Source organism: Muscardinus avellanarius (genome assembly GCF_963383645.1).
Source record: "Muscardinus avellanarius genome assembly, chromosome: 7".
NCBI lineage: Eukaryota > Metazoa > Chordata > Mammalia > Rodentia > Gliridae > Muscardinus > Muscardinus avellanarius.
The window spans coordinates 103,715,408-104,003,765 of record NC_137793.1 but is presented as its reverse complement, the minus strand read 5'-3'; the positions used below and the strand labels follow the sequence as shown (position 1 = coordinate 104,003,765).

The window sequence follows — 288,358 nt, the reverse complement described above, 5'->3', positions numbered from 1 at the left end:
AATGTTTCAGTCATTTTTCTTTCCTTTCCTAGAATCCAAAGAACATCAATAGCATTTTAGCTATAAACCCTCTCCCGGAACCCCTATTAAAAACAACAACAACAACAACAACAACAACAACAACAACAACAGCCGGGCATGGTGGCGCACGCTTGTAATCCCCGCGCTTGGGAGGCAGAGACAGGAGGATCGTGCAGGTTCGAAGCCAGCCGCGCTCGCTGGCTTAAGAGACCCTGTCTCCAAATAAAATATAAAATAGGTCTGGGAGTGTAGCCTGGAGATAGATGGGTTCCATCCCCAGTACCACCAAAAAACAAAAACAAAAACAAAAAACAAACAAAAATATTATCACCACCAACAAGCACTTTCCTTAGAGGAATGGTGGTATTCCTCCTGGGGACACAGAATAATCTGACCTATAGAGGGGCCCTAAAGTTACGACCCATGCCCTGGTAATCCAAACACTTCTACTGCACTGAAAAAAAAAATTACTTCTGGAGGGTGGGAGGGAGGGAGGAAGGCCAGACCTCAGCAAGTGGGAAGAGGACGCTGGAGGCTGGAGAGGTCGTGGATTACACCAGCACCGGTGCCTGCTGATACAGGGCGACTCCTTGTCTTGGGTTCTTTTTTTTTTTTCCCAAGGTACTGGGGATGGAACCCAAGGGCATTCTACCTTCTAGCTAAACCCCAGCCCTATTTTTTTATTCTTTATTTTGAAACAGGGTCTCATTGAGTTGCAAAGGGCCTCACTAAGTAACTGAGGTTGTCCTCGAACCTCCTGTCTCTGCCTCCCAAACGCTGAGATTACAAGTGTGCGCCACCACGCCTGGCTCTCGTCTTGGGTGCTTGACCAGTGGATTTTGACAAATCCACTGACTAATGAAGGGCATAGAAATAAGAAAGTTTACTTCTAAGCCAAGGAAAGGAAGAAAACAAAGACAGCCCCCACCCCACACTGGGGAGGAGGACCCGAAAGCGATCGTGGAAGTTGTTGGACGTGAGCTGTTCCTGCGCTTCCCCTTCTGGTCTTTGGTGACTGGTCAGAATTGCGTCTCAGAGACTCAAGGTCTTGCCCAGTTTCAATCTGTAATTTTAATTTCTACCCCAAAGGTCAGTGAGCCCTTCTCATCTCCCCTAGGGGCTGAAGTTTTATATTAACGCACACTATCATCCCTGTATCTATTAACAGAGTTCTTTTTCTGTTCTTTATAACAGATGGCCTCTTTTTTTTTTTTTTTTCCTTCTTGCGGTACTGGGGATGGAACCCAGAGGCATTCTACCTCTGAGCCACACACCCTCAACCCTGTTTTATTTTTACTTTGAGACAGGGTCTCTCTATTGGGGAGGGAGGGCACCAAGTGCTGTGTGAATATACGCCGTTGTCAACGTGATCCGCATCATGATGTGAGACGATAAGGCACCAATAAAAACAAACAAACAAACAAACAAACAAACAAACCAGGGTCTCTCTAGGTTGACGAGTCTCGCTACTTGCTGAGGCTGTCCTTGAACCTGCGATCCTCCTGTGATGGAGTGAGCATAGGCCTTGACTTCAGTAAGGCCTTAACTTCTTGTCACCCTAGGTGACCCCAAGGCACTAACGTTCATCGGCCTGAGAACAGGGCCCCAGGTACCTTGCTAGTCGGGCATCACTGCCTGTCTGGCTCCTGTATCCCCTGCTTTGTTTGCACCTGCAGGGAAACAGGCCGTTAGGGACTTTCTATCCTTAGAACAATCAAGGGGTGGGTGATAGAAAGGACCGACGCGGGTTTCTGCGCTCCTGCTCAGTGCTGTTCCTGCTTCTGTACTTTCCGCGTGACTCGCACACCCACTGAGAGGAACTGTTGACCGTCCAGTCTGTGGGAACCTGAACTCTTCACTCCTGAGCTTGTGATTTTGAAGTATAAAAGAGCCCTGAGAAATAGCTCAGGCTGCACTCAGGACCAAACACCCTACAGTGCAGTCACTGGGCGGCTAATAGACTTCCTGTTCTGCTTACACCAAGCCCGAGCGGTCTTCTCTGGTGATCTTCAACACTCCTGTCTCGGCCTCCCCAGGACTGGGATTACGGGCGTCACCACCATGGCCGCCTTCCCTTCTAACGTCTTAAATGTTTAAGTGAACTAGAAATGTTTCTATAAAGATAAATAAATTATAAAAATAAACACAAAAGCACCTGTTTAAAAAAAAAATGGCCGAGACATTTGGAATTTGGACTCCCCGGCAGAGTCCTGTGTTTCTCTTGTTCTTGATATGGCAGTCTGGCCTCCCAAGGCCTGGGCTTCAAACACATTTTAGCAATTTTACTGGGCCCACGCGAGGATTTCCAGAGTTCTCCTCCAGCTGGGGCTGGGGCACTTGATGGCCAGGTAGGAGGGAGCAGGTTGTCCTTGCTGGTGGGTCTAGGGATGCCCAGCTTTTTCTTGTGAAACTACAGATAAAGTTCTGCTGGGGTTAAGTGCCAAAGCCATGTGGAGATGAACTCGTCCCTGCTCAGATTTCCTCTGTCTGAGCAGAGAGGCTCTGAATCCTTGCCACGCCTTGAGGCTTTTCTGGAAAAATCTGTGCTCTTCGCTGCCGTTCCTGCTCAGCTGTTTTCAAATTCAAGCTGAGACTTCTCAGACATGTGCTCAGGGTGGCTTCTGCTTTGGGGATGGATAGAAACCTGGGTGCAGCTGGAGACCCAGAAACCCAGCGGGGACCGACTCCCAAAGCCCAGGAAGAGTGCTGCACAAGCCATGAACCAGAACTGCTGTTTTGCCAAGTTCTTTTAATTTTTTTTCTCTCACCGCGAGAGTTCTGAGGTATAAAAATTGTGTTCAGTTGACCACAACACAGCTTTAGATATCAGATGCTTTCTGCTCAATGCAGAGCAAACGGTTTGTGAACAACCTGGACAACTGTAATAAGACTTAGGCAGAACAAAATTCTTCTCTCTGTCTCTAAACTATCAGCCAAGAGCTGCAGCCAGGATTGACCTTGGTCAGCTAAGAATTGGCTGTTAGCCCAGCTGAATACTGACTGTTAAAGCCCAAACACCTGCGCTTAAAAAGTGTAAGCTGATGTGGTAAGTATGGGCCAATCCTCTTGTGCCAGACCAACCTTGCTCAGAAGTCACCCAATCATGTAGCTGAGTAGTTCCCCCACCCCTACCCTAACCACCATAAAAGCTTCTTCTAGCTGCTGCTAAAGGCTCTCAGTGATGTCTGAGAGTCCAAGCTTAAGCCCCAATAAAGGCTCTTTGCTTTTGTATACGGTGACGGTCTCCTGGAGGTCTTTGGGGACTACTGGAACTGGGCGTTACAGTTTGAAAATTGGCTTTCTTGTTATATTTTTATATTAAAGGCCCATGCTCTAAATTTAGTAATTCAAGATGCAGCAATTCATTTTTACTTTTATGGTACTGAGGATTGAACCCAGGGCATTCTAGCTCTGAACTACAGCCTCAGCCCTTTTCCATTTTCTATTTTTTTCTTTTGAAACAGGGTCTCACTAAGTTGCTGAAAGCCTCACTAAGTATCTGAGGCTGGCTTTGAACCTGCAATCTTGCTGTTTCAACCTTACAAGTACTGGAATTACAGGCACCACTCCAGGCTGCAATTCACTTTTATTTAGGAAAAATGTACCTTTAAAGTTACTCTCAGCCGGGCGTGGTGGCGCACACTTGTAATCCCCGTGCTCGGGAGGCTGAGATAGAAGGATCCTGCAGGTTCCAAGCCAGCCTCAGCTACTTAGTGAGGCTCTCAGCAACTTAGTGAGACTGTTTCCAAATAAAATATAAAATAGGTCTGGGAGTATAGCCCGGAGGTAGAAAGCCTCTGGGTTTCACCCTCAGTACCACAGAAAATATATATAAATAAATAAAGTTACTCTCTCCAGAACTGTACAATAGCCATTTTCCTAACCTGGAATTTTTTTTTTTTTTTCTGTTCTGGGATGGAACCCAGGGGCATTCTACCTCCTAGCTCCGCCCCCAGCCCTATCTTTTATTCTTTATTTTGAAACAGGGTTTCACTGAGTTCAAAGGGCCTTACTAAGTAGCTGTGGCTAGCCTCAAACCATGATCCTCCTGTCTCAGCTTCCCGAATGCTGGGATTACAAGCGTCCGCCACCACGCCTGGCTCTGGCTGTTGTTTTAACTGAGAAAAAATAAAAAGAGAACTGAAACCCAAGGTTGACATCAAGTTTAGTTATATCCTCAGATTATAATAGTCTCAAATTTGCATATTGTGATCTTTTGCACAAAGACTAGGACATATTTCTTGCCCAGAAAATACTCATGTGTGGTTTGAAATGGTAGATGGGCTCAGGAGACCATCAGGCAACACCACCAGGGCATATGAAGATAAGCCCACGCGTGTGCACTTGACCCCGCGAGGATTTGGTACAATACATCCAAAGTCATCCTGCCTTCTCCCCTCATTAAAGTGTTCTGGTAGGGTGACTCTCTTGATCTTCCAAAGGGATTCCTTAGTTTTGGCTGTCCTTAACTCATCTTTTTTTGTGTTGTTCTGGAATTGAACCTAGGGGCTTTCTACCCCTGAGTTACACCCCCATTCCTATTTTTATTTTAAAACAGGGTCTTGCTCGGTTGATGAAAGATCCACTATTTGCTGAGGCTGTCCTCAAACCTGCGCTCCTCTTGTCTCAGCCTTCCAACTGGGATTATAGGTGTGTGCTACCACGCCCATCTCCCGATGTGTGTGTGTGTGTGTGTTTTTTCAGGTCTGGGAATAGAACCCAGGGGCATTCTACCCCTGCCCTATTTTTTATTCTTTATTTTGAAACAGGGTCTCACTAAGTTGCAGAGGGCCTAAGTAGCTGAGGCTGTCTGAGAACTGATGTATCTTTTTTTTTTTGGTCCTGGAGATGAAACCCAGAGGCATTCTACCTCCAAGCTACATCCGCAGCCCTATTTCCTTCCTTCCTTCCTTCCTTCCTTCCTTCCTTCCTTCCTTCCCTCACTCCCTCTCTCTTTCTTTCTTTCGGTGGTACTGGGGTTCCTGGAAGCCCTTCTACCTCTGGGTTACACTCCCAGACCTATTTATTTGGAAACAGAGTCTCTTAAACCAGAGAAACTGGCGATCCTCCTGTTTCTGCCTCCCAAGCGCAGGGATTACAAGCGTGCGCCACAACGCCCCGGCGCTTATTCTTTATTGTGAAACAGGGTCTTAGTGAGTTGCAGAGGGCCTAAGTAGCTGTGCTGGCCTCGAACTGCGACCCTCCTGTCTCAGCCTCCCGAATGCTGGGATCACAAGCGTGCGCCCCCATGCCCGGCTCCGATGCGTCTTCTAACGTGTGAAACTACAACACCCATCTAAACCTCCTGCTGCTCTGCAGGGTCCACCTTTCTCACACTTGAGCCAGCATGTTGTCATGGCTGCTATTGCTTTAGAAGCATTTCCCAACCATGGGAGCACCCACGCTGGGTTTCTACACGTCGACTCTTACTCCACGCTTCCGGCCCCCAGCGCCCATTCTCCAGGTCCCTTTGCTCCGTGAACCCAGGGGGAGGAGATGCACCTGCTACCTCTCAGCTCAGCTCTTAGAACTGAAACACCAGGCCATGCGCAGTGGCGCAGCTTGTAAACCCAGCATTTGGGAGGCAGAGACTGGAAGATCACGGTTCGCGGACAGCCCCGGCTACTTAGTGAGGCCCTTCACAACTCGGTGAGAACTTGTTTCAAAAAAGTAAAAAAAAAAAAAAAAAAGCCGGGCGTGGTGGCCACGCTTGTAATCCCCGCGCTTGGGAGGCAGAGACAGGAGGATCGTGCAGGTTTGAAGCCAGCCGCACTGGCTTAAGAGACCCTGTTTCTAAATAAAAATATAAAAATAGGTCTGGGAGTGTAGCCCAGAGGCAGGAGGGCTTCCAGGAACCCCAGTATCACCAAAAAACAAACACACAAAAATCCCCCAAAACTGGAACGCCCATGGCCAGGCAAGGATGGGACCCTGAACTAGAGGGGCGTCTCCACATCCAGGGAGACTAAGATTCTGCGGGCTGTGAGGAAGGACCCGGTGTCTGGGTGCCCAGGCTTGGGGAAGCCCTTACCCAGAGCTTCCTTTTTGTGTCTGAGCCACTGAGGCCACCAGGTGGAGCCTGTCAAATAATAAGCAGAACCTTTCTGCTTCCACCAGTTTCCAGGACAGGAGAGTCAGGAGCACTGTGAAGTGAGCCCTATTGTCATGAGACTTGCTTTTCCCAATTTTTAAAATTTTCCCGCGGTACTAGGGATGGAACCCAGGGGCATTGCACCTCTGAGATACACCCCCAGTCCTATATTTTAGTCTTTTTATTTTTTTGTAACAGGGTCTCACTGAGTTGTAAGGATCTTGCTAGTAGCAGAGGCTGTCCGCAAACTGCGATCCTCTGGTCTCCGCCTCCCTAAGGCTGGGTTTACAAGCGTGCGCCACCACGCCCGGCTTGGTTTGCTCAGTTTGGCCTGGTAGGCCTGGGCACAGGAGCTTTTGGAGGGCAAGGGAGACTACATAGGAAAATGGAGTCGTGGCCATACATGTAACATTTTGGCAAAGAACTTATCAGCATTTTTCCTGTGTCCTGAAATTTTGTGGAAGGCTGAATTTAAAGATGATGGACCTATTAATAAACTGGCAGAGGAAGTCTCAAAATAGAAAAATATCCAAACTGCATTATGGATATTGATGTCTGTATTCAGCGAATTGGACACTGAAATTCAGGAGCGGAAAGTGAAGCAGAAAGACTTAGAGATTTGCACTTTGGCTGGAAGGCAGGTGTAAAGTTAGGGTCCAGAGAGACAGTACTATAAAAGAAAGTAAGGTGGCTGAAGGGAGGTCAAACATTTTTTACACCAGCAAAGGAAGGAGCTCAGGGGGGGCAGTTCAAGCTCAAGTGTGGAACCAAGAAAACAAGGGTGATTTTTTTGTGGTACTGGGGATGAAACCCAGGGGTACTCTAACTCTGAGCTACACCCCCAGCGCTATTTTCTGTTTTTTTATTTGGAAAGGTCTCACAAAGTTGTGGAAGGCCTCCCTCACTAAGTAGCCAAGGTTGGCTGCGAACCCTGATCCTCCTGCGTCAGCCTACCAAGTACTGGGATTATAAGCATGCACCACCATGCCCGGCCAAGGGCGGTGATTTTGAAGAAGGGCACTCAGGTTTTCTCCCTGTGGCCTTGGTGGAGGCAGGCCCAACACTGCCCATGACAGGGACGGGCTCTGCCACGGTCGAGATGGAGGCAGGCTCAGCGTCAATGATTAAAGAGGGCGTATCACCTTTTCTGTTGGTGGTCCATCTCAATGCTCATGTAAAACTTGCCTTACAGGAAAAAAGGAGCCATGGAGATTTCCCCCCCAGATTTCAAAGCATACCTGGGAAACCAGGCAACATGTGGCAGGGCCGGAATCCCTGCAAGCAGGCCCAAATGGGGCAATTTGTGAAGCTGCAAGGGTGGACCAAGGTTACAGGAAAAACACCATTATTTATTTATTTATTTATTTATTTATTTATTTATGGTGCTGGGGATGGAACCCAGTGGCTTTCTACCTTTGGGCTACACTCCCAGACCTATTTTGTATTTTATTTGTAAACAGGGTCTCACTGAGTTGCTGAGAGCCTCACTAAGTAGCTGAGGCTGGCTTTGAACCTGCGTGATCCCCCTGTCTCAGCCTCCCAAACACTGGGATTACAAGCGTGTGCTGCCATGCCCGGCTAACTCCCATGATTTAGAAATGCCAGAAACGTGGACCATCCAGGAGGAAGGGCTGCGAGCTGTGAGCTGTGAGCCATGGAGCCAGGCTGGAGAAGCAATCAAGCTGCCCCTTCCCATCCATCAGGCCACAGGGTTGGGGCTGCTAAGGCACCCTGGAGGTTGCTCGCCACATGCCCCGATGCCAGAAGTGGAGCAGCAGGATTCAAAATCGCCTTGCTGGATTTGGATACCATTTTGGTTCCATTCCTTTGTCCTCTGGCCCGGTTCCTCCCTTTTGGAATGCAACCGTTTACTCTTTGCCCTTGTACTTGGAGGCATGTAATTTGCCTTTTATTTTCTTTTACAGGGGCTCACCACAAAGAGGTCACTTTGAGTGTCATATGAGACTTTAGGTTTGGGGACTGTGGGAAGTCTTGGAAATGGACTAAATGCATGCTGCATTGCGAGGTGATCGTGAGGTCCAGGGGGCCAGGGCCAGAGTGTTATTGAGTGTAATTGTTTAGAAATAGAAGGCCCCTTTAGTTCTCACTGACACAAGGTAGCAATGTTGGAAGCGGGTTGGGTTGCGGAGGAAGCATCCCTGGTGTGTAGCCTTGGGGATTCTATATTGGTTCCTCTTCTTCCCTCTCTCTCTCTTGCTTCTGGCCTCCATGATGGGAAGATCTTTCTAACCCTGAGATCTGTGGCCCCCAGCCTCATATGGACTGAACCCAAGAATCTCCAAGGAAACTGTAAGCAAATAATAAATTTTGCCGGGCGTGGTGGTGCACACTTGTAATCCCAGCGCTTGGGAGGCTGAGACAGGAGGATCGCACAGGTTAGAAGCCAGCCTCAGCTACTTAGTGAGGCTCTCAGCAACTTAGTGAGACCCTGTTTCCAAAAACAAATAATAAATAAATAAATCTCCCTCCATCTAAGTTGTGTGGTCAGCCTTTTAGATGACAGCGGTAGAAATGCTGGCTAAGACAATATGGTTCCTCCTCGCCTTGCGTGCTGTGCCCTTGGCTTCTGGCCTCTATGACTGAGGAGCCAAGGCTCCGCTCCCTCTCTCTGCTTCCGCTGCTGGGCCCTGAGACCCAGATACCGGCCTCACCTGGACCAAACCCAGGATTTCCAAGGAAACTGAGCAAACAAATCTTCCCTCTTCTAAGTTGCATGGCCAGAGTTTTTCGTTTGCAGCAGTGAGGCTGCTAAGACAGTCACCATATCAGTAACATGGCATGCAGCCTCCTCCTCCCACACAGTGAGCCCAGAGGTTGTGTTCAGACTCAAGTTGGATCAATCGGAATCTTTCCCTGGGACTTTGGAAGACGGGTAAAGGAGAGGAGATAGGCTGATAGTAAAGACAAGAGTGGACACACCTGTAGAAAAATGAAAGCATGAGCTTTCAGTATTTGGTGTAGACAACTTAGGCAGAGCTTTAGACAATACCGTGTCCAGCTTAGGAAGCTCTGTCTACACTGATTCCATATGAGCGCCACCATTCAAAGCACAACTGCATGACATGGATAGTGCCCCTGGGGCTGTGCTATGAGACAGTCTTACTTTTAACTGGGGATGGGGCTGTAGATAAAGGTCAAAGCCAAATACTACTCAGGTATTGAACTTAATTTAAAGTAGGAATAGCACGTGTGCTGTGATCTAGGCCCTCTAAAGCCTATATTAGACATCACTAATCATGGCGGTCCACCTTCCTGCTGAACTCCAGCCTGCCCTACTCAGCCCAGCACTCCTGAGAGTCAGTATCCAGCAGCTACTTTGTCCATATACTTTCTATCCCAGCAACAGCTGTAACATACCGCTCACAAGTGGCTGCGTCTCAGCAGCTTGGCAGATGTTTTCCCTCTGGTTAGAATAAGCACCACGTATTGTATCTGAGTTAAGGAAACTTCCTGGTTTTGATCTCAGAACCAAGAAGAATTGGAACCAGCTTTCAAACACTCAGTAGTATCATACCGTCACTTAATTGACTTGATTTAATACCAATAATGCATTGGGTTCTGGCTAATTGTGTGATTTCTGGTATTCTGCTGCCTCTGCTTGGTACTCTTTCTACTCCTCCTATTTGGCACACTCTTACGTAGCCTTCCAGACCCAGTGAGATGGTTGTCTTCTTGCAGCCTTTATTGTTACTTATTTATTTTTGCAGTACTGGGGATGGAACCCAGGGGCATTCTACCTCTGAGCTACACCCCCAGCCCTATTTTTTTATTCTTTACTTTGAAACCGGGTCTCACTGAGTTGCAAAGGGCCTCACTAAGAAGTAGCTGAGGCTGTCCTTGAACCACGATCCTCCTGTCTCGGCCTCCCGAATGCTGGGATTACAAGCGTGCGCCACCACGCCCGGCTCCTTCTTGCAGCTTTTAGACCCAGTGAGATGGTTGTCTTCTTGCAGCTTCTCTCTAACATCTGCCTCTGGTGAAGTACTCTCTCCAGCTGTGTTATTCCTATGACTTTATTCCTCTCTCTATTAGACCAAGTTTCAATAATGGAGTTTAGTTGTTGCCTGTTATTTCTGTTTTCTAGGACCTAGCTCCTGCGTGATAAAGAGTATATATGAAAAACTATAAGTAGTACATATAAATTTTTGGATGAGTGATAGTGAAACTATGCTCTCACATATGGAATATTTTGAGTATTTTTAGTGTATATCTTAAGAAAAACCCCCTTCAATTCTGAGAAAGACAAGCAAATCCATCAACTAGGTGCTATATGTGATTTCATTATAGGGACAAACTGATCCTTAAAATCCTTACATTTGAAACAGCGATTGTTGGGAACAAAAATACCAATATTTTGCTAGGCTTCGTAATGCACACTTGTAATTCCAGGATACAGGAGGCTGAGACCAGAGGATCGCGGTTTGAGGACAGCCTCAGCTGCTTAGTGAAGCCCTCTGCAACTCAGTGAGACCCGGTTTCAAAGTAAAGAATAAAAAATAGGGCAGGGGGTGTAGTTCGGAGGTGGAATGCCCCTGGGTTCCACCCCCAGACCCGCAAAAAATATTTAAAAATAAAGTCTAAAAATAAAGTCTAAAATTTAAAATCATGAAGTCACCAAAGGAGACGTTGGAAAGTATTTCCTTTTTTAATTTTAGAGCCAGGAAACCCTTTCTAAGTAAGACTTGGACTCTTAAATTCTACAAGAAAAGATTAGTAAACACAATTAAGTAAAAATAAAAATGTTTTCCTTCATACTAAAACCCATCCTAAAGTCAAAACACAAATGATGAGAAAACCTTGGACTTTCCCATTACAAAAAGAGCTCCTACAAGCTGGGTGTGGCGGCACACACTTGTAATCCCAGTTCTTGGGAGGCTGAGACAGGAGGGTTGCAGGTTCACAGGTGGCTTCAACAACTTAGTGAGACTCTGTTTACAAATAAAAAATAGAGCTGGGGGTGTAGCTCAGAGGTAGAATGCTCCTAGGTTCAATCCCTAGTTCCACAGATTAATGAATGAATGAATGAATGAATGAGAGCTCCTACAAATTAAGAAGAAAAAACCACCAAATAGGCATAAAAAACAAAAACAGAAGTAGAGAAAATATGGCTCTTGAGCATACGAAAGGACGCTCAGTCTCACGTTAGGAGAAGTGCAAGTATCCGACACAATTTTGAAAGACCTCTCAGACTGGCAAACAGAAACCCTTGAGGAAGATGCACAGAGTAGGTAATAAGGTGGGAAAGCAGGCATTCCACACTGCGAGATGAGGTGTGACTGATGTCTTCTAAGCAAGGCAGCTAAGCAGTACCACTTGAAATATTAAACACACACTCTTTGATCTGAAATTCCACCTTTAGGAATTTATTTACAAAGAGACTTGAATTCTTGTCAAATAACTAACTTATGGGTAATATTATCTCCTGGAGCATTGTGGTAATGGATCTGAAACCACCTAAATCAGCAGGAAAATGGTTAGGTATACACACACACAAAATAATAAAGCTGGGCGTGGTGGCGCACGCTTGTAATCCCCGCGCTTGGGAGGCGGAGACAGGAGGATCGTGCAGGTTCAAAGCCAGCCGCGCTGGCTTAAGAGACTCTGTTTCCAAATAAAAAAGTATAAGATGGGTCTGGGAGCATAGCCCGGAGGTAGAAGGGCTTCCAGGAACCCCAGTACCACCAAATAAATAAATAAATAAATAAATAAATAAATAAATAAAATAAATACATAAATAAATAAAATAAAATAATAAAAATAAAAAGAATAAAAGAATAAAAATAAAAAGGTTCTTTATATACTTATAGGAAATTATAAAAAAATAGAGATGTAATGAAAGAAGCAAGTGGCAGAACAGTCTGTAGAGTATATTAGTATTCACGTAACCAAAGGGCGGGAAATATATGGGTATTATTTGTAAAGGAATATACTGTCAGGAAGGATGCCCAAGAATCTAGTATATTAATTGATTGTCGAGTGGGGTGGGAGAAGAATGGCCACCATACATCTTCTATTACCTTTTGAATAATGAACCATATGAATGAGCTTAAAAACAAGCAAATCAAATTTTAAATGAATACAATCATAAAACCATTGGTCAATGAAGACACTGACCTTTTAACTCAGTCATCAAGTTGAAGAAATGGCTAATTCTAATTTAGAGCTGCCTCTGAATCTCGATTTGATTTGGGGATAAACGAAAGGGCGTGTAATGCTGTTCAGTGGATTGTCCGCTTCAGCCATTCATTGTCCGAAGGCTTGACACGCTTAGGAAAGTCTTAGTCAAGAAAGGTGATAAAGGTTCACCAATATTATTTAATGATTTTTTTGTCTTTAAAAAAGAGATGGAACACAGCTCTGATCTCAGAAGGTGAGGACATGGAATGATTAAGAGCAGCATCATATAAATTTCCAGGGAGCTGCTGCCAGCCAGATGTGGACTGGGATTCTGTCCCCGGGCTACTTCCTCTGGTGAATTTCGGCAGAGCTAAGCCCTAGAAAGGCTATTCATGCTGCTCCTGATGGTTCTGATTTCCACCTCAGTCTGGGAAGTTCTCTACCGAAATGTTCGCAGTGAAGGGAACTGAGTGATCGTGACTAAATTTGATTGAATACAGGCTATTTGAACCCAAAGAGGATATTATACTTTGCGTAGTTTGAGGCTTCTGTTATCAGCCATCCCAGTGACTTGGCTCAGTCTCAGTATTATACACCCAATATTGGAGTATTAACTATGCCAAAGAATTGTGAGGGATGATGAAGACAGAGCTACTGTGACTTCAGGGGCCCAGAGATCCGGGTAGAAAGGTCAAGAGGCCATGCCCGTACATTGAGCAAAATGCTGGGCTGGGAAATATGGACCCTTAGAAGGCTGGGCTGTGGAATTCAGATGAGTTAGGTACTACTCGATTTGTGTCTCATACTCTATGGACTTTAGAGAACTGTCTCAAAAAGGAATAGGAGATGTAAACAGAGATCATTTACATTTATTGTCCTTAAACTCCCAGGGAACATAAATGGCAAAGCAAAACAAATGCCCCAGCCAAAGCTGTGTCTGGGTCATGGATATGGGGAAGCAGCGCCACCTAGAGGCAGGTCTGATGTTGGGCCGGTGGGATCCAGGCCGCCTCGCGTTTTGGCACTGGGGTTTGTCTATGAGGAACGTTGAACTCAAGTGGGGAGTGTGAAAGAGGTCCACGGTGGGAACACGGACAAAAAGACTTGTTTTCAAGTACCATGTTCTAGATTAGGGGTGTAGCTCGGTGGTAGAGCACCCTAGGTTCCATCCTTAGCTCTGCAAAAAAAGAAAAAAAATAGAGTATCATGTCCTAAAAAAATGTTGAGAAAGTTGATTTTTTTTTCCCTTGGTGGTACTGGGGACGGAACCCAGGGGCCTTCTACCTCTGGGTTATACTCCCAGACCTATTTTATATTTTATTTGGAAACAGGGTCTCTTAAGGCAGCTGAGGCTGGCTTCGAACCTGAGTGATCCTCGTCTCAGCCTCCCAAGCATGGGGATTACAAGTGTGGGCACCACGCCTGGCTGACAGTTGATATTTTTTATAGGGCATTTTCCCATCCCCAATCAGCTCAGTTATTTTTAGTTTTTTGTCTATAAGGTGATGGTATATATAAATCCATAAATTTTAGTTATGATCAATAATCTTGACCTTGAAGCCAGGCGTGGTGGCGCACGCTTGGAATCCCAGTACTTGGGAGGCTGAGACGGGAGGATCGTGCAGGTTCAAAGCCAGCCTCCGCTACTTAGTGAGGCTCTCAGCAACTTAGTGAGACCCTGTTTCCAAATAAAATATAAAATAGGTCTGGGAGTATGGCCTGGAGGTAGAAAAAGCCCCTGGGTTCCACCCCCAGTTAAAAGAAAAAAAATCTTGACCTTGGCTAATGACATGAGATTGTAGCTCTGGTTCTTGCTTAATGGAATTATAATAAAATTAATTGAAATGACAATTTACTAGTGAAAATGCATCATTTCTGAAAACAGAATTTAATAAAAATGAGATGAGAGATTAGAGGTCAATATCCATTTTAAATACCATCGCGTTTAAAAATTTGTCTAAGCTGGGCGTGGTGGCGCACGCTTGTAATCCCAGTACTTGGGAGGCCCAGACAGAAGGACTGCAGATGAGATGGGAGGATCATGGTTCGAGGACAGCCTCAGCTCCTTAGTGAGGCCCTTTGCACCTCAGTGAGACCCTGTTTCCAAATAAAGAATAAAAAATAGGGCTGGAGGTGTAGCTTGGAGGTAGAATGCCCCTGGGTTCAACCCCCAGTACCAAGGGGGGGGGGCAAAAAAAAAAAGGCTGAAGCAAACACACAAAACCACGGAGATTAACAGCAAAAGGAGGTCAAGAACCACTTCTGTGCAGAGTGCTTTGGTATGCGCTTGCTTGTAATCTTAGTACTTGGGAGACTGAGACAGGAAGGTTCAAGGCCAGCCTCAGCATCTAAACAAGACCCTCAGCAACTCAGTGAGACCCTGTTTCAAAATAAATTAGTAAAAAAAGGTTAGGTGTGTAGCTAGGAAGTAGAATGACCCTGGATTCAAATCCCAGTACCAAAATAAATAAATAAATATTAAAAATTAAAAAGGAATTTAGTCAGGTATGGTTGAAAAGCTGCTGTGAGTAGACAGATGTAAAAAACAACCTTGGGGTCTATAAAGAGGAATTTAGGGGCTGAGAATAACCTGCTGCAGCTGCTGGAATCTGGGCAGTGACGGCTCCGGGAGCGCCCGCCCTGCCGGCCCGCCCTCCGCTCTGCCTCCCGTCCGCAGATCTACAAGCCCCACCAGGTTAGATCTTGCCAAGACTACCACACATGACGGGAGCTCCAGGAAACTCCTCTTCTTAATTAATCACGCTGACTCCAGTAAGACAGATAAATTATTCAACACTGACATTTTATTTTTGAAGTTCATCATTTTTACAAAACAAAATGAAACCAAAAGCAGGTATCAAAAACAGCAGAGTTTATAGAATTTCTGCACCAGTTTTCATATAAGTCAGTGATTATGAAACTGGAATCCAAGGTAAATACTAAACACAGGCTGAGTTCCATCTTGGTCATCTGCTTTCAGGCGGTTTGTTTTGGAGCTACTTTATAATAATAGCTTCTTATAAGCACCGGTCACTTTCTGAGAATGGATTTGGTCTGTCCAACAGAGTAAACATTTTTTTTTTTTTTTTGTGCTGTGTGGCATTTTCTTTTTTAAAAAAACACTGAGCTGAAGCACAGAATGTGTATTTGTTTGGATCTGAACCAAATCTTCTGAGATCCCAATTACCCTGAAGAACACTGAAGACATTTATGGGGCATCTGAAGTGGTGTCTGAAACCCTCACCTCCCTCGAATGTCCAAGGCAGCTTCTGTGTTTCTAAAGGAATAGTATTTCATTCCGAGGCTGCCCAGAGCTGGAACTGCATCATAGTTTTCTTATCCTTTCTGATATAAATACATTTGTATAGAGCAAGACTCCTTGCTCTGGACCCTGGGAGACCACAAAAAACAAAAAGAAAAATTAAGAGGCCATGATAACTGGATGCTAAAAGGAGTAGCATACTTAAACTCCCAGCACAGGCTGGAGGCAAGAGAAATAAAGATGAAAATTGGTAGTGGTTTTCAACCACCATTTGTTCCAAAAACACATTTTGCATAAATAAGGGAAGTATGGTCCAGTTTTGCAATGCTAATAGCTGCCAGTCTTTCATATGTATATATATATTTTTAATCAAGATCATGTCCCGATTAGCAACGAGTTAGAAAACTGGCTTCAAATTCTGATCAGTTCTCTCAGTATTGGTTAAAAAGAACATAAAGCAACACGAAAACCAGCCATTGGGGGTTACAAATTGCACAATTAAACGTGAATGTAAATTATACTCTACACACACTGGTGTGCACACGTCATTGAGGTCGTTATGCAAAGATGAAACATTCCTGTTGAACCAACTTTCCTGTTACCCTAATCCTCATGAAAGGAAAACTGGCACGTGATTTTCTTCTTTACATATAGGAAAAAGAAGCAAGAAGGCAAGGCTGAGACAGACGCTGCCCCGGGGCAGCGGTGGCGTTTGGTTGTTTTGGTCTTTGTACCAGCAACTCCCACTCCCGCAGCGGCTCCGGCTCCTCGGGGCTACACGGTTTTCCTCGCAGTCAAGACCCGCACGATGGATCCCACTCCTCCAGCGGCGAGTGCCTAAAGGAAACCAACCGGACGTATGTGTTCAGAACCCTGGGCGCCTCATACTAAACCCTGGAGTCTCATACTAAATACAACTTTTTTTGTAGTCACAGGGTTGAACTGGAGGGTGCTCTACCTCTCAGCTACACCCCAGTCCTATTTTATTTTGAAGCAGGGTCTCGCTAAGTTGCTGAGGTTGAACCTGTGATCTCGTCTCAGCCTCCCAAGTACTGGGAATACAGGCATGTGCCACCACACCCATCCCCCTCTTTTGGCGGTACTAAGGATTGCACCTAGGGGTATTCTACCTCTAAGCTACAAACCTAAACCTATTTTAGTTTACATTTTGTTTTGTCTTAGTTTACATTTTGAAACAGGGTCTGTGTTGTCAAGGGCCTCACTAAGTTGCTGAGGTTGGCTGCGAACATGTGATCCTCCTGTCTTAGCCTTCCAAGTCCTGGAATCACAGGTATGCACTACCATTTTCAGCTAAATATAGCATCTCTGGTCTACTAGGAAGAGACAGTCATATACACAGAAGACTTTAATATAATGTTTGGAATAGTAAGAGTGTTAGAGGCACACAGTAGGGGTATACACACAGTAGGGGTACCCCCCCCCAAAGAATGTGCAGGTCGGCTTCCTGGGGAATAGGCAAGGTAGCAGACCCGCGTGGAGGGGTGGAGCAGTATGGGGTGCTCAGGGAAGGGGCTGGCGCCGCGGAGCCTACGGGAAGAGCGACAGGACAGAGGAGGCTCGACTCCGAACCTTCTAGGGACTGAGGAGCACATCTGGATTTTAAAGAGAGTGTTCTGGTGGGGGGTGGAGAACGGATTTCAGGGAGGCAAAACTGGCAGCTGTGAGGGAGCTATAGCAACTGACTGGAGAGATGCTGAGAGTTGGTACGTTAGCCATGCATCCGAGTGGATGGATTTTGGAAGTATTTAGGAGATAAGATTAGCAAAAACTGGTGACTCATGTTTGGAAATGAAGACACAACACAGGCTTCCAGTTGCCTCACCTACACAGCACGAAGGACGAGTTCTTCCTTCTCCTCGTGTTTCTATGGGGATTAACTGAGTCATTACTATCGTTGATTTTCATACTAGGGATCAGACTCAGGGGCGTTCTCCCTCTGAGCTACCCCTCTTCGTATTCTGAAATAGGATTTTGCTGAAGTGCTGAGGCTGCCCTGGATCCTGCCATCCTGCTGTTTCAGCCTTCCAGGTACGGGGTAACAGTGTCAGCACGCCTGACATCACCAGCCCTTTTTGCTTTGAGACAGGGTCTTGCTACGTTGCTGAGTCTTGCTAAGTTCCTAAGACTAGCTCTGAACCTGCAATCCTATCTTAGCTTCCCAAGTACTGGGATTCCAGTTGTGTGCAACCACACCTAGCTGTTTGTTCTAATAAAATGTTAGTTTATATTTCTACTAGCATAAGATTTGGGCAATAAGGATTACCTTGCCAACTTTTACTCAGAATTCAAAATTCCTTATCTGTTTTTTTAGGGATGGCATGGCAGCATTTGCTGACACTGAAAAATAAAATGCAGTGAAACAAAAAAAGGGTTTAAGAAATCTTGATTTTTTTTTCTTTTCTTTTTTTGCGGTACTGGGGATGGAATGGAGGGGCATTCTACCTCTGAACTATACCCCAGCCCTATTTTTTTTATCCTTTATTTTGAAACAGGGTCTCACTGAATTGCAAAGGGTCTCACTAAGTAGTTGAGGCTGTCCTCGAACCCTGATCCTCCTGTCTCAGCCTCCCAAATGCTAGGATTAAAAGCGTGCACCACCATGCCCAGCTTTTTTCCTGATTTTTTTTTTTTAAAAAAAAATTGTGGTAAACTATATAACAATATTTGCCATCTTAACCATCTTCAAGTGTAAAATTCAGTGGCATTAAGTATTCACACAATGCTGCGCAGCCATCTTTATAATCCATTATCAAACCCTTTCATCTCCCAGACTCCAGACCCAAAAAGCAATGGCTCCCTAGACCCTGTCCCTAGGCCCTGTAACCTCAAATAGCTTTTTGTACCTTTGAATTGGCCTACTTTAGATGATTTCATATAAACAGAAATGTATAATAGCTGTCCTTCCATGTCTGGCTTATTTTACTTAGTATGTTTTCTAGGCTCATCCATCCAGTCAGTATCAGAACTTCATTCCTTTTTATGATTGAATAATAGTTCACTGTATGGATCTATCACATTTTATCTGTTCCTCTTGGTTTGTTTCTATCTTTTGATTACTGAAAAAGAATTCCTGATTTTTATTCCTTATTTCTTTTGCAAAGATTTAATTCAGTATTTCAGACAATGTCTAATGAATCATAATATATTTGCTAAATATAAGTCAGTAAACGTGTGTATTGCAAATCAGACTCTTTTAAGAGAAGACCAGATAGTGAGCATATATCTGAAATTTTCATTTTCATGCATTTTCTGTGTAATAATAAAGATGTACAATTATGTAATCATGGTTAAATAGGTGAGAGAGACACCGTTGTTCTCTATCATAAAGGAAGCAGTTATACGGATTCCTAATTCATAACTTACCTTTTCGTGCCACTGTAAGAGCATAGCACTGCTGTTGTCGGATGGGCTTTCGAAGCCCTTATAAATATACTTCATTAGGAGATCCACGCCGTTCTTGTCCAGAGACTGCACGGCCTTCTCGATGTCATTGGCTTTAAAGGAGATAAGCACCTTCAAGACGATGCTGCCTGCCCGGTCCTGGGGGTGAGTATGTAACAAGATACTGAGCTTCAGATGAGGGGCTACAGTTTTAGAAAGACACCCCTAAACTGACATCTGAGTAACATAAAAGTTACAAAAGAGGAAATGTTGGGGTAAGGAAAATGCTTTGGACAGAGTAAAGAACAAGTGCTATTCGTGTGGGTTCAGGGTGTTAAACAAACACTGTGCCTGGAGCGGAGCGGTCAGAGCCGCAGCAGAGGAGCTCACAGGCGTCAGGAGAGAAGAGAGCACGTAAGGCCTGCAGGCCGACAGAAGGACTTTGGATGCTACTGAGAAACAATGTAGGATTTTAAGATAGTATTATCTGACTCACATTTCTTTTTGATACTGGGGTCTGAACCTAGGGACAGTCCACCTCTGAGCCACACCTCCAGCCCTATTTTGTTTATTTTTTTTGCAGTACTGGGAATGGAACCCAGGAGCATTCTACCTCTAAGCTCCACCCCAAGCACTATTCTTTCTTTCCTTCCTTCTTTTGTTGTGGTACTGGGGACTGAACCCAGGGGCTTTCTACCTCCGGGATATACTCCCAGACCTATTTTATATTTTATTTGGAAACAGAGTTTCACTAAGTTGCAGAGAGCCTAAGTAGCTGAGGCTGGCTTAGAGCCTGTGCAATTCTCCTGTCTCAGCCTCCCAAGTACTAGGATTACAAGTGTGCACCACCACGCCCAGCTAATTCTTTATTTTGAAACAGGGTCTCACTGAGTTGCAGAGGGCCTCACTAAGTAGCCAAGGCTGCCTGCGAACTGCAACCCTCTTGTCTCAGCCTCCCAAATGCTGGGATTACAAGCGTGCACCACCACACCCAGCTTATTTTTATTTTGAAATAAGGTCTCATCTCATTAAGTTTCTGAGGCTAGTCTTGAACGTGTGATTCTTCTGGCTCAGCCTCCTGAGTACTGGGATTGTAGGCGTGTGACACCACGCCTGGCTCTGACTCACACTTTAACAGGATCATTTTGTTGTCTATGTTGAGACTAAGTGACGGAAGCAGGAGGCAAGGCAGAAACAGGGAGACCAGCTAGGGACGGCCGCACCATACAGGCTGGTTTCAGTATCACAAAGCAACAGAGGTAAGCAGACGTTACTGACATACCTGAAGGTAGAGCTGATGGGATTTATTAATAGGTTGACAAGATAATTTAACAATTTGTTAAAAACATTTTAATTTTTCTTGGTTTTAAAAAAAAATCTTAAAGCAAGGAAACTGATGTGCAGTTGTACCTTGAACTATCTATACTTCAGAAACAATTTTTTTTACAAACTTTCTTATTTCAAAATTTTAAGGAAACTTATTTTAAACGTTGTACCTATAGATATAATGATGTCCATTTCTAGTGATTTATTTTTTGCTTTGGAAAAAGTCTGCTCTCAAAGCCAAATCTTCTTACCTATTCAACTGAGCAAAAGGAACACTTAATTGGCCTTTTTACAATTTGTTTCTCCTTCCAATCACCATAATGTGATATCTCCAGCATGCCTACCAGTCAGTTACAAAGTGTTCCTACCACCGATTGTTATCTTCAGTTTAAATTTCCTGATTTAGAGAAATAATCTTTGCACCCAGAGTTATAACCTCCTACCAACAAGCTGTGATAAAAACCACCCACGTAAAAGCAGAAGGTCGTAAAACTGAAATTTCAATGATGTTCCTACATACTTTTAAAAACCAAAGAAAATTTCCCTTTATAAAATATTATATCGCAGCTCATGCTTGTAATTCTGGTACCTGAGAGGTTGAGACAGGAGGATCGTAGGTTCAAAGCCAGCCTCAGCTATTTGGTGATGCCCTCAGTAACTTAGTGAGGCCCTGCTTCAAAATAAAGAATAAAAAATAAGGCTCGGGGTGTAGCTCAGAGGGAGAATGCCTCTGGGTTCAATCCCTGGTACCACAAAATAAATAAATAAATAAATAAATATTGCCTAAATAATTACTATATACTTACTTAAGCTATTACTCCTAATCAATTAAGGAGATCCTTGGGGTTGATGCTTTCGACATTTTTCTTTGGTAATGGAGATTAAACCCAGGGTCATTTTACCTTTGAGCTACATCCCCAGCCCTATTTTTATTTTGAAACAGGTTCTCACTAAATTGTGGAGGGCCTTGCTAAATTATTGAGGCTGGCCTAGGGCCTGCGGCCCTCCTATCTCAGCCTCTCAAACACTGGGATTACAGGTCTGCACCACCACGCCCAGCTCCTGAAAACTAGTGTAAGATTGCTCTAAGGAATGTAAATTACATAACTTTACTGAAGGGCAAATTTATGTACCAGAAGCCTTAAAAAATGTACATACTTTGAGCGTTTCAATGCTGGAAACTTACTGAAAGGAAATAATTAAGTTTATCCTAAATTATTCATTTCAGTAGTGTAAACAGCAGGGAAAGTTAGTCTATCTGACAAAAGGGGAGCAGTTACATATAAACTGTAGCCTATCAGTGTTCAGCTGTTAGAGCTGCAACAGTAAAATAAACTTACTGGTAACTGTAAGCTACTATACAGCTGAAAAAGCAAGCTACAAAATTCTGTTATTATAGAAACAAAAATACTCATAGAAAAACTCTAAGCAACATCCAGGAAGTAATAGTTGTTACCTCTGAGTAGAGATATATCACCTTCCCATTCTCTCATGTCTCAGCTTTCTATGATAAACATGTAATATTTGCATAATTTAATTTCATTAAAAAAGTAGAATCTGTTTTAGTAAAAGTTTGCTTTTGCTTACATTCAGCCTGAGTGGCCTCTTATTAAAACATACACAGAAATGACCTGTCCACCATTTGAACTTACTATGGCTACTGTGTGGCATTACTGTAACGGTTACCATGCTATTTCTTCACAGAATTTTGACCTATCCGAGTACACTGTAAGCTCTCCTAGTCCAAGTCAGTACCTAGTTAAAACTTCTCCAGGCTCTCTGAAACTTCAGAGTACTTTGGCAATAGCAGGCTATCAGCAGAAATCACCGTGCCACGCCTGTGACTCACCTTCACAGCCTGACTCTTGGTGTTGATGGGAGGATTTTTCAGAGCTGCTTGGAGAGCAGCTGTCATGTTTCCTGTGATGGAGGTTAAGGGAATAACAGCAAAGGGGGGCCCAGAGAAAGTATTATGGCTGCTCGGAACCCTGGGTTTCTTGACCTTATGCATAAAAAGAAAAATGATTATGGCCACTATGTTCAACTGGAAATTCAATGTGTTGGTTTCCAAAATGTCAATCAAAGGTGAGATAATGAAATTAAAAAAATTAAAAGGAATAAAAAAATTCACTCTTGATTCTAATTATCAAGTGAATACCTTGGCAACCTTTCATTTTCCAATGACACATCTATGCGAACATTATTTAGACCGGTAATCAAGAAACCCTAAAATATACATCAGAATTATTAGGCGCCCAAATGGAACAGCTTATCCTCAAAGAAAATATGTTGTCTTTTGCAGCTTTAAGCAGAAAAATAACCAAATTTTACACTAGAACTACATTCTATATTAACTGAAAATGCTGGCAGATTACTGGAGCAATCTGAATGATAGACATTAGCAATCTCTCAATATTGATATGGAGAAATTACAGAAGATGTAATAATTCACATGACCCTTAGGTGGCAGCTTACTTTTCCTGTCTTTAAAATTCTTCCCTATTTCATAAAGGTTATTCAAACTGTTAGACCATACCTATGACATTTAGTCAAGGCACCAGTGAGTTAGCAAGCATGAGAAACGGAAGGCCAATCAGACTGTCGGAATGTGCAGTCATTGCCCTAAAAGGAAAACCGCACAGAGTTCACTTGTTCCTCCATCTGTTGTACCCAACCAGGGCTGCTTCTCCTAGTGATAACGAGTATTAGAAGAGACAGTATCTTCCTATTTTAGGATGAGCTAATTAAAAAGAGATTGAGAAGGCTACTGCGATAACCTTAAGGTATCATCACACATAACCTAAAATCCATTAGTTTCAGAAAATTTTTATGCATATGAATGTTTTTAGAAAGAATAATGTTCACCACTTTTTTCTGAAAACATAGGTCTAAAAAATCTACGTTATTTCCAAGGCTTTGTGAACTTCTAAAGACGCAGGCCTTTTGTAGTCTTTTTTTTTTTTAAAAAAGATCCAAACTACTTAACAAGTATTTAAATGATGCAAAAATAGTAACAACTGATTGAAAGCTATAGCAATCAAAGGAAAATACGTACAGTAGGTTGATAGATGTTTAAGGGGTATGAGGTGCCTTTATAAGATACAGTTGTGACCAAATATTTTTTCACATACATATCTCTTTTATAATTTCACATGATATCGACAAAGAAAGACCCTTCCTTATGAATATACACCCCCAAATCAGAAATGTATAAAGATCTAGTAATTGAAAAATTTCCAAAACTACATCTTTGGCTTTTGCACACTGACACTGTTCTAAAAACCATCGGCTACAAATGCTAATTATTGGGTATGAATATTGAAATATGCAAAGTCAGAAACCAGGAACTGACAGCCATATTTTAACTAGAATGGAACCAATTTCAGAATCACAAAAACGAACCCACTTTGTACAAATGACTCACCTTCTATTTTACTCGTTGGGGTTTATTTGAAATATTTCCAGGGATTTTCCACATGCGTGCCTCACCTTTTTTTTTTTTATTTTTTTATTGTCCTTTTCTTGGCAGGTAAAGGGCTCCCAGCTTCCTTATCGGGAGTTCCGAATTTACTTTCATTAACAAATTTTATGGGCAACCTGTATTTTGCCAAGTCCCTTTCTCTTAAGTAATACTACTACCAATAAAATAATGAACAGCCCGTGGGGCTGAAAGTACAGAGGGCCTCGGCTGCAGAACCGCTCCATCTTCCCACGCAAGGAATGGAAACTATCCTAAGGATACAAAAGCAGAAAGAAAGCACATCAACAGAAAATCACAGAACGACTCCAGACAGACGCCGCGCACTGAGGACGGGCGGCGACCCAAGGATATTGCCGCAGGCAGGAGTCCACCTCGCCCTCGTCGGGCCCCGCCTGCCCGTCGCCGCCGTCCTCCTCGTCCACGAACTTGTTCTCGTCGTACTCGTCCACGTCCACCTTCCGGAAGCGGGCCGACGACACCGTGTTCTTCGACATCTCGGAGCCGCACCGTGGCCAGGCCTCGTCTCCGCGCCGCCCCTGCCTCCGCACGCCCAGCCCGGCTGGAACCGCAGCCCGGCGCCGGATCCACTTCCCTCTTCCGCTCCGGGGCGTCGCCGGCAGCCGGGCCCGGGCGGGTCTGCGCCTGCGCGCTGGCCGCTCCCTCAGGCTCGCGCTCCGCTCCGCCCCGGGAGCGCGCACCAGGGCGGGCGCGCGCGCTGCGCAGTACGCAGGCGCAGACCCGCTGCAGGAAAGGGGCGGAGCCTGGCCCGGGAGGCGGGGGCGGCCGGGAAGGCCCGGAGCGAGGCCGCGCGACAGCTGAGCGGCGATTGGTTGCCCGCGTGCCTCACGTGATCCCCGGGGTTCCCATAGAAACGCTTTTCTGCGGTCCAGCCTGAAGGGGGGTCTGAGGCTTTCGGCGATGGGCGCTGGGGGCGGGTGGCCTTGGCGCTTGTTGCGGCCGCGGCAGACCGTCTGTCATCGGGGTCCAGTGTAAGGTCTGGCCGGTCCGGACTGGCCTCTGGGGTAGGATGGACTGGCTGCAGGACCGCGTGTCCTGCAGTTGGCAGCAGTATGGGGCGGAGTGATGCACGACCTGGCGCCCAGCATCCTTCTAGTGGTCGGAGACGTCGTTTCGGACCGCGAGCTGCCCGGGGCTGCGTTCTCCATCCCGGAGCCCCTCTCCTGGGGCTGGAGCTACGCTGCGTGGCCAGCCGGAGGTCCTCAAGGACGGAGTCGAAAGGTCAAATCTAATTTCTCAGTGCTGTGTGACAGCATCGCGACGGGACTTGAGGTATCTGAACTCGGTATTGTATCCATCGGGAGGAGGGGGTGCCTGGGCAGGAGTTGGGGGACGGGTGGTAAAACTGACACGGACTTGTAGAACTTGGGGTATCCTTAACATCTTTGAAGCCAGAATGCTAAAAAAAAAAAAAGGTGGGCGAATTATGCTTTCCAGTGTTGAAGGGAAACCCAGTGTGTAAGGACTGAAAAGGAAACTAGACTTTTGAGATTGATGTTTATGATTTAAGATTTAGATGAGCCCATTGAGCCAGCTTTTTACCATATTCCACATCCCCATTCCTGAGGGCAGAGCTCTTCCTGAGGAGGTAAAGGTACTAAGACTAGCGAAATGGTCACTGTGCTCTGTGTATTATAGAGCATTTGCAGTAGTACAGGCATTTGCAGGATAAAATTAATTTGGCCACTTGGCTGAACACTGCTCAGGTGAGGGTCTCTTTCATTTCCACCTCTAGCAGAAGGCTGGCTGTTGTCCGGCTGAGCACCCCCATCCTTGGTTTCCTGTCCGGTGTTGAACAGAGCACGGGGCTTAGAACACAGATCCCTCGCTTGGGTCTTGATTGTTCTGTACATAATCAGCGCGATTGAGGTGCGTTGCTAAAATGCTGAATCTCAGCTTGGTTATTGCTAAATTGGGACTAATAGCGTGTCCTTCACAAGATTCTTCTCAGGATTAAATACACAAACGTGTTCCAAGGCTCTAAAATTCTACAGAAGCGCAAGATGCATGATAGCTGTACCACTGGGTTGGGCACTAGTTTCATAAATTACCTAATGATATGTCATGTTTCATCTTGCCCCTGCAAGAGATGGCAAGCTTCCAAAGGCAGAGGCTGTCTTATTTTTCTTTTGCATCTTCCTTCCATTTGACAGCAAGCCAGGCATGCAGAAAGTCCTCAATATATGATTGATGAGCGAATAAAACGTAAAAGGCAGTACACTTTGAAAGTCACACCAAGAATAGTAAATCAGTGAAAAGAGGGAGAACTCAAAATCAACCTTTGTTGAATGTATGCACATATACAACGTGTACATATATGTGTGTCTATGTATGTATGTATGTATGTATATATATATATCACCCAGGAATGAAATGCATTCCTTTTTTCTTGGGAAGAAGCAGTGTGGCATTCCTCCCACTTAAGAAAACCACCCTTCTAGAAGATATTTTAGTGCTAGAAATGACATTTCCTGATATAATGCTAATATTCACATTATAAGCTAAGCTATTGGTTAAAAAAAAAAACCTCTCCTAAGGCATTCTTAAACAGCAAAGGAAAAATTTCTACCTGTTGGTGATTTTTATTTTGAAAAGTCATATGCCAAAGTATGAGTTCTTTATCATGGTGCATGCATTATGTAACTTAGGAGAAAGATTTGTTTCAACATCTTTCTGTTTCTCTCTTGCTAACTTTAGTAAAAGCTCTGTGGCATACTCTTTTAGTGCTGAAGCTGATTGCACTTTTTGTTCTTTTAAATCAAGATTTCTGTGAAGAGAAAATTGAGCATTGGATGCACTGTAGAGCGTAAATGGAAACAAGAACTGAGAGCTAATACATCCCTTCTCTTACATTGCTATTCTTTCGTATTGTCTTATATTGTTACATTTTTTTGTTCTCTTATTTTAGAACTGAGAAAGACTCCTGGGGTAGAAGCAACTTAATGAACTAGTGAGAGGAATTAAAGAAAAGCAGCTGCTTCAAGAGTGTAATTGTCTTGATTGCTCAGAATTTTGTTCTCTGTGTTGAATGTGACAATATTTTTTTTATTTTGCCTCCCAAAGAGCAAAGTGCCCAGTATGTAGCTATCAGTACATTTTCACCCAGTGAACTAATGATCTGACAAGTGAATTTTGGAGCAATAGCCAAGGATTAAGCATTTTTAGCACAAGCATTGATTACCTCCCTACCCTCATGAGCTGCTAGGTCTTCAAAAAGCTTTAAAGAAATTTGTTTTTTTTCGGGTGAGGAAATCTTCCCTAATCACCTTTTAATTAGAAGGTACACATTATTCTACTTCCTTGCAAAATCTTTTTATTTTTATTTTTTTGCGGAACTGGGGATGGAAACCACAGGCATTCACACCCAAGCTACACCCCAGCCCTATTTTTTATTCTTTATTTTGAAACAGGGTCTCACTGAGTTGCAAGGGGCCTCAGTGAGTAGCTGAGGCTGTCCAAGAACTGCGATCCTCCTGTCTCAGCCTCCCAAATGCTGGAATTACAAACATGCGCTACCATTTTTAATGTTTGCAATTATTTTCTTTATTTTAATCTTTCAAGTGAGTGCTTTTCCCTGATAGAAAGTATCCATAGTTTTTTTTTTTTTTTTTTTTTTGGTGCTGGGGTGGAACCCAGGGGCTTTCTACCTTTGGTCTACCTTCCCAGACCTATTTTCTTTTTTATTTGGAAACAGGGTCTCACTAAGTTACTGAGAGTCTCACTAGCTGAGGCTGAATTTGAACCTGTGCAATCCTCTTTCTCAGCCTCCCAAGTACTGGGATTACAAGCGTGCACAACCACACCTGGCTCCATGGCTTTTTTTTTTTTTTTTTTTTTTGGTACTGGGGTAGAACCCAGAGGCCAGAGGCTTTGTACCTCCTGTCTATACTCCCAGACCTATTTTATATTTCATTTTGAAATATGATCTCACTAAGTTGCTGAGAGCCTAAGTAGCTGAGGATGGCTTCGAACCTGTGTGATCCTCCTGTCTCAGCCGCCCAAGCACTGGGATTATAAGCATTCGCCACCACGCCCGGCTGTCCATAGGGTTTTAAGATATATTATTTATGTGCAAATAACCTGGTTTGGTTCGATATTAAAACTAGACCGAGCCGGGCGTGGTGGTGCATGCTTGTAATCCCCGCCTTGGGAGGCAGAGACAGGAGGATCGAATCGAGCAGGTTGGAAGCCAGCTGCGCTGGCTTAAGAGACCCTGTTTCCACATAAAAAAGAATAAAATAGGTCTGGGAGTGTAGCCCATGGGAGTGTAAAAAAAAAAAAAACCCAAAAAACTAGACCGAATCTGAATTTTCTCAAGGTTAACACCACGTGTGTCCCTCCTTATTTCTGCAATGATACAAAGAGCCGGGGGTCTTTCTAGTTAGAAGTGACTTTAATTCAGAGCTATCCCATAATAGGTGATTCTTTTCAGATTTTTTAAACTAAGTACTCTTTACCTTCTATGTGCTTCTTTTCCCCAAACTTGCCAGTGAACACTTAAAAAACCAACCCAGGCCAGGCGTGGTGGCGCACGCTTGTCATCCCCGCGCTTGGGAGGCAGAGACAGGAGGATTGCGCAGGTTCGAAGCCAGCCGCGGGCACTGGCTTAGGAGACCCTGTTTCCAAATTAAAAAATGTAAAAATAGGTCTGGGAGTGTAGCCCGGAGGTAGAAGGGCTTCCAGGAACCCCAGTACAGTACCACCAAAAAAAAAAAAAAAAAAAAAAAAAAAACAAACCCAAAAACAAAAACAACAACAAAAAAAAACAAAACCCAAGGCATAGAATTCTGCAGCACAGTACTACGATGTTTTTATTATTTGAAATAGAAATGAATTTTGTTAAATAGTAAGTTGTATCATGCCATAGAGTCAATTTAAGTACTGTGGATGATGGTTTAATACAGTGGTTCACTAGCAACATAATTACTACAGTATAAAATATTTTTAGTATGTTATGTATATACTATGCACTGGCTTAATGTTCTACTAATACTCAAATCAACTGGTGCTTTTGTGGAAACCATCAGCCTTCAAAGTTTCAAGTTTTTTTTGTGATTAGTTCTAGCTTGACATAGTTTTATGATTATACACCGAAGTAGAATGGGTGAACTATTTGGCTGTGAGACTTTTATTTGTATTTTATTTGTATTGTACTTCATTTTTTTTCCACTTTAAAGACTTATATAATTCTAATCTGTATTCTTACCTCAGGAAAAAAAAATGTTGCTCCAAGTGAAAGACCACACCTTGTTTTTTAAACACCGTGGTGAATGAGACCCTTGTTCCACTTAATGTTTTAGCTGATTATCATGGTATAAAGGGAAAGTATAGATTTTAAAACATACTTACACCAGGCGTGGTGGGCACGCTTGTAATCCCCGCGTTTGGGAGGCGGAGACAGGAGGATCGCACAGGTTCGAAACCAGCCTCTCTTGCTTAAGAGACCCTGTTTCCAAATACAAATATAAAAAATAGGTCTGGGAATATAGCCCGGAGGTAGAAGGGTTTCCAGGAACCCCAGCACCACACACAGAAAAATACTTACACTGTATTTCTTCCCATCACTGAGATTTCTTGATGCTGACAGCTTTAATTTGGCATCTTTTGTCAAAATATACAATCATAATATTAGAAAGATAACATATCTTCTTTTACAATATATCACTTTAATTTTTTCTTATCTTATTACATTAGCTAGAATTTTGAAGAGTATTGAAAAATTGGTAGGCTTCCCTGCTTTAAGGAACTATCTGGTATTTTATCCGTTGGTGTTATATTTCCTGTTTAGTCTTATCTTTAGAAATAACTATTTAAATTATCTGATTTTTTGATTTTTTTTATGGTACTGGGGATGGAACCCAGGGTCTCTCTACCCCAAGGTTATACTCCCGGACCTATTTTATATTTTATTTGGAAATAGGGTCTCACTAAGTTGTTGAGTCTAAGTAGCTGAGGCTGGCTTTGAACTTGCACGGTCCTCCTTTCTCAGCCTCCCAAGTACTGGGATTACAAGCGTGCACCACCATGCCCAGCTCAAATTATCTGATTTTTTAACCAAATGATTAAAAATAATTTTTGGCCAGGTGTGGTGACACATGCTTCTAAATCCCAGTACTTGGCAGGCTGAGACAGGAGGATGTACTCAGCTACTTAGTGAAAAAATATCGGGCTTGGGGTGTAGCTTGGAGGTAGAATGCCCCCTGGCTTCAATCCCTGGGACCGCAAGAAATTAATTTTTTATCTTTTAATTTATGAATATAAATATATAAATGTATTTATATTTTTCTGTACTGGAGCGTTCTCACATTTTTAAGATTCCATGTTAAAAATTCCCTGTTATTTTTTGGGAGGATACTAAGGATTGAACCCAGGGATGCTATACCTTTGAGCTATATCCCCAGTCCTATTTTATTTTTTATTTTGAAATGGGGCCTCACTATGCTGTTGAGAAGTCTGGCTGAGTTACTGAGGCTGGCCTTATCCTAGATCCTCCTGTCTCAGCCTCCCAAGTACTGGGATTAGAGGCATGCATCACCATGCCCAGTTAAAATGGTACTATTTTAATAACTTGCTGTACTTAATTCATTTATATTGTTGGATGGTTTAAGGTGTGTGTGTGTGTGTGTGTGTGTGTGTGTGTGTGTGATTCCACCTCTGAGCTACACCCCCAACCTTGTTGTTATTATTATTTAACGGTACTAAGGTTGAACTCAGGGACATTCTACCTCTGAGCTACATCCCCAGCTCTACCTACCTACCTTTATTCTATTCTTTCCTCCCTTCCTTCCTTCTTTTGCAGCACTGGGGATGGAACCCAGGGGTATTCGACCTCCAAGCTACATCCCCAGCCCTATTTTTTACTCTTTATTTTGAAATAAGGTCTTACTGAGTTGCAAAGGACCTCACTAAGTAGCTGAGGCTGTCTGTGAACCCAATCCTCCATCTCAGCCTCTCAAATGCTGGGATTACAAGTGTGCACCACCATGTCTGGCTCATTCTTTATTTTGAAACAGGGTCTCACTAAGTAATGGAGGCCTCACTAAGTAGCTGAGGCTATCCTCGAACCTGTAATCCTCTGTCTCAGTCTCTCAAGTACTGGGATTACAAGCGTTTGCTACCACACCAAGCTCCTATTTTATTCTTTATTTTTAAACAGAGTCTCACTAAGTTTTGGAGACCTCACTAAGGAGCTGAGGCTGGCCACAAATTTGTAATCCTCCTGTCTCAGCCTCACATGTACTGGGATTACAAGTGTGCACCACATACCCCACTGCACATCTGTATTTTTAAGTAATATTGATTCACTGTTCTTTGTGCTTTTTTTATTCAGTTTTGATATTCGGGTTAGGCTAGACTTGGAGAAGAATTTAGAAGACTTCTACCCTTTTTTCCTATACTCTGGAATGATTTTTTTTTTTTTTTTGGTGGTACTGGGGGTAGAACCAGGGGCTTTTCTACCTCCGGGCTATCCTCCCAGACCTATTTTATATTTTATTTGGAAACAGGGTCTCACTAAGTTGCTGAGAGCCTCACTAAGTAGCTGAGGCTGGCTTTGAACCTGCGCGATCCTCCTGTCAGCCTCCCAAGCGCAGGGTTTACAAGCGTTGCTCTGCCATGCCCGGCAACTCTGGAATAGTTTGAATGATCGAAATTCATGCTCTTTATTCTTTGAAAGTTGTAGAATGTGCCTGAAAAATTATCTGGGCTTGATAATTTTGGAGGTAGGTCTTTCTCTGTCTTCTAAGGTTATTGATTTGCTTGATTTTATCTTCTTGATGAATTTTAGAATTTATATGTGCCTAGAAAATCATACATTTCACCCAGATTGTTGATTTGTTGGCAAGAAATTTCTCAAAATATCTTATTAATTACTTCAATGTCTTCCATGACTAGGGATATTTTGTTTTTCTCATTGCTACTATTAGCAGTTTAAGCAAGATATTAAAATTATCTTTCCCCCTCAAACCTGATTATTATGAATTCAAGTAATATATCTCTACTTCTTATAGAAAACTTGAAAAGTAATCCATCTCAGACTCATAGTCTTGATAAATGTTGAAAGATCCTGTCATCTGCAGCATTTCCCATTACCTTTATCCTGTTAATATTTTCTTTTAAAAAGCAACCACTTGAGGCCTGGTGTGGGGGTGCACGCTTGTAATCCCAGTACTTGGGAGGCTGAGACAGGAGGATCACACAAGTTCGAAGCCAGCCTCAGCTACTTAGTGAGGCTCTCAGCAACTTAGTGAATACTGTTTCCAAATAAAGTATAAAATAGGTCTGGGAGTATAGCCTAGAGGTTGAAAAGACCCTGAGTTCCACCCCCAGTACCACACACACACACACACACACACACACACACACACGCACGCGCGCGCAACCAGTTGTTGTTTATTATGTGTCAGACACTTGGCAAATAAGCCCTTTACTTACATTATTTAATCCTCAGAGTCTATCTAGGGGCTAGAAATCAGTGTTCCCATTTTATGGATGAGTCAGCTAAGGCTCGAGAGATTATGTAACTTGGCCACTCAGTGTCCGAGTGGCCGCCTAGCATGGGAGCTGGTTCTGTCAGATCCTGAAGCTTGTGCCTGAGATCACCACTCTATACTTCCAGTAAGTCTTTTTCATTATTCTCAAGTATAATACTTATTTCTTTCTAAAATAAGAAGATAAGAATCAATGCTCTACATACATTCACACAATAACTTAAAATAGAATGTAAATTTTGAGCCTAAAAAAAGTATTGTAATTTTTTTTTATTTTTGGTACTGGGGATTTTGAACCCAGAGGCATTCTACCGCTGGGCTATACCACCAGCCTTCAAACAAACAAGCAAACAAACAAACAAACAAACAAACAAACAGGGTCTTGTAAGTTGCTGAGGCTGGTCTCATTGGATATTGGGAAGACTAAATGAATAAATATATGTAGGTGCTTAAAAGTACCTGACGTAAACTGGGTGTATTGCACACGCCTGAAATCCCAGGACTTGGGAGGCTAAAAGAGGAGGTTTGCAGGTTCGTGGTCAGCTTCTGCAACTTAGTGAGACCGTTTCCAAATAAAAAACACAAGAGGGTTGGGAGTGTAGCTCAGAGGTAGAATACCCTTCGATTCAGTCCTCACCACCACAAAACAACAATACCTGACATATAGCTCTCCCTAAATATTAAATAGTAATAATATTTTTTAATTTGTGTGTGGTACTAGAGATTGAACCTGGGTCATTCTACCTTTGAGCTATACTCTTAGCCCTATTTTTAATTTTAATATTGAAATGGTCTCGCTAGGTCGATGAGATTCTCACTTTTTGCTGAGGCCGTCCTCAAACTTGCAATCCTCCTGTCTCAGCCTCCCAAGAACTGGAATTACAGGCATGCACCACCATGCACAATAGTAATAATATTTTAAATTAGTATAAATTACCATATAGCTTGAAAGCCCTTAGAAATGAGATGACTAGGACTGTATTCTGTCAATTAAACATTTTGGATTGCATGTACCACGAATCAAAAAAGATATGTAACAACAGTTTAAATACAGTTTAAATACTGTTTAAAAACAGTTTAAATACAGGTCAGTAGGATTAGATGGTAACTTGGCAAAACATATAAAAACAGTGCTAGCACAGGGGAGTTGGTTATAGAGATTTGTATTGTCTCTCTGGCCTGGAGCCACCCAAATACCGTTCAGGGGACAGATGTCTTTGTACCTGTCCCGCTCTTTCTTTTCAAATGGCCGATATCTCTACTACAAGTGCAGAATCTGATGGCACTGAACATTTGAGTCGCACAGGGAGCTCTTTTAGCCCACAGGGTTACCTTCCGAGTCTGGCTTCTGAGAGCTGGTGTGCATGGAGAGGCTCACGGGCTGGACGACTTGAATATGTGCTTGTGTCTCCAGCTCTGAGTCTCACTGGGAATCCAGAAATGAGCATTCTGCCTTTGCAGGTCACTCGTGGGAGCTTGTTAATCTGAGTCCGTCCCTGAGTACTTAATCCTTTCCACTGGTACCGACTACTTTTGTGGCTGAGCCTCCCAAACAGAGCCAAGGCCAGAACCATAGTAGACTCACCGAGGTGGTCCTCCCTCTCTTCACCTTCCTTAGTTTCTTGGGACTCTTCTCCATGTTTGTGTCACTAGCTGCTTTAATTCCTTGGCTTCTCCCTTCTTTATTTGGGATTGCCATCTGTGGCAGCGCTGATTTTCTTCAACATCACCGTTGCCAGTTGGCTGAAGGGGGTGGAGCATCCCCACCTTTCCTCCACCCAAGCCCTGGGCCAGCCTCACAGGACCAAGCATCCATTGCGCAGTTGGCATGGGAGACCTGATTACTGCATGGGTGTCCCTCTATGGAATGCTTTGCTCTGTGTGTATTTAGAGCAGAAAGGAACCTTAAAGATGAGCTCTTATATATTTCTAGTTTTACGGATGAGCAGACAGATGACTTGCTTTGGACCATACGTTTATATCCTTTCTTAACAAACAGTCTCTTGTCTGGGCTTTACTATAATGATTTGAACTTGTGATTTGTAGGTAACATTCTTTTCCCTGCTCCCAGTCTTAGCCAGTACAAAAATTGAGCTGCCAAAGGCACTTTTCTTTCCTATAGTGCTGGCAGCATTCATCCTTTGATTATCTATCATTGATCTCCAAGGTCACATTTGAAATGTAGGTTCACCATACATTTCAGAGCATGGATACTTTATAGCTTGACTGATATTGTATGTATGTGATCGCTTTGGAGCTAGAGTTCATAAAAACAAATTGGGTCTCCCCCCCCCCCCCCTGTGGTTCTGGGGTTGAGTCCGGAGCCTTGCATATGTTATTGAATTTGCTATAACTCTAACCCCTGGATCTATTTTTATAATGATCAGACATGCCAAATTTGTCATGTTGGGATTTTTTAAATATAATATTCCAAATCGTGGGCATATAATTTTATGATCTAATAATAAATCTCAAAGTATTTCTTTAATAATTATATGTCTGTGATAAAATTACATTCCAACAATTCTATAATAATACAGAATACTGTTATAGAATTTATTTTTTAACAATTTTATTCATGTTTATTTTAATCACAATACTAATTTCTATTCCTAAAACATTTTTTCTTTTTTTAAATTTCTCTTCTCTTTTTCCTCCTGCTCCTCCTCCTTCGTGGAATATTATGTGTTTTGATATAATGCAATCGTATTAGCTTAGCATTAAGAAAGATGAAGAGGCAGGTCACAGATGGATGCGCATTTTCTTGTGATGCATCTTTCTGTATTCCCAAGAGGGAAGTGAGGCAGCAAATGTGAATCAAACATACACCAGTGATTTAATTCAAGTTGCTCAGAGGGTTAGTCAAGGAATACTCCCTAAAAGAAGTATGTTTTGAACAAGATTTTAAGAGAAGATACAAATATGCACTGGCGAAAAGAGTCCAAAAAAGGGAAAGTAATACATAGACATTATGCATCGGAGCTGCATCAGAAGACGGGAAATGGGAGTTATCAAGAGAAAGACGCTGCTTAGAACCAGGCGCTTGGCTGGAGCAGAGAAGGAATGGCGAGCGGTGAATTTCCTAAGCTGTGGGTTCAGCCTTGCTGCCCACATTTTGCCTGGATTGTGTTAGATCCTAAGGGAAAGATGTCAAGAGAGGAGAGAGACGGTGCTTGTTGTACAGGAACTTAACAGTCCCGCTGATGACACTCGGCCACAGGAGCCGGGACCGGCGAGAGTGGCTTGGGTTTTAGACGGCACCTGAGAGGCGAGCCTTTGTGATCCTCTGGCGTTGTCTCGCTCTGGCGTCTGCTCTGGAGGGAGAACTCTGAGCTGGGAAGGATCAAACTGAGCAGGTGGCTAGATTCCAAATGTCAATTTCTGTAGCTCTATGTAATCAATTAGCAGAAGAGCTCCCCCCCCCAACACTATTTTGAATCACTATAGAAAAAATGGCCTGTCTAAAATCTTCTGTCTGCAATTAGCAATGAATGGAAAATCACCGGTTTGCACTTGAAGACAGCACTTAATGTCAGTCACTTTGGGCTGTTCTCCAATTTTATGGTAAATTTTTAAACGGAAACTAATTTAGGAAGTTATTTAGCTCATGGGCTTTTTTTTTTTAAGGTAGGTGGTGTGTGCAGATCAATAACATTCCTTTTCTGCACCAAAATATCAGCAAGGTCCTAATGGCTCCATTTTCCTACTGTCATGTTCAGAATAAAGGAGGGAGGTCAGGTTGCTTACGGCGACATTTTGGACTGTGTTAGAAATAGTGTAGATTTGTAAGAGTTGATATGGTAAATAATTCAGAGTTTGCGCTTGGGGCATCAGTTTATCTCTGTCCTGGTCAGATCTGAGAAAGAAATTTCCAGATTTTTGTTGCCTACCTAATAAGTCCCTGGCAATTGTTCGATTCATGCATTCATAAAATGTTCATTTTATTCCTTCCCTTTCTTTTCTTCTTGTTCTTCTTTGGTCTGCCTCTTTGCCACTTGTTAGCCGTCGTTAGACCCATTGACCTTTCTGAGGTCTCTGTTTTCCCAGAATGACACTCGAGGCCGTATCTAAGTGCCTTACCACATCCCTGGGTCTCTGTGGGGTTTGACCCACACAGATTGGTGGCAGGTCTCTATAGGGCACCAGCACAAAAACAATAGGATTTCTTAGGTCTGGAGTCAAGTTGGCTTGCGGCTGTCGACTTGTCCCTTGTAGAGGTTGTCCAGCAAAGACATTGTTTAAGGGGTAGCTCTCGAAAGCCACATGAGCCTTCATGTTCTGATTCTCTTTTGCCTGGGAAAGAATGTCAGTGAAGTAGGGTTTCACTCCTGTGATGGTGTTGATTTCATATGCGTTGCGTCTGTCAGCCAGTGCTCTCCCCATGAAAATGGGCTGGAAAACTGCCGGTCCTGAGACACCACTAACAAAGTTGTCAAGAAGAGAATGCCACATCCCGCCACTTATTGGACTCAGAGTGACCTGGGGCCATAAGCTGGCCAGGCTCCGGAGAGCCTCGCGGTTCCACGCCGAGGCTGGAAATTCACTGTCAGTATGATAGAGCTGAGAAAAGTAAATACTAAGAGTGATGTCCGGATACATGGTCAGGAAGTTGTACATCTTGCTGATGCAGCAGTGGCTAGCTTCATTGCAAGGGGAGTAGCTGGAATACAGGATGACGTGCGCGATGCCGCCATTGCTGTACATGGCGGAGTCGAGGTAACCATTTGTCTCGAACAGCATGGATTCTGGGTGGCTGTGACTCCCAGTGCAACTGCTAGCGTGGCCCTTCTGCACCAGGCTACCAGAGGAGGTTTTGAGTTCATAAAACGTGAGGTGTCTGGTTTGAGGATATGCTGTAGGCCCATAAGGGAATCCAAAAATCTGATGAAATTGTGCGTAGGGAACTCTGGCTCCCTCACCTGTCCGGATGTGGTAAGGACAGTTGGCGCAGTCTAGCGAGAAGCGCAGCCAGTAATAAGGCTTGACTATTGTTCCGCCGTGCGCGAGGTACTCCTCGTATAAGGGCTCCATTGCTGGTATTTATTGTCTTCTAGCTGCAAACCTAAACAAGGAAGAGAAACTATGTATAAAACCATTGCAGATATTCAAGAATCCAAACAATAATAAATGCCAGCGAGGATGTGGGAAAATAGGAACTCGTGCACTGTGGGAGGGTTCGTGAGTTAATATTACCACTTTGGGAGCAATGTGGAGGTTCCTCGGAAGACTGGGAATGGACCCCCATACCACTCCTGGGTATCTTTCCAAAAGAACCAGAGTTGGAATGCTATAGCAGTACACGCAGACTCATGTTTAAAGCAGCACAATTCATAGTAGCCAAATTAGGGACCTCTCTAGGTTGATTAGAGTCTCACTGCTTGCTGAGGCTGCCCCAGAATCTGTACTCTTCCTCTCTCAGCCTCCCAAGGACTGGGGTTAAAGGCAGGCACCATCATGTCCGGCTATGGCATACATTTTTTAAAGGAGGTAGCAAAGCCAGGCGTGGGGGCGCACACTTGTCATCCCAGCATTTGGGAGGCTGAGACAGGAAGATCACGGTTCGCGGACAGCCTCAGCTACTTAGTGAGGCCCTCCGCAACTTAGTGAGACCCTGTTTCAAAATAAAGAATAAAAAATAGGGCAGGGGGTGTAGCTCAGAGGTCGAATGCCCCTGGTTCCATCCCTAGTACCGCAAAAGAAAAAGAAAAAAAGAAAAGAAAAAAAAAATAGTAACAGCCGATGTGGTGGTGCACACTTGTAATCCCAGTACTTGGGAGGCTGAGACAGGAGGACTGCAGGTTTTTGACCAGCCTCAGCTACTTAGTGAGGCCCTCTGCAACTTAGTGAGACCCTGTCTCCAAATAAAGAATAAAAAATAGGACTAGAGGTGTAGCTCCAAGGTAGAATGTTCCTGCATGTGCGCTTGTGCATACACACACACACACACACACACACACACACACACACACACACATGATAGTAACATATATAAATAGAATTCAATGATCAGGATTTAGTTTCTTTATTGGGGAAAAGACAACAGAGACACACAGAATAGGACTTCACCCATTTCATAGATTCCAACTCAGTACAGCAAATGGGCCAGCCGTGCAAGGTCTAGAGACAGATGGCCTTGTTTCCAACCAGGGCTCAGCCTTTTACCAGTTTGGTGGCTTTGGGTTAAGTTATTTAACATCAGGACCCGCAGCGTCATTATCTACTAAGTGAAGGTGATAATAGTACCTCCCTCGTCAGGTTGTCTTAGAGACCGAATAATAGAAGAAGTATAAAGTACTTTACTATGTGTTTACACGTAGTACAAATTCCCTGCTATCTGAAAGATTTCTGACTACGAAAGTCCAAAGAAATAGGCGGGAGTTTTCTACTTTGTTCATAATTTCTTCCTTTGTCTTGTCTCTGAATGTGATAATGTCTAATATACTGTGTAGAGCCTTCAAGTGCTCTTGCACTTAAAGTTGGCTATTACTAGCCAGACGTGGTGGCGCACGCTTGCAATCCCAGCATTTGGAAGGTGGAGACCGGAGGATCGCAGTTCGCGGACAGCCTCAGCTACTTAGTGAGGCCCTCTGCAACTTAGTGAGACCCTGCTTCAAAATAAAGAATAAAAATTAGGGCTGGGGGTGTCACTCAGAGGTAGAATGCCCCTGGGTTCCATCCCTAGTACTGCAAAAAAAAAAAAAAAAAAAAAAAAAAAAGAAAGAAAATTGGGTATTGCTTAAAACTGGGCAATACGTTGGAGTAGTATCCTTTTGAGAACTGGATTGTGGGGTCTGTTAATGTGTATTCTTTGGGTCTGGACAGTCATTCACTGACATTTGAGAGACAGTCTTTTTTCTCTCAATAAGACTCACCTTGAAAATGGGTCTTGTTAGAGGATATTTGAAAAAGGATGCTTAAAAAATTACTATTATGGAAAGTGAATATAGGTTGCTTAGGGTATTTCAAATTAGTAGTTTCTGGCATGTTAAACACCAGATGTTAAGACCTTTGAGTAATGATTTCTCCTTTCAAAACGTTCCTTCAGTCATTGTTCCCAGGCAGCTACCTAGGGTATTAGAATATAGTTTTGAAAATGAAGTCAGTTATATAAGTATTGTGTGTTTCTTTTAGAGACCCCTTTAAAAGTTATTGATACATACTGAAACATTCTTGTATGGACATAACCTTATTTGAAGGGTGCCCTGCTTTTTCACTTAGTATTGGGTCCCGGCATTGTCACACATTACTGAACATTTTTCTAAAACACAACATTCACGGCTAATTGGTATTTTATCATATAACATTTAGTTTTCTGTCTCCTTTATTATAAGTGACACTTGGATGAACATTTTATAAATAAGTTATATCTCTGATTTCTTTCTTTAGAGTAGATTATAAGTCACAGCAATAGGTAAAACTTTGTTAAATTACTTCTGAGGAAGGTACACTAATCTTAGAATCTCTCGCAGTAATGTTTATTAGCCCATTCACCAATTTAAGAAGTGAACATTGGTTCTTTTCTTTGCCACACCAGCTTAATCCACAGGATTGGATGTTCGCTTTGTGTGTGTGTGGTACTGTGGATTGAACCCACCGGGGCCATTCTACCTCTGAGCTATACCTCCAGCTCTATTTTGTTTTTTGAATTTTGAAGCAGGGGCTCGCTAGGTTGCCGAGAGTCTCACTACTTACTGAGGCTTTTCTCGAACCTGGATCCTCTGTCTCAGCCTCCCAAGTCCTGGGCTTACGGCGTGCGCCATCATTCCTGGCTTGGACACTGCTTTACAAACTTCTTCATTGGTACCATATTTTCCGGATTCAACCGAATTCCTGCACTAGAGGCTTCTTGTTCTTGGAGCTTTGCCTCCAGGTACTGGACTTGACTCTTGACGGTGGACAGAGCTCTTGGAACCTGACTCTGTTTCCTGTTTGAGGCTGAGCACTGTGTTTTCCTGGTCTCCTCCTCTCAGGACTACTCGTCAGATTGGATCTCTCTGATTATCAGAATGTGCTGAGTGGGGTGGGAGTGGCGGCCCACTCCGGTGATCCCAGCACTTGGGAGGCTGAGACAGGAGGAGCGCAAGTTCGATACCAGACTTTGGTCACTTACTGAGAACCTATTTCAAAATATAACACAAAAGGGGCCTGGAATGTAGCCCAGAGGTCGGATGTCCCTGAGTTCAATCTGGAGTCCCAAAAAACAAAAACAAAGACACAACAAAGCCTCGCCTAAGTCCTCACTCTTGAATATCCTCTGGGTGTCACACCTGGCATCCAGGCTACTACTGTAAGAAAGAGAAATTATGCCAGTATTGGAAAATTGCTCTGGTGTTCATTTTGAAAATGTACAAAGCCGTAGAGTTGGGTGCAGCGCAGGCGCTCAGGCAGGGAGGGCCGGCTGTGTACACCGCAGCGCTCCCCCCTCTCTGCCCTTTGCTTTAATGGTTAACCTATAGCAAGAATGTAAAGGAGATTAAGGCCTTTAGCCTTAGCAGCCCTAGAGGCAATGGAAGCCTGTAGCCCTGAAAACAGTAGAGGCGAGCAGTGCCTCTGCCTACCTCTTCTGTGTGGCCGGCCTGGGTATAGGAAAGGTAAACAGTTGACGAGTAACCAATACAGCCCAATACGATAGAGGTGGGAACTAGGTAGATTACTGACCCCTGCACTCAGCAAGCGCACTGTCCGGAGACCAAGAGGCACCACCGCCTAAGAAATAAATCACTAGCCCATTGCCTTGGTAACACTGATAAGAACCTACCAATACACAATCTACTTAAAGGCCAGAGACAGAGAGGGGGAGAGTCTCATTTTGGACTCTACTGCGTTCCCTGGGCACGCTGCTTTTCTTTTCTTCCATTTCTATTTTCTACTGATCTTGAAATAAAGAATTGTTAAAGCTGCACCAAGCTTTAAAGTTTTAAAGGGGGCCTTATTTATTTATTTATTTATTTATTTATTTATTTATTTTTTGTCTTTTTGGGCTGGGGATCGAACCCAGGGTGGTGCACTTGCCAGGCAAGGACTTTGCCACTGAGCTACATCCCAGCCCTGTCTATTAGTTTTAATTTCCCTATTCAACAAATTTTAGTTGAATAAAGGAAAAAGGGCACACAGTGCCACTTAGACCGGCAACACAATGATCTCTTCTGTGGACGCTATAAGGTCATATAAAAACTGACCAGTATCCATTTTGTAACAGTAGCTTAGGAATCCATTTTGTAACTTTCTGGCACATGTGTCTGTAGGCTCCTCTATTGGAACTACAGGCTTTCTATTTCTTTGTTCTAAAGAAAAAATTTGCCCAGTGGGAGACGAGCCAGCCAGATCAGGTTGTGAGGTCGCGCCCCAGCCACTGGGGGGTGATGCAGTGGGCTAGGAATTAGGAGATTGAAAGGAGCCCGGACTGCCCCGGCGCACACGGTGTGCTGGCCCGATTTTATGGTGTGCATACGCTCTTATGTGCAAAAGTAAGTGCTTTGCCAAGTTACGTTTGAGTTCATGAATGTTTATTTAATACTCCCCTAAAATCTGTTTCTAACACTCCTCCGGGTAAACTTTCACCCCAAGTCAGATGAGGTGGCACATGCCTGTAAGCCTAGTACTTGGGAGGCTGAGACAGAAGGATGCCAGGTTCAAGACCAGTCTCAGCAGCTTAGCAAGGCTCTCAGCAACCCAGTGAGACCCTGTTTCAAAGCAGAGAATTAAAAATAGGTCTGGGGGTGTAGTCACCTTGGAGGTAGAATGTTTGTGGGTTCAGTTCCCAGTACCACAAACAAAACGACAGCAAAACTAGAAAGAAAAAAATTAGCCCACCTATAAAAATTCACAAACCGATTTAAAATACTATAAAAACAGTACCAAGGAGCCAGGCGTGGTGGGCACACGCTTGTAATCTCAGTACTTGGGAGACTGAGACAGGAGGATTGCAGGTTTTTGGCCAGCCTCAGCTACTTAGTGAGGCCCTCTGCAATTTAGTGAGACCTGTTTCCAAATAAATAATAAAAAATAGGGCTCGGGGTATAGCTCAGAGGTAGAATGCCCCTGGGTTCAATCCCCAGTACCACAAATAAAACAAAAACAGTGCCAAGAAAGATTTTTCTGCTTTTAATATTATATTTTAAGCTGGTATATGTATAGATTCAACTGTATACAGTGGTCTCAAAATTACACTTTTGGAGCAAAAAGTTGTTTTTTTTTTTTTTTATTTAAATAGCCTTCCTAAGTTGTTAAGTTAATGAGGCTGGCCTCAGACACATGACAATCCTCCTGTCTCAGCTTCCTGAGTACTGGGGTTACAGCTGCAGGTTACCATGCCTGGTGGTGGTGTATCTTTTAAGATAAACGCAGTAAGATAGAAACTCCCGATTGCTTTTCTGACCCCTTGGTAAGCTCCCTCATGTCTATTTTATTTTATTTTATTTTATGTTGATACTAGGGATTGAAATCAGAGGCATCCCACCTCCAATGTACACCCTCAGCCCTAGTTTTTATTTTTATTTTGCGATAGTGCCTTGCTAGTACTTTCGGAGGCTGTCCTCAAGCCTGTGATCCTCCTGTCTCAGCCTCCCAAGTACTGATATTATAGGTGTGTGTCACCATGCCTGGCTCCGTCCTGTCTATTTTAGGCATGAGGTACGTTGGTGCTGTTTTGAAGGAGATCTTGGTGACCAGTGGTTTTGATATAAAACGCAGGGAAGCCCTGGAATCTCCTCCTTGTTTATGGCTTTTTGGTGTCAATCTCTGTGGTTCCCTGTTGCTGAGGTCTTTTCTTTTTCTGGGCTCGATCTTTAGTCATCCTTTTCTGAGGAGGAAGCAGGAAAGAACTCCTGCCCCTTTGGGCTCTTACAGATTGGTGGTTTAACGTGCCAAGGATGAGTTTATCACGGATCACAGACCGTCTTGTGGCGTTAACTCTCAGTGTCTGCTTCATTCTCCGCTAACTGGGTGGGGATGTGCTCTGAAGCCCAGGGCCTCCTTGGCTGGTTCAGGGGCCTGCTGGGCTAAGGCTTGTTTCCCTAGCAGCTACTGCCCAGGCCCTTTCCTTCTGCTCTGTGCTCGGGAAGTGCATGCTGCGCTCTCTAGACAGATCTACTGGCGGTGAAAGCTGAGGCCACAGCGAGCCAGCCCGCTGAGGGCTCCTTCTCGCAGTTCAGCTGCGAGTGGCCCTGGACCCGGGCCTCGGGAGGACCACCCCTCCTTACTTCTTACTTACTTACTTATATCGTGAGGACACTCTGCCCCCGTTTCAACCAGCCAGGAGTTAGTGAGTGCCGTGAAGGCCCAATTTGCACTGGAGTAATTGGAGATTGAAGTTTGCCCTGCACAATCTGTGCGCAATCTGTTAGCAGCTAAAAACAAATGTTAGCGGTTATAATTACCATCATTTTGTCTCCAGGTTTTGGGTCACATTCCAGGTGGTAGAGGAGATGCTGCTCCCTTCTTTCTTTCTTCTGTGAGTGGCTCTGGAGGGCAAGGGTATGGCACAGAGTCACCTCCTCTGCGGGTGCAGGACTCTTCTGCAGCCTGTGTCTCCTAGTTTATTGGAACTCCGCGTCCCGAGTCAGAAAGCCGTCGCTGAGGTGTGGCTGCCGCTGAGAACACTGTTGAATCGGTGCCATGGCAACGCTGGCTACGTAGCTCTGCTAGGGTACGGCGCTGACACTTACTGCCTTATTTGCATAGCCAACCACCTGTTCCAAAGATGAAAATATACACGGCTACGTATTCCAGTCTGGATGACAGGGTGACAGCTGACAGTTGGAGTGAATGTGTTGGGTTTTTCTCCCTGTGGTGGTCTGAACCAAGTCTGTCTCCCGAGCACCTTCCTCCTGGCCTAGACTAGGTGCCTGGCTGGTGTGTGGACAAGAGTTGGAGGTTGCCTGTGCAGTGCCAAGGCCCTGGGAGAGGGAGCCTGCTTGACTTCTGGAAAGGAAGACCAGGACACTTTGAACTAAGATGCTCACAGTCCCCGGAAGAGGAGCTCTGAATTCCGTGCAAGCCTAAGTGACTACCTCTTAGCACTTGTCCCCTGGGACACTTGCTGTTGGCCCCTACGTGGCTCCTGCCCCTGGAGTCCAGCTTTGCTCCTGGTCAGCTGTGGCCCTTTCTCTGGGGCTGATGGACGAGACCCTCGTCCTCCTCCAGTCTTTTTTTTTTTTTTTTTTTTGCTATAGTGGGGATGGAACCCAGGGTTTTTCTACCTCTGAGCTGAGACTGTCCTAGTGTGAACTGCGATCCTCCTGTCTCAGTCTCCCAAATGCTGGGATTACAAGCATGCACCACCACGCCTGGCTACTCTTATTATATTAATGGACTACATTTTAGGGATAGGCAACTCACGTAGTCAACATTAAAAAATGTTAAAAATTTAATTGTCCCATAAAAGTGTAAATATTTAGGGTATACCTTCATTAAATTTTTATGCAATACACACTGGATAATGATCAGCTTGGGGTAATTGAGAAGCCATCACTTTACTGTCCCTTTAAGTATTTATTTACTTATTTATTCATTTATGGTGTTGGAGATTGAACCCAGGGGCATTCTACCTTTGAGCTATACCCCACAACCCTATTTTTATTCCTTATTTAAAACAGGGTCTCACTAAGTTGCAGAGAGCCTCACTAAGTTGCTGAGGCTGGCCATGAACCTGTGATCTTCCTGTCTCAGCCTCCCAAGTACTGGGATTACAAACATGTGCCACCACGCCTGGCTAGCCATCACTTTAGTTATAATTTCTTTGGGCAGGTAACATTCAAAACTCCCTCAGCTAGTATTTTGAAATATGCAATTAATTATTGCCAGTCAGAGCCCCCAAACCCAGCTGCACCTCATGGCTCTGTACCCTCCTACTGTCCTGCCTCCCCACCATGTTTCCAGACTCTGGTAAGCACTGTTACTCCCCCATTACTGGGGAGGGAACCCAGGCACATTTTGCCTCTGAGCTATACCCCCAGCCCTAGTTTTTATTCTTTATTTTGAAACAGGGTCTCACTAAGTTATGGAGGGCCTCACGAGGTAGCTGAGGCTGGCTATGAACCTACGATCCTCCTGTCTCATCCTCCCAAGTACTGAGATTACAAGCATGGGCCACACGCCTGTACCACAGTGATTTTCTACTTCTGTTAAGATCAACCTTTTAAGCTTCTACATGTGGGAAAATATAATTTTTGTCTTTCTGTGCTTGACTTATTTCACTTAACATAATATTCTCCAGTTCTATCCATATTTCTGCAAATGACAGAATTTTTTTTTAAGAATTTTACTCTTATTTTTTGGTATTGGGGATGAAACCCAGGGGCATTGTACCTCTGAGCTACACCCCCAGTCCTATTTTTTAGTCTTTTTTTTTTTTTTGGTGTTACTGGGGTTCCTGGAAGTCCTTCTACCCCCGGGCTACACTCCCAGACCTATTATATATATATATATATATATATATTTTTTTTTTTTATTTAGAAACAGGGTCTCTTAAGCCAGCGAGGCTAGCTCCGAACCAGCGTGATCCTCCTGTCTCTGCCTCCCAAGCGCGGGGATTACAAGCGTGCGCCACCACGCCCGGCTGAATACTTTTTATTTTTATTTTTGGTGGTACTGGGGATGGAACCCAGAGGCCTTCTACCTCCGGGCTATACTCCCAGACCTATTTTATATTTTATTTGGAAACAGGGTCTCACTAAGTTGCTGAGAGCCTCACTAAGTAGCTGAGGCTGGCTTCCAACCTGTGCGATCCTTCTGTCTCAGCTTCCCAAGCGTAGGGATTACAAGCGTGCGCCACCACGCCTGGCTTTTTATTCTTTATTTTTATACAGGGTCTCACTAAGTTGCTGAGGCTGGCTTCGAACCTGCGCGATCCTCCTGTCTCCGCCTCCCCAGCGCGGGGATGACAAGCGTGCGCCACCACGCCCGGCCATAGAATGACTTTTAAAACTGAGTTTCTTCATATAGCAGTGAAAGTTGGTCCAGGCCCCTGGTTTCCTTCCCAGTTCTTCCTGCCAAGTGGACACCTACAGAGAGAGAAAGGCCGGAAGCACGTGTAACTTCTGACACAGATTCCTTTCTCCTGCTTGTTAATCTGCTGTGTCTTGAGGCTTGTGCTCTTCATGTGAAAGCATTGTATAGTTCTGATGAAAAGGATTTACGAAGGCCGCACTCTCCTAAGATCATCGACATTTTAAAGACGATCACTCAGTGGGATGTTGCATAAGTGACTGATCTATAGTCCTCAGCCCAGCGGGGCTGTGTCCGGGATGGCTTGCCTGCGAGGTACTAAATATGAAGTCACAGGAATAAGATAATTTATATTCTGTTGCTGGAATTTAAACTTTTGTGTGAACATGCCACAGTGCTTACTTAATTGCCTAACTAGTTACAAACTGCTTTTGTTGCAGTTTGGTCGACGTTTTGAACAATAATGCCCCAATTCTGTACCAGTAACCTGAAAATAGGAATTGAATTAAAAAAAGCGAGCATGAAATAAAGAAAGGCACAGGCCACAGATTCACGGAGCTCACCGGGTAATTAAATGGGAAAGACAGAAGGGAAAAGCCTCGGAGTTGAGAGGAAAGAGACAATAAACACATTAATTAAAAGCAGTGGGTGGATCCTTTAGTTTGGGGTCATAAACAGAACGGCCACAGGGCGGCAGCACAGTCCTAAGCGCAGACCTTTTATTGGCCCTTCCTTCCTTTGCTGCCCCGTAGACTTTGTCCCAGAAGAACGTAGATAATTTTAGGAGAGTTTGGCCTTTATCAGTCATTTTCATTATAATCGCAACCACTTTCATACAGACAATATACATCTTAATGCATCGGAAAGAAGACGAAACGTGGCAGGTTAAGAAGATGGGCCAGGAGTCTGTGTGAGAAGTTGTATTGCCTTTCTCCTTGTTGACCCCGCCCATCCTAGAGACACAGCCATGTGTTTAGAATTAAAGGTGCCCCTCAGGCTCGAGGAGAAGTGCAGGGCGGAGGCCCCGTCTGTACTTCTGTGGAGGCGCTCCAAAGTCATCAGACGAGGACCAGTTTGAGTTTTAAACTCCCGTACCGAATATCTGTAGAAGCTCAGGAAAAATCACTTTATAAAATAAAGAGCTAAGAGACATTCCAAGCATAAGCCCATTTTTTCTAGAATTCACTTAACGGATATAAGCAGAGATATACAATTTAAACCTTGTTTTCAATAAATACAAACGCACCACTTGTCTGTCTCTGCTTTGGAGTCATCCATTAAATCGTTGCCAAGACTCACGTGATAAGGCTTCCACACCTGCTTCTTTTAGGAATCTTAATATCAACTTTAAACGTCTGCATCTTTACTCTATTTTAAGGTGATGTTTTTGTGTGGTGCAAGACAGGGGTCCACTTTTACTCATTTGCGTGTAGATACCTAGTTTTCCCAGCACCATTTGTTGAAGAAATTAACCTTTCTGCATTGTGTAGTTTGGGCACGCTTGTTTGACCACATATGCCTAAGTTTATTTTTTGACTCTCTGTTCTACTCTGCTGGTCTATATGTCTATCACTGTGTAAATATAATACATAGCCCACCTGTTTTTATGTTTGAATAGCATCATAATAGAGCAAAACGGTCTCTGAGGCAGGAGGACTGAGGGTTTGAGACGAACCTCAGCGACCTGGCAAGAGCCTGTTTCAGAATATAAAGCAGGCCTGGAGGGTGTAGTGCTCAGAGGTAGAACGCCCTGGGTTCAATCCCCGGCACACACACACACACACACACACACACACCCACACCCTAAAAGCAAAACCCGTCTGAAGAAGTGTGGGAATATAAGAAGATCCGAAAGCAATTTAAGCCGGGCAGAGTGGCTCATGCCTGCAATCTCAGTACTTGGGAGGATGAGACAGGGGGATTACAGGTTTGATAACCTCAGCAACTTATTGGGACTCATAGCAACTTAGCAAGACCCTGTTTCCAAACAAAACAAAAACAAAAACATAGGACTGGAGTGCAGCTCAGAGGTAAAATGCCTGGGTGCAGTCCCTAGCACCTAAAGATATTCTTTTTACCGCTTGTTTAAAATGAAGCAAGCCACGTGCGGCGCCGGGCTTGTCTCCCGGTGCACCGTGACTGTGCGCCGCAGGGCGGTTCACAGCGATACATTCACTAAGAACACGCATCGCGCGGTCGGTTTCCCTTCTCACGTCTTCCCTGTCCTGCTACGATGTGGTATTTTTATTTACTTATTTTTTTGGTACTGGGGTTCCTGGAAACCCTTCTACTTCCGGGCTACACTCCCAGACCTATTTTTTAATATATATTTTTATTTGGAAACAGGGTCTCTTAAGTCAGCACGGCTGGCTTCGAACCTGCGCGATCCTCCTGTCTCCGCCTCCCAAGTGAGGGGATTATGAGCGTGTGCCACCACACCTGGCTCGATGTAGGTAGTATTTTTATTTTTATTTTTATTTTTACTTTTGGTGGTACTGAGGGTGGAACCCAGGAGCTTTTTACCTCCAGGCTATACTCCCAGACCTATTTTTAAAATATTTTATTTGGAATCGGGTCTCACTAAGTTGCTGAGAGCCTCACTCAGTAGCTGAGGCTGGCTTCGAACCTGTGCGATCCTCCTGTCTCAGCCTCCCAAGCGCGGGATTACAGGCATGCGCCCGGCTTCCATGTGGTCTTTTTAAAGTTCACTGTCAGTCCTTTTATTAGTGACCATTTACAACCATTTGTCCTGTCGAGCTGTTTTAAATTTAAGTCATATTTCAGTGAAAGAAATGGATTCTGGTTCATGAACTTCCTCTGCATGGTCTTTCTTTTGATAGAGAATAAAAGTTTTAAACATTCTGTCATTTTCATCATATATTTGGTAATCACTTTCTTGCAGGTGTGCCATGTGAAAATAACTACCTGCTTCATTAATCATGGTTATTTAATTATGAAACATGAAGCTAGGCCTGATGGTGCACACTTATAATCCTGGTACTTGGGAAGCCGAGACAGGAGGATCACAGGTTTGAGGCCAGCCTCAGCAATTTGCCAAGACTCTCAGCAACTGAGCAAGGCTTTATTCCAAAATATAAAAATAAAAAGGATTAGGAGTATAACTCAAAGGTAGAACACCCCTGGGTTCAATCCCCAGTACCAAAAGTAGAACAAAAATTGCAGAACATGACCTAGCAAACTGTAGGAACTGTTCTGAGAGTCTTATCTTTGCGGAAATATTAAGACTATTAACACCTTGAGGATTTTGGGTGTTTAAGGAAAGCTGGCTGTCCAATGCATAGCTCTAAAAATATGAACCCAAACTGGTTTCTTACCCAGCAGACACTGTTAAGAGTTAAGTCGTGCAGGCTTTCTCCGAGGTCTTCCTCCTAGGTAATCAATATGTCTCAATATCAAGTACCAGCTGTTTAGGACCACATCAAAGAAGAGCCCCAGAGGGAACGCTCTCGTGGTTGGTCAACTCATAGTTTTAACTCTGTCACTAATTGCATTTTTAACTTCAGTTGGCTTTTGCCTCCTACAAAGATGCTCTTGATGAAGACGGTGTTGATTCATGCTCTGGCTCCAGATCGTGACTGTGAGCACTTACTCCAGGATGCTCCCGGTCACTGCAGCTCTGCCACTGGGACCTTCCCCAAGAAAGAGTTTAAATTCGAGCTGGGTGTGGCGGTGCCCGCCAGCGAGCCCAGTAGCCGGGAGGCGGAGACAAGAGGATGTGGCAGGTTCGCAGACAGCCTCAGCAAGTAGACTCTCAGCAACCTAGGCAGACCCTGTTTCAAAAGCTACATCCCTGGGGATGTAGCTCAGAGGTAGAATGTCTCTGAGTTCAACTCCAGTACCACCACCAAAAAAAAAAAATCATGTTTTCTGACTGATCATATCGAATTTTGGTACAAGTTTCTAAATCCCTTAAAACTTTTAATTTCTGTTCTTGTTGCACCTTGGTAACAATATATAGACCGACACTAGTTCCCAGACCCAGATTTGAGCAATAACGCTTTGGTGAACCTCTTCCACGCTCCTTGAACCCTGTGAACCAGTGATTCTGGCAAGTGGTCTTCTAGCCAGGCTCCTAACTAAGTTCACTACCTGTTATTTAGGGTTTTCACTGTGGCTAGCTTAGTGTATAGGCGATGAAGCAGGTTTTAAATTTAACTTAACTAAAATTTATTTTTATTTTGTAGGGATTGAACTCAGGCCCTCGGAGCCCTAATTTTATTTTTATTTTTTATTTTGAAATAGGGTCTCACTAAGTTGCTGAGGCTGGCCTGGGACCTTGGATCATTCTCTCAGCCTCCCAAGCACTAGGATTACAGGTGTGCACCACCACGCATGGCTTAAACTTTTATTATATATATTTACATATATATATTTAAGGTGTACAGCATGTTTTCATGGCTATATACCTGTATATATCACATCTATCGATTTAGAAACTGTAGACACATAGCGTCTATGTAGACGTAGAGACAGATGATTACCAGGAAAGCAAACTCACACCTCTCCCTCCTCAGGTAGTTTCCTTTTTTTGGTGTGCGTGGCGAGCGCACCTGAGTCGGCTCTCACCTAATCTCTAGGGCGCAATACAACATCCTTAACTTACTCACCCGCGCAACCACGGCTCCACATTCCTTGACCCCCATTTCTCAACGCCGCCGTGCCTGATTTTGGTAAACGCTGTTACACTTGCGGTTTCAATGTAGCTCAGTTTTAAAGGATTCCACGTGTAAGTGGAAACATGCAGTATTTTTCTTTCTGTGTCCGGCTTACTTACCTTGGCATAATGGCCTCCGGGTTTACCCATGGTTTTGGAAGTGGTAGAATCTTTGCACAGCTTTACATTTCATGCCTTAAATCCATTTTAAGTTGATTTTTGCGAATAGTCATCAGTTTTGTTCTTTTGTATGTGGGTATCCAGCTTTCCTAACACCACTTATAGAAGAGACTGTCCCTTTCCTACTGTGAACTCCTGGAGCACTTGTCGACAATGAGATCATATGTACTTGGACTTTATTTCTGGTGTCTCTTCTGTACCGCTGGTCTACTTTTATGCCAGCACTATAAGCTACATCATACTGTTGTAATTACTGTGGCTTTGTCATGCAGTTTGAAGTTAGGAAGTGTGATGCATCTTCTTTTTGTGGTACTGAGTGTGGAACCCAGGTGCCTTCTACCTCCAGGCTATACCCTCAGTCCTATTTTATTTTTTTATTTGGAAGCAGGGTCTCCCTAAGTTGCTGAGAGCTTAATTAAGTGTTCGAGGCTGACTTCAAATTTGCAAACCTCCTATCTCAGCCTCCCAAGTAGTGGGATTACAGGCATGTGAGAGCACGCCTGGCTCTGCCCTTGAAGCTTGACGAAGCAGTTGTGTTGACTGTGTCTATGACTTCAGGTAGTATGAACTCTTTACGACATTATTTTTTCCAGTACCTAAATATGAGATGTCTTTCCATTTATGTCTTATTTAATTTATTTCATCCGTGTTTTATATAGTTTTTGTTGTATGGATTTTTCATCTCAATCATTAAATTTATTCTTAGGTATTTTATTCTTTTTGATAAATGAAAATGGTTTTCTTGATTTTCTTTTTGGATAGATTGTAATAGGGAGAGAGATGTGATAATTTATATGTTGATTTGAATACTATAACTTTATTAAACTTGTTTTGTGGAGTCATTGGAGCTTTTTCATATAGGATCATATAATGCACAAACAGGCATAAGCAGGAAGAAGCTTATTCCTTCTTTCCTCATTTGCCCTTCCCTCCCCGCCTCCCTCCCGCTCGGCCAGGACTTCGTTACCGTGTCCTAGCAGCAGACCTCTCTGCCTTGTAATTGGATCGTAGAGGAGAAGCTGTCTGGTTTGCCCATTGGTCATGATACTTGCCGTGGGCTTTTCACAAATGGCCTTCGCTGTGTTGAAGAAATTTCTTTCTGCAGCTAATTGGTCAGGTTTTTTTTTTATCACGAAAGGATGTTGAAATTTGTCATTGTGTAGTTTTTGTTTTTTTTGTTTTATATATGTGATGTATGATCTTGATTAATTTGCATATGTTAAACTAACCTTGCATCTCAGGGATAATCCCGCTTGGTCAGGGTGTATACTCTTTTGGTGTGCTGTGGAACGTGTTTTGCTAGTATTTTATTGAGGACCTTTACATGTTCTGGTCAAGGACGCCGGCCCGCTGTCATCGTGTGGCTCTCCAGTGTGCCCCTCGGGAGCGCCTGTGCTGAAGGCCTGGTCCACAGCGCAGTGCGCAGAGGCCTCGGGGTGATCGGGTCACCAGGGTGCTGACCTAGAGCTGGATGGATCCACTCATGCATTCGTGGCTTAGTCATGAAAGGATGTTGAAATTTGCCATTGTGTAGCTTTTGGGGTTTTGGGCTGTAGGTTTTAGTTTGGGGCTGGGGGAGGGGCTTTGTTCTAGAAGCTTCCTCTTCGTGTGCTTCCTGGCTGCCGGAGGTGACTGGTTCTGCACTGTCTCGTGCACCCTGCCATGATGTTCGACCTGGCACAGGCCCAGAGAGATGGGCCAAGTGACCATAGACTGAGACCTTGGAAGCCGAGCCGAGATAAACCTTTCAAGTGTTTCTTTCAGTCATTTTGTCACAGTGACGGAAAGCTGACTAACACGCCTGTAGCCGCTGCTCCAGATGGAGTCTTTCCTGGCTTGTATCAGGGTGATTTTGGGGAACAATGAAGAATTTAAATGAAAATATAATTTGTTGAGCCGAGACTAGCGTTTGCGGAATGCCTGCTCTGTGCTGAACATTTTGTATGCCTCGCATTTCTAAAAGGAGATACCGTAATAATTTTCATTTTACCGGTAGGGCAATTTGAGCTGGTTGCTCTAGAGACATAACTGATAATTGGCAGAGCTGGGATCTGAGCACAGAGCTCTCTCATCCCCGAAGCAATACTCTCCATCATAAGCCCACATCACATCCTACTTTTTGAGCAAAAAGAAAATAATTTCCAGTGTTATTACCTTGCTTTCCGATAAATGATACAAGTTCTATTTCAAAAGTGAGACAATCATAAGGTTAAGAGAAGAAAATGAAGGAAAAGTATGTTATGGTAAGAATGTGCATGAAAACAGCTGAAAATGTTCTGGAAAATAAGAAAGAAAGGAAACTTCAGTTAACTAGCAGGATATACTTTATGTACAATAGAATGCATCGACATTAAGTGTGAAATTTTATGAGTTTTGACAAATGTACATACTTATGTTACAATAAAAAATAGAACATTTCCATCAACTCCGAATTTCCCTTGTGCTTTTTCCACATTGATGGCTCTAGGCAAATGTTTTCAATTTGACGTTACTAAAGATAAGATTTTCCCCCCAAATTTCACATACAGACGCTGCTCAACTTACAATTGATATATCCTAACAAATCCACTGTGTGTTGAACGCATCACGGGCTGAGGCGCCTTTGCTGTGCCTAACCCGCTGCACACCAGAGCTTGGCCATCGGTGTCCGCTGGGTGCCCTTGAGGTGCGGCTGGCTGGGAGCTGCTGCCCGGCTTTTCAAGAGAGTTTCGTGCTGATTACTGCTAGCTCAGGAAAAGATAAAAATTCAAAACTCGATGTACAGTTTCTACTGAATGAGTATCACTTTCACACCATTGTAGAGTCGAAAAATCACATGTTGAACCACTGTAGGTCAAGACTCTATAAATGAAATCACAGTCTGGACTCTGGTGTTTGAGACTCAGTGATGTGACTGTGTGTACCAGTCATGTGTACTTCAAAAACACGAATGAGCATATTTTTAGAGTAGTTTTAGGTTCATAGCAAAATTGAGGAGAGTGTAGAGAGAATTCCCATACACACCCTGTGCCCCAACAGGCACAGCTCCCCACTGTCAACGCCCTGCAGCGCAGTGGTGTGTTTGTTAAAACTGGCGCTTCACTGTCACCCAGAGTCCCCCGCGTACATTAGTGTTCACCCTGGGCTTTGTACATTCTGTGGGTTTTGACATGTGTGTCACGGTGTGTAGCCTATTTATCCTCTATTGGAGAATCATGCAGAATTATTTCACTGCCCTGAAAGTCCTCTGAGCTCTGCTTGTTCACCCCACCCTCCCCCGACACTGAGAACCACTAATATTTTTACTGTCTCTATAGTCTTGTCTTTTCCAGAATGTCATATAGTTGGATTCATAGAGTGCATAGCCGTTTCTAATTGGCTTCTTTCACTTAATATGTATTTGTTTCCCCCCGTCTTCATTTCTTCTTCATGTTTAATAATAATATGTTACCTGGATTACCAGTTATCCATTCACCTACTGAAGGGCATCCTGGTTGCCTCAACGGTTTGGCAATTACAAATAAAGCTTCTGTCAACAGCTGTGTGCAGATGTTTTGTGAACCTAACTTTTCAGTTTCTTTGGGTAAATACTAAGGAGCATGATTTCTGGATCATTTGGTAAGACAAGAACTTGTTATATTAAGCTGTCTTTCAAAGCGTACCCTTTGCATTCCCACCGTGATGAATGTGAATCCTTGCTGTAGCACTTGGTGTTGCCAGTGTGTAATTAAAGATTTTGGCTACTGTAATAGGTGTGTAGTGGTGTCTTCTTGTTTCAATTTGCAACTCCTTAATAACATATGCTGTTGGTTTTCATATGCCTGTTTGACATCTGTACATCTTTTTTGGTGAAATGTCTGTTGAGGCCTTTTGTCCATTTTTAATTGGGCTGCATGTTTTCTTATGGTTGGGTTTTGAGAGTTCTTTTTATAATACAGATAAGAGTTCTTTATCAGAGGTGTCCCTTGCAAAGATTATCTTCAGCTTGCATTCTCACTCTCTTGACATTGCCTTTTATAGATCAGAAGTTTTAAATTTTAATGAAGTTCAGCTTATCAATTATTTCTTTGGCAGATTGTGCCTTTGGTGTTATATCCCAAAAGTTACTAGCATATTCAAGGTCACCTAAATGTTATCCTATGTTATCTTCTAGGAGTCTTGTAATTTTGCATTTTACAATGGGGTCAGCAATCCACTTAAGGTCTGGTTTCAGATTCTTTTTTTTTTGACATTTCAACGTCCAGTTTCAGCACCATTTGTTGAAATGATCGTCTTTTCTCTATTGCGTCGTCTTTACTCCTTTATCAAAGATCAGTTTGTTCTTTTGATCTAGGCCAATTTCTAAGTTCTCTGTTCTGTTTTATTGATCTAATTGTTATTTCACCAGTGCTACAATTCAAGCAACTTGTTCAAGGAAACTCTTATCCACCAATTAGAACTTGGGTCTCCAACTCCCAAGCCAGTTGTGTTATTACTACTGCGAGAGAATTCTTCGGGTTGTGGTATGACTGCCATGGGAGAAATGAAGACTTAGGACTGCTACAAAGTAAGAGGTGGAGGGAAAACCTTCCAGTGTTTTCGTTCAGTTCACCTGAGGCTCCAGGGCAGCCAATATTGTTTTTGCTGCAGTGTTTGGGCCTGTCTGTGTGAGTGCAGAATATTCATACACTTGACAGCCTTCAGATCTCGGGCCAGCTTTTCAGTACTCTCTAGAGTGGTAGACTTCTACTTGTTTTTGGCAAGTTCTCAGTAGTAGAGGGGTCATCTCTATGACCAATTTTCATCCCGACAAACAAGGAAGGAATCTTTTGACAGCAGTGAAATAGCTCAAGCACCCACTTTTTTTTTTTTACATTATCAAATGAGGATAGAGAAGCCACTGAAAAATAGACCAGAAATAATCTGTTTGTGGTTAATTCAGCAGTCATAATCTATCATAAGCCTCTTGACCTACAGTATCAAAAAGCCAAAGTTATATGGCTTTCTACCAATTATAACTGTGACTACATACTTGTTAAAAGCAGTATTTATTTTGGAAATGTGTTTTTCCAAGAGCATCACCGCCCACAACAATGCACTTCGATGTCTGCATTGCTGGAATAGTTTGGCATCTGCTTTATTTCAAATTTTGTGTTGACCTCAGCCTCTCCACTTCATAGTTGGATAGTTTCAGTCCTCTGATTTTATTCTTTTTTCTTCAACATTGAGTTGGCTACTCTGTATCTTTTGCCTTTCCATATAAATTTCAAAATTTTGAGTACTCACAAAGTAACTTGCTGTGATTTTGTTAGGATTGCAGTGAATATATAGATCAAGTTGGGAAGAGCTGACATCTGACAATATTGAGCTTTCCTATTCATGGACATGTACTGTCTCACCATTTATATTTTTATTATTCTTTGCATTGAGGATTGAACTCAGTGGCATTCCGTCTCTGAGTTACACAGTAAATTATTTTTCTTAATTTTCTTATTTTGAAATAGGGTCTCACTAAGTTGGGAGAGAGAGCTTCACGGGCTAGGATGGGCTGCAAATCAGTGATCTTCCTGTCTCATCCTCTCAAGTACTGAGATTACAGGTGTGTAATCTCACACCTCATGCCTGACTTACTTTTCTCATGCCTGACTTACTTTTCATTTTTACAGACACTATGCATGTGTTTCCAGTCCTGGACCACTTTAATATCAGTTTCTCAGCTATCCAAAACTATACAGGTATTCTAAATTTGAACCCCATGCTTGGGAAGTCTTCTTTTTTTCTACCACCAAGTGTCCTGGTTAAGATTGACAGTTTTTTTTTGTTATATATATATTTTTTTACCCACTGTGAGAATAGCCTTTTAAGGGGTAGAGGGGAGGAGAGGAACTCTATCCCACTTCCTCACATTGAGCACACTCAAGGCCTTATTGTCTATTTCCATCCCCCTGTCTCTTCCCACATGCTGCTTCATGTATATGAAATATATGATGCTCTTGGTGTGGTTATACCTCAGTCTCTTATTGTGGATAAAAGATGGATGGTGGTAGTGCAGAGGCCTGTGATTGAATATCAGTGATTTATTAACTCAACCGTCACTTACATCACAACTATTTAGTAACATGTGGTTTAGGAATCCACCCCACACACTTTATAAGCAGAAGCTGTAGGCATTAGGTGTTTGGTTTTTTAGAAAGTGTACATTGCATCGTAACCCAATATTTATATCATTTCCCTAGACTTTAAACTTTTCTCCTTGCTTCCAAACACACACACACACACACACACACACACACACACACACCCCAAAACACAAAACCCTAGGATTTCTAGTATCAACAAATAACCTCTGGGTAGCCCAAGTGTCAGTGCCAGTATAGTGCTTCTGTGTTTTTGTTCTTCTCTGGTTTTTTTTTTTTTTTTTTTTTTTGGTGGTGGTACTGGGGTTCCTGGAAGCCCTTCTACCTCCAGGCTACACTCCCAGACCTATTTTTACATTTTTATTTGGAAACAGGGTCTCCTAAGCCAGCGCGCATGGCTGGCTTCGAACCTGCGTGATCCTCCTGTCTCTGCCTCCCAAGCGCGGGGATTATAAGCGTGCGCCACCACGCCTGGCTCTTCTCTGGTTTTGATTCCAGAATTTCCCTTACTTCCTTGGGAACTCGCTATGCATTTAGATTCTTTGTGAGGTTTCATTTGAGTCTAGGTTTACCTGTGTACTTAGATGACAACGTTGCTGGAAATAGGATTGCTGTGATGGTGACCTGTACCTTTATGGCCATGCCCTGACCTCTGGGGTCATCCTCTACTTCTGTCCTCATTCCTACCTGAACTGACTGTGAACTTGCAGCGTCTTTGGCCATAGTGCATTAGGTTTGCAAGTGTCCACCTGACAGACAGGTTCCTGGAACTCGCACGTGTTCCTAGACCGTGCTCGGCCTGGTCTTGGCTTCCTCTCAGTCCAGCTGGTCTATGTTACCAAGGTCTCAGCATGCTTTGAATTACAACCTACCTGAATTATGTCAACCTCTAGTCTTTTTCTTCTGTTTCCAAGTCTCTGTCTTCACAGACCTGCCAAGCTCAGGTCTGGTTTCAGTTTATTTCTTGGATTCTTCTTCCCACAAAGGACTCCATTCAGATCGGAGAGTTTGTAGGACAGTTTATAGTAACATGGGAATGAGTCCAATTTAGAATTCAAGTCTCTATGATGCCCAGATGGTCTTAGCAAGAAGCATCTCATTTTCCACTTCATTTAGAAAAACGCTTAACTTATCAAGTATGCGAATCCCAAAGGCTTTCTGTCACAAGTTGGTAACGTTTGTGCCTAGAGAGGACGAAGTTTATAGTTGAGGATAACCCTTTGATTTCTTTTGTATTTGCTTAATTAACGAGCAGTGATCTCGTCTGCTCTAGTCCATGCAAGTCTTCCACTGAGCTCTGTAAGGAAGATGTGGATGAAGACAACACCCAGGCAACTCTTGGCAGTTCTGATGGATCATTTCCCCAGTTTGAACTCTTCCCCCTCTTTAGGAAGCCCTGGTGAGAGCCATATTCCTTAGAGAACAACCCCAGGCCTTGTGCTAATGGGTTAGCATTTGGTTCTGAACATAGCTTTGAGGATTAAAACGATATCTGGTGTTAAGAACATGCTATGTCCTGGCAGCGAACCCATAGAAATGGTGGGTCGCATGTTTCTTGATGGTCGGCAGCCTAATAGACTCTAAATCTTTGATCTTTCAATTCCATCCTTTGTCTTCTTTCAACCATTTTGTCCTTATTTGGATTTCTTTTCTTACCTTCTCTCTTTACTTTCTTGGTAGTATCTTCAAAAGAAATCAGGAGGCTCTTTCAGAAAGCGCCTTTGAAGTTTATTGCAATGCGTACACCTGTCGAAAAGAATTGGCCAGACGCTGTGGAAAGCTGTTTTACACCTAAACTCATAAGCCAGCCTCAGCGATTTTGTTGTAATCAGATTGTCTAGAATGATCTGGAAGGAACCCATTAGAGCCACTTATAGAGGCCAGAATGGTCTTCAGGAGCCGGTGCTCCTTTTTGCTCCTACAGGGCATTCAGAAATGTTGCACTTGGGATGAACTCAATTTAAATTTTGGTTGGAAAAGTACGGTTTTAGACTTTATTTCGAGAGCAAAAAATTTCTTTATTTAGGTAATTTCAGTTACACATGGTTTCCTTTGTCCTTTCTCTTTGATCTCTTTTTCGCTCCTTCTCTTTCCTTCTTTTATCTTGGTAGCTTAAAACCTAAGTAAATCTTTGGAAACTGGACATCACTGAAGGGAAAGTACTACTTCTATTAAAAAATGTAATTTAGGATAATAGAATTTCAAGTTTGGAAAGAACCTTAGTGTTCCTGTACTTAAGCCGTTAACTACTGCTTGAATCCCTTCAGCTGTGTCTCCAGCCCCTGAGGGTACCCACATAGCCGCCAGTGGAAGGGCCCCCTCGCTCCGAGGCTGCCCCTTACAGCTCTGAGCATCTCTGTTACTTAGCTACTGTTTGTGTTGAGCTAATAAGTCAAACCTGCACGGTCCTCAGCCTCCCAAGCACTGGGATCACAAGCGTGTGCCACCATGCCTGGCATGAAATCGTCTTATTATAAGGAGTATTAAGAGAGAAGAAGAAAGAGGAGGAGGAGGAGGAGGAGGAGGAGGAGGAAGAGGAGGAAGAGGAGTGAAATGCACAGATAAGGGGTCTAGCTTTGGAGTCCATTGTTCAGTCAGTATAAATGCAGAGGGAAGTTGAATGGTGACAGTGGCTTCGGTTTAGCTTCTCTGTACAAGGTCCTCGTCTCTAATATAAGGGTATTTGGTGATATTTTGGATACTTCACAATATTTGAGGATCTTTGAAGTGTGAAGGATACTTCCTAATATTTGTATGATTAGCACAGATTAATTGTGTAAGTTAAGGAGTCCACTGTGATGATTTCCCTACATGCACATTATATGTTGATAATCTATCCATTCCCCCACTTCCCATGCCCCCTCACAGCCTCTAGTAATCTCTTTTCTATTTCAGGTCCATTCTTTTTCTTTTTAGTTTCAACATACGAGAGATAGCATGCTACACTTTTCTTTCTGTGTCTGGCTTATTTTGCTTAACATGATGTCCTGCGTTTCTATCCATTTTGCTACAGATGCCAATATTTCATTCTTCTTTATGGCAGAATAATTGTGTGTGTGTGTGTGTGTGTGTGTGTGTGTGTGTGTGTGTGTGTGACTCTTTATACGTCTATCTGTTGGTGGGCACTGGGCTGATTCCATATCTTAGCTATTGTGAACAGGACCTCCATAAACAGGGACACGCAGGTAACTCTTGTGTACCGACTTCATTTTCCTTAGATGTATACCCAGGAGCGGGATCGCTGGATCGCATGGTACTTGTGTTAATGGGGAACCTCAGTACTGTCTTCTGTAGTGGCTGTACTACTTACATTCCCACCAACAATATAGAGATGTCTTTTTCTCTATGTTTTTAGCACTTTAAAATAATAGCCATTCTAAGTGGAGTAAGATGAAATCTCACTGTAGTTTGATTTGCATTTTCCTGATGCCTAATGCATTGGACATTTTTTCATATATTTATTGGCCATTATCTTTCTTATGAGAAGTGTCCATCCAACTCTTTTGCCCACTTTAAAAATTGGATTACTGGCTGAGCGTGGTGGCACATGCTTGTAATCCCTGCGCTTGGTAGGCGGAGACAGGAGGATCGCGCAGGTTTGAAGCCAGCCTTGCTGGCTTAAGAGACCCTGTTTCCAACTAAAATATAAAATAGGTCTGGGAGTGTAGCCCGGAGGTAGAAGGGTTTCATCCCCAGTACTACCAAAAAAAAAAAAAAAAAAAAAAAGGATTACTTTTTCTGTTGTTAGGATTGTTGAGTTCTTCATAGATTCTAGCTATTGATCCTCTGGCAAATACTGAATTCTGTTCTGCAAGTTTTCTATTCACTTTGTTGATTGTTTACTTTGCAGCAGGGAAGGTGTTTTCTTTTTTTTAAATTTTTCATGGTACTGGGGATGGAACCCAGGGCATTCTACCTCTGAGCTACACCCCAGCCCTATTTTTTTTTCTTAATTTTGAAACAGGGTCTCTCTGAGTTGCAAAGGGCCTCACTAAGTAGCTGAAGCTACCTGCAAACCGCAATCCTTCTGACTCAACCTCCTTAATGCTGGGATGACAAGCGTGCACCATCATGCCTGGCTCAGAGGCTTTTAGTTTAATGTAATCCCATTTATCAAGTCGTCATCGTTGTTGCCGCTGTCGCCGCCGCCGTTGTCGTTGTCGTCCTTGTCCTCCTTCTCGTCCTCGTCCTCGTCCTCGTCCTCCTCCTCCTCCTCGTCCTTTTCCTCGTCCTCGTCCTCCTCCTCCTCCTCCATCTTTTCTGGAGTCCTATTCAGAAAATCATTGTGTGTACCAATATCTCAAAATGTTTCACTCTAGTAATTTCAGAGTTTCAGGTCTTAGATTAAGGTCTTTGTTTCATTTTGAGTAGATTTTTGTACAGGATGGGAACTATGGGTCAAGCTTCAGGCTCCTGCAGTGGAAGTGTAGTTTCCCAGAAGCCCTTGTTAGAGAGGCCCTCCTTTCTCTGGTGCATGCCTTTGTCACCTTGAGACTCACTAGGCTGTTGGTGGCTGGGTTTGCTTCTGGATTCCCACCCTGTTTCATCATCTGTCTGTTTCTGTGATATGCTGTTTTTGTCTCTGGCCTTCTGTAATGTGGCTTGAAATCAGATACTTTGAATGTTTCCATTTTTGCTCAATATTGCATTGGCTATCTTTTTGTTTTATAGTAGACATTTTAGCTGGGATAAAATGGTATCTCATTATAGTATAGGGTCTAGTTTGAGGTTCTTTTTGATTCTATACATATTTTAGGTTTTTTTTTTAGTTCTGATTTAGGCACAGTGTTGCACACCTGTATTCCCACCCACTCAGGACACCAAAGCAGGAGAATCAAGTGTCTTAGACCAGCCTAGAAAACTTAGTGAGACCCTGTCTCAAAATAAAATGGTAAACAACAGCTGGGTCTGTAGCTCAGTGGTACAGCACTTGCCTAGCATGTATGAGGCCCTGAGTTCAATTCTCAGTACTCAAAAAACAAAACAAAATAAAACAAATCTGTGGTACCAACATTATCTATTACTAAAAGTAGGCCTAATAGCCAGGCATGGTGGCGCATGGCTGTCATCCCATCACTTGAGAGGCTGAGACAGGAGGATCACAGTTTCCGAGACAACCTGGGCAACTTAGTGAGATCCTGTTTCAAAATAAAAAGTAAAATAGAGGCTGGGGGTGCAGCTCAGAGGTAGAATGCCCTGGATTCAGCCCCCGCCACACCCACCACACACATACACACGCACGCGCGCACACATGCACACAGTCTTACAAAGGCAGGGTCGACGTCTCTTCTGCTCATTGCTGCTCTCAGTTCTGAGCACGCTGCGCATTGACCGAGCACAGGAACGAGTGGATGGACGGGCATCTCCATGTTGGCCTCGGGAGAATCTCTGTATAGCTTATATTGTCTTTTGTTGATGAGTTGAGAAGCTACTTCATATTTTTTTTTTAAGTGTGAGATTCTCTTAAAAAATGTGTGTGTGTGTGTGTGTGTGTGTGTGTGTGTGTGTGTGTGTTACTGGGACTTGAACCCAGGGGCATTCTACCTCTTCTCTGCACTGCCAGCCCTATTTTATTTGTGATCCCGGTATTCGGGAGGCTGAGACAGGAGGATCACAGGTTTGGGGACACCTTCAGCAAGTAGTGAAACTCTCATCAACCTAGCAAGACCCTGTTTCAAAAAAAAAAAAAATTGCCATCTTTGAAAGGACAAGTTTATTTCACGAGACTTTTGCTTCCTCGGGGGCTTTGTTAGCTTTGTGACGGTTTAGCCCCAGCACTGGCGAGTTCTCTGAATGACAGCAGGAGTAGAAAAGAGCATTTTCAAGGGTGAAGCAAAGACTCACTGTCACGCTCAGTCCCTTTACAAGCCCAAAATAGGCACCGAAGCTGCTGGGGCTGGGCCCTTGCCATATTGACACGGCAGCCTCTAAGTGGGAACAGCAGGTCTCCAGGAGGACAGAAAGCCTTTGTGAGCAGGCCCTGCGCGCTTCACAGGGAGAAAGGCTGACCCCATAACTGCTCCTCCTCCTGCAGGTACCCCAGGGATCCACATGACAAGCTCCTGTGGAGAACTGTATTTCTTTCTACATAAGTTATAATTCTCATTTGGAAGTACACCAGTGTTTGATTTAAATATTTTTATGTTTACATTTATTTTTATATTTATCTATAATTATATATTTAAATACTCATTTTGGTAAATAATTTAGAGTAATATCATTTGGAGAAAGCTAGAATATGCAGAAAGCATCCAATTTGCCTCGAGGGTTCTTTTTTTGTCTGTTTAAAATGTTCAGATTTCTTGCTTAAGAACTTGAGTTTTGTGGTGGTGGCTTGTAATCCCAGTAGTTGGGAGTTTGAGTCAGGAGGATTGTAGGTTTGAGGACAACCTCAGCTACTTAGTGAGGCCCTTTGCAACTCAGAGAGACCCTGTTTCAAAATAAAGAATAAAAAATAAGGCTGGGGTAGAATGCTCCTGGGTCCCATCCTCAGTACCTAAAAAAAAAAAAAAAAAAAAAAAAAAAAAAAAAAAAAAAGGGCTGTGGGGTGTAGCTCTCAGAAGTGGAACACCTCTAGATTCAATCCCCAGTACCTCCCCCACCCCCAACAACTTCAGTTTTGTTAGCAACAAAAAAGGACTAAGTTTAGTGTAAAACCTGAAAAGGAGATGCAGTGGCCTGGTCATGAATCAGATTGGTAACACCACTTAGTGATAACTCCCTTGAATGACAATCAGAAAAGCCAGCATGAGACCTGGGGCACTGAGAGTGACTTCCATGCAGTATAAAGATTATTTCATACTACTGTAAGACTTGAGGTTTGTCTACTAGAGGTTGTTTTTCCTTTTATAATCATGGCAAAGACTATAGCTTTCTACAAAGACCCTTAGGTGTTTAATTTTCAACATATACAATAAGAATGAAAACTGTAGTTATAATTTTAAGATTACATGAGATCGTTTTGGAATAGTATTTCTCATTTCTAAGAACACCTGGCATGACTAGCTAAGTTGGATAAATCTGTAGGGTGAATTGGACAAGCAGATATAGATAAGCCAAAGCCCGGCCGTAATGGATCAGGTAACCTTGCCTCCTGCTCGCTTATTGTACAGTGAGACAGCGATGTTGTGATAGTCACCTGTGGTCATCGACGATGTCCTCGTCGTCATTGTCCTCCTCCTTCTCCTCCTCCTCCTCTTCCTCCTCCTCTTCCTCCTTCTCCTCCTCCTCCTCCTTCCTCTTCTTTCTTTATACTGGGTATTAAACTAGGAGAATTCTACCTCCAAGCTACACCCCCAGCCCTATTTTATTTTTTATTTTGAAATAGGGTCTCACTAAGTTGCTGAGGGCCTCTCTAAATTGCCAAGGATGATCTTGAACCCACAATCCTCTGTTTCAGCTTGCCAATACTTGGGATCACAAACGTTAGCCATCACATCTGACTTGTCCTTTACTTTAAAAAATGCCACCAGGCGTGGTGGTGCACGCTTGTAATCCCCGCGCTTGGGAGGCAGAGACAGGAGGATCGCGCAGGTTCGAAGCCAGCTGCGTGCGCTGGCTTAGGAGACCCTGTTTCCAAATAAAAAATGTAAAAATAGATCTGGGAGTGTAGCCCGGAGGTAGAGGGCTTCCAGAAACCCTAGTACCACCAAAAAAAAAAAAAAAAAGCCTTCTATTGGTTAACAAATTTTGATGAATCCAATTAGAAAAGATAATACATATTATTCAGTAGTTTTAAGTGTATAATAAGTAAATATATGGAATCTTGGAAGTTTCTAGAATTATTGTATTTATTTATCTTTTATGATACTGAAGATTGAACCTGGGGGCATTCTACACCTGAGCTACACCCCCAGACTTTTTCTTTCTTTCTTTCTTCCTTCCTTCCTTCCTTCCTTCCTTTCTTCCTTTCTTTTTCTTTTTGTTTATTTATTTATTTATTTTTGGTGGTACTGGGGTTCCTGGAAACCCTTCTACCACCAGGCTACACTCCCAGACCTATTTTATATTTTTATTTGGAAACAGGGTTTCTTAAGCCAGTGAGGCTGGCTTCAAACCTGCGCGATCCTCCTGTCTCTGCCTCCCAAGTGCGGGGATTGCAAGCGTGCACCACCACGCCGGCTTATTCTTTATTTATTTTTTTATTTTTTTGCAGGTTTGGGGATGGAACCCAGGAGCATTTGACCTCTGAGATATACCCCTGCCCTATTTTTTATTCTTTATTTTGAAATAGGGTGTAACTAAGTTGCAGAGGGCCTAAGTAGCTGAGGCTGTCCGCCAACCGCGATCCTCCGGTCTCAGCCTCCAGAATGCGGGGATTACAAGTATGTGCACCCACGCCCAGCTTATTCTTTATTTTGAAACAGGGTCTTATTATGTTGCAGAGGGGCTCTCTAAGTTGCTGAGGCTGTCTTTGAACCTCTGATGCTCCGGTCTCAAATCTTCCAAGTACTGGGATTACAAGCGTGCTCCACCACATCTGTCTTGGAATATTTAAAAGCTTCAAGATTTTTTTTTTTTTGCAGGCCAGAATGAAAGATTTTAAAATTAATTCTGTGAATAGTGAAAGGGTGCTTCAGGCTGGATTTTATAAGAAACCAATTATATAAATGGGAGCATAAGTACTAGGTTAAGAGTTTTATGGGCCTTGTGGTACATGCCTGTCTGTAGGCCCAGCTGCTCAGAAGGCTGAGGGGAGAGGACGGCTTGAGTCCAGGAGTTCAAGACCAACCTGGGCAACATAGTAAGACGTGGTCTTAACACCAAAGCCAAGCAAAAAACAAACACACAAATAAAACCATGTGAATGAAACACACAAGATAAATTTGAATCAGTTTACAAATATTAGTTACTATATTTCTATACTCTTGGCTATTTTGTAACAGGAATAAAAGGGTCTTAGATATATTACTAAGCAATATATTTATTATTATTTATTATTATTATTATTATTATTATTATTATTATTATTATTATTTTGGTGGTACTGGGGTTCCTGGAAGTCCTTCTACCTCCGGGCTACACTCCCAGACCTATTTTATACTTATTTATTTATTTATTTATTTATTTATTTATTTTTGGTGGTACTGGGGTTCCTGGAAGCCCTTCTTCCTCCGGGCTACACTCCCAGACCTATTTTATATTTTTGAAACAGGGTCTCTTACGCCAGCACGGCTGGCTTCGAACCTGCGCGATCCTCCTGTCTCCGCCTCCCAAGCGCGGGGATTACAAGCGTGCGCCACCACGCCCGGCTTGAGCAATATATTAAAAAGCCTCAAGATTTGAAAAAGTATTTAATCAATTCATATTTTAGTTTTTACTTTACCAACAGATATTAGCTTAGGGCATAGCAAGAATCACCCACTAGGCCAGTTTTATCAGTCCTTTTGTAATTTCAAATTTCACATTGAAGTTTATTAGTTCATGGGTTGCTATATATGTATATATATAAGTATATATTTGTCATGCCAAATCAGTGTTATTTTCAGAAGTCATAATTTTTTGTTTTATTATCCTTTTGTATAGCTTTATTTTTCTAATTATAAAAGTAACATGTTCATGATGAAAGCTCAGGTATACAGTGATCATTCTCTCAGAACTTAAAAACAATCACTGTTAACGACCTGGCGTCTTATTTTCAGTTGCTGCATTTTCATGAAAATCTCCCTCTTTCAGTGGACCAGAAGTGGGACACTCCATCTCCATTTCCCTCCATGACCCTTTCTTCCAGGGAAATAGCTGGCTACTTGTTTTGTTCTTCTGCTGAAATAACTGGTAATCCCATGACCACGATCAGGAAATCGGAGTTTTCACCCCCAGCTTCACTGCTTCTCTCTTCCAAGGGTGTCCAGTTCCCTAGGACTTAACAACAACACCTGTTTGAGCAGCGCTGTGCAGCTTTCCTAGCAGGTTCAGATACACATCAACTCTGCCTACAAAGGTGGGAGGCTTGGACTTTGCCCAAGTTAGCTAATGTGTTGCTAAGTCTTGACTTGACCTCTCCTGACTCCACATATCCCCAGGCCAACCCTCTGGCCCCAGGACTCTAACCACCACCTCAGGACTTCAGGCCTGTATATCCAACTCTCTGTCAGTGTTTTGAACATCTTCTCAAACTTGACTGAATGATCACGATCTCCTTGATGACTTTACCCTCAGGTGGTTTTCCCCAAGGAGGCCTCATCTGGGGACTGGGTCACTGGCTGCCCACTTGCGTGGGCAGAAGCCTTGGCATAATCTTCACTGCCCTCCCTCCCAAGTGTGATGCCAGCCCAGCAGCGAGCGCGGTCCCCGGCGTTTCCTCAACTTGCTTTCCTCTCTTACTTGGGCTCCTAATCACTTCCCAACTGGTTTCCCCATTACTTTGTTTGATTTTTTATTGTATATTAACAGCATCTGATACTTTTTATTTTGGGGTCTGTTGTGTCTTTATTTAATTTATTTATTTTGTGTGGTACTAGGGATTGAACCCCGGGACACTTTACCTCTGAGCTACATTCCCAGCCCTCTTTTCTTTTTATTTTTTATATTGAAACAGTCTTACTAAGTTGCAGAGGGCCTCACTAAGTAGCTGAGGTTGGCCGCAAACCTGCGATCTTCCTGTCTCAGCCTCCCAAGTACTGGGATTACAAGCATGTGCCACCACGCTTGACGTCTGTTGTGTCTTACTTTCTTTGTAGAAAATAAGCTCTGAAGGCAGAAACTTTATCTGTAATCACTGAAGCCCTTGGCAGTGGTAGGTGTCACGTGGAGTGAATGCAGGTGTGCAGGAGCAAATTAGCGAGTGAAAAATAAATTTGGTATCTTTCAGTAGTTGAGAGTTCAGGAAAACTTATTCCTTTCTGGTTTTCTCAGGGCTCCTTTGTACAGTGTTAAACAGTACTTAGTGATGTGTTTTTGAGATTTATACTAGTCTAATAATCTTAAATATATAATACATTTGGGCCTTCTGTGTGCATTTTGTGCTCTTTGAGATTTTTTTTTTTGTGGTACTAGGGTACTGGGGATTCAGCCCAGAGACATTCTACCTTACTATGTTTTTTGTTTTGAAACGGGGTCTCCCTAGGTTGCGTAGTCTTGCTGTGCTATAGAGGCTGTCCTCAAGCCTGTAATTCTCCAGTCTCAGCCTCCCAAATACTAGAATTACAGGCATGTGCCACCATGCCTGGCTCCCTGAGATTTTTTTCTGGGAGGTTTTCCATAGAAACCTAACAAAAACACAATAAAGCATAACAATTATAGTGCTTTCTTGGAGAAGCCTGGCCCACCAACAGGAAGAAGCCGGTGCTGGTTGAGTGAGGCCTCCGTGTGTGCTCCGACGACGACATGAAAAAGAGCAAGAGAAATGAAGGCAAAAACATCTTCGGTTTTTGGACTGCCCTTCTTTCAGCAAGGTTAGCTTTGAATAAAGATGAACTTGATATTGGGCTGTTAATACATTTTTAAAACTGGAAACTTAAAACTAACATCTGACTATCCTGAAATGCTATATTAAAACATCAATGATTTTGTTAAGAAATAGAAAACACAGGGAGGGAAGTACAGGGAGAGAATCGATTGGTCATTCTATATCTAGAGTAATGGAAAGTTTCCTTCGTATCAGCAAGATCTGGACTTTTTTTTAATGATACTAGGAATTGAACTAAGAGGCATTCTACCTCCAAGCCACACCCCCAGCCTGATTTTATTTCTCTTTTGGAAACGGCCTCACTAGGTTGCCGAGAGCCTCGTAGAGTTGCGGGGGCTGGCTTTGAACCTGCGATCCTCCTGTCTCAGTGCTGGGATTACAAGTGCGTGCCACCACCCGAGGCAAGATCTGGATTTCGATTCTAGTCAGGCCACTCACTAGTCACATGTCCTTGGGCATGTCGCTTCTGGAATCTTGACTTTTCTGTCAAAGGTTTAGGGCGATCACCTGGGATGAATCTTGGGAAAGAATTCTCGCAAATATAATGCACAGAGCCAAGAGAACCTGCTGTCCTGATCAGCGTCCTGGTAAGAGGACCCTGGTCTTTATTCTCTTGCTCTTTTAAACTTTGGGGTCCCAGAACGTGAATGGCTATAGAGGCCCAGGTCAGAACTCAGAGATTAATCAAGCAAGTGTAAATGATTTTAGATGACATTCTGGGAAATGTCTGCTTCTTATTTAATTGATTGTTTATGTGTAACTGAGATGAAAAAAACAGGTAAAACACTGCTTAGGTAGCACTATCCATGAGGCTTTAGGCCTTTATTATAAATGTGCAAGCATTCTCTAAGGTCTCAGAATGAAATTTTTGGATAGGCTGAGGGTAGGGAGAACGAGGGCTTTCATGTCTTGAAAAGTAATCACCGCTTGGGTCTCTGAAAAAGTCATACACGCTAAGAATTGCACTTCTGCAGCCAGTTATGCTGGACAATTTCTTCAACTTCATTTTTTTTAAAAGCCAGACTATAGATGCATTTTAATATCATTAGTATTTCTAACGTCAATTAGTTTAACAGTGTTACTAATTTTCTCTCTTAAAATACAGAAAACTAACTGAGGCGGTATGATTAAATGCATTTAAATGAGTCCCATTTCTAGAAATCAAAAGGCATGTTTTTAAGTTTTCTGGAGAAAAGTCACTTTTTAAACATTACTTTGTTTTAGAAATACTGAAGATGCAGCCAGGCGTGGTGGCGCAGGCTTGTAATCCCAATACTTGGGAGGCTAAGACAGGAGGATTGCAGTTTTGCGGCCAGCCTGAGCTACTTAGTGAGGCCCTCTGCAACTTAGTGAGAACCTGTTTCAAAATAAGAAATAAAAGAGTAAGGAATAGGAATAGGGCTGTGGGTGTAGCTTGGAGGTAGAATGCCCCTGGGTTCCATCCCCAGTACAAAAAAACCCAAAACACACACACACACACACACACACACACACACACACACACACACACACACCTGAAGATGCAATATGCGAATCGTATTTGGATTCGGAAGCAGGCCATTGGACTTCTGGGAAAGTGGTTCCATGCTTGGTAAAGCCCAAGGAGAGGTTTATAAAGCCAGCAGACAGAGCCTGAGACTTACTTGGAGAGGTAAATGATACAGGACTGGAAACACTGAATAAATACCTTCCAAATCCTTCTTTCTTGATGCTATTTTACTTTTTACAGGCCGGTAGATCATTAAAATAAAAATCGGATTAAAAATTTTCTCCAAAATATAAGTAACTCAATAAGATGAATGCTTAGTCTCTGAATTCTTCCTTTTTTTTCCTTTGAGACTCCATGAAAAGACAAATGATTATAATGCTACCCATTCTTGATAAAAGTACCAATTGTAATACTTTCCCTAAATGGTGGGTTTGGATTGAATATTCATCGGGCCTCTGGTGCCATGCCAAGTTTTTTTTGGGGGGGAGAGGCCTGCAGAGGTATAAGGTACACTCTTGTGTTTTGGGGAAGGTAACCAGTTGGGCTTAAAGGGATAATTTACTTGTATGATTCTTTTTTATTTTTCATTTTTTGGTGGTTTTGGGGATTGAAACCAGGGGCCTTCTACCTCTGAGCTTCACCTACAGACTTTTTTAATTGTATTTTTTCTTTTCTTTTTTTTTTTTTTTTTGGTGGTACTGGGGTTCCTGGAAGCCCTTCTACCTCCGGGCTACACTCCCAGACCTATTTTTACATTTTTTTATTTGGAAACAGGGTCTCCTAAACCAGTGCGCGCGGCTGGCTTCGAACCTGTGCGATCCTCCTGTCTCTGCCTCCCAAGCGCGGGGATTACAAGCGTGCGCCACCACGCCCGGCCAATTGTATTTTTTCTAAAACAGTCTCCTGGGTTGTTGAGACTGTCCTCAAACCTGCGATCCTCCTGTTTCAGCCTCCCAAGTACTGGGATTACAAGTGTGCACCACTATTTCCAGCTTTGTAGAAATCATCTGAAGAGAAATTGATTGCTAAATTAGAAGAGTCCACTCTGCGTGTCTAAGGAAGCCAGCAAAGTCGGAAAGCCAGAGTTGGAGGAGTTGGAGAAAGCATGGCTATACCATGCGGTCCTGGTTACTGTAGCTTTGTAATATGTTTTGAAATTAGATATTATAATACCCCCAGCTTTGTTCTTTTTTGGTCAATATTTCTTTGGCTATTGGGATATTTTGTGGTTCCATACACATTTTAGAGTGCTTTTTTACTTATGTAAAGAATGTCCTTGGATTTTGATAGGAATTACACTCAATCTGTAGATTCATTTGATAGTATGGACATTTTTACAATATTTATTCTTTTAACACATGGACTTGGGTTTTTTATTTTTGGGCGTGTCCTCTTCGACTCTTTTCACTGGTGTTTGGTAATTTTCATTTTTAGAGCTCGTTCACTTCTTTGGCTAAATTGTCGCTACGTATTTTGCCGTGTTCTTTGTAGCTACTGCGGATGTGATTGCTCTCGATTTCTTTCATAGCTATTTCTTACTGGGGTATAAAATGCTACGGATTTTTATATATGATTTTATAGTTACTGAATTTGATTGTCAGCTCTAACAGGTTGTGTGTGTGTTTGAAATCTTTAGGGTGTTTACTCTACAAAGTCATTTTATATGCAAACAAGGATGATTTGTTTTCCTTTCTTATTTGAATGTACTAATTTTGTTTTTCAGTGTAAGAAATGTGGCCGGGTGTAGGGGCGCTCGCCTGTAATCCCAGTGCTTGGGAGCTGAGACAGGAGGATCGCAGGTTAAAAGCCAGCCTCAGCAACCTACTGAGTCTCTCAGCAACTTCATGAGACTTTGTTTCCAAATAAAAATAAAATAGGGCTGGAAGGGTATCCCAGAGGAAGAAGGCCCCCGGGTTCCATTCTCAGTAACACACACACACACACACACACACACACACACACACACACACACGGTAAAAAAAAATGCTAACAGGGAGCCAGGCGTGGTGGTGCACGGTTGTAATCCCAGCATTTGGGAGGCTGAGACCTGAGGATCGCAGTTCACAAACAGCCTCAGCTACTAAGCGAGGCCTTTCGCAAATGAGTGAGACCCTGTTTTGAAAGTAAAAAGAATAAAGAAATAGGGCTGGGGGTGTCTCTCAGCAGTAGAATGCCCCTGAGTTCCATCCTCAGTACCACACACACACACACACTATATATATATATATATATATATATACACACACACACACACACACACACACACACACACACACACCTACCTTCCTTCCCTTCGTCCTCTTTCTTTCTTAGGTCCACACTATCTAATGGAATGCAATGACATCTTAGATCATGAAATTTTTGGCCCCTGGGCATTTGGTGGGAGGGACAGAAGAGATGGCTGGGAAGTTGTTCTCATTCTGCTCCTACCCAGAATGTGGACAGTGGAGTCAGAAAATAACCCAAAGTAGAAGGCTCAAGACTCTGAACAGTCTTGTGACGTCCAGCCCAACCTGTGGGCCTCTCTGGCCCAGACAGTGGTGTCGCTCTGCAGCTGAATACGTGGTCTGAGTAGACCTGAGACCTGTTCCAGAAGCTGGGTGTTGTCCAGAAATGAACCGAGAGCCCTGTGTGTGGCCCTTAAATAGATGTTGGCCTTTTAGTGCTCTCTGGGTAAACCTCCCAGGACGATGCTTGTCCAACATGAGCTTTCTGTCCCTTTGAAAAAATGAACTTGAATCTTGGGCCCAACCAAATTTCGCTCAGTCTTGTAGAGATTTTGAAGGACCATTAAGGTGTAACACGTCATGGCTTTTCTCCTCTGTATCGTCTCTCTAAATTCTCGTTTCCTTGGCAACTTTATTTCTCATTTTCTGAATGGGTGTTGCTCTTGTCATTTGCTCCGAAAACAGTTCCAGAAGAGGGACCGTAGGAGAAAGTTTTATATCTCTTGGGAAGGGAAAGGTTAACTTTACTTCCAAGAGCACTGGCTGCACGAATCCTTGGGCACGCTCTTCCCCAGGGGAGCATGGTGTGGTGAGCCGGGGTGAGCGTGGCTGGCTCCACGCAGGCAGGGGCTGGCCGTGCCGGGCTGGCTCCACGCAGGCAGGAGCTGGCCGTGCCGGGCTGCCTGCTTAGAGTCTGCTAATATCCCAAGTCGAGCGAATAAAAGATGAGTTTGAAGTCCCGACTTACATCTCTGCGTTGAACACCGGTAACTGCTGTTTCCTTTGATCGTTCTGGGTCATTCTGGATTTCAGGCCTCTAGCTGTGAGATAATCTTCTCTGCAGTTCTTGATGTCTGCCAATCCTAGGCCCAACTATTGCTTCACATCATTTCGACATAAGGCATTTGTCTCTTAGCTAGTCTAAAAATATATTGCAGAAGGATTCGGGTACTGAACTCTTTGGAGTGGAAACTTTGGGGATAGGATTTGTGATTCGAGTTTGCCATCTGATTTCTATATTCTGTCGATTTGTAAACCTGGGGACCACTGGGACTGTGGGCCTATTGTGTCTGACTCAGTTGCATATTTAAACGTAAGGCTAGAACTAAAGCTGAAAAAGCAGATGGAATTGGAAAAGGAAACTGCCCTGTTGGGAGGTTCTGCGCAAAGCCAAGGAATTGCAGGAGCAGCTCTGACAGCGAGTTCAGGAAAACAGACTTGTAGTATTCCACTACTCTCAGCTTGCAGTCTGGCCGAGAGTGCAGCAACATCAGCCTTTTCCAAAGCGCTTGGTATTTCTGCAGCTGTTTTCAGAAAACCTGGGGAATAAAAGTAAAGGAGTCCACAGATCTCAGGTGTCCTCCGCTGTCGCTAGCGCTCTGGGATGATGCCAGTGGGAAAGGAGAGAGCCGGCCAGCGACGGTGCGGCAGAGAGAGCGTGCGCAGGTGGCGACCCCAAGGATGGCACGCGGGTGCCTGGGGAGCTCTGGGCAGCGCCGATCCCCAGCCAGCTCGCCAAGAGCTCTGCCCCTTGTATTTCTACTTTCCATTATTTTAGATGATTCCCCCCCCCACCCCACCCCATTTGCCTGTCATCTGAGCCATCTAAGCCAGCAAACATCTCAGATTTTCCAGTTGGTCCAGTTACGTCAGTTTAATATGTCACTTACCATCACTAATGCAAACCAACTGTATTGGTTTAAAGGCATTTTTTTTTTTTTTGGTGCTAGGTATTGAACCTAGGAGATTTTCTACCTTTTAGCTACATTCCCGCACTATTTTTTTTAAAGTTGGAAACATGGTCTTGCTAAGTTGCTGAGAGCCTAAGTTGCTGAGAGCCTTGATGAGTCGTAGAGGCTGGCTGTGATCCTCCTGCCTCAGCCTCCCAAGCGCTGATCCAGGGCCTGCTTCACCATGCTGGGTTTCAAGGCGTTTTTAAGGAATCCTGCCAGTATTATCGGCCCTGTTCTACAAAAATGAAACAAGGTTTCAGAAAGCTTATGTGAAAATTTTATATGAACAGACTACAGGATCACGAGGACTACAGAGCAGTAGATTTTTGTGTTGGCAGCTGCCAACTTTCAGGAGGTTGAAGCACTTCACATATGTGATGTGTAGAGGAGGCTTAACACAGGGGGAATGGCTGGGTTGTATCAGTGATTTTAAAATGTTTTGGGCCAGTGAAGCTCATGTTAACCTATGAGTTCTGTTTTGTTAGCATGAATTTATTTTACAAGTTCATGTTTCTAATAACCATCTACTTTGATGTTAACCAGTAATGCTCACGAAACTTACATAAATATTTAAAACGTAGATTTATGGGGGTCACTTGGAGCCTCAATATTTAATATAGTTTTAAGTTGTGTTTGGTTGTCCAGCATTGAGTTTTCAATTGACAGATAAATTCTTGCAAATAGGTATACTTTTCTTAAAATTTTCAGTCTGTTTGACCTAGGTACTTGAAAATGATTAGTAGGAAGTTCTGAATTCAGTTTGAATCACTATGGAACTATATTTTAGAATGTTTATTTGCTGAGCGTGGTGGTGCACACCCGTAATCCCAGAACTTAGGAGGCTGAGACAGGAGGATCACAGGTTCCAGGCCAGGCTTAGCAACTTAGCGAGACTCTGTGTCAGACTAAAAATTTTAAAAAAGGGGACAGGGCTAGGGGTGGATTTGGGAGGTAGAATGCCCCTGGATTCAATCCCCAGACCTCCCCACCACCACCACCACCACCACCACCACCACCACCACCAACAACAACAACAACAACAACAAAAACAAAAAAAAAGCAAAGGAAGAAAGTTCATTTTTTCCATCTTTTTTTTTTTTTTTTGGTGGTACAGGGGTTCCTGGAAGCCCTTCTACCTCTGGGCTACACGCCGAGACCTATTTTATATTTTTATTTGGAAACAGGGTCTCTTAAGCCAGCGGGGCTGGCTCCGAACCAGCGTGATCCTCCTGTCTCCGCCTCCCAAGTGCGGGGATTACAAGCGTGTGCTGCCTGGTGTCATTCTTTCCATCTTAAACCCAGTCCAGTCACCATCCTCTGAAACTGCACTGATAAAGGTCCCTAGACCACCCCGTAGCCAGACCTGCCTGTAGCTCTCTGCCCTCCCGTCCTGGAGCCCGGCAGAGCATTCTGTCCTCGTCCCCTGCCCTCCTCTTGCCTCTCAGGTCTCTCTCGTCCTGCCACCTGAGGACACGCCCGCTTCCCTTGCTGCCCTCTCCTCCCGTTCACGGCTACTTCACACCCCTAAACCGCGCTTCCCACCACTGCCCTCTCATCTGCACCGCAGGACACAGAAGCTGACTTGGGGGATGGCTTCCACATTTTCTGAGGAAAATAACCAGCACTATTCTAGATGTGTATGCAGGAAATTAATTTATTAAATACAGGGGTGCCTTAGAACATTGTCTTAGTGTTTGCACACAACCTCAGTTGAGAAAGGTCACCAGGCTCGGTCCATAGACATCGGGGATTTGATACTCAGTGAGGCCTTTCCCAAGCAATCTTTTAAAAATCATAAAGCTCCTGTGGTGAGGCCCTTTGCAACTCTGTGAGACCCTGTTTCAAAATAAAGAATAAAAAATAACGCCGGGCTTGGTGGCGCACGCTTGTAATCCCCACGCTTGGGAGGCGGAGACAGGAGGATCGCGCAGGTTCGAAGCCAGCCGTGCTGGTTTAAGAGACCCTGTTTCAAAAATATAAAATAGGTCTGGGAGTGTAGCCCGGAGGTAGACGGGCTTCCAGGAACCCCAGTACCACCACCAAAAAAAAAAAAAAAAAAAAAAAATAGGGCTGGTTAGAATGAATTCAGAAGTAGAATGCTTCTGGGTTCAATCCCCAGTACTGCCACAAAAAAAAAAAAAAAATCATAAAACTCTTCACTACTCTCTATCATTTTCTAATATTTTATTATTTATTTATTTATTTATTTATTTTTGTGGTACTGGGGTTCTTGGAAGCCCTTCTACCTCCGAGCTACACTCCCAGACCTATTTTTACATTTTTATTTGGAAACAGGGTCTCCTAAGCCAGCACGCGCGGCTGGCTTCGAACCTGCGCGATCCTCCTGTCTCAGCCTCCCAAGCACGGGGATTACAAGCATGCACCACCACGCCCGGCTATTTTCTAATATTTTATATGGTTTGGTTATTGTCCTTTTTTGTCCACAACTATCTGCTGTGTTTCTGGAAAAGTCTGCAGAGAGTCTTCTCAGCAAATACCTGCTGAATGAATGAATGGATGGATGGTGAGTGTTCAGTTTAGAATTTGGAATGTGATTACAACACCAGCCATTTAAAATTCTCCTTGTAGTGTATGAGGTACCTCTTAAGCCTATCTTTAACAGTCTACGAGGCTCAGTAGTGCCGTTCAAAGCTCAGATACCTCAGTGGTCATCCCTGTTAAGTGTTTACTCAAAGGTTCAAAACTGCCACTTGTTTAACATGTTGAGCCCAAACTTGACTGTGTGCTGATACTTTACGTGCAGTTTTAAGCCCCCCGTGCATTTCCACCCTGCACTGCCTAATTCAGCTAACTGATCATTCATGTATCCGGCAGATTGCAGGTGCCTCAGAGTCTGTTCTGTATCATAGGTGGCTCACCCCCGCAGGTCACATTTCTCCTGGGTGAGCATCCTTTAGCCAGTAGGAGACACTAGTAGGGGTCAGGGATGCAGGAAGAAGCCCGGGAGTTTTCCCTTCCTGGGCTCCATCAGTTTACTGGCAGTGGCGAGTCTGTTGCTATGGCTGCAGCTTCTATCTAGAGACTCCAGCCCCAGGTTGTGTTGGAGCCAGCAACCTTGTTTACTGTTTCCCAGCAAATCTTGTTTACCGTTTCCCAGCTCCGTGCTCAGTGATGTCACACTGACGACTTAACATAGGACGTGGTGGGAACAGCTGCACCGCAGAGATGACAGATGTTGCACATCACAGCTCTCCCCAACAGGGAGCATCTTAACATTCTCCAGCTCACCCCCATGGGCCTAGTCCCCGTGCACTAGTACACCCTCCCCTTTCATCTCCCCAGCCCAGCAGTGGGGTTGTTGCGATCTCCATCTCTGGCTGACACACTCTTCTTTGTTTAGGGCTCTATTCCTTCATCACCTTTGTGAGGAATTCCTTGCAGGAAATTCCTTCCCTTTTAGAATCAGGAAATGATTTCTGTTTTCCTGTACGCTGATGGATATACTCGGTAGGTAAGAGCCAGGAGGCTGTGTTGGAGTGCATTCAGGAGGAACTTCAGCAGAACAAAGCAAAACAAAACAAAAATCTTTGCTTCATAGGAAATACTTGTACCACTGCCTGGCCTTGGAACAAATAAAAATATTTTGATACAGAAAGTAAATTCTGGATCTCACTGCCAAAAGTCAACACAAATTATTTGAAAATGTTGCAACTTAAAGACAGTCCTTTCAAATTGTTCCCACTTTGTATGACATTACCGAACACTGTTTTGAAAGATTCCGCCATTTTTCTTTTAAGCAGCTAGTACTTGTTTCTGGAGCTGGAGGGACTACTTGAGCACTCTTTTTGGTTGCTTTCCCGCTAAGCCCCATCGTTATCCTGGCTGGGCTTACACACTATTTGGTCACATTCTGCATGAGTTACTTAATGCTGTGCTCAAAGCCACTTCAATAATTTCTTCTCTTTTGATGTAGGTATTGAAATTTTTCTAAGGCCATTAACTTGCCCATATTTGGCCACAGCCACAAAATGTATAGAAATGGAAAATAGGAAAGGACTATAGTATCCACCCTCTCATTTAGTGGGATTGTAAAGGTTTTAGCCATCTTGTTCATCACACATGTTGGGTGTCCGTTCTTGGTTGCATGAGCCGGGAGAGTGGACAACGGTTCCAAAATTCTTGAGGGCAAAGCCGTGTGGTCATCTAACAGACTCACTGTGGGCTGGGGTTTAATAGAGCTCACCTAGTGTTTCCCTCAGATGTACTGATGTAACTGTTGTACCTATTCCTGAATGATCATTATTATTATTATTTTTTGGTATGGGGGTTCTAACTCTGAGCTACATCCCCAGCCCTTGTTTGGTTTTTGTTTTGAAGCAGAACTTGCTAGGTGGCTGCAGCCCTGCAACGTTGAATGATGTTTTAAACTTAACTTTCACTGTTTGAATACTTTTGGTCCAGGCTGATTAAGCATCCTTAAAGTTATATTGTGACTCAACATGCAGTTTTGTATCAGTCAAGGCCTGTTCCCAAATTGCTCCAAGTTATAGTCTTGGATTTTTAACTCCATCTTTTGTTTCTATGCCCATGTTACAAAGTTCTCCAAGGAATGTTTTAGGGAGCCCAGCAGCCTATTTTATTTATAATGGAGCAAGTGATGGACTATAATGTGAAAATTTCCTGGATTTATTTACTTACTTTCTTATTTATTTATTTTTGGTGCTCAGGTTTGAATCTGGAAGGATTCTATCTCTGAGCTACAAGCTACACCCCTAGCCCAATTTATTTTTAATTTAGAAACAGGATCTTGCTATTGCTGAAAGCCTCACTAAATTGCTGAGGCTAACGCTGGGCGTGGTGGCGCACGCTTGTAATCCCAGCACTTGGAGGCTGAGACAGGAGGACTGCACAGGTTCGAAGCCAGCCTCAGCTACTTAGTGAGGCTCTCAGCAACTTAGTGAGACCCTGTTTCCAAATAAAATAGAAAATAGGTCTGGGAGCATAGCCTGGAGGTAGAAAAGCCCATGAGTTCCACTCCCAGCACCACATATACACACAAAAAAAATTCTGAGGCTATCTTCAAACCTGCAATTCTTCTTTTTCAGCCTCCCAAGTACTGGTATTACAGGCATGCGCCACTATGCCTGACTCCTGGATTTTTTTTTTTTTTCCAGTACTGGGGATGAAACCCAGGGGCATTCTACCTCTGAGCTATACCCCCAGCCCTAAGTTATTATTCCTTATTTTTGAAACAGAGATTCACTGAGGTGCAAGGGACCTCTCTAAGTAGCTGAGGCTGCCCAGGAGCCACAATCCTCCTGTCTCTGCTCCTGAATGCTAGGATCCTAAGCGTGCGCCACCACACCCTGCTCCTGATTTTACTCTCACGCAGGTAGCTCTCTGTAGACTCAGCGCCAGTGTGATGGGCTGTTGAGGCCCAGCCTGGCTCTCCCTGTCTCGGACCCCTCGGCTCCTCTGGTCCACGTGTGAGGGCCTCCCCTGATTCACTCCCCGACTGCTCTGCCTGTGCCCTCCGGCTGTGTGGCCGTCTGTGTTGCTGTCACCGCAGCTTTTGTACTCGCTTTACAAGTGGCCTTCTGTGTGTCTTGGTTCTGGCTACCTGCCTGTCTTCAGCTTCTTCCTTATTCTTCCTTATCCTTTTTCCAGTTGCTATACCTATGCCCCAGATTCCAACCTGAAGTCTGGGTTCTGCCCGTTGTTGACAGACTTCCTTGGAGCCAATGGTGTGCATTCCTGGCCTTCTCAGAAGTGTCCGCCTTGCAGTCCTCTGGTGTTCTGTGTGTCCACCTCCTGGAACAGCGAGTTCTTAGCTTATCTGTCTTTGTCATCGCTAGTCCGCACCATCGTAGAGCCGAGGTGGTGCTTTGCTTGCCAAACTGAGCTTGCCTGTCACATGGGAATGGATCCGTTCTCTTAGTGACCGGGGCCAGACTAACTCTAAGTTCAAATCTCTCTTCTCACTTCTACCTGCAACCTGTTCAGACTCTATCAAAGTAATGAGCTACCCACTTAAGTCCCATGATAAACCAAACAGCACCACTAACCACTTTAATTATGATGAGTGGTTTTATGGAGAGAAAGAAACTGCAAACCCATGACGGTGACTATGTGAAGTTAGTAACCCCAGCTTCAGCCCCCGAGGGCTGCGTTCTTGGTGGTTTTCAACTCTGTCGTATGTTCTGGCGCACCTGTATAGTACCACGAGGTCTTCCTATAGCTCAGAGAAACAGAGAAAGCAGGTTTCAAGACTCTTAGGCCTCCAGGGAAACAAAGTCTTTGCTCTTGAGATCACATGGAGCTTTGTTGACAGAACAGACTCTCGGTTTTGCTTCTGGGGACTACCAACCCACCAGACCAGGGTCTTGCAACCTTTTGATGATGAAAGGCTGGTTTTCATTTCTCTGAAGCAGTAAAGTAATTTAATATCAGAGCTGCCCTGGAACTGACACTGGAGATCACCTGGTTATTAATCTGAATCCTTGCTATGATTTTAATGTTTTCCCCAAAGACCGTGTGTTGAAAACTTAATCCCCAACAGTACTGTTGTATAGTACTGTCTTTTTTTTTTCCTTCTTCTTCTGGGGATTAGACCTAGGGGCATTCTACCTCCGAGGTCCACTCCTGCCCTTTTTTATTTTTTGTTTTTGAAATAGGGTCTCACTAGGTTGCTGAGGGCCTCGCTGCATTGCTGAGGTTGGATCTTCCTGTCTCAGGTGATCCTCCTGTCTCAGCCTCCCAAGTAGTGGGATGCAGGTGGTGGCTGGCACTGCCATGCCCAGCTGTAAGGTCATGTCTTAATCTTGTCATGGTTTAAATGGTGCTCTGGGCTCCTTTTCTTATTCAACTAAAGTTTGTTGAAGAGAAAAATTAAAACTAATAGGCAGCTTGGTGCAGCCTTAACAAATCTTTATTACAAAATCAGTAGGAAATAGAAAGAGAAGAAAAAGCAGCATGCTGGCACGCACGCTGGAGAGCCTGAGAATGGAACTCTGACCCCTTTTGGAGCCCCAGCCTGTATATAGATTTTGTATTGGTATCTTTCTTATCAGTGTCACCAAGGCGATGGGCTAGTAATTTATTGCTTAGGCAGATGGTGCCTCTTTGCCTCTGGACAACACACTTACCAAATGCAGGGGTCAATATCTACCTGGCCTTTGCCTCTGTTGTATTGGGCAGTATTGGTTGCTCATCAATTAGGGTGCTTCGAATCAGCGCACAGTTTACCTTTCCTACACCCAGGCCAGGTCAAGAGGAGAGGGGCTAAACAGAGGCACTGATTGCCCCTATATATTTTTAGGGCTAAAGGCTTTAATTGTCACTAAGGCTTTTACTATAGGTTAATCATTAGAACGAAGGGCAAAGAGAGAGAGGAACTCCACATTGTAACAGCTGCCGCCCTCCCTGCCTGAGCGCCTGCATAGCACCCAGGCTCTGACTACTTTTTACATTTTGGAAGTTAATAGCAAAGCAATTTTCCAATACTGGAGCTATCTCACTGTATTAGGAGCTGGAGCCTGGAAATCCAGGCCTGCTAGTACATGCCTGTAATCCCAGTACTTGGGAGTCCGAGGTAGGAGGATCACAGATTCAGGGACAGTTTCATCAGGTAGTGGGACTCTCAGCAACCTACTGACTCTATTTGTTTCAAAGCAAAAAATTAAAAAAATAGGGCTGGAGGAGGGGATAGCTTAAAGGTAGAATGTCCCTGGGCTCAACCCCCAGTACACAAGATAAAAAGAGGTGACTATGTCAGAAGAGCTCTGCCCTTGGGTGGGTTAATGCCTTGATCATCGGCGTCGCTGACCCACGGGTCCAGAGAGCTCAGCCCCTCTTGCTCTCTCCCGGGAGAGCTCTCTTGTGCTCTCCTGCCCGTCTTCCTCTCAGCCTGGGACGACCCGCTAAGAAGGCCTCACCAGGTAGAGCCCCTCGGTGGTCACTCCCAGCCTCTAGAGCTGTGAAACCATCAACTTCTACTGTGGATAAATTCTGCTAGTGGTATTCGGCTAGAGCAACATGAAATGAGTCCTTATAGCCCTAATTTTTGAGGTGCTGCTGATGGAGTTCTTGAGAGAAGAGGACATGCCCGGTTTTCCTGCCTTGCTCCCTTACCCCACGCCGTGTGGTTGGAGGGAAGGAAGAGTGGAAGAGGGTACCGACCCATCAAGAAAGCGCCGAGGGTCGCTCTCAGTCTCTTGTGTAACCGAGTGTCTGTTTAAACGCAGTGTTCAGTGGGTGTCGATGTAGGGAACGGTATTCTCCTAAGCCTCTCTGCCCGGCTTTCAGTGATGTTAGGCTCTTACGCTTCCATTTTTTTTAAAAAAAGTTATAGTTTGTTGTTTTTCTTTTGCATAATGCCCATAAAATGCTTTTTGATTATTATCTTTGGCTACTTTGTCAAAAGAAACATATTAAACAGTTGTTGGTTTCACAATACAAGAGATTTACTATATATACTTGAACATATTTTAGTGAGTAGAACAATCAGGTTTCCAATTCAATTAAAACCTGCTGTCCTCAACTGTGATTTTATTCTGTCCTTAACAGTTCAGCTCTAGCTCCCTGCAGTCAACAACAAAGGAGAGACTCCGGGTTTCCTTTGTATCTAACTAAAGTAGGACCATCCCATTTTACAGAGTTCAGTGTGCCAAAGTCATCTATGAGCTGTATAAAAAGCAAGCAAACAAAAGGTTTCTGGACCCTAACAAACAGCTTTTTTTTTTTTTTTTTGGTTGTGAATCGTAGTGAATTAGACCAACTATATTGCTTCCATATTTGAATTCACCTGTAGCACATAAATGACTCAGAACAATACTACTACTGCAGATAAAAAGAAATAAATATATATAGAGAGTATAGTAGCAGTGGAATTTTGATAAATAGCAAAACATATAATTAATTAATTAATATATTTGATACTGGAAATTGGACCCAGGGGCATTCTACTTCTGATCCAAACCCAGCCCTTTGCGGCATCTACTCAGGTCCTAGGAAACTCAAAAATCCTCATGGTGAGAGTGTGCTTTGATCTGCACAGCTTCTGTTTTTTTTTTTTGTTTTTTTTTTCTTTTTCTGTGTGTGTGGTACTGGGGATTGAACCCAGGAGCATTCTACCTGTGAGCTACACCCTCAGCCCCATTTTTTATTCTTTATTTTGAAATAGGGTCTTACTAAGTTGCAGAGGGCATCACTAAGTAGCTGAGGCTGGCCGTGAACCTGCGATGCTCCGGTCTCAGCCTCACAAGTACTGGATGACAAGTGTGCGCCACACACTCAGCTTGCACGCCACTTCTGTACCTGGGATCCTGCCAAGCTCCTCAGTGGGAAGCAGCCTGGGCTCCATGGTTTCTGGGTTCCAGAGACTCCCATCCGCGACACAGCCCAGTGCATTGTCCTTGGAGCCTTGCGGGCACCCTGGGAGCCCTCCAGCTCTCCAGCATCCCCTGTGCCCCTCATGGGGTGTGGGAGGTACGTGTGTGGGTGATGGAGGACTATTTCAGAGAGGAGCGAAATATCAACAGCCCACTCTTGCTGGTGTCGCCAACCCTCTCGTGGTCCCTAAGGTGAGTGGGGTGTGAAAGTCCAGGGCCCTTAGGCTTCCTCTGCTTCCCCTCAGCAAGCCGCACAGGGGAACCCATCCCATGTCCGGTTGTAACTGCCCGGGGAGACCCTCTCTGTGTTCAACTGAACCTGTGCTCAGTGGATTCGACAGTTTTGAGCTTTTCCTGGGGCGCTATGTCATATAACCAGGTCAGTGCCTCTCCAGAGTCTAAGGTGTGTGTGTGTGTGTGTGTGTGTTTGCATTTTACTGGGGATTGAACCTAGGGCCATTCTACCTCTGAGCTGCGCCCCCAGTCCTATTTTATTTTTTATTTTGAAACAGGGTCTCGCTAAGTTTCTGAGAGTGTGCTAAATTGACCAGGCTGGCTTTGAACCTGTGATCCTTTGAACCTGTGAGCCATGGTGTTGTAGAACTCTGGCAGGAGGAGGGGTGCAGAGAGCAGAGCAGAGGCACCCATGGTCAACACCTCAGTGACCCTCAGCAAGTAGATACTATTCCAAGTCACCTGTAAGAGCCCGGGGCTTAGTCACAGAGGCCAAGGGCTGTGTGCGAGGCAGTTTTCCCATCTATAAAATTAGAGAAGCAGTGCAGGTAGACATGGTAGGGTTGTTCTGAGATTTAAAGTGCCTTAAATCATGTAATTAAAACAACCATAAAATACTTTCCAAATTTGAAGAGCCATGGAAATGAGAAAAAGGAAAACAAAACAAAAAACCCCACAAACAACAGCTCACCAAGGGACCGGCAGGAGGCTGTGCGGAATCCTGGGGCCATTAGTAATTTCCTGGCAGGAGCTGGCCTGGGAGGGAGGACCCTTGTCAGACATTGCACAGAGCTGGTTCCTGGAGGGCTGATTGATGCGCAGTTATTACTTTATCTTTGTAGAGCTGCAGTGTGCGGCCGAGACAGCGGGAGGAGGTCGAGGTATTCACTTGCCGGCCTGCCAGTGACAGCCCTAAGGGCAGGGAGGTGGCCCGGCAGAGGACGGCCGGCTGCGCGGTTCATTTTTAGTTCAGCTGCAGGAACTCCTGCTGGTGATTTAATACTGGAACTCCCGGGTGTGTGCTTGAGAGTGCGTGTGTGTGTGTGTGTGTGTGTGTGTGTGTGTGTGTGTGTGTACATTCCTATGAAGCATCCCTAGCCACCCACTTGGTGATATCAGCGGGCCACGTTTCTCCTGGGTCTCTTGAGACTTGGTGTTCTCTCTGGTAAGACTTGATTTGTTAGACAAAGAAGACAATACCACAAGGCGTGTGGCCATTTTCTTACGTTTCCATCTTTGTGCGGCTGGGCGGGCAGCAGGGGCAGTAGAAGACGGGGTTCTGGTATGGATTTTAATCTCAGTTCTTAAAGTAGAATGGAATTGAGGAAATCAAGTATTCTGGTCTAAAAAATGGGGTATTTTGTGACATTCTTATAAAAAGAAGTTTTTACCTGGGCATGGTGGTGCAGGCCTGTAATCCCTGTATAATCCCTGCAGTTGGGAGGCTGAGACAGGAGGATCACAGTTTGCAGACAGCCTCAGCTACTTAGTGAGGCCCTTCGCAACTCAGTGAGACCCTGTTTTAATTTAAAAAAAGAAAGAAAGAAAGAAAGAAGACTTAAAATCTGGAAGTATAGAATCCCATTTTTCTTCAAATAACCTTTTTGGCTGGACATTTATTGTACAAATTCTAGCACAAGGGGTAAATTAGCCACTAAAATGTGATTTCCATGTGCCATAGATTGAATGTTCATGTCCTCCGAAAATTCCTATGTCAAAATCTTATTGCAAATGTGATAGAATTTGGAAGCGGGGCCCCTGGGAGGCGTTTAAATCCTGAGGACAGGATCCTCATAAGTGGGACAGCAACCTTTACAAAAGAGGTCCCAGAGCTGGGCGTGGTGGCACATGGCTGTAACCCCATGACTTGGGAGGCTGAGACAGGAGGATCAAAGCTTTGCCCCCAGCTTCAGCAACTTAGAGAGACCCTGTTTCAGAATAGAGATTAAAATCCAGCTGGGCATAGCTCAGAGGCAGAATACTCCGCGATTTACTCCCCGGTGCCAATAAATGAATGAATAAATGAATGACTCCATAGATAGAAAAAGAGGCCCCGAAGGGACCCCTCATTCCACCATGTATGAACTGAAAAGCAGGCTCTCATCAGACACCAGATCTGTCTTGAGCCCGGACTCCTGAGCTTCCAGAAGTGCAAAAAATAATATGTGTTGTTCATAAGCCACCAGCTAATGGTATTTACGTATTGCAGCCTGCGTGGAAGAAGCCCGGGAATGCAGAGACATTGCACGTTTTATTCACATATGTCCCTTTGTCCTAGAGTGGAGCCTGGCATGCATGGAAGCGCTCAAGAAATATTTTTTAGTCAATAAGTCGATAAAAAAGGGCTGTCTCTTACCTCTAGGAGTGAGTCGGGTCTTGGCTCAGCCTCGCTGCTCGGGGTCCCCGGCGTGGGCGTTAGAAATGGTAAAATCCTCAGCCACAGGAACACGGGGGTAGTTTCCCCCCGTGATGAGTTCAGTGCTCATCTGAGAAGCCACGAACCCCAAGTTTTCTACTTTCCAAAAATACTTCTTGATCGAATGAATGTCATGGGGGAAGAATGCTATTCTTCCTTTTGAGCAGGCACTTACTTTCTTAATTTGCTATTTTGTGCAGATGTCCCCGTGATGTTAACTCAACTTTTTTTCCTGTTGTTGTTGTTTTGCATCTGACTCCCATGCAAATTTATGCCAGAGAACAAAGTATTCCAGCTTTAGGAAGGCCACTTGGGGTGGTTGCAAGGTGATCTTCTTGCTCCTTTTAAAACTTAGAACTAATTTAGTTTAAAGCATCATCAGACAGAGCACCTGACCCAGCTCCTCCAGTTTGCCAGCATACCCAGAAACACTCCATGCCACACAATCACAGGAATGAGAATCATGCTCCGCAGCTGGGCACAGCGGCGCACGCCTGTCATCCCAGGATTTGGGAGGCTGAGACAGGAGGATGGCAGGTCCGAGGACAGTCTCAGCCAGTAGTGACACTTAGCAACCTAGTGAGACTCTGTTTCAAAATAAACATGAAAAATACTTATGAAGCCCCAGAAGAAAGAGGCGCTTCCATTTTCAGTATGTAGCTTCTGAGGTCACCCTGAGGTGGTATCTCCATCTCAGCCAGTTGGGACGAGAATAGAGCGGGAGGTGTACCACACAGGAGGATCGCGAGCCAGGCTGGGAACGGCCGATGCAGTTTCTGTCACCTCCTTTTGCCTAGACCTGTCAGGTGGCTGTACACTGCCTCGCTCCTAGGGCTCTGGAGGTGTTGTTCCTGGATGGAGGGACACATTTCAGAGGCGAGCTGGGTTTCTGCCACACCCTGGCTGACGAAGGATATCTGAATTCTGGCTCTGACTCTTAACTGCTAATCTTTTCTTATTTGTCAAATGAAGGAGTTAATTGCCATCCTGGATATATTTTTGCTCCAGAATTTTATGGCTCTATAGCTCATGAAGATGTTTCATGCGAAGGCAGATAGTTCTCTGCCTGCATGCAGTGCAAGTTTTGGGGCAGTGCATAAAACCTTCGTACTGGCCATGCGGGAGCCAGCCTCGGGGTCCCGGGGGCCTGTGCCGTGTGAGTTCTCATCAACACTGGGCACCAGGGGTTCGGGAGGCAGCTCACAGTACTGTGGGGCCTTCCAGCGGAGTGTGTGCGTCCCTGGGGCATGTGAAGATTTTCCAAGGGGTAAAGGGGTATAGAAACTTTCAGAAGACTATATAATATATATACTGCTTTGTAAAAGGAACCCAGGAGCAGTCCAGTTAAGGAACTTCGTTAGCCGTCTTTCTCACCACCCATTTATTACTGCCCTCTTCTCCCTTTCCAAATGAAGGACCACTGCTCTCTTAGCTTGAGTCTTCTAGAATTCATTGTTCCAAGTGTAAAATATGTGCCAAGCAAAGCATTTGAAAGAAATATTGGTGTCAGTGTTATTGATGATGTTAAACACATTTTCTCAATCTAACTCATTAAGAGGTAAATTCTAATAAAAATTTTACTTTTTTGTTACTGGGGTTGAACCCAGGGATGTTCTACTTCTGAGCTACATACACCCCTGGCCGCATTTATTTTTTTATCTTGAAACAGGGTCTCACTAAGTTGCTGACAACCTCACTATGTCACTGAGGTTGCCTTCGAACCTGCAATCCTCCTGTCTCAGCTAAGTACACCACCATGCCTGACTTAAATTTACCTTTTTGTGGTGAACAATTATTTATGAAATTATGTCTGTATATTTTTGATCAGTTATGTACTAATAATTGAGACTACAGCTCAGTAAAATATTATTTAGCTTACAGCCTTATAGTCACAAAATTAAAAAAATTTTGATTTATATATCATACTTTCCATTGCATTAAGCTAATTTTTGTGTATGTGCGTGGTACAAAATTCTTAGGGCCTTCTGCTTCTGAGCTATATCCCAGTCCTTTTTATTTATTTATTTTTGTTTGGAAACAGGTTTTTGCTCGGTTGCTGATGGCCTCACTATGTTGCTGAGGCTATCCTCAAACCTGACATCCTCTTGTCTCAGCCTCCCAGGTACTGAGGTTACAGGCATGCGCCACCACACCAACTGAGATAAAATTTGATAGAAAAATGAAGCAAATAAAATTTCAAGAAGTAAAAGGAACAGCTGTGTGCCCCCTGGAGTTTAGCAATGACTGAGACATAGTCTGCCCTCATGATTACTGGGGAGACATTATAAACAAATAAATTAGAAAATATGCAAGATAATTTCAGATTGTGATCGATGTAACCTGCACCATTGGAAGAAGCTCGCTGGCTGAGGGTCACTGGGCAAGACTATTGAACAAAGTCATGGGACTTTTGCCCTTCGGCCAACCAGGGAGTTACTGACAAGCAACTTCTTGAGAAACCACTTTTACCCCAACTCTTGGTTCCAAGCCCATGACCACTCCAATCTCACAAAGCATCTTCTAAGTATTTGTGGGGAAAAGAAGACATGTTAGCCTAGTGTGGTGGTTCCCACTTATAATCCCAGTACTTGGGAGGCTGAGACAGGAGGAATGCAGATTTGAGGCCAGCCTCAGTAACTCAGTAAAGATCCTGTTTCAGGATACAAAATAAAATAGGGCTGAGAGTGATAGCTCAGAGGTAGAATGCCCCTTGTTCAGTCCCAAGTAACACACACACACACACACACACACACACACACACACACACTACATAAAAGAAGACAGCAATGACAGATTGAATCTCTAGTCATTAATTTGTGCTGAAAAGATGCTTAGCTCTTTTCCCTCCTAGAAGGATTTCTTTATGATTTGGTCTGGATACTGCACAAAATTCCCAACGTCTAATGAAGCATCTTAAGAATTGTCTGACATGTCTAAAATCATTATTCTAAGTCTCAAGCAAGCAGGACTGTAGAAGGGCGTCCGTGAAAGAGCCCGCGCACCAGCTGTATGGCATCACAGCATCGTTGTGATGGGGGTTCTGTTGGCAGAATGTGGGCCAGGGAGAATTGGGAAGGAAAATGTAGACCCCCAAGTAAAAAAGAAGAGATATTTTGTGCAAATGTCTTTTCTTGATCATCATGTCTCCTGAGGTTTGGAAACCTCAAGGTTTCCAGAAAGATATCTAGGATTATAAGAAATAATACACTTAGTACTCTAGTATGAAAATTATATTTTAGAGGCGGTCAAACAGTCCAAGTGAAAAGTTGCTTGGTACGTCACAGGAGGAGGGACCAGGAATTATGATATTAGGAAAGTTTGGACTGATGGTCGAAATATTTCCCAAGAGCAAAATGATTATGTAATTGAATACTCTCAGATGAAGTACTGAGAAAAACGATGTCATTGACAGTGGTTATTGTATTATTCAGATAGGAACCAGTCTTAGATTTTTGACAGGCTTTCATTACATTTTGAGAATGAAGTACTAACTCCTCAGTGATAACATGTTCAAAGATATTTACCATTTCCTCAAATATTATGTGATTTACATCAATTCTTCATTTGATTTTTCTGGTTAGCCACTGTAGGTTTTGAAATTGTGTCGTGCTGTACAGAGTTGCTATACAAACAATAGGTACTTAAAAATGTATTTTTTTTTTCTCCAAGTGAAAACATCTACATAAGCTGGTGTGGTGGTATATGCTTGTATTCTTCATACTTGGGAGGCTGAGACAGAAGGATCGCAGGATTTGCAGCCAGCTCCAGCAACTTAATTAAGTCCTCTGCGACCTAATAAGACCCTGTTTTAAAATAAAAAATAAAATAGGGCTGGATGTGTAGCTCAGAGGCAGAGTGCCCCTGTTTTCTATCCCCAGTACCCACTCCCTAAAAGCTAGACTTTTACTTCTAGCCATAGGGAAAATAGGGACCCTTGACCCCTCACCAACAAATCTCCTAGAAATAATTAGACAACACACATCTTTTCAGACATCAGACAACAGCTAACAGAGGACTGTGATCCCTGAGAGGTGAAACGGGTGCCAGAAGCCATCCCGTGATGTCCTGGCCCTTTCCCTCCCTCCAGGTAAAGTTTAGACCAAGGTGCAGGGAGTGGGGCCCACACAGAGCCCTGTGTTTTGCTGAGTTACAGATTGGAATTCAGGTGAGGTGTGGCCGCTAGGGAGGAGGGTGTTCTGCTAAGAAAGACCACCAGGAATCTATCCATGGGTCTCCTTGATTCTTGGCCAAATAGAAATCTGCACAAGGATGGAGTGACACTTTTGGTAAAGAAAAATTATAAGGTGTATGCAAGCTGAACAATTACCAGGGTCACACAGGACCAGAAATAATTTCAGTTTGTAACCAGCCAGAGCAGGGAGAATTCATTCCACACATGGAACATTCATTAGAAACCTTGTAAGCCTCAACGGTTAGTGGTGAGGCTAAAATAGCCTCAGAATAGAGGATAACCTAGACACACACTAAAAAGCTTTAAAATAAGAAGCACACTAATCCTCAAGATACTTAATTACCCGTCAGGACAATGATCAGCATTTTTTAAAGGAATTAAGCAAAATCTACCACTTACTGCAAAATTCAGTGTTTGGCCTTAGATAAAAATTACAAGACGTGCAAAAAGCAACATGTGACCCGTAGCCAGGAGGAAACTCAGTCAATAGCACAAGCTCCGAAAGGACACCGGATTCGAAGAGACACGAAAACAAGTGTTCTAAATACACCCAATGCAATCAGTTATTAAAGGAAACACAAATGTAACGAGGAAAGGAAATTCGCTTTTATTCTTTTGTTCTTTTTTTTCAGAGATGAAAACAGAATTTTATATATGGAAGTGAGTGATACAAGTTTGAGCGAGAATGCAGACAGTTTCAAGAGGGAGAGAGGGAGTGTGAGCAGGAGTCTCCCTGCGGGTCTCCTGGCCGCTTTTACAGATCTTCTTCGATAGAACCCTGCGAGGGCGTGGGTAGGGTCGCGCAGCAGGGGTGGGGGTCTTGGACTTCTTAGTCCTCAGGTTCCTCATGTCAACGGGTGGTCCTTCGGTGGAGCCTGACGTTGTCCCTTCTATGGATTCATGGATTACTAAACCTCTCATGTGGGGTATTATTTTTTATGTACTTTTATTTTTAATATTATTTTAATATGCTATTTATAATGTAAATCATGTTGACAATGACATGCGTGCCCACCACATTTGGCGCTCCCCTCCCCGTGTTCGTCCTCATCCCTCCTTTCCCATACAGGGTACTGAGATTGACGTTGGCTTTTTCACATGTGTACGCATAGCTGATGGTGGTAATTCCTTCCTTATCCTCCCCCTCTCCCCGTCCCTTACCCCAGTCCACCTTCCTGGCTCCACTGAGGTTTCCCCTTCATTATCCGGAGTCCCTCTGGTATCCTAATTATTCTCTAGCTTCTGCATGTTAGAGAAAACATATGACCTTTCACTTTCTGTGACTGGCTAATCTCACTTAACATAATGTTCTCCAGAGCCTTCCATTTTCCTGCAAATGACATAATTTTGTTCTTTTTTTTTTTGCTGAATAGAATTGAATTCTGTGGCTATCCCATAATTTTGTAATCTGTTCATCTGTTCATGGACACTTAGGTTGTTTCCATGATTTGGCTGTTGTGAATTGTGCTGCTGTGAACATAGATATGCAGATATTCTGTAGTTCTCTGATTTCAGCCCCTTTGGAAAGATACCCAGGAATGGCAGAGGCGAATCATATGGTGGATCCATTCCTAGCTTCCTCAGGAATTGCCACATTGATCTCCATAACAGTGGAGCTAATTTGCAATCCTACCAACAGTGTAGAAGAGTTCTAATTTTCCCACATCTTCACCAACATTTATTGTTTTTTGACTTCTTGGTGATTGCCATTCTGATTCGGGTTAGATGGAATTTTAGTGTAGTTTTGATAGCATCTCTCTGACTGCTAATGATGTTGAACTTTTTTTATGGACTTATTGAACATTTGTATTTCTTCTTTTGTGAAGTGTCTGTTTAGTTCAATCGCCCATTTCTTGATTGGGTTATTTTTATTTTTTTAGTGCAAAGTATTTTAAGTTCTTCATGTATTCTAATATTAGTCTTCTATCAGAGAATTAACTGGCAAAGATATTCTCCCATTCTATATGTTTTCTCTTTATATTCTTGATGGTTTCCTTTGATGTGCAGAAGTTTGGGTTTAATGCCATCTCATTTATTTATTCTTGTTTTAATTTCCTGAGCTATGGAGGTCTTGCTGAGGAAGTTTCTACCTGTCCCTATATGTTGGGAGTGTTAGACCTATGCCCTTTTTGAGTAGCTTCAATGTTTCTGGTCTAATTTCCAGGAATCTGATCCACCTTGAGTTGATTCTTGTGTAGGATAAAAGGGAGGATTTAGTTCTTTTTCTACAAATGGCTCTCCATTTTCCCCGACACCGTTTATTGAAAAGGCTGTCTTTTCTCCAACATTTGTGTTTGGCACCTTTGTGGAAAATCATTGACTGTAAGTGTGTGGATTTGTTTCTGTATCTTTTATTCTGTTTCATTGGCCTGTGTGTCTATTTTTGTGCGAATACCATGCTATTTTTATTACTGTAGTTTTGTAGTATAGTGTGAAGTCAGGAATTTTGATGCTTCCTGCATGATTCTTATTACTTAAAACTGCTTTGGCTATTCTGAGTCTTTCATTTCTTCACAAAAAATTTATGACTTATTTTTTTTAGGTCTGTGAAGAGTGACATTGGTATTTTGATAGGAATTACACTGACTCTGTAGATCACTTTTGGTAGAATGTCCATTTTGAGAATATTTATTCTACCTATCCAAAAGCAAAGGGGATCTTTCTATCTTTTAAGATCTTCAATTTATTTCATTAGTGTTTTATAATTTTCATTGTAAAGGTCTTTTACCTCTTGGTTAAGTTTGTGAAAGGAATTTTTTTTTCTGGATTTCTTTCTTAGTGGATTAATGGTTGGCATATAGAAACACTACTGATTTTTTTTTTTTTTTTTTGGTATTGGGGTTTGAATCCAGGGACATTCTCCCTCCAAGATATACCCCAGCCCTATTTTTCATACTTTATTTTGAAACAGGGTCTCACTAAGTTGCAGAGATCAGTACTAAGGCCATGAGCCTGCAATTCTCCTGTTTCAGCCTCCCAAGTATTGGGATTATAAATATGCATCACCACACCTGGCTAAAAGCTATTGACTTTTTAAGATAGATTTTGTATCCTGCTACTTTGCTGAATATGTTAATAAGCTCTAGTAGTCTTGTGGTTAAGTTTTTTTTTTTGCATCTTCTAAGTGTAGGATCATGTATTCTGCAAATAGATATAATTTTAATTCCTTTTTTTCTATTTGAATTCCTTTGATATCCTTCTCTTGTATTATTGCTCTGGCAAGAATCTTAAGGACTATATTGAAAAGGAGTGGTAATAGTGGGCGTCCTTGTCTTGTTCCTGATTTTAAAAGAAATTCCCACGTTTTCCCCATTCAATATGATGTTGGCTTTGGGTTTACTGTATATTGCCTAAATATAGTTGAGGTACATTCCTTCAATTGCAGTTTTCTGCAATGTTTTTACCATGAATAGGTGTTGAATTTTGTCAATTGCTTTTTCAGCATCTGTTGAGATGATCATGTGATTTTTGTTCTTAGGTCTATTTATGTAGTTAATAATATGCATTGATTTGTATATGTTGAACCAGCCTTGCATTCCTGGGATGAAACCAATTTGGTCATGGTGTACAATTTTCTTCATGTGGTTTTTTTTTGTTGATTTTTTTTTTCTTGTCTGGGGATGGAACCCAGGGGCATTTAACCTCCGAGCTACACCCCCTGCCCTATTTTTTATTCTTTATTTTGAAACCAGGTCTCATTGAGTTGCAGAGGGTCTGACTAGGTAGCTGAGGCTGTCTGCTAACTGTGATCCTCCGGTCTCAGCCTCCCAAATGCTGGGATTACAAGCATGAGCTACCACGCCCGGCTTCTTCATGTGGTTTTGAATGTGCATGGCTACTATTTTGTTTAGAATCTTTTTTTTTGCATCTATGTTCATCAATGATATTGGTTTGTAATTTTATTTCCTTGAGGAATCTTTATTTGGTTTTAGTATTAAGGTGATACTGGCCTGATAGAAGGACTTTGGAAGAATTCTATCTCTTTGAATTTCGTGAAATAACTTGTGATGTGTTGGGTTTAGTTACTCTGTAAAGGTTTTGTAGAATTCAGTTGAGAATCCGTCTGGACCTGGGCTTTGTTTTACTGGAAGTCTTTTTATTGTTGTTTCTCTTTGCATGCTATTGTTTTTTTGTGTGTGTATGTGTGTGTGGTACTGGGAGTGGGGCCCAGATGCTTTCTACCTCTAGGCTACACTTCCAGACCTATTTTATACTTTATTTGGAAACTGGGTCTCACCAAGTTGCTGAGAGCCTCACTAAGTAGCTGAGGCTGGCTTCGAACCTGTGCGATCCTGTCTCAGCCTCCCAAGCGCGGGGATTACAAACATGCGCCACCATGCCTGCGTGCTATTGGTACTGGTCTTGGTTTTGGTTTAGGTTTTTTTATATCTTCTTGGTTCAATTTAGGTAGGTTTTATGTGTCTAGAAATCGGTCAATTTCTTCCATGTTTTCCAGTTTATTGGAGTATGAATTTCCAGAATAGTTTCTGATAATTATCTGGAGTTCCACGCTGTGTGTGTGGTGATGAATCATTTTTCATTTCTGATTTTAATAATTTAGGTTGATTCTCTCTTTCTTTTGGTTAGGTTGGCTAGGAGTTTGTCAATCTTTTTAATCTCTTCAAAGAACCAGCCTTTTGTTTTGCTGATCCTTTGTAAAGAGTACTCTCTAAAATGAAAGTTTAACTCTTTAAAGGGATTAGTTACAAAATAGACATGATGTAAAAAAAAAGATAAATGAGCTATCTTGAGATCTATGCCTCCTAGAAAAAGAGCCATGGAGTTGGGCATGATGGTGCACACCTGTAATACCAGTACTTGGGAGGCTGATCAAAATTTAAAAAAAAATAAGAAGGCTGAAGGTTTATCTTGGAGGTTGAATACCCCTGGATTCAATTCCCAGTAACAACAACAACAACAACAACAACAACAACAACAACAACAACAGTGTTGACAATTTCTCTGTTGTATAAAACCTGTCTATATGGAACACTGGCAGAAACTCCTGTGGTTTTTGCTTTTATGTTCACACTGTGATGGAGCAAAGTGGGCTGAAGTGTAAGAGTAAAGAGGGAAGAAGGATAGGATATTTGTGAATTGGTTTGTTCAGCAAACATTTATTGAACACTTTATTCATGGTTTGGAATCCAGCATGTCAAGGTGAATACAAATGGCCTCTTACCTTAGGAGCTTGTTGTCTGTAGGGTGTAAACTGAAGTCTATTATTATAAATGCCATGGTAGAAGTATAAACTATTACAGAGGGAGGAGGAATTAACTTTCTCCATGGGTTTGAGATCCAAGAAATGACATTTGCATTTCCTTTTAAGATCAATGCCTAGTAGTTAAGATTAGATGGCTTCAGCCAGGCCTCCTGGTGCATGCCTTGGGAGGCCGAGACAGGAAGATCACAGGGTTGAGGCCAGCGACCTAGTGAGACCCTGTTTTAAAACAAAATAAATAAATATATAAATAAATACATGGTGGTATATCGCAGAGACAGAATGTCCCTGGATTTAATCCTCAGGACTAAAAAATAAAATAAAAAATAAATGCTTTGGAATTACATGGACCCTGTTTGGAATTCTGGCTCTGCTATTTACTCTCTGTGTCAAATAAGAGTCAAAATAAGGTGCCACAAGATAAGGCATGATGGCAGGCGTATGCCCTGGTAGGTGCCACTGCGGTGCTGGGGAGCGCACGGGCCGGGGCTGCCGTCAGACAGACGAGGATGGGGAGAGGGTCTTCTGGGTAGGATGAGCAGAAGTGACGGGCTCTGCTGCGGAGCGGAAGGGCGCTGTGGAGAGCAATGACCAGTGTCGCAGTGTGTGCGGTGGGGAAGAAGGTCGGGATGTGGCCAGCCCAGGACAGGCTGTAACCCTGAATAGCTCGGGGCGCTGCGCTCCGATCCCAGGCTCCTGAGCAGGGAGTGACGTATGAAGGGTCTTCGGAAGCCGCCTCTGTTCACAGGCGGAGGACTAGAAGAGCCTGTCACTTGGCTCGTAGTTCAATCTAGACAGAATGAAGGTCCGTATCAGGGTGGGACTGGAATAGAGAGGAAGCTCTGAGCCAAGATGCCTTTCAGAAGTAGTCAGTAGGCCTCGGTGGCACCACGGAGAAGGGACTTACTGAGGAGGAGATGTTGAGGGTGAGTCTGAAGTGTCTAGCTCGAGGATCTGACATTTGTGGACTCAGGAAATACACGAGGGAGAAAATTCCGTACTGAGGTAAAAGGTATGGACAAGCCGGGCGTGGGTGCGCACGCTTAAAATCCCAGCATTTGGGAGGCTAAGACCTGAGGATCGTGGTTGGCGGACAGTCTCAGCTACTTAGTGAGGCCTTTTGTAACTTAGTGAGACCCTGTTTCCAAATAAAGACTAAAAAATGGGGCTGGAGGTGTGGCTCAGAGGTAGAATGCCCCTGGGTTCCATCCCCAGTACTGAAAAAAAAAAAAAAAAAAGTATGGACAGTGGCTGCTTTATTCTGGGAAAGCAGTGATCTTGAAAATGTTTTAATTGAGCACTCAGAACAATTCTTTTTACATCTCCCAATTGTATGTTTAATCACTTATATATTATATACCTACAGTATTAGCCTAATATTTATAGGCACTGTAAAACACACACAGATCGAAAAAACGGATGAGATAAACATATAAATTAAAATGATAACTTTTTTTACTTGCAGATCACCAACACACAGTTTTAGGTGCCAGGTGGGGTGCTGCAGCCCACTGCAGACTCATGGGGCTCCGAGAGCCACCATCAGGCTGCCCGCAGCACCGTGGTGGGAGGTGGTGGGGGTTTGCGCTTTGGAGAGAGCACAGTGGCCCTTCCTTTCTTCTTCCTAGAACTGTCCTTTCTGCCCTCTCCCCTCAGAAGGTAATTTGTGCGTCCTTTTAAGTTTGTACTTTTATTTGGTGCACTGTGATTGTACCTCACACTGAGGTATACAGTGGCAGGAATGTCCGTGCACACAGCTGTCGGAGCACTTCCTGCAGTCCGTCCTCCCCCCACTTTCTGCACATGTCTTTGAGATTGTAACTGTTAAGTTTATATATGTAGGTAGCAGTATTTGAACTGTCGCCTTCTTTAGGTCTTCACCCCCCCTCCCTTGGCACCTCTGCTCTTCTCTCTGATGTTACCCATGTCTCCCAATTTCTAACTAGCTTCCACATATAAGCGAAAACATACAACCATTCACTTTTTGAGACTGGCTAATCTCACTTACCCTCAATATTCTTCAAGTTCCATTCACTTTCCTGCAAATGATACAATTTTGCTCCTCTCTAGGGCTGAATGAAACTTCACTGTGTGTATACACTACAATTTTATGATCCAGCCATCTGCTGATGGACACCTAGGCTGGTTCCATAATTTGGCTATTGTGAGCTGTGCTGTTATAAACATGGACATTCATGTGTCAGTGTAACATTCTGACTTCGTTTCCTTTGGAAAGATGCCCGGGAGCTGCATCACTGGGGCGGATGGTGGCCCCACTCCCGACAGTCCCCAGCAGTCCCACTGGTTTGCAGTCCCACCTCAGAGTATGAGAGTTTCTACTTCCTCGCGTCCTTGCCAGCATTTATTATCATCAGTGTTCCTGATGACTGCCATTCTAACTGGAGCCATGTGGAATCTCAGTATAGTCTGATTTGCATTTTCCTTATTGCTAGCTATTTTTCATATATTTACTGGCCATTTGTGTTTCTTCTCTGTAGAAGTCTACTCAGTTCAACTGCCCATTTTTATTTTATTTTACTTTTTTTGTGTGTGTTAAGTTTAACATCTGTGATACATAGTCCTAAACATTTAAAGAAAAGCAAGGTTTGGCTATTTTGCGCACACTTTGGCGGCGATACAAAGCACCTTCCCACTCGCAAACTGGCTTAACCCAAGGCAGAGGGGTGCTCCGCTAGGACCTGCAACCAGCTCACCCGAGGAAGGCGCTCAGGTGGTCTTCTCAGCCAGGAAGGGGTTCAATCGTGACCTCTCCTCCCTCGGATAATAGGGTGCGGGCGGGAGGTTGATCCAGTGGCTCGACTAAAGCTCCGGGGCCTCTGAAGTTTAAGTGGATGTCCTGCCACTGCGCTGCCTGGGCCTACCCAAGGCCCTGCCTTTCTACTTCTGTTTCCTTTGTGGTTATGTGAGCCCAGCTATGACAGTTTGTTTTACATGGAAGGCTAGTGTTGCCAGGTTTTAATTTGGAGAGTACAGAACATGATTTCTACTAATTGGTCCAGTAGGAACTGGAGTAGAATCTAAACAACTCTGGAGGTCCGCGGCCAGGAAGCAGGGATGGAAGGAGATGTAATCAGCACTCGCTCAGGCAGCCTGTTGACAGGTCGTTAGGCTGACTTCATCAATGCACTTACTTCTCAGGTAAGACTCAAGACTATTTGGACCTGATTCCACGAAGCTTCATCCTGTCCACATGTTATGCCTACAGAACAATGAGCCTGGGATTCTGTGTAAGGGGCCCCAAAGAGAAAACCCCACACCTCCTTTTTGTGTAGGCTGAAGCCGACCCAGAGCAGATGCATGGAGCTGTGACCGCGTCCACCTAAGCTTCCAGCATGCGGATCATTTTCAGTCCACAAAGGAAGCCCACAATTAAGATCCCTCTGGCATCCGTATCAGTGCCAACCATGACGGGAGCAATGAGCTAGAGGAAGGGCTTGGCCTGAGCTGCAAATCATGAGCCCATCGCCCTCTGTGGCAGGAGCAGAATCGAAGAAGTCATTGAGCACTGTGATACATTCCATATGCTGTTTTAAAGAAAGGCTTAAAAAGGATTAGACGGAGATCGCCATACTTCTATGCAAGAAATTTACATATGTGACTACAAAGTGAAAGAGCCGTCAAATTTCTACTTCTATCTTCTGCCTTTTTTTTTTATATACTGGGGATTGAACTCAGGAGGTTCTACTTCAGAGCTACGCCCTCAGCCTTATTTATTTATTTATTTATTATTTCTTGCGGTACTGGGGATTGGACCCAGGATCATTCTACCTCTGAGCTGCACCTAGCCCTGTCTTTGTCTTTTCCTTTTTTCTTTTTATTGGTGCAGTGTAGTCATACATCATTACGGAGTAGCTGATGGTAGAGGCATAGACGCACACATCACTCAGAATTTTGAAATCAGAGTCTCCCTAAATTGCTGAGGGCCTCCATAAAATTGATGAGGCTGGCTGCAAACCTGCAGTCCTCCTGCCCCAGCCTCCCACATAGGGGACCACGGGCATGCGCCGTTGTGCCCGGCTCTGCCTCTGCCTCTTCTTTTTTTGTGGGCGGGGCAGTTGTTTAGCTGTGGAGGGCAGGCAGGGGCAGGGTCCGAGGTGCCAGGGATGGGAGGGTCTGGCAGAGGGCAGGCGGTGGACGCAGCTGACTCTGCTCTGGCAGATGAAGCGCCACAGAGGAGGATGTGCACAGGTCAGGACACCCGCTCGGCCTTTCCCTGCCTCTTGTTGAAGAAAGGCAGAGCTTCTCCCTAACCATGGAGTTACAAAGCTAAAAGTCTACAAGGCCGCCGTTCTGTGCACAATTTGAAAGACAGCAACAGAGCGGAAAGGAAAGATCTGTCTCCAGATCAGCTCTGTGACCTTGCGCAAATTGCTTAACTTCTCTGAGCTCTGTCTTCAGGTTAAGAAAGAATTAAGCTTAGCTCACAGCATTCTACGCGCAATGATGGCTCGTGCACATCCTAGCATCGTGTGTGTGTGTGGGGGGGTGACTGCGGGTTGAATCCAAGGGTTCTATCTCTGAACTATACTCCCAGACCTATTTTTTTATATTTTTATTTTTGATTTTAGATTTGGAGACAGGTCTCACTAAGTTGCTGAGGCTAACTGCAAACCTGTGATCCTCCTATCTCAGTTTCCCAAGTACTGGGATTACAAGTGTGCGCCGCCACGCCCGGCTCATCCCAGTGTTTTGAAATGTGTCTTTCTCGTGTGACTGTGGATTTCTCAGTGGTTTGCATTGTGAACTTTTCTGTGATTTAAATAAATTACTGGAGGGCACACACTGATCTTTTTTTGCCATGTCCCATACACACCTGGTGCTTGGCAACAGCTAACTAAGTAAAATATTAGGCTCCTCCACTCGCCTGCGTCCCCCGGTGCTGGTGAGATTTAAGCAGCTGACCAGCGATGGCTCTGCAAGCCTGCCCTCTTGTCGCAGGAAGTCAGAGTGACCCTCTTGCCCCAGTTTGGAAGTCCAGAATGCTAAAGCTTATATTTGCACAACTGCTTTTGTGCTAAGGAGTTGGAATCCAGACCATAGTCTCATTCAGCTTTTACTTTTGTCTATGGAAAAGCGCAAGGCCAGCCGGGCATGGTGCACGAGCCTGTAGTCTTAGTACTTAGGAGGCTGAGACAGGAGGATCACAGGCTCGAGGACAGCCCAGCAATGTAGTAAGACTCTGTTTCCAAAATGAATAAATGGATAAATAAATAAATTAATTAATAGGATTGGGAGTTTAGACTGGAGGCAGAATGCTCCTGGATTCAACCCCTAGTCACACACACACACACACACACACACACACACAGAAAATAGAAAAGAAAGAGAAAAGTCCATCTATGACAGTGAAAATAAAAAATGAAGGAAGGAATGTGGAAAGTCCTGGAAGAGTTTAAGGAGGGAAAATTAAAAGAAAAAAAAATTGGAACTGCAGCCCAGTTGGGTTGAAATGGTGACACAGTGAAAAGGCCGCCTTTCCTCTCAGATAGGAGCTGGACCGTGTTTCATACAGACACTGAAATGAAAACCACGCGCGTGCGCCGGGCCTGCGCCCCGTCCCAGCCGGCCGGCTGGCTTCACAGGGAGGCCCTTCGCGGATCCGCTACCAGATTCGGTATGTGAGGGGAGAAGGGGCAGGTGAAGTGGGCTAATTAGACCGCAACAACATCTGGCAAGCCCTTACCCTTGACCGTAGCGGAAACCTTCCAGGAGCAAACCCAGAAGCCCTGCAGCCCAACACAAGCCATTTAATGCTGCCTTTGACCAGACTGTGATGGATGGCCGCTGCTCTGCTAAAGGCCAGATGAGAAACCCAGGCTCGGCCCTGCTACAAATACTTGCAATTTTGAGGAAAAAGTAGGTTCTAATGCTGTAACTATTTTATACATCCCAGCAAGGTGTCCCCGTAGGCCGAGTGAAACCACACCCGGCTGTAGCTATGCAGAGCAGTTTCCAAACATGTTTTGAAAACCTGTTTGAAATTTGAGAACAGAATTTGGTTTGTATTCGCCTCGTGTTGGCTTAAAGGTTTTGCGGTGCACTTCAAAATAATGTGAGCGTTTTATCCTTAATGGTCTATGGAGGTTAAATTTAACAACCGCCTTTTATCCACGTGGTACGGGTCGTGCTCTGGGTATCGTGCACCCTCACAGAGCTTGGATAGAAGGGCAGTGTGGAAAGACAAAGGTGCCGTGTCTTCACGGGGCCTGCTCACACACAGATGGGCCCTCATTAAAAACGGGGAAGACCAAGATAACATCTTCCCTGCACTGCCCGATGAGGCTGTCCCTACGCCCCGGCAGGCGCGAGTCTTTGGAGGGTGTTTTTAGAATTCTGCAAGGCAGGCCTTTGGCTGCTTTGGCTGTGTTTGCGGGGCTCATGGTCCCCGGGAGATCAGCCCACAAGTCCGTGTGAGAGGCAGGGTCAGGAAGCGGCATTGGTAGCAGCTTCCCCTTCTTGGTTTCACTGTCTCTCCATGTTCCTGTGTTCTCTGGGTCATGGAGACTTTGAGCCCACATGGCATTGGCGTTCCGCAGCGTATTCCAAGTTCATTACTCAGCTTTCTGTTGCTGTGACAAAATACCCGAGGCAATCAACTTAAAGGGAAGAAAGGCTGATTTTGGCTCTCAGCTTCACAAGTGTCCATCCAGGGTCAGTCAGCTCTGTGGTTTTGGCATCTGGCGAGACAGAACATAGGGGCAGGGAGCGTGTGCCAGAGGAGATCTGTGCATCCCACAGCCGCCAGGAGACAGAGGGGAGACAGGAAGGGGCCGGGATGGTGCCCCCTGGAGGGCATGCCCCATGACCCTACTTTTCCCCACTTAACTCCACCCCCCCAAAGGCCCTACCTCCCCATGTGCAACAGGCCTTTCACACAGGGGCCTTCCGGGGCACTCAGGATCCAGCCACACCACCAAGAACAGATTCAAAAGGCTAGAAAGACAGGTACAGGTGTGAACTAGCGGTGGACCTCACTCCAGCAGAAGGTCACAGATCCCTCCCTCAAGGCATAACTGTTACGGTGAAATATGTTCGGTGTGTTAGGGGAGAAATAATTCCCCCAACACAACCACACAAACAGAAAAACCGCAGGTTCTTGTCCTGAGCTCAGGATAGGTATACATAGCTCGGACAGTTGCTGAAGATTTAAAGTTTATTAAAAAGATAGAAATACAGACGACAGTTAAAGCCCCATGCCATTCTGGTGTATTCTTGAGTGAATACACCAAAAGACCCCTGCGTGCTGAGAGTTCTTATCCTGACCAAGTCTGGGCAGGTCCTTTGATGTGTAGACATGCTGCCCTATCTGTAGCCCAGCTTTCTGCTGTCTCCATCCCAGCCGGATCCGCCCTCGGAGGCAGGGGCAGCCCTGTCTGGGGCACAGACCTTTTGTTACCCTCCCAAGATGTGTTAAGTTGCTTATCCCGGATCTGGGATTTCCTCCCATCCTTGAGGCAGTTTGTCTCTCTTTAGAAATGTAAAGAGGCCCTTTTCCCTGGCTCCTGGCTTTCTTTACTTCTCTTTAGAAATGTAAAAAGGCCCTTCTTCCCGACACTCCTGGCTTTCTTTAGTACAAATGATATATTTTCAAAATTGGAAATCTTTCCCAATACTGGTGCATTAATACATTTTGAAACCTCTTCCCAATACTAGTACAATAATATCTTTGATTGGACAAAATCTGTTGCCCTAATATAAAGCTACTCGCACCCAGTTCATCTAGCAAATGGGTGTCTGGGTATTCAGTGGCATTAACTAGATTATTAGTATGTGAAACTAATCAAAGAGGCGTCTGTATGGGACAAGGTGTTACCTGATCAAATAAAAGGGAAATGGTATTTAACAGTCTATGGTGTGTGGGAAGAAAAGTATGGTGGCCTTGGTGCTTTCGGGCTTGGAGCAAGGAAAGGATTGGCCTAGAACCAGCCTCCTCTCCATGGCTTCCCGGGAAGTGTTTTCTCAAAGAAATCCCCCTCTACCATGCAGGCCTGACATTTTCCTAAGTCCCAGTAAAGTGGCTGTAATTAAATAGATTAGACTTCTGTTGATGGTAAATAGAAGACTGAGAACGGTGTACTTTGTAAGAAAAGTGGAAGGGGGCCAGGCATGGTGGCGCACGCGTGTAATCCCAGCCTTCGGGAGGTAGAGACTGGAGGATGGCGGTTCATGGCCAGACTCAGCTACTACTTAGTGAGGCCCTCTGCAATTCAGTGCAACAGATCCTGTTTCAAAATAAAGAATAAAAAATAGGGCTGGGGGTATAGTTTGGAGGTTTGGGTTCCATCTCCAGTACTGCAAAAAAAAAAAAAAAAAAAAAAAGGATAAGAAAAAAAGAAAGAATGAAAGGAAGAAGGAAGGAAGAAAAAAGTAAACTGGCCAATGTATTTAAAGTTGGTTAAAATAATTTTGTGCTAAGTTCAACTCTGAATTTAACATTTTTCCATTTTCACATTCTTCCCATTAGAAGCCCACCTTTGAATCCTTTCAAGAGCCTAGGTTCCTGGGAATTTGGATTTTTGAACATCTACATGATGGTATTTTTAAGTAGAATATTGACTGTTAAAGGCTAGCAGTAAGCCAGGCATTGTGGCATACACCTGTAATCCCAGTACTTGAGAGGCCGAGACAGGAGGATCATAGGTTCGTGGCCCGCTTCAGCAACTTAGCAAGGCCCTCTGCAACTTAGTGAAGCCCTGTTTTAAAATAAGAAAAAAAGCTGGGCGTGGTGGCACACACTTGGAATCCCAGTGCTTGGGAGGCTGAGATAGGAGGATCGCGCAGGTTCAAAGCCAGCCTCCGCTACTTAGTGAGGCTCTCAGCAACTTAGTGAGACCCTGTTTCCAAATAAAATATAAAAATAGGTCTGGGAGTATAGCCCGGAGGTAGAAAGCCTCTGGGTTCCACCCCAGTACCACCAAGTAAAATAAAATAAAATAAAATAAGAAAAAAATAAAATAGGGCTGGGGATATAGCTCAGAGTTGTCTCTGGGTTCCACCACCAGCACCACACAAAACAAGACTAAGCAACTAAGAAACGCCGGCGGCAGAGTGGAGTGACCTGGACCCTCAGCTCCGGGTCAGGGCATTGAGGGAAACGGGCAGGCTTCTTCCCTAATCTCTCGGTCTGAACTTCTCCTGAGGGCGAGGAGGCTTGCGCAAAGCCAGCCCTGTCTCGAGAGGTGACCTCTCTGTGCGTGTGGAGGGTCATGTTGTCTCTTGGCTGTTACTGTTGAGACCTACGGGGTGGCTCCCGGCTGAATCAGCTTAACCTTCCATCAACTTGAAGATAAAAATTAGCCTGAGACGTTGGACTGGAGGATGCCCCCTCATGGGTTTTGCTTTTTGCCCTCGGTCAGCCAGTTAAAGCTGGAGTTTAGAGAATTGTGAAACCCCTGAGCCTGGGACAGCCATGTGACCTACCATTTTGTCTCATGTTAACCTTTCAAGCCACAGAATCACGGAGCTTTTGATCCTGATGAAGACGCAGGTCATGAAACTCAGTCCCCGAGCGTTCCCTGCATGTCTCCTAGAGCGCTGAAGGAAGGATTCCTCCCGTGGCTCGGCTACCCCTCCCCCACGTCTGTCTGTGTTCAGCGGATTGGAGACTGGGAGGGGAGCCGCCAAGGGAGCTGCCGCCATCCTCCTGGGCTCGGCTCTGTGTGCTGAGAGCAGCGCTTCTACAGGGGGTCACGAGGTAGTGCAGACCCAGACTGGGCTTTTCTTATTGAACTCCTGCCAGCTACTATCAGTGGGGTGGTGGGGGTGGGGGGGAGTCCACAGAGTCTGGAGTACAGCTGGTCCTGCTGTTTAAAAAGATCAATTTGAATAAGGCAGGAGTATCTTGCACCTCTTCAATTTCTGTATTTAACAGGAGACGGCATGCCTGTAAGCCTAGTACTTGGGAAGCTGAGACAGGAGGCTCACAGGTTCAAGGACAGCTCTGGCAACTTAGTGAGACACTGTTTTAAAAAAGGGCCGAGAGTGTAGGTCAAAGGTAGAATGTCACTGAGTTCAGTCCTCAGCAGCAGCAGCAACAGCAACAACAACAACAACAACAGACCAGGAGACAGCTGCGCTCAGTCTGACTCCACGGACATTATCGTGCAACCTCGCTCAGCGCTCGCGCAGGCTTTTGCCAAATTGCGATAGTCTATCCGGGAAGGGCAGAGTAAATTGCAGAAAGCAGAGGGGGCTCAGCGAGGAAGACAGGCCGCCTCACAGAGCTAGAAGTGCCGTCGAGCTTCCAGAGAGAGGATCAGGCTCTCTTGCTGCCTTACCTCCCGAGTAAGTTGTCACGCTCTGTCACTCCCAGCACAGCCCACATGTAGCACTGCTAGGAAATGATACGATGGCCTTCCTCTCCTGGGACAGATGCTGTCCAGCTGGGCACTTCTGTGCCGCGGTCTCTTGGGCTTCTTCCATCCAATGTCTGTCAGTCTCCCGTCTCCATTTCTGTATGAGAACCTTCGATTCTAAACAGGTGGCTCTTTCTCTGTTTTCAAGAGGAGTAGACTGGTGAGTTCACTGTGCCGTGCCTCTACAGTGGGAAGACAGTATTAAGACCTTCCTGAATCTTGTAGATGCCGCTGTAGCAGCCATGCTAAGAGAACTCTGGTGCTGAGCCAGGATTTGGATGCATGATAAGGACTAGTGAGGGGTCCACACACCAGCGTAATAAAGATGCAGCTAGCTCATATTTCACTACATATCACTGAGTTTGGGGTTTTCCTCGAATAGTCAAAACTTAAATATGGTTGAGTGCGTTGGCACATGCTTGTAATCCTAGTACTTGGGAGATGGAGACAGGAGGATCGCGGGTTTGAGGCCAGCCTCGGCAGCTTAGCAAGCCCATCCAAAACTTAGTGAGAATCTGTTTTAAAATAAAAAAATAAAATAGGACTGGTGGTATAGTTCAAAGGCAGACTGCCCCTGTGTTCAATCCCAAATACCACAAAAGAAATAAAACTCAAATATGATATCCATGGATGCCACGGGGCTATTACAGTATCACAGTGCAGGAATACATACAATATATGATTGACCTACTGAAATCACAAACTCGCACTGTCTTGTTTAGTAGATGAGCTGGGCGTGGTGGCGCACACTTGTAATCCCAGCACTCGGGAGGCTGAGACAGGAAGATCACGGTTCACGGACAGCCTCAGCTCCTTAGTGAGGCCCTCCGCAACTTAGTGAGACCCTGTTTCAAAATAAAGAATAAGAAATAGGGCAGGGGGTGTAGCTTGGAGGTCGAATGCCCCTGAGTTCCATCCCCAGACATGCAAAAAAAAAAAAAAAAAAAAGAAAAGAAAAAGAAAAAGAAAGAAATCCTTCAGATGTCCTGGAAAAACAATTGAGTGCACATTAGCTTTGCTCTCTCCGTTGCTGGAGGCATGGAGGCATGTGGTTTTATTTTTCAGCTATCAGGCATCTGAGCAGCCGCAAAGTCTGTCTAGCTATTCTATTAGAGATGAGGAAACCAAGGCTAGGGAAGGTGATTGGCTTCTCAAGGATGACATGAAGAATGAGCTGGAGTCTCGTGATCTGAATCCAGGTCCTGTCACGATTTCAGAGTCTTTGTACTGATTCTGGACTTTGGAGTAAACCCACAATACAGTGAGCGCTTAGTAGGAAGAGTCGAAGGTAGTAGAAGACAAAGGTAAGCAGTGCGTCTTATCTGGAAGGACCTCAGCCCACTAGGAGGGAGAATGAGGAGGAGAGAAAGTAGGGGAAAGAAAGAGCAGAAAGACGAATGAGCGTGTGCACGGGCTGGGCCAGAGCAAATGCCGGACGTTCCATTTTTATTTTCATTTTTATTTATTTTGTGGTACTGGGGGTGGAACCCAGGGGCTTTCTACCTCCGGGCTACACTCCCAGACCTATTTTATACTTTATTTGGAAACAAGGTCTCACTCAGTTGTGAGAGCCTCACTAAGTAGCTGAGGCTGGCTTCGAATCTGTGGGATCCTCCTGTCTCAGCCTCCCAAGCGCGGGGAGTTCAAGGGTGCGCCACCACGCCCGGCCCATGCCAGACATTTTAAAGATCAGAAGAAGACATCTGAGTTGTCTGAAAAAGGAAAATATTTTCTCAGGTAGCGGCAAAGAGTTTGCATGCATCAAGAGCGTGGAGCAGAAATACTGTATTAATAATACATGCGATCGACTCTGCGGACACAGAAAAGAAGCATGGCCCAAATAGATAAAAGACAAGAAACACCAAATTGTTCCAGTAAAGTTCTGAATATTGGACACTTTTTTCCTTCCAAAAATATTTAAAGAGGCGAGGGAGGAGAAAAAGATAATTTATGAAGGATGTCTCCTGTACTATTTATTATCCTAGGAAGGAGAGTCAGGTTCAATACAGTAAAGTAAAGATTGACTTATCAAACAAAGTCCAGCATGTAATTAATAAAATACAGACTTGAATGAAGTTGTGCCATGGTATTTATTTAAAAAATGTTATCCATGGGAATTATGGGTAATTTTTACCAAATGGGAAGAGAATGCTAATAATGGTGTTTGTCCTTGTTCTTCGTTTGCCCCCTAATGTGTATGTTTTCAAGGTCAGCCTCTGAGAAGATGCTCACTCACTTTTGGTGCTTAGTGATCATTGGGGTGGGGGGCAAAGCCATCAGTTAACTGCTTCGTGATAACCATGGAAAATGTCATGCCAATGATTGTTGCAGAAACAGGTTAGTGAGACTATATATTTCTGGGTGTGGTGGCACACCCCTGCAATCCTAGCTACCCAGGAGGATGGAGGATGGCAAGTTTGAGGCCAACCTGGGCAATTTAGTGAGATGTTGTCTCAAAATAAAAAATAAAAGGGCCTGAGGATGTAGCTCACTGGTAGAGTAACCCTCCATCCCAGTACTCACCCATGTCCCATGCATGCACGTGTACACACGCACACACACACACACACATGAATGTGTTATAGATAATGTGCCACATATGATGAATATAGTGTTACCAAGTATTTTAAAGAGAATTTACAGACAGTAAGAACACAAATTTCAAATAAATACCCATATTTAAGAAAATATATACTTTCTCGTGGCAATAATCATATAATAGTAATTGTTTTAACACTTTTTCCTTTTGTGGTACTGGGAATAGAACCCAGAAGCATTATACCTCTGAGCTATGCCCCCAGCCCTATTTTTATTCTTTATTTTGAAACAGGGCCTCACTAAGTTGCAGAGAGCCTCACTAATTTAGCTGAGGCTGGCTGCGAACCTGCGATCCTCCTGTCTCAGCTTCCCAAGTACTGGGATTACAGGCGTGCGCCACCACGCCTGGATTGTTTTAACATCGCGATTAAAACCCTTCAGTGCTGGTGGTGATGTTGGGGCGGTAGGATTTGAAGGCACAGTGACCTCAGGAACCCTTCTGGGGCTTTTCTCACCTGCGAATTTTTCTCTGTGTCAAACAAGAGAACCATCCTTCCATTCCGTCAGACTTGTTCTTCCTGCTTTAATTTTACTTCTGTACTTTAGGAGGTAGAGACAGTATATAAACGCTAAGAAAAAAAAATGTTCTCCAGCAATTTTATTTCTTAATTTTTGAGAAGACCTGGTTCTTTGTACCATGATCAGATTTTTTGCCTTTACACATTTTCAACCTTCTTACCAACATAAGGCCAATCTGGCATTCTGTGGTTTAAAAAATGATTCTTTTTTAATATCAGGTGTTGTAGGATGACAATTCTTCAGAACTGATTTTCAAAATATCTCATAAGGCTTATGATATTTTAGACTCATTCTTAACTAGAAAAGAGGATTCTGCCTTCCAGGTTTGTAGTAATCTCTCCTTGTTGGGTAGTACTGTTGAGTACTGGCTCAAGTTAGTGATATTTGCATAGAAGTTGGCTTGTAGGCTTTGGCCATGTGTTTTAAGAAAGAAGGTAGCCAGGTGTGGTGGCAAACATCTGTAATACCAGTACTTGCAGGCTTGAGGCTAGCACGTGATAACTTAGTGAGAACTCGTCTCAAAATAAAAAGGGCTGGGGATATAACCCAGAGGTAGAATACCCCTAGGTTAAATTACAAGTACCACGGAAGGAAGGAAAAAGGAAGGAAGGAAGGAAAAAATTAAGACTTCCAAGACCCAGACAGTAGAGCATTCAATGAAGCACTGCCGGGCCTCTGCTCACAAGGGCCCTGTGTGGCTAGGCAGGCTGTACACCCAGGCATCCTGTCCTGAGCCCGAGTTGAGACAGTACTCAATGGGAAGGGAGTGATCTATTTCCCATGAGGCTCCTGCCCTCATCTCTCCCGTCTCACCTGTGGCTCGTCAGGTGACCCTCTCTCAAGGGGATTCGGTGTCAGCTGGTTGAGACACTGATGCCAGTCTTAGTGACAGCAAAGGGCACCAGAGGGAGGTCGCTTTTCCCCAGTGGTGAGGGAGTGATGGAACCGAAGGCCTGAATTGACCACGGAGAGATAGCATGAACTCGGGAACTCGGCAACTTTCTAGTGGCGTCGTAAAGTTCTTCAGTCTCTCTGGATCGCATGTTTCGTTGTTGTACAATGATAATAGGTACCTTGGAGGGTTGATCAGTGGTGATGGGGGAGATGTCTAGCGGTGGCTGGGATGCAGAGGAGCTCGGTCTCTGTTGTACCTAGGAGCATGTTTTGTAAGCGAGGGGCTAGACGGAGGTTGTGGAAATGCTTGCCGAGTCTCGTAACCGTGGGCCGCCTCTCTGGGCCCCTCCTGTCTCCCCAGTGCTTCGGAATGATCTGCAGCTCGGAATTGCGTCTTCTTCCCAAGCAGGGCAAGGAGCAGTCTGTGGGAAGTCAGTGCACATGGAGTTCAGTCTCGGACGCTGAAAGCGTGCCAGCTCTCTCCCACACTGCGGAGACGAGAGAGCAGCTGTGGGCAGACCGTCGAGGGAGAGCGGCGAGGTCGCCGGGATGCGTTGCACTTACAGATGTTCCATTGTTTGTTCTGGGATTTTGTAATTTGTCTACTTTATCCAGTTATAGTTCCATGATATATGACGGATAGAGTCAAAACCATTTTATGTACTTTCCTACAATAAATCACTTTTGCTATGATTTATTATTTGTTATTTACAGTATGATCTTCAATAACAACGATGGAATTTCCTTCCCTACTAATCTGGCCTGTTTCCATTTTTGCCCGTGTATTTTAATTTCCGGTTTTTGTTTTGGCCTGGAACCTCCACATGACTGCTGTGTTTACTTCATGCATGTAAGTGTCAGCATCATTCATCAGTGTGTCCACACAGAAGAACTTTGCTCATTAATTACGTAGGCGCTGCTTCCGATTCCCAGCGGGAGTGTATAAGTGCTCTGCGTTCCCGAGTGTTCGGGAGGCTCCAGTTACCGGTTTCCTCCTCGCGGCTCTCTGAGAGCAGATGGCTTTGCCTCCCTGGCTCATGCTGGAGCAACAAAGCCCACAGACGAAGCAAGGCCTCGCGGAAGACTGTTGTGTGTCTGAGGCCTCTGAGTTGCCTCTCGTGCTGACTTCACTTTCCGGGGACTCTTATGTGGGCAGTGGGTTGCATGAGTACGAGTCTTGCTTTTTCCAAACACACTCAATTCCGCGAAGACATTTCTACGAAAATCATTCTGTTGTTGGTTAATGAGCAGTTCTCTCTTGCAGTTGTGATGCTTGGGGGTATGTGGTCAAATTTTATTAGATTTGTTCCTTTCTTATGAGGAACTTAGACCATTAAGCCAATAAAGTTAAAGAAAAATTCAGAGAGGGAGGTGGGGAGGAGAAGGGGGAGATCTGATGATGGAAACTATTTTCACGATCCTTTGTTCATACATGAAGTTATCTCTATTGATGTAATGATTATCTGTGGAGAGGTGGAGCAGCGGTGTGGGAGCCGGAGGAAAACTCACGACTAATGATGTGCACATGTATATATTTGTTATTCTGAATACATTACGCACACGATGTATAATGACAGTGTGCCAATACAAATTTTTAAAAATGTTAAAAAAGAGATAACTTGACTTTTACACCTGTTATTTGAATACAGTAGATCTGTTCCCTCTCTTTCACTGGATTCTCGTGACCAACTGAACAGTTGAATTAACTACCCCTCACATTTATTAGCATTTACTCTGTATAGGGAACCATCTCCAGTCTTATAAGGTTCATGAGACTAGAAGGTAGAAATGGAGTCAAAAGCGAATAAATAGCTGGATGTGGTGGCGCACGCTTGTAATCCCCATGCTTGGGAGGCAGAGGCAGGAGGAGCGCGCTGGTTTGAAGCCAGCCTCGCTGGCTTAAGAGACCCTGTTTCCAAATAAAAATATAAAATAGGTCTGGGAGTGTAGCCTGGAGGTAGAAGGGTTTCCAGCAACCCCAGTACCACCAAAAAAAGTGAATAAATATAATGGGGGTGTTGTGGGTGATGCAACTGAAGGCTGTGCAGAGAACATGGAGCGTGACAAAGGAGGGAGGCCTAAATGTTCTTGGGTGGGAATGGGAGAGAATGTATCGCCAGCAAAGACTTAAGGCACTGCATACATTGGGATGGGTTAGTACTCCCAAACAGCAGCAACAGCGGCTGAGGAGGCCGCGGTACACGCTCTGTATTTGCATTTTATAAAATCGGCCCTGAGAAGGATATATTCAGGGGGACCCGAGTGGAGACGGGGACTTCTTATGACAATGTGACGGTGAGGCAGGTCAGATGGAGTGAGATTCTGAGCCTAGTGGCCCATGGAAAGATGTCAAAGAAGTAGACCTTAGAGAGTTTGTTTTGATCTTTCAATCTTGAAACTGCCAATGAAACTAAGACCCAAGAAAGCAGCACAGCGCAGAAATGTCACAGGGAATTCCCTCTGGGATTCTGTCAAAGGCTTATTCAGGGAGGAGTGGGGCTCAAACCCAGGGCCTTGTGCATGCCAGGCAAGCAGGGCACCAGCCAGCCACCTCCAGCCCTTCACAGCAGTCCGTGCATTCCTATGCTACATTGTTAACACTTGCTTACAACCTTTCTACCCTGCAGCCCTAAGCTTTTTGGTTTTAAGAACCAAACTACTGAATTATTTGTGTGCACACAAGTCACAGTGGGTGCTTGATGAGTAACTCCTGCTACCTCAGCCATGCTATTGCGTGGTACCACATTGTTCTGGTATGTGAGAAGCTCTCTCTGGCTCTCCTGACCCCTACTCATTCCCATCTCTCCTCCTGAGGGGTCAGAGCAAAATGGTGAGCAGAGGTAATAGGTAGAAGCCACTTTTGCTTTGATTTAAAATTTATATCACCTTGTCTGTTTTCCAGATGTGCCCCTGTGCCTCCAGCAGCTTGTGTTAAAAATAGCAAGAATGAATACTTAGAACATAAAAAGAGCTGATAAGAATTGTTGCTTGCAGGGCACGTGATGCAGGCCTGTAATCCCAGTACTTGAGAGGCTGAGACAGGAGGATCACCCGTTAGACATCAGCTTCAGCAATTTAGTGAGACTCTTAGCAACCTAGCAAAACCCTGTAAAAGGGGCTGCGGTGTAGCTCAGAAGTAGAACGCCCGTAGGTTCAATCCCCAGTACTAAAGAAAAAGAAAAAAAGAGTTGTTGCCTATTGTGATAATGTCTTCAGTGATCTCCTTATCCACAAGTCAGGCTTAATGATTTGCTTTCATATCTTTTTTTAAAAAATGTTATTTAAGCTTTTAACCCAGATCACACTTTATCCTTCCGCACAGATCCGTAATGCCTCCTGCCCGCCTCTTTCAAGATGGAGGGGAAACCTGTGGGAGAGTCTACTCCAGTGGTGTCTAAACGGAAACTTCCCACCAAGGTCGACAGCACAGGCCCCTGGCTGGTAGAAGATCACGCTCGAGTATGGGAAGTTTTAAAGACAGAAGAGGTAAGGTCACACGCAGTGACCACTGGTGTGATGCTAGATCCCCGCGCTGTAGCTCTCAGGGTGGCCAGGCTGCGGGGCAGATCTTTATAGGCACAGCCATGGCTGGGGAGCAGCGTCAAGGGTGCGTCCCTTGGACATCGCGGCCACATGGTGATTCAGGTGCAGGGCGCAGCGCTGACCGTGGGCTTTCGGAGTAATGGTACAATGTGCACTTTGGCCTTAGGTATCACCGGTGTCATGGCTGGAGGTGTGCCTTTCCTGCCTTCTCTCTCAAGGATGCGCTTCTCTGACCATTTTCTCTCAAGCCTATTATTACTGAAACTTCATTTTGACTTATATCAAATACTCGTGTGTGTGTGTGTGTGTGTGTGTGTGTGTGTGTGTGTGTAAGAAGGGGGACCTTATTCTTTTGGTGGAAATTATAAATTGTAACTTTTATTTTTATTATATGTTATGTTTGAAGTAAAATCACAAATCATGGTAAGGCATTGAGGAGCCACTTCACTATAGGCCTAGTTAAATGAAGAGATATAGAATGGAGATTATAGAAAGGAGACTGACTGCCGGCCGTGGTGGCGCGCGCTTGTAATCCCAGCACTTGGGAGGCTGAGACCAGAGGATTGCAGTTCATGGACAGCCTCAGCTGCTTAGTAAGGCCCTCCGCAACTTAGTGAGACCCAGTTTCAAAATAAAGAATAAAAAACAGGGGAGGGGGCTTAGCTCAGAGATCGAGTGCCCCTGGGTTCCATCCCCAGACCTGAAAAAAAAAAAAAAAAAAAAAAGGAGATTGAAAAAGAGAATGGGGTTGTTACCTTGAGTTTGGGAAAGACCTGACTTCACTGAGCTTGAGACTTGCCCATCTTATTTGTTCTGAAGTTGAAATAAAAGCTAGCGGTTTTAATACATGGGACAGAAGATCTTAGAGAGAGGTACAGAAATCAGAGCTACAAAACAACTGCTGTGATGTAGAAATTCAGTAGGGAAAACACAGAAGACTTAATAAATCGATGACCAACAGCAATTTTGAGGGGCCTCCCTGGCTGTTATTCACTATCTTTGCTGGTTGTCTAAGGTCTAGTCCTCAGTTTGCAAATACGGAAGTTTTACTTTCTCTTTTATCTAATAGTGTAATATTATTAATACACATAATATAATGATAACAATATCAACAACAGGGGTAGAAAGGAAACTCTGGAGGGCTATGCTGTTATTAACATGCTTACACCTGGTCATCTGTCAGAACTGTTTTAGGTTAATACCTATGAGGTAGATTTTTGGACATAGCTATATGAAAGCTTGTTTTTACAAGTAGTTCTCAAATTGTTTTCCAAAGTGGTAGTACCAATGTATGCTCTTCCCAGTAGAGCATAAAAGTTTTCCCTGTTCTATACTTTTGCTAACTCTTGGAATTGTCAAATTTCTTAATTTTTCTGATATAGTTGTTCTAAAATAAAATTTCATTCTTTGCTCATCACTCCTTTTTGCATTTCAGCTCCATCCGAGACCACTATTTGTTTCCTTTAGTATTTAATTTCCAAGGATCTAGCAGTGTTCTGATTTAGATTAGAATGTTCCCTGGAAGGACTCATGTACTGATGTTCAGAAGCAATATGATTAAATCATGAGAGTTCTAATTTTATCAAAGAAAAATTTACTGATGGATTAGAGAATTTATTTGGTGGCAACATAGGCAGGTAAGGGGTGGCTGAAGGAAGTAGGTCATGGGTGTGGCCTTGAGTACTAAACCTATGTCCATGGGTCCACTCCTCTCTCTTTCTTGCTATCATATCCTGAGCTCTGCAGATGTGACCAGGCCTAACATGGACTGAAACCTCTGAAATCTCCAGAACTGTGAGCAAATAAATCTCCCTCTAAGTGGTAGTCATCAGATATTTGGGATCATAGCCATGGGAATGAGGACTGAAATAACAGTAGCAAACCCCTTCCCCATCTTAAGATGCCTTTGAGTGTGCTCTTGGAAGTGTAGTTTAGATGGGTATAGAATTATAGGTTATTTTATTTTAGCACACTGCTTTCAGCACATTGCCTTCTGCTTTCCATTGCACTGGAGGCATTTTCTAATATGCTCTTTCATTCAGCCATTCATTTTAAATTTTAAATTCTATTCTTTTACTTCTAGAAGTTTTCTTGCTTTTGTAACATCTTGTAGTTTTTCTTTCAGCCTCTTGTTTCATATTCAGATTTTTGTTCTTTAGGACATATTTGTCAAGAACTTTGAAGAGTCTGAGATTATACTACATTTCTAAGTTAGCTTGCCACAGTTTTGTGGAAGATGAAAGACAAAACGGGGCTCTTGGCTCAGAGACTTCGTTACCCATGATGAAGGCATCCTTCGTGTCAGCAGGTTTCCCATGATGAAGGCATCCTTCGTGTCAGCAGGTTCCTTTTTTTTTTTTTTTTGCAGGTCTGGGGCTTGAAGTCAAGGGCATTTGACCTCCAAGCTACACCCCCTACCCAATTTCTTATTCTTTATTTTGAAGCAGGGTCTCACTGACTTGTGGAGGGCCTCACTGAGTAGCTGAGGCTGTCCGCAGACTGTGATCCTCAGGTCTCAGCCTCCCAAATGCTGGGATTACAAGCATGCGCCACCACGCCCAGCTGCAGGTTTCCCATGATGAAGGCATCCTTTGTGTCAGCAGGTTTCTTTTGCTTTCCTATAGGAATGGCAAAAGTGGGCCTAGATAAATGCTTGCACAGGAGCGGAATGCTGGACTTGGGAATCTTGCCATTTTGTACTTATCAGTAAGCAAGCTTGCACTTTGGTCTAGTGAGAGATATTAGCACATCCCTCAAAGTGGCCTGCTGCAAGCTCAGCCATGACAAATGGTCTGGGTAAAGATCATCTGGGATCTTGAATTTTTTTGGCACACACAGCAAAACAAGCAGGAATAAGAGAGGCCCACAGAGGAGTGTTTCTTAATAATATTAATTATGATGGCTTTGTATTCAGAGTCTGGTGATTGCAAAAACTACGGGTCTTATTCTACTCTCTATTTTTCCTGTTGGCTCTTGTGCATGGTATTTTGTTTATTTGCAATTTTTGACTGTGAGTTCATTTGTATTGGAATGAAAGGAATTTCTCCAGAGAGAATTTGCATTTGTTTCTGGGAGCACTACAAACTGGAAGTCACTTTAAAATACATTCTTAGCTTGATGTTTTTCTGACTCAACATGAAAATGGTGTAGAAGCTAATGGATGAGTGTGCTTGAGGTAGTGAATCCTCAGGTGTCTGGGAGGGAATAGCTCTTTCCCTTGCACCTGTTTTAAGATAGTCAACTTTCCTTGTGTTGTCATAAAGGACTATTATTAGTTCACCTCAATGCTGAGGGAATACATTTAGGGTCTCAGTCTTATGCAGCAGTGATTTTTCTGTAGATTCTCTTGAACCAGCCCTAGGCCTTGTATTAATTATTCCCTGCATGCTTTAAGGTAATAAGACCTATGATGGTTTGCGTAACATTGAGCTGTAACCAATATAGTCCAAAACATAAGCAGCTTAACTCAATAAAAGTTTATTTCTCAAGCACAATAATCCAATGTAGGGTTTCTGTGAGGGTGCTTCTTTGCTTTGTGTGGCAATTCAAAGACCCAGGCTACATTCTTCGGCAGCTCTACCTCCTTCTGGAACCTGGGAATCTTTTGTATTTAGCTGGCAATTTGCATAAATAAATAAATAAATAAATAAATAAATAAATACATACATACCAAGAAACAAACCAAAACGACAGACTGATGAGGACACGCTCAGTTCTTCACTCTCGGACGAGAAGTGACCTGCGTTGTACACACTCAGGTCACAATCTGTCAGTAAGAACTAATCCTGTTGCCCCACAGAGACGTAATAGAGGTAGAGAGGGGAAATGTAATATCTGCTTGAACAAGAACTTATAGGAATGGTCCCTTGCTACAGAAAGGCAAGTTCAAATTGAATTTTGGCAGGCATTTAAGTAAGTGTCACACGAAACAAGGTTAAAACGCGCCTGGTTTGGCCGGTGGTCTTTGCGTGGAAGCTGCCTTCAATGCTGACCTTTGTGGGCTCTGCTTTCCTCCAGGTTTTGGCTTTTAAGAATTCTTTGTTTCAGCCGGGCGTGGTGGCGCACGCTTGTAATCCCCGCGCTTGGGAGGCAGACCGGAGGATCGCACAGGTTCGAAGCCAACTGCGCTGGCTTAAGAGACCCTGTCTCCAAATACAAAGTACAGAATAGTTCTGGGAGTGTAGCCTTGAGGTAGAAGGATTTCCAGGAACCCCAGTACCACCAAAAAAATAAAATAAAATAAAATAAAGAAAGAAAGAATTTTTTATTTCTTGCCAGCCGACCAATGTATTTGAAAAAGACATTTTAATTTAATGCATCAAACATTTTTCCTTCTTTTGTTTTGTTTTTGTTTTTAGCAGAAAAGTCAGTTAGGGTGTTCATTCTACCATTGAAAAGTGTGATCTTAGAAATTAAAAATATATCTTGTAAAAAAAGTATCTTTTAAAAACTTCACTTGATTAGAAAGTATCTTAGGTAATATTGAATTTCTTTTTTTATTCTTGGTCATATTTATTTAAGTACTTGCTAACATAAGTATTTACCACTGACTTCTTGGAATCATTTATATATACAAGTCATTGTCAAGAATATTTGAAGTTACAATATTATTTTCATTTTCAATATAGTAATTGTAACTATTCCAAATATGCTTTTAAATGTAAATATTTTAATTTTAAATGATAAATAACATCTGTGTATAACGGAAATTATTGAAATTGTTACGGAGGATAAAGTATGAAAAACAAATGTTTCTATAAAAATTCTCAGCATCTTTTCTTAAAAGTGAGCAGAGAGCCAGGCATGGTGGCACACACCTATAATCCCAGTTCTTGGGAGGTCAAGACAGGAGGATCACAAATTTGAGGACAGCTTCGCTAATCAGTGAGACTCTCATCAATCAAGTAAGACCCTGTTTAAAAAACAATAGGGCTCAGCCGGGAGTACTTGAGAGGCTGAGACAGGAGGATCTCAGGTTCCTGGCCAGCCTCAGCTACTTAGTGAGGTCCTCCACAACTTAATGAGACCTTGTTTCAAAATAAAGAATAAAAAATAGGGCTGGGATGTAGCTTGGAGGTCGAATGCCCCTGGGTTCCATCCCCATTACCGGATTTAAAAAAATAGGGCTAAGAGTGTAGCTTGGAGGTAAAATGCTTCTAGGTTTAATCCTCAGTAACACACACACACACACACACACACACACACGCACATGTGAACAGATTGGACATGTTTTGTGATGATGAAAATGTTCTTTTTTATCATCATGGTAGGTGACATGGGTGAACATATTTATCAAAACTCACCGAGCTATACACTTAAAATGAGCATGTTTCATTATATGTAAATTATGCCACAATCAAGTCAGTTTTTACAAATGGCATCAAGCTGGAGGAACAGAGCTAAATCAGTCAGTCCATGCCTGCAGTACATGCGACGGGTGCGTAATAGCTGTGTCCTTGGGTGTGCTGAGGGCCTCGGGTGTGCAGTACCGCCTGGGCGTCAGGGGAAGCAAGCTCCTCACCAAGTTTGTCCTCGAGTTCATTCCGAAGGGAGAAGTAGATATCAGCCCGGTAAGTAGAATTTTAGAAAGGGAATCAGATCGAATATTCCCGGAAGAGGGAAAACTATAAAGAGAAGTGTTAGAGAGGACGTGCTAGAGTTTGGGAGCATCTGTAGCAGAAGAGGAATGGCAGGAGATGAAACGCAGAGGAAGTTCATCACAGAGGCACCAAGGGAACCTCCGCGGTCACATTTGCATTTCAGAAACGCTACCCTGCCGGACCTTGTGGGCGGCCTAGCATGCTCACAATGGGGCTAGCTCACACAGGTCTCTCTCTTCTGTCTGCACGATGCCAGTCAGTGCTGAACTAGAAATTATTGGGGTTCTTTGTCTTTTTTTTCCATGATGGTGATTTTCACTCTACAGCTAGACAACTAAGCCTGTCCATTAATCTTAATTCTGCTTCTCTCATAACCCCCAAAGCACTAGCCTGTTCACTGGATCCTGACTGAGACACCTGATGAATAGTAGTGAATAATTTCTTATGATTTAATGGTAATATGTTGTTTCTTTGAATTGTAACATCATACACAATGTCATCTCTGGGCACAGAGGAGATTCATTTGATGCAGAATTGAATTGCCTTACATCATGATGAATTTTTGGGGTGGGATATTGCTGATCGAATATGCTTTGGGTCACCTGCTTAGCACTAGTTTGCTATTATCTAGCGTTAGTTATCTGTGTTCAATGTTCTACATTTGTGACAAGGCCACCAAAATAAACAAGAGTACAGAATCTCAGTATATAGAGAATTCTCTGTGTGAAACCAACCTAGTGAATGCTGGCATGGAGACTGGGCTGTGGCCTCGTCCCCTCCACCCTGCCCAAGGATGAGGCTCCACATGGTAGCATTGCATTCTCGGTGGAGGGAATAGTAATGTAGTCATCATGCATGGTTTGGAAATTAAATCACACTCACCCAAGACGTAAGGAGAGGGAGAATGTAAAACAAACCTGGACGTCACTTTGAACCAGCAGTGGGAGCGAGTTTATTCAATTCGGAGGCACCAGCTCCATGTTCAACTTAAAGGCTTTGGTTTGATAACAGAGTTGGGGTTCTTCTTTAAGATTCAAAATGAATTTCTTTTCTGTTTGCCCAGATCTTCATATGAGAGCTGGGCTTGGTGGCGCACGCTTGCAATTTCAGTACTTGGGAGGCTGAGACAGGAGGATTACACATTCGTAGCCAGCCTCACCTACTTAGTGAGGCCATTTGTAACTTAGTGAGACCCTGTTTCAAAATAAAGAATAAAAAGTAGGGCTGGGGGTGTAAGTCGGAGGCAGAATGTCCCTGGGCTCAATCCCCAGTACTGAAAAAAACAAACAAAAAAACAAACAAAAACCTCATATGAGGCCAGGGCCTAGAGGTTTACTTCCTAGGAGTTGTTAATATAGAGAAATGCTTTGAAGCTGAGTCTGTGGGATGAGTAAACACAGCATTCATCGTGAGAAATGAAGTACTGAGATTGGATAATCTTCAGCTGGAGTCTGTAAGGGGGAATGCTAATTATTGAGTAGCTGTTCTATATTAGAAACTGTGCTTGGTGATTTTATATCCAGCAGTATATGACGTGTCATAGCCCTGGGGACGTTTTTGTTTTATTCACAAGAATTGTTGTCTGCAGGTGTGTCTTGACCCTTCTACAGAGGCTCCTTCGGCCACGAGGCAGTGACTAGCATCGCTACTTTGAGGGCTGTGGAAATTCTTATTTAAAAAAACTGCAGTTGTTGGCACCTATCCATTATAGAAAGTAATGCTTTTTCCTACTGCACGCAGTAACCTCAGCTGCGTTCATCCTCCCAGTCACACCCTCCCCGGCCCCTCGCCTTTATCTACTCTCAAGACCGCGTTTCTGTCCCCTTAGACTCCACAGGAGAGCAAAGGTGCCGCTCATCTATTTGAGTCTGGCTTATCTGGCTACGCATGGTGGTCTACAGTCCCGCCCATTTCCTACAGATTCCACGATTCCGTTCTCTTTTAGCTGAGACCACTCCGTTGTGTCCACATGCTGCTCTCCTTCACCACTCACCCATCGCGGCCCCCCAGCTGAGTTCATAACCTGGCTGTGGTGAGCAGCGCGGCTGTAAACTCAGGTAAGCAGTGTCACACGCTGGCTTTGATTCCTTCAGGTGGACACCCAGCAGTGGCTGTGCCTGGGCCACACGATAGGTCTATTTGTAGTTTTTTGGGGAACCTTCATACTAATTCCCATCGTGGCTGCACTAGTTACTATTTATGCCATCAATGTGTCTGATGAGTTCAGCAGTTGTTGCTTTTTGCTTTCTCTACGGTAGCTCTTCTAACTGGAGTGAGATGGACTCTAGTTGTGTTTTTGATTTGCATTTCCCTGATAGCTAAAGATAGTAAGCTTTGTTTTTTTCATATAATTATTGGTCCTTTGTACTTCTTTTGAGGAAGTACAGCTCATTCGCCCATTTCCTCATGGGCATTTTGAAGATTAGAGATTACGGCACCTGCCGAAGTCTGCATAGCTGGTCAGTGACATAGTAAGCTTCGAAGTCAAGTTTGTCTCTAAGGCTGGACTTTAAGCTCCTCATCAAGCTGTCCACCAAAGTTGTTCAAAACAGCCTGATCGGGAAATAGGGAAGACAGCCACCAAGTAAAGTAGCTTCTACGAGTACAGCTGACACTCGATCTCCACAGCGGCAAAAATAACACCTTACAGAGTCAGAAAAACAGCCTGATCGTTCATCTGTTCCCCCTGCCCAGTCCTCAACCAGTCTTGGTCAGCACAGTGGCTTCAGCTCGGTGATGGGTCCTCGTTTGCTTCCATAGAGATGGACCTGCAGCTGGGCATGGTGGCGCACGCTTGTAATCCCGGTACTGGGGAGGCTGAGACAGGAGGATTGCAGGTTCAAGGACAGCTTTAGCAGTGTAGCAAGACTCTCAGAAATCTAGTGAGCTCCTATTTCATAAAACAAAATAAAAAGGACTAGGGGTGTAGTTCGGAGGTAGAATGCTCTAGGGTTCAATCCCCAGCGTGCATGCGCGCGCACACACACACACACACACACACACACACAACACATACACACACACACACAGTCAAAGCATCATAGTATATAGAAAATTTAAAAATATTTATAATACAACCCTGAGACACAGCTACCACCATGGGACACACCGATGTCGGGAAGGTCTCTCTAGCTGCAGCCCATCCTCTGTGTCTTCCCATTCTCCATTGGCCCTCTGCCGGAGTCCCAAGTTTGGTTGTGGTTAAGACTATTTGAGGCTGGCAGGGTGGCCCACACCTGTAATCCCAGTACTTGAGAGGCTGAGACAGGAGGACTGCAGGTTCAAGACAAGCCTCAGCAACTTAGCAAGACTCAGCAACTTAGCAGAACCCTATTTCATAAACAAAAATTAAAGAGGGCTTGGGGTGTAGCTCAGGGGTAGAATGTTTCTGAGTTGAATTCCCAGTAACACATATACACACACACACAAAAAAAAAAAAAAAAGAAAAAAAAAGACAGACTAATTTAGTTATGGCCTGGTGTTTTCAAATGCTTTTCTAGTCTAAACTCAAGGGGAATACTCAGACTATCCAAGTTTTCATATTCTAATGTCATTGTTGGCGTGAGGAGGAGTCTGATTCGCCTTTCCACAGAGGACACCCGGACCCCTCTGGGCAGGTGGCCGCTCCCCTGTGGGTCCAGCTCGTCTGTTTCACTGTCTCCTAAGCCCCACCACGTGGCTGGTGCTAATGTGTTTATAAGTGCTGTCTCTCAAGCTAGGCTATGCGCCCCTCAAAGGCGGGGCAGGTGTCATACTCTCCTCTGTGTGTCAGGTGTTACTCACCGTGTCTGACTCACAGGGGGAACTTAATGTGCACTTTTCAGACAAAGAAAATGGACAGAGGGACCGAGGGCACGGCTCTGCAGCCAGATGGGCTGTGACCTCAGCAGACTCGTCCGTCCGTACTTGAGTTTCCTCGTCTATGAAATGGGCACACTCATAGGATAGTTACGAGAGTTAAGTTACGATATGTACATTCCTCGGGGCAGAGCCTCACACATACTAAGCGGCAGATGCAGCCTTTTGTTACTGACTGGGTAATGAAAGAGTACCGTCTTAGTCCATTTTCTGTTCCCATAGCTCAGTATGACAGACAGGAGATTTCTTTGGCTCATGGCTCTGCTCCAAGCTTGAGGGGCTGGCAGCATCGGGTGAGGGCCTCTGGCCTTTCGGATGGCGGAGTCCCCGGGGCAATATATGGTGAAAGAGAGGGGTGTGCACCTGTGTACAGTACCCAGTCGTGTGGGCGCTACCCCATGACCTTGAATAACCCGAGCTGCCTCCCGAGGGCCCCGCCTCTGGACACCAAGGTTGGGTTCTGTGTCTATCCTCTGAACACCTCGCAGTGGAGATGCAGGGTCCAGGATGGGAGCCCTCGCCCTGTGCCTTGTGCCCTCCCGCCCCTCGCACCTTCTTCCTCTTTTCCTTTCCTTTCTCCTGCCTTCCCTCTGAGCTACACCCCCAGCCCTATTTTTTTTAAATTCTTTTTTTTTTTTTTTGGTGGTACTGGGGTTCCTGGAATCTCTTCTACCTCCGGGCTACACTCCTAGACCTATTTTTACATTTTTATTTGGAAACAGGGTCTCCTAAGCCAGCGCGCACGGCTGGCTTCGAACCTGCGCCATCCTCCTGTCTCTGCCTCCCAAGCGCGGGGATTACAAGCGTGAGCCGCCACGCTCGGCTTTATTCTTTATTTTGAAACAGGGTTTCACTGAGTTGCAAAGGGCCTCACTAAGTAGCTGAGGCTGTCCTCGAACCGCGATCCTCCTGTCTCAGCCTCCCAAATGCTGGGAGTACAAACGTGGGCCACCACACCCGGCTCCTTCTTTGCTTTTGTTTGCTACTCCTCCTCGTCCATTTATCACATTTTATGACAGTCGCTTGCTTTATATCTTTTTCCAGTAGACTATAAACTCTTAGCACAAAGAACCGTATGTGTCTCACTCCAAGTGACATCACTGCCAGGCTGAGATGTTTGTTGAGTGAATGAGCAAACGGATGGAAGGACAGAGGAGCGCAGAGGCGTGCGGCTCTCCGGGCGTGTTCATGCTTTTCTCTGAGGACAGCTTCCACGACATAGGATTTCTGAGGATTTAAGGATATTTTCTCTGATGTCCTGAAAGAGCAGACCCAAAGCTCAGAAGCACAGGGTTATTGTGTGGCTGGGACTGGTCAATAACAGGAAACGTGATTTTACTAGACTTGCGAACACCAACGGCAGATGTGCACAGTACAAGCCCGGCGGTGGCACGCGCAGAGCCTGGCCGGGAGCCCTCCCCTGTGAGCCGGGAGCCCTCCCCTGTGAGCTGAGGGGCGCTCACCAGTGGCCCGTGGCCCAGCGCTCACTGCTCCCGCGGATCAGGCTAGGAGGGCAGCAACGCAGGAGCAAATCGGAACTGTTGCGAAGGGAAATGTTGATCAAGGAAGCGAAAAACAGCAGAGAGACTCGAAATGTGAGGAAGAGTCCTGCTATGCTGCGGCGGGAGGAGAAATTGTTATTTTATTTATCTATTTATTTATTTTATTTATTTATACTAGAGGTTGAACCCAGGGGCATGCTACCTCCGAGCTCCACCTCCAGCCCTACTTTAAAATTTTTTATTTTGAAACAGGGTCTCACCTCATTTGCTGAGAGCCCAGTTTAAGTCACTGAGGCCGGCCTTGAACGTCCAGTTCTCATGTGCCAACCCTCCAAGTGCTGGGGTGACACATGTGCGCCACCACACTCAGCTGAGACATTATTTTTAAGTTAGTAGTTGAGGTGTTAGAGATTTGGGAAGGCAAAAAGAGCTGGGATTTCAAATGGTTATCCAGAAGTTGTATAATTACTCCAAGAAGTTCAAGCTGTTGACAGTGCTGTCACAGAAAGTAATTCCCCAATACTTGGGATTTACTGGAAGGGGTGTAACAGCCCTTAGATACAGAGCACAAATACAAGGACTAGTGCTCCCCTCGGGGCAGGGAGCAGGCTGGCCGCTTTGCTAGGCCAGGCAGGGAGCTCAGGTGCAGAGGCTTCGAGTGTCAGGCCTGAACCTCCATCCATGCAGGGTCGGCCACAGAGCAACCACAGGAGCTCTGAACAGAGACGGAGAAGACGGGAGGAAAGGGCTGAGTTGCTCAGCTCTAGGATTTGTACTTTTTTGTTGTTGTTGTTTTATTGTGAAAGCAAAAATATGGAGCACTGAAGAGATCATAAAGGGAAACCAATTTTTAGAATTCTAGTCTTGAAAACTTTTTCACAATAGCCAACGCCACCGTAGGACCCAGAGGGAGCGCGCAGGGGCCACCCCTCTGCAGCGGCTTGTCACGGGCCGTCTTGGCCAGGGGCCGTCGATTCCGCTCTCAAAGCTGATTTCTAAATGCATGTTTCTTTTGCAGTGGAGACAATTCTGTGGCATTAAATCACCTTTTAATTTCCTATTATTTAATGAAATTAACCAGAATGCTTATGAGTGCAACACCCTGGTTAACTTCATCTCCTGCACATCCACGAGAGAGAAAACACGCGCAGAGTAGGTACCTCACTGGTGTTTGTTAAGTGGATGGACGGATAGCAGATCAAAGCACATTCTCTGGCTCAAAAAGTTCAAGTTCCTTCCAAACGTGGGTAGAATTTGGGGATGTAAGCAAAAGGAGGAAAGCACCGTGGATTTTTTATTTAAACAGAATTGATTTAAATGTGGTTTTAACATTTCCTGTCTGTATTAGTTTGGGCAGGGGTTAATCCTCTCAGACCTGTTTTGTTTTGTTTTTGTGGTACTGGGGATTGAACCTAGGGGCATTTTACCTCTGAGCTGCACCCCCCAGCCCTGTATTTTCTTCTTTATTTGGAAACAGGGTCTCACTAAATTGCAGAGGGCCTCACCAAGTAGCTGAGGCTGGCCACAAACCTCCTGTCTCAGTCTCCCAAGTACTGGGATTACAGGCTTGCACCATCGTGCCCGGTTGAGCATGATTATATGTATTTATATTCTTCTGTGTCTTTTACATTTCTAGAAATTAAACTCCTGAAAATAAAAAGGCTAAGCAAAATGACAGATATTAATAAGCAGAGAAACCATCTAACATAAGTTATTTACCACCTAAGCAAACATGGACCAGTGAATCCAGTCATTTACCCGAGTTACATCGGCATGTCTGCTGAGTAACTTCAGTCACCAGTAATACAGATTTTAAAAATAAAGGCGTCCCCTGTGTGATCAGAGCGATTAAAAGGAAATATATAAGATTCTAAGGAAGCACAGATGAGGCGCAGTGTATCTTGAATTTGAGAGATTGGGAAACACTGAAAGTAATCCATGATGTTTAAAAGTAACTGATGTTTGTTTATATATTTATTTATTTATTTATTTATTTATTTATTTATTTATTTATTGGTGGTACTGGGGTTCCTGGAAGCCCTTCTACCTCCGGGCTACACTCCCAGACCTATTTTTACATTTTTATTTGGAAATAGGGTCTCCTAAGCCAGTGCGCGCGGCTGGCTTCGAACCTGCGCGATCCTCCTGTCTCCGCCTCCCAAGCGCAGGGATTACAAGCGTGCGCCACCACGCCCGGCGTAACTGATGTTTAAACTGCACGTGGAGGACGGGAGGGCGAGGCAGGGCGTGTTTGACGCGGTGGGGGACGCACGTGCGGAGGCCCCGAGCCAGCAGCAATGGTGAGTGGGAGCACTTAGCACAGAGGAGAACAGCAGGGGATGGAGGAGAGCAGGGCCGGACGCACGGGCCGTGTCAGCCCTGCGTCTGCCTCCTTTTGCACGCTTGTTGTTGGTGCTCAGGAATGGCTCATCCAGCAGTTGGTGTCCGATGAGATGCTGTGCTTTCTGGGGAGCCTGGAATCATGTTCCTGTTACTTTGAATGACCAGAAATTTACTTCAAGTGAATGATATGAGTGTAGAAGTTCTGTCTTCTGTACATTTTCAACCTATAAACTTTCATAGCGGGAGCAAATCTATCCTGAGCCAAAGTCCCCGAGTTCTGCCTGCATCAAAGGAAGATTGAATAGAGGCTTATTTAACATTTTTGGATTTACAGATAAACACACTAATTTGTAAGTAGACTGGCTTTGTGATAAAGTTAAATTTATCATCTTTTTCTTAAACTGCTGATGCACCAGGTGTGTGTCCTTGATCTTGAGGTTGGGCAGAATTTTTGAAACTAATACATAACTTTACAATGTGGATGATTTCTTTTTAACAAAGTCAGTGGCGTTTGTCCATTATTCTGTAGAGTTAGGATAACTTGAGCTTGGCTTGGAGACTCTGGGGCAGAGTTGGACTGGGGCAGTGATGAAGGATGAGGATGATCACATTCTAATGATGGTCACCGCCAATATCGGGTCGTGTTCAAACATGAGACCACTGCGCATGGTTTCACAATGGGAAATAAATGGGCCAGACAGCTTAGTGTACACAGAGCATCTGGTGACCTGGCCTGTGGCTCCCCAGGGAGGTGGTTGAGGTTGTGATTCATCCAGAGTTACAAAATAATGTCATTATGCTCTTAATTCTCAACTGTTGCTCCATAGACTTGATTTGAACAATTCTATGAGATTGTTAGAGACGTGGAGCTCTGCAAACTCAAGTTTCCATGATAATTCCGGTCTTTCTCTTTTGTTTGTTTGTTTGTTTTTTGGTGGTACTGGGGTTCTTGGAAGCCCTTCTACCTCTGGGCTATACTCCAAGACCTATTTTATACTTTTTCTTTTAATTTTTGGAAACAGCATCTCTTAAGCGAGCGCGGCTGGCTTCGAACCTGCACGATCCTCCTGTCTCCGCCTCCCAAGCGCGGGGATCACAAGTGTGCACCACCACACCCGGCTTCTGGTCATTCTCTTTTAATCTGGGAGTCTACATTTTGTCATTGGAGTTCTTTTTGATGACAGTATTTCCTTCCTCTGCTCTCTGCTCTGAGCTGCCTCTCTCCCTGTTCCCACTAATATTGAGAAAATTAACATTTCATTTGAAATGTTAGTGGGATATTTGAAGAGGCAGATCTTCTTTATAGCTTGCTTAATGTGTCCAAGAAAATCTTTAAATTACAACTCTGGGTATCATTTTCTTTCCTTCCGTTGTATTCTCCCCCCTTCCTTATTTCTTGTGTTCAGCAGTTCAAACCAAGCTCTGTTTATTCTTTGGCTCAATTTCTACCCCACTGGTTGTGACTTTAGATGTATATGTGGGATCTTGTTCTCGGAGGAAGATCTGAGGGGACCCTGTTGTAAGCCTGGGTTAACCACCAGAAGGCACAGCTGGTGCACATCAGCAGGATGCAGCAGTAGCTTAGGGTTATTGGCAGAACTTGTGTTTAGAATTATATAGGAAAGAAGAAAAGAGGCTCTGTCCTATAGCGCAAAGCAGCGGGGAAAGCGGGGGAGCCAGGAGGGGGATGTCAAAGATAAACAGGAGAGGGAAGACAGTAACGGGGTCGGGCTTTTCCTAGTGACCTCATAAACAAGCCGTAAGGAAGAAACTATATGCTGTGCAAAGTTGTGTTAAGTTGAGGAAAATGATGTTTTTGTATAATTTTTCATGGTTTGAGAAATTTGAGGCACCTTGTTCCTGGGGAGGCAAGCAGAGAACTGTGGGGGTAGTTTGAGAACCTGTGGAGAAAGAGGAAGGCTGCTGAAAGGAGTTAGGAAGAATGAAAATCTAGGGTGACAAAAGGCTCTGGGGTTCACATTCCAGGTCATCTGTGCTGAGCCGGATTCGCCGTGTGTCATCTATGGATTGGCGGCGGGTCTCAGGTTTGGGTTCAGGATGGGCACGGTCAGCAGGTGTTTCTCAGAGGAGGGGCAGGCCTTCCCAGGTCATCCAAGTAGGCTCAGTGTTTAGAGTGTTAACTACATCCGCTGAGGCCTGGATGGAGTGCCTTTTTGCAGGCAAACAGAAAGTGATAGTGGAGCGGTTCCTGAAAGTAAAGGTTCTGTTGTGGTGTCCCGGCAGAGTTGAATATCTGGAAGCACTGTTGGGTCTGAAGCCTCCCCTAGGCTCCTCTCAGGCCCTCAGGGACCCCTGTAGATGGCTGGGAAGAATGGAGGTCAGGCTTCCTTCTCCCACAGAGGACAAACCCGTATCAGTATGGGAGCTGTATAGCTACCCCCCCCAAGGATTAAAAGTGGCGTGCGTGTGTGTGTGTGTGTGTGTGTGTGTGTGTGTGTGTGTGTTACTAGACCCCCCAGACTGATTTTATTTATTTATTTTATTTGGAAACAATGTCTTGCTAAGTTGCTGAGGTAGGCTTTGATCCTGAGATCTTCTTGTTTCAGCCCCCCAAGTACTGAGAATACAGGCATGCACCGCCACACCCAGCTTAGAATGGTGATGTCTATTTCTTTTATTCTTTTGAGATCAAGGAGCTTACAATCACAGCTGTGCTCAAAAGCCATGTGAGGCCATCCCAAGGGTCAGCTCTAGGTCACTGTGTGAGTTGTCCCCACAGTTAATTTGAGGGTGTGTGTGTGTGTGTGTGTGTGTGTAGTACTCCTAGTGAACTCAAGGGTGTCCTACTTCTGTGCTATACCTCCAGTCCTGTTTTATTTTTATTTTGAAATAGAATCTCACTAAGTTGCCGAGGGTCTCTCTAAGTTACTGAAGCTGTCTTTGAACCTGGGCTCTTCCTCTCTTAACCTCCCAAGTATAGGGATAGTAGGCATGAGCAGTATGAACAGCAATTTAAGGTCTTTAAATATTCTCCAGATATTGGCGCACGTAGTATTATAGGTATTGGTTATTTTGTGGGTCTTGTTGGATGCTTTAAAAACAAGAAGATAGGTACAAATGTGAAGAATGGCCATTTGTAAATTTATATCTTTTTGTGAATGACAAGAAAGTATCAGTGTGGGGTTTTGTAACCCGATTGAAAACAGAAGATATTTTATGCATAGTGCATGGATGATGAGCATATTTGTGAAGGAAGAACTGGGCCAAGTTGAAGAACCATCCAGTTCCAGTTAGCATGGAAAAGGCCCAGACCAAACAGTAACTAAAATATTGGTTCAGTTTTTAAAGAAACCACTTAGGGAGGTATAATGGGGCACAGAATTTGAGAGAGCTCATCTTGATCCCAGTTTCCTCTCTGAGGGAATACGTGTAAAAAAGCAGAGCATTCCCAATATCCTAAATGAAATACTTCTCTTCAAGGAATTATTTTATTGGAAAAATGGGTTCTTCATATGACAGCCTTCTTAAAAAGAAAAGAGAGTTGGACGTGGTGATGCATGCCTATAATCCTAGGACTTGGGGGCTGAGACAGGAGGATCGCAGACTGGCAGCCAGCCTCAGCAACGTAGCGAGGTCCTCCACAACTTAGTGAGACCCTATTTCAAAAATAAAAAATACAATAGGGCTGGGGGTATAGCCCCTAGGTTCAACCCCCACTGTCCCCCCCACATGTGAAAAAGAAATGTTGTCTCTGGAAATTTAACTATTTCCTGTCTAGCAGTTATGCAGATATTTGAGATCTGCCCGGTGTTGCTATTCCTCATTCCTTTGGAACAAATACCAGGTGATATGATTTTAATGTTTCTGATACACTTTGTGTCGTTTTTCAAAAGCATTATGCACTTAAACTAATTCATCTATTTTATTTTGGACCAGTTCCTCCTGTCATCAAAGGCATCTGTTTTTGAAATAGCTGCTTAGGTTGAGGAATACAGTATGGTGCCACAAAACAGATCAAAGCTAATTGGACTCAGAGTAAGAAGCTTGTGACTTTGACCTCATTAGTTTTGTTACTAGCTGAAGTAGCCTGCCCTGGGGGAGGGTCTACCTTCCTAGAGAAGCTCAACGTTTAGGAATTGTCTAACAAGCTGGTTGGACTGGTTAGTATACACCTGCAATCCCAGTACTTGGGAGGCTGAGACAGAAGGATTGCAGGTTTGCAGCCAGCCTTAGCAACTTATCAAGGTCCTCCTCAACTTAATGAGACCCAGTTTCAAAATACAATAGTGCTGGCATATAGCTCAGAGGTAGAATGTCCCTGGGTTCAATCCCCAGTGGTTCAATCCCTGGTACCACAAAAAGAAGGAAATGATCTAACAAGCTTATACTTTTGCTGACCTACTTCTTTTTACCCTTATGATGGATGCCTGGATGAAGAGGGGGAAGAGGGGGAAATCCTGTGCTAATCCTGAGATCCATCATTCTGTGGGCCACCATCAGGTAGAAGACAAAAATTACAGCCCTTCCTATTTCATAGGATTTTTATCCTATGGGATCTAAATATACCCACAGGACAATGCCAGTGGGCATTTCACTCAGATAAATGTTGATTACCTTGTCCCATCTTTGAGGTAGGTTCGGGCCAATAGAAAGCCTCCAAGTGGACCATAAAAATTCTATGCGACAGGTGACATCGGGCACAGCAGACTTCATGAGCCTGTCTTGCCCTACCGCTTCATGCTATTTGGGTGCATAATAGCATCTGACACACCAGCTCAGACCGTGAAATGGATTAATGATGCTGCAGCTCAAGACTGTCCACGAGAGCACAGGGTTTTTTTATTTTATTTTTTTCTTTCCCAAGCCCAGGAAAACAAAGAAGTCGTGCTGCGCAGTGGAAACCCAGCCACCAGCAGCTCTTGGAGGTCTCTTCTCTGCTGCTGGCACTTCAAGGCCGATTGCTAAGTAGGTTTGTCAACATCCCCCCCAGCACCTCTTCCCTGGTCTCCCCCTGGCTGGTGGCCTGGCGAAGGGAGGGGAGAATGCCTTTTTATTTTATGTGCTGTGCATTTATTGAATAATTAGTGTTTGAAAATTTCCCCACACAAGTATGCTCCTTTAGATTCTTTCTGGGTAGCTGGGACAACATTTTGGCCCTTCATATTTTCAGGCAAGGGCTGCTGACTCTTGAATATTTTTTCCAAAGTAAAATAAGTTAAAAAAAAAAAAAGCTGGGGGTGGTGGCGCAGGCTTGCAATCCCTGTGCTTGGGAGGCAGAGACAGGAGGATTGCGCAGGTTCGAAGCCAGCCGCGCGCGCTGGCTTAGGAGAACCTGTTTCCAAATAAAATTGTAAAAAAAAAAAAATAGGTCTGGGAGTGTAGCCCGGAGGTAGAAGGGCTTCCAGGAACCCCAGTACCACCACCAAAAACAAAACAAAACAAAAACCAAAAATGAAGTTCAATTAAAAACTGAGATGAAGCAATAATTCCTTTTCTTTCTATGTCCTTTTCCGCCCTTTCACACAGAAAACATTTTATTTTTTTGCAGAGGCCAGCCTCTTTCTCTGTGTACATGGGAATACTTCTCCTTTAGCTTAGCTGGCTAAAAGTATTTTAGATTTTTCCTCTAAGAATCTTTTTTTTCTTCCCTCTTTGACCATACACCCAAGTTCTGTGCAAGATACTTACTTGGAAACTCATTAAAATATTGGAATATTTAATGGGATTTTTAATTACTGCAGAGAACAAATAAGGAACTTGATCTGGGTCCCAATCTTTCTACCAAAAGCCAATCCCCCTCCCCATTAAGCTGTCCCTCCACCCCGCCTCAAGGCCCTTTTCTTAAAGTCAACCACTGCTAACTGTTCCTTGAAATTTGTTCTAGGAGAAAAAAACTCACACATATGCTATACCCATCTCCACATACATATGTATATATTTTAATGTACGAGGGGTTATTCTCCAAATGTGTCTTAGAAACAGTTTCACATTGGCACACACAGACCCATCTCAGTCTTTTGACCACTGCATAGCGACCCATTATATGGATGTGCCATCTTTATTTCACCAGTCTCTGTTCTGTTGGATTGGTCAAGAGACTGGAGAGCTCAGCTGCCCATCTCACCCAGACATGGGGCTTTGCGAGGTTAGCACCGGCTCTGCTGCCTTCGCTTGTGTGGGGCGAGAGGGAACCGCCTTCGATGCAGCCAAGGGAAGGGCAGCACCTACAGCATCTTCAGAGAGACCAGCTCATCGCCTGCTTGGGGAGCTGGGCCAGTGACTAACCGATGGAGGCACTTTGAAGCCAGGTCAGTCCTAGCCAAAGGCTTTGTCACAGAGCCTGACACTTGATGTCTGTTTGGCATCATAGGACCCCTGAGCCCTGGGCCTTCAGACCTCATGGCCTAGGATCTGATACCAATATATGCTTTACCGTTGACCAGGAGTATTTTGCATGAAAGCCACCCAGATGTTTAAAGTGACCAAAGAATGCAGGCAGAGAACTGTGGTGGGTGGAATGCAGTGATTTTTTATTTTGTTAGTAACATGATCCATACGGGGACTTGGGAAGACCGCTGTCATAGTTTCTAAACCATCTGGAGCGTCTAAGAGGAAAGGTGGGTAAATGAATGCAAACTAAAGATGCCCAATCTGCTTATCTCCCTCCCGTCACGCGATGGCACAGACATTGGCACAGGCAGGAGATCTCCACGCGTGTCGTTGTACAGGGAACAAGAACCAAGTCTTATACTGGGTGCTGCAGTTAGCTCTGCCCAGCGCAGTCAGTCACAAACACCCGCTCGCCATGCAGCTTCTCCAACCCATGTGTTTCCCTGCCACTGAATTCCTAAAACATAGCCAGGGGAGGGTAGCACTGGGTGCCCCCATGTGTCAGGAACTGATTGATCGAGGCTGTCAAGCAGGCATTTAACAGTATCAGCTTGCTCAGCTATGCTCCAAAACAGACCAGTCCTTATTATGTGAAAATAAGTACTTAGTTTTCACAAAATGAAAAACCCTCCTCTCTCCCTTTTTTCCTCTTCCCCACTCTCCCACACATTTTGCCTTGCTAAGTAATCAGACATGGATATTATTCCCGAGACACTTATGTTCTCAGAAAGATAAGACATGTAAAATCAGAAAGAATGCAATAAAATCTATCATGGAAACCCAGATAATAAGCCACGGGAGTTCAGAGGGAGATGTGATTTCCAGCTGGGCCGGGAGGGGATTATGGGCTGTCATAGCTTGAAGCGTAATATTTATTGCAAATGCTGGGGTGGGGATGGAGCAGGAGAAAGGCCTTTCTAGGCGGTGGGGTTGGCAGCACTCATTCCGGGCGGGCGGCGGGTGAGCATGGGCATGCATAGCAAACAATGATGTCGTGATTGGACCAGAGTGCAGGCGTGGTGAGAAAGCGCTCTGGTGTGGCCGTCATCTTTCGGACCTTGAATGTCTTCTGCCATAGCTAATATGGTGTTAGAAATGGTGTGGTTCACTGCGACCCGAGAGGGGCCAGATCTGCCCAGAGGGATGGGAAGGAGCCCTCAGGACGTCCAGGCTGGCAGACGGGGCCTTGGAGGGAGGGGACGTGCAGAGAAAAATAGGGTAACAGATGACAGGCGGTCCCCCTGGCAAGCAGAGTTGGCACTGGGAGGTGGGCGACAGGTCTCCAGGAGGGGAGGTGCCGGTCCTGGCAAGTATAGGCACAGGTGGCGCTTAGAAATGTAATCAGAAGTCAAGGAATAAAAATGTCTGTCAGCAGTTAGCAGGCTCCAGCCGCTCGGCTCAGGTTTATGGGCAGGCTTCCAAGCTCTGGAAGGAAAGAACAGGGTGGACGGCACGAAGCTGGGCCCCAGCCCCAGAGGGACCAGGCGGGTCTCCAAGCTGGAGCCAGACCTGAATGGGGGCTGGAGAGCAGAGAGGACGGCTGGACGCTCCGTTCCAGAGCGCGGAGCCAGAGTCTTCATTCTTTCTGCTAAAGGTGATGGCTGATCCGAGCTGCTGTGCGCACAGGTGGGTGCAGAAGCGGACTCCAGCTGTGGGCAGGGAGGGCGCACCAGGAGAAGCGGAGGAGAGGCGGGGCAAGAGGGAGAAAGTGGAAAAATATTACAACAGGGAAGGATCTCAGTTGGAGCTGCAGTTCAGAAAAATGAATTTGGACCTAGTATGTAAAGTGACTACTCATTTGCAACACGTTTTATTTTATTTTATTTTATTTTATTTATTTTTGGCTGTTCCCCTTCCTAAGTGCGTCTCCAGTGCATCCACTTGCCTCCATACCTCCTTTAAATATTGTGAGGCAGATAAACTATATCACTAAGATGAGCAAAAACTAATCAATAACACATTAATTTTGCGTGTGTGATACTAGGGACTGCACTTAGGGGTGTTCTATCTCTGAGCTACATGTACAGCTCTTTTTATTTTTATTTTATTTTATCTGGTTTTGGTGCTGAAGAATGCAGAGGCATTCTACCCCTGAGCCACCCCCCCCCCCAGTTCTATTTTACTTTGAAACAGGGTTGTGCTAAGTTGGCTGAGGCTGGCCTCAAACCTAGGATCCTCCTGTCCCAACCCCCACGGTATGCGCCACCAGGCTTAAACCTAGAGTCGTTCTATCTCTGAGCAATACCCCCAGCCCTATTTTTTATTCTGTTGTTTTTTGAAACAGGGTCTCACTAAGTTGCAGAGGGCCTAAGTAGCTGAGGCCGGCTGCGAACCTGTGATCTTCTTGTCTCAGCCTCCCAGGTACTAGAAATACAAGTGTGCGCCAGCATGCCTGTCTAGATCTTTTTAATACGCAAGTCTTCTTAAGTAACTTTACTCTGTGAAGTCTTTTTATGATGCCCATTGCCCCAGGAGAGCACCCACTTTCCTTGCCACGGTTCCCGAGCTCTTTGTAAACCGACCCTTTAGCCGTCTCTCCCCAAGCCCTGCCCATCTTTCAACTGCATCAAAATATTTTTCAATTACAGCTGGGAGCTGCTTTGTTCTCTTTGGTTTCTATGCCTTCTCTTTTGTGACTTTTTACTTGAATATCTTCCCCTTTGGTTTCCTACCAAGGCCTCAGCTTTAGACATTGCTGCCCCTTGAACTTCTCCTTGATGCCCAAGGCATGCTCACAGTTTTTGGAGATTTCGGGTTCAGTCCATGTGAGGCCGGGTGTGGAGCTCAGGGCACTGTGGCGGGAAGCAGGGAGAGGAAGAGAGCACATGGACCCCGCTCTCACATCAGCAAGGGGACCTGGGATCAGATATAATCCCCAGGACCACACCCAGGACTGACTCCTCCAGCCACACCTACCGCCTAGGTTACCACCCAGTAAATCCACAATGGGTTTATCTGCTGATGAGATTACAACCCTCATGCCCTTACTGTATCAACCCTGAGCTCCACAGGGCGCATCCTATATCCTGACAGGGCATGATTTCCCCTTTCTCTGAAGGCTCACAGAACTTGGTATTTTTAAAATTGCCTTTTTATCTTCCCTCTAAGGAGTTGCCAAGGTCTGGTCTTCTCTTCCATTCTCTGGTCAGGGGTAGCAGGAAATCCTAAGCATTCCAAGGAGAGATTGCAAGAGGCCCCCTACAGCCGCGTCCTCCTGTCCTGAAATGTGCCACACTTGCCCCCGGGAAGTGCTAGGGTGGCTGTGTTAAGTGGAACCAACTCCAACAGTAGCGTTCGAGTCTGGAATTTCTCCTCAGGATGGTTCTGTAGAAGCCACAGTCACCCTCTTAACTGCGTATCGTGTCCGTCCCCTTGTTCTCCTCCTGTGTTAGTCAGGGTTCTCCAGAAAAGCAGAACCCCAGGATATGATGTGCAGACAGAATTAGGAGGAATCAGCACACAGTCACGAAGGCCGAGAAGCATGTGACCTGCGACTGCTGCAGGCTGGACCCCCAAGAAAGTGGTGGCGTGACTCAGCTGAGTGCGAAGACCTGCGTCAGGGGAGCGGATGATGGGACCCGGCCTGAGTGCAGGAGTGACGTCAGATGTCACCGAGGGAGGCAGGGATAAAGGCGGCACATTCCTTCTTCTTTCTTTGTATTTGGTTCTAGTCAGGCCCTCGGTGGATCAGATGGTGTCCACCCGCACTGGAGAGGACAGGCCGCCGAGCCCACCGCTCCAGGCGCCGAGCTCACCCAGTGTGTCCTCACAGACACACCCAGAAACAACATGTAATCTCGGTTCTCCATGGCCAGGTCAAGTTGACTCATAAAATTAACCATCATACCTCCTTTATTTTATTTATTTATTTATTTACTTACTTATTGGTTCTGGGGATTGAATCCAGGGGCAGCCTACCTTCAAACTATACCCCAGCCTTATTTATTTATTTATTATTTTTTGAAACAAGTCTCCTTAAGTTCCTGAGGCTGGCCTCAAACTGGTGATGCTCCTGTGTCCGCCTCCCAGGTCTGTGATTACAGGTGTGTGCACTATGCCTGGCTCCTCTTTCACTTGGGATTCAGGATTGAGAACCAGCACACACAATCCAGTACTTTACATGTATGTACCCTGTTGAGGCCAAGTGATTATTTATTTACATTGACAGAGGATTATGGTCTTATATAAATAAAACAAAAACATGCCTCATGTTTCCAAGGGGCATCCATCAGTTAGTATACTATATCAAGTAGTCCCCTCCCATCCATGGTTTCAGTAACCTGTGATCAACTATGGTCTGAAAATATTAATACTTGTCTTGAATCTTTAGAGAGAGAGAAAGACCATATTCACAAACTGGTTTTTATTACAGTATATTGTTGTAGTTATTCTACATCACTCTTAATCTCTTACTGTGTCTATTTTTTTTTTTTTTTTTGGTGGTACTGGGGTTCCTGGAAGCCCTTCTACCTCCGGGCTACACTCCCAGACCTATTTTTACATTTTATTTGGAAACAGGGTCTCCTAAACCAGCGCGCGCGGCTGGCTTCGAACCTGCGCGATCCTCCTGTCTCAGCCTCCCAAGCGTGGGCATTACAAGCGTGCGCCACCACGCCCGGCTCACTGTGTCTACTTTATAACTTAAACTTTATCATAGAATGTATGTTTAGGAAAAAACACAGTATACCTAGGGTTGAGTACTAGTCACAGTTCTAGACATCTGCTAGGTTCTTGGATCCTGTGCCTATGGATAAAAAGACCAACCTTATTGAGATAAATTAGTATTCAAGAAGATAGGCAGAGTGCCATTTCTTTTGTAGAAGAAAATGTACGGTATCATCCTATTTGTCATATTTGTGGACTAGTGATTCTGTTTGACCTGTGGTCTCTCTGACCCACTCTGCTTCCTCTTCTTGACATGTTCTATCCCCCCCCACCCCCCCCACCATGATTCTCCTTTACGCGTCTCATCAATTCCATTTCATCTTTAACATTATTTTCTGCTGGGCGTGGTGGTGCACGCTTGTAATCCCCGCACTTGGGAGGCAGAGACAGGAGTATTGCACCGGTTCGAAGCCAGCCTCACTGGCTTAAGAGACCTGTTTCCAAATAAAAATATAATATGGGTCTGGGAGTGTAGCCCAGAGGTAGAAGGGTTTCCAGGAATCCCAGTACCACCAAAAAAAAAAAAAAAAAAAGAAAAAAAAGATTATTTTTTCTTTGTTTCTCCTCTAATCCACTAACAGTGGGAAGCAGGTCTCACTTCTGTCATGTTGAAAGCTCATTTGGTGGTGCCTAGTGGTGCCTAACACAGGGCCTGGTATGTAGTGGACACTCAGTAAATAGTCATTGAATAATAGTAAATAGGTAAAGAATCAGAGTACATCCCAGTAAGTCTGGGGGTTTTATGACCTCCTCTTAGGCTGAGTGACTCTCCTAATCTTACTGACTTCTGCTCTATTTAACAGGTGTATTAATTGAGATATAGATTTGGCTACTTGTCAGAGACCAAAATTGATGATAACTCTCCCAGAGATGGGCAATCACTGACTGCTTATGTCTATGTCCTTTGAAATAAGATAGCTTGGCATGGTGGTGCATGCCTGTAATCCCAGCACTTGAGAGGTTGAGACAGGAAGATCACAGGCTCCCAGCCAGCATCAGCAATGTAACTGAGACCCTCTGCAACCTAGTGAGACCCTGTTTCAAAATAAAAAATAAAATTAGGGCTGGGGTTGTTGCTCAGAGATAGAATATCCCTGGGTTCAATCCTCATTCACACACACACACACACACACACACACACACACACACACACTTCTTCTACCATGCTGTCTGCCATCTTGGGAAGGTAGACCTCATGTAGACAAGGCAGGTACCTTGGAGGTGAGGCTTGGCTGCTGAGGAGGGGTCTCTGGGGCTGTGGCCTTGGGGTTTTATATGGTCCCAACCTTGCTCTCCTTCTCTCTGCTTCTGGCTTCCACAATGTGGAAGGTTCAGCTTTCTCTGCCTCCTGCCCTAGCTCCTGAGCTCTGCAGACATTGCCTGGGCTAACTTAGAACCCCTGAAATCTCTAGAATTGTGAACCCAGAAGTCTTCCTTCCTCTAAGTTGTCGTTAGGTATTTGGAGTCACAGCAGTGAGGATGCTAACCCAGTGTCCTTACCCCCATGTTTCACTGCCATGGGTTTCTTGGAACCTTCACCCAAAGTCAGTTTAATTTTGATTAGATACTTGAAACTGATTCTCGAACTTCTGCACCCTCGAGTGCAGTTTGTTTCTGGTATGGATTTAGAGCCCAGTCAACTGAAGAGTTTCTCACTGCTTTTCCAGTCCCCACTTTACCCCAAGGCTTCTCAGGTGGGGGAAACCAAAAGCTTAGCCTGGACATGTGTGCCAAGAGTGCCAGCCGGTCCTGATGCCGAGGTCATGAGCCTTTGCTGGAGCGGTGTCCAGGACACACCAACGGGACGGAACGCAACCTGGAAAGTTATAGGAGAGAGATTCCTTTGAACAATGTTACGTACTACGTATTTGGCTCTAAGGCTGGCACAGAATTTACCATTTTACCATCACTTCTTTACTGTGTTTTTCTGTGGATTTTATGTTGTAAGAAATCATTAAGTTTTATAAGTAAAGTTTGAGATAAAACCAAACCTCCAGCCTCCTCCTTTATCAGCCCCTCCCCCCCCTTCATACTCCCTGGGGAAAAGGAGAGAGGGGTGACAAGAAAAGCAGGGTTGGGAGAAGGCCGCCGGCAGTGGGCGGCCTGCAGGAGCAGCAGCCCTTCACTCATCTGCAGGAAGCCGAATCAGCCAGGGTCACTCCTCCTCCCCTCTCCTGCCCCTAACAAAACACACTTCATAACTCAGACCAGACAGGATCGGCATGGGTCACTAGGAGCCGATTCTGCCAACTTAAGAGGAAAATACTAAGAACCAAAGCTCTGTCTAAATTTGTTCTTGGCAAAGACAATATATGAAATATTTTCTGATTTTTAAAAAAGACATTATCTAGTTGATATACAGTCCACAAATCAACTCTCTAAACATGATAAAATTCACTTTCCTTTGTGTTTGGGGGGTCTCTGTGTGAGTGGTTAGCATATTTGCAGCATTTCGGCTAATTTTTGTCGAAGTTGTATTCCCAGTATATATGTATTTTTTTTCTTTCCACCTTCTCAAAAGTTCTTCTTTAAGGCAGAAACTTTCCATTCTTGGTTTGATCCAAAAGACAAATATTTCTGGGAAAACACTGTGTTTAAGCTATTCAGCAATTCTGGTGTTACGTAACTGACCACACTAAGACTTTCAATTCACTCTGGTTACATTTTATTGAAGAGTGTCATAGAATAGAATAACTGGTGACAATTTTTTTCAAAACTTTTATATGTTTTAAGTGGGAAACTCTGTTTAAATACATGCAGCATCTTGTGCTAATGGTAGACTGTAAAGAAAGCTCTTGTTGGAAATCCTGTGCAGTGCATTGACTCTGTTCCAAGACTGATTTTACTGTGTTTGACTTCAAGGATTTTTAAATGCAGTGAACTCCCCCTTTGGCATTCATCTCCCCAACTCTCGCTCTCCTCGTTCTTCTTTTCCTTTTGCTCTTTTCTCTGAACACTTTTGCGTTTTCTTCGATGGTACGCTCTTTGTGAAGCCATTCAGCTGGCTTTTCATCTCAAAGGAAGAATTATGTGAACTCGTGGCTTCTGTGTACCAACTTGCCGCCCACCTCCATTTCTGGTCTCCCCTTTTCTCTCTACCACTTTTCTTTCTCCTAAGAACTAAGGAAATAATATTTTTTTCCCCAAAGCAGAAGCCCTTCCCATGATGTCTTTATTTTCCTGTTCCTACCACCACAGCCCCAGGTCCCCTGGCAGTTTTGCCGTTTGCGTTTTGCTTTCCCCTGTTACCTGCAGCGTGCTGCATAACATTAGCTTGCAACACTTATTTTTCCCCAAATATCACTCAGAGTCATTTTTTTAATTTCAAAAATTTTATGCTGTCTCACTGAGTGCAGGTGTTAATTATTTGGCATATGCATTGCTTTCATAACCTTCCTCCTGTGCTTTGTTCACTCTAAACTTACCTAAGGACAAATATTAGAATCATCTTGTTGACATTCTCTCTGCTTTATCATTTCAATGATTGTTTAAAAAAAAAAAACTCCACTGTCTGTTCACTTTATTCACACCCACTTACCTGGACTCTGTGGTTCACTTCTAAAACCAAATACCATCTTTTTCTACCTCTTCTGAACATGGCTCCTTTTTTTTTTTTTTAACTAAAGAAGTCTCTCTTCCTTCCAAAGTATGTTTTTCCAAAGGGAGTAGTTAACACAGATTTAATATAAACTGTCCTTGTCTGAAAGATCTTTAAAAGTAAGAACATCCTGACTGATTTTCTTTTCCTTTTTCTTTTTCTTTTCATTATTCCTCCTCCTCCTCCTCCTCCTCCTCCTCCTCCTCCTCCTCCTCCTCCTCCTCCTCCTCCTCCCTTTCTCCTTCTTCTTCTAAGGTACTAGAGCTTGAACCCAGGGGCATTCTACCTCTGAGCTACACCCCAACCCGATTTTATTTTGAAACAGGGTCTACTAAGTTGCCGAGGCTGGCTGGAAACCCGTGATCCTCCTGTCTCATCCCCAGTGCTGGGGTCACAGCCGTGCACCCCTGCGCCTGGCCCTATCTCTTGGCTCCTCATTGCTCAGTCTGCTGTGATCTCTTACTCTGTACTTGTTGCTCTGTGCCTCCATAAATCATCTTAAATCCTTTCCTTTATGCCCTTTCTTTGTTTTTAAGTCATAAGAAACTTTAAAAAAGATATTCTCTAAGATTTATTTAAATCATTCAACAACAATAACTAAACGCTTACTGACGTTATAGCCTGACATCCGTCTATCTCGACATTCACCTGGCATGTACTTGGTACCAGGCACTGTGTGAGGTACTGGAATAAAATGGTGAGAAAAGACAGACACGACCCCTGCTCCACAGAGTTGACCGTCTAATGGGAGAAACGGGCAGTTATCAAATAACCATACAATTACATATGTATAGTATATCGTTGCTACAAAGAGAGAAGAACGTGCGTGAGAGCACATAGTCGGGACATTGAACCCAAATAAGAGAGGAGAAAAGGGAAGGAGGTCCCGGCTAGGGAGAACTACACGTGCAAAGGCTCCCAAGGGAGCCACCTGTGTTCCGGACAGACAAGAGACGGGTGCCCTGGAATGCAGAGAGCAGAGTGGCCGAGAGGGCGGAGGGGCGGCAGGGGCGGCAGGGGCGGCAGGGGCCAGCGGGGGCCAGGTCCTGTCGGGCGTGGAAAGGATTCAGGCTTTCATCTTCAGCAGTGGGCAGCCACTGGAGGGGAGGAAGAACAGGAGACGGTGCTCACTCTGACAGCTATGAGGAGGATGGTGTAAAGAGTAGGAGAAAATCAAGCACAGTAATTTTGAGGGCAACGCAGTGGACACAGCACATTCACTCAACAGTTTATGGGGTTCATGGTTTTCTCTGTGGTCTCTGTATCATGAGGTTTGTGGGTCTGATCTTGAATATTATCAGTCTCCTGTAGCTGTTGCAATTCTTTGACCTAGCTTATAATAATGATAATAACAGCAATAAGAGATAAGCTTGAGTATTAGCCATGGTACCTGGGCATGTGCTAAAGACTTGATGTGGATTATCTCAATTAATCCCTACTATGAGATAATGAGGAAGGTGTTTCTAGTCCTGTTCTGTATAGGCTTAGAGCTGATCAAGGCTCTGCCTCAGATAAAGTAGTGATCTAGGCCGCACATCTAGGGGTCTCACAACTAGTGATGATCTGAAGAGCCATCACTCCTGGCCACTTTGAAATAGCAGTTCTAATTTACTTGAGTTTTCAGTACCAATTCAATACCATTATTATGGAAGAAGGAGGATCCTTTAGCCTTGAAAAAACATGTACGACTTGGCTAAGTGCCCAGTGGCTCCTGCCCCAATCTTGGTCTCAGCCGTTGGTGGCTTCGGGCCACGCCCTCCTCTCCCACCCTGCAGGATGTTAAAAGTGTATATCATACAAGCTGGCATCATGTCTGAGCTGATTATTGTGTTTTGATCTTTTCCACCACGTGAACAATTTTCTGGCTGTGTGTCCTTTCTTCTTTTACAGAACTCTATAATTAGATGAGGTAATAATGCTCATTAGCCTAACTTACAAACAGCATTCCAGTACCCAGCTTCCTCCTCCAGAGAGCATCAACAATTAAGAGTAACCGCCAGCAATTGGTCAAGCGCCCATTGAAGAGTGTTGCCATCCTGGCCAGGAGCCCCTGCCCTTGCCTGCCATCTGTGGCCTGCTATTGTTTGTTTCTTCTGTCTTCATTTTCTGTCCCCTGGGGTAGCCTCTTTAGTTGCAGCAGGTCTGTTTAAAATTGGCTTGCAATTTGCTTGCCTAAATGGAAGAGCCTAATAACAGTGCATTGAGAATTTTAACTCATACCTTGGAGGAACTCTGGGATAATCCATAAAATCGGTTTGGTCTCTCAGAATAATGGAAGCAACCGTCCACTGTATAAGAAGTGTTCAAAGGACTATTCATCTTTAGCCAAGCATCACTGGTCCCTTGGCCTTTGCAAAACAAGGCTGAAAGTTCAAGCACAAAGTAGATGGGTAGGGCAACCCCAGGTTTCTTTGTTTTGTTTTGTTTGTTATTTCATTTTGGGTGCCCGTGATTGAACCCAGGGCATTGTGCATGCTGAACACACACTCTACCACTGAGCTATGCCCCAAGCCCAAGCCCACTTTTCCTAGCTGAAACAACCATAACAGAATGGTCAAGATTTATTAGCTTATATCCTCCTCTGAAAAATTCAAAGGGATACATAGGTAGTTTATGGATAAAATATTACAGAACAGTTAGGATCGAAGATTTTCAAATTCGTCTGTTTAGGCAATGGCTGTAGGCAAGTGGAGACAGTGTGTACTCAGTAGTCTCAAGGCTCTGAGGGGGAACCCTGACCACTTGTTTCTTCCAGTAGTCATTACTGCTCATACTGCCCGGAGGACTGTTTTCCTCTAAACTTCTGACTGGCCATAGGACTCCATAGTCCAGCATTGAGTTGGGGTGACAAAGCCGGGCCTTGCTCTTTCTTACCAACCGTGTTGATGTTTTTAAGACTTTGAGGTATGAGTGAGATTAGAATTATGAACATATTTAGTGTCTATCACTTGATGAGTTTGAGCATAAGTATCTACCCAGAAACCAGCAAGGCCATGATTCCTTTTGGCCCCATTACTATTATTATTGGTGGTGTGTGTGTGTGTGTATGTATGTATGTGTGTGTGTGTGTGTGTGTGTGTGTGTGTGTGTGAAGAAGACTTCAGATCTACCCTCTTAGAAAATTTCAAGTGTGCAATTCAGTATTGGCAGCTACAGGCATGGCGCGATGGAGCAGTAGCTCTCCAGAACGTATTCATCTTGTTTAACCCACACTTCATGTTCTTTGATCATCACACCAGATCCTTCCCACCCTGGCTGGCATTTACGACTTGGCTCTGCTTCTATGAGCTAGTTTGTTTTAGATTCCACATATAAGTGAGATCATACGGTATTTGTCTTTCTGGGCTTGACTTGTTTCACTTAATATAATATCTTTCACAGCCATCCATGTAGTCACAAATGGCAGAATTATTCTATTGTGTGTGTGTATGTATGTATGTATATATATATATATATATATATATATATATATATATATATATACATACACTCTATGCATGCATGCATGCACGCCATGTTTTCCTTTATCTGTTTATCTGGTTGCTTTCATTTCATATCTTGGCTTTTGTGACAAATGCTGCCATCAACCTGGAAGTGCAGGTATCTCTTTGAGATCTTCATTTGAATTCTTTTGGACAAATACCAAGGATTGGCAGGACTGGGTCGTATGGTTCCCTTCCCTTCTCTTCTCACGTTGGTTACTGAGGATTGAACCCAGGAGTGTTCTCCCTCCAAGCTACAGCCCAGCCCTTTTTTTTTTTTTTTTTTTTTTGGTGGTACTGGGGTTCCTGGAAACCCTTCTACGTATGGACGACACTCCCAGACCCATTTTTATACTTTTTTATTTAGAAACAGGGTCTCTTAAGCCAGCACAGCTGGCTTCGAACCTGTGCGATCCTCCTGTCTCCGCCTCCCAAGCGCGGGGATCACAAGCGTGCGCCACCACGCCCGGCCAGCTCTTTTTATTTTGAAACAGATCTCGCTAAGTTCCTGAGGATCTCACTAAGTTACCGAGGCTGTACTCCAACCTGCAATCCTCCTGTTACAGCCTCCCAGGTACTGGGATTACAGGCGTGTGCCATCGTGCCTGGCTGGTAGTTGTATCTTTAATTTTTTTGAGGATCCTCTATACTGTTTCTCATAGTAGCTGCATTCATTTACATCTCCAGAACAGTGCACCAGGGTTCCCTTTTCTTCGCATCCTTGCCAGTACCTGTTATCTTTATATTTAAAATAATAGCCACTCTAACAACAAGCGTGAGGCGATACCTCATGACAGTTTTGACTCGTATCTCTCCCACGAGCAGTGACGTGGAGCATCTTTTCATGTATCCGTTGGCCATTCGTATGTGTCTTTGGGGAAAACGTGTATTCAGATCTTTTGCTCATTTTATTATATTTTTTGGTCCTGGGGGTGGAACCAGGGTCTTGAGCACCACCACATATTCCCACCCTGCCTGAGACCCACCATTGGACTCTGCTCAGCAAGTACTTTACCACTGGGCCACACCTCCAGCAACCTTGGCTTTTTTTAAATTGTGCTATTATTGTAATTATTTTGCTCTTGAATTATAGGAGTTCCTTATCTATTATGGATATTAATCCTTTATTAAATATGTAAATTACAAATATTTTCTTATTCCATCAGTTGCTTTTTGACTGTGTTGTTTCCTTTACTGTGTAGAAATTTTTTAGTTTAATGTAGTCATTCTTGTCTATTTGTTGTTGTTGTTGTCATGTTAGGTTTACTTTTGGGGGAGAGATCATTGCCAACACCAATCTCCTAAAGCTTTTCCCATTTTGTTTTTTTCTAGGTGTTTTTCAGTTTCAGATTTTATGTTTAAGACTTTAACCCAATTTGGAAAGAAAGAGAGAGAGAGAGACAGACAGACAGACAGAGACAGAGAGAGAATGAATGAATATAAATGTATATTTATGGTATAAATAAAATAAGGGTTTATTTGTGGAAGAGAATGGCCTTTCCCCGTTGTGTATACTTGGCACCCTTGTTAGAGATCAGTTGACCGTATACACTTGGATTTATCTTGGAGCTCTGTATGTCTATCTTTATGTGCCATACTGCTTTGATTACTGTAATTTTGTAATATGCTTCAAAGTCAGGAAGTGTGATGCCTCCAGCTTTTTTTTCCCCAAGTTTGCTTTGGCTTTTGGGATCCGTTGTGGTTCTATATGAATTTTAGGCTTTTTATTCTATAAATACTATGATTGAGCTTTTGATAGGGGTTTTGAATTTGTAGATAGTTTTGGTTACCATGGACTTTAACACATTAAGTCTTCCAGTCCATAAAACATGGGATATCTGTTTATTTATCAACAGAATAACTATTGGAATTAGTAAACAAATTCAGCAAAGTTACAAATAAAAATTCAGTACATATGTTGTTTCTAATCATTAACAACCAATTATCAGAAAATGAAATTAAGAATCTAATGCTAATTACAGTAACATCAAAAAGAATAAAATATTGGACACTACTGAAAACTGACCACTATTGAAAACTGTCCATTATAGGTGGTACACACCTATAATCCCAGTACTTGGGAGGTTGAGACAGGAGGATTATAGGTTTTCAGCCAGCCCCAGTACCTTAGCAGGACCCCAAGCAATTTAGTGGGACCCTGCTTCAAAATAAAAAAACAAAATAGGGCTGGGGGTCTAGCTCAGAGGCAGAACGACTCTGGGTTCAATTCTTATACCAAAAGAAAAAAAAATAGAGAAATAAATGCTTAGGAATAAACTTATCAAAAGAGACAGAAGATTCACATGCTGAAAACTGCATCCATTGCTGATCTTTTAACAAAAATGTAGCCTGACTTCTCAGGACTCTGCTAGGTTGCAGGAGGGCTAGTCTGGTAAATAAATCCAGTGGGATAATAAATGGCTTACTGGTTTATCATTCCCACATAATGTCCAGGATCATTTTAATCCAAAGGTGCTGGTACTAAAGTAATAATTTCTGCACTGAATAGGAGTGATTTTTTTTTAAAGCAAATATAAAAAATTTAGCCTGGCGTGGTGGCACATGCTTGTAATCCCAGCATTTGGGAGGCTGAAACAGGAGGATCGTGATTCGTGGACAGCCTCCACTACTTAGTGAGGCTCTTGGCAATTCAGTGAGACCCTGTTTCAAAATAAAGAATAAAAAATAGGCTGGGAGTGTAGCTTGGAGGTAGAATGCCCCTGGGTTTCATTCCCAGTACTGAAAAAAAAAAAAAAAAGTAAACTGCTATATTTGATTGCTCTATGTAGTCTAAAACCAGCTTTTGCTGTCATTACTGTTTTTGTTTATGCAGACCAGAATTTGTAGAGAATCAACTACATTATCAGGTATAAGTGCAAACAATTACTCTTGGAATCCTCTCTGACATTTTAAGGCAACTCAGCAAGGCGTCCTGTGAGGTTTTCCCAGGGTGTCCACAGCACAGCTCTTACGGAGGAGGAAGTACAGTAAGAAGGTGGACTTCTGGTCCCTTCCCACTCAGATGCTCGTCCCATCCTATAGACGAGGAAGTGCAGGTGCAGGGAAGCAGGGTGTAGGCTCGCTCTCACCCGAGGCCTGGTCCGAGGGGATCCACTTGACTTTCCTTGATACACCAGGTGGCCAGCCAGGGGATTATGGTGGAGGCCAGGAGGGGAAGAGACTTGGATCCTCAGGGGGCCTGTGAGTGGCCCCTGCCCTGCCCAGGACGGCGATCCTGGGATGCGCGAGGGTGAAGAACTTACGTCAGTGTCTCTGAAGTGGAAAGTTTTCAATAGTGTCCAAATTATGACCCCGAACGGTGCTAAAGTAGTGGTGAAATCAATGTTGTGTTGCTTACCTGTTTGCAGGTGCAGTTTTTAGCCTTCAGTATCACTGAATTGGTCCTCTGGGGTTGGCCTGAGGATGGCTCTGGGTCCTGAGGACATCCTGTCCTGGTCATCACAGAAGGATCTAGTCTACGTGTGGGCTTTGTGGTGTTTGTTGTTTCTTTATTTTTAAACACAAACAACCACTTCAGTTGGATAAAAAGAGCATTCTTCTCTCAACAGTCACCGAGTCCCGTAGGTTCTGGTTGTAAGGAGGGGACTTAACTGACTGAGTGACTTACAGATCTGACTCGCAGTGTCCAGAGGTCTTTCCCCCTAGCTGGGGCCTTGCTGTCATTTATTTTGCTTTTCTGAAAACATCAGTTCACTAGATTCCCTAACTTTTCAGCTCAGATATATGTGTTATTAACCAAAGCCCAGACTCGTACTTCAGCATAGCAATTCGTAGGAGGCCTTTTATTTTCTTCTTTCAAAACGTCAGCGGGGTGTGGTGGCGCATGCCTGTAATCCCAGCACTTGGGAGTTTGAGAATCACAGGTTCAAGACCAGCCTCAGCGACACAGGGAGACTCAGCAACCTGGTGAGACCCTGTTTCAAACAAAAAAATATTAAAGGGCTGTGGGTGTAGCTTGGAGGTAGAATGTTTCTAGTTTAAATTCCCAGTAGAAAGCAAAACAACACACACACATACACAGGGAAAAAGAAAAAATCGGAGGCTGAATAGCATAAGACACATGAGCCCTAAAGATCTGTGTGGTTGGCATGGAATTCTGGCACGTGTCAAATTTGATGGCATTATTATCTGTTATCTCTTTCTGTTGATTTATTAAAACTGGATCTGAAGCGTAATAATCTTTTGTCCCAACACAGACTTTTCTGATATGATAAAACCCCACTGGCAGTGGTCCTGTGAAGGGCTTCCTGTGTCCCCATAGGACAAGCAACCGACCCAGCCGCATTGGCTTCTCAGGAGACCACAGGAGCCCCAGTGCCACCCTGGCCACTGTCAAGCCCCTCGAAGCCCTGGTGCGTTGGCCCTTCCCTCCCACGAAGAAGAGGCATATCAGAGGGGCTGGCAGGAGAAGTCCAGAGCGGTTTCCTCAGGGGAGTTGGCCCTGCAGGCTGGGTATAAGCCCCCACCCCAGGCGTGGTTCTGTGCACATCCAGGTGTCCTCTGACCTTACTCTTTTCCTAATAAAAAACTTCCTGGCTTCCGGAATCAGGCCAGTGTGACTTAATGATTCCCAATTCAAAAGAGGGTAACTAGCAGATCATGGAAGTAGTTCTGCCCCATCCCGCCCCCTCGGTTCTCTTGGGAAGAAAGAGGACCCCCATCGCACACGTGCTTCTATGTTGGCACCTGGTGGCCATCGGGAAAACCCCATCGGCTGGAGAGGGTCCTTTCCCGATCTGCCCCGAGCTGGGGAAAATGATTTCCTGCTGGCTTCGTCCGCGGGATTTAAGAAAGGGAGAGTGCGCTCGGAGCACAAACAGGAAAGCCTGACATCACGGCCGGGGAGGAGTCTGCGGCGCCGGCGGCTCGCGCTCCCTTTGTGGCCGGAGCGCGCAGAGGGCCCGGCCGGGCGGCGGGAGCGGAGCGGCAGCCGCGCACCATGCGCCCGCGCCCCGGAGCCGCGGCGGAGGATGAAACTGCTCCGGCAAGCTAAAATGGTAACGCGAGCGCCCGGCCGCCTGCCGGGTCCTCTCCCGCGCCTCGGGGCTCCGGGAGCGAGCGCCCCGGGCCGGGGCTGGAGGCGCTGCCCGGCTCCGGGTCCTCGGCCTCGGCCGCCCCCTCCCCACCCTCCTCCCCCCGGCCGCGGCGGGTCTGGACCGGTGCTGTCCGGGGCGGAGAACTTGGGGAGAGCTGCCGAGCGCGGCGCCCCCCTCCCGCGGCGCGGCACCCAGGTTAGCCCGAGGCTGGAGCCCGGGACTGGGGCTGAGGGCGCGGGCGAGGGATGGCTTGCTTATTCTGCACTCGCAAGATTCTTTCACGGAAACCCAAACTTTCCGCCCCCGCTAACTTTTTAGGCTCCCAAACAATAAAGAGGAGAAAAAGACAAGCTCATTTCCCCCCCAAAGGAGCCAGGACGTTTTGGCATTTTAAACACTTGTTTGTGTCGGAGTTTAAAACCCAGTTCGCTCGAATGGTTGAGCCACCTAGAATAGTACAAACTTTTTTTCAGCAAATGAGTTATTTTGTCCTTTTACTAAAGGGGGGGGGGGTGAGAGAATTAGGACGAAACCACCGTTTCTTTATAAAAGAAGAAAAAGTTTAAAAACTCTCTTAAGATATGTGAGTGGGTCTAGGAAAAATAACTAGATGGAAAAGCCGGGATCCTGATACCACCGGAGGGCAAGGAGCCAAGAAAACCTCAGCTCCCTGTGGCAGTGTCTTGTATCTTGTATGGCTCTGATCGCAGCATTTATTTTGAACGGCCAGCCCACCGTGTGCCCCGAGTGCTCGTGTAAGGAGTACAGCAGCTGGGATAGATTGTGGTTAGCAGAGAGGAAAAAAAAAACCACTCTTTTTCTTTCTCTTTATCCCTCCCTGGCAGAGCTCGATTCAGGACTGGGGTGAAGAGGTAGAGGAAGGAGCTGTTTACCATGTCACCCTCAAAAGAGTCCAGATTCAACAGGCTGCCAATAAAGGAGCGAGATGGCTAGGGGTGAGTAAAGCCGGAGGGACTGCGACCCGGGAGCTGCAGCCTCTGCAGCGCTGTGAATGTTATTATTATCTAGCAGAAGAGGTAGGCCCCCCCCCCCCCCCATTTTGGCTTTAAAAAGGAAATTGCTAAACTGTTCAGGTCTGGTTTTGGACTTGATGTTTCCCAAAGCATCTTCCCTAGGTTTCTCAATATTTGAAAATCGCTTAGACATGTCTTGAGGTCTCTGGCAATAGGTCCGGGGTGGGGTGGCAGAGAAGCACACACAGGGTCGTGGGCAGAAGGCAGCCTCTGTCAGGGACACTGAGCAGCTTTGCCCAGGTGTGTCCCTCCCCTCCCTGTCCTCCCCGGATGGAGGCTGACACCTCTCCTCTACTCCCAGAATACCCAGAATGCTCAGGGGACAGACCAGTCCAAGTCTGCTTCTGTTGGGGTGGGGTGGGGGTGGCACGTTTCCCAGTGTGACCTCCTTTCTGCAGCAGGGGAGGAGAGAAATGCACGCTTGGTGCCCGTGACTTCCAGTGTAGGGTATGAAGGGGGGGGGGCTTTGGAATAGCGTTCCTTCCCCAAGTAAAACTCTTTGCCACTGAGATTCTAAAAATTGGAAAGGGTCCTGTGAGTTCATGTGGATTTTTCAACATATCCTAAGTGGAGGGACTGTGCAAAACAGAAGGCCCAGCATGAAGGTCATTACTTTGGCAACCACAAACTTATGATCGAAAGAATTCTGGATCTGGGGGTAGGAAAGAGAGAGAGAGAGAGAGAGAGAGAGAGAGAGAGAGAGAGAGAGAGAGAGAGAGGTATGAGATAAGATGTCTTGGGAAAGACAGTAGTGGTAGGCTGAGCAGAGGGATGGAGTGTGCTCCCTGGCCTCCTCTAGTCCCTCTGGGTGTTACAGGCGGTAGGCTATAGTGTGATGAAGGTTCTGCACTCTCGACCCATTTTTTACTGGCTTTGGGTGTCAGAAAATTCAGGTTGTTTGGAGCAGTATCATTCAAAGTTGGGGCATGAAGGGGGCTGGAGAACGAGTGGTTTAGAGCCTCGTGCTAAGCGTGGGGCGACGTGCGTCTTGTGCATCTTGGTGTTGAAGCAGGAGGGCCCGCACCTTGCTTCCTCCACTGCGGTCAGTGCCTTCCCCCGCTCCTTCAGCTCAGGCCTGCGCTGTCCCTGGACTCAGGCCGAGATGCCCTCACTAGGGCAGCAGGTGTGGTTTGGAAAGACGGGACCCTTGCCCGTGAGAGCCTTACTTACCAAGTCTTACCAAGTGGGCGCCTTGTTCAGAAGACCTTTTCAAGTCGATCGTGCACGTCACCAGCACGCTTGATAGAGAGAAGCAGAAGTGGCGTCTGAGGAGCCATCAGTTTGTTATTGGTGTGTGCGTGTGTGCGCACGCGTGTGTGGCAACTGCAGAACAAGTCACATGTTCTGAACCAGTTGCCTTCAAGAAGGTGATAGCATGTTCTGACGTTGGGTCATTCTCCTCTTTCCAGTGAGATGGATGTTGCTTAGGTAGCACCTTTGATTTCTGTAAAAGTACAACAGCTGTGAATGCCATAGGGGGAGGGGGGAGGGGAGGGGTCCACTCTGCAGCCCCCTCCCCATAAGCTGAGGTTCAGTTAGGTGTCTGTAGTCACTAGGAATTCTCGCTGACCGCTCTGTTTGCTACTGGACGCAGCTTCTCTCCTGTCCCCTCTCTCTGGGCGTCCTCAAATGTGCACAGAGTTCAGAGGTGGTTGACCCTGGATTTCACCGCAGATCTGACATAATGAGAAGAAAGATGATGTAAAAAGATTAGTTCTAGTTGAGGGAGGACTCCTTCCCCCACTTCAGCAAAGTGTGACTTACTGCCAGCGCCCTGCCGCTCCGGAGCCGGTCCTCGGCACTCTGCCTCTGATAACGTGTTTTCCTGACTTAGGTGTTGTGCAGGGAAGCTCTGTTTTTGTCCTTGGAAATTCCATTCATTAAATGTGACTCAACCAACTGAGCTGAGCACTTTACAAAACCTTTCTTTTTAGGACGGGGTGGCTTCACCGTGTTTGTTTTCCTCCGTGCCAATAACTTTTCAGAATTCTTCAATGGAGCCAGTTTTAGCATTAACTAGAGATCGAGATGAGGGGAGGAAATGACCAAAATGACAGTAACCTATAAGGAAGGTGGCATTCTGGTTATCTTTTTTTTTTTTTTTTTACACAGGAGGAAACGAATGCCCAGAGGGGTAACATTGTTTGCCAGGGTCATGTCATAGGAAGTGGTAAAGGCCAGGGAAGAACCCATCTGCTGAGCTCCTTGCTGTTAGTTAAGAAAGGCCTGGGCCCTTACCGGTGTTTCCACCGTAGCTGGAGAGACTGTGGGCTCAGAAGAGTAGGAGCGCTGTGGTATGCTTCGCCCTGATGGGTGCAGCGGGTACAGACCTTGAGAGATGTGGCTTTCTGGTCCCATTCACGCGTTAGATGAGGAATGCATGTGGGAGGCATGTCACGAAGATGCGAATCATGTTGATAAACTCTACTTTGGCCGAGGAAAACAGGGTGCGCTAAAGACATTACGAGCGTGTGAATGTAGGCATGGCCTCCATGTGTGTTTATAATGCTATTCAAAAAGCCCAAAAGGTAGAGGACAGTTTTCGTATTTTGTAATATTAAGACCTCTAAACATAATCAGGATTCAATTCTGGGAACTATAGCAAAATAATATCCATTGTTAGATGTAAAGTATCATATAATCTATAGTATTTAGGTCATTCTTTTTAAATTTCTCAAATTTTGTGATTAAGTGATCTTTTTTGTTTGTTTATTTCCTTGTGGTACTGGGGATTGAATCCATGAGCATTCCATGTCCAAGCTACACCCCCAACCCTTTTTATTTTTTGAAACAGGGTCTTGCCAGGTTGCTGAGAATCTGACTAAGCTAACAAGCTGATTACGAACCTGTGATCCTCCTGTCTCAGCCTCCCAAGTACTGGGATTACAGGCATTCACCACCATACATGGCTTGAGTTTTAAACTAAAACAGTATGTCTTTGATTCCACTAAGACTATTTTGGTACCACCAAGTAGGCCCGAGACCTGGTTTGCTCATTCACAGAGCTACAGTCTTGCCCATTGATCATGAAGTTATGTTGGTAACTTTGACAAATCAAAGATCAATGAAATACCGGCTCATTTTCCTTTGACAGTAGCCTCTTCGGTTGGGATAATTTTACCCACCTATATTTCTCATAGAAAAATGGCTCCAGTTATGTCATAAAAAATCTCAGGATTGGAAGAGATATTTTAAAAATTTCATCCAGCCATTCACTTAGCTGGTGAACATGCGGTGATTTTTGGAAGGGTAGATAGTCAAAGCGTGTTATTTGACTTTGGTCCCAACAACAATGATATGTAAAAATGAATTAAGAAGCTGGGCATGTTGGTACAGGCTTGTAATCCTAGCATTTGGGAGGAGACGGGAGGATGAGGACAGACTCAGCTACTACTTAGTGAAGCCCTTTGCAACTCAGTGAGACCCTGTTTCAAAATAAAGAAATAAGAAAAAAAAATAGTGCTGGGGGCGTAGCTCAGAGGTAGAATGCCCTTGGGTTCCATCCCCAGTAATGAAAAAAAAATTAAAAAATACCATTATTCTCTGGAAGTTGGAAATATATCATTTTAGGAAGAATGCTCAAAGGGATAAAGGAAAATAATCCAGAGAAGGGGCTTTGTTGTCTTCAGAAAAGACAAATTCAGAATCCGGAGAAATGTGTCGAACCTAATGTAAGTTCAGCCAGGGAAAATTTGTTTCACAAGCTGGATTGTCAGTTCTAGGTCAACTCTGCAGGGTCAGTGGAGGTCACGTGGCTTTTCTCAGTTCCCTGCTTCTGGGGTCACGCTGTCCTTGTGGGGCCAGGACCTCTCGCCCCTGTGTCGTGTTTATCACACTGTTTCCCACACAGGCTCTTGATAGATGTTTGTTGGGCTGAGTTGAAAAGTTCAATAGCTGGGAGACTGGCAAAGATAGTGGAGTAAGGCAGAAGAACCCAGAACATAGGGAGAGAAGGAGCTGGGGCCTGGTAGAGAACCTCGGTGCATTAGTTGACTTCTGCATCACTGCGACCAAGACGCCTGACAAGCACAGCTTAGATAAGGAGAAGCTTCTGTGGCTCATGGTCGCAGAGGTTCAGTTCCACAGCCTGTTGGCTCCAAGACAGAAACATCCTGGGGGAAGGAAGCAGCTCCAAGCAGCTCTAAAGGAGAGAGAGAGGGACAGAGAGGGACGGGCAGGGACAGATATCATCCCTGGTGCCATCCCCCAGCGATCTACCTCCTCCGGCCACACACGGCCTGCCTGTAGTTATCACTTCCTAAGTCCACTCAAATTTCTAAGCCATGAATGGATCATCTCTGATAAGGTTAGAACTCTGATTCAGGTATTTCACCTCTGAACATTTCTACATTGCCAACACACGAGCTTTTCTGGGGAACACTCCATAGCTACACCCTAACACGGTGTGCGAGGGAACGGTGGTCCGTCCATGGGTTACGTGAGTGCCATGGGAAGGCCAACCATTTGCAGCGTCTGGACTGAGAATTGACCTCACTGACCCTGTGGATGGACTCTGCCTGGCGTTGCGGTGGGTTTCCATGCCTTTTGCCTTCATTTGGGTACAGTTCCTTGAATCCTCAGCTAACTTCGCTTCCGGAAATCTTCTCCCATCCTGCAAGTGTGGATGAGCTGTCCCTCCTGTGTGCTCCAGAGCATGCTGTAATGGCCTGTTTGTTGTACCTCCCACTTGACCGTAAACTTGTAACCGTGGCAGAAACTCAAGAAATGTTTGTTGAAATGAATGCATCAAGGGTCATCCTTCTTTGGAAGACTCACCGAGTCTTGATAAATTTGAACTTATGGTTACTTTTCATTTAAAACAAAATCAGCAGGAAGATATCAGCTTATAAAGAGGGGGAGGTGGGTGTGGGAGTGAGAAAATCGATTAGGTAATGATTATAGCTGTCTCAACATCCTTTCTGGAACGGAGCAGGGCACAAGCAAAGGCAGCCAGGATTCGTTTTAGCAAAAATCCCCCAGTACCTTTTCAAGCCAAGAGTTGTACTCATCTTATTACTGACGGATGAAGAAATAAAGGCAGTGCACGAGTTAAAAAGTGTTGGCAAGTGTTGCAGCTGTATGTGGTTGGAGAGCAGGAGCGGGTTTCGAGTTGTAAGGAGATAAGCCCTGGAGGAGCCTGGAGTTTACATTGGTCATCCTTGTTTTCTTCTAGGGAAGCAGGCCCTTGGGTCACAGTATTCACGTCTGTTGGAATGTTTAATTTAGGCTTTAGAGGGTCAATTTCAAAATTTAGCAATCATCTGTACATGAACCAACTGGTATTTTTCATTTTGACCTTGGGAACAGGTGTCTAAATGAATTAATCCAATAGTATGTGGCCAGTCCCAGTCAAGAAAGTAGAGCAAATTTAAACTGCCTGAGATGCTGTTCTTGGATTGGTGCTTTTCACTGCTCTCAAAATCTGTTGGGATCTGTAGAAGAAATGCGTAGCATGTGATTAAGAAGATCCATTTCAGTTTGCCATTGTCAAGAGTACTGCACTGAGTTTATAACACATGTCGACCCCTAGCAAATATTAACGGAATAAATATGAAAGGCACAATTTTAAATTAAGGAGAAAAAAAATGGATGGACCTGGAGAACATTTTGTTAATGAGATTAGCTGGTCACTGAAAGTGAAGGGCCATGTGTTTTCTCTCACGTGTGCAAGACAGGGAGTGAACGGGATCCAAGAGGGGCTGTAGATAATGGAGGAGAAGCCACAGTGAGCGGTGGAGGGGTCTGGGGGCGGGGGCGGTGGTGACGGGGAGAGAGGATGAATGGGGGAAACACTGCCATTAACATACACGGGCGTACACGAGTGTGTCAGTGGTAGTCTCAGTGGCGTGTATGGGCAGGGGAGGCAGGAGGGAGGAGGCTGGGGAGGAGGGAGCTCAGCGAGTGCGGTGGGCGCGGACATCCCTGCCACTCTGAACTGCTTTGTGAAGTGAGGCTACAGTGCACCCATAACAGTGTATTTAAAAAGAGCAAAGGAAAGAAGATAAATACCGTGCCTCTGCGCGTTAGCTGGAGCTTGTCACTGTCTTCTGCTTGTTTCTGTCTTCTTTGTCCATAGCGTACATGTCCATTCTAAGTAATCACAGTATAGAGTCTGTCTCGGGGTTTTTGCTTTTCTTATGTTAAGATAAGCAGAAACCATTAGTTAGGCAAAACATTTCAATTTGTACCATGATTTACTTTTTTGCAGAAACAAAAAATGATTTTTACAAACAGAGCCAGAAAAGTATTGGTAACAGGGGAGGATAATAAACGTGGCTTCATTCCATCAGGGACACCCAGCCAGTTCTGCGTCTGGGTCGCGGGTGGGTGTGGCTAGCTCCGCAGAGTTGATCTGGAGTGCTCTGGGTCTCTGGAGTCTCTGGGTCATGTGCGGTTAAACACAGCCTAAGTGGTTGCCCTCGCTGCTGCTGTTGTGTGCCTTCTCTGACTCCGTCATGTGTCTGAGCCTGCTAACCTCTCCTTCCGTAGTGAGCGTGTCTTCGTCCCACACCTACTTTCTGCCAGACACCATGTTGAATATTGGGAAGATAAAGTAAGATAAAACCCGTTTCTGAGGATCTTACTGGGAACGGGAGAGACAGAAAGTTACACTGACTGCAGCAGTGTTTGTGAGTGAGCGCTCTGGTTGGGTGCCTGGCAAGGGCATACTGAAACCTGATGGGGGAGAGGGGTGGGCCGGCTAGGAAGGCGGCAGAGGAAAGCAGGCCTTCAGTGGGGTGGTGATGGGTGCAGGGGCAAGGGGCTCCTTTTGTTGGGAGAAAAGGCCAGAGGGAAGGAGATTTGATGAATGAGTGCCAGGTACAATGTGAAATAATCAACACCATCGGCAATGTGCACGGGAAGGGAGGGCGACCAGGATGCAGAGGTAAGCACACCCAGCGCTGTGTGCAGGTAGGCTCCTCTCCTGTCACTCGGAACCCCTTTAGGATGCTTAATTCAAATGCACCGATAAAAGTATATTTTAAAAAAGCTGAAGGAGGGTGTGTGTGGTGCTAGGGGAGGCGTTCCAGCCAGACCAGACAGCACACAGCGTGTCGTGTGGGAAGCCCAGAGGCCTGAGATGAAGCTCGGGCCTGGAAAGAGGGAGCAAGACAGGGCCAGAGGGGAAGGCGCGGGCCACTCCTCAGAGCCCAGCGCAGTTCTCAGCTGTGGAGTCACTAGCCCTGGAATTCGCCTCGTCCTGAATACCAGGGCCGCCAGTGGTGGAGGGTTTGGCATGGTCAGATTTCCATCTGAGAGTGATGATCCGTCAGTAGCTGAAGGGTAGATGCCTTGACAGGTCAGTCGGAGGGGAGCAAGGGACTGGAGGGGCTTTCGTGGTGATGAGGTGGGGGTTGAGGCCCTGGAAGCAGATAAGAGGGCTGGGGTCGCTGGGCGGACAGGTGCAGGTGTGGGGGGAAGGAGGCAGGGCGGGGGGCGCGGAGCAGAGCTCTGGCTGGCAAGGGTCTTAGGCACCTCGATTTCCAAGAGGTCAGTGCCATCCCTGTCGCTTTGGGTCCTATGGGCTGGGGACCTCACTTCAGGCCTCCTCTGTGTAAGGCGAGAGCAGATGCCTCTGTTCCCACGAGAAGGTCTCTGCAGGAAAAGCAGACCCGGGTGTGCTGAAGTGTCCAAGCAGAGAGAGTCTCCGCTCGAGATCACCAGAGTCAAGGCCGGAAGCGCCGCTGGCCCCTCGGTTCCTCCATCTGTGCAGAGCTGGCGCCCTGGTCTTCTTTTCTTGTTTCTTCTCTAGCCTTCTGCTTCCCTACAAACTAAACAAATGGAATTCCTAGGTCATGGAGAGAGAGTAAATATGGAACCCACTGCACTATGATTACAGGGTTGTATTTTAGACAACAGCAGTTAAACTTATAATTGTGTTGTTAGGGACACAAGACATTTTATGGGTCAGTGTCCTGGTCTTTTTCTCTGTCCCTACGCAGTATCTTGAGACACTCCGGCACTGTCGATCCTGGCTGCTGGCATGCTGCTCTCGGGGGCTCACTCTGTTGCTAGTCCTCCGCCTGTGTCAAAGAAGAATTTTAGTAAGATCTAACGATTCCCTAGTTTACCACAACCACATCTCGGTCTCTTTGTTTCTCTCAAATGCACGCGCGTGTACACACACACACACACACACACACACACACACACACACACACTCACACACACAGAGCCTAAATAGGAAAGTGTCTTTTCATAGCTGGGTGTGGTATTGCACACCTTTGATCCCAGTACTTGGGAGACTGAGACAGGGGATTTCAGGTTCAAGGCCGGCTTCAGCCACTGAGTTAGAAAAGAAAAATATTTCAAAATAAAAATTTAAAAAGGGGCGTGTAGCTCAGAGGTAGAATGTTCCTGAGTTCTCAAGTTCAATCCCTAGTACAAAAAAACAAATACATAAAATCCTTTCCCATTTTACTTGTAGGATTCAGTCCCTCTTTCTAGTGTCACTCCATGGCCTCTCCTACTTATTGATCAAAGTTTGACGTGTCGTGCTTTGCTTGGTTTTCTTCAATTATGTCATTAGTCTGATTGCCTGATTGACTTAACTCTGAGTACTGCCTTCAGTTTTAAACAAGAATAAAACAGAGAAGGCAGGCAGGAAAGAGTTTGAGCAAGCTTGTGCCATCACAGGGAGACCCTACTTTGCAGGAAACGTAGTCGAGTGCTGCCTCTGCTGACTGCTGAACACTGCAGATACACCTGGCTTTCACTGGCTTGACTGCGCATGCGTCTGGTGACTGGGCTCCTGCGTGGTGGCCCCTCTGTGCACGTGATCTCCATGATCTCCAAGGGCAACGGTGGTGGTGATGGGGGAGGGCACATTGTTGGTGGTTCTAGGCTTTATTTTTATTTTTAACTCCCATAGCCTCATTACCGTACACTTTCTAGTATTTAATTGCTTATGCCGTTGGGGTCCATTCGTTTCCACACCGTCACTCTCACCCATGGGAGCTCCCCAGATGTTCTCTATATGCATGCTTTTGTCTACAGACCCTCATTCATCTTTTTTTCTCTTCTTTTCCTTCCTGTTGATTTAAATATTCATTTTTGTCTTTTATAAAGGTGAAGCCAAAGATGAGCCTTTCTAGTTTCATGATTCTAAGGATAACTGGCAGGCCCACGCCATGCCTCTGGTCGGTCGTATCAGCTGGGTCTCTCTGCAGTCTTCCTGCCAGTCGCTCTTCCTAGTTACGCTCTGTCTTCATGCCATTAGCATCTGTCCCTGATGGTGATGGAGCTAGAATCCATGGGCAGTTTTTAATCTAACAAAAGAAAACTTAATAGATATAGATAGCAGTAACAGAAACAGGATTCGGCCCTGGCTAAAAATAAAATGCTTTATAGTTATGCCTTGTCCAGTTAAAATTGCAACACTTGAAGTTGTTTATTGAGATAACTGAAACTCCTAAATAGAAAACTCAGGAAAACGGAAGCATTTGATTAGTTTGGAAGCAAAGGAAAAAGATTTGCCACTTCTGTCCAAAGGTTAACTCCTTCTAATAACAAAGCAATAAACAAATTCATTTTTAAAATGACTTAACCAAGTATTAACAAGGCCCAGGTCTGTGGAGGCCTGGCTGGGAATGAGCGCAGGGATCCCTCTCCCCTGCCAGGACCTCAGAGGAGCCTTCCTTTCCTGCCGCTATCCCCTCAGGGGGTCTCCAGCTTCAGCCAGTGTTCTGGGGATGAGCCTGTGCTTTGGGCCAGAGAGATCAGAATCCACAATTTACCTTGACGCCTGTGAGTTGCGTGGGCTTGAGCTGTGAGGTTACTTAACCTAAGTCGGAAATAACTCACCTGCAGAGTGGCGTTAATACCAGTGCCGTCCTGGTGGAATTGCGACCAGGCCTAAGTGAGTTTCATACTCTACGTGCTCGGCATACTGTCTAGGATGGAGGGGCCCTTGTCAGCCCACTGTCATGGCCGCCTTTGAGCCCGGCCCTGGACCTTTGTGGAAGCCTGGACGGCTCTCTTGCATGTGACCCTCGAAGCCCGAGGTTAGATGGAAGCCCAGATTGCTTGCTTATGAAACAGCGTTAAGGTTTTCAAGGCATCACTCCCATTTTGTGTATCTGAAAGGAAGGACCAACCACGGCAGGGTTTAGTGATCCCTGTGATGAGAAGTAACACGGATTGCTGGATTTGTCTTCTGGCTGTCTACACGGTGGAAGACAGAATTATTCCTTGGATTCCAATATTTGGCATTTAAAATTCCTTCAGTTTTTCTATAATTAATTTGTTGGGGTTCCTTTTTGTACTGAAAACGTTTTTCTATTTAACAGCGTATTCTGTCCCCTCCCTCCGTTCCTTCCTTGTACTGGGGATTGAACCCAGGGCGTTCTACCTCTCAGCCACATCCCAGCCTTTCCCCATCTCTGTTATATTTTTGTACTTTCACTGGTGCATCATAGTCTCACATCATAATGCAGGTCATGGTGATGGTGACAGACCTGCGGTTGGTGGGCCCCTCCCTCCCCTCCCTCCCTCCCCTCCCCCCTCCCCTCCCCTCCCTCCCCTCCTCTCCCCTCCCTCCCCTCCCCACTCACGGCACAGAGATTGCCGCTGTGTTCTCACCTACGTATTAACATCAATGGCAGTGTTCCCTTCGCTGATCTGCCCCTCCCCAGCCCTGCAGACCCCTCCCTCCCTCCATTACTTAGAGCTCCTCTCGTATCCCGGTTACTCTCTAGCTTCAGCATACACGAGAAAACATAGGACCCTTCACTTTCTGTGACTGGCTAATCTCACTTAACATAATGTGCTTCGGGTTCAAAAATCGATGGTTAGGCACCATGAAGTGGGTGACAGTGCCGTGACCAGAGTGTGTACGGCCCAAGGCCTCTTCCCTCTTGTCAGGGGAGTGCTAACCTGCCCGCCTTTAATATAGCACCCAGCAATTTTTATTTTGAAGCAGAATCTCAGTAAGTTCCTGAGGGTCTCACTAAGTTGCTGAGGCTGGCCTTGAACCTGAGATCCTCCTGTCTCAGCCCCAAGTACTGGGGTTACATGCGTGCGCTACCACACCTAGCTTAGATTCACTACTTCTGTTGGAAAAATAGGAGGGGGGGCACTTTTCTCTATAACCCCTCGGTCAGCATTATGCTAGTCTTAGTTGGGCATAATCTAAGATGTTAGCAAATGATGCTCACATCATAAATGTCAGGTCGAGATTACTCTGCTTGAGATAAAATGGAGATAAAATTTCTTATCATGCCACCTGTTGATTAGCTAATAGAGCACCTGGGCCCCAAACCAGGAATGAGCTGACTAGCTCCTGAGACTGTCTTTCAGAATGACTTTTACATCTTACATTTCCTCATCTGTGAAGGGGAGATAATGCCTGCTTTTCCAACTCTGCCCGTGGGTTTTGTGAGGACCACGTGTTAGTATTTCTAAAAGTACTCTCTGGTACATAAGTTGTATTAGGCATGGTGGTGCACACCTGTAATCTCATGAGGCAGGAAGATCCCACATACAAGGACAGCCTCTTGCAGCAGCCTAGCTAGAACTGTTGTAAAATAAAAAGCCTAAGGGGCCCAGACTGGATCCTGACTTCTAACACACACACACACACACACACACACACACACACACACACAATATATATATATATGTAATATATATATTATATATACATATATATAATATACATACACCACACATATATACAGACATATACACATATATAAGTATATAAAATCTATATAATTTTCCAAGACCTATCTTCTATCTCTTTTGTTACAGAACCACACGTAAGGAATTTCTTCTTATTGTTTAGCCTGAGGCCTTTCTTTTTCTCTGTCCACCTAAGTGCTTGATGAGCATGGAGTTCTGTTCACAGTCCTGCCTGTCTTCCCTTATTCCAGAGGGAACATCCTCTATTGCCTTCTCCACTTGGTGATTACCTAGCGAAGCCTCCACGCTGGGCAAGGAGTTGCCCCCGCGGCTGTTACGTGGCTTCTAGCACTAAGAGTGCAGACCAGTGGGCAGTTCATCCTAGACTGGTCATGGGAAAGAGCCGTCCTCCTCTCGCAGGATCCTGAAGGCAATTGCAGCAAATATCTTGCAGATGGGAACTTTCTCTCTTCTCTTTGATTCTCCTTCTCGTTCTGGTACTTCTAATTTGTTGCCGAAAGCGAGCAGTAGAGTCAGGGCACCCAGGCCTGGAGTGCTTCCAGCCTTACAGATCTCCTGGAAAATCAGCTCTTGGTCTGAGGCCAAACCCCCGTGTGGGACTTGGAGTCATGACCTAATGCCAGAGGCAGGAATGTCGTCATCGACCCACACTGACCCCGTGAGATGCAGCGGCTCGAAGCCCCCCTGTGAGCAGCCTGTGCTGCTGTCTGCTCTCTCTCTCTCTCTCTCTCTCTCTCTCTCTCTCTGCCTTTTCCTGCCAGTTCCTGGCTCCCCATTAGGAAGACAGTTCTACAGACACGGCTTTTCATTCTCTTTCCATCTGCTGCTTACAGATGCTTCCTTCTTGCATCCTCTCTCCTGTGTAAGTTCCTTTTTTTTTTTTGTTCTGGTTCCTTCCTGCCCTTCTTCTGGATTAAAAATAGCCTCCGGGATCTTTGACTGCTGGGCCACAAGTCCGACCTTTCTTCTGTTCATATGCCCCCCCCCCCCCGAGTTTCCTAATATCTTTTCGTATTCTCTCGAGGTACTTGGGCTCTGGCATCCATTCTCTGTTAATGTGTGCCTTTTCTCAGCTGGCTTCTAGAGCTAACCGACCCTTGTACTCAAAGCTCTAAGTAAAGATTAAGTCTCTTGTACAAAAGTGCTTACTAAGTGGTCTACTCACATTGTTACTGGTAAAGCCCGACCTGGAGCTCTGTGCTGCCCCTACGTGCATGCGGCGCTAGAGGAGAAGTGACCCCGGGACACCGTGACCTGCGGAGCCCGGCGGGCTTTCCCACCCTACGCCGCTGCTGTCCTGGAGGACCTGCCTTGCTTTTGCTCCCACAGGAGTGCTTCAGGGAGCTCAAGTCGACTCCAGTGTTTCTTCATGAACATTCTTTGGTTAGAGTTGGAGGATTATAATATTCTTTACAAAAGTGACTTTCTACCCAGTGTTGATCTAGACAACCCACAAATGATCATCTGCGTGAGGGAATAGGCTTGTAAAACTGGAGTGCACTGGGTCAGAAAGTGCCGACTGTGGCCCCAGCCCTGATAAGGGTTCCAGCCAAGCTGTTGACTCTTTTCTCTGTACAGGCGGAAGAAGATTTCAAAGGCTCATCTTCTCCCCTTTACCTGGCCCTCCAGTGGTCCCAATTCCATGAAAAGAACTGGCCCAAGGCCAGGCATGGTGGCGCAGGCCTGTAATCCCAGTACTTGGGAGGCTAAGACAGGAGGATCGCAGGTTCACCGCCAGCCTCAGCAACTTGGCAAGAGACCACCAGCGATTAACAAAACCTGGTTCAAAATAAAAATAAAAATAGTGCGGGGGCGGTAGCTCAGAGGTAGAATGCCTCTGGGTTTAACTCCCAGCAACACACACAAACCTGTGAACGTCTTGGGGGTCTGTGGGTTTGAGTTATGGGTGAGGATTTGGGTTAGGACCTCAACTTCTTCTTTGAATTCCAAAGTTGTCCTACTCAGGGTTTCACGTACCTCATTACACCTGATAGCTGGGGTCTATCATTTGCTTCGCATTTGTTTTAACCAGTGGGCTTTTTTCTTAAACACATTTTTGTAAGGAGACCTGATACCCTCTGTGTACATCACAGTCAACATTTATCCTGAGCTGAATGTTGCAGATTGTTGCAGTCATTTCCATGCTGTACTCTTCTTCTCAGGACTCACTGGCAAAAAGACACTTAAGTGACCAAGCAGGGTGTGGTGGCTCACGCTAGTAATCCCAGCATTTGGGAGGCTGAGACAGGAAGATCATGGTTCAAAGACAGCTTCAGCTACCACTTAGTGAGGTCCTTTACAACTCAGAAAGACTCTGCTTCAAAATAAAGAACAAAGCCGGGCCTGGTGGCGCATGCTTATAATCCTCACACTTGGGAGGCGGAGACAGGAGGATCGTGCAGGTTCGAAGCCAGACGCGCTGGCTTAAGAGACCCTGTTTCCAAATAAAAGAAAGTATAAAAATAGGTCTGGGAGCGTAGCCCGGAAGTAGAAGGGTTTCCAGGACCCCCCCCCCAAAAAAAAAAGAAGAAAAAATAGGGTTGGGGGCATCGCTCGGAGGTAGAATATCCCTGGGTTCCATCCCCAGTACTGCAAAAACAACAACAACAAAGTGACTGACATGTCTGCCATCGTCCCTGAGGTTTCAGTTTCTTTAATAATACTCAGCTTCCTTTGTTTTCTTGCCCTTTCACACTTGCCTCTATTCTATGATCTTACATTCTTATCTCTTCAATTTCTACTTTAAGAAACATAAATGTAACAGGGCGTGGTGGCGCACACTTGTAATCCCAGTACTTGGGAGGCTGGGACAGGAGGATAGCAGGTTCGAGACCAGCCTCAGCAATTTAGCGAGGCCCTCAACAACTTAGTGAAACCCTGTTTCAAAATTAAAAATTAAAAAAAAACAATAGGACTGGGGGTGTGGCTGGGAGGTAGAATGCTCCTGGCTTCCATCCTCGTACCGTAGACACACACACACAGTGAATGTCAACAGGAAGCTGGTTTTCGGCACTGTGCGCATCTGGGTGCTCCATTCTTGCTGTCCCCATGGCCACGTTTCCCTGCTTGGAGTCTCCTGGCATGCTCCCTTACCTCTTCTCTGCACAGGTATCCACTAACATGCATGCTTGCTTTGGAAAAGAAGGCAGAACGTTTTAAGCAATGTAATTCTGTTATTTCTTTTTAGGGGACAAAATTTAAGAAATGTTTATTTTTGGTTTATTTTTAAAATGTTACTAGTGCAGTGTAATTATACATCATAGTGGGATTCAAAGTGATGCGTTCATATACACGCCTACATTAAGCAATATTATTCTTTAAAAAGTGAGACAAAGCCCGGCATGGTACAGCACACCTGTAATCCCAGCACTGTCGAGGCGGAGACAGGAGGATGGTAGGTTTGAGGCAATTTAGTGAGACCCTGTTTCAAAATAAAGAATAAAAAATAGTGCTGGGGGTGTAGCTCAGAGGTAGAATGCCCCTGGGGTCAATCCCCAGTACCCAAAATGAATGAATGAATTTTTTTTTTTTAAAAAGGCTGGTATAAGCCGGGCGTGGTGGCGCACGCTTGTAATCTCCACGCTTGGGAGGCAGAGACAGGAGGATCCCGCAGGTTCGAAGCCAGCCGCGCGCGCTGGCTTAGGAGACCCTGTTTCCAAATAAAAACGTAAAAATAGGTCTGGGAGTGTAGCCTGGAGGTAGAAGGGCTTCCAGGAACCCCAGCACCACAAAAAAAAAAAAAAAAAAAAAAAAAAGGCTGGTATATCTTGGAGGTAGAATGCCCTTGGGTTCAATACACGAAGGAAAAAAATCATAATCCTACCACAGTAGCAGAATTCTGCTTCTGCTTATTATCTTCCATATTTTGTCACAGGCACCCATTTTAACATAGTTGCAATCATGCTATCTAGTCAGTTTTGTAATCAGCAAAGAATATTTTCAAACCAATTCTCTCAAAGTTGCTTTTTAGTTTGAACTGTTTGTGATATCTGTTATGTTTCTCATGTCAGGAACCAAAAAGAAAAATACATTTGGACCTGTGTTTGAGGGATTTCAAGATGACGGTGCATGTTACTGGTGTACAAGCCTCTTTTCTGTTCTTTTTCCGCATGAGATCCTCCCTCATTTCTCGGGGCTGCGGATCTGCAGGGTCGATGGCAGGCCGTGAGACTCCAGCCTGCGTGTGCGGGTGTCAGCAGACCCCGGCGCTCCTCCCCTCTGCGCTCAGACAGTACCGTGCCTCCGGATTCTTGGGGGACCTGGGACCATGACATTCTAGGCCTTTTCTGTTTAGTGTGGTAGCGATTTGCCACTGGTGATTAAGGAGCCCTTGAAACACAGCTAGTCCAAACTGAGATGTCTGTCCATGGAGAATCCACTCCCGATTTCTAAGACTCAGTATGAAAAAATAATAGTGAAAAAATCTTAGCAATTTTCTCTTATGCTCACATGTTGACATGATGATATTCTGGATATAATAGCTTAAATAAAACATATTGTTAAATTAATTTCACCTGTTTCTTTGCACTGTGTTGAGAGTGGCAACCAACCAATTGAAAATTACCTAGGGCGGGCATTATATTTCTCTTGGACAGTGTTGCTCCGGGTCTGACTTTTCAAAATTCAGGTTGTGGTTTATTTGTGGGTTCTCAAGTCCAGCTTTGTGGCAGGAAAGAAAATCAAGACTTCTAAAGTAGAAGAGAAGTAAATCAGAAACACGAGAATGGCATCGTTGGGGAACGTTTTGCTTTAAGCATGTGCAGGGAGTCCGGTGGGAGATGCATTTTCTTTTTACCATAAATCATGATTCAGAGGTTTGCAAGTCAGTGTTCTGGGGTGGTCGGCTTCATCTGATGCCCGACCAGGAGGCCTGGCCGGCTCCGTAGGAGCAGGTTGGTACCAGGAACGTCATATAGCACTTAGGTCTGGTTGGTGCCGATCAGCCGATTGGCAGTAGCCACTTGGGGGACTGCAGAGCGAAGGGCGGCTATTCTGTGGAAGGCCGCACTCCCATGCTCTCCCTTAAAGTGCCCCTGGAGTCCAGGAGTGACTTTCAGGTGGTGATTTGCTTCTTGAAGACTTTTCCAAAATGGTCTCATGGGCGGCGATACTTTCTAAGAAGCAGGGTGGTTTCCCAGTGACCATGGAGCCAAGCTGGACTGAACAAGGTTTCTTTTCAGCCGCCTCTCTGCAGCAGTGTCCCGTTGAAATCAGAATAGGCTGTATTCTAAACCAGGATCACATCAGCCTTCTGCCCAACAGAAAATACGTCCTTACAGTGTACAGTGTGCAGGGACGGTTTCTAGGCTGCACTTGGGGGTGGGTTCTAAGTAAAGGACACTTAAAGCCACACAGAGAGGGGAAAGGCTCCAAAGCAATGGAGTTTATGGAGTTACATAGCCTCATTCTAACAGTTGTAAAAATTCTTTGGGGCTGACCCATTTTTTCTTTCTTAATTAAAAAAAAAAAAAAAGCCCAGCAGTCAAGAGTAAGAAATGTAAACCATGTGACTAATGTTTCAGCCTTTTTCTCCTGGAACCAGATTCTTTAAAATTATATCTTGGACTTGCTTGATTTTTAAAAAAAAACAGTTGCCCACAAAAGCCACCAAACATTTATTTTTGAAACTTGTAGATTCAGATGACATTTGTTTTCAGCAAAGAATTCAAAAGCACATTTAGGAGTTCTGGAACGGAAATCTTCTTTGGAGATTTTGCCCCGGCCAATTCGATTACCCTTGGAATTGACCAAGGGCCCGGAAGCCTTTTGCATCTACTTGAGTATTTCCAGTCCTGTTGGGAGCCACCCAGAATTTCTGAGAGAGTTAGACTAAATGATTGTCAAGGTTCTTTGCAGATGAAAAAATACCCTAACTCCAACAACAGACGGCGTTGGCAGTCAGGAGCTCCATTGACATCGGCCTCGGCCGTCGCTGCTGACCACAGAGTTCATTTGTTCATTCACGTATCCACTCAAGTCTGAACATCTCTTACGTGCCAAATACTGTTCTTGGCCTCTGAAGGCAAATCATAGGATTTTAGAGCATTTATCACAGTAGATTCAAGGGCCTCTGAAGTCAAGTTCCAGCCTCCCTTCCTGGTGTGATTTCCTGCGTCTCACTTCCGCACACCCCACACTTCAGCTCGATGTAACTTCCTGTCCTAGGGTCTTTTGTCTTCTTGCTGTCAGTGTCTAAAATGTCCCCCAAACGCCTTTCTGTTTCAGGCCCACTCTGCACGTCAGTTCCAGATCTCATGCCGCGTCTTCTGCTAGGACTCTATGGTTTCCTATATGGCAGCGAAGGCTCTTTCTCTGCACCCCAGAGCATTTGCACTTCTGTGGCACCACGCGTAATCTTCTGTTAGGACGAATGGTGTGCAATCACTAGTTTATAAGTTAGAAATGGTCAAATATTGGTGATTTGATACCGTTATTGTTTAACTGTGTTCTCAATGGAATTGAAAATGGGTCTCTTTGCAAATACATTTAGGATTTATATTCAGCAATGATTCTGTGGTCTTTTCCTTAAAAATATGAATTATTAGTAGGTCTCGTTAAACCTGTGTTTGGATGATTTAAAATTTTTAAATATGGAAAATAGTTAACTTTTACTAAATTTAATTTTGTTAGCCTTATCTCTTTTGTTTTTTATAATTTTTAAAAATTCAGATTCAGTAAACCAATGTATCAGCCAAAGCTTTCAGTTCAGCTTAGCAGGGTTCTAGATCTTATTGCTCGAGTCACTACCTGCTCCCAGCAGCAAGTGTTAGTTAACCTCGCCTCACCACTCCCTTCCTTGACTGTCTGAGTTGGATTCAGATCTAGCCAGCTCTACAGTTACTCTGCACAGAGGCCCACTGTCTCTGTAATAACCCAAGCAGAGAGGGTGGGTGGTCTTTGGAAGAATTTGAACATGAGTTCTCTAGCATCCCAGGCTACCTGTGTGGGGTCAGAAAAGGATGGGATGTTGGATTGACCCAATTTTGCTTATCTCGGTGATCTCATGTTGGCTCTGGGTGGTCGTTGCTTACAAACCCTCTCGAGGATGTTGGCCACAGTTGTTGGCAGCTGTTGCCGCCACTTCCAGTCTACCTTAATCCCAGAATTGCTTTACCTTCTTGTCACCACCGTAGGCATTTCTTTGACTCTGCACTTCCGTGCAGGTTCTGTTCACCAATATTATGATTATCAATATTGAGATTACGGGCATTTCTTTAGGCACTTTCTTTCACCTCATATTTGAAATATTTGACCCACGTTTCTTGAAATTTCTTTTCCATTAGAGAAAGCTTAGACTATTTTTAACAAACGTTGTTTATATAATGGTCAGTATATACGTCTGCTACTTGTATGGGACATAATCTCTTTTTCCCAAGGTTCTCTATAAGTCCTTCAGTGGCCATTTTCCATATTCTGAATTGAAGTTTCTATTTTCTCCTATTGGCAGAGCAGGTAAGAGTCTAGAGGAAGGCATCAGTAGCTATTGGTGACTGCTTCTATCATGAGAGGAGTCAGTGGTAATCCTAAGATTTCGGTCCAGCTGAGCTAGGAGAAGAGTGGTACATGAGCAGCAACAGGGGCTCTGGGAAGAACTTGGTGTTGGTGGAAGGAGAGACATATGATAATTTCCATTTGGGGCAGTATTTTACTAGAGTCTCTCCTCATTTATCTGAGCTCTCTTTTATTTCCCGTTTTTTCTAGCTTCCACATATGAGAGAAAACATATAGCCCTTCACTTTCTGGAACCTGCTAATCTCACTTAGCATAATATTCTTTAGTTTCATACATTTTTCTGCAAAGGACAAAACACTGTTTTTCTTTATAGCTGAGTAAAATTCCATTGTGTGTATATAGCATATTTTCTCCCCATCTATCTGTTCCTCTGCTGATGGACACCTAGGCTGGTTCCATAATTTGGCTCTTGTGAATTATGCTGTTATAAGCAGCAATGTGCATGTATCATGAGGATGTTCTGATTTCAGTTCTTCACCTTTGAAGGCAGAAAATAAAATGATTTAGAAACATTTCCATCAAAAGAAATGATACGTATAAAAATTTGACTCTTCCTTGACCATACTCACATTTTAGACACCTTTCAGATCTACTTGAAGGAATGTTAAATATATTGCTTCCTTCCCCCCTAGTCTTGGAGACTTTCAGCCCCAAAGTAAGACATTACTTAGACATTATAGGCATTGGGGCTACAGAAAAACAGATGACATCTAAACTTAAACATTACAAAAGTAGAATTTCTCTCTCTCTTTTTCCCTTCCACGTTGCTGCTTCATTGTGTTATTTTAGTGGCCTGTCTGTGCCTCTTCTTGGGACTTTTTGGCAAAGTGCATCAGTTAGTTCTTCTAAAGGACTGCTCGGTGCCTGTAGAATTGGATAAGCAGATTTGAAAATGCTCTGTGTTTTTCTCAATTAAGGCATAACTACAAAGCATAGCTCTTCAGTTTCGTAGACTTAGCCTGGCCCTCTTCTTCATTTTACCTTCCCTAAGGTTGCCTCCTATTCCTTGCACACCCCCCCCCCAATTTTAATTATTTATATGGGATCCATGAATCCCCTGGCTCGGCATAATTCTGGTGTTTGACCTTCTGCGCTGTGGGGTGGGTGGGGAAAGCCTTTGGAGGTGGAGGGCAGCCCCCTGTTAGCTAGGATGACGAGGCGGCGTGGGCTATGCAATGGGCTTTTGGGCTTTCATGTCTCTGCTGGTCACGTAACGGAGCAGCCACTCACAGCAGATACTGAAATCCATCTCACATCTACGACCACTGGGGCCACTTGCACAGACAGTGCTTCCTTTGTGTGCCCCAAATAAGCAGCTCGCGATTATTAGCTTAGCTATTAAGTTAAATCGCATTCCTGAAAAGGGAAAGAAATGTTGCAACATTTTTCTTTAAATGGGAGAGAATGCCTATTTGAAAATGCAAACATACAATTACCGCTGGCGACATGACCATTGCACTTCTTTAACAAGAGGAGCTTATGTTTTGTTTAATTTAGACAGTAGAATTTCCCATCATCCCAGGGCCTCCATCTTAATTAATGTGCACTCTAAGTATTTGCCTCCGGATGGTTTCAGTGGCGAGGGCCAGTAGGTCTTACGTTGCTGCAGTGGTGCTGTGGTTTGTGCACTGAGGATTTGCTGGGGGGTCGTATGTCGTATGGAACTTTTAAACATGGAGCTAGTCAGAGGAGGAGCTGTGCTGGGAAGGAAGGGATCAGGATCCCGCATGGGCACCTCTGAGTTGTTACAGGAGCAAACCTTCTACTCCTGAATCGCGCTTCTTCCTTCTGGAGATGTGATCTCACCCGTCACATTCCTTCCTGCCATTATTATGCCATTTTTCCACAAGGTCCTCACCAGAGCTGAACGGATGCTGGCACCAGGCCGTGGCTCTCCAGAACTGTGATGTAAATAAGCTTATCTCAGGTGTTTTGTTATAGTAATGAAAAACCAACTAATGCTGATGGCGCGTTTTTCTTCCTAATACTGGAAAGGGGATTTCTGACCTGCTGGTGAATAGGACCTGAGTTAGTTTTTTGCTCACAGCCTCTGATATGGAGAAGGCTCTTACTAACTAGTTGCTGTATGTGGAATGGGTGGGGGGGGGAGGGCATTGCCTGGGGCAGAAGGTGCATCTGATCTCATCCATCACCTGGCACGATTCCTTCAGTGTGACTGATTGGCTCGTGCCTCTATTAATTACTGGTAAAATAACTGGATAAATCACTTAGCCCCCTAGATCCTCAGTGTCCTCATCTGTAAAATGGAAGTATTGGGAAGATAAAATGAGATCGTGTTATAGAAGGGCTTTGGGTATCAGAAGAGGCCATACAAACAAATACGTGACTCTCAGTTTGAAACTGGACAGAGGAGAACTCACGCAGCAACGACTGGCTTATGTACTCATTTCCTCTGATCTGCTCCACTCAGGACCAAGTCAAAGCACAGGCACGCGTCTACTCTGAGCAGAACTCTTATGAGTTAGTGACTGCGGAAAACAACGAAACTGGTGTTTTGCTAGAGATTAGAAAGAAAGGAGACTGGAGAGGAAAGTGGTAAAATTTTAGGAGAAGAGCGTAGTGCTTTACTTCCACTATGGTTTATTTGATCATCATTGGAATTCCTCTAGTGCTGTTCCTGTGGCTCCTAATTGTTGATCTTTGTTAGAATAACCAGGCGATACATGCATATTATTATTACAGGGATTTGGATTTAGTGGGTGGGAAGCGGGGCCTATCAATCTGCTTTTAACAAGTACCCCGGGTGATTGGGATGCAGGTGGATTATGAGCCTCGTTTTGAGGTAATTGGCTCCTGTCATCTCTCACCTCTTCCAGGAGTCTTCTAATTAAACCCTTACACATTGTCCTGCAGTTTATTCTTCATGTGCACCCAGGTGATCATGGTATAGTCACATTTATACTGGTATGTAATAGGGATGCACTTACCTGCTTCAAGTGCCTTTCTGGTTTCCCATTGCTATTAGGCTAAAGACCAGAGTTCTCCTGGCAAAGCTTGTCTTCGTCCACTCTCCGCTGGCTCCCCCTCCTTTGGCCACATTGGCTTCTCTCTGTTCCCCAGCATTCCAAATTACTTCTGGGCATTTGCACATGCTATTTACTCATTTGAAATATTCTTTCCCTCTCACCATTTACTGATCTGTTGTTTCCCCAATGAAACTTTCCCAGATTTCCAATACAACCCTGATCCCTTCATCTTATTTTGTTAAGTCTCTTCTTACAAGGAGCAATTCTCTCTATAGTCACTAGGCAGCTAATTGCCAGATTATCTAACACTTGTGTGTTTTCTGATTGAATGTTAGTTTCATGAGGAAAAGGAGTGTATTAGTGAATTTTCTGTTACTCTTGTGAAATACCTGAGGCCGGGTACCTTACAAAGAAAAGAGGGTTATTGAGCTCACAATTCTGGAGGTTGGAGGCATGGCACCAGCTTCCACTTGGCTTTGATGAGGACCTCATGGCAGGGCACCACAGTGGAGGAGCAGTGAGAGGAAGAGAGCACGCAGCAAGAAGGGAAGCCAGAGCCCGGGAAGGGCTGAGCTTGCTCTTTATAACAACTCACTCTCAGGAGGGCAACTTGAGTCCTCGGATTGACTACCTTCATTCCTTCCGAGTGCACCTCCATGACTGCGGGACCTCCCACTGAGCCCCACCTGGTAAGGGTCCTGCCACCCCTTCACATCCTTACACTGAGGACCAAGTTCCAGCGTGTCAAGCACTGGAAACAAGTCATTTCCAGACCATAGTAGGGAACATGTCTGTTTTGTTTAATTCTGTATCCACAGTGTCCTACAACAGTACCTGGAACATAGCGGAAGCTCAATAAATATTTCTGGATCAATAAATGAATGCAAGTGGGATTTGTGGCAAATAGCTGAGGTTGGACCGCTTCACTTGTGAAAGCTTAGTGGCTTATGTAGTGACTCAAACTCATTATAGGGTCGAAATAACCTTGACTGAGTGTTCCAGGAGGAGATGTTAGGGCACTAGTTTCTTTCAGTAGTAAATATTTAATATAAATTCAGAGACCGCCAACAGTGTTCTTTGTGTCCCAGGATTAGAACTTGAAAGAGGGGGAAGTTAAAAAAGCTCTAGATGGAAGCCTGACTTATTTTGCATGGCATCTTTCATGGGCCAAGCATTGGAAACTGCTGGGTAATCCAATGCCTCACAAGCCAATTTGCAAAGCATTTTCACTTCCATCGCGGAGCTGGTTGACTGGGTTGTATGCGCCTCGCTCCCACTTGGAGTTGTAAGAAGTCTAGCAAGTGCACATCCCCGCTGCTGTCAACGCCAGCCCTGGGCCCAGTGGCATCCACAGCTGACGAACAAGGAGGGCAGTGTGGGCCAGGCAGAGTGTGTGGTTATGTGTGGCTTGATTCAGCGTCTTGGTCTTGATGGGAAAGGAATTCTGGAGCACAAAATATCATGACTTGAGTCACTTTAAAAAGCACAATAAGCAAGTGTAGAATTAATTGGTCTTGAAAAAAAGTTCAGAATAGGCATTTTAATAGATTCACCTCTGTTCTCAATTGCTATGAAGAGACTGAATCAGATAATTTTGTTTACCCAAGATTTTTGGTTCAGAAGGACAGAGTTTTGTATTTTTCAGGGGGAATTTATGGAATTTTGTATGCCTTTAACTCATATTTTCCCATAATATGCAATATAACTGTACTAATTGTTTTTTATCCATTATCAAAAATGTATTGATCACCCATCGTGTGGTAAACACTATTCTATGTACCTGGGACAGAGCTCTGAACAGGACAGATAAGGGCTTAGCTCTTCTGGACTTTACAGACAACACATAAGCAAAGAGGTAGGTATTATGAAGGAATTAACGTAGATAGGTGGTCTGGTGTGGCAGAGACAAGTCCTGTGATCCCAGAGAGATGTTCTGGGTCAAATGAGGAACCAGTTATCAAATGATCAAGCCAAGCAGCATTTTAGACTGAAGGAAGATGCAGAGGTGGTTAGGTGTGACTGAGTTTGCTGTGTTTTAGGAAGTGAAAGGCCAGTGTGATTGGGGCTAAGAGGAAAGGGTATGATTTTGGTGTTGAGGTCAAGGTGATGGGCAGAGGGCCTCACAAGCTCCAGCAGATTGTTATCATTTCCAAGTGTTATTCAGAAGCCAGTAGGAGGTTTTAAACAGGGGAATGTTTTTAAAAGTTATTTTGTTCTTTTATGGGGGATACTGGGAATTGAACCCAGGGGAATTCTATTTCTGAGCTACATTGCCACCTTTCTTAAAATTTTTTATTTTGAAACAGGGTCTAAGTTGCTGAGGGTCTGGCCAAGTTCCTGAGGCTAGCCTCCAACCTGCAATCCTCCTAGTACTGGGATTATAGGCATGTGCCACCATGCCCAGCTTTTAAAAGTTTTTTAAAAGGCCACGATGTATACTGTAAGGTTAGTTTATTTATTTTTATTTTTATTTTTTTGGTGGTACTGGGGGTGGAACCCAGGGGCTTTCTACCTCTGGGCTATACTCCCAGACCTATTTTTTATATTTTATTTGGAAACACGGTCTCACCAAGTTGCTGAGAGCCTCACTAAGTAGCTGAGGCTGACTTCGAACCTGTGTGATCCTCCTGTCAGCCTCCCAAGCGCGGGGATTACAAGCTACACCCGGCTTCCGTAAGGTTAGTTTAAAAGCGTATTCGTTTTAGCAGTCCAAGTGTTATAAGCAAGCATTGCACTCTTGCTGATACATACAATTTTTTTTATTTGACTGAATTTGGAAGAAATTAAGTAAATACTCCAGGTGTGGCGGCACAGGTCTGTAATCCTCGTATTTGGAAGGCTGAGACAGGAGGATCACAGGTTTGAGGACAGTCTCAGCAACATAGTGAGACTCTAAGCAATCTAGTGAGACCGTGTTTTAAAACAAAATAGGAAAAAGGACTAGAGTGTAGCTTGGAAGAATGCTCTTAGATTCAATCACCAGTATGACAGAGAGAGAGAGAGAGAGAGGGAGAGAGAGAGAGAGAGAGAGAGAGAGAGAGAGAGAGGGAGGGAGGGAGGGAGGGAGGGAGGGAGGGAGGGAGAGAGAGAGAGAGAGAGAGAGAGAGAGAGAGAGAGAGAGAGAGAGAGAGAGAGAATGGCTCCAAGGTGCAAGAGTGATGATGCTGACCTTTTGAACAGGTAAACAACAAACAGAATGGTAAAATGCTTTTTCTTTAAGTGAAAAGGTGAAAGTTCCGAACTTAATAAAGAAGGAAAATAATTGTATGATGAGTTTACCAAATGAACAGTTCTCCTGTTCATGAAATTGCAGAAAGGGAAGAGCAGCTGTGCTGGTTTTGCTGTTGGGCCTCCAGCCGTGGAGGCCACGGCCACTGCACACGGCAAGTGTTTAGGGTGGGAAAGGCACTGAATTACTGGCCACAAAGTGTATCCAACATTTAAAAAATGAGCTCACAACATCCATAGGAAGGTAAAAGTAATGATATGCTTGTTTATAGATAAAGAAACTAAGGCTAGAGGTCAGATGACTCTGTCCACACTAGTGTTAGTTAACCAGCTTCTCCCTTACCATCGGTACACCTCATTTATCTTAATTTTTCACGTTGTTAAGTGCAGTATTTCTCAAAGGGTGACCAATGGATCTTTGCATTTAGAACTGCCTAGGAAGATGGTAATAGTGCAGGTCCTTGGGTTTGAATTTAGACCTGTCGATCAGAATTTCTGGAGCATGTGCTCAGAAGTCCATTGTGTGTCTAGCACCTCAGGTGATGTTCTTAAAGATTCCTTACTGTGTTCAAGGGAAGAGACAAGTAAATCCTTGTAGTTTCTTAGCTTCTTAGCAATATTTCTCTCTCTCTCTCTCTCTCTCTCTCTCTCTCTCTCTCTCTCTCTCACACACACACACACACACACACACACACTAAGATATTTTATATTAAAAACTCAAACTGCTATAACTAAAACCTTGGAATCCTTTCCTGAACATGCTCTGTGATTTGTTCTCTTTTTTTAAGTTGAAGTGCCTTTGGTTAAAGGTAAGACTGATTCGACTTATGTGAACAGACAGTAGAGTCCATTGGTAAATTACCTCAGCGCTGCTGAAGGCGTCACAGGGAGGCCACCCCGAGGACTGTACATTGTATCCATTTAGTCAATGGTCCTATCTGCAGTTACTACTTGTAGTTATGTAGGATTGATTAGATTGATTAAAAAGAGTTGTTCCTTCTATATCCAGGGCTTCTACCTACTAACATACAATCATGAAATCAGTCATATCTCTCTATGGTATTTCTAGTACAACAGCATAAGGCTCCCAGGTCCAGGTGTCTTAAAGACTCCAGCTCTAAGGTAGCAGTGATGGGCTTTTGAATTTTGTACTGGTTTGGATTTAGAATGTTCCTCTAATCCTCATGGAAATAAGGTTAGAAGTTAGAAGTGGGGCTTGGAGAGCTGGGTGTGGTGGCACATACTTGTAATCCCAGTACTTGGGAGGCTGAGATAGTAGAGTTGCACAGGTTCGAAGCTAGCCTCAGCTACTTAGTGAGGCTCTCAGCAACATAGTGAGACCCTGTTTCCAAATAAAATATAAAAAAAATAGGTCGGGGAGTGTAGCCCGGAGGGAGAAAGTCCCTGGGTTCTATCCCTAGTATCAAAAATAAATAAATAAATAAATAAATAAATAAATAAATAAATAAATAAAATGAAAAAGAAAGAAAGAAAGAACTGAGGCTTGGTTGCTAAAGAGGGTCCAGGAGGTATGGCCCTGGACACCTCACTCACTCTGCTTCTGGCCTTGAATGTGAAAGCCTAGAGCTCTCCCGTTCTCCACATCCTGCTGCCGTGCTCTGAGCTCCGCAGACCCAGCCTGACATGCGCTGGATCTCTGAATCTCCAACAAGTATAAGCAGATAAATTTTCCTTTTTCTAAGTTGTGTGGTCAGCCTGGGTTCTCTCCGTGAGAACGTTGTCGGAGACAGGTCAGCTCTTACTTAGCTGCAGAGGAGGTGCCTTCACCTGTGTGTCACCTTGACATCTTGTCTGTCTGGTCCTTCCTTGTATTTGTAGCTTCAAGCAGCTCCAGAGTAGAGTCTTGGGCAACACTTGAGTGAATGAATGAGTCCATTCAGGAGCAAACAGCAGCCAAGGTGAAGAGTTGTCCTAGCGCTGCTGGGATACATAGAAAGCACCAGCAAGTGCGTGCTTACTGTCAATTGGATTGGAACTCGAAACAGAACCTAGTTCCTAGTCATATTTCTTTCCTGCCTGCCATCCTTATCCATAGGTTGCAAGAGGCCTTATTCTCATCTGCTCTGAAATTTCTCTTTTAAGGCTCCTGCTTATTGATTTGTCATTCATTTAATGTCTCTGGCATACACACGAATACTAAACGCTTTCTGTCCTTTCCTTCCATATCATTAAATGAAAACTTTCATTCATGTGCTAATCTGTACTATTAGATTTTTAAACAGTAGAGATCCTTCATTTCCTTTATAGATTACTTAGATTACTTGGTACATAATTTGGGTTCTCTGCACAATGAGGACTCTTAATACAGTGTTTACTGACTGACATTAAGAATGGGTCATGAGCCTTGGGAATTATAAGGATATTATTAGAATAAATATTTTCTTTACAACTGATATGCCTGTCTTTTTACATACACATATATACTCATTCATATCTAGTCAACAAAATGGTTGCTTTTTCAGTTTCCATTTGGATGGAAAATTGGATCTATGTTTTTGACTTAGTTTAAAAACATATATAAAACTCTATAAAGAGTTTAGAAACTCTAATAAGTTTTAAAACTCTAATAAGGAGGGATTTTTATTTCCACCAGAAAGTATTCTTTTAATGTAGTACCCATTAAACCCAGCTTCTTAAACATGCTGATTGGATGGGTAGATATCAATCCTTTCTATTCTCTACCTCCCTTTTCTTTCATTTTGTTTTTAAGTGTCAGAATTTATAAGCCTAAGCTTCGGTTTGTCTGTATCCCATGATCCATCATACTGTCTTTTTTTCCTCTTTCTCTGTCTCTTGTTTGTGGTAATGGAGATTGAACCTAGGGGCATTCTACTTCTGAACTTCTCCAGCCCGATTTTTTTTTAAAATAGAGTTTCACTGAATTGCTGAGGGCCTCCCTAAGTTGCTGAGGCTGATCACCAACCTGCAATCCTCCTGTCTCAGCCTCCCAAGTACTGGGATTACAAGTTTGCCACCACACCTGGCCTTCCTTCCTTTCTAAAAATTGAAGGAAGCTAATTTTTTTTGAAGATTTAAAGAAGTTTATTAAAAAGGTAGAAATGCAGAAAATAGAAATATAGCCCCATGCCAAAATGGCATGGGGGGGGCGTGTGTGTGACTCTAAACGAATACACCCTGAAGGAAGCTATTTTTTAATTGGAGAGTAGAATTATAAACTAGATGGCAGGAAAATTAACTAATAATCTGGAAATCAGAGCAGAACGTGAGTACTTCCTCCTCCTCCTCCTGGCTCTGTGCTCTGTGTGATCCAGGAGCTCCTCATGCCACTGCCAACATTGTTCTTCTGGCATCTTTTGAGCCCTTCGGTGAACTTGTCTTTCTTAGACTTTGCTCGTTTAAGAAACTATAATGAGGGATTTCTATTTTCCCCAGAGGGTCTTTTTTATTTTTTATTTTTAGATGGTACTTGCTGGGGATTAAGCCCAGGTCCTTGCAGACACTAGGCAAGTGGGTACCACTGAGTTACATCCCCAGCCCTCAGAGAGGCATTAACACTAAAACACTGTTTTCCTCCCTTTAGTGTTAAAGATTTGAGTCCAGGTCAGGAGGTAAGAAAAATAATGTAGGGCATTTGGTATAGTAAGACCTAACTTTTGGTGAAAGGTAGTTGGGGTGGGGTAAAAAGGAAAAGAGAAGGATTTTAATATTACATGCAGTGTTTTATTTGTAGAGCGCTGAATACCCTTACACAATGCCTTTGCATCTATTATCTATCATCTAATTTTATCCCCCCCCCCCCTTTTTACTATGGTCCTAGGAGGTTTGTAGATTGTGGGCTATTGAGTGTTGATAGTCTTAGGTATTCAGATCCAGAGATTCTAGACTTGATATTGCATCGCTTTGTGTCATTAGACAACACATCACGCTAGGAAAACAGGACTGGCTTTATATTCTGGCTTTGAGGCTTATGCAGACTCAAGGGGTAGCTGTGGGTGAGGCACCTCACGTCTTCAAACCCATTTCCTTGAGCGAAGCCATGATAATTCCTACGCTGGAAGACAGCTGTAAGGACCGACCATCTCATCCATAATGAGGGCTCAGAGACTCATGTTCACCTTCTCTTCTTCTCTGATTATCTTAAAATTATTTTATAGCATATAAAGAAGAAAATCTATTAAGAAAAAGCCAGTTGACTTCAGTGTATCCTTCAGAGAGAAGTACTCAGGATAAAGTGAACTGCTCTGTACCCCTTACCGGGCAGCTGATCACCTGGTAACTAGCCTGAGCGACACCCGTTTGCTCTACTAGTAGCGAGCCTGTAACCTAGGAATATTACTTATGCCAAACACGGTGCTGAGAACTGAGTACTTGCCAGAGACCTACTGCCCCAGGGCTCTGTGTGGATTATAAACCTACATTTGAATTTTTAAGTTTGCATAGACTTTAAAGATTCAGTTTTGGAGGAGAAAGGAACAAGCTAGAGGATGTCATTACTTGAATTTTGGAATCTGGGGAGATTTTTATTGACAATTGGATCATGGGGCTTTGATTTTTGTGCTTGATCATATTATCATAGTGGTCATAATGGGTGATGCTCATAGTGGGAGATATTTACTTTTCTTTAAACTAAACTAATCCCATATGAAAATGGAGGAGGACAGAGAGGTTCCTTCATGTGGTATGCAGAATAAGACTCAAACAAATGACTTTAAGTTTGCAAACATCAGGCAGTTGCTACTCTGTGCCCTATCCCCGTGCCCCAGCCTACCCTAGGACTGGTAAAGGAGCACTTATAAGTCTCACAAGGGGATAAAGCTCCATGGAACCAACTGTGGGATTCACAGCTCCTGGGAAAGCTCTAGGCTGGGGGAAGGCTTCCCATTCATCACTGGCTCCATTCACGCAGAATATTAGGTCACACGGAAGCTCACGACCCCCTGCTGACCTTTGCAGACAGAGATTGGCCAGACTGCACAAAAGCAGGATGGATTCCAGAAAGCCAGGGCACCTGTGACCTGTGACCTCAGCCTACGCAGACCTTGGACACTGGAGGCTCCGAATGAGGGCAGGAGGGAGTTGTGTTGTGGATTTTGGAAGATGACTCTGGTACTAAGCCACATGAGACCGTTTGTGATGTTATTTGGCAAGTGCAGCAGTGACTATTTTAGTTCAAACTCTCCTTCCTCTGTGCAACTCTGAATCTTTGAACTTCTCAAAACTAGCACGTGATTTCTTTCTTTTATAAAGTAGATGACCAACCAAGATGTTGAAATGTCTAGGATTTTGCCCTAAGTTCTATGTTAAATTGGCCTCAGAAGTAGAAATAGGACCCAGGTTAGTTGATGGTATCTTCATTCATAGTGCCTTCGTTATTAGCATTCAAAGTTTCAGGCAAAGATGCATCTCATAAAGTTGAACTTTTTTACTTGAAAATTGTGGCTTGCAAACTTCCTAAAGTGTCCCAAACCTACTGTGTGTGTGTGCGTGTGTGCGTGTGTGCGTGCGTGTGTGTGCGTGTGTGTTTTGCTGGGGATTGAAACCAAAGCCTCTGTTCATGCTAGGTGAATGCTCTACTCCTGCACCCCCAGCCCCACTTTTTTAAAGGAAGTCTTTAGATCCTTAAAGGATGATCAGAATATCAGAAATAGGGATTTGTGTTAGAGAAAATAGAATCTGTTATGAATTGATGTGGAGCCAAAGCACCAGGAAGCCCTGCTGAGGCCGGGTGGCGGGGGGTGGGACTTCCATGTGATAAAGTGCTGCCTTCGCATCTCCCTGAGGATGAAGGGCACTCGGCACAGAAACCTGGCCCCGTGACTCCGTACTAACAAGTGGCATCGAGAAAGGCCAGCCCTCGAGCATTTCGCCATTTGTTAAGCAGGCATTCACTTATGCGCAGGTTCCACCCTCTTCTTCCTTGACATTTCTACCTTTTTCATTATTCAGAGCCACAGTTCTCCATTCAGTATTAGGCCTAAGATCACATTGGCAACAAAAACGACTTAACTTGCCATGTGTAGTGGCCCGTGCCTGTAATCCCAGTACTTGGGAGACAGCGGCAGGAGGATCACAGGTTCAGGGCTAGTCTCAGCAACTTACTGAGACCTTCTGCAACTTAGTGAGACCCTGTTTCAAAATAAAATATAAAATATAAAATAGGGCTGGGGGTTTAGCTCAGAGGTAGTATACCCCTTAGTTTAATTCTCAGTATGGGGAAAAAAAGAAAGACTGGAGTGGACACAGAAAGAGAAAATGTTTAAACACTGACGCGTTCCCTTGACACCATCTGAGAGGGCCTCTGGGTAGTGTATGCTGATCAACTGTCGCTTCAAAGCAAGAATCCCGATTTGTAGCATTCGCTAATTTCCTGTATGTCAGGATTCCGGCCACGGTGGAAATCATAGGGCCAACATGATGCTGTTGAACATGGCCTTGAGAAGACGTGTGCATAGTTGGCTTTTGCCTGACACACGGTCTGGCTCCAGCGCACTGCTGGCTGGGCCATGATGTGTTTGCATAATTAGATGGAAGGTACATATGTTGGTGTATATATATGAGTCTGGCACGAAAGATATCTGCTGGGTTCTCTGCCCAGAAATGTCACCATGCATCAAGTGATGTGTGAATCTCTCATGCACAGGTGCCTCTCCTAGTGCTTGTCAACTTTACTCTTGAAATGTCTTAGTTTTGATATCTGTCCAGACGCCATCCTCTGGCCCCACCTCTTCCTATTTTACACACTCCACCTGGAAGAGCGCAGCTCTTTTAATTAATGTAACTGCTATAGAGTTCAATCTCAGACCCCTCTCCCCAGCTTCTAGATCTAAACTGCCATTGTGCTGTGCTACTGACACGTCCCCAAAGATATCCCAAGTTGTACATTTCTAAAGACGAATTCAATACCTCTGCGTGGCTATCCCTCCTCAATATTGCATCATATGGCTAATACTATTATGTTTTTAGTCACCTACACTTAGAAACCAGGTGAAAAATCCTGTTCTTTTTGTTCCTTCATCTTCTACCTCTATATCCAATATTAATCACCAAGTCTTGACAGTTTTTTTCTCTCTCTCGCCCTTTCAGTCTCTTTCTCCCATTCTCTCTCTCTCTCCTCTCTCTCTCTCTCTCTCTCTCTCTCTCTCTCTCTCTCTCTCTCCTCTCTCTCTCTCCTCTCTCTCCCATACCCTTCTTACCCCCTCTTCACAGTACTGGGAATTGAACCCATGAGCTCTTTACCTCTGAGCTCCACCCTTAGTCCTACTTTATTTATTTATATTTTAGTTTAAAACAGGGTCTTATTAAGTTACTAAGAGCCTCACTATGTTGCTGAAGCCATCCTCGAACCTGTGATACTCCTGTCTCAGCCTCCCAACTACCGGGATTACAGGCATGCGCCACCACGCCCATCTGTCTGATTATTTCTTACATATGTCCCTCTAACAAGCTCCATCTCCATCCCTATTGTCATTGTACCAGTTAAGAAATTGTTAATCTGGAGTGTGGATAACAGGTCTCCCAACTTTAAAGCTGTTCCCGTCCAATTGTCCCTACGCTGGTGTCTCTGACCATGCGTGCAGCCTCATCCTCGGTCCCCCTTCCGTAGTGGACAGGGAGTCTCAGTTCTTCAGCAGCTCAGGCCCTCCATAATTAGGTCTGCCCCCACCGATTCTCTAATCCAGCCAGCAATCCCTTCGTTGTATTGTTCCTGCAACCCTGTCTTCTCCTCCCTTTTCTCTCCCTCTTCCTTTCCTTTTGGTACTGGAAACTGAACTCAGGGGCATTCTACCTCTGAACTACAGGCAGCCTTGGCCCTTTTTATTTTTTATTTGGAAACAGGTTCTCCCTAGGTTTCTGAGAGTCTGGCTAACTTTTCTGAGGCTGGTTTCAACTCTGCCATCCTCTTGTCTCAGCCTCCCAAGTCCTAGGATTACAGGAGAACACCACCATGCCTGCTTACCTCTTTCTTCTTAAGGACTTTCTGAGGCTCTCGACCAAATCAAATGCCCTTGATCAAATCAAATCGTTAACTCCCGTCCCCAGCACAGGCTCCACCTTCTCAGGAGGCCTTCCCACACCTCCTCCACACTGGGTCCCTCTCGGTGCTTCATGATAGTCTGCGTCTCCACATCTTACTGCCGTATAGTTTATGTTGGGCTTAGAAAGCCACATTCCAAGTATGGCACTTTGGCACTCTAGCACCTGGGACTCAGAGCATGATCATCCTGCTCTTCTTTTTCCTATTCTACTTTATCCCCGAGGCAAGCCACAGAAACTAGACCCCATCTTCCCTAAAGCGAGCCACAAAACATAGAAATAGTACTCTCAACAGCCCCACCTTTCTCTGTAAGAGCTGGCCATAAAGAAATCCTCTGCCCTGCATTGTCTGATGGTGGACCATGAGAAGGGCCCGCTCTGTGCCACACGGAAAGGCAAGAACCATCTGGATGGGCTGCCTTGCTGGGTTCCGCCTCTCAGGTGATTATTTGGGTCAGACTTTTTTGTCTAATTATACTTCTACATGGCTTTCCAGTCTTAGAAATACATACATATGTGTGTGTGTGTGTGTGTGTGTGTGTGTGTGTGTGTGTGTGTGTGTGTATAATCTACTGGGAACCGAACCCAGGGGCATTTTACTGCAAGCTATACTCCCAGCCCTATTTTATTTTATTTTATTTTATTTGGAATAGGGTCTCATTAAGATGCGAAGGGTCTCACTAAGTTGCTGAGTCTCACCCCCACCTGTGATCCTTCTCAGACTCCCAAAGTCCTGGGATTGCAAGTGTGCACCCCCATGCCTGGCTTGTCTATTCTTCATGGAACCTAAACCTAAAAAGTCTTCCCTGAGTCTTTGGGTATTTACTTCTGAAGGCTCCCATGTGACTTAAATTTTGGTTAAATACATTTATTATACTTTTCTTTGCGATCCTGACTTTCATGGTAGGAGTGTCAGCTGTGACCCTTAAAGCTAGATGAGGAAAGGCTTCATAGCTTTCTGCTTCTGTGGTCCTAATGAGTTCTTTGTATATGTTTCTTCAGTTAGATTGAATAATCTGGGTATGAGAACGACATGCCCTTTAACTCCATATCTTAGTGCCTTGTACAGTGCTCAGCACATAACACTTTGTAGTTAATGTCTGTCTGGCTTTATAAGTAGATGAGGATATGACACTGAGCTACATCCAAACATTTTTTTTTTTTTTTGCAGTACTGGGGATGGAGCCCATGGGCATTTTCCCTCCGAGCTACATGATTTTAGTCTTTATTTTTCGAAACAGTGAGTTGCAAAGGGCCTTGCTAAGTAGCTGAGGCTGTCCGCGAACTGTGATCCTCTGATCTCAGCCTCCAGAATGCTGGGATTACAAGCATGTGCCACCATGCCCAGCCTATCCCAGACTTTTTTATTTTTTATTTTAAGACTGGGTCCTTGTAATCCCCGTGTTTGGGAGGCGGACAGGAGGATCATGCAGGTTCTAAGCCAGTGGTGCTGGCTTAAGAGACCCTGTTTCTAAATAAAAACATAAAAGTAGGTCTGGGAGTGTAGCCCAGAGGTAGAAGGGCTTCCAGGAACCCCAGTACCACCCCCCCCCCCAAAAAAAAAAGACGGGGTCTTGCTAAATTGTCCAGGATGGCCTCAAACTTTGTGCCACTGCCTTTCAATAGCTGGAATTACAGGTATGCACCACTGTGCCTGGCTGTGTACCTTTTAAAGTCTATTACACTTTGGATCTGAGTTTTCTTAGTAAGTCAACTACTAGAATAGTATTCACTATTTACTTTGCTGCTCAGGCCAAGGTGCCTGAGAACTGATGTAGCAAGGACTGAGCCTGGATGAGAGAGGGAGCCCATACTGTCTCCAAGGACTGAGCCTGGATGGGAGAGGGAGCCCATACTGTCTCCAAGGACTGAGCCTGGATGGGAGAGGGAGCCCATACTGTCTCCAAGGACTGAGCCTGGATGGGAGAGGGAGCCCATACTGTCTCCAAGGACTGAGCCTGGATGGGAGAGGGAGCCCATACTGTCTCCCTTACAAGACATTGTTTACTTAGCATCTATCCTATTAAAGTATCAGGTGATCAAAGTATTCTTTTGCCTGGAGGATCTTCCCCGACATTAGAAGCGCTCAAGCTTTTGATAGTGCACGTTTTAGATAGAGGGTGAAGGGTGTATTTTTCTATGACTGAAAACAAAATGGAATTATGACATTTCACCTCTTACACTCCTTCTTTCCTCCTCTTTTTGCCAAAGTTGATCATTATAGAAGTCCCACAGCTAGGCACTTGGGCAGAATTTAGCTAGTTATCCCAGAGGAGTTAGACATGATCTCTTAGAAAAAGCTACATTCTTATGGCGGAAAGATTGACCAGAAAAACAGTCAGGAAACATTTCTGTGGCCTTGATATCATGATCTGTCGGGAAAGCGACGGTCTCTGATTAAATCCAGATTGAGCTGTTTCCTGTTAGCATGCTGACCCACGGGCAGGCTCAGCCCTGCATGTCTTGCCTTCTAAGTCCAGTTATTAAAAGCTTGTCTGCCAAGGGTTCCACCCTTTCTTATACACTTCAATTCAAACTTATTAAGATAACACAAACAAAAACAGGTCCCGAAGTCTCCTAAAAGAATTCTGGACCTATTGAATCTTTTGCTGCAAAAATGAAGCTTTAATATTTTAGCTTCTCCAATCTGGCCAATATGGGGGGGGCGAGAGGGGGGAGGAAGAGAGGGGTGAGAGAGAGAGAGATTTTGTATCTGTTTTGTACAATTTCATTTCAAAATAATCCCATAGCCGGGCATGGTGGCGCACGCTTGTAATCCCCACGCTTGGGAGGCAGAAACAGGAGGATCGCGCAGGTTCGAAGCCAGCCGCGCTGGCCTAAGAGACCCTGTTTCCAAAAATATATATAAATATAGGTCTGGGAGTGTAGCCCGGAGGTAGAAGGGCTTCCAGGAACCCCAGTACTACCAAAAAAATACATAAATGAGCAGATAATTTTAAGCTTATATATACTCTTTTTGCTTGTTTGTAAATTAGAACTTATCTTGAAAACCTGGTCTTCCCCCTGACATAGCAAGTAGACCTCAGGGTATGAAGCAGATCTGGAGGAAATGACTTTAAGTAAATGCTCTAGCACCCTGACATGCATTGTTAATTTTTTGTGAAAATGATTTTAGGCACCAGAGAATTTCTCTACTTCATTTTGACGATACCATTGATGCTTATTCTTTGTGCTCAGAGAACGGTTTTTTAAACCTAACTAATAAAAGTGTTTTCTTTTAGGTCAGATGTAGTTCTTCCTAATGTATTGGTACAAACACTGAGAAACAAAATCATTAAAGGAAGTCAGAGGAATTGGGATTGCATATTGAGATTATTTTTTTCTAGAACAATAACAAAAAAAAGGGGGGGGGGAGGACTGAAAGAGAGAGACTGGATTAATGAGAACCATAATTTCATTCCCAAGGGAGACCTTGGCTGCCCGTCAAATCTGCTCTGGCAGGAAAAGGGACCCACTTCATCAGGTCCTTTGACAGGCGTTTTTCCTCTGTGTTTGAATTTTGGGCCACATCAATACTTGGTGAAAAATTAGTTCTTTTAAGTAGTAATTCCTTTCAGTAAGAAAAATTTAGTTTTAAAGTGGAGTTTGCATTTTAAGCAAAGTAAGAGTTATCGAATTGCAAAATTGTTTGGTAAAGGAACCCTGACATTATCACAAGGTAAGCTTGTGATTTAGAATTAAAGCTGAGTAGCCCTATAAAGGAGAAGCCATTCATTTTGTTGTTGATAACATTTGATGTCAAAATATATTTTGAAATTATTTCTTTTTAATATTGTGCAGGCTACTAATCTTTTAGCCAAGTCTTTTGAAGTAACAACATAAAAAAAATTTTTCTACTTTAAAGATAGTGATTTCTTTAAAGAGCTTAAAGAAATATAGATGCTTGAAAAGTCAACATATTTTGTAGTGTAATGATTTATCCTTTTTAAAGTGAAAAGTAGTAAATGCATTACAGAAATTTTCAAAGCCAACATTTTCTAAAATATATTCATTCCAAAGTTCTTCAAGATGTTCTAAGAATAGAGGGAAACCCATTTGGAATTGTCGTATACCATATCCTTCTCTTGGAGTTCAGTAACACATGTTAGTATAGTAAAGAGCCCAAGGAATTCTTCAGTGAGCAGCTATTTGCACTTGTTGAACTCTATACTCTCCAAATTTGACCACAGGGTGGGCAGGCGGGCTGGCTGGCTTTCTCTATTTCTTTCTTTCTTTTCCTCTTTCTTTCTTTCTTTCTTTCTTTCCTTTTCTTTCTCTTTCTTTCTTTTTCTTTTCTTTCTTTCTCCTTATTTCTCTTCCTTTCTTTTTTTATTTATTTTTTATTTTTTTTATTAATTTATTTTTTAAATTGGTGCATTGTAGTCATATATCAATCACATTGGAGTACAAGACTTGAGAGGATATACAAGCACACATCATCCAATTAGCCCTCCTCCAGCCCCCGTCCCATTCCCTCCCCCTCCCTCCATCCCACACTTCTTTGGTGATTTACTTTGATACATTTGTTTATGTACCTCCTGCGTTTTAAAGAGGCTCCGTCCTCCAGTATTACATACCCTCTGATTGGTCACATTAGTTGCTTCACTATAGGGCCCTTTCTATAGCTCAACCTCTTCCTGTTGCCCTTTTCCTCCTAGTTATTGCTGATTAAGAGAAGCGTCTGATTTATATTTTCTGCGATATTTCTCTGTGCATGCTGCGTTGCAAGTACCAATCCCACTCTTGATGGTCCCAGTAGTGGCCTGGCTACTCAGTGGACTGATCCAGACCTCGCTGGCTCAAGCAGCGGCCTTGCCTCATGGGAGGACCCAGTTCTGGTCTTGCTGGCCCCTGAACCGGTCAAACCCCTAAGCTGGCTTTGGTCCTGACCTTGGAGGCCGCAGGAGTGAACTTGCCTCACGCCAGGCTCCGATGCTGGTCATTGGCCCCTGCACCGGTCTAACCCCTTGGCAGGATTCCAATCCGGGCCTCGGAGGCCCCAACACTGGTAATGCCTCACGGCAGGCTCCGATGCCGGCCTCACTGGCCCCAGCACCGGCCTAACCCCTTGACAGGCTCTTTTCCTGGCCTCAGAGGCCCCAGTACCGGCCTTGCCTCAAGGCAGGCTCCGATGCCGGCCTCGCTGGCCCCAGCACCGGCCTAACCCCTCGGCAGGCTCTTATCCTGGCCTCGGAGGCCCCAGTACCGGCCTTGCCTCACGGCAGGCTCCGATGCCGGCCTCGCTGGCCCCAGCACCGGCCTAACCCCTCGGCAGGCTCTTATCCTGGCCTCGGAGGCCCCAGTACCGGCCTTGCCTCACGGCAGGCTCCGATGCCGGCCTCGCTGGCCCCAGCACCGGCCTAACCCCTCGGCAGGCTCTTATCCTGGCCTCGAGGCCCCAGTACCGGCCTTGCCTCAAGGCAGGCTCCGATGCCGGCCTCGCTGGCCCCAGCACCGGCCTAACCCCTCGGCAGGCTCTTATCCTGGCCTCGGAGGCCCCAGTACCAGTCTTGCCTCACGGCAGGCTCCGATGCCGGCCTCGCTGGCCCCAGCACCGGCCTAACCCCTCGGCATGCTCCGATCCCGGCCTCGGAGGCCCCAGCACTGGTCATGCCTCACGGCAGGCTCCGCTGCCGGCCTCGTTGGCCCCAGCACCGGCCTAACCCCTCGGCAAGCTCTTATCCTGGCCTTGGAGGCCCCAGTACCGGCCTTGCCTCACGGCAGGCTCCGGTGCCGGCCTCGCTGGCCCCAGCACCGGCCTAACCCCTCGGCAGGCTCTTATCCTGGCCTCGAGGCCCCAGTACCGGCCTTGCCTCAAGGCAGGCTCCGATGCCGGCCTCGCTGGCCCCAGCACCGGCCTAACCCCTCGGCAGGCTCTTATCCTGGCCTCGGAGGCCCCAGTACTGGCCTTGCCTCACGGCAGGCTCCGATGCCGGCCTCACTGGCCCCAGCAGCGGCCTAACCCCTCGGCAGGCTCCGATCCCGGCCTCAGAGGCCCCAGTAACGGCCTTGCCTCAAGGCAGGCTCCGATGCCGGCCTCGCTGGCCCCAGCACCGGCCTAACCCCTCGGCAGGCTCCGATCCCGGCCTCGGAGGCCCCAGCACTGGTCATGCCTCAAGGCAGGCTCCGATGCCGGCCTCGCTGGCCCCAGCACCGGCCTAACCCCTTGGCAGGCTCCGATCCCGGATTTGGAGGCACCAGCACTGGTCATGCATCAAGGCAGGCTCCGATGCCGGCCTCGCTGGCCCCAGCACCGGCCTAACCCCTCAGCAGGCTCTTATCCTGGCCTCAGAGGCCCCAGTACCGGCCTTGCCTCAAGGCAGGCTCCGATGCCGGCCTCGCTGGCCCCAGCACCGGCCTAACCCCTCGGCAGGCTCTTGTCCTGGCCTCGGAGGCCCCAGTACCGGCCTTGCCTCAAGGCAGGCTCCGATGCCGGCCTCGCTGGCCCCAGCACCGGCCTAACCCCTCAGCAGGCTCTTATCCTGGCCTCAGAGGCCCCAGTACCGGCCTTGCCTCAAGGCAGGCTCCGATGCCGGCCTCGCTGGCCCCAGCACCGGCCTAACCCCTCGGCAGGCTCTTGTCCTGGCCTCGGAGGCCCCAGTACCGGCCTTGCCTCAAGGCAGGCTCCGATGCCGGCCTCGCTGGCCCCAGCACCGGCCTAACCCCTCGGCAGGCTCCGATCCCGGCCTTGGAGGCCCCAGCACTGGTCATGCCTCAAGGCAGGCTCCGATGCCGGCCTCGCTGGCCCCAGCACCGGCCTAACCCCTCAGCAGGCTCTTATCCTGGCCTCGGAGGCCCCAGTACCGGCCTTGCCTCAAGGCAGGTTCCGATGCCGGCCTTGCTGGCCCCAGCACCAGCCTAACCCCTCGGCAGGCTCTTATCCTGGCCTCGGAGGCCCAAGTACCGGCCTTGCCTCACGGCAGGCTCTGATGCCAGCCTCTCTGGCCCCAACACCGGCCTAACCCCTCAGCAGGCTCCGGTCCCGTCCTTGGGGGCCCCAACACTGGCCTTGCCTCACGGCAGGCGCCGATGCCGGCCTCGCTGACCCCAGCACGGGCCTAACCCCTCAGCAAGTTCCGGACCCGACCTCGGAGGCCCTAGCACAAGCCTTGCATCATGGCAGGCTCCAATGCCGGCCTCGCTGGCCCCAGCATCGGTCTAACCCCTCTGCAGGTTCCAATCCCGGCCACGGAGGCCTCAGTAGTGGCCTTGCCTCACAGCAAGCTCCGATGTCGGCCACTGGCTCCGATGCCGGCCTCACTGGCCCCAGCAGCGGCCTAACCCCTCGGCAGGCTCCGATCCCGGCCTCAGAGGCCCCAGTAACGGCCTTGCCTCAAGGCAGGCTCCGATGCCGGCCTCGCTGGCCCCAGCACCGGCCTAACCCCTCGGCAGGCTCCGATCCCGGCCTCGGAGGCCCCAGCACTGGTCATGCCTCAAGGCAGGCTCCGATGCCGGCCTCGCTGGCCCCAGCACCGGCCTAACCCCTTGGCAGGCTCCGATCCCGGATTTGGAGGCACCAGCACTGGTCATGCATCAAGGCAGGCTCCGATGCCGGCCTCGCTGGCCCCAGCACCGGCCTAACCCCTCAGCAGGCTCTTATCCTGGCCTCAGAGGCCCCAGTACCGGCCTTGCCTCAAGGCAGGCTCCGATGCCGGCCTCGCTGGCCCCAGCACCGGCCTAACCCCTCGGCAGGCTCTTGTCCTGGCCTCGGAGGCCCCAGTACCGGCCTTGCCTCAAGGCAGGCTCCGATGCCGGCCTCGCTGGCCCCAGCACCGGCCTAACCCCTCAGCAGGCTCTTATCCTGGCCTCAGAGGCCCCAGTACCGGCCTTGCCTCAAGGCAGGCTCCGATGCCGGCCTCGCTGGCCCCAGCACCGGCCTAACCCCTCGGCAGGCTCTTGTCCTGGCCTCGGAGGCCCCAGTACCGGCCTTGCCTCAAGGCAGGCTCCGATGCCGGCCTCGCTGGCCCCAGCACCGGCCTAACCCCTCGGCAGGCTCCGATCCCGGCCTTGGAGGCCCCAGCACTGGTCATGCCTCAAGGCAGGCTCCGATGCCGGCCTCGCTGGCCCCAGCACCGGCCTAACCCCTCAGCAGGCTCTTATCCTGGCCTCGGAGGCCCCAGTACCGGCCTTGCCTCAAGGCAGGTTCCGATGCCGGCCTTGCTGGCCCCAGCACCAGCCTAACCCCTCGGCAGGCTCTTATCCTGGCCTCGGAGGCCCAAGTACCGGCCTTGCCTCACGGCAGGCTCTGATGCCAGCCTCTCTGGCCCCAACACCGGCCTAACCCCTCAGCAGGCTCCGGTCCCGTCCTTGGGGGCCCCAACACTGGCCTTGCCTCACGGCAGGCGCCGATGCCGGCCTCGCTGACCCCAGCACGGGCCTAACCCCTCAGCAAGTTCCGGACCCGACCTCGGAGGCCCTAGCACAAGCCTTGCATCATGGCAGGCTCCAATGCCGGCCTCGCTGGCCCCAGCATCGGTCTAACCCCTCTGCAGGTTCCAATCCCGGCCACGGAGGCCTCAGTAGTGGCCTTGCCTCACAGCAAGCTCCGATGTCGGCCACTGGCCCCGGCGCCCGCCTAACCCCTCAGCAGGTTCCGATCACTGTCTCTGTGGTTATTATTTCAAAGGTTCCAGTTGTAATGTATCAGATCTCTGCCTCCCCCGAATATTGGCCACTGGCATTGCCACTGCCTCCACCGTTTCAAATCCTTCCCAGGCTCTTTTTCCACTCTGAATGTTGTCCAGTGTTCCTAAGCATGCGTGATGGTAGCATTCGACATTTGGTGTAATTTCTCCAAAAAAATAAAGTTGGTAAGATCCGGTTTCTGCTTCTCCTGAATACAAGTCTCCACCACCATCGCGAAGAACTCTTTCAACACCGCATTTCTCCTTGGTCTCCGCTAAACTCTCTCCTTATATGTGATGTCTGAGATTCTTAACAATATAGAGAAAGAGCAGTCCTCTTTCACGGCGAATTTTTCCATAAGTTCCAGTGCATTTAGATAAGTTTTGTCTGCATCTCCAGTGTCCTGGCATCCATAACGGCTTTCTTACCACCTCTCCGATATTTTTCTTTATCTTTTTCTGTTCTGGGCCCGGTTTCTCCAGGGGTCTGGCGTGCTACTCGCAGTTCGGCCGGGACCCAGAGTCCCGCGATCCGGGCCCCAGCTGGCGTGCCCTGTGCTCGACCCCCGCCCAGAACCCAGCGTCTTACTGGGCCTGGTTTCTCCAGGGGTCTGGCGTGCTATGCTCAGTTTGGCCTGGGGCCCAGAGTCCCGCGACCCGGGCCCCATCCGGGGTGCCCAGCCCGCGACCCCCGCCCAGAACCCAGCGTCTTACTGGGTCTGGTTTCTCCAGGGGTCTGGCGTGCTACGCGCAGTTCGGCCGGGGCCCAGGGTCCCGCGACCCGGGCCCCATCTGGCGTGCCCCGCCCGCGACCCCCGCCCAGAACCCAGCGTCTTACTGGGCCTGGTTTCTCCAGGGGTCTGGCGTGCTACGTGCAGTTCGGCCCGGGGCAGTTCGGCCCGGGGCCCAGGGTCCCGCGACCCGGGCCCCGGCTTTTGTGCGCCGCGCGCGACCCCTGCCCAGAACCCAGCGTCTTACTGGGCCTGGTTTCTCCAGGGGTCTGGCGTGCTACTCGCAGTTCTGCCTGGGGCCCAGAGTCCCGCGACCCGGGCCCCATCTGCCTTGCCCAGCCCGCGACCCCCGCCTCTTCCTTTCTTTCTTTTGAATTAGCGTGTTACAGCAGACACTCAAAGCAACACTACACCAAGTAATTAAAACTGTAATTAGAGTTTGAAACCATCTATGCTTCTCAGTTCCTGCATCTGGTTTAAGTTAATGGAGCTTCTGGGGAGCAGGTGGCACCACTAGGCTTGTTCTAAAACTATTGGGCCTTGGTCTGAGTCAATAGTCCTAAGAGGTCTTAGAAACCTTTACAAATTAGAGAAATAATGCCACTCACCATATAAGCTGGAGTTAGTATTAGCTCCTGCGAGCTGTTGGATTTGATGACATTACGCTGTTCTAACACCCTTCCCAATGCAGTCTCTACCTGCTCAGTCTTTCTGAAAGCAGTCCTCTGGTTAATTTCTTTCTAGTAGTTTAACTTCTGACAGGTCAGGCAAAGAAAAGCAAACATGAGCCTTGGTGAGTGCGATTTCCAGCTCTAAGCGCTCTCTGCCTTTATGCCCCTCTGAAAACTTAAGTCTTTTAGATGTCTGACTATTTCAATTTGGGAATATCTGCTGTAAAGCAGTTCAGCTTATGATTAAGGCAAACTCATGATTGTTCACATCGCTGAGAATAACCATTTGCATTAGAAAAAGATTTATTAGAGAACTCCTGGTAGGCAGTATACACAGAGCCTATGAAGGAGAAGTTAACTTAGCAAGTTACATTTCTATATGATTTATGAGACAGAGTTACTGGAGGATGAAATGCACACCACATATTTTCAATTTATTTTTCTTCCTTTGTATGCAATGTTTAAGCCTTCAGATTTTATCACCAATATTCACTTATGTCTACCAATGTAGTTAGAGCTACCAATATTTCTTCATTTTATTCTCACATGACAGCTCCTTCTCATGGGGGTTTTCTCTTGTACAGTGCAAGTGTCCAGAAGGCAGGGCTCATATAACCACCCATCCCACTTTCCCAAGAGGAACCCAGTGCTGCCAGTGTAGCCATCTCTTTCGTCACTTGTAGGGAAATTGAATGAATCAAGGAGATCAACAGATCAACAGACCAGGTGTTTTTTTTTTTTTTTGGTAGTACTAGGGGTGGAACCCATGGGTTTTCTACCTCCAGGCTGTACTACCCAGACCTATTTTATATTTGATATTTTATTTGGAAACAGGGTCTCACTAAGTTGCTGAGAGCCTCACTAAGTAGCTGAGTCTGGCTTCGAACCTGTGCGATCCTCCTGTCTCAGCCTCCCAACCACTGGGGTTGCAAGCGTGCGCCACCACGCCTAGCTCAGACCAGGGTTTTATTTTAGTGTTTTCAGTTTTCTGTAGGAAGTCATTTCTCCTGATGGTAACCATTGATTTATTACACAGGTTGAAGGGGACCAGCTGCCTCCGGGACATACAGTCAGTCAGTACGAGACCTGCAAGATCAGGACCATAAAAGCCGGCACCTTGGAGAAACTTGTGGAGAACCTGCTGACAGCTTTTGGGGACAATGACTTTACCTATATCAGCATCTTCCTGTCAACGTACAGAGGCTTTGCCTCCACTAAAGAAGTGCTGGAATTGCTGCTGGACAGGTAAGGATCCCAAGGGGCTGGGAGCCGCTGGAAACGTAGGGATTGTATGCAGAGACGGTGCAAGGTTCTGAGTCACCTGTATTTGGAGTGCTGAGAAGGACATGTGCAGAGTCACTGGAAGAGCGACCTTTGGACCCAAAGCGTGAAGATTATTCAGGATCTGCTTATATGATCTGTTTCTGGGGGGAAAAAAATCTAAAAACACATAGGTAAATGAGTTAAGGGTAGGTCTCATAAATCTAGGTTCAACTTTTTATAGATTTCAGTTGCTAGTTATCACTCTAATTATCTAGTTTTACAGAAATTAGTTTTTAATTTTTAGATGGTGTCTATAAATAGTCAGTTTGCCATGGATCTAATTTTGTGGGGAATAAACGTGCTAATGTGTACTGAGTGAGGAGCCCAGCCTTAGACCCAGGGGAAGCAGCTGATGAGCAGTGGCTGTGGTGGGGATGACTCTCATTGCCAGCAGTCACTGTGTGTCCTGCTTTATGCGCATAGACACCCTTTATCCACATTGTTAGGGTCGTGCATAGTAGAGCAGTGTACGTTGTAGCTCACACATGGATGATCTTTATATTTCCCCCTTATTTTTTATTTATAATTAAACTCGATCATTATTTTAAAAAATACAGCATTAAATTGACTTGACACTGGGAGAAAGAAAACTGTCAGCCAAACAATTGTTTAGAATCCTCATTCAAATCCTTATATTCTGGGGCTTCCTGCAGAAGGAAGGAAATGAGATAGGGTGTTTTTGTTGGGGCTTGTTGAATATTGATTTTTGTTAGCTAGATTTTTTTTAAATTTCAAAAATAACCTGTGTTTAGATTGGAAAATGTTAATAATTTTATATAAGAACATTACTAAATAAATATTATAAATTTCTCATTGTTTTTTACCAAATAACATTTTCTTAGGATTTTTAAAAACATGCATTAGAAAGAGAAAATTTTAAACAGAACATGATCTATCAAGGCAGATAATGCATATTAGCAGTTTATAAATAGAAATATATATATACGTGAGAAAAAGTTCAAATGATTCAGAAAATTATAAAAATTGAAAGCAAAAATTTCCTTTTTTCAAGTTCCCTCGTCCTATTTCTTCTTAGTAATCATTGTAATTTTTGTTGTATTCTTTCTAAAATGTTCTGGAAATATGTACGTATATGTATATACACACACAAACACACACACATACTTTTGTGTGTGTGTGTGTGTGTGTGTGTGTGTGTGTGTGTGTGTGTACATGTGTATGGTATTAGGGATTGAACCCAGGGCATTCTACCCCTGAGCTAGCCCCATAGCCCTATTTTCTTTTTTTATTTTGAAACAGGACCTAAGTTGTTGAGTTTGACTGCAAACCTGCAATCCCCCCATCCCAACTTCCCAGGTACTGGGGATTACAAGTGTGCGTCACCATGACTGGCCTAAATGCACACTTATATATACAAGAGTATTATACATGAAGAAAATATAGTGCAGTAGCTAGCATATTGTAAGCTTAAGACATGTGAGGAGTTATTTCAAAATGGTAGATGAACCTGCCATACTCTGTCCAGGGGATTTTTAGTACTTAATGAATGGATTATTTAATGGATAGACATTTAAGCTCTTTTCAGTTTTTTTTTTTTTTTTTTGTATGTGTATGTATCCTTAACTGGGACTTGAGCCTAAGAGCATTCTACTTCCAAGCTATACCCCTGGCCCTATTTTATTTTTATTTTGAAACAGAATCACACTAGGTTGGTGTTTCTATACACCTGCAATCCTCCTGTCTCGGCCTCCCAAGTACTGGGATTACAGGCATGCACCACCAAGCCAGGCTTCTTTCCAGTTTTTAATTTATTTTTGAAATTTCGTAAGCAGTGCTGCAGAGCATATTTGAATGCGTGTTTTCTGAGTAGCTGTTTGTGAATTTCATGGGATAATTTCAGGGAAAGTGGCTGGTGGGTGAAGACACAGCAGTACTTGAGGATGGGGAGCCAGCGCCGTGCTTTCCAGAAGCTTTTCAGCCCCCGCTCCCTATCTACAGCTGCCTGGCTTTCCCCACGCCCTCTTCAGCGGTGGGGGCTTCCTCTGTGCCATGGAAACCAGCTTAACCACGGTCTCCCCCTGACAACTGGCAGCTCCTTGAGTTTGAATTTATGCTTCATATACTTATGAGTACAGTTTGGTACCTTTTAAATTGCTTATTGACTAGTTTTCTGGGAACTGAATCTTCATATTCTATGTTTTACTTTTGGACTCTTTCCTCCTAATTATTGATCATCTAATTATAACTCTCTGTATATATTTTGTTGATTTTTTTTTTTTTTTTTACTTTTAAAGTTTGTCATTGCCAGACATGGTACTGCATGCCTGTAATCCCATTACTTGGGAAGCTGAGACAGGAGGATCCTAGGTTTGCAGCCAGCCTCAGCAACTTAGTGAGGCCCTCCGCAACTTAGTGAGGCCCTGTTTCAAAATTAAGTGATAAAATAGAACTGGGGGTGTAGGTCAGAGGTAGAATGCTTCTAGGTTTAATCCCCAGTACCACACACACACACACACACACACAAACAGCTGCTTATTATTTTCTTTTTTATGAGACATTAAATATTTTTAATGTAATTATATCTGCCAGTCTTAAAAATGCCTTTAACAGTCATGTTCTCTTCCAACATAAGTAAGGTTATTGATAAGAGTGCGGTTAGGGCTAGTCACCTTTCCCTCACTATAGCAAATACCCGATATGATCAATTTATAAAGAAATCAGAAATCAGATTGTACATTGGAGGTTCTGGGCCCTGACTGCCTGGCTCTGTTGTTTTAGGCCGGCAAGCCGGCAACTTGTGGGAGTGCACGGTGGGCAGAGCCTGCCTCCAGGCCAGGAAGAAAGGCTGGAGTCCCACTGTCCTTCTCAGGAGCGCGCACCTCGTGATTAAAGGCCGCAAGACCCCTTCTTAAAGGGTCCACTGCTCTCCTCCCAGTCACCACCCTGGGATCAAGACTCCAGCAAATAGGCTTTTAGGAAATTACGATGCCAGCTGTTGTAGTCGTTTCCTTGCAGATGCATATCGAGTGCAGTTACTTGGATCTGTGATCAGCATCTGTTCATAGTCAGTCAGTCACTGGACGCGTTGATTGAACATTGATCTGGTTCTGATACCCCGGGCTGCAAAACGGGAAGTCCTGTAGTTTCTTGCATAAAAGTACTTGACAAAGTATTAAGCCCAGAGTGTAAATTTGTGGGATTGATTAGCCATTTTTGCCATAGCTTGTTTACTTGTATAATCATTCATGTATAAGTAGAAATTTAAGAATTATGTAAATCTTCTCTTTTGGGTAGTTCATATTTTTATTATTATTATTATTATTATTATTATTATTATTATTATTTATTTGATACTAGGGATTGAACCCAGGGGCATTCTACCTCTAAACTATACCCCAACCCTATATTTTATTTTTACTTTGTAACAGGGTCTCACTAGGTTGATGAAAGTCTCATTTATTGAGGTTGTCCTTGAACCTGTGATCTTCCTGTCTCAGCCTCCCAAGTACTGGGACTACAGGGCTGTGCCACCACACCGGGCATAGTTTATATTTTTTAAAGGATATAGTATGCTAACTGTTGGCAGGCAATAAGAGGAAATAGCTCAAAACATAAAAATGACAAGTTTGCTTTGGAATTGGTAGCCTGTTCTACGTAGCGGGTAACTCCATCGATAGGCGACAGATGTCCACAGCGCAAAGTCGTACATGCCCATTCCAACCGTCCAGCCTTCTCAGTGGACGTATACACAGGAACTAGAGCGTTTAGTCTATAATTCGTGTACGTCCAGCTTTTATTTGATGATTTTTAAAATCTTTTTTTCACTTACTACAGTGGATAGACATTTTTTGACTTTTCAAACATTAATAACCATATGATAAATTTTAAACAACAGAATGAACATGAATTTTAAGTACATTTAATTCCAGCTAGCATTTAAGGTGTGACAGCATGGGGAGTTAAGATTTATTTTGCACTCTTTGGATGGGCCAGGACTTGGCTTCTGGATTTAATCTCGTCGCGTCTTTTCCTTGCTTCTGAAAGGCTCAGTAAGCACTGAATGTCCACAGAAGCCCCCACGCTCTGTAAGACAACATGCAGGTGGAGCTCAGAGATACAGGACTGGGTTTCCGCCACAGGTATTCAACGGTGGATGGGTTGCAGAACTGCTGGTGCTTCACCCCCAGCTTCACACTCGTGATACCCACTACATGATTGGATGTCTTCACTTTTGTGTTCTTTTTCTTTAAGAGGACCCCTCAAATCACATAGGATGGTTTTATAGGACATAGCTCCACTCCACAGTACTTGATATTGATAAAGCTAAGGTTCGGGGGAGGTGGTGATGGAGGGAGGGAGAACTGATGGCAGTAACGCTCCCATTGAAGTTATATCCATATGTGAAATCACTAATGCCAATCTCAGTATCCTGTTTGGGGGAGGGGGGAGGGGGGAGGGGCCGTAGGAAGCTCACCGATTGCTGTGTGCATGGATATCCACCTTACTCTGATCTACGTTATGATGTGATACTACAAGGCATCAACAAACGTACGTTTTAAAAAGTTAAGGTTTGTGAGCTGGTCGTGGCGGCGCACGCTTGTAATCCCCGCGCTTGGGAGGCGGAGACAGGAGGATCGCACAGGTTCGAAGCCAGCCTCAGCTACTTAGTGAGGCTCTCGGCAACTTAGTGAGACATTGTTTTCAAATAAAATATAAAATAGGTCTGGGAGTGTAGCCTGGAGGCAGAAAGCCCCTGGATTCCATCCCCAGTACCACACACACCAAAAAAAAAAAAAAAAAAAAAAAGAAAAAAAGAAAAGAAAGAAAAGAAAAGAAAACAAGTTAAGGTTTGCACTTATAGAACAAATACATAACCAGTCCCAATGGCGTGAAATGAAGCTCTAACATGATCTGCAGGTAGAACAAGGTACAAAAATTCAGAGAAATAAGTCTCATTTATTTCTCTGCAGAAATTTATATTTGTCCACATCCGTACCAACCTCAACGTGAATGTTTCTTTTAAACATTACTTCATTTCCTACTTACACTCAGATCCCATGGCCCGACTTCAGCCCTTATTGAATTTAAGTAAAATATACATTCCATGAAGCACTATATTCCCAAATTTGTTGTTGGGACTTTTAATGTCTATAATCAGGAGGAAGCAAGTACATTGGGCAATCTCACCTATTCTGATAAGCATGTGAAATATTATTTTCATGTCAGTAGATTGTGGTAGACTTATTTGTGGGTCACTGATACAATTTTTCAGTTACTTCTTTGGGCTTAATAGTAGATTACTCATCTTTTGTGAAATGAGCACCAAGTCGTTATTCTAGCACGTACTAATCTTGTAATAATCAGTCGAGAATAGATTGAGGACAGATGCTGCGCTATTTATTTCCCAGCAGAGAACAGCTTATTTGAAGTCAAGCTTTGATTTCCCTTAAGACTTCCAATCGTGGCTTTTCTTGTGTAGAACTGTTTGCTTTCTGGGATTTCCTTTTCATCTTTTTATAGTTTTCATTCTGCTAATGTGAACCCTTTTGATTGACCAGGAGACAGTGGTTTGAAGTCATGTTTGGCCAGTTCCGTGTTTACTCTGTCCCTAACGTGGGTGCTCAGCATTTCATGAGGGCTTCTGTTGACTGTGCTTCTCACCATGGCTCAGAGTTAATTCTAGGCTGCATCGGCTTCCTTTTAACCCAAGAGTTATTGAATTGTGGGTTAGCTTTTTGTACCGAAGCTCTGAGAGTTTATTTTTCTTAAACTTCAAGCATACATCCAACTTAAAAATCTATTCCTCCCATCTGTCATTGAAGAAACGAAAGGCATTTGACAGCACTGAAAAGCCCCACCTCAGATGTAGGCAGAACCCCACTTCAGCTCTCTGAGAGCTGGCTGTGATATGGCCAGACAGATTCGTAGCCCTTTCTCCAAGTTGCTGTCACGGTGCCTACCTTTTGGTTCTTTCTCAAACATTCTCTCCTCTCTGAGATCATCATAACAGAAAGCTGATGATAAACAGTAGGGCAGCCGAGGTCTCTGGATGCACCGTGGCACGGGCCACTTGGAGCGCTCAGGTCATGACGTGGGAAGTGGAGGGCAGTGGTCCAAATACCTCCCTTCATTCCCAGTGGTTTCTTCCAGTGGAGGACTCTTGGAGAGGCTGAGGTAGTTTAAGACCGTGACCTCTTGAATTTGCTTGTTTATGTCACAGAGAAGAGGCTAATTCAGTAGTTCCTTGAACTGATTTCTTCTTCCCTTGTTGGCTTCCTGTGTGTTTTCACAGAATTTATCTCAGTTATTTACTTCTGACAACCCCATGTTTACAGATGAGAAAACTGTGGCTCAGAAAAATTCAGTCTCCAAGTGGCAGCGCTGATGAAAACCTACCTCTGTGACTCAGAGCTCTTTGCAAGTGTACCCTTTAACCCCATGATTTTTAATTAAAAAAAGGGGTGATTCTGGGGTTTCTCTTAAGTCATCTGTCTCACTGCTTCCTCATTTGCTGTTCCTTGGAAGCTGCGCCCCTCACGTGTGGTGGGCGGTTCACTTGCACATCAGCGCTCATGTTCGTCTGTCTACTCAGCAGTATCATGGGCTTTTAGTATGTAGCACGTAGCGTACAAGGTGCTCTATAGATAATGGTGGCTGAGCCCGCTGTGCTCCTGTCCTCTTCGGATAAAGTGTAAAGTGGGCGAGAGTAACACTACACAGATCAGTGTGCAGATAAATGTGTGTAATTAAAATTGTATAACCATCGGGAGGTGAGAGACAGACCATGAGAGGATATCCTGAAGGGCTTCATCCAATAACAATGCATGTTGGCCAGTGATCCTTGGTAGTCCGATGGGCCCTCACTGTAGTGTGTGTGTGTGTGTGTGTGTGTGTGTGTGTGTGTAGCATTTCTGTTTATTGAACTCAGGTCAGATAACCCTCCATCAGGGGCTCTACTTCCAGCCAGGGGTGGGAGAGAGAGCAGATGAGGAAGCTTGGGTGGATTTATGCAAACATGTAGTAGTAACCTGAACATTTTCATATGCAAAAGATGACATGCCAGTTCTTAGCGAGAGTGGAGCTGCCCTTACCAGAGGAGCCACTTATTCAACAGTACAGGGAGGCATTGGTCAACTAAAGCTTGAGACAATTCTATTCACTTCCAAGGATTTTGTTGTGAGGGACCAAGTGAGCTTCTCTTGTCATTCACAGGTTTAAGATACTTTATGGGCAAATTATCTCTCCTAGCTTTTAGCCATGGGAGTCACGTATTAGGTGTCTAGTATAATGGTTAGGAGTGTGGGCCGTGTAGCACAGGACTCAGAATATGAATTTGATTTCAGGTTTGTACCCTGTAATAGTTTGGATTGCAAGTGCCTCTCAAAGGTCCCTGTGGCAAAGGCTCGGTCCCCAGTACAGGGCTGTGGTGAGATGGGAGAAGTTTTAAGAGGCGAGGCCTAGTGGAAGGTCTCTAGCGCACTTTACCCACCACCCCCTTCTCTCTTTTGCTTCTGGGCTATGCGCCCGCTATGATGCACTGCCTCGCCCCAGGCCCCAAGGCATCAAGGCCACCTGTGGGTGGGAAGCTCCAAAACTGTGAGCCCAAATAACCCTTTCCTCTTTACAAGTCAACTGTCTCAGGCATTCGTTATATTGATGGGCAGTAGACAACCATCTTTCTTACTTGCTCTGCAGCACTCAACAAGTTAAATTTATCTCCTTTGCTTCTGTTTTCTTATCTAGAAAATGAGAATGGAAAACAGCACCTAGTTTGTAGGGTTATCATGGAGTTTAAACTTAATAGTACAGAGTTCTTATTCTAGGTGCTGGAAGCTATTAAGTGGGTAAGAGGTTCCCATGACCGTGGCGTTTCCTTTCTTCGTGGTATTTGTCGCTATTTGAAGTTGAAGTTGCCTTACTTATCTTGCCTATTTCTTAACTGTCTAAGTCACTGCTTTACCCTGAGAGAGGAACTGTGGTAGGTGCTCAGGAACTATTTTTCTAAATTAGTAATGGTCCTAACTCATGCCTGTTGTGAGCAGGTGCTTTGGAAGGTGCAACAGTGAACATTATCCAACTTCTGCCTACATTTGGTAGAAAGACAAGCACACCTGCAACATCGTTGTCAAAGCAGTGAGGACTGAATGTGCATTTTTAATAAAAAGTCTCCCCGCTCCCCACTTCACTATAGGGAGCTGTGAAGTAGTAGTTGTGAACTTTCTGTAAAAATCAAAAACACAAATCCATTCAGTTCTCAGATACTTTTTTAGCATGAGGAGCTGGGTAAGCATTTTTGAGATGCACACAATATTGTTCCAAATTACTTTTTGTTAAATCTCCCTTAAAGAAATTAGGTGGTTTGTGTGTGTGTGTGTGTGTGTGTGTGTGTGTGTGTGTGTGTGTACTGCTGGAATTAAAGTAGGCGCTTGCCAAATATTCCTAAATTCATGCTGGCATGCAGTGCTCATGGAAGCCAATCAATTCCCTTTCTTTCTTTTCTTTTGTTAGGAGACACAGTTTCTAATACCGTCCCTCTGCTCTTTCAGGTCCAGGATTATTAGCAGAGAGAGCTCTAGGAAGTAGGCACTGGGAACCAGGCCCATTTAGAGGGTCTCACAAGCATCCCACTCGTGTGACCAGAAGTCTCTTTTGAGTGCTGGCCTCGTAGAATTAATATGTATATTAAATCTTGTTACTGATAAACTTATAATTTGATTTTTCTATACTTTTTCATCCATTTATCAATGTTAACTTCTAACACTCATATGGGAAAGCTTTTCAGAATAATGCCCTATCATTGTTTAATAAGAGAGTGTGTGTGGCGGGGGTGCTGGGGATGGAATCCAGGAGCCTCTTACCTCAGGACTCTGCCCCTAGCAGCCCTCTTAGATTTCTTACTTGGAAACAAGATCCCACTAAGTTGCTGAGAGTCAAGTCGCTGAGGCCGGTCTTGATTGAGCCTGTGATTCTCTTGTCTCAGCCTCCCAAATATTGGGATTACAGATATGCATCACCACGCCTGGCTCATTCTCCACTGATTTTAGTAATTCCCCTCCCCTTCTTCCCACATGGCCAAGTAGAAACAAGAAGAGTAGGTTTTGTCCTACATGCATGAAAGAGCTGAGATTTATTGGTCCATTGACTGACTCCAGGATACTCATCCCATTTTTTAGCCGGAAAGCTTTCAGGAAATCTTAACAGTGCGTTGCTTCCTTCCCAGCTTAAAATTACAGACATCCTGGATATCCTGACTAGAGTAAGAATTTCTTAGCAAATGAAGGCTATTTCTTAAGATTTCTGTTTCAGTGGAAACATTTAAATAGATTTTCTCTAGGTTTGGGTGTTGATGCTCCTCTAAGCAAAAGATACCAATAAATATATATGGCCTTTAAAAATAGGAGCAGGTTAAGAGATAAACTGGGCTCAGGTCTTATTTCCCGGGACAGGAAGGTAAAACCATTGGCTGGTATAACTAGAGAGAGGATTAAAGCAAGAGCTGTGAAAACTGGGCGTGGTAGCTCATGCCTGTGATTCCAGCACTTGAAAGGCTGAGATAGGAGGTTCCCAGGTTCCCAGCCAACCTCAGCTACATAATGGGGGCCCTCTGCAACTTGGTGAAACCTTGTTTCAAAATAAAGAATGAAAATAGATCTTGGGGGGGGGGCGCAGACAAGTTGGCACAAGCTTGTAATCCCAGCTTTCGAAGGCGGAGGCTGGAGGATGTTGGTTTATGGTGGACAGCCACAGCTACTTAGTGAGACCATTTGCAACTCAGTGGGACCCTGGTTCAGAAAATAAAAAGATTAAAAAATAGGACAGAGGATGTAGCTTGGCGGTAGAATGCCCTAGGTTCGATCCCCAGTACTGAAAAAAAAAAAAAAGAAAAAGAAAATAGGTTTGGGGGTGTAGCTCAGAGGTAAATGCCCCTGGGTTCCATCCCTACTAACACACACACACACACACACACACACACACACACACACACACACCAAGGATTGTGAAAAACCCATGGGTATTAGCCGGGTGTGATGGTGCACGCTTGTAATCCCAGCATTTGGGAGGCTGAGACAGGAGGATCGTGGTTTGAGGACAGCCTCAGCTACTTAGTGAGGTGCTTTGCAACCCAGTGAGACCTTGTTTCAAAGTAAAGAATAAAAATTAGGACCGTGGGTATGGCTCAGAGGTAGAATGCTCTGGGTTTCATCCCCAGTACCAGGGCGGGGTGGGGGGGAGACAAAAACAAACAAACAAAAAAGTATTAAAATGCTTAGACCATAGAAAAAGCACTGAACACTTTTTGATGCATGTCTTTCAAGATCCCACACTCTTGCTGGCTTGTGCCTTATCAGGGGGAGAAGAACTGTTTAGCTCAGAAAACCATGGGAGATATAACATCTATGATCATTTCTACCTAGGCAGAATAACAGTTCCCCGAAGATGTCCACATTTTGATCCCCAGAACCTAGGAATGTGTTTAGTTATTGGCAAAGGGAATTAAGGTTTTAGAGGGCATTAAAGTTGTTAAACCAGTGGACTTTAAAATAAGGAGATTAAGCCAGGTAAGATGGCAGTGGTGCAAGCCTGTAATCCCAGTACTTGGGAGGCTGAGATAAGAGGATCATAGGTTCAAGGCCAGCCTCAGCAACCTAGTGAGACCCTCGGCAATTTAGCAGGCCCCTTGTTCAAAATTAAAAATAAAAAAAGGTCTACGAGTATAGCTCAGAGGTAGATTCCCCTGGGTTTGACCCCCCCAGTACCAAAAACCAAACAAAACTAAAATAATTATTTTGAGTTATCTGGATGGACCCGGTATAATTACAAGCGCCCTTAAATGTGAAAGATGGGGCAGGGGAGAGCTGGAGAGAGAGATGTGAGGAAGCAGGTAGGTCAGAGAGAGGCTGCGTTGCTGGCTGTGGAGATGAAGGGGCCCCTGAGCTCAGGACGCAGGCAGCCTCTCAAAGCTGGACGAGGCCGTTCAGCTGCCTCTTCTTGAGCTCCAAGAAGGGAACACAGCCCTGCCGGAGACTTGTCTGCAGCTCACTGAGACCTGTGTGGGACTTCTGACCTACATAACTAGAAAACAGCAAATGTGCTTGGAGCTGCTAAGTATGTGGTAATTTGTTATAGCAGCCAAAAGATTAAGAAAACAACAAGGAATTCTCGTTAGGGATTGACTCCAAAAGTCTTGCGCTCTTGAGCTCAAGGATGCGGAAGGTCAGGGCTCACCTTCACCCGGGTTCTGCCCAGGACCTCCTGCCCTGTGCAGCTGCGGCCACACACTCAGCTCCCGGAAGCCTCGCAGGAAACGAGGCCCGGCCTCAACGCAGCACAAGCATCGCTGCTGTTTTCTCTCCGTAACTATGCCAGTTGCTTTGGGCTAACCAGAAAACTTTAATCTGGTCCAGCTTTAGAATTGCATCGAACCATAATGCCATGAGGGAAAGTGGAAGCCAGTTCTCTCCCCTGCTGGGCCCGTTGTCTTTGGTAACTCTGTTTTTTCCAAGTGGTCCCGGCTCCTGCCCAGCAGCACCATGGGAAGTCTGTATGGGAACACCAGGCGAGGCAGAACCCAGCTGTCTGGGCTGGCAGCGATGGCTCTGTTACAACAGGCGCAGAAGGAGCAAGCACTGTCACCAGCATCCTCAGATCCTAACCAGGCTGGCTGTCCTTCCCTGAAGCGCTAAGACCTAAGAGATAAATGTGTTCCCATGAAGGAGCACAGCTTTCTTTTTCCCATGACAAAGGGAGGTACGGTATGCAGTTATCTTTCTTGAAAAGAATACTGAATTGTCCAGCAGCTTAAAAAAAATATGCTTGTGCTTGGAAACTACAAAATGTGTCCCTATTCTGAATGATAAAGGGGGAAGTTTTAAATCTAGCTTTGATAATCTTTTAGCAGTGTTTTTGACCATTTCTTAGCATTTGGTGGAAGGAGTTGACCACAAAGGTCTCTAAGAGTTGGCTTAAACCTAGGGACCCTCTCCATGTAATTTAGGGGATGCTGAGACTCCTATAAATTCATCCAAGGACCCGAATTATGATCTTAAAGGCAAAGGGTCCTTACCATGGGTAACAGGGAAGACTCAGGTGAGAGTCAGAGGACACTACTTCTAGTTTATAATTGGAAAAAAATTCTAAGTTTGGTTCTGAAAACTAAATTAATGAATTTCATTAAATTATAGTACATCTAATGGTTCATTAAAGCAAATTTAATGGTTTTGAGAAAAATATCTGTGCATCTTTACAAGGAAAAAAGATCAGCATCCAGGTATGACAGCACAGGCTGTAATCCCCATACTCGGAGAACCACAGTTTCTAGGCCATCGTTAGCAACTTAGTGAGGCCCTCAGCAGCTTAGCAAGAGCCTGCTTTAAAATAAAAAATGAAGGGCTGGGGGTATAACTCAGGGGTAGAATCCCCTGGGTTCAGTCCTTAGTACCACCAAAAAGAAGGTACATTATGATACGAAACTGTAATGTACCCATAAATGTTTAAAAAAGAGAAAGAAAAGAGATTAGCTCTTTGAGTTGATTTTATATTTTATTAGCACTTTTCTCTTAGTTGACTTTTTTTTTTTTTTTTTACATCTAGTTTTTGTGAACTCAGTGTTTGAGAATGCTGCCAGGCCTCCAGCCCTGGGAAAAACAATTTCTTTGGCTTTGGCCTCTTCTAAGGGTTTTAGTAAGCATTGGTTTAGAGAAATCGATGCTGTGTTGAGTTTTGTAAACATGGGAGAGAAAAGTAGTCTTGAAAATGCCCGGGCGCCATGATCCTAACTCGCGCTCGCCGTTGCTCCGGTTCACATCATGTGCTTCGTGAGATTCTTGAAAGAGTCTGCAAGGTTTGGGTCTTTCTGTGCTTAGAGAAAACCAAGCACGGGCTGGGCTTGGGGCAGCCTGTTAATAATGTGCTGATTCATCTCAGGCCTGAGAAGAATCTAGGCTCGCTGAGTAAGGATGTAGGCTCACTAGCGGTGTCCAGTGCTGTCCGCTCTGCGCCCCTGCCAACCCCACTCCTCCTGCCCCAGCCCCACTGTGCTGGCCGGCCAACAAGCCGCCTCCGGGGCTGGCTGTTTAGAGCTCTAAGGAGCCAGGATGCCGATGGGCCACCAAGCTCTGAGTGTACAAAACAGGACAGAGAAAAGGGTGACGGGGACTTGGAACAGAGCTGAGAAATACCTTCAAACAAAGGAGGGAGAGCCAGTATACTTAAATAGCTGGAAGTCCAGAGAAGAAAGACGCAGAGACACCATTTCGTTTTCTTTCCCTGGAATGAATAGTGACTATAAACTACTCATCCTGTTTGGTTACTCTAGACAGTTAGGGTTTGGGGCTGGCAGTGAAGGTGTGTTTCTGTGTGTGTGTGTGTGTGTGTGTGTGTGTGTGTGTGTGTGTGTGTGTGGTGTACTAGGGATGGAACCCAGGGGCATTCTACCTCTGAGCTATACCCCCAGCCCTAGTTTTTTTCTCTTTGTTTTTGAAGCAGGGTCTCACTGGGTTGCAAAGGGCCCCACTAAGTAGCTGAGTCTGTCCGCGAACCGTGATCCTCCTGTCTCAGCCTCCCAAATGCTGGGATTACAAGCGTGAGCCACCATGCCTGGCTAAGGTGTGCTTTTCAAGAAAATTTTATAGTGTTTTATAAATGGCAAGGGAAACAGAAGCACTAGGTACGTTTTACTGCTCCCTGTCAGGGGCAGCTGCTGAGATACTGTGGACACTTGAAGAGCGGGACCGTGTCTGGGCTTCGCAGCAAAGGCTGGAGTCGGGGAGGGAAGCCTCTCTGGGTCTTCCAGTATTCTCTAATGATGGGGAAACTTTGCCCAGAGAAGCCCAGCTCAGGAGCAGAAAGCACAGAGCAGGTTCTTGGCTGACATCTTTCTTTCCCGGGAGAATGAGGAGTCCTTGTCTTCTCGTCCTCGACCTTTGCGTTCCCCCTGATTAACCCACTCCACCAGACTTTTCTGAGAGTAGGCTCGGGGCCGGCTCCGAGCTCAGGCCAGACTTGGGTGGAGAGCACCTGGCGTGAAGGATGTTACTCAGTGCCTGAAAACAGCCCTCTGGCCCTTCTGTGGGCGGCGTCCAGAGTCCTCAGCGGGCCTCACCTGGGTGACATCCGCGGGCTGTTCTACCACACCGTCCTTCTAGCATTGTTCTCATACCTGACCTGTGTTCCTGTGGGTAAACAAAGACACAGAAGACGTTCCCAAGCTAGGGCTTGTCGGAAAAGCGAGGCGCCCCGGGGTTCCTGGAGTCGGCCGCTCCGTGTGCGGCCTCTCTTGGCTTCCTTCTGTCTGCTTTTCCACCACCCCAGTACGTGTCTCCTTCCTTTCTTTCCCTCCCAGCCTTTTTTTTTGCCTGTGGTAGCAGGGAGTGCATTAATTCACTAGAGGGTCCACTGTGGGAGGTAGAGTGAGCGAAGTGTAGCGTGAACCAGAGCCCTGCTGTGGTCCTGAGCTCCGACACCCCTGCCCTGCTCTGCTCACTACTGGCCTACTTGGTCCTCTGCGGGCGCCATCCATCCCGACACAGCTCCAGAGACCTGCTCGCCCGCGCCCTCGCTTCCTGGGGGTTACTCATTTCATGTCGAGCCTTCTTTGAGCACCCCACGTGAAACAGCACCCCCGATCTCCTGTTGTGCCCGTCTATACCGGCTGTTTCTCCGTTACACTTTTACTATCTGACTTGCGTATCTGAGCTGACCGGTAGATTGTCTTCTGTCTCCCCCATTACAGTCGATGCTTGCTTCACAAAACAGGGACTTTAGTTGGGTATGGTGGCACACACCTGCCATTCTGGTACTTAAGAGGCTGAGATAGGAGGGTTGCAGCTTGGAGGCCAGCCTCAGCAATGTAGCAAAGCCCTCCACAACTTAATGAGACCCTGTTTCATAATAAAATAATAAAATAAAGTAGGGTCAGTACCAAACACACACACACACACAAAAAAAAAAAAAAAAAAACAAAACTCAGGGACTTGGTTTGCTTCTTACTATATGTTTAATACCTAGAGTAATACCTGGGCTTGGTCCTTAATAAATAATCCTTATCAAGTGGGAATTAATAAATGAATGAATGAATGAACAACTCAGGGCTGGTAACCTTAAAAATTATAATGTGGTGGAGGGAGACAGTAAATAAGCGATTCAAGCGCCAGGGCTTCGGTGGGAGGGGCGTGACTTAGAGGCTCTGTTGAACCTGACTGTCAAGATTCAAATCCTGCCTCCCTTAGTAGTTGTATCTTCGCGGGTTTATCACTTAAATTCTCTGGGCCTCATTTATGATTTTTTTCCTTTAAAACTGGAATAATAATATCACCTTATAAGATTGTTGTAAGAATCAAAGGAAATTATCTGTGTGAAGTGCTTAGCACAGTACCTGGCACATAGGAAGCTCTTGGTACTTATTAATTATAATCATCTTTGGCTCATTTGCCAGACTCGAGTAGAGCCTGCACAGTTCTTCAGGGCTAGCCCCCCACCAGTCTGGTGGGGTTCCTGAGACTCTCACACCCTGGAAAGGCTGTAACACCACCCCTGCCCCACTGTCCCTGGGGACAGCTTGATCTCAGGGTTTCTTTGAACCACAAAAGCCCCGGTCCTCCCCTTCAAACATGTACTAAACATTTCATCTGCCCAGATGGGCCCTAAAGAATACAACATCCCTTGTGGAAATAACTCTTTCCTGTTTAAGTATCAGCAACCAGTTAAACAGTGTTATTTTTTTTCTTTTATTTTTCTAATAAGTGTTTAGGCTACAGTAAATCATTGCTAAAGCCATACTTAAGGAGGCATTTGTAAGTCTTCTTTTGCCTTGTGATAACAGAGAGAGCCATGTCAGAAGTCACCTGCCAATCTGTATTTTAAATGTTACCATGTGAAGAAGGGCGGTTGCCCATTGGTAAGCCTTCCTAAGAGGCTGGGGCTTTGATCTTAAATCCGAGGGAGGCTTTGCAGAAATTGGAGGTGACATCGTTGACAGGTTTTCTGCAGCTTTTCTGCTGCCATTAATTAAACACACACATCTACACACCATGTATTGACTCCCCGGGAGTAAAGGAACTGCATTTGACTTTGATTTTGGATGGGAAGTTATGAGCGGGCTAGGGCAACATCAAAGAAGCATTCTTAATCTAGTGAAACATTCTCAAGTGAACATTGGAGAGTTCTGGGTTCCAAAGCTTGTCTGGTTTCATTTCTCTAAAGCGCTAATTCTCCGTAATGATAAGAAAAGGTGTGGGGGCTCACATTCATCCCTACCTTAGTCCCTTAATTCCAGAGGATTAGACATTCTTTAAGTTTATTTTACTGCTAGGAAGTCCCCTTTTGCATTTTTATACTTCATATGCCTTCACGGTCATAGCTTTAAAAGTCTTAAGCCAGGCGTGGTGGTGCATACTTGTAATCCCAGCATTCAGGAGGCTGAGACCAGAGGATCGTGGTTCGCAGACAGCCTCAGCTTCTTAGTGAGGCCCTCTGTAACTTAGTGTGAGACCCTGTTTCAAAATAAAGAATAAAAGAATAGGGCAGGGGGTATGGCTCAGAGTTTGAATGCCCTGGGTTCCACCCCTAGGCCTGCAAAAATAAATCAGTCTTAAGACATTTTCTCATCTTAATTTTATATTTTTGCATCATCAATGATATCTTAAAATTTCTATGCTCCTGAACCCTTAGAAATGAAAGCACAGGGCCAGGCATGGTGGTGCATGCCTGTAATCCCATTACGAAGACAGGAAGATCACAAGTTCTAGGACAGCCTCAGCAAGTAGTGAGACTCTCACCAACCTAAAGAGATACTATGTGAAATTAAAAATAAAATAGGTTTGAGGGGGTAGCTCAGAGTTTGAATGCCTCTGGGTTCAATCCCTATTGACACACACACACACACACACACACACACACACACACACACACACAAAGGAAAATGAGCAGTGAGATGAAGGCACATACTGGTTAGACATGGTAGAAGCCCAAAGCCAGCTGGCGCCTCTACAGAGGCAGATCTGAACCCAGCGGTGGAGGGCTCCGTTATCTCTCCTGCTTTCAGATCCCGCCAGGCCAAGCTCCACTGTGATAAGCTCCAAAGAGTAGGAGCAGAAGAGACAGAACGCCTGCTCTCCATGGAGTCCATGTCCTAATGGGCACCATCACAGTCACTATAGTAATTGTACAGAGGGTAAAATCAAAAGCAGAGAAGAATAGACAGCGAAGGGGATGGCGTTAGAGTTGGTCTGTGTTATTTCTAGACTTTTATAGATGTAATTATACATCATAGGTTCAGGCAGCATAAGCATTCACGCACACTTGGTGTCTTCCTGCTGTTTGTATTTTAAGTAGTCAAGGAGAACCTCTCTCATAAAGGTCTTTGAGCAAAGACCTGAGAGCCAGGGGAGCCAGCCATTTGCACAGGCCTGGGAGGAGGCGGAGGCAAGTGCGTGTCGGGAGTCAGGGGTCCTGGCATAGAGCGGGGCGGGGGCTGGAGGGTGTGAGGGTGGGGAATTGTGTGCGGTGCCAGAGCTCTGCCTAGGATCCTTTAGGCCAGAGCAACGGGGGAGGGGATCACCAGGGCCTCAGGAGAGGCAAGACTTCAGCCTCTTCTAGCAGGGAGCTCAGGAGGGCTCTGAGTGCTGCAGTGATGTCATCTTTTAGCCATCTTTTCCATTGCGCAGGGTCTCCGAGGCCACTGGGCCGGAGCCAGGAGGCTAGACCAGGTTAGCTGCTGTGGCCTTGACCTGTTCTAAGCCAAAGATGGGTTACTTGGAGCAGGGTGGAAACAATAGAAGATGAGAAGTACGCGGACCCAGATTAGGTCCTAAAGGCCCAGCCAGAGGGGCTTCCTTGGGTTGGGTGGAGGAGTCTTGACAGTGTGCAGGGTTTGAGCCCGAGCCCCCTGCCCGCCTGTTTTACCACACTCGTCTTGTTATTTCTGGCTCTTACAGGTCTCCCAGTTGTGATCATATGATCACCCTGGTCCTGATGGTGAACAGGCAGGTAGCTGGGAGAGATACCCACCTGGTATTCCCAGCCGTCGTAGATGGCACCAGGTTCATTAACGAGCAGGAACTTTGCCCATCAGTGCGCTCGCTGGGTCTGGTCTTCCTTGCCACCATCTGGTTGTGCGTGGCGACCCCACCATCTGGGGGAGGGACTGCAACAGGTGTTGGTGCCATCCAAGCCTGGTCCTCACCTCTGAGTCTGGGGGTACGGGCGGGGAATGGGAGGATGTGCACACTTTTAATGCACATCTCATAGAAAATAAAACTGTCAGGAACAGTGAAGTGTGTATCCTTCCCTCATAAGCATTTTTCTTCCTTATTTCTATCTCTCAGAGCTTCCTGTCGGAAGAGAAAAGCTATTTCAGATTCATGAGAGAGGGAGAGGAAGAGAAAGAATGAATTGCTGACTAGTTAATTGTGACAAAAACAAAAGATTAAGCCCCGCGTCTGGCCGTGGAGGGCCGCAGGAAGAGTTCACGGACCACCCTGTCAGGTAGAATGGAGGCACTGTGGCTCTCGGGCCGCTCTCCCCGCCCCCTCTACTGTACCACTCCAATCTTTCCTACAGCAATAAGCCACAAAGCCTGTTTTGAAAGAACATGAGGATACAGTTCACTCTGATGGTGTCCAAAGATAGAGCCAAAAAAAAAAAAAATTCCCACTTTGTTTGTTCACGGGGAATCTTATTTTCCACCCCTGCTCTGCTTATGTGGGTTTAAGCAAGTCTTAATCTGACTGAGTTCTTATCTCAGGAAGAGCAAAGGTAGCTCTGAAGGCCTCTAGTAGCAGGTGTAGGACAGAATGAGGAGGAACAGGGAGGGTGGAGACCAGTGGAAAATATCTTCGGGAGGCCACGAAATCCATAAGGCAGATGAACTAGAGAAAGGAGCAGGTGGGAGAGGGGGTAAGTGCCCAAGGGCAACACTGGAACCTATCAGGATGGTGATGGGGACACCAGATGGACTGGCAGTCAGTCAAACCAGATGGTGGGCTTTTATTTTAAAAAGGATTTGTAAATCCTAGGAACAAGAAACCATAAGGGTACTGGGGCCTTTAATCCCATTAGAAGAAGACAAAAGTACACTCTTTAAAAATGTAAACCTACCAATTATAGAACTTCTGTTATAAAAACTAGGGCCCAGTAGCTTATGGAACTCCAGGGGCTCTCTGGATTCCTTGTGGATGGAAGGAGAAACTCCAGAAATACCCCAGGCATTGTAAGTTTGCAGAGAGACCCTCCTTAAGAGCTGAATGTGAAATGACGAACGGTACATTCTGAACCAAAGGAAACAGTATTTGTATGGAATGGGCCTGCTCACGTGTAGAGTTAGAAGAACAGCTAACAGCATAATTAGGGACGGGTGGATTTATTTAGTACAGTTTGAGTTTGTAATGCGCCAAACTTTAAAACCTAAGCATCCATCACTTTCCAAAAACAAATTGAACTTCTGGTCCCGCTCTCGCTTCGTTTCTGGGTCTCGACCTCCGGGCTCGGTGTCCCCACAGCTGCCCCCCAGTCGCCGTTCACCAGGGCCTGTCCTTAGTCACTGTCTCGGTCTCAGCCTTTATTCCAGGGTCCAGAGTTCTTTCCACGATCCGAGTCTCCAAGGTAGAACACCAGTGGCCCGAGGGCGGTAGCCGGGCCAGCAGAGCCCCGCCCCTCCAGTGGGAGCAGCACAGGCCAGCTGCGGGCCTGGGAGCGTGACAAGGGCCACGGGGAATCTATCTGCCTTTTCACACAATATCTGATTCTTCTGTTGAGAAGAAAAGCCTCCTGTAACCTAAAAATTTCGGCGAAATGTTAAATAATAAGAGAAAGTCTTAAGGAATGTTCTTGATAAGTTGCCTTGCTGTTTAGCATATGCAGGGGAACCCATTCAGGAATTGTCAATAGTACTACGCATCTTTTTAATAATTTTATTGGTGCCCTGTAATTATACAACGCAGTGCGATTCCAAGCGGTACATTTCTAGAGGTACGCAGCCCTGGTGTGTTTCCCCCAGAGCCACCGTCCCCCCTCCTCCCCCACTACATGTGAGCGAGATGGCTAGTGACGCCGCCATGTATGCGCAGAGCATGCTCTCATCTGTTGGCTTCTTTAAGCCTCTTTCCCCCTCGCCTTCTCCCCCCCATACTCTCCTACTATTCTGCTCTTTTATTTGAAGTCCTTCCTTTTTTTTTTTTTAACCCAGAAACATTCTACCTCAGGCTATGTGCTCAGCCCTTTTGTTTTTTACTTTTTTATTTTGAAACAGGTGCTGCTGAGGGGTCTCTAAGCTGCTCTCCAGCTTGGAGATTCCCCTGTGGCAGCCTCCCCAGACCTGGGATTACAGGCGCAGCGCCGTGCCTGGCTCTGAAGTCCCTTTTTCCTATTTTCTCCGTCGCTTCTCCATATGAGAGGAAACTCTGAGATTGGCTGAGCTCACGGAGCTCACTGTTCTCGAGTTTCACCCCCTTTTTCTATACATGACATCGTTTTGTCCATCTTTGTGGCTGATGCCGCATCATTTGTGATGCGGTTGAATAAATATTTCTTTCCTCCTGAAAACATGAGTGCTGTTTCGTGGTGGCGTTGAGCGGAGCAGCTTCCCCGGGGCACTGGCGGTTTCTGCTTTCTGATGTGCTTTTCTCTTTGCAGGTATGGAAACCTGACCAGCCCGACCTGTGAGGACGACGGAGGCCAGAGCTCCTCAGAGTCCAGGACGGTGCTCAGGAAGTGAGTCTCGCCCCTGGTCACCGTCTCTCCGGCCTTCAAAGAATGTAGATGTGAAGCGTTTTAGTCCTTTGGAATGCCGCCTTGAATTTTTCCCATAATGCACACAAGCATAGGTGTATTTTCTACATTACCTAACAACATTCGTTTCTTTATCCAGTAGAAATGTATTGAGCACCCACGGTGCCAGTTACTGTGCTAAGGGATACAAACAAAAAAGTGAAGCCGGGCCTGCTGGCACATGCCTGCAATCCCAGGACTTGGGAGGCTGAGACAAGAGGATGGCAACCTACTGAGACCCTGTTTTAAAAATAAAAATGAAATAGGGCTGAGGGTATAGGTGAGAGGTAGAATGCCCCTGGGCTTAATCCTCAGTTCCACAGTAAAACAACAGCAAATGAACAAAAGAAACAAGAAAACAAACAAAAAAGCCAAGGGAACGAAATTTAAAGAGTCTTAGTTCTTTTCATATTTTAGCGGAGGCAAAGAATGAGCAGCCAAGAGTGGAGGGTGGGCCGCTACGGGCTGCCTTTGAGCAGCTAGATGTGGGCTCTGGTGCCCAAACCTCTGGTGTTAAGGACTCCTTTGGGGAGTCCTTAAAATCTAAGGGGGATCCTATGGAATGTTTAATTCCTCAGAGGATTCATTGGTGGAGCCAGGCATGTGAGAGTTAGAAAACTGAGATTCAATCGTTTAAACTCCTGAGCTAGGTTTATAATTTTATTTTATGATTTTATTGCAAAAAACAGACACACTAGGTAGACAATGGGCGCCGAGTGCAAGGCGTGGTGGGAGGGACGCTTGCACCGTTGAGGGCTGGGGAGGCTCCGGGAGGAGACACTTCTGCTGGGCGTTGAGGGTGAACAAGACCTGGGCAGGAGAGCCCTCCACGCACAGGGAGCAGCAGAGCCAGCTCAGAGAAACTTGGCAGGCGTGTGTTTTGGAGAAGGACACGGAATTGGAGTAATGGCTCCCTGGTGTGCGTGGAGGGTGAGGGACATGCTGAAGCCAGGTTGGCGTCAAGTCATAAAGGGCCTCAGTGTCTTGCAAGAGGGCCTGTTAAGTGGGGGGCAGTCAGCCATAAAAAGCTATGACAGGAGGGAGACGATGTAAGCAAATAATTTTTTTCAGGATGGATTAGACCCCCAGCCTTTCTACTCAGGGGTGAGCGTGGTTCCCCTGCATCATCACCACCTGGCAGCCTGTTAGAAATGCACAATTTCAGCAGAGCATGGTGGTGCATGCCTAGAATCTCAGTACTGGGGAGGCTGAGACAGGAGGATCACAGGTTTAAAGCCAGCCTCAGCAATGTAGCGAGACTCTCCAACCTAGGGAGACCTTGTTTAAAAAAAGTGGTGGACTGAGGGTGTAACTTGGGCATAGAATGCCTCTGTGTCAATCCCTAGTGCCATTAGGAGAAAGAAGGAAAAAAGAAAAAGGAAAAAAGAAATCCGAATTTCTTGCTCCTGCTGGATCAGAATCTGCATTGTAACAAGATTCTCCAGTGATTTCCATGCATATTAGAGTTTATAAATAGTAGGAATTAGTCAGGCATGGTGGCACACACTTGTCATCCCAGTACCAGGGAGGCTGAGACAGGAGCATCACAGGTTCACAGCTAGCCTCAGTTACTTAGTGAGGTCCTTTGCAACTTAGTGAGACCTTGTTTCAAACTGAAAGAAAAGGGTCAAGAACTTCCCACCAAGTCACTGTGAGGCTTTAGGAAAGGACCATTGTCCCCCATGACAATAGTAAAATAGGGCTGGGGGTAGAGTGTCCCTGGGTTCAATCCTTGGTACCACCTAATTAATTAATTAATTAATTAATATAATAACGAGAATTAGAGACATTTAACACATTTTTATCTATGAAAACTCATTAAAATTGTGTGTTTTTAAGTAAGCCTCTTTGTGATGGGTACTTGTGAGCGTATGGAGAAGAAGAGTTACCATAGGAGTCGGGTGACCAGCTTGTCGAGCGTGGCCTAGACCGTGGGGATTCAGATGCCAGCTTGTCGTCACCCACAGATTGGAACTGAGTCAGATCTAGAGCCCCCACTCAATTAGCAGCCGAGCACACCAGGATGGGGGGCAGCCCGAAAAAATGCCCTGAGCTTTTTGTTTCCCAGCGGGTGTTTTGAGATTAAGTAGGTTTTTGAGAAATAGCAGTTAAGAAAACTGATTGTACCCTCCATGTGAAAAGTCATGTTCATTATTCCCAAGCCCCACTAAAATTCATTGTGCACCAGGAACACGGATGCGGGAGCAACTCCAGGCTGAGCTGTTCAAAAGGGCTTCAGTGCTTTAAGCCCAGGAGACGTCAACAAAGGGCTTCACACAGAACTCCCCCGAGGGGTCCATCATGGGGGACAATGGTCCTTTCCTAAAGCCTCGCAGTGACTTGGTGGAAAGTTCTTGACCCTTCTCTTCAGACTGAGTTGCCTTTATAAAGACATGATGGCTGGCAGGGATATCCCTCTCTGTTCCGTAACGGGCTGCCCTGTCCCGCACATCCCGGGCGTGGAGACCCCGGCCTACGGCCACCCACCTCTTCTGGCTTTCTCAGTTATGTTTTGCTTCCGTTTTTCCTTGTATTATTTTCCACCCCACTTTACCATTACCTTCTTGCTCTCTTTTTTCCCCCCTGAAGTTATCCTTGTGAGAAGTTCCATTTCTAGACAGGCACCGCTTTGCCCTCCCAAGAACAACAGGGAAGCCCCTTCCCCATTTCGAGGAGTCACAGACCCCCAGGTCCTCCCAGCTCGCTGGTGTCTGACCTGTCCGCCGTGACTGAAGGCTTTCTGGTGGCTGATGTGGGAGCTGGGGCTATCTGGGGCTGACTCCTGGTGAGTGACTGTGTCCCACGGACAGTTGGCAATGGGTGGAGACATTTTGGTTGTCCTAACTTTGCTGGAGGGAAGAAACTACTGGCATTTAGTGGATAGAGGCCGGGAATGCTGTAAACAGTTCTAGAATGCACAAGACAATTCCGCACTCCCAGAGCGATCTGACCTTAAATGTCAGTAATGCTCAGTTAGAAACCCTGCTGGCCGGGCGTGGTGGCGCACGCTTGTAATCCCCGCGCTTGGGAGGCAGAGACAGGAGGATTGCGCAGGTTCGAAGCCAGCCGCGTGCGCTGGCTTAGGAGACCCTGTTTCCAAATAAAAATGTAAAAATAGGTCTGGGAGTGTAGCCCGGAGGTAGAAGGGCTTCCAGGAACCCCAGTACCACCAAAAAAAAAAAAAAAAAAAAAAAAAAAAGAAACCCTGCTATGTAGGGAGGAGGCCGCCGTCCTTAAGTGAAAACGTTAAAGTGAAAACTAAGCATGTATCTTTGGACATTTATTCTTTTGTGCCCCTTTATTATAATAAGGCAAGTCAAATGCAGAGATGGTCCAGGCCAAGCCACAGTGAGGTGCGAGGCCCTGGGTAAGGAGCTGGGAGAGCTTAGATTCCAGCTTAGACGACAGCTCCTTGTAGCTCAGCTGGCTGTTTATGACCATGGGGAGCAGCTGTGATATCAGGACTATGACTGCGTGGGTCAGGCCCGCCTGTGTGCTCCTTCTGGCCTTATCAGGGCTGGGTACAAAGCCTTTCCAACAGAGAGAGGCGGCCCGGGGCATCTCTCTGAAGTTCAGTATCCTCTTTGGACCATCTCTCTGTTTTGGTTTCTGATGTTCATTTTCATCTTTTAAAAGCTAAAAAAACGAAACCAATATTGTCTTAGACGCCACTGAACGTGGCCACCGTGGTGGCGTGGTGGTGGGTGCTCGCTGTTTCTCTTTGCTGTCAGCGCATTCTCTTGTGATTTCAGGTGGGACGCAGACAGCGGGAATGAGCGGCAGTCTAGGAAGTAAACATCCTGCTCTGGGGCAGTTGCCCTCAGATTTGCTGAGCTGGGTGGGACTGGGGGAGGGGACAGGGAATCAGGTTTAACCATGAATGGAAACATGCCCAAACATTGGTTTTTCAGTTTCCGTAGTAAATCATAGTGACCCTTTCATTTTATACAGCTTCCCTAATACCAAGTTAAAAGTCTTTCCTGTATTTCTAAATATGGATCTAATTAACTCATCAGAGGATATAAAAGAGCTTTAAAGAGAGAAAAGGTAGAAATATAGATGAAGCATTTGAGATGAAAGACTGGTTTCTGGTGGCCCGGAGCACAAGTGACCAGTGTTCTTCATGCGTTTAAAAAGTGTCAGGTTGTGCAGAGTGACTCCCACGCGCAGAGTATTTGTAACTCCAGCCCAAGTGTGCCCACTTCAGGCTTTGTGCAATATCAGGGCCCTCTAGTGTGATCTGGCTAAAACAAGGATGGCTTCTGTTGCAAAGAATTCAACCTCCCAGGCTTGCTTCCAGATGTTTGCCGCAGGGAGATTTCTGATGTTAGGGCTGGACCCATGTGTATAATACGTTCTGCCATGTCTTTTTAGGGCCCCTTTACTGGCCTCTACTTAGGAATCAGGAAACTCACTTCCTAAGACGGAAGAAAACATCTCTGCTCACATTCATTCCTCCTGTGTCCTCCCCTTCACCCTGCCTGCTAAAGTCTTTACATGATAAAATGCCATCTTTTAGAATAGTAAAGTTTGAACCAGATAGAATAAGGGGGCTTTTTTTTTTTTTTTTTGGTACTGGGGACTAAAGCCTCTGAGCTGCACCTCCACCCCCGAGTTGCACCCCCAGCTCTTTGTTTTTTTGTTTTTTGTTTTGAAATAGGGCCTTTCTAGGTCGCCAAAGTGTCGCTACGTTACCAAGACTATGATCCTCCCGTCTCAGCCTCCCAAGTACTGGGATTCCAGGCATGGGCCATCACACCCAGCAAAAAAGGGAACATTTTCTAGGGCAAAATTATTACAGTTATTTTGAATTCAGAAGTAAAGAGAATAAAAGGAGGGGAGAGTAACCATATAGAGCGTTCACATCAGGAATCTTCATTCTGAAATGTATGAGGTTATCATATATGTACACACACACACACACACACACACACACACACACACACACACACACACTCACACTTTAAAGGAGGGTTTAAAACTCCCGAGGAAACGATGCTTGCTTGCTTTCCTTGGCTGCTAAAGTGCTGCAGGAGCTTTCGTTTCCGGTTCCTTCGCTCAATGTCCTCACTTCCTCTCTGGAATGTCAAGCTCTGTTTTTCCGATCTCTCGACTGCAGCAGTGCTCCCATGGCTGACACTGTTCTGTTTTCTCCCGCACACGTTCAGATGATGCAGATGTCACACTTTTAATCTCTTTCCAGAAATTGTAAATAGCGAAACCAGACTTCAGTCCCTGGTAATCGTCATTCAAATAGTAGTCACTGAAGATGTTGGACACTCTTTTAAGAAGAGGGAGACGATTTAAAGAAGTTTGGCTAATTCTTAATGAATGCCTTGGGAACTTCGGGATGGAAAGCATTTAAAAAATATTCCCAGAGAGTTTGCAGTCAATGTTCAGCCCAAAAACCCAAATACCCTAAGAAGGCGACTGAAATTAGCTGGAGTCATTGTGATAAAACCGGGGGGAAGGAGGGGTGAAGGACAGAACAAACAGAATAATTAAAACTCCAAATTTAGAAGAATTAAAGATTATGAGAGGAGTCGTTTTTAAAGGTAAGAATAAAACGAAAGAAGAAACAAAGAAGTAACATGCTATATAAAAGGGACATTCTACCTCTGAGCTACACTCCAGCCCTATTTTATTTTTATTGTGAAACAGGGATTTGCTAGGTTGATGAGAGTCTCACTACTTGCTGAAGCCGTGCTTGGACCTATGCTCTTCCTGCCTCAGCCTCCCAAGTACTAGGATTACAAGCGTGCATCACCACGCCCGGCTTTTGCCTTTAGTCGATAGGCATATTTATTTGGAGTTTCAGTTAAGTCGCATGCTTTGACTATGATCACACAGCAGACCAAGTGACAGGTCTGGTATTTGGACTCAGGCCCAAAGGACTGCAGGACCCAGGCTGCCGCGCCAGGTCTTGTGTGTCAGGCCTTTCATTTAAGGACCCTCAGGATCTGAGATGCTCATGACCCTCCATCCCCCCAGCGCACACACATTTGCCTGTATCATAGCAACAAGACTGCAGAGATGCATGAAGAATGGAGTTCTGGTATCCCAGTGGTGACTGGCGTTGTAGCTTGTCTATCATTCTGAGATCTTGTAGTTTGGCATTATTTCCTTTAATCCTCGCTGTTTTGCCTGGATGTTCCTTTAGGAACACACTGAGCAAGGTCCCCAAGCAGCTGTTATGAAATGATGAAGTTAAGACTTGCTTTCTGGGGAAGGAGGCAGGTTGCAGGGTGTGAGGAGAGTGGAGGGAAGATGAGACTGGCCCTCATCCAGTGAGAGCCTGCTTCCCAGCACGGGCCTCGCAGCCCCGACACCCAAGGAAACTCCATTCAGGTGGTCAAGCACCATCGAAGGCCTCAGCAATTTCGTTTTAAATAGAGGCCTATTTATAACATGAAAACTCCCTTCCTGGGTGTGAGGAATTAGAGAATGAGTTGCTGAAGCCCCTAAAAGAGAATTTTGTAGCGTGGCAATGCTTTTTTTTTTTCTCCCTAATATTAGATGTTATCGACTACTTAGTAGGAATAGTACCAAATGTACTTTTAGAGTTCACATAATGACCCTATTATTATTTCCATTTTCAGATCAGGAGCTGGGTAGATTATGGAACATGTCCAAGGTCATGCAGTGACTAAATGAAAGAGCTTAGCTCTCACCCAGGCCTTAACCTCAACAATACGTGGCCTCCGCTTCTTTCCCCCTGATGAAGGGGGAAATCCTTCTCTTTAGTATTTAGTGTGGGAATGAAAGACAGATGCGTTAGCAACCTTGACCTTGGGTTACCGGATTCAGGCTCATCTCATCCTACTGTTGGGGCTCTCCGCATACATCTATGCAGTATTTCTGTGTCTTCCTATGGGAATCCTTTCCCGCCTCCTCCTGGCCTCCTCCAGCTGCCCCAGGCCCGCCGCCCTATCCTTGCATTCTGGCGCTTGGCTTTGGCTCTGTTTGCATTTATTTCCCTGGTCCCATCTCAGGCGCTTTTTCACTTCCCCTCCCAGTATTCTAATCCTCAGTAAACCACAAGTACCAGTGTAACAATGGAAAGTACCAGAAGGCAATGCAGGACCTTGAGGAGTCCAGATAAGAATGCTTCCGAGAGATAGAAAGAGGAAGAGGGAGAGAGGGAGGGAGGGAGGGAGGGAGGAAAGGAGAGAGAGAGAGAGAGAGAGAGAGAGAGGGAGAGGGAGAGGGAGAGGGAGAGGGAGAGGGAGAGAGAGAGAGAGAGAGAGAGAGAGAGAGAGAGAGAGAGATCCAAAACAAAACAAAAAGCAGAAAGAAAGGGGAAGAAAATCAGGACAACCATCTAGCCAGAGGTCTCAGAGAACCTCTATTTAGCCACCTTCCTCGAAACAGGAAAGCCATTCTGTGACCAGGAAGACAAGGCGGAGAGGCCAGCTCAGAGTCAGTGTCAAGGGTGACTTAGCTTCACTCCCGAAGGACCCAGACACCGGACCCACCCTGGGAGCCCCGCAGAGGCCCTGGCCACAGCGCCGGAGGCTCGGCATCCTCGGAGGTCCTCTTACCTGCTCATCATCGGCATGGGGAGAAGAACAAGCTTTTGGAGAAGGTCCTAAACTAGAAAAACATTTGCTGCTTTCTTTTTTTAAAGTTCTGTGTCTAATCTGAGACAATAAATGATCTCAAATAGATTTCTGGGGAGGGAATCAGAGCTCCGAATGGGTGCGGTTGATCTTCCTGTCATAGTAATCCCATTCCTTTCCTAGGAGATGACACTGTATGAGATTTATACCTAGAAAAAAAGTGGTTTTTTGTATATCATTTTACCATTTCTGGAGTGTTCTCCCACCTCTGGGATTTGAGTGTGATTTAATCAACTTACCTAAAACCTCTGCATTCATTAAAATGAATGCAGCTCTGGTCTGAGCCAAAGCTTCCTTGGTGCTCTTCTCAGCCCTGTCATTCTGCAGTCTGCCTGTCAGCCCCAAGGGCGGTTGGAAGTCTTGGACTATCTCCTTGCACCTCACCCAAGGCAGTTTATACCTTCTAACCAGGTCTTGTTAAGTGGGGTTTCTGATTGGCTAGGAAATTCATGGAAATAGCAAGTCCCAGGGCCATATCCCTCCCTTTCTTCTCTTCTGTTAAGTAGTTCTTCTTTAAACGCCCTGGGCATTTTGCTCTTTCCCTGGGCCTTTGCTCGCATTATTGCCCCGGGTCTTCGCCCCTGCAGCTCTTCCTTCAGCTCTAGCATTATTTTCTGGGAGTGGGGAGCTCCCTCTCAACTTAAACGCGCTTGCATGGGCCCTGGACTCTGCTCTTGCCATGCTCATCACAGACACACATACAATTTTGTGAATCTGGAAAGTAAAGGGCACACATTAGTTATTAGGTTAATTAGTGGACTAACGCTCCCCAGGGATCGTTGTTCTGGAAGGAAGAGCCTCAGAAGCTACGTTAGTCATTTCCTCATATTGACGTCCGAGTGCGCCTTTTCCCCTGTCGGCTGGAAAAGGCTGGCAGACAGCAATGCTTCCTGTGTTGCCAAGAAAGCCAGAGGTAGAAAGCACATCCTGGTGTCCCTCTGCGTCAGGTGGGGGCCACCCTGGCCACCCACCGAACGTCCTTCAGGTCCGTACCTCTGCAACACTAAGGAGTTCTGCTCTGGAGCCCACCAAAGCTCCTCTCATTTGGAAAAAGAAGCAGTTGCACTGACGTGTCTCTGCACGATCTTTTTTTTTTTTTTTTCAGTACTGAGGATTGGATCCAGGCGTGCTCTACTCTTGAGCTGCACCCCCAGTCCTCTTTTTTTTTTTTTTTTTTTGTCATTTGAGACAGAGTCTTGCTACATCACCCAGGCTGGCCTCAATCCTGCGTTGGCCTCCGGAGATTACAGGAGTGTGCCGCCGCCACGCCTGGCCCTGAGTCACAATCTTAATCTTTCCGTTTGATTTCAGAAGTTTCCTTAGTCTGCACAAGCCATTTGAGAATCATCTCTTGCAGTTACTCTTACAATTGGGCGTCTTTGAGTCGATCTTCTCCCTAGAGTGTTCTGACGATGTGCATGTGTGCACATGAATGTATCTATTCACAGCAGTCACCTTCTTCCAGCCTGGAGCCACACGCGTCGTGGTGCGTCTTGTCATTCTGTCTGTGATGGGTGGTGGAGTCTTTGAGCTGATTTGCGTGAGCGCTGACAGATGTCATGGGGACATTTTACCGTTTCCCACCCCTCCCTTCTGTGACTCCCACAAGGGGCTGTGAGACTGTTAGCAATTAGGTCTCTTTCCAGGTATCTCAGAATGTCCTTCGTGACATAGGTCATTTGCAGTCACAACCAATGGCACAAGTGGGTGAAGGCAGCCACCACCCCGAGATGTTTCCGGATCGCCCAGCGGAGCTACCTGGCCCCTCCGAGCCTCGGTCCCCAGGTGGTCCAGCTGGGGAGCAGGAAGCCCTGACTCCTCGGGGGCCCCCTTTCTTGTTCTGTGCACGGAGCCAAGTGATGTCTCTAGTGTAACAGTCCCAACTTCTTTCTATGTCTGTGACTTCAAACCAGGATTGCCCTCCGCACACCCTCCACTCGGTTCCGGATAGGGCATACGTTAGACCTTAGGAGTGGAGCCAGGCAGGGTACGAGAGAAGGGCCATTGTCCAACAACTCTTTTCTTTGTCCCGATATTGTGATGTTGCTTTCCTTTTTGGAATCTGAAAAGTTTCACATTTGTATCCGCTTCTTAGTCTATCAAGAACGGAAAGTTTCTTCCCAGGACTGGCAAACATAAAGCCACTGTGGGCTTCGGGCAAGAGTCCAGGCCTTTCCTGCAAGCCTCCCTCCCTGGCATGCTGATAACACGGGCTCAGGGCAGGGTCTGCCTCACGTTGTGCTGCACTTTTTGCATCGTGAGCTCTTCTTCTGTTTCTTCTTCCTCCTCTGACTTTATTCCTCTTTTGTGTGAAAATGCATTTGTCTGGGTTTGCAGTGAACTTTCTGAGTCTTCTTAGGCTAAGCTGCAGGGTCACTGTCAGGAAGGGTAAAACGAGCAGCTTACCAGAGTTAGTTAAAAACAGTGTCCGGTTGAGGAAGCTCGAAGGCACCGCAGGACAAGTCGGCTCTGTCCTTCCGGCTGCACGCTCCACGGACATTAAGTCTGCACTTGATATCAGCACCGTGGAGCTGCCCACACAGTATGCAGAGATGGGAGCGAAGATACACGTTTTATTTTATTTATTTTTGTGGTGCTGGAGATTAAACCCAGGGGCAGTGTACCTCTGAAGTACAACTCAGCCCTATTTTCTTTTCTTTCTGGAAACAGGATCTTGGTGAGTTGAGGAGGCTGGCTTTGAACTTGCGATCCTCCTTGTCTCAGCCGCCCAAGTACTGAGATTACCAGCATGCACCACCAAGGATGCACATTTTATAATTGTTTGTAATCATGAGAAACTGAAACTTACTTAAATATCTGCTATTAATTATATGATGATGATCAGTTTTACTAGTGGAAAAATACTTGTCAGTCATGGTGTGTGCAGGCACACTCTGTAATCATGGGAAATAATAAGATACAGCCAGACATAGCGAATGGGGAGGTGTGTCTATAACCCACTGTTTAGCCAGGCATGTGGCACACCTCTGGACTCCCAGGACTTGAGAGGCGCGACAGGAGGACCCCAGGTTTGAGACCAGTCTCAGTAACTTAGCAAGACTGTCAGCAACCTAGTGAGACCCTGTATCAAACTAAGTAAGTAAGTAAATAAGTAAAAAGGGCTAGTGGTCTAGCTGGGAGGCAGAATGCCGCTGGGTTCAATCTCTAGAATATACACAGAAAACTCACTGTGCCATGAAAAAGACCCTTTTGGTTACCTTCATCTTGCTCCGGTTTGGTTTTGGTACTGGAGAGTGAACCCAGAGGCCTTCTACCTCTGAACTACACCCCCAGACCATTCTGATTTTTCTTTTGAAACACAGTCTCACTAGGTTACAAAGTCTATTCTTGAGCCTGTAATCCTCCTGTCTCAGCCTCCCAAGTACTGGGATTACAGGCTTGGGTCACCATGCCTGTCTTGACCCTGTTGATTCATATATATATATATATATATATATATATATATATATATATATATATATATAATATGTATTTAAATATGTGTACATATCCACAGAAAAGTCTAAAAGGCTATACTTCAAGCTATGAATAAGAGATCAAGAAATGTAGGGGTGGGAGAGTAGATATTTTGCTTTTTAGTTTGTATACATTTGTAAGATTTTCTATTTTTGCAATGAATAATGAGTTTTATAATTTTAAAATTAATCAGTACAAGCCAGGTGTGGTGGCGCATGCTTGTAATCCCCGCGCTTGGGAGGTAGAGACAGGAGGTAGCACTGGTTTGAAGCCAGTCTTGCTGGGAAGAGACCGTTTCCAAATAAAAAGCATAAAAATAGGTCTGGGAGTGTAACCTGGAGGTAGAAGGGTTTCCAGGAACACCAGTACCACCAAAAAAATAAATAAATAAATAATAATAATAATAATAATAATAATAATCAGTACAAGTACATGACACACTAATATCACTGATTTCTACCTATAATTTTGGATTTCTATGTGGGAGTTCTTTTAAGTTTTGAAACACTAAGGAGTCGTTAGGCCCTCTGTCCCATTGTTAGACCAGTGTTCTTGCTGACTTTACTGTGTGATGTAAAATACCACCTCTCTATACCTGTTTCCACCCACGTCACTGGAAGAGTGTGCTCCCACTGAAGTGTGCAGTGCTAGTGGTCAGATTAGCTCGCCCTTTGGAGAAGCTCAGTAGAGGCCAAGGTCAGGTTCCCCACGTTCTAGTCTACCATCATCCCACCCACACGCCCATCACTGTTCTGGGCTCCGTGCTTGTCAGAAAGAAAGTTTTACATGGAAAATGAACATATTCATTATAAAAATGAAGAAAATGATACTTCTTCATTTCTTTAGTAAGTTATGATGTTTGGTTTGGGTGAATAAAGAAGAAATAATGAATACAATATGAGGATCCTCAAAAAATAACGTTACCTTTGGTTTCATTTACTTATCTTTCCAATCAATTCCAGAGCCCAGATTACTTTGTTCCATTTTCTGGGAAGGGAATGAATTTTTTTGTTTATAATTTCGTTGAATTGTTTCTATCACTTTGATGGTTTTATGTTACCTTATTTTGATGTAAATAATTGAATAATATAGTCCCAAATTCTTTATAGTCCACATTAGTGAAAGTGTTATACAGCCTAAGGAAAACAGCATGTTAATTTTCCTCTGCTTGTGCTTTGACCCCAAGTTAACTGCTAAATGGGTGTCAGTCATATTTATGCCTTGATATAGTTCAGCTCTTTGGTATGAAATTCAGACGTGAAAATTAGACACACCTATGAAAGGCCATCCGGTAGTTTGACAATATATAATAACCTTCAGTCTAGTTATAGTTAACTAATTAAATCAACAATGCATTTGAAGTATAATTAGATGCTAATGATACAATTTTAATTTTTGAGGGAGTACTGAGGATTGAACCTCAGGGCCCTTCTACCTCTGAGCCAGACCTCCCAGCCCTATTTTGTTAAGTTGCTGAGGCTGGCCTCTAACCTATGATTCTATTATCTCAGCCTCCCAAGTACTGGGATTACCGGCGTGCACCACCAATCCTGGCAATAATTTTAAAATTTGCTAAAAAAAAAGTTTGGCTGGAAAAGATTTTTGACATCTTTGGCTAAGACAAAGTGTTGTGTCTCTGTCAATAAAACATCATGGATTCATTTATAGTCCCTGCCATTTTCTCTCTCCCTCACCAACGAATATACCTCCTGTGGGGTGGTGGTTGTTAGTAAGGCAGGGTCTGTTCTCCATGGGACACAGCCCAGCACGTGTCATACTCAGAGGTGTTTGTGAAGTCTCTTCTGAACATGAAGCATAGAAAGATAATACTAAAAACAGTTTATCCTTTTTTTGTGCTGGAGATTGAACCCAAGGCACTCCTTAGCTCCTCAGTCAGCTCTCTTTATTTTTGAGTCAGGGTCTCACTAAGTTGTGCAGGCAGGCCAAAAACTTGTGATCCTCCTGCCTTAGCCTCCTGGAGTAGCTGGAATTACAGGTGTGTGTTATCATGCCTAGCTTCTATTTTATCCTTTTTTGTTTTCTTTCCTTGAGTGAAGGGCTGCCCAGAACCTTTCGACTACACCTGAGTGTTATTAATAACTTGCCTGCAGCTGGGCGTGGTGGCACACGCTTGTAATCCCCGCGCTTTGGAGGCGGAGACAGGAGGATCGTGCAGGTTCGAAGCCAGCCGTGCTGGCTTAAGAGACCTTGTTTCCAAATAAAAAGTATAAAATAGGTCTGGGAGTGTAGCCCGGAAGGAGAAGGGTTTTCAGGAACCTCAATACCACAAAACAAACAAACAAACAAAACTTGCCTGCAGGAAGCTGTGCACACACTGTGAGCCTGTCCCTTTTATAATCCCGGGACCTTATTTTACCCACAGTGGATCCTGATGTGGCCCATGACTTCTAGGATCCACCTCTCAGTGGCTTTACCAGCTTTCCTTATCTTTCAGAGACCTAACTTCTCTCCCTTACTGCGTCTCCCACTTGAAACAGATTCTTTCTATTGTAATTTGGGAAACATAAAGATCATTTTATGAGGACATTTTTGGTCCTCATGCTGAAGCCCTGGTGATCTTTTTCAAGCCCAGACACTTCCTTTTATCACATGAATTTCTGGCCTACTAATAGTTATCTCCAAAAATGTTAGAATAGTAGATTTTATAGTCTTTGATTTGAACATGTCCAGAATTGGAAATCACACAATCCTGTTGTGTACAGATTACTTTATAGTTGTTTCCAGGACTCATTAAATTTTACTCCAAATGCCTTTTTCTGCCCTGGATGGGTTTTTCCAAAGTTTAGTTCCTTTTTTTATTAAAAAAAAAGTATTAGTTTTCCTTCCTCCTCTCTTTTTAGCCACCATTTAAGATAATAAAGTATAGTTAGCTTGTTTTCAGGTGCTTTAAGTTCACTGATATTTTCAGGATTTTGTGGATGAGTTATTTGTTGTTGCCCACCCGCCCACATTTCCTTGGGGCACACCTGAAATGGGTCCTGGTGTCCAGGGCATGAGTCCTCACAGCCAGTTGGGTACAGTGACTCTCCCCCCACTCTCTCTCACAGTGCAATTGCGTCCATCCTGCGGGCCTGGCTTGACCAGTGTGCCGAAGACTTCCGGGAGCCTCCTGACTTCCCTTGCCTACAGAAACTGTTGGATTATCTCAAACGGATGATGCCAGGCTCTGACCCAGAGAGAAGAGCACAGAATCTTCTTGAGCATTTTCAGAAGCAAGAAGTAGAAACTGACAGTGAGTACTCATTTGCTCATGGGGAAAGAGCTAGAGTCTAATTCTCCAACATGGAGGCCCTCCCAACACTGGCTGCACGGGAACCTCCGCACTCTTTGAAGGATGGGCGGCCGGGGAACTACTGTCAAGCTCTTGAGGTGCTCAGTACAAAGCCTTAAACTTTAAGAACAAAAGAGGGGTTTTTCAAGATCACCTAGTCTAGCTCCAACATTTTGTAGAAAACACTGAAACTGTGGCTCAGAGAAGTTAATTTCCTAGGGTTCCTTCCATTTCCAAGAAGATTTCCTTGAAGGTTTTAAGGTTGTTCCACGCTGAAACTGCATTTGCTTTTGGTTATCTGCCATTTATTGGTTCTGCCTTCTCTAAAATGTAAACCAGTCACAAACATCCACCCCTGTCCCACTGGCAAGGAGTTAAATCCATGTCCCCACTGCCCTCACCAGAGCTAGGAAAGGTGTTTCTCCATCGGCATGGAAAGCGCTGTGGTGTGTTCCCTGATAGTGGAGATGACCACCGTTTTGTGCCGCTAATAAGGGCTTCATCAAAGCAAGTTTCTGAGGCTGTTTTTTTCTTCTTTGAGGAATCAGACTCCTACTTTCAAGGACAAAGGGCAAGCCACCACTGCAGATCGTGGAGTGTTTGGAACACAGATTATCAGGCTTTAAAGAAATTAAGGAAGAGGCTCAGTCAGGCTTCCGGGACGACGTGGTTTCCTTCCCTGGGTGCTGGGGGTAGCTGCCATGGTGGCGGACACACTCGGAGCTTCTGATAGACATTTCCCTACAGTGATGCTGGATTTTCCTCAGTAGGGGAAAGGAAATGGTTCTCAGCACAGAAGAGGGAAGCCGCCCCAGCTCCAGAGGGACTATAGAAACCCCTGCCAGTACCTGCCGATTTTGTTGTGTGGGGGAACAGCGAGGGAGAAAGCAGTTGGGAGGGAGAAAGCAGTTGCGTCAGTAGGAGCTGACTGCCAGAGGCTCTGTAACTCTGATGAGCTCATCTGCCTGGAATGCTGGGCTCCAGGGGCAGCTCTCTCAGCTGCGGGACCTGCTCCCCAGGCCTCCTGCTGGCTTTGTGCTGCAGTGGAAAGCTCTGTGTTGGAGTCCAGCTCCCCGCACCAGGCTGGCCCTGGCTCCACGCCTAATTGGGAACCAGTGGGACCAGTCCTTGGTGTCTTCAGCCCAGCAAATGGAAGACAGAGCTTATTTGGCAGGGCAGGGGAGACAGCTTGACTTCACAGAAGCTTTTAGGCCGTACCCAAGAAGGAATCTTTTGCAAAGTTTGGAAAATTTTTAATCAAGAGAGCTTCTAAACCCTTTGTTTACTAAGTACAAGAGTCATTACTGAAAAGCAGTTTTAGGTGCGTGATTCTCACCGTATGCTTATTTTAGCCAATTGCATGCTGGCAAAAGCAATAAGCTTGTCTATGTTTTGAAGTAAAACTGGGCTTTCAGTTTTCACTTGCCTCTGGAAGAGAGTCAGAAGTGGAAAGGGTGGAGGATCGGCTGGGCCGCAGAGAGAGAGGGTCATGTAATCTTCACGCGCGGCAACAGTCCAGACACGTTATCAGGCAGCTGTGAGTGTCTGGTGAATGAGTGAATGAGGTCAGGCCTCAGCACATACATGCCCAGCCTCTGCCGTGCTTTACAGATATTCAGGTATACTTAAATGGCAACTGTCAAGAGGGATGTGAAGCCTTTCTGAATCTTTGGTTCCCCAGAGCAAGTTGGGCAGGAAGCAGCGGGAGGAGTGTACAGGGATGAGGAAGCGGGAAAAGGCAGGGAGGCTGGGATCACGTCCAGCTTCACCCAGTCGCATCTTTGCAAGTGGAGACTGGAGTTCTGTTCCAGGTTCCGGGCACCTTTGTTTTCTATTTAGAGTCCTGGGCAGGGACTTTCTCTTGCTTTTTCAGGCTGGAACCTAGGTAGCTTGCTAATCAATAATCTGTAAAAAGGCTCAGGTGACTCTATTCTGTTTCCTGCACACGTAGCTTTAGGCAGAAGCTGAAAACAACGCCCAGCATCTTGAGAGTACTCCACATATTTTGGAGAATTCTGAGGGACGCTTCATCCGCTTTCTTGATCCCCAGATGGCCCGTCCTACCCCGAAAGCTGGTTTGCCATCATGCCTGGCCCTTCGGGCTTCTGGTTTCGAGTGGGCTGGCAGTTGAAATCTTGAGTGGCTGGGCTACAGGAATTAGCTGGATTCGTCGTGGAGGTGGTCAGGGGGTTGAGGAAGCCTGACCTGAGGGTTGCCCCTGCATGTAGGCCTGAATTTCTCCCTCCAGACTTGGCACGACCTGGCCTTGGAATGGTTGGTCAGAGTGACGCCAGGAGGCCTCCAGACTGGATATAGAATCTGGGGCTGAGCAGAGCTTGCACCTCTACTTCCCACAGATTCATTGTGCTTGCTCTTTTCTCCCTCTGGATTTCCCAAAGGGTTAGCCTTTTCCCTGAATGAAAGAAGCACCATTTGACTCTCAAGTCCTACCCAGTGCCAGTCATTGACTCTCCCCCCCCACCATGTGAACAGATGGGCTTCCCAGCACCATCTCCTTCAGCCTGGAAGAGGAAGAGGAGCTGGACGGTGGAGGGCCCGCAGAGTTCACGTGCTTCTCAGAAGATCTCGTGGCGGAGCAGCTGACCTACATGGATGCAGTATGTCTTCTCTTGGCGTCTCAGAGGTGCTCCCACCCAAAACACTGGGCAGCGCTGGTGCTCCCCAGAGAGGGCGGGGGGTGATGCAGTGGAAGGCTTTTGGAATCCGTGGATGAGTCTGAATATCACGGGCCCGAGATCTTCTTGTCCTGGGCAAAGGTGCAATTTACTTGGAGTTCAATTCACAGAGGGAAATAAGAATTCTGATCCTAGTGAAACAGAATCTATCCTACTCCGTGGGTATTTCTCTCTCTTTAGACTCATAAATATTTCAAGAGCTGAACTGTTTATTTGGAGGATTGTAAAGGGGTCAAAGTATAAGCTGGGATAAAATAAATTTATTGAATCCACATGCAACTGTATCTGGCAGCTGATTTCCATGTGTGCTTCCTGGACCTTTGAAGTTGGGATATTTTTGTTAGCTATACATGTTTGATTACGTCAGTAAGCTCAATATTAGCTGGCAAATAACAAAGAAAAGAGGACTGTTAGGGATTCTCACAATGGATTTTGCTCTTCTGCATTACTTACGTTTGAGAAAACACTCTGGAGCATGCCAGTGTTTTCGTCTAACAAACATGCAGATAACAATATCAGAACAAGTCAGCTAGTCCAAAGAAGTAAATTCTTATGCAAACTTTTACGCATCTTATATTGAGTTGTGGTACTAATGAGAATCTGGTTTGTTTGACAGTTTCTCTTTTGGTAGCAAAACTGATAGCCTAAGGGAAGGATGGAAGATGGCACTGGTTATTTATAACTTTGAGGACAACACCTGAAAACCAGGCGTCAAAGCCCTCTGTCTTCTTTCCCCGTGTGATGCTGAATGGCTTCTTCTTTGATATGCTCCTTACTTTATTTTAAAGAAAGTGAAGCAGTGCCAACGAGGAGGGTCATGGCTCTACTTCTGTGGATCACTTCTCGGGTGCTCAGTGAGCATCCCAGACAGTTCTCGATCCCAAGTGCCCAGGACGCACCGTGGATATGATTTCAAGGTTAAAATAGCCACGACCACTTTTTTGGACCGGTAGCATAGATCTTACTCGACTTTCCTTAAGAAGGAGAAGTCAAAATGATTCGGGCCATTTGAAGTTCCTTTGGTCCTTGTGTTCTATTTGCTTACTTGAGCAGATTTAAAAAGCTCATGTAGACTTCTCCCATCCATGAATATATTAGTTATGCACTTTTGTGTATTTTCATGTGGCCACCAGAGGCTAATCAAGCAGAAAACACCAATGTATAGCTGATGTCTTTGCTGTCTGTAATAAGAATCTCTTTCATTGCAGCAACTGTTCAAGAGAGTGGTACCTCACCACTGCCTGGGCTGCATTTGGTCTCAACGGGATAAGAAGGAAAACAAACATTTGGCACCTACCATCCGCGCAACCATCTCTCAGTTCAACACCCTCACCAAATGCGTGGTCAGCACCATCCTGGGGGGCAAAGACCTCAGAACTCAGCAGAGAGCCAGGATCATCGAGAAGTGGATTAACATTGCTCATGTAATTGTCTTTTAAAAAATATCCTTTGTGCTTGGTGGACACTGGAGCCCACTCCATCACTCTGTCCAAATGATTTAGCCATTTGGTTGAAAGGCAGTTAAAAGACCATTTGTGCCAGACGACTGGGTTTGGGTTGTTGTTTCAAAGTAAGAAAAAGAATTGTCTCCTTACCTTGGGGTCTTATCAGCTTTCCTCTTAAAAAAAAAAAAAAAAAAAAAAAGGCCTCTGCTCAATTCTTTCTCTTCATGGTGTCCACACGGCAGCTTCTCCAGTCTGCGTTTTCCTTCGCCAGTGGATCTCTGTCCCATATTCAATAAAGATAGCCCATGGTCTATGTGTTAAACACACCGATCTTTATCTGAGAATAATTACCCATGCCTCCTTCCGGTAATTGGAAGCATTGCGACTCCTGTAGATTTGAAGAGCTGTTACCTCCTCACAGTTCGGACTATCTTTTCTACAGGACTGAGACACATAGACCTCGTATTAACCTTTCAAAGGGTCTTACGACTTCAGACCTCAAGTTGGAGGGCAGTAGTGTGTTCCTAGACCTGAGTTACATTCTGTCAGGGTCTAATCTTGTGGGACACCTGCTTATAGGCTGTATGACCTTCACTTACCAGCCTCTTACGTTATGACTGAGAAAATGACAGCGTTTAGTTAGTTGGGCATGTATTTTGTGAGCGCCTAATACGCATGAGCGACAGCATCATGTACTTTAGGGACATAATGGGATGGGACGTGATTGAATAACCTCAGCTGGGGCAGTAGAGGAGGCAGCTATGGAAGTGCTCTAAAAGAGGGGAGGGAGAAATCGCCTCTGAGTAGGTCAATCAAGGAAGGCCTCATAGATGCGTGTTTGAATTAGCTTTGAATAATAGAATTTGGGGCACTAGAGGATTAAAGGTTTTAAATTTTTTTTCTAGGCTGAAAAATATTATATCAACCAAAACTGATTTTGAAAAATAATCATTGTATAAATATCTTATAGTCTGTGTCCTGAGCTATATGGGTCAACCCTCGACCAAGCGTATTTGCTTGGTAGCCCATTTGCAATCTCTTCCGTTGAGTCCCGTCTGTAGGGCATAGTTAGTGCCTAAGTCTTTCACTTCCTCTTTTGCTGGTTTTAAGAACAAGGGTATAACTGTGCTGGAGAATTTGCCTTGTTCTGAGTCTTTAGGTGGTCAGTTATTCCAGACTTTTAGTATATGAAAAAAGCAAACAAGAAACAAAGAATATAAGTTGCATAGTAATGTACATTGCTCTTATTCTACGTTGAGCTTTTTTTCTCAACAAATAACTAGAAAAGATGTTCTGATGGAGTGATATTAGCATAAATTTTTCTTCCTTTTAATGATAAGGGAATATTTTGTGTCATGCATGCCGTAGCATTGACAGTGCCCTACATGTCTCAAAAGCAAATTGTCTATGTGACCCAATTCATTCCACTACTTAAAAGTCTATAGCAAGAGCCAGGCATGGTGGCACACGCTTGTAATCCCAGAATTCAGGAGGCTGAGACAGGATTGTGGTTCGCGGACAGCCTCAGCTACTTAGTGAGGCCCTTTGCAGCTCAGTGAGACCCTGTTTCAAAAATAAAGAATAAAAAATAGGGCTGGAGGTGTAGCTCAGAGGTAGAATGCCCCTGGGTTCCATCCCCAGTACCACACACCAAAAAAGTCCATAGCAAGAATAGAGCATCTTTGCATCTAACACAGTATGGTTCCCAGTGTGGCTTGTGGCCCAAGTTTAATACTAATAATGTATTCATATGATAACCAAAAATATAATTTGAGTTATATTCCAAATTTCATAGTATATGCAAAAAAGTCAAGGCTCCTTACCTTTGGTGATATAATTCTCTAATATTAAGTATGTTATGTCTTGAAGTTGTGTAGGGTAACTTAATAAAATAATGAAACTCACAGGTGGTTTCTTGCCAAGATTTATTTTACTTTTTCTGCATCTGTCACAATCAATATCTATTAAAAAGATGTTAAAAATGATAATAATTTTACATGCAGAAAATATTTCTAACCCGATATTACTATATAATCTTGGACAAGCCATTATGCAGCCTTTTTGCCCTTACCTCACATCATTTGGAAGATACTTCCTTTTCTAGAAACAGGACCAGATGCCTTTTATGCTCCTCTAAACCTTTGGTTTAAACCTTTTTCAGAATAACGTGTTCCATATGTTTATTACAATTTGCGTGATATGTCTGTGCCTGAATTCCCTTATTTATCGCAAGTACCCTGATCTTTAGAACATAACTTTTGGGTCCTGAACCTTTGTTGAACCATGCTCTCATAAGGTTGTTTCCCAGACTACAAATCAGAGTGTCTTTCTCTTTCTTGCTTGCTTGCTTTTGTTTGTGGGGGAGGTACACTGAAACATTTAAAAAGGGTGGGCATGACTTTTATCAAACACATTGGCATTTCCTCTAAAGAAAATGTTTGAGGTTTGCTTGGCATAGTTTTCAGGAGCCAGATTTGGGGACGCTAACTTAGAGCATGCTGCTGGCCTTCATAGCAGGGTGAGCATTACTTCATGACTTGATTCCGGAAGCTGTTTGCACGTATGGCCAACACCCTAGGGCCTCTCACCCCAGATGTTTTGCACGAAGCCAAACATACACTCAACACGTTGCAGTCAGTAGTGAACGGAGGGTGCTTTGCTTACGTGCCTGTGTATGAAGCGTCTCCTTTGACACGGCATAGCAACTCCCCACATCGTCACATTCCCATGACAGCTACGCATGGGGCCCTCTTCCTCACGCTTGGGCTGTCCCTGCTATTCACAGAGCAGGACTTTGACTCCAGGCTCATCGATGGCTGATGCTCCAGGCTTGGCTCCTTAGGGTTGCTTAAGTTGAAGCACAGAGCCTTTCTCCTTACCCAGAAAATGACATCCAAAATGTTTCCTGTTCTCTTTCTATTTTGTTTTAAAACACTGCCAAAAATGAATCTTATTTTAAAAGCCTAAGTTATTTTGGAAGCATTGAAGTACCAAGGTGTTTCTGAATGTTTACGATTGTGGGATAAGCCAATTGGAAACCAAATGAATGTGTATAAAAATATTCCCCCTTGGCTAAGAGCATAAAAGCCAAAGTTCAGCTTGTGGTGAATTTTTATTGCCAAGTTATATACACCTCTCAGGACAAGGGCTGCTCAGATGGTGGATGCCATCTGAACTCGAGTTGCTGCCCGGTTCCCTCGTGGCTGCAGGATACCTGGTCCTTCGTGTGTATTTTTAGGGCATGTGTGTGCTTTCAGCAGAAGAATGTTGCTTTCTCTAGCATAGCTCTGTAGACGCACCTCCATTCGTGTTTTTACTGGGGAAGCTGGAAACTATAAAACTGTAACAACGACGCAAAAAAATATATTAAAGGGAGAAAAACAAGCAGCCAGAGCCAAAATCTATAAAGTGTTTTGGTGACCGGGGTGGGAGGAAGGAGCCACTTTTTGATGTCCAGTATTTATTCAGCTGCCTATTTAGTGGTAAGAATTCCTAGCAGCTGTGATACCTCTAAAACAGGAAACCACCGACCCACTGCAATATTGATACTTAAATGCCTTTATGTCTTAATCACTCCCCTTACAGGAATGTAGAATCCTGAAGAATTTCTCCTCCTTGAGGGCCATCGTTTCCGCACTGCAGTCAAATTCCATCTATCGGTTGAAAAAGACCTGGGCTGCTGTCCCAAAGTAAGTCCCCCAGGGTCCGCTCTTCTTTTCTTTGGCTGGGGATTTGCTTCTCCACCCTTCGAAGGGTCTCTACCTTCAAAGCTTATATTTTATGACAAGAGGAGAACACTGACATCCTCTGCCCTGGGCAGGGTCCATTTTACACGTAATCATTCATGCATTTTGAGGCAGGGCTGTGGCAGAAGCCAAACTCATTCTCTAAGTATGCCAGAGCCAAGCTGATCAGCCTTGGGGGGATCTGAAGGATGTGCTTATCATCTGGATTTTGAGGGCTCAGGTTGTGGCGTGATGAAGTTAGAGTGAATTGCCGTGACTTCTGGCTATATTTTTAGACTCTTTTGAAAGGTCAAAGCTATTCCAGACTGTGAGGAATAATGTGTGTAGTGAGGGCATTGAGTCTTGATGTTCAACAGGAAACTTTTTATTTATTCATTTTTGTGGTCCTGGAGATTGGATCCAGGTGCTTTCTACCCTAGACCTACACCCCAGCCCTATTTGACTGTTTATTTTGAAGCAGGGACTTACCAAGTTGTAGAAGGCCTCGCTAAGTTGCTGAGGCTGGCCGTGAACCTGTGATCCTAACAGGAAACTCTTTAGTCCACTTCTACTTCAGCATATTAAAAGCCGTCTTAGCAATGTTAAAACCTTGTAAGTGGCCGAGGGGGGGAGCTCCCCAAGTGCTGTGTGTAAGTATGTCACGATCACTACGAATTACACAGTGATGTGAGACGATAATGCTCCAATAAAAGAAAAAAAAAAGTGTGTTCTTTCCTCGGTGTCTGCCTGAAAGGATGAACTGGCCAGTCTGTGCTGGGTGTCTTGTTTTGTTTTGCTCATATTTCTCCGTGTAACCTGTGGGGTAATTGACACCTTAATTCCCTTATTATTTCACAATTGCTACTTCCAGAACTTCACTTGTACATCAGTGAACTTTGTGCACAAGATGGAACCTGGGGGTGGCCGTTCTGGTCCCACGGCACTCTAGGTTTGGGGGGCTGGAGCTTGTTGTCATGGGGACTGACGAGGCCAGCTACATCCAAGTCTTCCCAAGTTTGAACTCGTCAGGCTGTGCTGCCGTATCGAGGAAGAGTGTGTGGGCTCTGTGAGTCTACACTGTGTCCATAGTCAGTTTGGCCAGGCGTGGGGCCAGCTGGGAGCCGGGACTGCCCTGGCGGAAGTGGTGCATTTGTCCTCAGAGTGGAAGGCCTAGGTGGTTTTATCAGTTCACTCAAAGCCGATTAAGCGCTAAGGGACCAATGCCGGTCAAACTTGCGAGCGCTCCCCTCTGGAAAACAGAATTCCATAAATGTATGCTGGAAAATGAGTGTGGGAGGGCGCGAGCTTTCTGGTGAGCTCCTACACCAGGCAGGGGACAGTCTCCTTGGGAGACGTCACATTATTTATAAGGCAGTTTCTGGTAGATTAGATTAGAGGAGAAACTTTAAGCAGATGATTTAAAAAAAATTTTTTTTTTTTTTTTGGTGGTACTGGATATGGAAGCCTCCTACCTCCAGGCTACACTCCCAGACCTATTTTTTTTTTTTTAATATTTATTTGGAAACAGGGTCTCTTAAGCCAACGAGGCTGGCTTCGAACCTGCGCGATCCTCCAGTCTCCGCCTCCCAAGCTCGGGGATCACAAGTGTGCCCACCGCGCCCGGCTTGAGCAGATGAACTTAATGCTTCACACTGTAGAGTTGTAGAAGCCATAGCACTTGGCCTCCAAAGCCCATGCTTTGTTCATGATACCACTCTCTACCTAGCGGGAGGGAAACTGGCACTGGGCATTTCAAAGTCAATGTGATTTTTTTCAATTACCTCTGTTTTCTTGGGTTATTTCTTTTCTTTCTCCCTTTCTTTCTCTTTCTTTTCTCTTTTACTTTTTATATCTTTTGTATTGGGATTGAACCTAGTTTAATTCTACCCACAGACCTATTTTATTATTTTTATTTTGAAATAGCATCTCTCTAAGTTGCTGAGGCTGGCCTGGAATCTACAATTCTCCTGTCTCAGCCTCCCAAGTACTAGAATTACAGGCAAAAGCCACCATGCCCAGCTCCTCTTCATTGTTTTCAAGAATGAGATGAGCATGTGAAAGAGATTAGTTAGCTGATTTTCCTCTGCACGTATAACTTAGGAAACATCTATGTCATAGCACATCATGAGCTGTTGGTCCCTGGTGCAGCATGGGGGAGAATCAGAAGCACACCACGTCGCCTTCCACCTGTGCCATCACCTCGCCCTCCTCTTATCACCACTTCCACCCAACTGTGGCGTCAAAGACAAAGGAATGGGCAGGTGCTGAAATGCCACCTTGTCTGATTGCAATGAAATATAATTTTGTGGATTTTTGTGTGTGTGATTGACTAATATGGCACTCTGCAAAGTCACCTAGCCACCCTAAGCTCTGTTCTGTACCAAATTTGAGGCTAAAACACAAGTAAAAATACAGTGGGTTTGTACTAAATCTCTGTGGTTGCTGTATGTATGAGAAGCTCTATTCTTTGGCTGGCTTTTTGTGCCACTTTTAAAAAATGAACAAAAACATCCTTAGAGTTGAATCCCATTCAGCATGTCTGTTTGTGTCTTGGTAACGGGGGTGCTGGAGTGTCGGGGCTCCTGAGAGATGACCCCGGGTCAAGATATTTTACTTGGTTTTCACTTTGCCCACAGTCCTTTAAATGTCCAGCTTTCATATTGACAAGGAGGATACCTACTTATTTCTCTTTATTAGGGCCACATGTAATTAAGATCTTAATTATTGCCTCCAAAATATAAATAGCTTTGAATGGTCTTCTTTATTATGAGAATATCATCACACTTGTTGTGATGCAAATAAGTTCTTAATGTCTTTTTCATGATAACAAACATGTTGCTTATATGAGCATCTGGCCCCTAATTCTCCGCCTTCGGAATCATCCACTCGGCAGCCCTGGAGGGCCGTGTGGAGGCAGCAGGAGGTGTGGAGGCCACGTACCAGACAGGGCTGGGCGCTCAGGGCCTTTACTGTGCAGCATTTGCACCAAATCGCTGGGAAAGCTGATACTCAAGAAAGCTAAGCAGCTCCTCCTAGATCACTCAGCCAGTGAAGCACCAAGCTGAGATTTGAATCCACCCCCAAGGCCATTTGGCTGCCCATTCCATTCAAGGTCCACCATTCTGCTCTGACTCTGCCAATAAGAACTCTGGGCTGTGATTCAGAAAATTCGGAATCTGACTTCCTATCCGAAGTTAGGGGTCTGGCCAAGATGAGCTCTCTGGTCCCACTGAGTTCACTGTGTGTTGTGAAGATAGTTTTTTTTTTTTTTGGGGGGGGGGTACTGGAGTTCCTGGAAGCCCTTCTACCTCCGGGCTAAGTTAGGGGTCTGGCCAAGATGAGCTCTCTGGTCCCACTGAGTTCACTGTGTGTTGTGAAGATAGTTTTTTTTTTTGGGGGGGAGGGTACTGGAGTTCCTGGAAGCCCTTCTACCTCCGGGCTACACTCCCAGACCTATTTTTACATTTTTATTTGGAAACAGGGTCTCCTAAGCCAGCACGCGTGGCTGGCTTCGAACCTGTGCGATCCTCCTGTTCCCGCCTCCCAAGCGCGGGGATTACAAGCGTGCGCCACCACGCCCGGCTAGATTTTTTTATTTCTTATTTTTAACTCACTGAAGAGAACATGTCCCAGTTGAATGACTTGGTGCCCTAATCGAACCAGTCGTTTTGTATGATTCTAACACTCATGGTTAGAAAATAATCCTCTCTTCACACAGTAGACATGTTCACTTAAAAAAAAAATGCCTCTCTGCATGCAAGAAGTTAAAGAAGATACTGGCTTCACCTGTATTCATATTACCCACCAGTTCTGAGATCAAAACAATCTTCCAGCTAGATACCATGGCACATGCTTGTAATCCCAAAACTTGGGAGCCTGATACCGAAGGATCAGAAGTTCGAGACTAGCTTCAGCAATGTAATAAGACTTTCAGGAATCTAGGAAGACCTTGTTTCAAAACAAAACAAACGAACAAATAAACAAAAAATAAGAACAATAGGGCTGGGGGTGTAGCTTGAAAGTAGAATTCTCCTGCATTCAACCCTCAGTACCACAAAACAAATAAATAAACAAAAAAACCTTTCATAGTTGTAGGTACTGAGGACAGCTAGGCTGAAGGTATTAGGTTTTTACAATCTTTATTGTTAATATTTTCTTACTCCCTTTTCCTAGGGACCGAATGCTGATGTTTGAGGAACTCTCAGATATCTTCTCAGACCACAATAACCATCTGACCAGCCGGGAGCTCCTGATGAAGGTGAGGCTCAGGGCACGCGTAGCCTGTTGGTGGCTCTGGGATCCATCCCAGGGACATTCTTTCAGTCTTCCCGGCAGGCAGGCAGAATTTTTGTCTCTTATGCATAACCTGGGAAACTTGTTGCTGAGAGAGTACGAAGTCCAGCTTAGCCATCTCCTTCTACCTCCTCAGCTTCCCTGTTATACAACCAGGTTGTGAAACTTGAGTTGATGTGTGCACTTCTTTAACCAGCTACGCCACAGATCCCAAGTGCTGGCAGTCGGGTGGGTGAGAGGCCCTGGAATATTCCTTCTCAGCAAAACAGCTCCTAGAATGACAGGGCTGGGCTTGCAATTCCACATCCTTTATTTGGACCAAATTGTGCAATCTTTCGGTCAGTGACTTCTAATGAGCCACCAGTAGGTGGTAACTTCTGAACTGCATGCGAGGCAGAGATATGGCTTGGCCTGTTTTATTTCTCCAGAAATGTGTGCAGAGTCTAACATTTGAAAAGCCCTCAACTCTAGCTGTATGCAGATGACTAACACAGACCCTGTTCTAGGAGTTCACCTCTAGGAGTTGATAGGCACAGCCACTGGGCAGTGGTCAAATAATGATCAACAGGTCCTGAACAGTCAGCAGAGGGGTGCTAATGCAGGCCAGATGCTATCTTCAGAGCCTTTCTCTAAAGGAGATTTCATCCTCCTCCTTTTGCAGATAGCCAAGGGTCAGAGGAGGAAGTAGCATGCCTTAAAGGTACACATCTGGCAGGTGATAGAGCCACGTGTAGGTCATCTTTTTATTACTGTGACAAATAACAAGAAAAATTGACTTACAAGAAGAGGCATTTGTTTTGGCCTGTGACTTTAGAGGTACAGTCCACAGTTGCCTGGCTCCATTGCTGCGGGCGGGGGGTGAGGCAGAGTGTCTTGATGGAGCAGAGGCTGCCAGGAAGCTGAAAGAGAAAGAGAAAGGGGCCAGGGACAGAGGCAGCCCCCAGGGGCATGCCCCCAAGGGTCCACTCACTTGGGCCAGGCGCCACCACCACCGTTTTTATCACCTTCCGGCAGCCCACTCAGCATGATCCTTCAGTGGCTTCACCCACTGATTAAGGGAGAGCCCTCGTGATCCCAACACTTCCCACAGGCCCTGTGTCTGAACACTGCTGTGCTGGGGATCAAGCCTTCAGCACATGACTTAAGCCATAACAGACTGAAATGTGAATCCAGTCTGGTGAGCCCCTAAGGCCTGGGCTTTTAAGCTGGGTGTAGTGGCTCGCTCTTGTAATCCCAGCATTTGGGAGGCTGAGACAGGAGGATCATGGTTTGCAGACAGCCTCAGATACTTAGTGAGGCCCTCTGCAACTTAATAAGACCCCGTTTCAAAGTAAAGAATCAAAAAAATAGGACTGTGGGTATAGCTCAGAGGTAGAATGCCCCTGGGTTCCATCTCTAGTATCACAATAAATAAATAAATAAATAAATAAATAAATAAATAAATAAATACTGTGCTTTTATTATTTAGGCATGGTGCTATTTCTTCTAACCCCTGGAAGTTGAGGGTGGGGTAGAGCAGGTACAACTCCATAGAAGAGATAAATCAGTAATTTAGTAGATATTGATTGAGCATTCATGATGTGCTAGGTATTGGGGATCCATGCTGATCTTCAAATTTCTGATCTTAAGAGGATTACAGTCTCATGGGATGGTGGGAGAGTAGACAGTTATAAAGTAGTGTACGTCCTACCATAGGGGGAAGTCCTGAACCTGGCAATTAGAGTTTTCTTGTCTGGGGTCTCCTTTTCTGTAAATTGGAGACCGTATCAGTAATGGGCCTATTGACCTCATAGAATTTGTTGGACATTTGTTACAGTAAAACTTGTGAAAGCACTATGAAAATAAGGTATTTTTAGTGTTTGAAATTGGATGTAATTATAAAATTTTATTATATAAAAGAAAGGGTGCATAGGAATTGCAAATGAATAGAGCTAAAGTTGAAGTTTGAGTCAGGGAGGATGTGTGGACCAGGAATGAAAGTTGAGGGAGGTAGGGTCACTAAGGAAAAGCAGCCAGATGATGACTCTTATCACACTTTCAAATCTAAAACTCATGGGTTCGTCATTTCTGTAAAGGCACCTGGTATGGTCTTCATGAGTATTCTCCTTCCAAGTCCTACCCATCCTTCTTGGGTATGTGTGGACTCTCATTTTCTGGAAGCCTTCCCTGACGTCCTCAGGTCTGATTAAGTGCCTTCCCATGCCCTCTCGCAGAAGCTCACCATTCCTGTGCCCTAGCACTTACCACATGCACCATAGGAGTTGTAGGTGGATGGAACCTGTCTCTCTGCTGGCCTGTAAGTATCTTACAGGCAGGGGCTACATATGTCTTTATTCACTCAGTCTTGTTAATGCCTAATGCAATGCTTGACATGCAGCATATGTCCAAAAACTATGGTTTGATTGCATGGATCGATGGGTCTTATCATCCCCATGGCTTTAACGTTGTGCCCACCATTGGCCTTTCTCAGAGTGGATGGTTTGCAGGGTGGTTTCTGCTGATGTCTGTCTTTGGATTTGGACCACCTGATAACTGCACACTCAACAGCCATCACTGAGATTGTGTTACATCCTCTTCATATCCCTGTGGCTTCAGAGACTTTAAATGGAAATCCATCTGGCTGGAAGGAGAGAGCTTTATGATCTCCCTGTCCCTAATGCAAAGCTAGACTAGCTGGAGCCACACATTCAAACCCCCACGGCCCTGAGTCATTCTTCTAAGGTAGATAAATTGAATACTGTGTGGCTCGTTGCCTGGTGGAAACCTTAGAAGCAAAGCTATATCTGAACATTAAAGATCCCGTAAACCTTTCTTGAATATAGAAGTTTACTTCAGTCCTCTAAGTTAAATTTTTTATATGTGACTCAAGTCCCAAAGAAATGGAAAACTTGGCTACAGATTTGTGTGGTCTGTGCATTATCATTAATGACAGTGGAATGCTTTGGGCAGTCTGCATGTGCCTGTAGGCCCCTCTCCTGTCATCTCTGTTGATCATTCTTCAGAGGAAGTATATAATTCTGAGTGTAAATTATCAGCACAGTTTAGAAAAATGGAATCAAGGTACTTAGGTTCTCAAAAGAACTACTGGGCTCGGCTCTGTTTCTAATATATTACTCCAAGACTTTATACAATTCTATTGTTGGGTAATCTTAGTTTTAAATGACCTGTCTTCTAGTTCTGGGTAAATGCAGTGTGCCACTTTTATGATATTATGGCCCAGGCAACATAATAATTAGAAAAAAATCTGTTATTTTCCCTTTTTTTGGGGGGTGGGTACTAGGGTTAGAACCCCAGGGGCATTTTACCTCTAAACTGCACCCCCAGCCCTATCCCATTTTTTTAAACATGGTCTCACTAAATTGATGAGCCTGCTTTGAACTTGTGATCCTTCTGTCTCAACCTCTCAAGTACTGGGATTACAGGCATGAGCCACCATGCCTGGCTGTGATTTTCCTCTTAACTGTTGAATATGCACTTGTTTCTTCCCAAAGATTATCTTAAGTGTGTTATAGCCTTGTAATTTTTGAAACAGGTAATTCTAAACAGGTGAATCTTAGAGTCCATGTATTTCAAAACAACAGGAAAGTAAACTATCAGTAAATCTTCTTTGTTCTTGTGACTCTTGGTAATAATTTTCCATGGCTGAATTGATGTGAATGACTGTTGGAAAGTTCCAGAAGTTGGACTCAGATTGTATGTAACAGTCATCTGGTGGAGATACATGATTTTTACATATAATTTATTTTTTAAAATTTTATTTATAAGTGGAACATATTGAAAATGGTATACATTTAGATTGTGCTTTGTGCCCTTTCCCCCCCTATTTCCCTTCCCCCCTCCCAATAAAGTGTCCAGGTTAAGCATGTTATATTTATAGTATTACCCATATTCATATGTAGCTCCTTCATTGAACAACCTCAGCTTTCTTCCTCTCCTATCCTTCCATTCTAGCTTTGCTGAGATTTCCCCTCCATCATCTGGAATCCCTCTGGTATTACCACTACTCCCAAGCTTGGGCATGTTAGAGAAAACAGATGTCCCTTCTAACCCCAATCAGAGTGGCAAACATAAAGAAATCAAACAACAACAATTGCTGGCGAGGATGTGGGGAAAGAGGAACTCTTTTACACTGTTGGTGGGAGTGCAAAGTAGTTCAGCCACTATGGAGATCAGTGTGGAGATTCCTTAGAAAACTGGGAATAGATCCACCATTTGATCCGGCTTTACCACTCCTGGGTATCTTTCCAAAGGGGTTGAAATCAGAGAACTGCAGTAACATATGCATACCCATGGTCATAGCAGCACAGTTTGTAATAGCCAAAATATGGAACCAACCTAGATCTCCATCATCAGATGAATGGATTGCAAAATTATAGGAAATACACACAATGGAATTCTATTCAGCTATAAAGAAGAATAAAATAATAGCATTTGCAAAAAAAATGGAAGGAGCTCAAGAACATTATGTTAAGTGAGATTAGTCAAGCACAGAGATATGTGTTTAATGAGCTCCAAAACATGCTAACATCAAAGTCGGACCAAGAGACTGTTAGAATTGTAAAGACCTATTCAAATGAAAAGAGCTTCTTAGCTATAGTTTAGCCACTTATTGAAATGGACCCAGAAATTAGTAGATGAGGTCCTTCTAGACATATAAGAGGTCTCTCTGAGACTAGGAACAATGTGGATGAGGACAGCTGAACTCTGCTAACGATGGAGATAGATACAAGGTGAGACTCAGGTGAGAAATTTGTACTAGAAAGAAGGAAAGAGACGGACAGAGACAGAAAGACACCAGGAGAGAAAAAAGGAGTGGGAGGTGAATGGGGGATTCAGAACTCACCCATATTGACGTTATGAGATTGGGTAGCATTTCCAATGATGTGAGTGCACTAGAAAGCCCTCAAGAGGATAACTGGAACAGGAAGAGAGTCTGAGCATGAGCAGTAAGAGGCAGAAGGAAAAAACCAGAGTGCTGCCATCACAAGAGCCCACCAAGAGTTTCCAGAAGGTTCGAGGGGTTGGTGTTGTGAGGTAATAGAGAGTTGGGGATTTGGGGCCAAGGAAGGAAAACACTAAATGTGGTGATGAGGTGGATTTTCAGTTGACACCTCATTTGGAAGAGCCGACACTAGTCAGTCTTTTTAAAAAGTGCCACAGCCAGGGCTGGAATCTCATTCTCATCAACTTGTGGAGTCATGGAATCAGTAAGTTCCCTCTTGGCTCTTTTTCTCTCCTAAGAAAGAGGTAATCCTCCTTGGTCGCTCTGTGATTCTTTGGATGCTCTGAACTTTTCAGAAATAGTTAATAAGAACCTCAGTATATCTGCAATAATGCATTATCAAGAGCCTAGAAGAAGAACAGAGGAACCTACACATTAGAAAGAGGTGGGCATTCCTATTCATGTCACACCAAATAGATTTCGCACTCCTAGAAAGTTCTTACAACTTTGGGAGAACACATAACCCCCTAGCACAGAAGTTGCACATGTCACACTACTAATGCGCGTCTTCAGGACACTCTGTAGTCAGAAATCATTGGATGGTAGCTCCTTATTATTGCCTGTAATAGGGGGAACTGAAATAGATGGTAAGTCGCTGTGGGTCCTGCCCTTCGTGTTCTACCTGGGGCTTAGGTGAAAGCTGGCAAATGACAGAATCTACTTGTGCCCCGCCTCCCTCAGCAAGGCCGTGTCGCTGGAAAAAGAGTGCTCGTGCAGTTATACAGTAGTGCAAGGTCACATGCTAAGGCATATAATAAACTCAGGGAAAACTGACCAAGGAAAAGTCAATGGAGAGGTTGTACACCACTGAATTGTGAAATTTACCACCCATTCATCTAGTTCCTGGAAAATAGGAACTAAACAAGACCCAAACCACAAGCCCAAAACACTTTGTGCTCATTCAGCAAACTCATAATTAGTCATTATGTAGAGTTATTTTGTCACCGAAGATAGGAGAAGAGAAAGGGTGGCCCTCTGTCCCCAGGCACCAGGAGGAAGGACAGAGCTGTAAGACTCCCAAAGCTGGGAGGCAACTGAGGAGGGACTGGAGAGACAGGCGAAATGTGTGAAGGTCTCACTTTCACGAATTGGCAATGTCCCACGAAACTGGACTTCCTCAGAAAACTCCCGGTAACAAGGTTTCACTTAGCTTAGAAATACCATGGAGAGAGCCCTGTCTTTCACAGAATGACGACACATCATTTCAGGCCAAGATCAAGAAATTGCAAAATGTAGGGCAGAAGGTGTCTTAGTTTCCAGCACGTAGCGATCACTTTGAGTGAAATTTGGGACATATAAAGGTGTCCCATTCCAGGAATTGCCTGCCTCATAGCACCCACTGATTTTATAATCAAATCAGGCACTCTTCTTACCGAGTAGGGGGGACGGAGTTATCCAAGACCACCGGGCCTCATACCAAGAGAACCCCCCCCCACAGGCCCCAGCTAAGGGTTTGCTCAGTGGCTGGGGGCCTGTCACTGTGCAGACTCGCACAGAGGTCGGTGGCAGAGTCTGCACTCTCTCCAGAGCGGCCTCTTCCTCACTCTTCTCTCCCTCTGCTCTGTTTCTTAGGAGGGAACCTCGAAATTTGCAAACCTGGACAGCAGTGTGAAGGAGAACCAGAAGCGAACCCAGAGAAGGCTCCAGCTGCAGAAGGACATGGTAGGTGCATTCTTCCTCATCGAGAGCCCACCGGGGAACCCTGCATAGGCACCAGGCTTGGGTGGCACCAGCATCTCTGTGTTAGCAGCCCTGGGAGGTTACTTAGGAAAGATACTGTTATTCCAATTTGACCTAGAAGGAGGTGAGCAGGGGAAGCTGTCAATCATGCTTTCTGCAGAAGGTTTTTTCCCTGACATCTGTTTGCAGCAGGTCTGTGTTCTCCTGCACTGAGATCTGCTGTCGCCTGGGTCTGAGGCCTCCTGGGCTTCCTGCCTTCAGAGCGCCTGCCATGATGGCCAGGGAACGAGAATGTGTGCTGGAGGAGAGGAGTTGGCCTTTGTCCTCAGAGATCATTCCATTTTCCCCAAACCTTTTGTCATTGCCCACCTTACAACTCTTTCTCACCCAGAGAATAATGAGACCTTTCTAGTTTTTCAATACTCAAAGGAGTACCAGGCCTACCTGCTTCAGAACAATAGCTAGTTATCATCTTCACCAGTATTTTAAGCCCCTAACTTTCAGCATGGGGTGCAGAGCAGAAAGATGAGGTTGGAAATGGACAAACTCAGTTCTCAACCTCGTCTCAAGAGGCTTTTCTCCCTCTTTGGAAAGCTGGACAAGAATCAGACATTTTTGAATGCTAGGACTCTTCTGTAACATAAAGCCTATAAAATTCACAGTGTTTCAGACTTTTTTGGTTGTTCAAAGACAAGTTAAAAATAGCTGTTGCCGGAGTGGGGGGTTATTTTAGTTCAGGGTGAGACCTTGTATGCATTATGGGGAAGAAGAAATCCGCTGACAGAGAGTTCCTGAAGGACAAGGCCCTCCTCGGGGTGCACCGGCCGGGAAACAGCCTCGTCACGCCACGCCGCCTTGCCTTGTCCTCGCTGAGACTCTGTGTTCCAGCCAGAATTCCTGTAAATACCTTAGGAGACTGAGGATGAGGTGTCCACGGGGCCCTTTGTGTCCCCCCTGCAGCATGGTTAGTGCCATGGCGGTCTTGAGAACAGAGGTGATGTCAAAGGAGATGCGGAGATGAACACAGCCTGCGTCTGCCGTTGTGTTAAAATGCCTCCGCCTTCATTTTCTCTCTTTATTTTTTTTTCTGGTGGTACTGGGAATAGAACCCAGGGCACTCTACCTCTGAGCTATACCCCTGGATCTTCTTTATTTTTTACTTGGATACAAGGTCGCTCTACGTAGCTAAGAGCCTCTCTAAGTAGCTGAGTTTGGCTTTGAGCCTGCAATCCTTCTGTCTCAGCCTCCCAAGTACTCAGATTATAGGCATGCACCACCATGCCTGGTCACCTTTATTTTCAATAGGCTTTTTTTTTTTTAACAATTTTTTTATTGAACATAAATAGTATACATTTAAACTATATTTGGTGCCCTCTCCCCCCTGCCCCCGTTTTCCCTTCCCCCCTCCCACCAATGGTTGTCCAGGGTAACCATGTCATATTCATAATTTTACACATATTCGGATGTAGACCCTCATTAATCAAGTTCAGCCTTCCTCCTCTCCTATCTTTCCATTCAAACTTTGCTGGTATTTCCTCTCCAATATCTGGAGTCCCACTGGTATCTGTTGTGTTTCCTAGTTTGGGCATATTAGAGGAAACATATGTACCTTCTCCTGTGCTTGGCTGATCTCACTTAACATAATGTTCTCCAGGGCTTTCCATCTTCTTGAAAATGATATAATTTTGTTTTTCTTTATGGCTGAATAGTATTCCATTGTGTGTATTTCCCAAAGTTTTGCTATCCATTCATCTGTTGATGGAGATCTGGGTTGGTTCCATATTTTGGCTATTACAAATTGTGCTGCTATGAACATAGGTATGCATATGTTGCTGTATTTCTCTGAATTCAACCCCTTTGGAAAGATACCCAGGAGTGGTATAGCTGGATCATATGGTGGATCTATTCCCACCTTTCTTAGGAATCTCCACACAGATCTCCATAGTGGTTGAACTAGTTTGCATTCCCACTAACAGTGTAAAAGAGTTCCTCTTTCCCCACATCCTCGCCAGCATTTGTTGTTGTTTGATTTCTTTATGCTTGCCACTCTGACTGGGGTTAGATGGAATCTCCGTGTAGTTTTGATTTGCATCTCCAATGGCTAGTGATGAAGAACATCTTTTCATGTATCTTTTGGCCCTTTGTATCTCTTCTTTTGTGAAGTGTCTATTTAGTTCATTTGCCCATTTCTTGATTGGGTTGTTTGTTTTGCTAGTGTAGAGTCTTTTGAGCTCTTTCTTTGTATATTCTGGATATTAGCCCCCTATCAGAATGGTGGCTGGTAAAGATCCTTTCCCATTCTGTAGGCTTCCTCTTTAGGTTATTGATAGTTTCCTTTGATGAGAAGAAACTTATTAGTTTGATGTTATCCCACTTGTTTCTTCTTGCTTTAATTTACTGAGCTTTGGAGGTTTTGTTGAGAAAGTTACTGCCTGTGCCAGTATGTTGTAGTGTTGAACCTATGCTCTCCTCTACTAACTTCACAGTCTCAGGTCTAATTTCTAAGTCTTTGATCCATCTTGAGTTGATTCCTGTGTTTGGTGAGATATAGGGGTTTAGATTCATCTTTTTACAAATGGTTAGCCAGTTCTCCCAGCACCACTTGTTGAAAAGGCTGTCTTTTCTCCAGCGTATGAGTTTGGCCACTTTGTCAAAGATTAATTGATTAAAGATGTGTGGATTTGTTTCTGTATCTTCTATTCTAATCCACTGGTCAGTATATCTGTTATTGTGCCAGTACCATGCTGTTTTTACTACTATTGCTCTATAGTATAGTTTGAAGTCTGGGATTGTGATGCCTCCTGCATGTTTCTTATTGCTGAGAATTGCTTTGGCTGTTCTGGGTCTTTTCTTTCTCCATATAAAGTTCATGATTGATTTTTCGAGGTCTCTGAAGAATGTCGCTGGTATTTTAATGGGAATTTCATTGAATCTATAGATCAGTTTTGGCAGAATGGCCATTTTGATGATATTTATTCGGCCTATCCATGAGCACGGGAGATCTTTCCATCTTCCAAGGTCTTCTTCAATTTCTTTCTTTAATGTTTTATAGTTTTTGTTGTAGAGGTCTTTTACATCTTGGGTTAGGTTTATTCCTAGGTATTTTATTGGTTTTGAGGTTATAGTGAATGGAATTGTTTTCTTTGTTTCTTTCATTGTGGATTCATTGTTGGCGTAAAGAAAAGCCACTGATTTCTTTAGGTTGATTTTGTAACCTGCGACTTTGCTGAATTTGTCAATCAGCTCCAGAAGTCTTTTGGTTGAGTTCTTTGGATCTTCCAGATAAAGGATCATGTCATCTGCGAATAAGGATAACTTTAATTCCTCTCCTCCTATGTGAATTCCTTTGATTTCCTTCTCTTGTCTGCTGCAGCAAGAGTCTCAAGGACTATATTGAAAAGGAGTGGTGATAGTGGGCATCCTTGTCTTGTTCCTGACTTTAGTGGAAATTCTTGCAGTTTTTCCCCATTCAATATAATGTTGGCTTTGGTTTTACAGTATATTGCCTTAATGATGTTGAAGTACTTTCCTTCTATCCCAATTTTTTGCAGTGTTTTTAACATAAATGGGTGTTGATTTTTGTAGAATGCTTTTTCAGCATCTATTGCTATGATGATGTGTGTTTTGTTCTTGGTTCTATTTATGTGGTGAATAACATGTATTGATTTGCGTATGTTGAACCAGCCTTGTTTTTCTGGGATGAAACCGACTTGGTCATGATGTATTATTCTCTTGATATAGTTTTGAATGCGTATAGCTAGTATTTTGTTTAGAATTTTTGCATCTATGTTCATTAAGGATATTGGTCTGTAGTTTTCCTTTCTTGAGATATCTTTATTTGGTTTGGGGATTAATGTGATACTGGCCTCATAGAAGGAATTTGGGAGAGTTCCATCTCTTTCAATTTCTCAATGGGCTTTTTTTAAAATATGTTTTATTTTGGATTTTTTGCCGATTTATAGAAGAGCTACGAAGGTAGTAATATAGAATACTGTAACCTCTAACATTTCTATAAACCCTTTACCCAGTTTCCCCACTTGTTAACATCATCTGTAACCATGGCATATCTGTCAACACTAAGATACTGACACTGGCATAATACTAGGAACTAAACTCCAGACTTCTCTTGGATTTTCCAGTAACCTCTGTCTTTTCCAGGCTAGGCCAGTTGTCTCGGTCAACACTGGATTATAGCTCACTGCTATAATCCAAAACATCTGACCACACAACTTAGATGAAGGAAGATTTATTTGCTCACAGTTTTGTTTTGGAGATTCTGGGTTCAGTTTGTGTGAGACCAGGGTCTGCAGCTCAGGTCCTGGTGTGTGGGGAGCTGGTGGGGAGGACTGTGCAAAGCTCCTTGCTCACATCCTGGAGGTGGGAAGCAAGAGAGCCAGCAGGGGGCAGAGGGACGGGAAAATGCATAATCCCCAAGGCCACACCCCCTAGGTCCCTCCTTAGTAACCAAGCCACACTTCCAGAAGTGCAGCCTTGTCCGGTGAGGGCTGAGGGACCTTCCAATCCCAGTCATTACAGCAGTATACCACACTATATGTAGTTGTCGTGTCTTCCAAGTCTCTTCTGGTCCAGGGTAGTGCCTCGGTCTTCCCCTGTGGCTCATGACCTGGGCAGTCTTGTGGAGTACTGACCAGGTATTGTGTGGAATGTCCCAAGGTCTGGGTTCCTCTTTGCTTCTCTAGTGATTAAAGTTCCAGGTGTTTGGGAAAGATGCCATGGAGGTTACGTTCCCTTGTCCTGTCACATGTCACTGTGACACCTGGAGTCACACTGCTGGTGCCACTAGTGATGTTAACCTTCATCACCTGGCGATCGCAGGCTTCTCCAAATTTCCCCTCTTCAAAGTAACATATCCTGTTCTGTCATTTTAAAGTGAGTTACTAAGTCTGGCCAAAGGGGCCATTTTAATGGTGACACCCTAACTCCTGTGGTACATACTTCTCTTCTATACTTCTTTTACTGACGGTGAGGCCACCTCTGTCCAGGGCATTCCAAAGCACCAGGAGTGTCCACACACTCTTAAAGAGAACAGGAGACCCACGAACCCGAGCCGAGGCCAAATATAAACCCCACTGTGAACACAATTAAAAATGTGCATGTGTGTGAGAACTCTTGGCTTTGAGATATGGTTTTCATGACTTTGAAAGTTCGACATTAGATTGTGGAACTACTATCATATGGAGGGTTTTAAGGATTTTAGTCATGGAGATAAGCACTAAGGGCTCCAAGTTAGGCCTTGAGTGGGTCCATTTTCTACAATGTGAAGATTGCTGAAACCTTAAATTTTCAGTAAAATAAAGATAGTTTTGTTGTGATTGCAGGGTGTAATGCAGGGGACTGTACCCTACCTGGGTACCTTCCTGACTGACCTGACCATGCTGGACACTGCTCTTCAGGACTTCATCGAGGTGAGCTCTGTGCAGGTGTCTCCCTGGGCCTGCAGCCTTCTTCTTGGATACCCAAGGGAGAAACTTCCTTCTCTCATTATCTGTTGAGAGCCTGTTATGCTCACAGTATTGTGTCAGGGACCAGGAGGAATACAAAGAGCACTGGACAGGAATATCAGAAGTGGCTCGGAAGCCAATGGAAAGAATAGTAGAAAAGCAGGCAGTGACGCATGGACACAGAAGTGTGAACGGGCATGCAGAGAGAGAACCCAGAAGGCCAGGGTGAGTAGTGTAGGTCAGGATGTGATAGAAGGCCGCTCAGGAAGCAGGAGTGGGTCTGAGCAAGGTCCTGATGCTGAGTAGAACACCACGGGTGGAGCCGAGGGGTAACAGACCCTAACATTCTACCGAGGGGCCAGAGTGAGTCCCATCTGTGAATTTTTAAGCATACTTCTCTCTTTTTTCTTTTTTGTATTGGTAGCTGTTCTGGGGTGTGTCGTTACACTCACTCCTAATTTCTTCTGGAAAGTGGAAAGAGGTGAAATCCAGTCAAACAAGCACATCTTGTTAGTAGCAGTGATATAGTCAGTAGGGAAGATTTGATATTTGAAATGATACTTAAGGACCGCTCATATATTTAGGCATATTCCGCTTTGCTTATTATCACATGTGCCCAGACTGCCCTTATTGCATCATAACTAGGAAGACTGGAACTTACGTTGCGTATGGTATACTTGCCTTCGTGCCTCTCCTACATGTTGTGGACACTCTCCTTCAGCTTGTGTCTGCTGACTCTAAGTCTCTCCCTGTCCTCTGCCTCATCTTATTTCAGGAAATGCCCGTCAGAGTTGGGGATTTGGGGTAGTGACCAAAGATTTGGAAGTTGAATTCAGCCTACTGAGGATAAGAGCCGGGGGATGAAGAATTGAAACTTAACTTTTCATGATGTTGTATACAAGGGACTTCCCTTTTGATAAACCATTGACAACTTGGTTTCCCGTATGAGTCAGTGACCATCTGTTTTTGTTGCTTTTGGTCAAGGAAAAAAATGTAATGAAACATTTACCCAAGCTCTGCAAATATACTTGGGTTCTGACTTGTCTTTATCATCACTGCGTTAGGTGGCTTCAGACATCTTAAGAGAAAGCCACCTGCCTGTTTTTTCTTGAGATTAAGCCCAGAGTGTGGTACACTCAGCTACATCCCAAGCCCTTTCTTAAAATTTGAAACAGAGTCTAAGTTGCTCAGTCTGGCCTCAAACTTGCTTGGAATCCTCCTGCCTCAGCCTCATGAGTAACTGGCATTACAAGTATGCACCACCATCCTTGACCAAAAGAATGTTCTTCTTAAAGCAAAAGAGTTCTCTCCCTCCATAGTAGCTGTCGTTGTAGGGTCATTGATAATTGTGACTTTATTGTCCCTTTGAGCCTTTCATTGTGACCTCGAACAACAAAAGGCTGTGTTTCGAAGCAGCTCAGTTGGTCACTATTTTTTTTTTAATTTCTTTCAGGGTGGACTGATAAACTTTGAGAAGAGGCGAAGGGTAAGTAGATGTCTTTTTTGTGGCTTTTTAAATTTTACTTTATTTTGGTATGATAAAATTTTTAAAAAGTACAGATGAAGTTTTGTGTGTGTGTGTGTGTGTGTGTGTGTGTGTGTGTGTGTGTGTGTGTTTGGTAGAGACAGAAAAAAAGAATTAGTGCTTACTGAACGTCTGTCCTATACCACTGTGCTTGGCATGTCCCTACCTATTAGCACCCAAGAGTCTTGTGAGGTAGTTTTTATCATCTTCAGTTCAAAGATTAGGAATAAGGATTCAAGAGATTAAGTAGCCAGGCCAGAGTCCCCTGGGAGCAGAGCCAGAATTCAGACCTCATCCTGCCGCTCCAAAATTCATGAAGAAATGAAGGGTAGTTTCTTTCCTTAAATTCTCCTCATCCCTTTCTATACAATTAGCTTCAGCAAAACAGGTTCACCATCTAGTTAATTACAATGAATTGTACACTGAAAAATCACTAAGAACAGACTTTAGGTGGTTCCTCACAAATCAGCATGTGAAGTAATTCAGCTGTTGGTTGGCTTGAGTTCGCCATTCCACAACGTGTATGTATTTCAACACATCATGCCAGAGATGCCATGAATTTCTACAATTTTTGCTTATCAATTAAAAAATAAGCCCATCCTATTAAGGAGATAGGATTTCCTAAATGTAAATGAAATCAAAGAGTTAATAAATATGGCCAACTCTTGCTTGGGAGAGGAAAGAAAGTGGTCTTCACTGTTAGTTGTAGGCAGTTCTTCTTTTCCTTTCTTCTTCTTCTTCTCCTTCTCCTTCTCCTTCTCTTCCTCCTCCTCCTCCTCCTCCTCCTCCTCCTCCTCCTCCTCCTCCTCCTCCTCCTCCTCCTCCTCCTTCATTTTTTGGTGGTACTGGGGTTCCTGGAAACACTTCTACCTTCGGGCTACACTCCCAGACCTATTTTATATTTTTATTTGGAAACAGGGTCTTTTAAGCCAGCGGCTGGCTCCGAACCTACGTGATCCTCCGGTCTCCGCCTCCCAAGCGCGGGGATTACAAGCGTGCGCCACCAACCCAGCCTTTCCTTTCTTCTGAAGGCACACTTGATAGGAATTGGAATCTTTCTGTGGAAAGAATAGTTCAGAAGTGTGCTTACAGAAGAAGATGAAGCAGCTTTGAAAATCTGCTACGGATTTTGTGTCAAGTGTTCTCTTTAAGTAGACGTTTAAACGATCCAAAGGGAAAGTCATGAGCAAAGCAGCTCCCTCTGCACGCTGCTCTCGTTGGAGCCTCATTATTCATTCATCACTTCATTCCACAAAGGCCGATTCTATACCTGACATGGGGGTGTGGGAATCATTATAGAGAAAACCCAGAGCTCCCTGTCCTTTTGATCTATCTCAAGATAGATAGGTAAATAAATAGGTAATTACAGTACAGCCTAGAAGGGCTTGTGACGGAAGCAGTAGATCTTACAGAAGCAGATAGGAGGGACATCTGGCCCCAATTTGAAGGGCTAGGAACTCTTGCAGGAAGAATAATACTGGAGTTAAAACAAGAAGGTTTTAAAATAGAGGAACTAACTGGGCTGAGCTCATCAGTAATAAGATACTAACCTGGACAAATGTAAATTTTCCCCCCCCCCCGTAGAGTATACTTTCTTTTTTTAGCATGATAATGAATACTTCTAGAGGTGTCGGACGGGAAGTTGAGACCCAGAGAACTTGTCAGTTCTTGAGTTACTTCTGTTGTGTCATGTGTGTGTGTGCATGAGTGCACGTGCACACAGGCATATGTATTTTCAAAATTTGCTTATGCCTCTATAGTAACCCATCTCTGTCCTTTAACTTCTGAATGGTAATCTCTATCTTTTTAAAACTGCTAGTAGCCGGGCATAGTGGCACACACTTGTAATCCCAGAATTTGGGAGGCTGGGACAGGAGGATCCAGTTTGCAGCCAGCTTCAGCTACTTAGTGTGGCCCGTTGCAACTCAGTGAGACCCTGTTTCTAAAGGAAGAATAAAAGAGCTCTGGGGTGGAGCTCAGAGGTAGAATGCCCTTGGGTTCCATCCCCAGTACTGAGAGAGAGAAAAAAAAAAAAAATAAAAAACTGTACTGTGCTAATAAACATTTGGAAAGTTTTAGTATAAAACCTAAAGCTACAGCTCATACACATTGCTGACTTCAAAAGAGCAAAACTATTGAAGCCACTAAAGAGGTATAAATAATTTGGGACATAAATACATGCTTGCTTCTCTTGTGAGCTTTAGAAGACTTAGTTAAATGATATACTGGAGTAGTAAAAACCTAAGGATTCAGGAAGTCTAAACATTCAACTTTATGAGGCCGGAGACTGTTTAGATGTTCAACCCTACCAGAACTTATTTATGGAGGGTAAGTAAGGGTTGAAGAAGTTAGGAATGGGGAACTTGGGAGCTACTTGACTTAAATATTTGTTTTATGATATTAAAGAAATAGGAATAGAAAAATTTCACATACTTTACAAATTATTGAAATCCCTAAAACCAAAACAACTTTTCTATCTCAAGGATGAAAACAGAAAGGAGAGGGCAGTCCAGCACGACTGTAGGCGGTGACTAGTTTGTCTTATTTTGGTGGTTTAGTTTATTCATATGGGTTGTTCTATTTTCCAGGAGAAAAGGGGGTTGAAAATTAAAGCATTCAAGCACTTAGGAGGTCCAGGGTTATTTCAGAGCTAGGTGTGCGTGCGCGCCCTCCTAAAGAGTACTAGGATCAATGTTAGGCAAGCACTCTACCACCGAGTTGTACGCCCAGACCCCAGAGTTAGAATCTTTAAGGAAGCAGTATTTCAGAGTCCTTTTGAATGTTTTCTCCATACTGTAGCCTAAGGTAGGATATTTTCATGTTGAAAGATCTGTATTTGGTTGACCTTATCTACTTTCTTTGTGATGTTTTGTCTGCTGTAGGAGTTTGAAGTGATTGCCCAGATAAAGCTCTTACAGTCGGCTTGCAACAGCTACTGCATGACCCCAGACCCAAAGTTCATCCTCTGGTTCCAGAGACAGCAGCTCCTAACAGAGGAGGAGAGGTAGGTGAGCCTGAGGCCCATCGGGGCAAACGGAGATGTCGGCAGCGGGAGGGCCGCACCTGGTTCCTCACTGGGCCATTTATTCAACAACTGTTTTGTGGCCACTACCTGATTTCTAGGTCCTTGTTTTTCGGAAGAGCAGGAGACCTGAGTTGGTGGCACATAAGACATGTTTTTAGAGTCTCGACTTGCCACTCACTTTTTTTTTTTTTTTTTTTTTTTTTTTGCGGTACTGGGGATGGAACACAGGGGATTCTACCTCTGAGCCCCAGCCCTTTTTTTTATTCCTTATTTTGAAACAGGGTCTCACTAAGTAGTAGCTGAGGCTGGCCGTGAACCGTGATCCTCCTGTCTCAGCCTCACCCGGCTTGGTTTCTTTGTTTTTTTTTTTTTTTTTGAGGCTTAAATAAACTGATATCTGGGAAAGCATTGTTAGAATCTGAATCACAGTCATCATCATGTTTGATACAGTATTAGCTTTCAGTGAGCTGTTAATCCAAGGAAAGAGACAAAGAGACAGACTCAGGAAAGATTGAAATATGATGGGTAACGGAATTGCCTCAAACCTGCAGGAAGAGCAGTTCCTTCAGCCGAGGCGGGAAGGCGTTACAGGCATTACCATGCATACTGGGTGGTGCAGGAGAGAAGACTTCTGCCAGGAGAATTGGGAACATTTCAGGGAGAGAGTGAGAGAGAGAGAAAGCATCGTGACATAGGCCTGTGGCCTGGCAGGCTTGGCATTTGGAGGGCAGTGCTAACTCTGGTGTGGGTGAGCGTAGAAAGGCACATTACCTTTAGTGCTTTGAATATTGGCCCAGTGGGTATTTAGACCCTTCTCATAGTCTGGTGATTGGCAGATTAGTCTGTAGGTCATATGTGATCCACAACCCATTTTTATAATTTTTAAGTGTTTGGGAAGGAGAGGGAGGAAAATAAGACGTGGAATAGTTGTTCGAAATGCAAATTTCAGGGTCCATAAATAAAGTTTTATTGGAATTCAGCCCATTCATTTACATCTTATCTATGACTGCTTTCATGTTTTAAAGACAGTTAAGTAGCTGAGACAGAGACCATATGGGCCCACAAACCTAAAATACTTCCTATGTGTTCCTTTACAGAAACATTTGCTGATCCCTTCTGTAGACCAGGGAATTTTGTTGAAAGTTTATCATAAGGGAGATTGAAATTAACATAAAAACTAAGAATTTTCCAAAGAGGAATTGAGGATTCAAGGCATGGTATAACTAGTTGGTGACAGTGTTTGGATTCAAACTCAGATCTGCCTGACTCTATAACCTAGGATCTGCAGGGAGTTGAATTGCATTGGGCCCTCTTCCCTATCTGCTCCATAACCAGACACTCTGCCCACTGGAGCTCCTAGCTCTTGTGAAAGGCACTTAAAACTGGATATAAATTTGTTTTGTACTTGTGGTTCTTATATCTGCCTGGCATATAGAGATCTGAATCTGGAATATTTTCAATTAGGGTATTTGAGCAATTAAAGATTATATTTACAATTGTGTGTGTGTGTGTGTGTGTGTGTGTGTGTGTGTGTGTCACTCTGAGGATTAAACCCAAAGGCATTCTACCTCCGAGCTACACCCCAACTCTTTTAATTTTTAATTTTTGTTTTGAAACAGGATCTCACTAAGTTGCTGAGTCTCACTAACTAGTTGAGTCTGATTTCGAACCTGTGATCCTCCTGTCTCAATCTCCCAAGTACTGGGATTACAGGCATATGCCACAATGCCTGGCTATGTTTATATACCTTTATAAGAAAGATAATTGCTTATGTCTATTCACTGAAGGTTAGATATTTTACAAAAAATCCCTTCTGATTTTCTTTAGAGAAAAGCAAGTCATGTGTGCATGAGCATAAACACACACACACACACACACACACACACACACACACACACACGAAGGAGGTGGTAGAGAAGAAGTAGGAGGGAGGTGGTACATGGAGGAAGATTCTTTCCCTGGCGTATCAGGGTGTTGGGAATATTCAAGAAACAGAATGTGATCAGTTTTGATGGTGCCCAAAATATACATCCTGTATTTGGAGCTTATGGAGCTAATAACCTCAATCCACAGGACAGTAATGGGAAGGAGAGATGAAACACTTGATGTAAATATGTAAAATTTGACCATTAAGTAAGTGCTCCAACATTCATGTCAGAACAGCATAGTGTGTCTATGCTTTGAATATTCAGGGCCTTCCTCTAGAACAAAATCAATAAATCACGCAAATTTAAACTTGTTCCTCAATTCTCAAACTTTGACCTCATAAATGCCTTCTCTTCCCCAGCTATGCCCTGTCCTGTGAGATCGAAGCCGCTGCAGATGCCAGCACCACCTCCCCTAAGCCACGGAAGAGCATGGTGAAAAGGCTCAGCCTGTGAGTGCCCCAGCTTCTCCCCAGAAGGGCCCACCAGAGGGCCACAGGAAGTGTGGCCCCCAAGGTCCCATGAATTGGGACAGGCATGACACACGCTCTCTTGAATAGGTTATCTTTCTGTTATGAGCTGTAAACTTCGGTTACATCTACTCCTTCCTCTCTGCTGTCTCCTCTGGTGGGCGCCACCAGCACTTCCTGCCTGCACCACCGCGGCAGCTCTGCTGTCTCCTGGGTGCCCCCTTCCCAGCAATCTGTTCTGCACTGACTAGCCTGGAGAGCTGCTGAACAGCAGATTATGTTACCCCCTTGCTTAAGAAACATCAGTCGTTTTGTTCTGAAATGAACCCTGCATCCCAAATCCTGGTCTTCTAGATCCTGTGTGATCTATTTCCAACCTCCTCTCTTTTACTTCACCAGTCACCCTGGCCTTCTAGCCATCCTTCACAAGGATGAACAAGGAAAGGAAAGAGACAGGGGGAGTTACAAAACAGAGGAGGGGAGATAAGGAGAGGGAAGGAAGGAGGAAAGAAAGAAGGTAGGAGGGGAAAGAGACTTAGTTTAATTAGAGCCAGGGCTTTGATGATAGTAATTTTTATAGAAGAGCCTTATGAGAACCTGATCTCCACCATGCAGTTGATCTCTTAGGCTATCAACTTTTAAAGACATTAGACTAATGACTCTAATGAAGGGAAAGAGATTAGTTCAGGGAAACAGGGATTATCATTTGATTAATAATTTGGTCTTCTCTCTCTCAAACATATACCTGAGTCCAATCCTTTGGGTGATATAATCTGCACTGGCCAAAGGCAAGCAGAAATAGTGGTCAGGGACTACTGGACAATTGTCTACGGCCAGCCAAGGAGACTCGAGAGCCATGCTCACCAGACAAGCCCAGCTCGGCCAGTTGTTGTGTGACCTTGTTTTGTCTTTTGGGAGATGGGGGTGTCATGTCTCGGGCTTTGGAATCCTCTCAGCACCCTCTTCACACAGGCCCCTCTCCCACTCTCTTTTCGAGTGGTTCTTACATACATGCGAGTCTGGCTGACTGTTCTCTTCATATCTTTTAGCCTCTGTTTCCATGTCTTTTTTTGTGTGTGCTGATTTCTGAGGCTTTTTCTTCAAATCTTTCCCTGATTTTTTATGTATCTAGTCTATGAATTTTCTTCTCAACAGTTGTCTTGAATTTTTTACTTAAATCACTCTATGTTTCACTTAGAAGCAAATTTATTTTTCAAATTATCTTCTTGTTCCTTGGTCAGTGTCTTGCTCTGAGTTCCTGTTTTTAGTTTTTTCTCTCATATCTTCCGTTGGTTAAAACATACTTATTTTATAGCTCGGTCTATGGTAGACTTGCGAATATTTGTTGACTGAGTAAATAATAAATCGCTAGTTTCTTCCTGTCAGCTCTCAGAGCTGAAGGTGTCAGGAGTCTACCCCTGTTGTTATGCCGGCTCATTCTCTTTCCTTGGGTGTCCTTTTTAAATTTTGTTTTGTGGGCGCATCTCTGCCAGGAAGTTCTTTGCAGGCATTGTTGAAGGTATATCCCTCCAGGAAGATTTCTTTTCCTTTCTGTTCCTTGCTTTGCTTTGCTTCCATTTCATTCTATCAAGGCTATCCCTGGGCTGAGACCCATAACTTCGAGACCACATAAGTAGCAAATTGGAGTGAGGCATGGGCCACGCTCACACATGATTTCAAGGGAGACCTTTCTCTTCCATCCAAGCTCAGGCCGAGGTAGACAAGCTTCCCTGTTGTCTTCCTGTGCCAGTAGGAAGATATTTTTCTAACCCTTCTCTTGGTCACTGGTGCATCCACTGAGTGCCCTGACTCTATGTGAGGGGTTTTGGTCCAGACTCCTCACCTTTTATAAATGGAAGCTTTTTGCATCCTGGATATGTGTTAAAAATCAGGACCATTGTATACTGTATGCATGAATGGAAATAGCACACTGAGTCCCATTAATATCTATAATTAATATGTATTATACAATATTTTTTAAAAAATAGGTCACTATTCTGCCAAGATTTGTACCTCCCACTCCCTGAGATTAAACAGCTGCAGAAACAGCTTACATGCTTCTGGTTTTCAGTTCCCTGTTCATTTATGGCCAGTTGGGATTTCCCTTCCTATCTTGCAAGCTCAACTAAAAGGAATTTTGGACATTTCTTTCCCAGTTGTTTTCTAGAGGAGGGTTGGGTTATGGTATTTCATCAGATTGTTGAAAGCAGAAGTCTTCCTCTTTGGGTTTTTTGTCCAAATCATGACAACCTCCTTCAGCCTCGTGAAGTTGTTTTGATGGCAGGAAGCAATGGGGTGTGATGATCGTATTTTGATCCTGTTAAAGTAGTCCATAGACTGTTAAAAGATGAAGGATCGTTCACCTAGAAAGACCCCAAATGAAACAGCGAAGCAATATATATCTTTGTTGAAGTTGGAAATCAGCCTTTGGGACAAGATGTTTAATATCAGTTGCTAGGAACCTTGTAGCCAATATTTTTCTAAAATACTAATAACAAGACAGGAAAAAGTAGGGAAATATCAAGGGCTTAATCAACACAAAATATTTGCTTAATCGTGCATTCCAGATTTATAATAGTTCAAGGGCTCGACGTGCTGTGTTTTGCAGACTATTTCTGGGGTCTGACATTGTCACCAGTAGCACTCCCACCAAAGAGCAGCCCAAGTCCACAGCCAGCGGGAGCTCCGGGGAGAGCATGGACTCTGTGAGCGTGTCATCCTGCGAGTCCAACCACTCGGAGGCCGAGGAGGGCTCCATCACTCCCATGGGCACACCTGACGAGCCCCCCAAAAAGGTACCTACTGACTCCTCTCACGATTCCTGATGCAGGCTCCTGACGTGGTGTATGTGCAGACAGGCGATATCTGCTTTCAAGTTCATCAACTCTACAATATTTTGATAGTTGGGTTTTTAAGAGATATCAAAAGCGGAGTTCAATCTGGGACCCACTCCTTATCGAAACTGGCATAAAAGCAGCGAGCTGAAATATTATTTTATCTCCCGATCCAAAGACACTGAAGAGCCAGCTGTTGTGGCACACACTTGTAATCCCAGCACTTGGGGGGGCTGAGACAGGAAGATTGCTGGTTTGCAGCCAGTCTCAGCAACTTGTGAGGCTCTTGACAACTTAGTGAGACCTTGTTTCAACATAAAGAATAAAATAGGGCTGGGGATGTAGCTCAAAGGTAGAATTTCCCTGGGATCAATCCCTAGTACTGCAAGAGAGAGAGAAAGAGAGACAGGCAGACAGACAGACAGACAGAGACACTACTCAGCTATAAAGAAGAACAAAATCATGTCATTGGCAAGAAGATGGAATGACCTGGAGAACATTATGTTAAGTGAGATCAGCCAAGCACAGAAAGAGAAGGGACTTATGTTTTCTCTAATATGCTCAAATGAGGGAGCATTGGGGATACCAGAGGGACTCCAGACAGTGGAAGGGAAACCTCAGCAAAGCTAAAGTGGAAGAGTAGGGAGGAAGAAGGCTGAGGTTGATTAACAGAGGAGCTACATCCGAATTTGTGTAAAAATATAAATATAGCATGGTTAACCTGGACACTTATTGTTGGAAGGGGAGAAGTGGAAGTGGGGGGGGGCACCAAGCACAGTCTGAATGTGTGCCATTTTCAATATGTTCCACATAAAAATAAAAAATTTAAAAAGACACACTAAAGAGTTGTGCGAGATAACATAAGTTGTACTTTATTCAGAAGCAGGGTTGCTGAGCAGGAGGAAAAGTGCTGGAGATGCTTCCACTTCGTGGTGCCATACCTTGCTTTAGCCAAATGATCTCCACAGTGACGCCGCATAGCAAACCACTGCAAAACTCAGCGACCATTTATTCTTCCTTATGCACCTCAGGGTTGGAAGATGTAACGCAGGCTCTGCCCTAGGCACAGTCTTGGTACAAATCTGCCCCGCCTACCTTTCCTTCTCTTTGGAGTAACGGGCTTCGTAGTGCACGCTCGCGGCGTGCTCAGACATACGAGGACGAGGGGGCACCCAACCCTGCAAGCACTTATCAGGTCTTTACTGGGCGAGTATCTACCCTCATTCCATGGACTAAAGCAATTCTATGGCCACATCCCACACACAGCAGGGAAGGATACTCCACTTTTAGTGGGAGGAACAATGAAATAAATCCCAGGCGGAAGGCGTGGGTGCGGGGTAGGGTGAGGATGTCGTAATGATGTCGTGCACCATGTCTGAAACAAATGGACAGGGTTGACAAGGGGTAAAAGAAATCTCAGCTTCCACTTTTCATGGCCACATGAATGAATGAAAATGAAATCCAAGTTTTAATCTCGTATCCACATCTGCTTCAGTCAGTTGGCCAAGGAACCTGCCTGATTCTCCTGCTCAGCTCGTAGCTGGGCCTGATGATTTCCACAGTCCCTGACTCCTCTGGGACCCTATGACACCTGTCCTCTCCAGCAGCCCCCAAAGTGAAGAACGCCAGACGTGGTGCCACAAGCTTGTAATTCTAGTACTTGGGAGGGTGAGGCAGGAGGATCACAGGCTTGTGTACAATCTTTGCAGGTAGTGAGATACTCATCAACCCAGTGAGAACCTGTTTCAAAATAAAAATAAAATCAGGCTGGGGTGTAGCTCGGAGGTTGAATGCCCCTGGGTTCAATCCCCAGTAACACACACACACACACACACACACACACACACACACACACACACACACACACAGAGTAAAGAATAATGCCCATTTCTCTTCATTCTCTTGATTGCGATTTCGAAACATTTATTTTCACACTTGCTCTTCACTACTTAAATTCCGAGGGGCTCACTAGGTAGCCTGTGTAGAACTGCTGTGGCCAAAAAAGCCTCAGGCTTTATCTTAGCTACAAATGATGTCAGAATCGTGGGAAAGAGTCAGGGAAAGAGTCTCTAGAGAGGGAAGTGAAGGTGAAAAACTTGAAGCAGTCGTTAGAAGGTAGACCTCGGCTAATACTTCTGCAGGATAAGTTGTACTACCAAAACTTATTCACCATCCACCGGCCCTCAGATGAATTCACTTGGGAACATAAAAAATTCCAACCCTTCCCCCAGATGTATAAATATCATGGAGCTCCAGTAAGACTCCTGCATCTCAGAATTGTAAGCCCCCAGGAGATATGATAAAGTAGATTCCACCTTACTCAGAAGCCACGTGATCAAAAAGCTGATGTTCTGTACTCCGTTTCCATGAAAGGGCAGACAGGGATGAACAAAATTAGTTATTTTTTAATAAAATTCCAGAATATTTTTAGGATTAATAATCCAGCTTAACTCATTCTAAGGAATTATTTATGATTTTCTGCAGTAAGAATTGATGACTAAAGTGATTTGCACACACGGTGCATTGAGGTGGAGGGAAGCCTCCCGGTGAGTCTGAAGCATCCTCTTTGGTAGCTGGGATCACGTGCGTGATAAGTGATGGCCAATCACAGAAGCACATCGACAGTAGCACCACATCCCTCAAGGGTCCTTCACGTGGAACGTGAAATGTACACGGGTGGTTTCAGAAGTAAATCCGGAAGGTGGCCGAGCTTCTCAAGGCTGTGTTCTCCTGGGCAAGGCCCTGTATTCCGAGTCTTAGTCTCCTCCTCTTTATAAGGTTTTGATTTGTGTTCATCCGACAGTTGTGAAATCTAAATGAGATATAAGGAAGCTTAGTAGCAACCTCAGTGCAAACACACCAACGTAGTAGCGTATTGGGTGAATTTGCTGTTATTTCTACAGAAGATGGAGCCTCGGCTACGCGCTTGCTCTAGGAGCTTGACGACGGGGCTGGGGAGCAGGGGCTCTTGTCCCCGTGGTACTGGCGGCTGGCAGCACGAGCCTGGAGCCCCAGTGTTCTCTCTGAGGGAGTGGGGCACACACAGGCCATCTCCAAGGCCTTCCCAGCACGAGCTTTATAATCAGTGGTCCTGATCGTAGAAACGGCTAGAAATACAGACATTTCCCTCCTCTACAAAACCTGGTTATGAAATGGAGTCAGGATGGAATGATCTCTGGGGGCTCAAGGCAGTAAGACAGAACACGCTGGAAGGCTTTGCTCCGGCCCTGTAAACCCACTTCAGCAGCCCATATTGCCTCTGGTTTCTGGTATCTGCTGCCCTCTGCTGGTTAACTTCCATAGGAACAGATAAAAGCCAGGAAACCGGGGGCTTTCACGTGGATGTAGACTGGGTCACACTGAGTCACCGATTGGCATGTGCCAGGGGCCGGGGAGGGTGCTCGCACCAGGGCCGAGATAGGCACGGGCTGTCGTGAAGGAAACAACCCAATGGTTGTTTTGAGCCTTGCAAAGCACGCTGCTGGCCAGGTTCTAACAGTTCTGTTTTCTCCTGCATGTGTTTCTTCTTCCAGCTCTCTGAGTCCTCCTCATCCTGCTCCTCTATCCACTCCATCGACACAAATTCCTCAGGGATGTCCTCAATCAACCCCCTTGCCTCCCCTCCATCTTGCAACAACAACCCTAGAATCCACAAGCGCTCCGTCTCCGTGACGTCCATTACCTCGACCGTGCTGCCTCCTGTGTACAACCAACAGAACGAGGACACCTGCATCATCCGCATCAGCGTGGAAGACAACAATGGCAACATGTACAAGAGCATCATGGTAGGAGTGCGTCTCTTCGGTGCCTGGGGAGAACCAATCGGGTGGCTGAGTTCTTCCTCAAACTCCTTCCCCCAGGAGTCTTGGACTCATCTCCAGGGGCCTTGCCAGCACTAGTGTTCCACACAGAGCTTTATAATCTTTGTAATCTGCTGGTTTTGGAGGGGGTCATTGAGAAATGGTCCCCCAGATTCCTCCTTCCTCAGCCCAGGGGAGAATCACACCTGCACCCCCTGCAGGCAGCCCTTTGTATTGCACAAGATGGCGCCATGGGTCAAGCCCTCCATCTGCCACCCCCCCCCCCCCCGCTCCTTCTGGAGAGGCAGTGGTCTCACTTGGTGGTTGATCTCCCAAAGGGGAGGTCAAAAATAAACTTCAGAGAGGCTCTATGGGTTCCCACCATGAAGTCCATTATACTCAACAGAGGATGAAAATAATTGAATCCAGGATTGGGCCCAGGACCTTTTAAATCCTGAAAAGGGTTGAGTATTCCAAAGAGCTTTAGGCTATATATTGAATCTTTTAATATTTTTTTATTTTTATTTTTGGTGGTACTGGGGTTCCTGGAAGCCCTTCTACCTCCGGGCTACACTCCCAGACCTCTTTTTACATTTTTATATTTGGAAACAGGGTCTCCTAAGCCAGCGCATGCGGCTGGCTTCGAACCTGCGCGATCCTCCTGTCTCTGCCTCCCAAGCACGGGGATTACAAGCATGCGCCACCACGCCCGGCGAATCTTTTAATATTTGACATATTTAAAATAAGAAATATAAAAGTAATTCATTTAAATAACTAATATTTTTCATGTTGGCATAAATTAAACTTTTAATGAAAAATACCCGTTTAAAAATTGTTTAGTAAAAACAATAGCATTTTTAATAATTTTGCAAATATTCTGGAATGTTTACCAAGATGTACAGTTTTGCTTATAGTACATGATGAAAATCCAGCTATGTGGGTATACAGTTGGAAAAGGAAAGAGTATTTTAGTGCCTTCTCAGATCATTGTATACACGCCTCTTTATGGGTCAAGATTTTATACAATTAGTAAGTTTTACCACTTTATCAAGAGCATTCTTGCCGGGCATGGTGGTGCACGCTTATAGTCCCAGCTTTTGGGAGGCTGAGACAGGAGAATCCTGGTTCCTGGACAGCTTCAGCTACTTAGGCCCTCTTCAACTTAGTGAGACCCTGTTTCAAAATAAAGAATAAAAAAATAGGGCTGGGGGTGTGGCTCAGAGGTAGAATGCCCCTGGGTTCCATCCCTAGTACTGGGGAAAAAAAAGAAAAAGACCATTCTTAAGTGGAACTGGCTTTCTTTAGCTTGGTGTAGTATTTTCTTATTCTGAGTGTAGGGTGTTGGAGAATACGTGACTGCTAATACCGTTAGAAACCCCAACCCCTGTGTTGATTTGCGCAAAGGTACCAGCAGTTTCATCTGCCGTTGTGTTTACGATGACAAGACAAATGTCAACTCAAGTTAAAAGGACAAACAATATTTTAAGTATTATGAAAATACTTCTGATCTCATAGATCCCTTCAAAGATCTCAGGGACTCCAGGGGCCATAGATTATCCACTGAGAACTGCTGGCTTAAAATGGAAAGTGGGAAAAACAACAGTTTAACCCTCATGTTCTTGGTGGCCATGGATAAGGGTTCCTGCCATCTAACCATCACTCTTTCTAAATGACATTTCTCCCATTATGTCAATCACAGGCCACAGAGTCAGTCTCCTGAGACTTCTTGAATGGGGTAATACTTATGGTCACAGCAAGTACATAAAAGTGATACCCTAGAATCCGTGATCACTGCGCCATCCAGTGCAGTAGGCACTAGCCACATGCGGTAATTGAGCACTTGAAAATGGGAGTAGTCGCCGGGCGTGGTGGCGCACGCTTGTAATCCCTGCGCTTGGGAGGCGGAGACAGGAGGATCGCGCAGGTTCAAAGCCAGCCGTACTGGCGTAAGAGACCCTGTTCCCAAATAAAAGTATAAAAATAGGTCTGGGAGTGTAGCCCGGAGGTAGAAGGGCTTCCAGGAACCCCAGTACCACCAAAAAAAAGAAAAAGAAAAAAAAAAGAAGAAAATGGGAGCAGTCAAAGTCAGGACAAGCTGTGAGTGTAAGATGTACATAGATTTTGAAGACTTAGTACAAGAAGGTAAAATATCTCATTAACAGTTTTTGATTATTAATAAGTTTTTGGATGGATGCATTAAGTTCAATAAAGTACATTGTGAAAAATAATTTGACTTTTTTAAACCTTCTGGAAATGTGGCCGCTGGACATTTAAAGTGGGACATGTGTTGGGCAGTGCTGGTTTAATACGCCAGCACAGGGGTGCGCGGCGGAGCTGTTAATAATAATAATTGTGGCCACCAGTTCCCCTCAATAGCGTCTGCAATGCAAAGTAATAAACATCTAAGGAAAGTCCTGGGCCACCTTCCTCATTTCATAGCCTGGCTCTCTTTCTCCATAAAGAGGAGGTTGAAGCCTAGCTATCATTCCTCCCCAAGTGCCGTCCCATCTCCTGTAGCTTTATGCCTCCAGTCCCGTTTGAGTAGTTTTGGGAAATTTTCCTTTAGACTACCCAAACACTGTTCTCCTTCAGCATTCTGTGTGTACCACTTCCCCCCTTGTAGATGCACATGCCAGATGTTATGGTAATAGACAAATGAACAAGGTCTTCATGGTGTACAAGGACCCATTGTCAGGCATGTTGTCTATTGAATGACGAACACCAGCTGTTGCCCTGATTAGAGGGAGGCCTCTAGGCATGGCCAGCTTCAGGCTCACAGTGACAGAGTTTCTCAGGGGAAGTTAGACTGCGTGTGTGTGTGTGTGTGTGTGTGTGTGTGTGTGTGTGTGCATGTGTGTGTTAATGTGAGCATGCATGACCCTGTGTGACCTCATACGTGACCTCATGCTCACACACATGTCCGTGTCTTTCTTTCTGCAATCCTCTTCCTGGTGGGAACAGCTTTTATCTTTAAATTTGGTAGTCTGAGCTTTTATTCTGTTCTTTCACATTTAAAGAAATCACCAAGGTCTGACACAAAGTGAGCCCCCCTTTCATGTTGTCCCAGCCCTAACCAAGAGTTGGCTGCCGGGCAGAGAGGAAGAGAAAATCACTGTCAGAGAACTTTTACTTACCCTCCTAAGACACTTGGAAGCTGACTTTTGTTGAAGCATAATCTACATACAATCATATGCACAGATCCTAAGTGTTCAGGTCTTGGAGTTTTAGCGACTAAACACATCTTTGTGGCCACCGCCCTAACTCTAGATAGAGCGCGTTTACGCCCCACTCCCCGCGCCCACTCCAGTCAGTCCTCCTTCTCTTTGAGGTGAGTTTTCTAAGGCCACAGATTAGTTTCTGTTGTTGAAAGAACGAGTCCAATAGGACATTAGCACACATGCTTTGCATTTGGCGTGGCACCCCCGCACGCTGCACGCGCAGCATGGGTCCTGAGCCCGCTCTCGCTCGGTGTGCTCTGCTGTGCATACGCCGCGTTCTCCCATTCTCCTGTGGCTGGCGGAGCTTTGAGTTGATTCTGGTTTGGGGCTGTCTGTGGTGAGTTGTTGTGTACAGTCCTTTAGTGGACATGTGTTTATTCCTCTTGGTGAACCCCTAGGAGTGGGATGGCTGGATCACAGGGTCACACCTGCTATTGATGTATTTATTATTTTGTGTGTGTGGTGCTGGGGATAGAACCCAGGGGCATTCTACTTCTGAGCGACACCCCCAGTCCTATATCATTTTTTTATTTTTGAAACAGGGTCTTACTAAGTTGTGGAGGGCCTCGCTAAGTTGCTGAGGCTGGCCACTGAATCTGTGATCCTCCTTTCTCAGCCTCCCAAGTACTGGGATTACAACTGCGCACCATCAGGCCCGGCTCACTCCTTTTATTTATTTATTTATTTATTTATTTATTTATTTATTTATTTATTTATTTTTGGTGGTACTGGGGTTCCTGGAAACCCTTCTACCTCCAGGCTACACTCCCAGACATATTTATACTTTTTATTTGGAAACAGGGTCTCTTAAGCCAGCGCATGCGGCTGGCTTTGAACCTGCGCGATCCTCCTGTCTCTGCCTCCCAAGCGCGGGGATGACAAGCGTGCGCCACCACGCCCGGCTCGCTCCTCTTTTTAAATGGTCGCTGGGCAGAACCGTAGTCATTTCTGTCCTGCTTGTTATAGCTGGCTCCATGGCGGCAGCTCAGTGCACGAGAATCATCTCGGTCAAAAACTGATGCTACTTTGCCTTTTTCGCTACATAAACATTGTAGTATGAATGTTTGTGAATATGATTGTTCACTTTATATATATTCATTTTTGGAAAACTTAGCCAGCATGGGGGGCATTAGGCAATACAAGTGTCTTCCTCTATGGGCAGCGCAGGTGCCCTTCTCTTTTAATAGGGAGGACACTGTGACTCTGACATTCGGTGGCTTGCCCATCATCTTTTGGCTACTGAGGGTGGAGACGGGACTAGAACTCAGGAGTCCTGGCTCTTGGTCCTGTTCCGTTTCCACTAGTCCATTCTCTCCAGCAAGGTATGCCCAGCACAAGACAGCAAGACTAAGAGGTGCGGGGGCTCTCCAGGAAACACGAAGTTGCTTTATAAAGGTGCCCTTGTCTTCACAGTTGACGAGCCAGGATAAGACCCCCGCCGTGATCCAGCGAGCGAGGCTGAAGCACAACCTGGACGCGGACCCGGCCGAGGAGTATGAGCTGGTGCAGGTCATCTCGGAGGACAAAGGTGGGCCGGGCCTTCTGCAGGCGAGGCTGGCCAGGGCGGGTCCATGTTGCTCCCCGCTGGGCTTTTAACCATGCCAGGGTCAACAACCCTGCCGTCCCCTTGGGGTTGGGGGTGCAGGGTTAGCAGCTCCACCTGCTCCCGCAGCCCCAGCTCTTGTTTTCTCTGCACCATTGCTGAGAATTCCTCCTGAGCATTATCCACACGCTTCTCAAGGAGCATCCTTCTAGAAAAGGGGTCTCTCTGTGTGTCAAGAGGCAGGAAGTAGGCGCAGCGGGGTCTGCTGGTCTTCGCCGTTGGCCGCACGCCTCTGATAGCCGGTACCGTGATTCTCAGTTGTGCCTGAGCCTGAACTGAGCAGTACTTGTAAGAATCTATCACTGCTTCAGGTAACCACGTGGGAGAGGCTTCGTGTTTATTTATCATCAATCTTCTGTTTCGAAATTTCTTTCCCTCACCCTTACTGAGGCAAAGAGCTGGTGATGGATGAAATCCTCCATATACCTGGGAACCCATTATTTAAAGAAGTCACCGCCATATGTGGTGGCAAGGCCTGTAATCCCGGCATTTGGGAGGCTGAGACAGGAGGATCACAGCAACTTAGCAAGGCCTTCCTCAACTTAGTGAGACTCTGTTTCAAAAAATGAAATAGGTCTGCGTAGTTCAGAAGTAGAAAGTAGCTGGGTTCAATCCACACACAAGGACCCGATTGTCTCGGTCTTGCTGTTGTAGGGACTCATCGTGGAGAGTTCATCTGAGACACACTTACTTCATTTCTGCAATTAGATGCTTCTGTCGGTCACTTCCACCACACCCCACACACACCACTAAACTTTTACAATTGCCTTCTGAATTCTCTGTTCCAGGTTTACTTTTTTTTTGGGGGGGAGGTACTGGGGTTTCTGGAAGCCCTTCTACCGCCAGGCTACACTCCCAGACCTATTTTTTATATTTTTATTTGGAAACAAGGTCTCTTAAGCCAGCGTGGCTGGCTTTGAACCTGCGCGATCCTCCTGTCTCTGCCTCCCAAGCACGGGTATTACCAGCGTGCACCACCACGCCCGGCTCAGGTTTACTTTTTAGATGCCCATTACCCCAGAGTGCTAATTTCTCTTAAAAATGAATCCAGATAGCTTTGATAATTTTTTTTTTTTTTTGGTGGTGGTACTGGGGTTCCTGGAAGCCCTTCTACCTCCGGGCTACACTCCCAGACCTATTTTTATTTGGAAACAGGGTCTCCTAAGCCAGCGCACACGGCTGGCTTCAAACCTGCGCGATCCTCCTGTCTCTGCCTCCCAAGCGCGGGGATGACAAGCGTGCGCCACCACGCCCGGCAGCTTTGATAATTTTGTATTACACTCGGAGCAATCCTTCCTCAGAAATCGCATTCCACGGGAGGAAGGAAATCTGGCTTCCAGTTCCAGTTTCGCCTTTCACCAGCTGTGGGAAGAATCACAACTGGGAATCACAGCTTCTCTGTGCCCCACGGTGCCTTCTTCTGGCTTTACCGTTCCACACTTCATCATTAAGTTCATTGGGGGAACATCTAAAACCTTATTTGAACTTGGTTTTCTGTTTGTTTATTTTGGTTTTGTTTTCTTTTTTAATTGAGATTGAGATGGTGTTTGGGTAGGCCAGTTTTTTTGGGGGGTGTCTCTCTCTGGCTCAGGACACATGCCAGGAATGAAAGGCCCTCACCCCAGCCTTGTTTGTGTCTGTGGAGATTGACACCTGCCAGTCAGTGCTGAGCTGCTCCCAGCAGCTGACCACCTCCTTTTTCCTCCTCTTTTTCAGAACTCGTGATCCCAGACTCAGCAAATGTCTTTTATGCCATGAACAGCCAAGTGAACTTTGACTTCATTTTACGCAAAAAGAACTCCATGGAGGAGCAACTGAAGCTGCGCAGCCGGACCAGCCTGACCTTGCCCCGGACAGCTAGACGGGGCTGCTGGAGCCACAGACAAAGCAAAATCACCCTCTGATGGGCGCCAGCGGCCCCTGGCCTGCCAGGGGCTGAGTCCGGCCGTGGGGATGGCAGCTACCATCCAGTGTTAGAGGATCCTTCGCGACGTCCACAGATACTCATGGGGTATCTCTGGTGCGCCAAGCATGGGAGGTTGGGAATGGATTTGTCGTGAGAAGGACGGACGTCTCATTGATTCTCTTCGACCTATTCAAGACATTTATGAGTACATATGTATGCACACACATTTTAGTATGTGTGTGTGTATATGTGATACATAAGAGGGACTTTGGGATTTTCTGGACTACGGAAAAACAAATTTGCACAATGGCCCCGGAAGCTGAGGTCACTTTTTACAGGGAAATAAAAGAAACCGAGAACCTAATCTTGTACCTTCCAAGTAAAAATGAATTCCTGGGAATTCAGTGTCCTTCGTGCCAGTATTACCAGAAGTCCAGGTTTTATTTTTGTAAAAGGAGAGGATTACTTTCCCGACCAAGTGCCACCAGGTAAAACAACCGCAGGGGCTGGGCCGTCCACCGGCTGAATGAGATACCGCTTTGGGCCGGTGGTGCCTACCTCTGCCCACGTCTGCCGCTTTCGGCTTCCCAGGGAGGGGCAGGAGACCCTGGAGGCCACCGGGTCCCTTGTGGAGTCCACAGAAGCCTATCTGGATTATCATTACAAACCGCCATGTCCTCCTGTAACTTGTCAGCCAGGAAAGAGAGCCAGAAGAAAAGTGGTTTGGACCCTCACCGCCTGGGAAGCCGCCCCTCCCGCCTGCCCGGGCTGCCTCTGCAGGTGAACCCGTCTGGAGCATCTCGCCTCTGGGTCCGGGCCCCTCCGTGTTATGTGCAATTCGTTCCTCAGGTGTAGAGTTTTCTACTGCGATTTGACTGCATATTCGGTCATTTTGAGCCTGTGAAAGATTTCTGAACAGTGACTACTCTGTTACTAGCCCCTCGGAAGATGTCCCCTGCTGACCACAGCCTCTGTTTTACTTATTAACTTTTATGGCATTCCCGTGCCTGGTCATGGGGAGAGAGGTGGGATGGCCTATCTTATCTTGATCCTTTCTCAAAGAGGTACATCCTTCCAGATGGAATAGTAATGCCTTTTTTTTTTTCTGCAGGTCCCCATACTCGCTAGAGTCGTGTCTCTTTCCCATGACATTTTTGTCTCTAGCGACACCATCACAGTCTCCCTTCCAAATCTGAGCTATGCTGGGATTTGAACAAAAAAGCCATGTGTGGGAAGTTGATGTGTGTGAGAAGCACTTTCAGATGGTGGTCTATTTTTTAAGGAAATAATTCCCCCAATACCAGTTTTTATTTCAAAAATAAAGAGAACGAACCCAGAATATGAAATGCAGAATTGGAAACGAGGCATTTTGAACATTTTCTAATCCTGTACTGCAGCTCCCAAAGTAGTGTGGGACTTGCATTATGTAAATAGCTTTGTGAGCTTTGCAAGGAGCTACCGGGAAAGTCTAGAGACTGGTGTTGATGGGCCAAAGAAGGAGCCAGCAGGTCCCCAGACCCTTGGTCTTCCGAGGAGACGACTACGCGTCGTCAAGACCGGCTGGCTTTCAGCTAGTCGAACAGCACTTTCTTCTGTTTGTGAGCCTCGTTTGATTTGTGCTTCTGTGCGTGGAGAAGAGATGGCCAGGGTCGCAGCCATCGTGGAGATGGGAATAAATGTAGCCTCAACCTGACTTTCTTGGTGTGAAGGTCGAAAAGAAAATATAGACTCTTGGCCTGGTTTAGGGTGTGGCCAGCAAGACATACATGTCGTGCCTGCGTGCTCGCCCTGTGTATTTATACTGTACATGTAGAGCCTAGATTTATATACTGCAATGTAAAAAAAAGTATATATATATATATATATATATATATATATATATATATTTACCTTTTTTTTTTAAAGACAATGGAAATTCCAAGTAGATAAAACATGGCCTCATTTATTTAATGCCACCTTAATTGTCTTACGTTTGCTTCCTGGTGGGGAGCCAGGCAATGCCTTCAGCTGCTCGCATGTTTGTCTTCCTGCATCTCCCTCATCTGTTTACCTTTTGGTTAAACCAATAAACTGCTTTGGGACTTGGTTGGCCTGTACTGCCAAACCCAAAGGGATCGTATCGGGAGTGTTAATCGAGGGTTCTGAGTTCCAGGATAGGCCCGTTGGGGGAAGCAGGGGGAGCCAGGGACAGAGTTCAAGAGGACCCCCCGCGGGCAGGTGTCATGAGGATTTAAGTGGGGGAAGAATGAGGTCCTCGGACATCGTCAGTGGCATGCCTTGGAGGTTGCTTTCATTAGGAGTCACACAGTGGGGACACCTTTTATAAAATCCAGCTGAGCCTGAGAATGCAAGCTGGGACTTTGCATTCCTTCTGAGATACTTTCCTCCGTTGTTACTATCTGGATCATTGCAAAGCCTTCCCCGGTGCTCCAAAGGAGAAAAGGTCCTCCCCAAAAGGCATCCAGTCCGAGTCCAGCTTCACCTAACAGACCATAGGAAATTCCCCAGAATTTCCCATAGTTATTTTTCAATAGATTCTTAACCCAAATTATCGCATATGGGGGCCTTTACAGAATTTCAGAGAAAGCTGAGTTTCAAGAGAAAATTGGTCATGTGGGGTTGGGCAGGAATTGGATTTCTGTCTCTGGCACTAGGTAGCTTTTATCAAGACCATTCTAGGAAACTCCTTCCTTGTTTTGTCTTTACGTAGACATGGGCGTGGTAACTTTTTACCTGAAGTAATAATGTCTTGAGATTTCCTTCTTTGGAGCGTTTCCAAATTGTCCTTGTAGCACAAGATAGTCAGGATGCCTACGGTGTTGCGCAGTGACATTGAGAAGTCCCCTGTGCTGCCTCTTTTCCTGCGCGTGGACACAGTTCCACCAAGAGAAGCTCTTTGCTTCCTGTTTGCTGTTTCCCCTAGTTTTGCTCTTAAAATGACATACCTCTAGCCGGGCGTGGTGGCGCACGCTTGTAATCCCCGCGCTTGGGAGGCGGAGACAGGAGGATCGCACGGGTTCGAAGCCAGCCTCAGCTACTTAGTGAGGCTCTCAGCAACTTAGTGAGACCCTGTTTCCAAATAAAATATAAAAGAGGTCTGGGAGTGTAGCCCAGAGGTAGAAAGCCCCTGGGTTCCACCCCTAGTACCACCAAAAATAAAAATAAAAAATAAATAAAATGGCATACCTCTGAAAGGGATGCATCAGGCTAGGCTAGATGAATGGAAGTATCAAAGCAAGAAATCTCAGTAACGTAAGCCAGAGCTTTATGTTTATCTGGATGAGCCAAGCACCTCTGTGGTGGCCCCTCTACCAGGGGCCCAGGGATCCACCAGCTCCATCTTGCAGCTCTACCATCTTGGTTTCTTCCCTTCAAGTCACACGGGTAAAAAGAGAATGAAGCTGCTCACAGCCCTGGTGTCTGCCTTTGACCCAAATGACACGTGTCGGCTCTATCCATAGTCCACTGGCCCGCCCCGGCCCTGATCCGGGGGCAGGGGGCGGGAAATGCAGCCTGTCGGGCCGCGTTGCTGTCTCTGCCACGCGGGGACGGTGTCTTCTGTCTTCTGGCTAAGATGTGCAGGTGCCCAGGTCTTTCACTTTGGAAGTGAGAGCAGCAAGGACTTGGGCTGGGGCTGCAGAGAGCACAGGCGGAGCTGAAGACAGAGGGATGCTCACGGGAGGAGAGAAAGTTCATTTTGTCTAGAAGTTGGGAAAGTTCAGTACGAGCCAGTCAAACGTAAACATTTTAGATTCAGAATTTGAGAACTGTTACTGGGCATTCCATTTATTTAATAACTTGAGGAATACACTGTATGTAATAGTTTCTTAAGAATTTGAAGGTAGTGCCCGGCGTGGTGCGCATGCTATGGAGGCTGAGACCAGAGGATCATGGTTCCCGTCAGGCTCAGCTACTTAGGCCCTTTGCAACTCAGTGAGACCCTGTTTCAAAATAAAGAATAAAAAATAGGGCTGGGGGTGTTAGCTCAGAGGTAGAATGCCCCTGGGTTCCATCTCCAGCACTGCAAAAAAAAAAAAAAAAAAGAAATTACTTATGACTTATGCATTAAGGGTAGAGCTGTGCACCATCAGAATACTGTGGGCTAGGCACTGACCGACGCCCCACACTCGGCCTTGTGGAGCTGCAGAGGACCCTGGGACCTCACGGCCCATCCCCAGCCTTCGGATCATATGAACTCACAAAACCTGTCTTGGTCAGATGGGCATTCAATTGGTTTTTAAAGTCTCTAAGGAACATCTGCAGCTGGCCTGTGCTACAATCTATTATCCTGAGCGCTGTTTCCATATCACAAGTGAGAAAACAGAGCTGATAACATTAGGATAATGGTGTGTTAGCGCCCTAGTTGGGATTTGAATTCATTTCTGACCCGTGGACCCAGCCATCCCACGAGGCGGGCGCAGGTGGAGAGCTCCTAGGGAAAGCACCAACTGAACACGAAGTTACCAAAGGAGCCCTGGATGTGCCGGGGGCTCTGGTGCGTCAGGCACAGCCAGTTCTAGAACCTTCCACTTGGTCGGTGAGCTGGTAACCAGCTGGTGCTTTACCATGAACATCTTAAAAATTATTTTATTCTCACCATCATTTTCTACCAAAGCGATATGTCATGCCACAGGTTCAGTTTCTTATACCAGAATGAAAAGGGGAAGTCAGTACATTAAATTAAAAGAGAAAAAAGGACAAAGAACAATGCATGGTTTACACTGTTTCTGATTTGCTCCTGCCATTAAAAAAAAAAAAATCAAGATAATGGCATGGTGGCGCATGCTTATAGTCCCAGCACTTGGGAGGCTGAGACAGGAGGACTGCAGGTTTGCAGCCAGCCTCAGCTACTTAAGGCCCTCTGCAACTTAGTGAGATCTTGTTTCAAAATTAAAAAAAAAATAGGGCTGGGGGTATAGCTTGGAGGTAGGATGCCCCTGGGTTCAATCCCTAGTAACACACACACACACACACACACACACACACACACACACACACACAATCAAGGTGCTATTCATTTATTTATTTTGGTGGTTTTGGGGATGGAACTCTTACCTTTGGGCTACACTCCCAGACCTATTTTATATTTTTTTATTTGGAAACAGGGTCTCTTAAAGCCAGCGAGGCTGGCTTCCAACAGGTTTAATCCTTCTGTCTCCGCCTCCCAGGGCGGGGATTACAAGCGTGCGCCACCACGCCTGGCTTCAAGGTGCTCATTCTGAAATGGGAGAAGCATTTTAAATGAAGTTGTTAGCTTTCCCTGGACTTTTATTTATTTTATTTTTTTATCCCTGTATATGCAGTACTCAAGAACCCGGCCTCCTACAAGATGGGATTGGAGAATTTGTAGTGTGGTCCGCAGAACAATCCATACGTAGTTCATAGGTGGGAAGTGCCCAGGTTAGAGCTACCAGGTCCCGTATGTAGCATGTGCTCTGTGCGTGTATGTGAAAAAGAGAAGAGAGAGAGATTTGGAATTTTGAAACATTAGCTGTTAGCACACACAAAACCAAGCCAGAAGCTTTGAATCAGCTGCATTTTGCCTTCTGGTGCAGACGGTTGTGACTCCCTAGGGTTCTGACAAGTTGTGTTGCTTCACGTTGTCTTATCTGAAGAGCAGGGATTTGCGGTCCCTACCTCTCGAGGTTCGCGTGGTACTGAGCGACAGCACCCACAGACACAGCACTTTTCACATGGAAGCCTAGACTCAGTTGTTAATTAGCCTGCCACTGCTCCTGGGAAGCTGCAAGTCCTAGGACAGCTGTGTCCTCGGGGGGGCCCCCAGGCCCCCTGCCTGGGTGAGCAGCCGAGCCATCCAGATGTGGGATGTGAAACTCCTGGAGGCGGGGCTTTAAGCGTGGAACAGCATTCTGGGAAAATCTACAGCTATTCTGGGGAAAGTCTGACTCATGGGGCTGGAGCGTGTCCAGGGCTCCTACAGCTTGGTCCAAGGGCTGTGGTCCAGAGAGGCTGCGGAGACAGGCGTGTGGGTCGGGAGGCTTTGCAGCCTGGACGGGCTGTGCCCGGGAGGCTGGCAGACCAGAGGCAGCCCAGAGCTGGAGGCCTCTGCCTGGGCCTCTCTCCTGTAGCCCTCCAGCTCTGCTGGCTCCTCCCTCCCCTGTGTGGGTCCAGCCCTGCATCTTTCCTGCAGGAAGCCCTGGCCCTGAAGGCCAGATGCAGGACTGGAGTTGGAGTCGGCACTGTTTCGCCTGGGGCCACTGCACATCCCCAGCCCTGCACATCCCCAGCTCAGCCCAGCCCTGCCTCCGTCTCTCCCACTGCTGCAGGTTGAAGAGGATAAAGCTGTCACTGTAGAGACCAGGCTGTCCCCACTTCCATTCCAAGCCTCCCTCTTGCCAGTTTCCTCCCTTGGCTGCGCCTCATCTTTGATCCGTGCTCCGGCATCATCCGCTTCACTGTCTCCAGCCACCGGCCTGAATCCCTCTGTCACCCTTTCCTTGTGCTGCTCTCCTGGGCTGTGTGTGCGCTGCTGCCTCTCCCCTCTCCCCTCAAGTTCTGAAAGGGCTGCGCCACCCCGTCCTGCATACTGGCCGGGTGTGCAGGCTCCTTCCCTCTGCCCAGCCTGACTAACAATGTCCGCCCTTCCAGCCACAAGGGCTCTTCTTGCCATCCTCACGTGGACAATCAGTTCCTGCCGGAGGATCTGCTTCAAACTCTTTAATTTTCTGGTGCTGGAGACTGAACCGAGGGGCATTCTACCGCCGAGCCACACCCCACAGCCCCTTTTTACTTATTTTATTTTTGTCTTGAAATAGGGTCTCACTAGGTTGCTGAGGCTGGTTCAAGCCTTCACTTCTCCAGTCTCAGCCTCTAGGTTCTGCAGTTACAGGTGTGTGCCACCACACTCGGCCACGTCAAGGTTCTTAATTACCCTCTTGGAAAGGACACATTGTCACTGATTTATATCTAAACTCTACAGAACAGAGCCCCTCCACCCTGCCAATTAAGTCCCCCAAGAGTAAGAGCCTGGCCACGCTCTCTGGACCCCCGAAGACCCCCAAAAGGTACCCGGCAGGCCCTGGAACTGCTCAGGCATGACAATTTCATTAAAACGCCCATTGCAGAGGAAGCAACACTGAAGAAACTACAGGGAAGGGCAAGAAAATAAACTCAGCAAATTAAAAATAAAGAGGATAAAGCTGTCATTTTAAGGACCAGGCTGTCCCCACTTCCTTTTTTTTTTTTTTTTTTTTCGGTGCTGGGGATGGAACCCAGGGGCATTCTACCTCTGAGATACACCTCCAGCCCTATTTTTTATTCACAGGGTCTCACTGAGTTGTGTGGTGGCACACGCTTGTAATTCCAGTACTTGGGGGGCTGAGACAGGAGGATCACAGGTTCATGGCCAGCCTCAGCTACGTAGTGAGGCCCTCTGCAACTCAGTGAGACCTTGTTTCAAAAAAAAAAAAAAGATAAAATAGGGCTGGGGGTGTAGATCAGAGGTAGAATGCCCTGTGTTCCATCCCCAGTACTACAAGAAAGAAGAAAGAAAAGATCCTCAGAGAAGAGTCTCCATTTTCCACCTCTTTTGGGGACAGACAAGTGGATGGCCTTGGGCTGAGAGCAGCACAGCTTTGTGGCAGAATGACCCAAGCAAAGAGCAGCTGAAATGTTTACACATCTCGGTGTTGGGGGGTGAGGAAGGACCAGGCCATTTTTAGGTAAATTCACAAAGCAAAAATGAAGCCATTTTCCTGCCTAAATGGATCTGGACACGAATGTGCAAACCTGTAATCCCAGTACTTGGGAGGCTGAGACAGGAGGACAGAAGGATCACAAATTCAGGATAGCTTCAGCAATGCAGTGAGACTCTTAACAACCTAGCAAGACCATGCTTAAAAATAAAAAAATTAAAAAATACACACACACACACACACACACACACACACACACACACACATACACGTGCGCGCGGATAGAGATATAGCTTAAAGGTAGAATGTTCCTGCTGGGTTAAATTCCCAGCGCTGTAATAATAATAATAATAATAATAATAATAATAATAACAATAATAAACCACAACTTGCCCTGGAATCCCACTCCATGTCCATTACTTGAGTCAACAGATTCTCCCTGAATGCTCACATAGAGTCCTCTCGTGTTCATGTTGTAAGAGGAGCTGCCACCTTCCATATCATCGCGTGCGCGTGTCATGTAATGCAGTACCCCTCCCATTCCTTCTCTTCCCCAGCCAGCAAAGAGAAACGTCTGGGCAGGCAGCACTGGAAGGGCTGCGTCAGCTGCCCATGTCCACTCCCGCGCCCTAGCTCTGCCCCTGCCACCCAAGCAGGGCATCTCTGAGGGCGCCGAGTGCTCTCTGAAGTCATGCTATGGACGCACGGAGGTTTCCCAAGGCTGCCTGCTGTTGGGTGGCCCGTCGCGTGCTGCTTTCCTAGCGAATCAGCAGCCTCACTTTAACCTCACTGCATCCTTATTTAACTCCCCTGTGCGTTAGTTTCTTGTTGGCCGTGGAGATGGCTTCTGGAGCAGCTTGTTCCAACCAGGAGATTCCCAAGTTTGGAACCCGGTATGGTGGTGCACGCCGGTCATCCCAATACTTGGGAGGCTGAGATAGGAGGATAGCAGGCTCGAGACCAGCCTCAGCAACTCAGCGAGAGAACCTGTTTCAAAATAAAAAAATTAAAATGGCTGGGCGTATAGCCCAAAGGTGGTAGAATGCTCCTGGGTTCAATCCCCAATACCAAAAAAGGAAGAGGAGGAAGAGGAGGAGGAGGAGGAAGAGGAGGAGGAGGAGAAGGAGGAGGAGGAGGAAGAGGAGGAGGAGGAGGAAGAGGAGGAGGAGGAGGAGGAGGAGGAGGAAGAGGAGGAGGAGGAGGAGGAAGAGGAGGAGGAGGAGGAAGAGGAGGAGGAGGAGGAGGAGGAGGAGGAGGAGGAAGAGGAGGAGGAGGAGGAGGAAGAGGAGGAAGAGGAGGAGGAAGAAGAGGAGGAGGAGGAAGAGTTGATTACCAAATTTGTAGCTAAATGTAAACATTTCTTATTTTACATATCTGCAGTTTCCTGGAAACCTCTGCATTTTCTGTTAAGAAAGTAACCAAAACCAACATTCCCCCAGAAACAAATAACAGCCTCTGTACTTTGGATCAGGTTGCCCCGACAGAGAGGGTAGCCGCTCCACCTTGCCGTGCTCATCCAGTCTGGCTTCTTCTCGCCTGCCACCAGTCCCACTGCATCCCCGACTCTTCCATCCTACTGAGCCCCTATCACTTCTGGGTAGTCTGCACAGTCTAGACCTGGCTGTGCTTAGAAACATACCACCGCCATGCCCCGCCCTCCTCCCTCTTCTCGGCTCCCAGTTTGTCCTCCAAGACCTACATAAATCTCCCCTCCCCAGCAGAGCCAAGCTGGAAGACCGCTCGGCAGGAGCGGGTTCTCCGGGGTCCTATGGCCCGGCTTATTCAGCCTCTGAGACACAGACTGTGGGCTCCACAGCAGCAGAGATCTTGCCTGTTCCTCTGAGTGCCTCAGGCCCAACACAAGGCCCGAGACAACACTCACGCCTGGCTTTTGAAATTGTGAGGGAGCTTTATATATTTGTTTATTTATTTACTTATTTTTATTTTTTGGTGGTACTGGGGTTCCTGGAAACCCTTCTACTTCCGGGCTACACTCCCAGACCTATTTTTATACTTTTTTATTTGGAAACAGGGTCTCTGAAGCCAGCACAGCTGGCTTCGAACCTGCGCGATCCTCCTGTCTCCACCTCCCAAGCGCGGGGATTACAAGCGTGCGCCACCACGCCTGGCTGTGAGGGAGCTTTATTTAAAACCCAAGGAGTCAGGAGGCGGAGACTGGAGGATTGCGGCTTGCAGACAGCCTCGGCTACTTAGTGAGGCCCTCCGCAAATTAGTGACACCCTGTTTCAAAATAAAGAAGAAAAAATAGGATTGGGGGGGGTGTAGCTCGGAGGTCGAAGCAACTGAGTTCCATCCCCGGACCCTCAAAACAAACAAACACCCTGGACTTGTGGGGAGGGGTTGAGACAGGAGGACAGAATGAGGCTAGCCTCAGCAATTTAGTGAGACTCTGTTTCAAAAATAAAAATACAGCCTCTTAATGAGGCCCTTTGCAACTCAGTGAGATCCTGTTTAAAAAAAAAAAAAGAATAAAAAATGGGGCTGGGGGGTGTAGCTCAGAGGTAGAATGCCCCTGGGTTCCATCCCCAGTATCTTAAAATAAATAATAAATAAATAAATAAGTAATAAAAACAGAACTGGAGGCGTAGCTCAGAGATAGAATGCCCCTGGGTGCAGTCCCCAGTACTACAAAAAAACAAGGACGAACAAACAAGGAGTCATTCAGGCAAACAGGGGTTCTTTTTATTGTTGTTCCAGGAAAAAGTTCCTTGGCGTGGACTAGCATCTCAATATCTTTCAGTGGCTGGACTGACTCAACTTTTAGCACAGAATGCATACAGACCGTGCTCTGCAGAGGACTTCTTTCTGCACCCTAAAAAATCTTTCCTGTGTACACGCTAGTACCCAGCAGTCCACACCAATGCCCACTGCACGGGAAGGGCAGAGATCACCGTCCTCACTTGCTGCAGGGATCACATAGCAGCAGTGGTGGTTGCTGGCCCCCAGCATCCCTGGTCTAGCGCAGACCTGGAACCCCCAGCAATGTTGGCCATCGTCCAGGGTTTGAGGAACCAACACACAACCATACGTTGAGCTAAGTATTTTTAATTTTTCACGAAGAGCTCCAGAGAGAAGTCATTTATTGCCCCCGCACCATGAAATAGCACAGCAAGACACAGGAGAGTGTGGGATGTCAGCTCCTCCTCCCCAAGGCTCTTGCAGCAGACCCAAGGGACCCCAGAGCAAGGCCCAGGTGGCAGGTCCTGACAAACTTAGGTGTTCAGACCCACGCCGCGCTGCGGCACGGCTGGGGTGAGACTCATCTGTCCAGAAACTTCCATTTTGGAGCCCAAGAGGATTCCAGGCAGAGTGTGAGCGTCAGAGGCAGAGAGAGCAGGTGCCAGGGCCAGAGGCAAAGGCCTCGCATGACTCAGCAAAGGTGCTATGTCTTGGTTTAAGGCTAGTGGGGAGGCAGGACAAATACTGAGGTCAAAGCACCTCTGGTCTGTTGAAGAGGTGACCTTTCTCAAGACACTACATCTGCCGTTTACAACGTTCCCAAGAAACGACCCTTGCTTGGGATTCAGACCTGAGCCCACAGAAGCCAAGGCTGGACTAACAGAACCAGAACTTTATTCACAGTAGAACAGTCCTAATCTAAACTTCTAGTATTTAAAGGCAATGTCTTTTAAGAATGAGAATTCTTAAACCCATCAGACCAGCTGACGGGGGAAAAAGGGAGGGGGGGATGTTTTCTATTAAAACACCACATAACTCAATCTTTCTCTATTTCCCAAATCCCTGCCACCTCCCACCCCATTAAAAAAATTATTAAAACCAAGCACACTTGCACACACTCAAATATGCAAACAAAATACCAAATACCCAAGGAAACCCTTAGAAATCACCTAAGAATTTTTCACTCTTTCAATTTTTTTTTTTTTTTTTTTTTAGAAACAAGTCAAGCCCTGATGGCTGTGTCTAAGCAGTAGAAATTGGAGCTGGTCAAGACCCCCTTTCTCAGCTTCCTGGCTTACTAGCCAGTGGAGAAAAATATCAACATTAAGTCGGGAAGGAAGGTGACGGCCTAGGGGAACATCAGGAAGCGTGCCAGAGACTGTGCAGAGGATCAGAGTTCAACCCTGCATTTTACATAAAAGCCAATGTTAGGAGACAGCGGAAAGGCGTTTCAGGGGACATCTTTTGAGAACGGGCATCTGCCTAGGATGTTGGTTCCAAGAGGCTTGGCTGGTGGTCAGCCTAAGTCTGTTATCCAGTCCGTTGTTTCCGACCAAAGTCTCTCTTCTTACTTAAGAGGAGAAGAATTTGTCTGCAAATGGTTAGAATCCCCCAGCAACAGGCCTCCTTGCAAGAGAGGCTGGGAAGTCCAAGAGGCTCAGATGGTTGGACCAAGGCGTCTACACTGGCCATCCCCAGAGTGTAGTGAATGCTTTGCACAGCTGCTTCTCGGCCTCACCCTACAGACAATGTTTTCTCCACATTTTGTAAAATAAATAATTCCAAATAAAATGAAAAAACTCCGGGCAACAGTGACTTCTCAACCTCACACCTGTGGTTCGTGCCCAGGCCAGGGGTGGAGCAGAGGGTGTGAGATGCTGCAACAGCAGGGGAAGCCCAGAGCAAGAATCACCCCAGCCCTCACCCCATATATATTACATCTATCTTTATAAATAGGGTATCTGGACACACTTTAGAAAGGCCAATGGTTGAGGTCTCCCCCCCCCAATATCTACACAAACCCTCAAATAGCTACCAAATTATATCCACATGGCATGGCAAGCGGGACACCTCTTTATGAGAACTTCAGCTACCATGATGGCCAGTGGCCTGGTCTCCACTAGATCTAATTGCCTCTCCCGATTGGATAAGGAGGCTAATAATTTAAAAATATTTTTTGCAATAAGGCTCATGATCAAACTCCTTTAAATAGAAGGCCAATTGATATGACTTAAATGCTTTGATTCCCCACTCAAGAAAAGAAAACTTGTCAATACACACGTTTTCACAGTCACATAAAATGGACCAACTGGACCAATACATGGCGGTCTAATTGGCCTGGTGACACCTGTCACATACAGACCCACAGAGGCGATCCGGCTGGCGTGGCTGCTTTGACTACCCATTTGATGATGTGATAACTTGATACAAATGTCCCTTGGACAAGACTGTGCCACACTGCCACCTTCACAAGGGCCGCGGTCCCCTATGGCCAATGAGCAGAAGAATCGGGT

The 288,358-nt window shown here is 45.1% G+C and overlaps 3 protein-coding genes across 8 annotated transcripts; 1 reads left to right on the top strand and 2 right to left on the bottom strand.

Annotated features, from left to right (window-relative positions):
* Positions 1–16,210: 16,210 nt before the first annotated feature.
* On the bottom strand, positions 16,211–24,215 carry ARPC5 (actin related protein 2/3 complex subunit 5; the record flags this gene model as incomplete). The annotated part of the gene is made up of 4 exons (XM_080699543.1): positions 16,211–16,349; positions 18,897–19,073; positions 22,090–22,216; positions 24,076–24,215. The coding sequence occupies 4 exons, from the start codon at positions 24,213–24,215 to the stop codon at positions 16,287–16,289; spliced, it is 507 nt and encodes a 168-aa protein (XP_080555669.1). The 3' UTR covers positions 16,211–16,286.
* Positions 24,216–24,382: 167 nt separating this feature from the next.
* APOBEC4 (apolipoprotein B mRNA editing enzyme catalytic polypeptide like 4) lies at positions 24,383–37,259 on the bottom strand (the record flags this gene model as incomplete). Its single annotated transcript, XM_080698753.1, has 2 exons — positions 24,383–24,774; positions 36,251–37,259. The coding sequence occupies 2 exons, from the start codon at positions 37,257–37,259 to the stop codon at positions 24,383–24,385; spliced, it is 1,401 nt and encodes a 466-aa protein (XP_080554879.1).
* A 76,096-nt stretch (positions 37,260–113,355) lies between these two features.
* On the top strand, positions 113,356–275,488 carry RGL1 (ral guanine nucleotide dissociation stimulator like 1; the record flags this gene model as incomplete). Of its 6 annotated transcripts, none has more annotated exons than XM_080699281.1 (18): positions 113,356–113,487; positions 150,846–150,956; positions 195,483–195,691; positions 216,359–216,436; positions 230,658–230,842; positions 233,375–233,499; positions 234,786–235,001; positions 238,608–238,711; positions 242,921–243,005; positions 249,615–249,704; positions 255,062–255,148; positions 256,638–256,670; positions 259,592–259,713; positions 262,022–262,111; positions 264,738–264,924; positions 268,497–268,748; positions 273,395–273,509; positions 275,301–275,488. In XM_080699281.1, the coding sequence occupies 18 exons, from the start codon at positions 113,356–113,358 to the stop codon at positions 275,486–275,488; spliced, it is 2,409 nt and encodes an 802-aa protein (XP_080555407.1). The 6 variants fall into 6 exon arrangements, with proteins under 6 accessions (XP_080555407.1, XP_080555409.1, XP_080555411.1 ...); XM_080699282.1 differs by lacking the exon at positions 113,356–113,487 and adding an exon at positions 149,935–149,961; XM_080699283.1 differs by lacking the exon at positions 150,846–150,956.
* Between the last annotated feature and the right edge of the window lie 12,870 nt (positions 275,489–288,358).